Source organism: Ovis canadensis, chromosome 5, assembly GCF_042477335.2.
Source record: "Ovis canadensis isolate MfBH-ARS-UI-01 breed Bighorn chromosome 5, ARS-UI_OviCan_v2, whole genome shotgun sequence".
In the NCBI taxonomy this organism is placed as follows: Eukaryota; Metazoa; Chordata; class Mammalia; order Artiodactyla; family Bovidae; genus Ovis; species Ovis canadensis.
The window spans coordinates 24,233,649-24,515,363 of NC_091249.1; the positions used below are offsets into that span (position 1 = coordinate 24,233,649).

At 49.2% G+C, this 281,715-nt stretch overlaps 10 protein-coding genes, 1 long non-coding RNA gene, 1 other non-coding gene and 1 pseudogene across 41 annotated transcripts; 7 read left to right on the forward strand and 6 right to left on the reverse strand.

The window, feature by feature from the left end:
• The first annotated feature begins 5,227 nt into the window (after positions 1-5,227).
• On the forward strand, positions 5,228-67,729 carry ADGRE3 (adhesion G protein-coupled receptor E3). 4 transcript variants are annotated; one of them, XM_069590771.1, is made up of 17 exons: positions 5,445-5,551; positions 14,318-14,368; positions 16,417-16,539; positions 20,810-20,965; positions 26,804-26,841; positions 36,759-36,936; positions 40,899-41,015; positions 45,896-46,015; positions 53,591-53,775; positions 55,870-56,034; positions 57,489-57,686; positions 57,956-58,191; positions 58,917-58,983; positions 59,405-59,496; positions 62,126-62,294; positions 64,330-64,425; positions 67,528-67,729. In XM_069590771.1, the coding sequence occupies exons 1-17, from the start codon at positions 5,527-5,529 to the stop codon at positions 67,534-67,536; spliced, it is 2,025 nt and encodes a 674-aa protein (XP_069446872.1). In that variant the 5' UTR covers positions 5,445-5,526; the 3' UTR covers positions 67,537-67,729. The 4 variants fall into 4 exon arrangements, with proteins under 4 accessions (XP_069446875.1, XP_069446873.1, XP_069446872.1 ...); XM_069590772.1 differs by lacking the exon at positions 45,896-46,015 and having other exon boundaries at positions 5,233-5,551; XM_069590773.1 differs by lacking the exon at positions 20,810-20,965 and having other exon boundaries at positions 5,462-5,551.
• Positions 67,730-81,744: 14,015 nt separating this feature from the next.
• On the reverse strand, positions 81,745-103,838 carry CLEC17A (C-type lectin domain containing 17A). Of its 4 annotated transcripts, none has more exons than XM_069590783.1 (12): positions 103,706-103,838; positions 103,489-103,566; positions 100,175-100,207; positions 100,063-100,092; positions 99,917-99,958; positions 99,346-99,387; positions 97,971-98,108; positions 97,727-97,789; positions 95,628-95,723; positions 95,253-95,404; positions 89,459-89,568; positions 81,745-84,098 (listed from the first exon to the last, which is right to left on the reverse strand). In XM_069590783.1, the coding sequence occupies exons 1-12, from the start codon at positions 103,746-103,748 to the stop codon at positions 83,963-83,965; spliced, it is 963 nt and encodes a 320-aa protein (XP_069446884.1). In that variant the 5' UTR covers positions 103,749-103,838; the 3' UTR covers positions 81,745-83,962. The 4 variants fall into 4 exon arrangements, 3 of the variants coding, with proteins under 3 accessions (XP_069446884.1, XP_069446882.1, XP_069446883.1); XM_069590781.1 differs by having other exon boundaries at positions 100,042-100,092; XM_069590782.1 differs by having other exon boundaries at positions 100,042-100,092; positions 103,489-103,563; positions 103,706-103,824.
• A 12,777-nt stretch (positions 103,839-116,615) lies between these two features.
• On the forward strand, positions 116,616-121,068 carry NDUFB7 (NADH:ubiquinone oxidoreductase subunit B7). The gene is made up of 3 exons (XM_069590804.1): positions 116,616-116,827; positions 120,368-120,536; positions 120,869-121,068. The coding sequence occupies exons 1-3, from the start codon at positions 116,716-116,718 to the stop codon at positions 120,999-121,001; spliced, it is 414 nt and encodes a 137-aa protein (XP_069446905.1). The 5' UTR covers positions 116,616-116,715; the 3' UTR covers positions 121,002-121,068.
• Positions 121,069-121,130: 62 nt separating this feature from the next.
• TECR (trans-2,3-enoyl-CoA reductase) lies at positions 121,131-149,745 on the reverse strand. The gene is made up of 13 exons (XM_069590803.1): positions 149,370-149,745; positions 124,147-124,197; positions 123,409-123,460; positions 123,061-123,105; positions 122,863-122,966; positions 122,673-122,788; positions 122,486-122,591; positions 122,304-122,376; positions 122,171-122,214; positions 122,029-122,086; positions 121,860-121,948; positions 121,506-121,551; positions 121,131-121,378 (listed from the first exon to the last, which is right to left on the reverse strand). The coding sequence occupies exons 1-13, from the start codon at positions 149,382-149,384 to the stop codon at positions 121,251-121,253; spliced, it is 927 nt and encodes a 308-aa protein (XP_069446904.1). The 5' UTR covers positions 149,385-149,745; the 3' UTR covers positions 121,131-121,250.
• Positions 126,173-162,356, forward strand: DNAJB1 (DnaJ heat shock protein family (Hsp40) member B1). Of its 6 annotated transcripts, none has more exons than XM_069590786.1 (5): positions 126,173-126,590; positions 133,586-133,732; positions 150,665-150,787; positions 160,070-160,650; positions 160,949-162,356. In XM_069590786.1, exons 4-5 carry the CDS (start codon positions 160,159-160,161, stop codon positions 161,177-161,179), a joined length of 723 nt encoding a protein of 240 aa, XP_069446887.1. In that variant the 5' UTR covers positions 126,173-126,590; positions 133,586-133,732; positions 150,665-150,787; positions 160,070-160,158; the 3' UTR covers positions 161,180-162,356. The 6 variants fall into 6 exon arrangements, with proteins under 6 accessions (XP_069446887.1, XP_069446891.1, XP_069446885.1 ...); XM_069590790.1 differs by lacking the exon at positions 126,173-126,590 and adding an exon at positions 127,554-127,699; XM_069590784.1 differs by lacking the exon at positions 126,173-126,590 and adding an exon at positions 127,587-127,703 and having other exon boundaries at positions 149,377-150,787.
• On the reverse strand, positions 148,572-148,643 carry TRNAC-GCA (transfer RNA cysteine (anticodon GCA)). The gene has a single exon. It is a non-coding gene; the product is annotated as a tRNA-Cys (tRNA).
• LOC138440821 (uncharacterized) lies at positions 152,701-159,629 on the reverse strand. Its single transcript, XR_011257141.1, has 3 exons — positions 159,449-159,629; positions 154,933-155,046; positions 152,701-153,479 (listed from the first exon to the last, which is right to left on the reverse strand). It is a non-coding gene; the product is annotated as an uncharacterized lncRNA (long non-coding RNA).
• Positions 156,587-157,079, forward strand: LOC138440579 (small EDRK-rich factor 1 pseudogene; annotated as a pseudogene).
• An 11,265-nt stretch (positions 162,357-173,621) lies between the features above and the next one.
• On the forward strand, positions 173,622-185,952 carry GIPC1 (GIPC PDZ domain containing family member 1). Of its 11 annotated transcripts, none has more exons than XM_069590794.1 (11): positions 173,780-173,864; positions 174,430-174,554; positions 175,305-175,517; positions 176,328-176,382; positions 178,070-178,154; positions 181,991-182,311; positions 183,164-183,349; positions 183,439-183,619; positions 184,416-184,528; positions 184,877-184,958; positions 185,102-185,952. In XM_069590794.1, the coding sequence occupies exons 6-11, from the start codon at positions 182,024-182,026 to the stop codon at positions 185,251-185,253; spliced, it is 1,002 nt and encodes a 333-aa protein (XP_069446895.1). In that variant the 5' UTR covers positions 173,780-173,864; positions 174,430-174,554; positions 175,305-175,517; positions 176,328-176,382; positions 178,070-178,154; positions 181,991-182,023; the 3' UTR covers positions 185,254-185,952. The 11 variants fall into 11 exon arrangements, with proteins under 11 accessions (XP_069446897.1, XP_069446892.1, XP_069446893.1 ...); XM_069590800.1 differs by having other exon boundaries at positions 174,430-174,484; positions 176,292-176,382; XM_069590797.1 differs by having other exon boundaries at positions 174,430-174,484.
• A 2,714-nt stretch (positions 185,953-188,666) lies between these two features.
• On the forward strand, positions 188,667-195,478 carry PTGER1 (prostaglandin E receptor 1). The gene is made up of 3 exons (XM_069590809.1): positions 188,667-188,780; positions 189,766-190,742; positions 191,642-195,478. The coding sequence occupies exons 2-3, from the start codon at positions 189,786-189,788 to the stop codon at positions 191,906-191,908; spliced, it is 1,224 nt and encodes a 407-aa protein (XP_069446910.1). The 5' UTR covers positions 188,667-188,780; positions 189,766-189,785; the 3' UTR covers positions 191,909-195,478.
• PKN1 (protein kinase N1) lies at positions 192,555-221,464 on the reverse strand. Of its 3 annotated transcripts, none has more exons than XM_069590807.1 (22): positions 221,198-221,464; positions 216,352-216,655; positions 213,410-213,561; positions 211,150-211,285; positions 206,882-207,027; positions 206,480-206,693; positions 205,291-205,485; positions 202,880-202,989; positions 202,648-202,791; positions 198,689-198,764; positions 198,458-198,599; positions 198,272-198,365; positions 196,612-196,691; positions 196,461-196,536; positions 196,270-196,361; positions 194,754-194,930; positions 194,550-194,612; positions 194,307-194,383; positions 193,970-194,112; positions 193,375-193,482; positions 193,204-193,284; positions 192,555-192,824 (listed from the first exon to the last, which is right to left on the reverse strand). In XM_069590807.1, exons 1-22 carry the CDS (start codon positions 221,216-221,218, stop codon positions 192,621-192,623), a joined length of 2,835 nt encoding a protein of 944 aa, XP_069446908.1. In that variant the 5' UTR covers positions 221,219-221,464; the 3' UTR covers positions 192,555-192,620. The 3 variants fall into 3 exon arrangements, with proteins under 3 accessions (XP_069446908.1, XP_069446909.1, XP_069446906.1); XM_069590808.1 differs by having other exon boundaries at positions 221,017-221,437; XM_069590805.1 differs by lacking the exon at positions 221,198-221,464 and adding an exon at positions 217,760-217,888.
• An 11,596-nt stretch (positions 221,465-233,060) lies between these two features.
• DDX39A (DExD-box helicase 39A) lies at positions 233,061-241,724 on the forward strand. Of its 2 annotated transcripts, none has more exons than XM_069589211.1 (11): positions 233,061-233,316; positions 237,265-237,473; positions 237,604-237,731; positions 238,891-238,983; positions 239,345-239,528; positions 240,173-240,291; positions 240,621-240,752; positions 240,848-240,957; positions 241,058-241,202; positions 241,313-241,460; positions 241,571-241,724. In XM_069589211.1, the coding sequence occupies exons 2-11, from the start codon at positions 237,266-237,268 to the stop codon at positions 241,585-241,587; spliced, it is 1,284 nt and encodes a 427-aa protein (XP_069445312.1). In that variant the 5' UTR covers positions 233,061-233,316; position 237,265; the 3' UTR covers positions 241,588-241,724. The 2 variants fall into 2 exon arrangements, with proteins under 2 accessions (XP_069445312.1, XP_069445311.1); XM_069589210.1 differs by having other exon boundaries at positions 233,065-233,316; positions 237,262-237,473.
• Positions 238,142-260,141, reverse strand: ADGRE5 (adhesion G protein-coupled receptor E5). 6 transcript variants are annotated; one of them, XR_011256946.1, is made up of 21 exons: positions 259,560-260,118; positions 255,125-255,175; positions 254,786-254,905; positions 254,084-254,239; positions 250,701-250,832; positions 250,014-250,160; positions 249,026-249,172; positions 248,892-248,938; positions 248,683-248,760; positions 246,479-246,656; positions 246,286-246,393; positions 245,671-245,885; positions 244,970-245,152; positions 243,795-243,986; positions 243,354-243,580; positions 243,185-243,251; positions 242,957-243,048; positions 242,702-242,870; positions 242,511-242,615; positions 242,033-242,421; positions 238,142-238,664 (listed from the first exon to the last, which is right to left on the reverse strand). XR_011256946.1 is itself a non-coding variant. In XM_069589207.1 (20 exons), the coding sequence occupies exons 1-20, from the start codon at positions 259,597-259,599 to the stop codon at positions 242,392-242,394; spliced, it is 2,484 nt and encodes an 827-aa protein (XP_069445308.1). In that variant the 5' UTR covers positions 259,600-260,141; the 3' UTR covers positions 241,695-242,391. The 6 variants fall into 6 exon arrangements, 3 of the variants coding, with proteins under 3 accessions (XP_069445308.1, XP_069445309.1, XP_069445310.1); XR_011256948.1 differs by lacking the exon at positions 250,701-250,832; XM_069589207.1 differs by lacking the exon at positions 238,142-238,664 and having other exon boundaries at positions 241,695-242,421; positions 259,560-260,141.
• Between the last annotated feature and the right edge of the window lie 21,574 nt (positions 260,142-281,715).

Below are 281,715 nucleotides of genomic sequence, written 5' to 3' on the forward strand. Positions count from 1 at the left end.
CCAAAGGAGTCACTGACGTGCATTCAAATTCAAAGCAGTGAGAGCAGAACCTCAACTTAAAACACCCTTAAGTTTCACAGATCTTGAATGATCTTTGACAAGAATTCCAGATGCATTTATACCTAAACATTTAAGGTATTAGGTATTCTGTAGATGCAGTGGTTGTCCCAGCCTAGCTTTGTTATCAACCTTCTGGGGTGTCTTTACATAGTTCAGTCAGAGAATCAGGGGTGAAAGACAGGTGATGTAGCACTTCTGTCTTTAATAATTACAGCTTCAACTATCCAGTAACTTTTAGTCCTGAAAAGGGACACCAGGACGCTGCCCAGGATTACTGAAAAGTCTTTCCATCTGGTAATTTCCTAGTTTTGTATAGTCTGGTAATTTCCTAGTTTTGTATCTTCAGTTCAGTAGAAACATTTCAAAGTGGCATGTGACCACTTAATGCAGAGTCTGGGTTTCTCTATAATAGAAACCCTTTGCTAAATGTAGGAGTTGCCAACTGGCTACTGGCAACATGAAGCAGATGGGTGAGTAAAACTATCCTGATGTGGGAGTATCTCCCTCTAGGAGTTGAGTCTTGATAAAAGTGTCAATGCACGAATCCTACTCCTGGGAGGCTTATGGAATTACCTGATGGGACCTGCAAACTCTATCTGAGCAACAATGTTGGAGTTATTTGAGGTGATGGGCAGATGTCTACGTTCTGATGTGCTTGGGCAAGTAGAGCGTGTCAAGCCAAGGAGAAGTCGGATTATTGAGAAACAGAGGATTCTTGGTTAATCTAAAGACTTCATGTGGGAACCAGAAATCTTTTAACATATAATCTCTTGGACCTTGAGCCACATATTTCTCCTGAAAAGTGCATTTTTTTGACAGCAAAATTGTATCAGGGATTATTTCATTTAGGAACTGAGATGAATATGTTATTTAATGGCATAAAAATCTGAAGACCTGCAGGAGACTTAAAAATTCCAACCCTTGTTATAACTTTTTTAAAGACTGTAGAATTATCAAAATGCATAAGAATCAAGTTTCAAGGTGCTGTATGATGGGTGGATGAGGCTGTTCATTGTACTATTTCTTTGAATTCTTAGGCATGGTTTGGCAGTGCAAATACTCTCTGTCATTAACAAATTCAATAAAAAGTAAATATATGGAAAAATCTGCAAACAATAAGTGCTGGAGAGGATGTAGAAAAAAAGAAAACCCTCTTGCACCATTGGTGGGATTGCATATTGATACAGCCACTATCAAGAACATGGTGATGTTCTTGGAGATTCCTTAAAAATCTAGGAATAAGGCAAGGTGAAAAGACAGCCTTCTGAATGGGAGAAAATAATAGCAAATAAAGCAACTGACAAACAACTAATCTCAAAAATATACAAGCAACACCTGCAGCTCAATTCCAGAAAAATAAAGGACCCAATCAAAAAATGGGCCAAAGAACTAAATAGACATTTCTCCAAAGAAGACATACGGATGGCTAACAAACACATGAAAAGATGCTCAACATCACTCATTATTAGAGAAATGCAAATCAAAACCACAATGAGGTACCACTTCACACCAGTCAGAATGTCTGAGATCCAAAAGTCTGCAAGCAATAAATGCTGGAGAGGGTGTGGAGAAAAGGGAACCCTCCTACACTGTTGGTAGGAATGCAAACTAGTACAGCACTATGGAGAACAGTGTGGAGATTCCTTAAAAAACTGGAAATAGAACTGCCTTATGACCTAGCAATCCCACTTCTGGGCATACACACCGAGGAAACCAGAATTGAAAGAGACACATGTACCCCAATGTTCATTGCAGCACTGTTTATAATAGCCAGGACATGGAAACAACCTAGATGTCCATCAGCAGATGAATGGGTAAGAAAGCTGTGGTACATATACACAATGGAGTATTACTCAGCCATTAAAAAGAATACATTTGAATCAGTTCTAATGAGACGGATGAAACTGGAACCGACTATACAGAGTGAAATAAGCCAGAAAGAAAAACACCAATACAGTATACTAACACATATATATGGAATTTAGAAAGATAGCATTGATGACCCTGTATGCAAGACAGCAAAAGAGACACAGATGTGTAGAGCAGACTCTTGGCCTCAGAGGGAGAGGGAGAGGGTGGGATGATTTGGGAGAATGGCATTGAAACATGTATACTACCATCTAAGAAACGAATCTCCAGTCTATGTCCGATGCAGGATACAGCATGCTTGGGCCTGGTGCACGGGGATGACCCAGAGAGATGTTATGGGGAGGGAGGTGGGAGGGGGGGTTCATGATTGGGAATACATGTACACCTGTGGTGGATTCATGTCAATGTATGGCAAAATCAATACAGTATTGTAAAGTAAAATAAAGTAAAAATTAAAATTTTTTTTAAAAAATCTAGGAATAAAAATACCATATGACCCAGCAATCCCGCTATTGGGAATATACCCTGAGTTAACCATAATTCAAAAAGACACGTCTACCTCAATGTTCATCGCAGCACTACTTACAATAGCAACCTAGTTGTCCATCAACAGATGAATAGACAAAGAATTTGTGATACATATATACAATGAAATATTACTCGACCATAAAAGGAACAAATCTGAGTCAGTTGAACTGAAGTAGATGAACCTAGAGCCTATTATACAGAATGAAGTAAGTCCGAAATAGAACAACAAATATGGTATATTGATGCATATACATATATATATATATGAAATATATATATGAAATCCATATATATATATATGAAATCCAGAAAAACTGATGAACCTATTTGCAGGGCAGGAATAAAGATACAGAGAGAGAACAGAGTTGTGGACACAACGGGGGAAGAAGAGGGTGGGACAAACTGAGAGAGTAGCATGCAAACATACATACTACCATATGTAAAATAGATGGCCAGTGGGAAGTTACTATATAACACAGGGAGCTCAACCTGCTGCTTTGTGATGACCTAGACGTGTGGGATCACTCCAGTACTCTTGCCTGGAAAATCCCATGGACGGAGGAGCCTGGTAGACTGCAGTCCATGGGGTCACTTGTTGGGAGCCAGCGTGAGGAACTCCGCCCATGGCAAAGGTCATGAGGAAGGAAGCTTGGCATACGCAAAGGCGTGATCAAGCCTCAGGAAACCCCCTGTTCCTGAGCATCTACCCCCAAAACCAGAGTACTTTATGGGGGTCTCTCCCCCTTAACCATTTCTCTCAGAGAAGGAGTTAACTTGCAGCTCCAAGTTAATAAAAATTCCTGGGTGTGACAGGAGTGTTTCAACTTACAAACTCTGAAGGTTCTCTGGCCTGCCGGATCAGGCTCGTCCAGCCGCATGTGATTGTTTACAGCCTCCCAACTGTGAGAGGCACGGGATGTTTTAAAACTTTCTAAATACAGACTCTTTTGAGAAGTTAGAAGATCATTAGTATAGTATTAGTGGGTTGATTATGAATTATATTGGTGAAGGGTTTTTTCTTCATTTGTCGTGCCAATAATTACTGCTAATTCCCTGCGCTGGGTGCGACAAGGATGTCTCAGGTCAAACCTCTCTGCTGACAGACTAGCTTGTGTGACAAACTCTCAACCATAAACAGCACAGAGAGTCTGGAGTATTAGCATAGGGCTTTTTTCATTGACGAGTCAATGATTGCCATCAGGCCTCCATATTCTTAGGCACCTGGGAATATATTAATCAATGTATTTGGAATATAGAAAAGGAAATATAGTAGTTTTTTGATGTTAGCAATACTAGACTTTTTGAGTTAATGAATTTTCTCTTTTGTTATAGACCACTGAACTTTGTTATAAATCACTGTGTCCTTGCTATGCAAAAATGTAACTTTATCACTATCTTAAGACTAAATAGTTAATAAAGGGAACATTGGTGAAGGGTTTACATTTGTTAAGCCAATATTTGCTGCTAAACCTCCATATTCCTGCCCTTATAATGAATATAACTAGCATATAAAAGAAATAAGTATTAACCTTTAAGATTAATCATGTTAAACCTTAGGTTAAGTAAATTCCTTTCTTGATTGTAACTCACTACACCCTCACCCTATAGGAATGCAACTTTATTTGGAGGGTGGCGCCTGATTTAAGAAAAAATCACCCCTGGAAAAATAAGTTTTCTGGTTAACTGACCGGTATCAGAAAGGACCATAAAATGTCAGCAGACCTCATGGCCAGAAAATGATGAAACTCATAAGACCTTTGTATAATTTTATATGAAGCACCCGATTGTGACAAGGGTCAGGTCTGCTGACCCCTGTGTGACTCTGTATTCATCCCTGTGTATAACAAAAAGGTATATAAACAAACCTGAAAAATAAATAAATCAGATCCGTTTCTGGAAAGACTGATTCCCCCATGTTGTTTCTTTCTTGCTCCCCATTTTCCTGGCTGAATTCCCATCTGGTACGAGGGTACGCACCAAGCCTACCGACTTTGCCGGGGCTTCTAAGATCAGACTGGGGAGGCCTCAGTGCCTCCTCTCCCTCAGGAGAATGGAAAGATGCCTGTGGCCTAAGTAGGTGGTGATTAGTATTCCACGTAAACCAGTTATTCAGCCTCTTTTCTCCATTAATTCTCCTACTACGCTATCTGTTTCTAATCTCCCTCTATATCTGTAATTAAATAAGTTTTTTCCAGGATGCCGATTCCATCCCCACCTTCGAATTACCCTGGATCCACCGGGGCTGGACCCCGGCAGTCACTAAGAGTCGTACACGACTGAGCAGCTTCACTTTCACTTTTCACTTTCATGTATTGGAGAAGGAAATGGCAACACTCCAGTGTTCTTGCCTGGAGAATCCCAGGGACGGGGGAGCCTGGTGGCCTGCTGTCTATGGGGTCACACAGAGTAGGACATGACTGAAGCGACTTAGCAGCAGCAGCAGCAGCAGCAGAAGGGTGGGATCAGGGCATGGGAGGGAATTTCAACAGATATATGTACACTTATGGCTAATTTCACATTGTTATACAGCAGAAACCAAGACAACATTGTAAAGCAATTATCCTCCAACTTAAAATTAATAAATAAAAAGAAATACACTTTAGCTGCATTAAGCTAGGAAAAATGACTCTTTCAGAAACTTCAGGTAACAATAGAGACACTAAATTCTGGTTTATCCAGCTCAAAACCACAGGGTTAAAGTTTATTTTGACACCAAAGTCACTTCCTTCTCCTCAGATGATGCTCTGTAACTAAAGGGCATTCCTTTCCTAGGATCAGTTGATTCTGTAATCCCAAAGATGATTAACAATATCTAGGAGAGTCTACTACACAGAGAGCATATGAAAATGTATATAAAGGTGAAGAAAAGGTATATAAAATAAACAGATGAAAAGCAGAACCATAAGTCTGATGGTGAAAGACAGAAGTTCACTTTTCTGATAGTGGTTTCCTAAGTCAGCTGACGTAAGATATGTGTCAAGACTCATGAAATTTCCTTGAAATAGGAAAAGTGTCGAGAGCCCAATAGGGAGCTTCGAGAGCCGTGGTGAGCGTTACCTGCACACAGGAATGCGAGGGTCATCACTTCTTCCAGGTAAGTGTAACCTTGACAATGACCGTACCTTAACCTGCCCCATATCAGGGGCTACTTAGTTGAATAATTAGCTGTCTTTCCTTCTCCTTTATTTTCTGTTCTCTTTGAACACTCTTCTTTCCCCCCTTAGATTATGGTTTTCTTCTTCACCACCCTATTCAAACTGTACTCTCAAATATCCCTAAAATTTTCCTTATGGTCCAGTCCAATGAATTGCTCATCTTCCTCTTCACGGGTCTTATTTTCTAACTGATATCCTCTCCTCCTTGATAAGTTAAATAAACAGGGTGACAATATACAGCCTTGACATACTGCTTTCCTAATTTGGAACCAGTCCCTTGTTCCATGTCCAGTTCTAACTGTTGTTTCTTGACCTGCATAGAGGTTTCTCAGGAGGCAGGTAAGATGGTCTGGTATTCCCATCTCTAAGAATTTTCCACAGTTTGTTGTGATCCATACAGTCAAAGGCTTTAGTATAGTCAATGAAGCAGAAGTAGATGCTTTTCTGGAATTCTCTTGCTTTCTCTATGATCCAGTAAATGTTTGCAATTTGATCCTTGGTTCCGCTGCTTTTTCTAAATTCAGCTTGTACATCTGGAAGTCCTCTGTTCTTATACTATTGAAATCTAGTTTGAAGGATTTTTAGCATGACCTTACTAGCATGTGAAATGAGTGCAATTGTGCGGTAGTTTGAACATTCTTTGGCATTGCCTTTCTTTGGAATTGAAAGAAAACTGACCTTTTCCAGTCCTGTGGCCATTGCTGAGTTTTCCAAATTTGCTGGCATGTTGAGTGCAGCACTTTAACAGCATCATCTTTTAGGATTTGAAATAGCTCAACTGGAATTCCATCACCTCCACTAGCTTTGTTCATAGTGATGCATTCTAAGGTCCACTTGACTTCACACTCTAGGATGTCTGGCTCTAGGTGAGTGATCACACCATTGCGGTTATCCTGGTCATTTGGAATCTTTTTTTGTATAGTTCTTTTGTGTATTCTTGCCACCTCTTCTTAATATCTTCTGCTTCTGTTAGGTCCAGACCATTTCTGTCCTTTATTGTGCCCATCTTTGCATGAAATGTTCCATTGGTATCTCTAATTTTCTTGAAGAGATCTCTAGTCTTCCCCATTCTATTGTTTTCCTCTATTTCTTTGCACTGGCCACTGAGGAAGTCTTTCTTATCTCTCCCTGCTATTCTTTGGAACTCTGCATTCAAATGGGTGTATCTTTCCTTTCCTCCTTTGCCTTTTGCTTCTCTTCTTTTCTCAGCTATTTGTAATGCCTTCCCAGACAGCCATTTTGCCTTTTTGCATCTTTTTCTTGGGGATGGTTTTGATCACCACCCCCTATACAATGTCACGAACCTCCATCCATAGTTCTTCAGGCACTCTATCAGATCTAATACTATGAATCTATTTGTCGCTTGCACAGTATAATTGTAAGGGATTTGATTCAGGTCATATCTGAAAGGCCTAGTAGTTTTCCTTACTTTCTTTAATTTGAGTCTGAATGGCAACAAAAAGGTCATGATCTGAGCCACAGTCAGCTCCTGGTCTTGTTTTTGCTGACTGTATAGAGCTTCTCCACCTTCGGCTGCAAAGAATATAATCAGTCTGATTTCGGTATTGACCATCTGGTGATGTTTCATGTGTAGAGTTATCTCTTGTGTTGCTGGAAAACGGTGTTTCCTATGACCTGTGTGTTCGCTTGGCAAAACTCTATTAGCCTTTGCCCTGCTTCATTTTGTACTCCAAGATCAAACTTGTCTGTTACTCCAGGTATCTCTTGACTTCCTACTTTTGGAGAACTCTGGAAGATGATGAAGGACAAGGAAGCCTGGCATGCTGCAGTCCATGGGGTCACAAAGAGCTGGACACAACTGAGCAACTGAACAATAGCCTCCTTGATAGGGCATTCCAGGTGGTTCATTGGAAAGAATCCTCCTGCCAATGCAGGAGACCCAAGTTCAATCCCTGGGTCGGGAAGATTCCCCTGGAGCAGGAAATGACAACCCACTCCAGTATTCTTGTCAGGGAAATCCCATGGACAGAGGAGCCAGGCAGGCTATAGTCCATGGGGTTGCAAAAGAGTTGGATATGACTTAGCAACTAAACAACAACAACCACCACCACCTCCGTGATAATTTCTGTGACCCAGCACTGCCCTGACTTTTCCTCTGCCTCTCCTGGTATAATTTTTCCCTCCTCCTTTTCCCTTTTCCTGAATATTAACAATAATAACCAACATATTCAAGTACTCACTATGCACCTTGTATGTTAACCCATTCACCCCCCTAATGGGCTCATTAGGTGAATACTAATATTATTTCCATCTAGTGGATAAGAAAACTGGAGCAGAGAGGTTATTGTAATTGTCCAAGGTTACACAGCTTGTAAATGGCAGAACTAGGATTTGAACCCAAGCCACCTCACTCCAGATTTTTGTTAACATGCCTTTGGTTGTTTCTCTCTCTCTCTCTCTCTCTCTCTCTCTCTCTCTCTCTTTCTACTCTTTCTCTCTAGAAGTATCTCAAGACTCCTTGACTTCACCTCTTCAGACGGTTCTCCAACTTCAAATAACAATAGCAATAGCTTCAATGTCGCCCAAACTAACATATATTTTAGCACCTACTTTAGGCTGGTATCAGGCTAAGTTGTTCTATATACATTATCACATAGTACCTCCATATTATAGATACAAAATGGCACCACAGGGAGGTTGCTCAAAATCTCACAGTTATTTAGTTGCAGAGGCAGGTAACAGACCATAAAGTCTATCAAAATAGTATAATATTAATATAAGCTACTTGAAGGAAAATGCCAGGTCCCCTTACCCTGGCAGCCCCTTCTGCACCATCTTCAATGTAAGAGGTATCTGGTATATATCTGTGGAGTCAAATTTAAGTGAAAGAGTGTGCAGCTTTTTAGATATCAATTATGCCTGCATGCATGCTTCCTAAGTTGTTTCAGTCACGTCTGACTCTTGCCGGCCCCATGGACTGTAGCCCGCGAGTCTCCTCTGTTGGTGGCCTTCTCCAGACAAGAATACTAGAGTGGGTTGCCACTTCCTCCTCCAGGGGCTCTTCCCAATCCACATATCAAACTCGAGTCTCCTAAGGCTCTTGTATTTCAGAAGGATCCTTTACCACTAGCACCACCTGGGAAGCCCATCAATTATGCCTAGAAAAGTTTAAAAGTTATTTTTATGAGAGAAATTCGAACAAGGTGTTTCCTGCTTTGCAGCAACTGCAGGCAGAGTTCTGGAAACTCCTGAGATGGATCATTTGTGAATGTTAATTATCCATGAACAGTCTGCCCTCATCCCTAGATGAAACAGGCAGGATAATAGAATGAGCAGCAAGTGAAGAATTAAAATAGAATTCTACACTTACAGTTACCAGGGGGAAGGATGGGGGGAACTGGGTAGTTAGGGAGTTTGGAATGGACATGTACACACTGTTATATTTAAAATAGACAACCAACAGGGTCCTACTGTATAGCTCAGGGAACTTTGCTCAGTGTTATGTGGCAGCCTGGATGGGAGCAGAGTTTGGGGGAGAATGGATACATGTATATGTTTGGCTGAGTCCCTTTGCTGTCCACCTGAAGCTGTCACAATGTTGTTAATCAACTCTGCTCCTATATAAAATTAAAAGTTAAGAAATAGAAATCTATTACAAATAAAATGGTAAAAGAGGCAGCTAGCCTTTATGGAGTGATTTCAGCCAAACATTGTGCTTTACTCATTTATGTCATCACCCCAAACCCAGGAGACAGGCAACACTGTCACCCTGTCCCATATATGGAATCTTAGAGAAGTTAAACAACTTGCTCAAATTTGCACAACTGGTGTCAGAAGTACTTGACCCCTAGGCGACCTGTTTCTTCATGAACAGAAAGAGTCAGCTGAAGATTTCTGAAGTCTCCTAGAATTCTGGTATTCTGACATGCTAATGACTCTTTGAGAACTCTTTTTTTTAAATATAAATTCATTTAATTTTAATTGGAGGCTAATTACAATTCTGTAGTGAAGTCTCATGTGCATATTATTGAGCACAGGATTGCGAGCTGGGCTGAAAGGAGACCCTTGAAGACTAGCCTAGAGGAAACTCAATGGTGCCCAGACTGCCTGCATTTTAGGAACCAGGAAATACTGTCCAGCCATGTGTTTGACTAGCTGCCTCTGCAAGTTATGGTCGCCACTGGGGCAGATGTGACATTAGTGTTGTTGTTGTTGTTGTTGTTGTTGTTGCTGCTGTAGCTGTGAATGGGAGCTGCTCTCTAGTTACAGCGCACAGGCTTCTCACTGCGGGGGCTTCTCTTGTGGCAGAGCACAGGCTCTAGGTGCACGGGCTTCAGAAGCTGCGGCTCACAGGCTCCAGAGCATGAGTTCCTAGTTGTGGTGCACGGGCTCCATTGCTCTGCGGCATGTGGGATCTTCCCAGACCAGGGATCGAACCTGTGCCCCCAGCATTGGCAGGCGGATTCTTAACCACTGAACCACCAGGGAAGTCCTAAAACGTTCATTATGTTCTTTGGTGGAAATGTTTTTCTTTTCTTCTTTCTTTTTTTTAAGAATGATTAACATGAGATCTATCTTTTTAGCATATTTTAAATATGTTATTCTGTGTACAACACCGAATTTTAAAGTCTACAAAACTGGGAATGTTATATTTTACAACATATCTCTAGAACGTATTTATCTTGTATAGCAAAAGCAGTATACCTATAGAAAAACAATTCCCTGAAAACCACCTTTATATTCTCTGCTTCTGTGAGTTTGACTACTTCAGATACTTCATATACGTGAAATCACACAGTGTGCATTAGGCTTAATTTCACTTAGCATGATATCCTCTAAGTTCATCTATGTTGCTGCAAATGACAGGATCACATTATTTTTAAGGTTGAATAACATTCCTGTGTGTGCATATCATGTATATGTGTGTGTGTGTGTCTCTGTCTGTGTGTGTGTGTGTGTATACACACACACAGACACATATCTTTTATCCATTAATCTGCAGGACCCACTTTCTCAGGGGATAACCAAAGTTGCCAATAAAGTTACTAGTTACTGGACCAGAATTTTTAAATTATTATTATTTAAATTTTAAGTGAACCATTTTTAAAGTCTTTATTGAATTTGTTACAATATTGCTGCTGCTTTATTTTTTTGTTTTCTTGGTCACAAGGTGTATGGGATCTTAGTTCCATGACCAGGGACCAAACCTACACCTCCTACATCAGAAGGTGAAGTCTGAACTATTTAGACCACCAGGGAAGTTCTGAGACTTGAATTTCAACAAGTGCACACTAGAAGAGCCACACTGGTTGTTCATATTGAAATGTCTCCACATCATTTATAAATAATCGTGTCCCCAGACTAATTCCCAGGACACTCTTATCAGTCCAAAACATGCCCTGGGAACCCATCAAATGCCTCATAGTTCAGCAGCTGAAAGACTGACACCTGCTGTCTCAGAGAGGGTCTCCAATGTCCATTCTGCTTGGTTGGTTTCTGAACCATTGTTTTTGTTTAGTCGCTAAGTCTTTGTGACCCCATGGACTGCAGCACATCAGGCTTCCCTGTCCATCACTATCTCCCAGAGTTTGCTCAAACTCATGTCTATTGTGTCAGTAATACCACCCAGCCATCTCATCCTCTGTTGTCCCCTTCTCCTCCCTCCCTCAATCTTTCTCAACATGAGGGTCTTTTCCAGTGAATCACTTCTTCCCATCAGGTAGCCAAGCTACATGGGAGCTTCAGCTTCAGCATCGGTCCTTCCAATTCAGGGTTGATTTCTTTTAGGATTGACTGGTTTGATCTTGCATTTCAAGGGACTCTCAAGAGTCTTCTCCAACACCACACTTCAAAAGCATCAATTCTTCGGTGCTCAGCCTTCTTTATGATCCAATTCTCACATCCATACATGACTATGGGGAAAATCATTGCTTTGATTATACGTATCTGCTTTTTAATATGCTGTCTAGGTTTGCCACAGCTTTTCTTCCAAGGAGCAAACATTTTTTAATTTCAGGGCTGCAGTCACCGTCCACAGTGATTTTGGAGACTAAGAAAATAAAATCTGTCACTGTTTCCACTTTTCCCCCTTCTATTTGCCACTAAGTGACGGGACTGGATGCCATGATCTTAGTTTTTTGAATGTTGAGTTTTAAGCCAGTTTTTTTCACTCTCCTCTTTTACCTTTATCAAAAGGGTTTTTAGTTCTTTAATTTCTGCCATAAGAGTGGTATCATCTGCAGATCTGAGGTTGTTGATATTTCTCCTGGAAATCTTGATTCCAACCTGTGATTCATCCAGCCTGGCATTTTGCATGATGTACTCTGCATATAAGTTAAATAAGCAGTGACAATATAAAACCTTGATGTATTCCCTTCCTAGTTTTGAACCAGTAAGTTTTCTTTTTCCATGTCCATTTCTAAATGCTGCTTCTTGACCTGCACACAGGTTTCTCAGGAGACAGGTAAGGTGGTCTGGTATTCCTATCTCTTTAAGAATTTTTCACAGTTCTTTGTATTCCACACAGTCCAGGGTTTTTGCATAGTCAATGAAGCAGTAGATGCTTTTCAGGAATTCCTTTGCTTTTTCTATGATCTAACAAATGTTGACAATTTGATCTCTGGTACCTCTACCTTTTCTATATCCAGCTTGTACATCTGGAAGCTCTTGGTTCACATACTGCTGAAGCCTAGCTTGAAGGATTTTGAGTATTGCTTTGTTAGCATATGAAATGAGGGCAACTGAATGGTAATTTGAACATTCTTTGGCATTGCCTTTGTTTGCTATTGGAATGAAAACTTACCTTTTCCAGTCATATCAGTTGTTAAATATATTGTACTTGCAAATGGAAAATTATTCTAGACATTAGTATATGATAAGAGAATGAAAAGAAGGTAAGGGGAGAACTAATGACAAGAATGGTGTAAGATTTATTAAGAAAGGAAGAAAAAACCCACCTAGCCATCCAGTATCTTCAGGTCTTTGCAGAAGCAGGAACATGGCTGATGATACCACCAGATGTTGGGAAGGTTTGGGGAAGAAAAACAGCACCTTAGCAGCCACAGCAGAAGCAGACTTCACATAGAGGCAGCCTTTATTTTCCAAACAGGCAGAAACAACACTTCCCTTCCAAGATACATTTCTGGAATCTTGCCAATCCTCCATCAAGAGAAAGACTCTGGTCCTGGTCCACAGGAATCTGGGTGGGCATATGACTTGCTTGTAACCAAGAGAATATGGTGGAATGGAGCTGCATGACTTTCTGGACTAGATCTTGAGAGGATATATAGCCTGGTTGGCCTGAAAACTCATGCGTAGAGCACTGAGGCACCATGGGAGCTACCCAACCAATGCTGCCATGCTGGGAGGAAGCCCAACTATCCCAGGCCCTGAAGTTACATGAAGGGACAGCAATGCTCTGTCAGTTCCCAGCTGCTTCCACCCATTCACAGCATAGCAGCAACTGCCTAGAAAACCTCAAGCCACAAACGCTCAGCTGAGTCTTTCCCAGATTCCCAAATCACAGAAATCATGAGAGATAATAGAATAAATGTTGCTTTTATATACATTCTTTGCTTAATATTCTTTGCCATTATGGTTTATCATAGGATTTTTTTTTAAATTGGAGAACAGCTGCTTTACAGTTTTGTGTTAGTTTCTGCCATACAATAATGTGACTCAACTATGCAAGCATGCTAAGTTGCTTCAGTCATGTCCGACTCTTTGCAACCCTTGGGACTATAGCCCACCAGGTTCCTATGTCCATGAGATTCTCCAGGCAAGAATACTGGAGGAGGTTGCAATGCCCTCAGGGGATCTTCCTGAGCCAGAGATGGAACTCATGGCTCCTGCACTGCGGGCAGATTCTTTACCACTAAGCCATTGGGAAAGTCCTGGATCAGCTATATGTATACATATATCCCTTCCCTCTTGAGTCTCCCTCTCACTCCTTTCATTTGACCCCTCTAGGTCATCACAGAGCACCAGCTGAGCTCTCTGTGCTACACAGCATCTGCCCACAAGCTATCTATTTTACACAAGGCAGTGTATATATATCAATGCTACTTTCTCAGTTTATCCCCCCTTCTCTTTCCCCTGCTGTGTCCACAAGTCCATTCTGCATGTCAGCGCCTCTATTCCTGTCTTGCAGATAGGTTCATCAGTACCATTTTTTAAGATTCCATATATATGTGTTAATATACAATATTTTTCTCTTTTTGTCTTACTTCACTCCATATGAAAGACTCTAGGTTCATCCACATCACTACAAAAGACCCAATTTCATTCCTTTTTATGGATGAGTAATATTCCATTGTATATATGTACCACAACTTCTTTATCCATTCATTTGTTGATGGACATCTAGGTTACTTCCATGCCCTGGCTTTTGTAAACACTGCTGCAATGGACATTGATGTGCATGTGACTTTTTGAATTATGTTTCTTCTCAGGGTGAGATTTCTGGGTCATACAGTAGATTTATTCCTAGTTTTTTAAGGAATCTCCCTACTGTTCTCCATACTGACTATACCCATTTACATTCCCACCAGCAGTGCAAAAGTGTTCCCTTTCTTCACATCCTCTCCATCATTTAATGTTCGTAGTTTTTTGATGATGGGATGTTGTTTTTTAAAGCGATAATTATCATTATTCAACAATCGATAACTGATACCCAGCCCTTGGGGAATATCCTGGAATCTTTCCTCAACCATTTCACGTGTCTCCCTTATGTTTTGCTGTTCCAGGACTCTGCTTTCTGCTGAGCCTTTCAGGAGTCGTGGCTCAGGAAACCAAAGGTGAGTGCTCAAAGCCTTACTTTTCCATAGCCAGAGACCAGTGAATGTGTAGACCAACAATGCACCTGAGGCCACTCACATCTTTCATCAGGACAGAGAAAGGAGGCTGCTTCTGGGAACAAAACTGGGAGCCTCACTCCTGTAACTCTTTTTAATTCAACATTTCATCAAATTTAGGTATCTTTTTGGCTGCACTGCGTCTTCATTGCTGCTCGAGAACTTTCTAAAGTTGTGGTGAGCAGGAGCTCCTCTCTAATTGTGATGCGTGGGCTTCTCATTGTAGTGGCTTCTCTTGTTGCAGAGCATGAGCTTCAGCAGATGTGTTCCCTGGGCTCTAGAGCACAGGCTCAGTAGTTGTAGTGTGTGGACTTAGTTGCTCTGTAGCATGTGGAATCTTCCCAGACCAGGGATCAAACCCGTGTCCCCTGTGTTGACAAGTGGATTCTTAACCACTAAACCACCAGGGAAGTCCTCAGTTATGTTTTTTATTTTACTACTATGTGCCCAAGGTAGAAGTAGAACAGTGAATCACACAAGTCTCATGAAATGAACATTCTGGTGGGGAGAGACAGAGCATGATAATAATCATTTCATCCCATTCATAAGCAAGTCAACAAAAAATGAGCAAGGTCATTTCGGGTTAACTTTAATCCCTAGGGCAACTCACTAGATTCTGAGTCACCAAGTCTAGGGTGGGGCCTGAGATTCTGCATTTCTAGCCAAAAGCCAGAAGGTGCATTCTGAGTAAAGGCTCTGCACGTTGTCCTCCGTCATTTCCCAGCCTCCATTCCCCATGAACCCTGGCGAGCTCCCAGATTTCTCCATTAGACTAAAGCTTGAGATACTTCCTCAGCTCCAGTATTCCCATTCATTTCCTAAGATCTCTTTATTTTTAAAGAATAATTATTGTATTCATTTTTGGCTGTGCTGGGTCTTTGTTGCTGCACACACTTTTCTCTAGTTACGGCCAGTGGGGACTACTGTCTAGTTGTAGGTACGCGGGCTTCTCGTTGCAGTGGCTTCTCTTGTTGCAGAGCATGGGCTCTAAGTCCTTCAGTAGTTGTGGCTCACAGGCTCTAGGGCCCAGCCTCAGTAGTTGTGTCACAGGGCTTAGTTGCTCCTCAGCATATGGGATCTTCCCAGACCAGGGATTGAACCCATATCTCCTGCATTGACAGGTGGATTCTTTACCACTGAGCCACTAGGAAAGCCCCCTCCACTCATTTTCAATGGGCCACAAATAAGATCCTTAGCAATCTCCATCTAAATGAAGTTATACATAGGGTTACAAATATAACATGCACACTTATCAGAATATACCTTCTGTGGTTCCCTACAAATTCAAATTTTTGTAATCATAGCTGACATTGGTCATGTGCCAGGCACTGCCCAAAATATTTTGTATGGATTAATCCATTTATTCCTCACAATAACCCATTTTACAGATGAAATTGAGGCACAGAGAGGTTAGGACACTTGTGCAAAGACACACAGGTAGGAAGAGGTGGAGCCAGAATCAAATCCATTGTCCAAGCTCTTAACCAGCTCATCCCCCTTTTCTATATTCTGCAATGATCTTGAGAATAGCATAGTTATATTGCACTGAAACGTTTGTGTCAAAAATTAACTGGTTTAATGCCAACCCCAGTCCTTTACCATGCACAAGAATCACATGTGCATAGCTTGGGTTTGATGTCTTTCATTCTTTAATGTACTAGCATTTCACAAAAGGAAAAGGGTGCAGCTTCCTCACCCTTGAGAGGCCCTGGCTCAAAGACAAACCCAAATAATAACAGGAGAGTTTTTGACTCAAATGTAGTTCAGTTGCTCAGTCGTGTCTAACTCTTTTGCAACCCCATGGACTGTAGCACTCCAGGCCTTCCTGTCCATCACCAACTTCCAGAGCTTGCTCAAACTCATGTCTATCAAGTTGGTGATGCCATCCAACCATCTCATCCTCTGTTTTCTCCTCCTCCTCCTGCCTTCAATCTTTCCCAGCATCAGATTTGACTCAAATGGTATCTGACCTAACTCTCTTCTCCTTGCAGGGACCTGTACCCGTTGCCCCCAAAATGCTTTCTGTGTCAATGCTACTCACTGTACCTGCAACCATGGATACAATTCTGAATCCAGGGAGAAATACTTCACCTACCGCTTCGAGACATGTGAAGGTAAAGGGGTAATTTTCTTTTCTTTGCCTTTTTTTTTTTTTTTTTTTGGCTGTGCTGGGCCTTACTTGCAACAGGCAGAACTTTTTAGTTGCAGAATGTAAACTCTTAGTTCCCTGACCAGGGGTCAAACCCAGGCCTCCTGCATTGGGAGCTCAGAGTCTTAGTCACTGGACTACCAGGGAATCCCAGGGGTAATTTTCAAATCACCCACAGGTGGATGTGGAAGGAAGGCAGCATAAAGGCTGTGAGGAAGTAACCATAATATGCAATGCTGAAAACTCTGCCAACTCAACCTTCACCAACAAAAATGCTTTCATGGTGTCAGAAAAGTGGGCTTTTCCAGAACTTGCATGTGTCCAACTCTTTGTGACCCCAAGGACTATAGCCTGCCAGGCTCCTCTGTCCATGGGATTTTCCAGCAAGAATACTGGAGTGAGTTGCCATTTCTTCCTCCAGGGAACATTCTTAACCCAGGGATCAAACCTGAATCTCCTGTAGCTCCTGCATTGCAGGCGGATTCTTTACCGCTGAGCCACGAGAGAAGCCCCCTTCCACAATTTAACTAGGTCTCACTTTTTCCCTCCATATTGTGGGGATAATAATGCTGACCTCATGAGGGTGGAAGGGGAATTGAACAAGGTACTAAATGTGACCATACTTCATGAATTACAGAGCACAGTGCAATTTTTTGTGCAATTTTTAAAACATTTTCTTGGCTGCACAGCACAGCATGTGGGATATTAGTTTCCCAACCAGAGATCAAACCTGCACCCAGCTTTTTTACCACTGAGCCATCAGGAAAGCCCTTGTTTTCTATTTTATTGATTTCAGCTCTAATATCTCCCTGATTTCTTTTTTCCAAGTTCTTTAAATAAATACCTAGGTGCTTTATTTTTTCATCTTTCTTCAAAATAAAGATATTTAAGGCCATAACTTTTCCTGTGGTACAGGTTCAGATATATTCTACAGGAAAAAATATTATTTTTATTAACCTGTGAATGGTTTGTAATTTCCTTTTGATGTTTTGTCGCTCCAAGAATTATATGGGAGGTGCTTTCTAATTTCTAAACAGTTAAGACTTTTTGTACATGTTTTAATTATATATTCTTAATTTTAAAATTTTTATTTTTATTGACTTACAATGTTGTGTCACAAAAAGATACAATGTTGTGTTACTTTCTGTTGTACAGCAAAGTGAATCAGTCTCGCATATACATATAGCCTCTCTTTCTAGATTCTTTTCCCATATAGGTCATTACAGAGTACTGAGTAGAGGTCCCTGTGCTACACAGCAGGTTTTTATTAGTTATCTACTTTATATCTAGTAATGCCTGGAGAATCCCAGGGACGGGGTAGCCTCATGGGCTGCCGTCTATGGGGTCGCACAGAGTCGGACACGACTGAAGCGACTTAGCAACAGCAGCAGCAGCAGCAATGCGTACATATCAATCCCAGTCTCCCAATTTACCCCTCCCCTCCCTTCCTCTGGTAACCATAAGCTTGTTTTCTACGTTCATGACTCTACTTCTGTTTTGTAGATAAGAATACATTTTTTTTTGATTTTAAATACCATTTTTTAGATACCACATATAAGCAATATCATATGGTACTTGTCTTCCTGTGTCTGATTTACTTCAACTCAGTGTGACAATCTCTAGGTCCATCCATGTTTCTGCAAGTGGCATTATTTTGTTCTTTTTTATGACTAATATTCCATGGTATGTATGTACCACATTTTTTTATCCCTTCCTCTGTGTTTCCATGTCCTCCCAAGAGGCCCCATGTCCAAATACAGCCACAACTGGAGTTAGGGCTTCAACATATGAGCTGGCCAGGGCAGCTTGGTGGGTGGTGCAAACACAGTCAGTATCCCATTTAATGTCCTTGGCATTTTCCATTCCTTTGTACACGAAGTCTGAAGCTTTCTCTGGCTCCTGGAGACCACTCAGTCCACACTCAGGACACAAAGAAGTAATGGGGAGTTTATACCACCTGTGAACATTCCTCTACCAATAAGTGATAAGATTTAGTGGATAAATACCCCTGTTCCCTCACCTCTCCGTGTCACTTGAAGTGCCTGCTCTACACTGCCTCCCAGAGGTTCCCAGAGGAATTGAGCCTCAGTTGTCCACAGTAGAAATTTGCTAGATAATCAGTTCAGTTCAGTCACTCAGTCATGTCCAACTCTTTGTGACCCCATGAATCGCAGCATGCCAGGCCTCCCTGTCCATCACCAACTCCTGGAGTTCACTCAGACTCACATCCATCGAGTCAGTGATGCCATCCAGCCATCTCATCCTCTGTCATCCCCGTCTCCTCTTGCCCCCAGTCCCTCCCAGCATCAAAGTCTTTTCCAATGAGTCAACTCTTCACATGAGGTGGCCAAAGTACTGGAGTTTCAGCTTCAGCATCATTCCTTCCAAAGAAATCCCAGGGCTGATCTCCTTCAGAATGGACTGGTTGGATCTCCTTGCAGTCCAAGGGACTCTCAAGAGTCTTCTCCAACACTACAGTTCAAAAGCATCAATTCTTCGGTGCTCAGCTTTCTTCACAGTCTAACTCTCACATCCATACATGACCACAGGAAAAACCATAGCCTTGACTGGATGGACTTTTGTTGGTAAAGTAATGTCTCTGCTTTTGAATATGCTATCTAGATTGGTCATAACTTTTCCTCTAAGAAGTAAGCATCTTTTAGTTTCATGGCTGCAGTCAGCATCTGCAGTGATTTTGGAGCCCAGAAAAATAAAGTCAGCCACTGTTTCCACTGTTCCCCATCTATTTCCCATGAAGTGATGGGACTAGATGCCATGATCTTCATTTTCTGAATGTTGAGCTTTAGGCCAACTTTTTCACTCTCCTCTTTCACTTTCATCAAGAGGCTTTTTAGTTCCTCTTCACTTTCTGCCATAAAGGTCGTGTCATCTGCACATCTGAGGTTATTGATATTTCTCCTGGCAATCTTGATTCCAGCTTGTGCTTCTTCCAGCCCAGCGTTTCTCATGATGTACTCTGCATAGAAGTTAAGTAAGCAGGGTGACAATACTTGACGTACTCCTTTTCCTATTTGGAACCAGTCTGTTGTTCCATGTCCAGTTCTAACTGTTGCTTCCTGACCTGCATACAGGTTTTTCAAGAGGCAGGTCAGGTGGTCTGGTATCCCATCTCTTTCAGAATTTTCCACAGTTCATTGTGATCCACACAGTCAAAGGCTTTGGCATAGTCAATAAAGCAGAAATAGATGTTTTTCTGGAACTCTCTTGCTTTTTCCATGATCCAGCAGATGTTGGCAATTTGATCTCTGGTTCCTCTGCCTTTTCTAAAACCAGCTTGAACATCAGGAAGTTCACAGTTCACGTATTGCTGAAGCCTGGCTTGGAGAATTTTGAGCATTACTTTACTAGCTTGTGAGATGAATGCAATTGTGCGGTAGTTTGAGCATTCTTTTGCATTGCCTTTCTTTGGGTTTGGAATGAAAACTGACCTTTTCCAGTCCTGTGGCCACTGCTGAGTTTTCCAAACTTGCTAGCATATTGAGTGCAGCACTTTCACAGCGTCATCTTTCAGGATTTGAAATAGCTCCACTGGAATTCCATCACCTCCACTAGCTTTGTTCCTAGTGATGCTTTCTAAGGCCCACTTGAGTTCACATTCCAGGATGTCTGGCTCTAGGTGAGTGATCACACCATCGTGATTATCTGGGTTGTGAAGATCTTTTTTGTATAGTTCCTCTGTGTATTCTTGCCACCTCTTCTTAATATCTTCTGCTTCTGTTAGGTCCATACCATTTCTGTCCTTTATTGAGCCCATCTTTGCATGAAATGTTCCTTTGGTGTCTCTAATTTTCTTGAAGAGATCTCTAGTCTTTCCCATTGTGTTGTTTTCCTCTATTTCTTTGCATTGATCATCGAGGAAGGCTTTCTTATCTCTTCTTGCTATCCTTTGGAACTCTGCATTCAGATACTAGATAATACCCCGTTTATTTTCTGCCTTCCCCTCTCTGTTTCATTTCACCATTTCCCTTCCAGTGATTTCTAGGATTATTTCCTAAATAAAACACTTGCACTAGAATCCTTGTCTCAAAGTCCACTTCTTGGAGAACCCAACTAAAGTGAGCAAAGAAAGGAAAGAACAAAGACAACCATTACCTTAACCAAGTTGCTTTGAAAAGCCAGGATAGACTGATGGAAAGGATACAGTTTCTGACACATATTAGTTGCTCAATAAATCTTTGTCAAACAAATGACCACTTTTCTCCTATGTGTTCCAGATATTGATGAATGTAAACCACCCACTAGCATACATTGTGGAGTGAATGCTGAGTGTCAGAACACCATTGGAAGTTTCCACTGTCACTGTGTTGCTGGATATAAACTCCTCTCTGGGAAAGCACAATTCAGCAATTCCAATGAGAACACTTGTCAAAGTAAGAAAATTTCTTGTTTTCTTATCTCCCCTCCTAATTTTTAAATGAGTCTAACACCAGCATGTGTGTGCTCAGTCATTTCCAATATTTTGTGACCCCCATGGATTATAGCCCACCAGGCTCCTCTGTTCATGGAACTTTCCAGGCAAGAATACTAGAGTGAGTTGCCATTTCCTCCTCCAGAAGATCTTCCCAACCAAAAGATCGAACCTGGGTCTTTTGCAGCCGGAATTTTTTTTAACCACTGTAACCTCTGGGAAGTCAGAAAATTTATATTTGTGGTGGGGCCAGTGAATATATATTCTCTGGAAGGAAATGGATGATGTAAAGAGGAGGTGAAAAGAAAAGAAGGAAATTTAGATAAATGATCGGGTTAAGAATGCAAGTGAACTTTGGAGGTGATATCACAGGTCACAGGATGATGGTTGAGACAGGATTCTTTGAATTGCAAAGTAGAGAAACCCACTCAGGTTAACTTAAGGGAAAATATGAGTTTATGGTAAGATTCAGGGGCTTTCCTGGTAGCTCAGTGGTAAAGAATCCATCTGCCAATGCAAGAGACATGGGTTCAATCCTTGGGTTGGGAAGATCATCTGGAGGAGGAAATGGCAACTCATTCCAGTATTCTTGCCTGGAGAATTCCGTGGACAGAGGAGCATGGCAGACTACAGTCCATGGGAGTCACAAAAAGTTGGACGTGACAGACCACTGAGCACACACACACGCATGTGATGAGATGCATGGATGTGTCTTGGGTAAGAATACAGCTAGGTACTGGAATGAACTGAAGTTGGGGACCCAACACTATCACGGCACCCCAGTCTCTCATACTCTGAATCCGCTTCTTCTCTTCCCCTTGCAAACTGGTTTCTCTGCTTCCTAGGCCACAGGATAGGAAATATGGCCACCAATAGCTCCAAACCTTACCATTGCTACTGATCCCACCACCAAAAGAATGGTAACTGATTCTCTCTCTTGAATATAATTACATATTCTTTGGATATGTAAAAATATGCCCAGTTTGAATCATATGCCCACCCTTGGATCTGTGATCTTGGATAAGCATGGTAACTGTGATAGAAATCATATAGATAGAGAAAGTCTAAACATAAGAAATACAGAACCAAAAAAAAGAAAGAAAGAAAGACAGGACTTGGCAGAAAGAAAGACAGGACTTGGCAGACTATCCATGAGGTTCAGTTCCGTTCAGTCACTTAGTCGTGTCCGACTCTTTGCGACCCCATGAATCGCAGCATGCCAGGCTTCCCTGTCCATCACCGACTCCCAGAATTCACCCAAACTCACATCCATCGAGTCAGTGATGCCATCCAGCCATCTCATCCTCTGTCATCCCCTTCTCCTGCCCCCAATCCTTCCCAGGATCAGAGTCTTTTCCAATGAGTCAACTCTTCGCATGAGGTGGCCAAAGTGCTGGAGTTTCAGCTTTAGCATCATTCCTTCCAAAGAAATCCCAGGGTTGAATTTCAGAATGGATTGGTTGAATCTCATTGCAGTACAAGGGACTCTCAAGAGTCTTCTCCAACACTACAGTTCAAAAGCATCAATTCTTTGGCGCTCAGCCTTCTTCACAGTCCAACTCTCACATCCATACATGACCACTGGAAAAACCATAGCCTTGACTAGATGGATCTTAGTCGGCAAAGTAATGTCTCTGCTTTTGAATATACTATCTAGGTTGGTCATAACTTTTCTTCTAAGAAGTAAGTGTCTTTTAATTTCATGGCTGCAATCACCATCTGCAGTGATTTTGGAGCCCAAAAATATAAAGTCAGCCACTGTTCCCCATCTATTTCCCATGAAGTGATGGGACCAGATGCCATGATCTTCGTTTTCTGAATATTCAGCTTTAGGCCAACTTTTTCACTCTCCACTTTCACTTTCATCAAGAGGCTTTTTAGTTCCTCTTCACTCTCTGCCATAAGGGTAGTGTCATCTGCATATCTGAGGTTATTGATATTTCTCCCAGCAATCTTGATTCCAGCTTGTGTTTCTTCCAGTCCAGCGTTTTTCATGATGTACTCTGCATAGAAGTTAAATAAGCAGGGTGACAATATACAGCCTTGACATACTCCTTTTCCTATTTGGAACCAATCTGTTGTTCCATGTCCAGTTCTAACTGTTGCTTCCTGGCCTGCATACAGATTTCTCAAGAGGCAGTTCAGGTGGTCTGGTATTCCCATCTCTTTCAGAATTTTCCACAGTTCATTGTGATCCACACAGTCAAAGGCTTTGGCATAGTCAATAAAGCAGAAATAGATGTTTTTCTGGAACTCTCTTGCTTTTTTGATAATCCAGCAGATGTTGGCAATTTGATCTCTGGTTCCTCTGACTTTTCTAAAACCAGCTTGAACATCAGGAAATTCATGGTTCACATATTGCTGAAGCCTGGCTTGGAGAATTTTGAGCATTACTTTACTAGCATGTGAGATGAGTGCAATTGTGCGGTAGTTTGAGCATTCTTTTGCATTGCCTTTCTTTGGGATTGAAATGAAAACTGACCTTTTCCAGTCCTGTGGCCACTGCTGAGTTTTCCCAATTTGCTGGCATATTGAGTGCAGCACTTTCACAGAATTATCTTTCAGGATTTGAAATTACTCAACTGGAATTCCATCACCTCCACTAGCTTTGTTCGTAGCGATGCTTTCCAAGGCCCACTTGACTGGCTACAACTGAAGTCATAATAGAGTCTCTAAATCTGAATGCTAGGAAACTGATTCATGGAGAAACAGTAATGCTGATTGACATGTATATACATACATATACATACACACAGACACACACACACACACACATACACACACACACACTCATACCTGAGTGCTCAGGCGTGTCTGACTCTTTGCAACCCCATAGACTGTAACCCACCATGCTCCTCTGTACATGGAATTTTCTAGCCAATAATACTGGAGTGGCTTGCCATTTCCTACTCCAGGGGATCTTTCTGACCCAAGGATCGAACCCACCTCTCTTGTGCTTCCTGCATTGCAGGCAGATTCTTTACCACTGAGCCACCAAGCAATAATATTGATAGACAATATTTATTTCAATTGTACAATGTGCCAGAACAGAAGAACCTGACGGGCTACAGTCCATGGGGTCACAAAGGGTCAGACACAACTGAGCACAAACACACACATACCAGGTACTGCACTAAGTACTTTACATTCTTTGTTCCATTTATAATAATTGCATGAGGTAAGCACTGTTATTACAGATAAAGAAACCGAAGCACCCAAGATTTAAGTAACTTGTGCTCCTGCCCATCCAGCATTAAAGCCATGAAGTTGGCGACTCCACAGTAGAAAGAGCTTAGAGGAAGACTAGCAAGGGTCATTGTATCCCACTCACCCCGCCAAGATCCCCTAAGGGGCTTGGGGTCATGAGCAGCATAAGCTTCAGCTTTGATATCAGGAAATCTCATATCAGAATTATCAGGCCATCTTTATAGCAATAGGATTCATACCAGCTCAGTTCTGAGAATCCTTCCACTGGGAGGGTCCAGGACCCCACAATCCTTCCACAAAACTGAGTCTCAGAACAAAGAGCAACAATTATATCAAAGGGAAGAGAGCCACAACTACTGAAGCCCACCCACCCTAGAGCCTGTGCTCCGCAGCAGGAGAAGCACCACGACAAGCCTGTGCACTGCTGTAACTAGAGAAAGCCCGCGAGCAACAATAAAGACCCAGCGCAGACAAACACTAATACATAAATAATTTTTTTAAAAGGGAAGCAGGACTATTCAGGGACCTAAGACCCAAACTCCCTTTAAAAAGATTAAAACAGGATTCCAAGATCAAACTGGAAAAGAACAGTGGTACAAAGGCCCCCACAGGTACAGAGATGCCTTTTCCAGAGACCCGCATTGAATTGCAGAGGCTTGGCTATTTCACATCGGGGTTCTTAGGTAGCGAAGGGGCCACAGGCAGTCTTCATCAAGGGTGCCTGTGAATGACTGAGCTTGCTTACACCTCCTTCTGATTCTTGTGTGTGCAGGCTCTGCACATGTGAAGCGGTACGAGATTTGCTTCCCCCGTGCCTCAGCAGTAAAACTCCACCTGCAATGAAAGAAACGCAAATTTGATCCCTGGGTCGGGAAGATCCCCTGGAGAAGGAAAAGGCAATGCACTCCGTATTCTTGCCTGGAGAATTCCATGGACAGAGGAACCTGGCAGACTATAGTCCATGGGGCCACAAATAGTCAGACACAACTTAGCAACTAAAAAACAACCACCACAATGAGCTTTGCACTTAGACAAGTATGAATTTAAATCTGGGCTCTACTGCTTACCCTCGCATGACTACAGACAATTCCTTAACAACCTGTGCTTATTTCCTCATCTGCTTAAATAGCAGAACCTGACTCATGAAATTATTTCAAGGATTAAATGAAATGATGCATGTGAGGAGGCATTCAGCAAGTGGTAGCTGTGATTTTTGTGCATGGTGCCTTTTTCTGCCAGATGCAGCCACATCTTCAAGAGACAATAGAGCAGAATGGTTAAGAATACTTTCCAGGTGGACTTCCATGGTATTCCAGTGGTTAAGAACCTTCCTGCCAATGAAGGGGACATGGGTTCAATCCCGGGTTGGGGAACTAAGATCCCACATGCAACAACCACAGGTTCTCATGCTGCAACTAAAAAGATCCCACATGCTGCAAGGAATTTTGAAGATCTTGCATGCCGCAACTAAGACCTCAGTTCAGTTCAGTTCAGTTCAGTCACTCAGTCATGTCCGACTCTTTGCAACCCCATTAACTGCAGCATGCCAGGCCTCCCCGTCCATCACCAATTCCCGGCGTTCACTCAAATTCACAACCATCGAGTCAGTGATGCCATCCAGCCATCTCATCCTCTGTCATCCCCTTCTCCTCTTGCCCCTAATCCCTCCCAGGATCAGAGTCTTTTCCAATGAGTCAACTCTTCGCATGAGGTGGCCAAAGTACTGGAGTTTCAGCTTTAGCATCATTCCTTCCAAAGAAATCCCAGGGCTGATCTCCTTTAGAATGGACTGGTTGGATCTCCTTGCAGTCCAAGGGACTCTCAAGAGTCTTCTCCAACACCACAGTTCAAAAGCATCAATTCTTCAGCGCTCAGCCTTCTTCACAGTCCAACTCTCACATCCATACATGACCACAGGAAAAACCATAGCCTTGACTAGGTGGACCTTTGTTGGCAAAGTAATGTCTCTGCTTTTCAATATGCTATCTAGGTTAGTGCAGCCAAATAAATAAATAAATACTTATTTTAAAAAACAGCTGATGGTTATAAACTGACATTCCTGTCTCAGTTATAATTCCCAAGCAGACTGAATTTTAAAACGTAAAGCATCTAGTCTTCTGTTTGCTCAGCCATTTCAGTTACAATGGTCAGCCAGAGCCAGATCTGAATGAAAGAGCTTGGGGCTTACAATTTTCTTCTTCCTCTATGCCATGGTATCTATATCACAGCAATGTTGACACTTGGGGTCCCCAAGTTATTTGTGGTCAGAAGCTGTCCTCTGCGTTAAAAGGTATTGAGCAGCATCCACCCACTAGATGCCAGTAACATCCCCACTCAGGGTCATGAGTGACCTCCAAAAATGTCCCTAGCCAATGTGACCAGGAGGCAAAATCACCCTAAGTTGATAAACACTGCTGTCCATGACAACAAGGAATTTGGACTCTGATCCCCCTAAAGAGCAAATAAACTCATCAGAGAACATGAAGTGTATGATTTCAGACCTCCTAGATGCAAAGTTACCCACCTTACCTGCCGACTTCTCTACGCTTTGACTCTTGGTTCCAACAGTAACTTCTCTTGATGTCTTTTTCAGAAATCACTCCCTCAAAGACAACCAACAGCACAAAAGAGGTGAGTGGAAGCTGACTCCTGGAACCTGTGTAACAAATATTTACAAATCTCAAAGTTAGCAAATAGAGGTGAATACTATGTATGTGATATATGTCATATATCATATGCATGATAATATAAAATACATGATATAATTATAACAAATATTGTAATATGTGCTAATTATAATATGTTTATTAAAATATTATATTTTGATATAATATGTATTGTATAACTGTGATATATATATCATTATCTTTATCACTATTATATCTCACTATAGAGATAGATGATAGATCAATACAGTGTATTGTATATATATGTGTATATATATGTATGTATATATGTGTGTGTGTGTGTGTGAGTGTGGGTGTACTACCCCCTGAAGAGAGGGTCTATCCCAGATTAAGAAAGAGACTAAGTAAGACTGTATTAAGATTCTCTGAGCTGTTGCAACAAAGAGACCCAAATATCCAATGGCTTTAAAAACATGGATCTTTATTACTTTCTGAGTTATTAGTCCAGAGGTGAACAGTCCAGGCTGGTGAAGGAATTCTGCTCCATGAGGTCATTCAGGTACCCACATTCTTTCCATACTGCTGCTCCACCATCCCCTGGCATCTTGTCCTCAACTGCATAGTCAAAGCTGGGTTGCTGCAATTCTGCATTCATACTGGTGGGTGGAAGGGAGGGGAAATCCAAGGCAAGCTGTCTGTTGTACAAGATGAAGGAGGAGAGTGAAGAGAGGGCCTCTCTCCTCATCTACTCACTAAAGTGCTAATAAGGTCAGGAGAACTTCTTTGGAGACATGTCTTAAGGTGACAATCCAGAAGTTGCATATATCACAGTGAAACCTAGCTGCAAAGGAAGCTGGGACAATACTATCTATGACTGGGTGGCACAGCCCAGATAAAATTTGAGAAATTTATTCTATTATTAAAAATAGGAGGATAGAACTTCCCTGGTAGTCCAGTGGTTAAGAGTCCACCTGCCAATGTAGGAAACATGGGTTCTATCCCTGGTCTGGGAAGATTCCACATGCTGTGGGACAACTAAGCTTGCACGCCTTAGAGCCCATTCTCTGCAGCAAGAGGAGTGACCCCAATGAGAAGCCCACACACCGAAACTAGAGTGTAGCCCCCCACTTGCTACAACTAGAGAAAGCCCAGGTCAGCAATGAAGACCTAGTACAGCAGAAAAAAAAAAAAAAACCACACACACACACACAGGAAGGGGAAATGGATACTGTAGGATAATTAAGAGAGACCAAGAAAATGATTATAGGTAGTAATCATTAGTGTCTGTAAATTGACTCTGAACTTTAGCAAAGAGAATGATCCATGTCTCTGAGCATCTATTGTCTAACAGAATGAGCTCATTCCTCCCTCTCGCCACTCCCCAACTTTACCCTTCTCTACTCCCAAGGAACTCTTCATGCCTTGCCCTCCCAAGCTCCAGGTCTCAGATACACACCATTCTCTCTACCTAAAACTCCTTTTTCCAGTTCCTCACCTGGCTGCTTGCTTCCACTCTTCTTTACTCAAGACCCAATTCACGTGTCACCTCCTTCTGGATGGCCTCCATCACTCCCTCCATCTGAGTTAATATCCCCCCAGTATGTTCTTATTTATTTATTTATTTATTTGGCTGCACTGGCAGGAAATGGCAACCCACTCCAGTATTCTTGCCTGGAAAATTCCATGGACAGAGGAGGCTAATGGGCCACAGTTCATGGGGTCACAAAGAGTCAGACACAACTGAGCAGCTGAGCACACACACACTGGGTCTTAGTTGTGGCCACTGGGATCTTTAGTGGTGGTGTGTGAAGTCTTAGTTGAGAGAACTCTTGGTTGCAGCATGTGCGATCTAGTTCCCTAACCAAGGATCAAACCCAGGCCCCCTGCACTGGGTGAGCAGTCTTAGCCACTAAACCACCAGGGAAGTCCCCACCAGACTATGCTCTTACGGTAGGGATTGCAAATCCTAATAGTGACTTGGGCAAGATGATGACCTCACAGCATTAGGGTTCTCCAGAGAAACAGAACCAATAGGAGATAAGCTATAAAGAGAGCTATTATAAGGAATTGGCTGACAGGTCCCAAAATCTGCAGTCAACAAGCTAGAGACCCAGAAGAATTGATGATGTAGTTCCAGTTTGAATCCAGAGATCTGAGACCAACTCAGGAAGAGCTGATGTTTCAGTGTGAGTTTGAAGGAAAACAACAATGTCCCAAAATTGAGTCGTTTGTAGAGATGTGCATGGGCTTAAAGAGTCTGTCACACAGAGTGAAGTAAGTCAGAAAGACCTAAACAAATATTCATGTATTATATGTGGAATCTTAAAAAAAAAAAATGGTACTGATGAATCTATTTGCAGGGCAGGAACAGAGACACAAATGTAGAGAACCAGCATTCGGACATAGTGGAGTAAGGGGTGGGTGGGATGAATTGGGAGATTAGGTTTGGCATAAATACACTGCTGTGTGTTAAATAGAGAGCTAGTGGGAAGTCGCTATAAAGCGCAGGGAGCTCAGCTTGGTGCTCTGAGATAACCTACAGGGGGTTGGGTGGGTGGAGGGAGGTTCAAGAGGAAAAGGATGGAGGATGTATGTTAGAAATAGCTGATTCACTTCATTGTACAGCAGCAACTAACAACATTGTAAAGCAATCACACACCAATAAAGTTTAAAAACAGTGTCCAATTAAAATAAGTAAATAATTTTTTAAAAAAATAAAGCTAAAAAGCAATGTCCCAGCTCAAGGCTGGCACAGGCAGTCAGACAGGAGGAAATGCCCTTTTACTCAGACTTCTTGTTCTAATCAGACCCCCAAACTGACTGGATGAGCCCCAACCACATCAGGAAGGGCAATCAGCTTTACTTCCTCCATCCATGCAGATGTTAATTTCATGTCAGACCCAGAATGATGCTTGGCCAGACATCGAGGTAACCCATGAGTCAGTCTAGCTGACACATAAAATTAACCATCACACTTTTTGAGAAGAATTTACTCATCTTTAAGATGAGGGTGGTGATGGCGCCCTTGGATAATGATGAGCAGGTTAAATGAGATAATACATGTATAGTATTCAGCACAGTGCCGGGTCCAGAGTACACATTCCATCCATGTTATCTATTGTTATCTCCTCCAGACTGATGACACTTAAGTGGTGTGCTGTCACTCACTCACTAGACAGTGAGCTCCTTGAGGAGGGGAATCAGACCAAGCCAGCCTTGGGAGTTCAACATCTGTTCACTGCAGTAATGAACAAATAATCGTGTTATCAAATGGGAACATTTCATTATAAAAGTCACTGTCAGGTTGCTCAAAAAATCAAACATAAAATTATCAGGTGACTCTACAATTATCTGAGCTTCCCTGGTGGCTCAGATGGTAAAGCGTCTGTCTGCAATGCAGGAGACCCAGGTTCGATCCCTGGGTCGGGAAGATCCTCTGGAGAAGGAAATGGCAGCCCACTCCAGTAGTCTTGCCTGGAAAATCCCACGGACGAAGGACCCTGGTGGGCTACAGTCCATGGGGTCGCATAGAGTAGGACACAACTGAGCGACTTCACTTTCTTTCACTTTCTACAATTCTACTTCTAAGAATATACCCAAGAGAATTGAAAGCTGGGACCCAAACATATACCTGGACAAAAGTAGAATTCAAAAAGATACATGCATCCCCATATTCACGGCAGAACTGTTCACAATAGCCAAGACATGGTAACAACCTAAATGTCCATCGACAGATGAATAGATAAAGCAGATGTGGTACATGCATATGATGGAGTATTACTAAGTCACTTTAGTCGTGTCCGACTCCGTGTGACTCAGTGGACTGTAGCCCGCCAGGCTCCTCTGTGCATAGGATTCTCCAGGCAAGAATACTGGAGTGGGTTGCCATGCCCTTCCTCCAGGGGATCTTCACAACCCAGGGACTGAACCCACATCTTTTATGTCTCCTGCATTAGTAAGCAGGTTCTTTACCACTAGCACCACCTGGGAAGCCCAGTGGGATATTATTCAGGCATAAAAAAGGTTGAAATAATGTCATCTGCAGCAACATGGATGAACCTCGAGATTATCATACTAAGTGAAGCAAGTCAGAAAGAGAAAGACAAATACCACATGATGTTGTGTATGTGAAATCTAAAGTGTGACACAAACGACCTTAGTTACAAAAGAGAAACAGGCTCACAGACACAGAGAACAGACTTGCACTGCCAAGGAGGGAGGGGGTCAGAGAGGATTGGATCGGGAGTTTGGGGTTAGCAGATGTGAACTATTATATATAGAACAGATAAACAAGGTCCTACTTATAGCTCAGGGAGTGACATTCAATGTCTTGTGGTAAACCATGATGAAAAAAATATGAAAACGTGTATATAAAACTGAAGCACTTTGCTGTACAGCAGAAACTAATACAACACTGTAAATCAACTCTACTTCAATAAAATAATTTTTTAAAAAAAGAGGGAGAGCAGGGACCCAAATATATACTTGCACAACTATGCTCTTGGCAGTCCTATTCACAATAGCCAAAAGACAGAAACAGCCCAAATGTCCACGAATTGATGACAAGATGAGTAAAATGCGGTATACTTATACAGTGGAATATTATTCAGCTGTAAAAAATGAAGTTCTGATTCCCAGTACAATATGGATGAACCTCAAAAACATTATGCTCCATGAAAGAAGTCAGACACAAAAGATTACACAGTATATGATTCCACTTACATAAAATGTGCAGAATAGGCGAATCCAGGGAAACAGGAAGCAGATTTGTACTTTCCAGAGGCTGGGGGAGGGGAGAATGGGAAGCAATTGTTTAATGGGTTTCATTTGGAAATGATGGAAATGTTTTAGAACTACATAGAGGTGATGGTTATACAACATCATGGACATTCTAAATTATTACTGACTTGTTATTGCCAAATTCAGACTTAAATAGAAGACAGTAGGGAAAACCACTAGACCATTCAGGTATGACCTAAATCAAATTCCTTATGATTATACAGTGGAAGTGAGAAATAGATTTAAGGGACTAGATCTGATAGATAGAGTGCCTGATGAACTATGGACAGAGGTTTGTGACATTGTACAGGAGACAGGGATCAAGAACATCCCCATGGAAAAGAAATGCAAAAAAGCAAAATGGCTGTCTGGGGAGGCCTTACAAATAGCTGTGAAAAGAAAAGAACTGAAAAGCCAAGGAGAAAAGGAAAGATATAAGCATCTGAATGCAGAGTTCCAAAAACTAGCAAGGAGAGATAAGAAAGCCTTCCTCAGCAATCAATGCAAAGAAAGAGAGGAAAACAATAGAATGGGAAAGATTAGAAATCTCTTCAAGAAAATTAGAGATACCAAGGGAACATTTCATGCAAAGTTGGGCACAATAAAGGACAGAAGTGGTAGGGACCTAACAGAAGCAGAAGATATTAAGAAGAGGTGGCAAGAATACACAGAGGAACTATACAAAAAAGATCTTCACAACCCAGATAATCACGATGGTGTGATCACTCACCTAGAGCCAGACATCCTGGAATGTGAACTCAAGTGGGCCTTAGAAAGCATCACTATGAACAAAGCTAGTGGAGGTGATGGAATTCAAGTGGAGCTATTTCAAATTCTGAAAGATGATGCTGTGAAAGTGCTGCACTCAATATGCTAGCAAGTTTGGAAAACTTAGCAGTGGAAAAGGTCAGTTTTCATTCCAATCCCAAAGAAAGACAATGCAAAAGAATGCTCAAACTACCACACAATTGCACTCATCTCACATGCTAGTAAAGTAATGCTCAAAATTCTCCAAGCCAGGCTTCAGCAATATATGAACCATGAACTCCCTGATGTTCAAGCTGGTTTTAGAAAAGGCAGAGGAACCAGAGATCAAATTGCCAACATCTGCTGGATCATGGAAAAAGCAAGAGTGTTCCAGAAAAACATCTATTTCTGCTTTATTGACTATACCAAAACCTTTGACTGTGTGGATCACAATAAACTGTGGAAAATTCTGAAAGAGATGGGAATACCAGACCACCTGACCTGCCTCTTGAGAAATCTGTATGCAGGTCAGAAAGCAGCAGTTAGAACTGGACATGGAACAACAGCCTGGTTCCAAATAGGAAAAGGAGTATGTCAAGGCTGTACATTGTCACCCTGCTTATTTAACTTCTATGCAGAGTGCATCATGAGAAATGCTGGGCTGGAAGAAGCACAAGCTGGAATCAAGATTGCCAGGAGAAATATCAATAACCTCAGATATGCAGATGACACCAGCTTTATGGCAGAAAGTGAAGAGGAACTAAAAAGCCTCTTGATGAAAGTGAAAGAGGAGAACAAAAAAGTTGGCTTAAAGCTCAACATTCAGAAAACAAAGATCATGGCATCTGGTCCCATCACTTCATGGCAAATAGATGGGGAAATAGTGGAAACAGTGTCAGATTTTATTTTTTTGGACTCCAAAATCACTGCAGATGGTGATTGCAGCCATGAAATTAAAAGATGCTTGCTTCTTGGAAGAAAAGTTATGACCAACCTACATAGCATATTGAAAAGCAGACATTACTTTGCCAACAAAGGTCCATCTAGTCAAGGCTATGGTTTTTCCAGTAGTCATGTACAGATGTGAGAGTTGGACTGTGAAGAAGGCTGAGGGCCGAAGAATTGATGCTTTTGAACTGTAGTGTTGGAGAAGACTCTTGAGAGTCCCTTGGACTGCAAGGAGATCCAACCAGTCCATTCTAAAGGAGATCAGTCCTTGGTGTTCTTTGGAAGGACTGATGCTGAAGCTGAAACTCCAGTACTTTGGCCACCTCATGTGAAGAGTTGACTCTTTGGAAAAGACTCTGATGCTGGGGGGGATTGAGGGCAGGAGAAGGGGACGACAGAGGATGAGATGGCTGGATGGCATCACCGACCTGATGGACATGAGTTTGGGTGAACTCTGGGAGTTGGTGATGGACAGGGAGGCCTGATGTGCTGCAGTTAATGGGGTCACAAAGAGTCGGACACGACTGAGCAACTGAACTGAACTAATACTTTAAAAGGGTGAGGAACTTCCCTGGTGGTCCAGTGGTTAGGACTCCATGCTTCCAACTGCAGGGGATGTGGCTTTGATGCCTGGCTGGAGAACTAAGATTCCACATGTTATGCGGCAAGAAAAAAAAAAAAAGAACCTACTTTTAAAAGGATGTATTTTATGTTACGTGAATTTCACTTCGAAAAAACAAAATGCTTTGCCAAAAAAAGACAGGTACAAAGTCATCATGTTAGATCAGACACTAAAACAGCAATTCTGATGACCCAATACTTTGGCACCTACTCTCTACCAATGAGTTTAAACCAAGAAGAATTCTGCTGCCATGTAGAAGAGAGAGAGGCATTTTACATCAGGTGTGGCTGAGGAGGGGGGCTGCCCTTTCACTAGAAAACTCAGCTCAGAATTTCCACCAACACTGGTTAGACTGAAAGAGTAGACCATAAAAAAGGCTTATTTGAACCTGATTCTGAAAGTCCCTGCAACCCTTACATATTACTCTGCTTATAACTCTTTGGCATGATAGTTTCCTATTAAAAATACCCATTTAACCCATGAACACTTACTGAGCCCCTGCTATTCACCAAAGGGGCTTCCCAGGTGGCACAGTGGTAAAGAATCTGCCTGCAATGCAGGAGAGACAGGAGATGCTGGTTCAATCCCTGGGTCAGGAAAATCCCCTGGAGGAGGACATGGCAACCCACTGTAATAGTCTTGCCTGGAGAATCCCACGGACAGAGGAGCCTGGTGGGCTATAGTCCATAGGGTCGCAAAGAGTCAGAAACGACTGAAGCCACATAGCGCTATTCATCAAGGACTGCCCCAATGGGACTTACCGTCTAGTACTTTGTGTGCTGCGCTCAGTCATTCAGTCGTATCTGACTCTTTGCAACCCCATGGACTGTAGCCTGCCAGGCTCCTCAGTCCATGGGGATTCTCCAGGCAAGAACACTGGAGTGGGTTGCCATTCCCTCCTCCAGGGCATCTTCCCAACCCAGGGATCGAACCCAGGTCTCCCACATTACAGGCAGATTGTTTACCGGCTGAACCACTAGGGAAGCCTATGAATACAGGAGAGGGTAGTCAATCTTCTCAAGGGGCTCTTCCCCACCCAGGAATCAAACTGGCGTCTCCCGCATTGCAGGCAGATTCTTTGCCACCTGAGCTACCAGGAAAGCCCCCTACTACCTTAACATACCACAAATCCTTTAGAAGCTTGTTACAGTACGGGTTTGGGTTCAGAATATGTGGACTGGGATCTAAGAGTCTGAGTTCCTAATAAGCTCCCATCTGATGCCGATACTGCTTGTCTGAGGACAATACTTTGAGTAAAAGCATGTAGAGATCAACATAAAAATAACTTTTTCAAATCACGTATGCTACAATTTCTATTGAAGCACAGTTTTTTTTAATTGGAGTGTAATTGCTTTACAATGTTGTGTTAGTTTCTGCTGTCCAACAGCGTGAATCAGCTATGAGTATACGTATACCTCCTCCCTCTTGAGCTTGCCTCATTCCGCCCCCATCCAACCCCTCTAGGTCATCAGAGGGCACCAAGCTGAGCTCCCTGTGCTACACAGCAGCTTCCCAGTAGCCATCTATTTCACACAGGGTGGTGTGCATATGTCAGTGATACTCTCTCAACCTGACGTACTGTTGTTTTACTGTTTCAGGCGTACAGCAAAGTGATTCAGTTACGCATAATCTTTTTCAGATTTTTTTCCATTATAAATTATTACAAGATATGGGAATAGGCATTCCTGTGCTATACCATAGGTCTCTGTTGTTTATCTCTTTTATATATAGTAATGTGTATCTGTTAATCCCAAATTCCTAATTAATCCCTCCCTGCCCTTTCTTTCTATGGTAACCATGAATTTGTTTTCTATAACAACAGTTTTAAAATTTCACCTTGACCCTTCGCTCTTCTTCAGCCACTGGCCCTTCATCTTTTTTGCTATTCTTCATAGAACCACTATATTGTATGGCTGAAACTAATATAATATTGTAAATCAACTATATTTCAGTAAATCAGTAAGATAAATAGATCGATTAAATGAGTTTAATATAGCTTTTAAAAAACAATACATTTCTAGATACAAAAAGGCCAGTTAGAGTTTCTTCTGAGCTATGATACTACTCAATGACTTCTCAACTCTGGCCCTATTGACATTTGAGACTGGGTCGTTCTTTGCTGTGGGGCTGTCGCATCCATTATAGGATGCTGAGTAACATCTCTGGCCTAATTATCAGTAGAAATAGCACTCCGCAGTGGGGACAATCCAAACGTCTTCCCATCTGGCGAATGAAAATTGCCCCCAGTTGAGAACCACTGGTCTATTTCTAAAAATTTTATCACTTCCCTGTTGGTAAAAGATGCTCTTAATAACTAACACTTATATGATGTTTGAGCTTCCCTGGTGGCTCAGTTGTAAAGAATCTGCCTGCAATGCAAGAGACCCAGGTCCAATCCCTGGGGTCAGGAAGATCCCCTGGAGAGGAAATGGCAACCCACTCCAGTATTCTTGCTTGGAGAATCCCATGGACAGAGGATCCTTATGCGCTACAGTTCATGGGTCACAAAGAGTCAGACACAAATGAGCGACTAACACTTCTACGGTGTTTACCAGGCTAACACTGTTCTAAAAATAAAGTCTCTTCATTAATTTAATCTTCCCCCAAACTTTATGGGGTCTTAGTACCATCCTCATCCTAAATGGAGAACCTGAAGCACGGAGTGACTGAGTGACTTTCCCAAGGTTGCACAGCCAGTGAGAGGTGGAGTCAGTATGTGAACCGGTCGTCTGACCCCACCGCCTTCTTTCTTGGGTTTTCTTCTGACCCTTGGGATGTGGGACCTATCGTTTGGATTGTTTTTTTAATTCTTTCTCTCTTCAAAGATGCAACGGATTATTGAGACTATCGAGTCTCTTCTCACCAATAAGACGGTATTGGAAGAGAAGAGAAACATCACATCCACGGTCACAGACATTCTCCAGACAGTGGAATCAGATGTTCTAAACACTGCCTTGAAAGCACCAGACCAGGAAATCCAGAAAGTCCAAAAGAGCACTGTGGGTAAGAAGACAGTAAGACCTGAGACACACAGGGGGGTGGTTACTAACTGGGGTCCACATCAAGCAATGAGAGAAGTAAACGAGGACTGTGTTTGTCCATTTATACAGCTTCCCAGGTGGCGCTAGTGGTAACGAACCCGCCTGCCAACGCAGGAGACATAGAGACATGGGTTCAATCCCTGAGTCGAGAAGATCCCCTGGAGGGGCGTATGGCAACCCACTCCAATATTCTTGCCTGGAGAATCCCCATGGATAGAGGAGCCTGGGGGGCTACAGTCCTTAGGGTCACCAAGAGTCGGACATAACCGAAATGACTGAACACACACGAACACATCCATTTATATAAAATTCTAGAAAATGCAAACTAATCTCCAGTGACACAGAGGGTAGAGCCAGTGAAGGGATGGAAAAGGGATGTGAGAAAATCTGGATAAGTTGTTGGTGGTGACAGAAATGTTGTCTACCTTGACTGTGATGGTGGTTTGACAGAGGTACACACTCGATGAAACCCATCCAATTGTACACGTTAATATGTGAGATTTGCTGTACATCAGTTACCCCTGCATAGAGCTGTTTTTAAAAATTGCCGATGGGGGAATTCCCTGACAGTCCAGTGGTTAGGATTTGGCACTTTCACTGCTGAGGTCTGAGCAGGTCCAGGAACTAATATTCCACAGGCCTCCTGGTGTGACCAAAAAAAATTTTTTAATAAAAATGATGTTTTGTTGTTGTTCAGTCACTCAGTCATGTCCCACTCTTTGCAACCCCATGGACACCAGCATGTCAGGCTTCCCTGTCCTTCACCGTCTCCCAGAGCTTGCTCAAACTCACGTCCATTGAGTCGGTAATGAAATCCGTTGAATCATCTCATCCTCTGTCGACCCCTTCTCCTGCCTTCAAATCTTTCCCAGCCTCTGGGTCTTTTCTTATGAGTCAGCTCTTTGAATCAGGTGACCAAAATATTTGAGCTTCAGCTTTAGCATCAGTCCTTCCAATGAATATTCAGGATTGATTTCCTTTAGGACTGACTGGTTTGATCTCCTTGCAGTCTAAGGGACTCTTGAGAGTCTTCTCCAACACCACAGTCCAAAAGCATCAATTCTTTGGCAATCAACTTTCTTTAAGGTCCACGCTCACATCTATACATGGCTACTACAAAAGCCGCAGCTTTGACTAGGTGTACCTTTGTTGGTAAAATAATGTCTCTGCTTTTTAATATGCTGTCTAGATTTGTCATAGCTTTTTTTCCAAGGAGCAAGCGTCTTCTAATTTCATGGCTGCAGTCACCATCTGCAGTGATTTTGGAGCCCAAGAAAATAAAGTCTGTCACTGTTTCTATTATTTCCCCATCTATTTGCCATGAAGGGATGGAACTGGCATGCTGCAATCCATGGGGTCGCAAAGAGTCAGACACAATGGAGCAACTGAACTGAACTGAACTGAACTGATGGGACTGGATGCCATGACCTTCGTTTTTTGAATGCTGCGTTTTAAGGCAGTGTTTTCACTCTCCTCTTTCACTTTCATCAAGAGGCTTTTTAGTTCCTCTTCACTTTCTGCCATAGGGTAGTATCATCTGCATATCTGAAGTTATTGATATTTCTCCCAGCAATCATGATTCCAGTTTGTGCTTCTTCCAGCCCAGCATTTCTCATGAGGTACTCTGCATATAAGTTAAATAAGCAGGGTGACAATATACAGCCTTGACGTACTCCTTTCCCGATTTGGAACCAGTCAGTTTTTCCATGTCCAGTTCTAACCGTTGCTTCTTGACCTGCATACAGGTTTCTCAGGGGACAGGTCAGGTGGTCTGGTATTCCCATACCTGTCTTACATATTCATTATATATCCATGTGCTGCAGATATGTCAGTTAGCTTGACTGCAGTAATCATTTAACTATATATGTGTGTGTGTGTGTGTGTGTGTCAGACACAACTGAGCGACTGAGCACACACACACATGCACACATGTGTCAAGTCTTCATATTGTACACCTTAAATATATTTAACTTTTGTTTTTGAAAATAAAAAATAAAATACCGTAGCAAAGCCAAGTATTAAATTTTTAATTAGGAAAAAACACATACACAAAACTAAACTGAGACCAGCCAAATCTGCCCACAATTCAGTGCTCCAATCCAATACCCATGCAGGTACATGTCTGATGAAGAGACACATATTTGTTATGTATGTTAAACTTACATTGCTTGCCAAACTTGCTTTCTCACTCATTACGTGACTAACATCTTTCCATGTACGTCATATATACCATTAGCTCTGTTATTGTCTTCAATGGTTTATATAGTTGCATTGTACATATAATTTATTTACATAATAATTTATTTCCCTATTCTGAGAAATGTGGGTAGTTACAAAACAACCCTGTGACAAAGACCATTAAAGGTTCATCTGTATCTATTCATTAAATGTTTTCTTAGGATAAATTCATAGAAGAGGAATTGTTAGATCAAAAGGAAGAAAGCATTCTATGAACTTTTGATACATATCACTATATTGGCCTCCAGAAATGCTGTTTACTGTGCATTTTATTAATATTCAGCTCAGAGCTGCTAATGTGTTTGTGTATGCCTAACTAATCATTTTATTTTACCAACTTTCATGATAAAATACTTCATAAAATAATCAATTTTTATAAGATAAATCCAGTGCCTAAACTTCTCAGGAAACTGGAATCTGGACACTTTTATTTAAAATTAAACCACATTCCAAGCAATTCTTATATTCTCTGATTTGGCCAATTCCTAATTGATTTTTTGGTTTGGTTTTGTTTTTGGCCAAGCCAGGAGTCATGTGGGATGTTAGCTCCCTGACCAGGGGTCAAACCTGCAGCCCCTGCATTGGAAGGGCACTGGACTGGACTACCACTAACCACTGGACTACCGGGGAAGTCCCCTTCATTGTTTAATCAATGATATAAAGTACCCTTTCCTCAGCGAGCTTTCATCACCTCACCTATAAAACGAGACAGTAATGCTGCACTCAATGCACTTAGAACCAAGGCTGGTAATTGCCATAACTTCCCGCTCTCTATAATTGCTTTCTTTAACTTTTTTAACACACTCAAAAGGAGACATAATAAGACCACTGCACACCTCATCTACCTTCAATAATTTCCAACTCATGACCAGTCTCATATCTTCTGATTTTTAAGATAAATATTTTCATGAACTTATTGTTTCTTATTCTGTGACTTCATTTTTATTGGAAGCATGGTTCCCCATTATAAAGAGAAACCATAAGTTATTCAACCAATTTCTTCTGAAACTTTAGGTCATTTCTCATTTTCACCTTTATCATCTTTACTGCCATGGACTTTCTCGTAGCTAATTCTGCCCTCTTAGTCATTATTGTTTTTCACGAACAAATTCCTAGAAACAGAATCGTTGCTTCCAAGACAATGTGCTAAAGAATGTTAGTTAAGAATATGGTTTCAGGGGACATTCTTGATAGTCCAGTGGTTAAGACTTCACCTTCCAATGCAGGGGGTGTGGGTTCAATCCCTGGTCAGGAGATTAATATACCACGTGCCTCTCAGCCAAAAAACAAAAACATAAAAAACAGAATCAATATTGTAATAAATTCAATAAAGAATTTTAAAATGGTCCACAGTAAAAAAGAAGTCTTTAAAAAAAGAACACAGGACTCAGTCAGTTCCTACTCTTTGCCACCCCCATGGAGCCTGCCAGGCTCCTCTGTCATGAGATATTTTCTTAGCAAGTATACAGGAGTTAGAGTCCTACTTAAATTCTGAATTTCAGTTTGCTCTTCTGAAAGGTCCTTCATTGTGTTACATGAGGCTGCTATAAGATGGCAATGTATCAATGTAAGGCTCTTAGCCCAGTGCCTGGCACATTCTAGACACTCAGTAAAGTTAAGCTATTCATGTAACTATGCATTAAAACTTATAATAATGGTAAGTTTGCCCTTTGTTTTTCTTACCAGCTGTTGAAACTCGAGTTGTTACAGACAACTGCTCCAAGGAAGTCACCTTCAGCTTGAATGCCCAAGTGAACTCCATGGAAATCCATTGCAAAGATGTCATCCAGGGAAACATACAAGGTACGTGGCGTGGCTGCTTTCAGAATCCCTAAGACATACAGAGCAGCATCACTGTGTAAGTAGTGAGGAAAATGTCCCCAGTAGGCTCCTCTCTAATGGGTCTGTTACCCTGATATTACTGAACCCAAGTCCGGCTACTCTCTGCTCAAAAGTCATTAAAGAGGCTAGGTTAGTGGAAAGGGAAGTTTGCTTTATTTTGGATGCTAGTAACCAGGGAGGAGGGTCACTAGCATCCAAACCTGTCCAAAGGCCAACAGCCCTCACCCCAACAACCAGGGGGCTAGAGCTTTTATAGACGGAGAGAGGGGGCTACGTGCAGAAACAGCAGAGTAGCTCAGACAGTCATCTCAAAATTGGTTGCTGGTGGTCAGTTCTAAGCACAGCTAGTCTTGGTTCCAGGGTTGGTTTGTCCCCATTTCCTGGAGGCCAGTTCTTGGAAATGCGACAGTTTATGTCGTGGCTACAGTCTGGTAATCATGTAGTTAATTTCTCCACATGGTGGAGGTCTCTACCTATAAGACAGCTCAAAGGATATGGCTCAGAATATTACCTATAGCCCTTGAGCAGGAACTAAGAGTCCTTGACTTTGCTTACTGACTAAACTATTATCATTTGATCTCCTGTAACTATTTTCTTTTGTTTCTTTATGTTCTCACTTCTCTGATTAAACTAACTTTTGGCTAAAGTTTACCCACAGACAAAAGGTAGGCTGAGGACTTGGAGAACAAGGACTATAGGATAGGGTTCTGCTGCGTTTCACTAAGACTGTGCCATTTGAGTCTTTCCTTAAAAAAAAATTTTTTTTAATTACAAAAAAGACATCTTCCTACCTAAAATGGAGGTTTTGTGTTCTTCATCATGAAAGAGAGACTTCTTTGTAATTTAGGGGCTTTTCTATTTGGTTCTCAGTTTGGGTTCCTTAGAAGCAGTGCATGGATAAGTGTAAGGGGAACAAGTGTGATGGTTTTATATGGGAGATGATCTCAGAAAGAATCAGTAAGTGTATCAATCAGGATTCTCCAGAGAAACAGAACCAATAGGCTGTGTATATGTAGAGAAAGAGAAACAGAGATAGAGAGACATGGGCAAGGACAGAGAGAGATTTAAGAATTTAACTCACGCGATTGTGGAGGGCAGCAAATCTAAAATCTAGCCAGCAGGCTGAAAGACCCAGGAAAAAGCTGTTGCTGCCTGAGTCCAGAGGCAGTCTCTTCCTAGGGGGAGGTCAGTCTTTTTCTTAACACCTTCCACTGATTAGATGAGGCCCACCAACATTAGGAACTGCAATCTGCTTTATTCAAAATCTACTGATTGAAGTGTTAATCTCATCTAAAAATACCCTCACAGCAATATCCAGACTGGTCTTTGACCAAATATCTGGGTCCTAAGGCCTATCCAAGTTGACACACAAAATTAATCATCCCAACAGGGAAAACAGGAAGTGAGACAAGGAAGAGAGGGCAGCCCATACAGGGATTATTATGTTAGCGAGCAGGTTACTGCTGGTGGTGACTGGGGTTCAATCCCACTGAGTTACCCCATTCAAAGAGAGGTAGCTAGAGGACTTCCCTGGCGGTCCAGTGGTTAAGATTCTGTGCTTCCAGGGCAGGGGGCAGGGGTTCAGTCCCTAGTCAGGGAACTAAGATCCCACATGCCACTTGACATGATAAAAAAAAAAATTTTTTAATAATAAAGGGGACTTCCCTTGTGGCCCAGTGGCGAAGGCTCTGCACTCCTAAGCAGGGGACCTGGGTTCGATACCTAGTCAGGGAGCTAGATCTCACATGCTGCAATGAAAATCCCGAATTCCAAAACTAAAATAATAATAACAGTTAGGGAGTGGGAGCTGAGCTGAGCTCTTTATCCACCTGCTCTGATCCATCACTGGTTAAGAGCCCTCCTGGAGGTTGCAGGCACAAGTGAACTTCAAGGCTCTTCCAGCCTGCCCTGTGTACAGATCAAACATGTTCACTCCAGGGAAAGCTCCCAGACAGAGTCGCAGCTGCTTGCAGTAGAATCCATCAGCATGTTAAAAAAAAAAAAAAACAGAAGTTCCAAAGGAATAAAGCTAGGGTGCCTACAGCATCCGCTACAGCCTGTGTAGAGAGAGAAATTGTTACTATTAACTGTCCCAGCATTGCCAGACTGTCTGATTTTTCAAGAGAAACCAAAATTTGGGTTGTCTGCATGAACACCTCCAATATTTTTTTTCATTTGGCAGGAAGACTTCTGTTATAACTGCCATATGTTACAATTACTGTAGCACAATAAATGAGGGTCTTAAAATCCAATTACATGAATGTGGGGTCTGTACAGACAGCTGGTCTGTGCTATCGCCCAAAGTTCCAAAGAAAAGATGATAAAACGCAGACAACTAAGCACATGCTGAACTGAGAAAGTCTCATGTGGCAATTAGTTTCTCACTTCCTCTCCTCCCCCAAGATGAGAACTTGAATCTGCCTTCACTGGAGGATGGGCCAGGAGGAGGATGGAAGCCAAATTCCAACCATGTGATTTCATGGTTGCATGCTCACCAGGTTCCCCCATTACAGTGCGGTGAGGGAGCCTGAAAACTTCCAAACATATCTGCAATCCAGTTTGTTCCTTGGTCACATTGTGGGGTACTAGGAATTAGGAAGTCAACAATATTTTTTTATTTTTTATCAGGATATAATTGCTTTACAATATTGGGTTAATCTCTGCTGTCCAACATCATGAACCAGCTGTATACACACACCCCCTCCCTCTGGAGCCTCCCTCCTGCCACCCCGCATCCCAGCCCTCTCGGGCATCACAGAGCATTGAGCTGAGCTCCCTGAACTGTACAGCAGCTTCCCACTAGTTATACATATGGTGATGTATATGCTTCGATGCTATTCTCTCAATTTGTCCCATCCTCTCCTTCACTCTGTGTCCACACGTCTATTCTCTATGTCTGTGCCTCTATTCCTGTCCTGCAAAAGGGTTCATCTGCACCATTTTTCTAGACTTCATATATATGCTTTAATATGCAATATTTCTTTTTCTCTTTCTGACTTACCTCACTCTGTATGGCAGGCTCTAGTTTCATCTACAAAGAGGTACGACCTCACACGGGTCAGAATGGCCATAATCAAAAAATCTACAAACAACAGATACTGGAGAGGGTGTGGAGAAAAGGGAGCTCTCTTACACTGCTGGTGGGAATGTAAATTGGTACAGACGCTCTGGAGAACAGTACGGAGGTGCCTTAAAAAAACTAAGCATAGAACTGCCATATGACCCAGCAATTCCATGACTGGACATACACACTGAGAAAACCATAACTGAATATATGAATCTGAGGAGAACAGAGCTCAGTCCATAACAACTGTCTAGGCTGAACTGTTTACATGAACTGCAGACCTCATAATGTGAAGGCACGTGCCTCGGGGAGCACTTGCATAGACATGCCCGTGCATTTGTGCATGCTCAGTGATGCCTGACTCTGTGACCCTATAGACTGTAGCCCACAAGTCTCCTCTGTCCATGGAAATTCCTAGGCAAGAATACTGGAGTGGGTTGCCATTTCCTCCTCCAGGGGATCTTCCCGGCCCAGGGTTAAAATCTGCGTCTCCTGCATTGGCAGGCAGATTATTTACCATTGAGCCACCAGGGAAGCACCATTTACATGCACAGTAGCAGACTATTTATTTTTCCCTAATGACCCTTGCAGTCTCATCTTGAAGCATTGCCCTGGCTGTCCCTCTACCAGTAATGTTAACCAACACTCCACAGGGTGGACTTTTATTCTTTCAACCCAGCTCAACTTTTTCCTCCTCCGTGAAGCCTCCCGGGCCTTCTTCCATCACAGCACTAGAGTCAGGCTTTCCCTCGCCTGTGCTCCGCCAGCACTTTGAACCTACCTTATCCCGGCATCTAATGTGTTAACATCTGTTCATCGACATGTCCCCTCCCCCACCTCGCCCCTCCCCTCCACCACCACCATAGCTTCAGGATGAAAACCGTGAATTCTTTCTCTGTGCAGTCCTTTACCAGCAGAGAATCTGAGAACAGAAATGGTCATCGAATTAAATCCACGTCTAGGTTGAGGACTGAACATTCCTAAAGAGAGAAAAGAACACATTGATGGGTTCATGACGAACTCATAAAGGGACATTTTTCTGTCCCTCAGGTTCTGTCTTGGACTGGATCATTCTTCATTGTAGGGAGTCGTCCTGTGCCCTGCAGGATGTTGAACACCATCCCTGGCCTTAGACTAGACGTCTATAGCAGTTCCCCAGTTGTGACAACCAAAAATTCCTCGAGACACCACCCAGTGTCAGCTGAGGTGAGAGGGCAGGATAGACTGCAGTTGAGAACCTCCGTTCTAAAGCAACCTTGTAATTTATCTCCAAAAGGTGGATAATTTTAATACCAGAAGTGATCCTATTAAGTTACACCGTGACACCAAGTATGAACTGGGACTGTCACAGGTAACCCAGGACATAGAATCACATGATTCCTCTCCCTATAAACTATCTCAGAGAGCAAACCCTGGCAACAGAGGTCAACCTTGGAAACCTCATTAGCCATTCTTTTCTTTTCTACATGTGATTTGCTCTTACACCAGAATATTTCAGCTCAAAAACAAGCAATTTCCGAGCATCAGATCAGGTAGACTGATCACCTGCTGATGCCTTCCAACCACCCACAGCTGTTTCTTTCTGATGAACAGAACCTGCCATCAACTCAGAGAAGCAGAAGTGAATCTCCTACTTCTCATCCCTCGAGAGAAGCCAGAAAAATCTGGTTAGAGACACCTGCTAGGGGATTTATCCCAGTAGGATGAACCACACAGCTTGTTTCTTATTGTTGTTCAGTCGCTAAATTGTGCTCTTTGTGACTCCCATGGACTGTAGCCCGCCAGGCTCCTCTGTCCATGGGATTTCCCAGGCACGTATACTGGAGTGGGTTGTCATCTCCTCCTCCAGAAGATCTTCCTGGACCAGGGATCGAACCCGCGTCTCCCGCATTGGCAGGTGAATTCTCTGAGCCACCTGGGAACCACACAGCTAGTATGTGGCAAAGATGGAGTTTGAATCCAGAAACATGGTTCTTATCTCTAGGTCCTTAACCACTCATTGGATATGACCTCTTTGTCATGTGGACTTCTCAGCAGCTACAATAGTGAATTCTTATTGACGTGGGAATACTGACATCTTGTTAACATCTTATCACATATGTGCATATACATATACATATAATTGATATATAGTATATGTGTGTATAGTATATATAGTATATATGTGTATATATACATTATATATCTTATGTATGTATGTACATATGCTGTGCTGTGTGCTTAGTTGCTCAGTCATGTCTGACTCTGCGACCCCATGGGCTGTAGCCCTCCAGACTCTTCTGTCCATGGGGATTCTCCAGGCAAGAATACTGGAGTGGGTTGCCATGCCCTCCTCCAGGGAATCTTCCCAACCCAGGGATCAAACCCAGGTCTCCTGCATTGCAGGGGGATTCTTTACCAGCTAAGCTACCAGAGAAGCCCATGTTATATGCTAGGCTGTCATAAAATACCAGACTGGTGGCTTAAACAACAGAATTTTATTTTCCCTCAGTTGTAGAGGCTAGGGATAAAAGATGAAGATGTTGGCAAGGTTGGTCTCTCCAGAGGCCTCTCTCCTTGGCCATCTTCACACGATGTCCTCATATGGCCTTTCCTCTAGGGGCATGTGTCCCTAGTCTCTTCATGTGTCCAAATTTCCTTTTATACGGACACCAGGCAGACTGGATAAGGCCCACCCTAACAGTCGCATTTTAATTTCATCACCTCTTTGAAAGCCTTATCTTCGAATACAGTCACATTAGGAAGTACCATTAAGACTTCAACACATGAATTTTGGGGAGGAACACAACTTGGCCCATAACACTATTGATATACAAAATGTCCACTACATGTAAGTCTTCAAGGTGGGAACCTGCATCCCATCAACATCAGGCCTGAGTGCAACTGCAGCTTGCCCTCAACTCCTATTGCTGAAGATCCTTCAGCTCCATCATCTCACTTCCTCTCCCTCCTCCAGTTAGTAACTCGTCTTGCCTGTTCACTAGATGCCAGCCCCTGCATGTCAGCTATTGTACTGTTCTACTCTACTTTTCAAGGTACTGTACTGTAAGATTTCAAATGTTTCTTTTATTTTCTCTGTTTGTTTTTTATGTATTGTTCATGTGAAAAGTATTAGAAACTTATTACGGTATGATGCAGCCGATCATGTTAGTTGGGTATCTTGGCTAATCTTGTTGGACTTAGGAACAAATTGGACTTGCAAACATGCTCTCCAAACAGAACTCGTTTATATGTAGGGGACTTACTGTAAGTTATGTATATGCCTTAATATGTAATAAAATTATAAATGTATAATATAAACATATCATCTGCATATATATTTTTAGCCTATCAAACTGTGTTAAATTATGCCATTCCCTTGCTTAAAATCCTCCAGTAGTTTTCCCACTGGCTTAAAATAAAAGCAAAATTCTCCCCAAGGCCCTACAAGCTCAACCCCCACCATGCCCTCACTTCCTCCCACTGTCCGCCTCACTCTTTCGCAGCCATACTGGCCTCCTTGCTGATTCCTGAGCAGGTGGGCACAGTCGTGTCTCTGGGGGGGTTTCCTCTGCTGTTTTCTCCTCCTAGAGCACTCTCCTCTCAGATATCCTCTTTCCTTCCACCCTGCTGTCTGAAAACTGTCTAAAACAGCATCCTCCACCTCTTGCTGTCCCCTGGCATAAGTGCTAAGTTGCTTCAATCGTGTCTGACTCTTTGCAACCCCATAGACTGTAGCCCACCAGGCTCCTCTGTCCATGGGATTTTCCAGGCAAGAATAATGCAGTGGATTGCCATGTCCTCCTCCAGGGGATCTTCCTGACCCAGGGATCAAACCCACATCTCCTGCACTGGCAGGAATCTTCTTTACCACTAGGGCCACCTGAGAAGCTCCACTGTCCCCTACTTCACTTAATTTTCTCCATAGAATTGAGCACTAATCCTATATCAGAGGAAGGTGTCTTTGATATATACTTTTGTTGAGTGGGCTCCCAACACTTGGAAATGAGTTGTCCAAGGAGACCTGTGCCTGGACAGCAAGAGACTCTATTGGAAAGTGGTCCCCAGGCAGAAAGCAGCAGGAAAACTGCTTTGCCACATGGCTCATAGTCTCAAGGTTTATGGTAATGCGATTAGTTTCTAGGTTGTCTCCGGTCAGTCATCATCCTTGGCCCATAGTCTGAGTCAGGGTCCTTCCTGGTGGCCCGAGCATCTCAGCCAAGATGGATTCCAGTGCAAAGGATTCTGGGAAGATGGTTGTCTCCTCCCTCTTTTGGCCCCTCCCAAATTCTCCCAGTTAGTTTTTGGGTGGCAGTACCAAGTTCCTCATTGGGACCTCCTGTTGTGAGACAACTCACCCAAGTGGTTATCATCGCGCATGGCCAAGGTGGGCGGCTTTAGGCAATGATTATCTAACACCTTTATTTGTTTGTTTATGTTTGTTTCCTGTACCAGAAAGTAAGATCAATAGGAAGAGAAATTCAGGCTATTTTGTCCCCCACTGTATCCCCAGAATAATGTCTGGACACAGTAGGCACTAAAAAAAAAAAAAAAGTGGATAAATAGATAGATAGAGGGCTTCCCTGATGGCTCAGCAGGTAAAGAATCTGCCTGCAATGCAGGGGACACAGGTTCAATCCCAGGGTGGGGAAGAGCCCCTGGAGGAGGAAATGGCAACCCACTCCAATATTCTTGCCTGGGAAATCCCACGGACAGAGCAGCCTAGCAGGTTACAGTCCATAGTGTTGCAAAGAGTTGGATACAACAGAGCAAGTAAGCACATAGGTAATGATTTCTGTATGTTATCTATATCTGGTTTACACTATATAATATGTACCAGTTCAGTTCAGTCGCTCAGTCATATCCAACTCTTTGAAACCCCATAGACTGCACAGCACACCAGGCTTCCCCGTCCATCACTAACTCCCAGAGCTTGCTCAAATTCATGTTCATTGAGTCAGTGATGCCATCCAACCATCTCATTCTCTGTCGTCCCCTTCTCCTCCTATAACTTTATTATATATATATATAATATATATGGAAAAGAAATAATTAGATTTCTATCTAAAGAGATAGAAATACTTGTACCAACTACAAATGGATTTCCTTGGGTCCAGCCTCAACATTTTGTTTCATACAAAAGAAACACAAAACCAGTTCTAAAGGTCTTGCAAAACAAGTTAGTCATTACTGAAGTCTTCAAGAGACAACAGGGGAAGTGGAATGATATCACACAAGTCTTACCCAATTTCCTTTTATAGCTGTCCTTTAGTCTCCAAGAGGGATTGGTTCCTGGACCCTTCAGACATGAAAATCCACGAATGCTCATGTCCCTATATAAAATGATTTATCAATAGTATTTGATATAGATGTGCGTATAACCTTATGCACGTGCTCCCTTATATTTTAAATCATCTCTAGATTATTTATAATACCTAATACAATGCAAAAGCTAAGAAAACAGCTGCAAATGCAAAGCAAATTCAAGTGTTGCCTTCTGAGATTTCTCGATTTTTTTAATGTTTATTTATTTATTTGGCTGCACCAGATCTTAGTCACAGCATGTGGGATCTAGTTCCCTGACCAGGGATTGAACCTGGGCCCCCTGTCTTGGGAGTGCAGAGTCTTAGCACCTGAACCACCAAGGAAGTCCCTGGGATTTTTAAAAATATTTTCAATCCAAGGTTCATAGAATCTGTGGATACAGAACCTGCAGATATAGAGGGTTAATTTTACTTTCCTTTTCCTCTTTATGACTGACCCAGTCTCTTTCCTCTCTTCCTCCTGCAAAATTCCACCTGCCTCTTCTCTACCCCTCCCTCCCAATTTTTATACTGTTCATGGAGTTCTCTGGGCAAGAATACTGGAGCGGATTGCCATTTCCTCCTCCATATAATGGAGATAGTGGAGGACAGAGGAGCCTGGCATGCTGCAGTCCATAGGGTCACAAAGAGTCAGGCAGCACTTAGCCACTGAAAAACAACAATAACACAACTTTTTTTTAATTGAAATAAAATTGCTTTACAGTATTGCATTGGTTTCTACCAAATAGCAACAGGAATCAGCCATCAGTTCAGTTCAGTCTCTCAGTCATGTCCGACTCTTTGCGACCCCATTAACTGCAGCGTGCCAGGCCTCCCTGTCCATCACCAACTCCTGGAGTTCACTCAGATTCACGTCCATCAAGTCAGTGATGCCATCCAGCCATCTCATCCTCTGTCGTCCCCTTCTCCTCCTGACCCCAATCCCTCTCAGCATCAGAGTCTTTTCCAATGAGTCAACTCTTCACATGAGGGGGCCAGAGTACTGGAGTTTCAGCTTTAGCATCATTCCTTCCAAAGAAATCCCAGGGCTGATCTCCTTTAGAATGGACTGGTTGGATCTCCTTGCAGTCCAAGGGACTCTCAAGAGCCTTCTCCAACACCACAGTTCAAAAGCATCAATTCTTTGGTGATCAGCTTTCTTCACAGTCCAACTCTCACATCCATACATGACCACAGGAAAAACCATAGCCTTGACTAGATGGACCTTAGTCGGCAAAGTAATGTCTCTGCTTTTCAATATGCTATCTAGATTGGTCATAACTTTTCTTCCAAGGAGTAAGCGTCTTTTAATTTCATGGCTGCAGTCACCATCTGCAGTGATTTTGGAGCCCGAAAAAAATAAAGTCTGATACTGTTTCCACTGTTTCCCCATCTATTTCCCATGAAGTGATGGGACCAGATGCCATGATCTTCGTTTTCTGAATGTTGAACTTTAAGCCAACTTTTTCACTCTCCACTTACACTTTTCCTCAAGAGGCTTTTTAGTTCCTCTTCACTTTCTGCCATAAGGGTGGTGTCATTTGCATATCTGTGGTTATTGATATTTCTCCTGGCAATCTTGGACAGCCCAGCTTTTATGTCCTTTTCTCCTAAGGGTAGATTCATGTCCTCTCTCATGTAAATCAGCTTAGCCTCTCTTAGTTTTTCTAGTTTCTCTTGTCCCTCCAGTCTTACCCTATTCAATACAACAAAGGATTCAGGTCCAGAAATACTTTGTATGCCTCAGAATATGAGAAGAGACACTGAAAATCTTTTATTTTGACCCTCATATGTGTGAGTAAGTGTGCCTATGTGCGTGTATATAAGTTTGTGTTTTTGTGTGCGTATGTGTATACATCTATATACCATTTTCAAAGAGATAAATAATGAAAAGGTAAATACCATTTTCAAATATAAACAAAGGTACATCAAAGATCATATGAACTCATGGGAAGTCCATGGTGGTCCAGTGGTTAAGACTTTGCCTTCCAATGCAGGGGGTGCAGATTCCATACCTGGTCTGTGACCTGAGATCCCACGTGCCTTGGGATGGCCAAAAGACCAAAACATAAAATACAGAAGCTATATTGTAACAAATTCAATAAAGGCTTTTTCAAAATCATGAAAAAGATTACATCAGCTCATTAATTGATGAGGGAATCTATGAAATGTTAAGACATGCTCAGAGGCAATTCAAAGAGCAGATACATATGTACACAAACATATTTCTATATAAATCAGTCACAAATTCTGAAATGATAAGCTAAGTGATGCAAAAGCTGGTTAGTACTCTATAGGGCGATACTATAATGCAATGTTCAGAATTATATTCTCTATAACAGAAAACTACACATCTACCAGACAAAATGCATCTTTGTCTAGGGAAAGAACCATTTCCACTACTGTCAAGCTTCTACATGTTATCTTCTATGGCTACAGAGTTGTGAAATTGCTTGGCAATAGAAAGTCCATAAAAGGTGAATCGCAACGCCCCATAGAATCAGATAATCCTTGATACTCAGTTCTCCATAGAAGGAAACTCGGTCACATTGTTACTGAATCCAGGCTCGCTCTGCTTACCACACAACCAGCCAATAAATTTGAGAGACGAGGTGTTGAGGCAAGGAAAATGACTTTATTTGAAAGCTGGTTTATTGAGAAAATGGCACACTAATGTCTCAAAATAACTATCAGGGTCTAGATTCCAGGTTCTTTTATAGAATAGAGATGTGGGGTGGGGGGTAAGGAAGCAAAGTAGAAAGCCCATTGCGTGTGTGTGTGTGTGCGTGTGTGTGTGTGCACGCGCTCAATGCAGGCTCCTCTCTCCATGGGATTTCCCAGGCAAGCACACCAGAGTGGGTTGCCATTTCCTCCTTCAGGGAATCTTCGCAACCCAAAGTAACATCTCCAGCATTGCAGGCAGAGTCTTTTACCACTGAGCCATCAGGGAAGCCCTAAAAAGTCCCTTAATCTTGCAAATATCTCCTGGAGGAGGATGTGTTAATTTCTTCCTTCCTGTAGCTATCCACAGGTGGACAGGGTCTTGAACAAAGACACTTTAATATTCAGGCAGTAGGGCAGGGTTCCCTGAGGCAGACCATTATGCACAAGCAGTGAACAGAAGCAACAGGAAGCAAAGGTTAAAGTAACAGATCCAACCTGGAGTCAGAATTGGCTCTTCTTTGCAACATTATCTTTTGTCCATTAACAAATCTTGGACATGAGGTGTATTTGGATGCAGATATTTATACCTAGAAAAAAACATCCAGAACTTAAACAGCAGTTATCTCTAGGTGTGTATTTTTATAAAAATTTCACTTTCTTTTTTGTCCTTTTCTCATCAAAATTGCATCATTTACGTGTACAAGAAATAAATTGTGGCATTGTTGCAGAAACCAGTACTCGAAAAACCAAGCACCACACTCAGAGAGTTGGAAAGCTAAGGTTTATTAGGCTGGCGGGCCCAGAGGAGTTAACACTCCAAGCTCTGAGCCCCAAACAAAGGGATTACAAAGTGTTTATAGACAGACTATAGTGGGCAACACTAGCTGTTAATAGGCTGGTTTAAACCAAGGGGTTTCGTGCGCTCAGAACAGTGGTCACGATGGGGAGGGGGATGCCTGACCTGGACAGGCATGATTAAGCAGGTTTTCAGGGGCTGGGTGACTGCAAAGAGCAGGTCAAGGGTGAGTGAGATAAACTCCAGTTCCTAGTATTGCCTGTCCCCACTTTCTGAGACTATGTGACCTATGTGACCTATGTGACCTACGTGCCCTAGACTTTGCAAGAGGCAAGCTGAGTTACAGAGGCAGAAGGAGCAGGAGGTTATGTAAAAATTTAACTATTCCTCTTCAGCATAACATATAATGTGATGCTCAACATCACATTAATTGACTTCAACAAACTAAATATGTATGTATTAATATGACTAAGAGCTTTCCTGGTGGCTCAGTGGTAAAGAACCCACCTATAATACACGAGACACAGGTTCAATCCCTGGGTCAGGAAGATCCCCTGGAGAAGGAAATGGCAACCCACTGCAGTATTCTTGCCTGGGAAATCCCATGGACAGAGGAGCCTGGTGGGCTACAGTCCATGGGGTCACAAAAAGTCAGACACAAATGAGCAACTGAGCCTGTACCACGAGTGTATATCTGTCGATTCCAATCTCCATGATTCTGTCTCCTCAGGTGCTAGTGCAGTTGCCTTTATTTCATACTCTTCTCTTGGAAACATCATAAATGCAACTTTTTTTGAAGAGATGAATGAGAAAGATCAAGTTTACCTGAACTCACAGGTAGTGAGTGCTGCTATTGGACCCAAAAATAACACACCTCTCTCCCAGCCTGTGATTCTAAATTTTCAGCACATGAAGGTGGGTCAAAGCTGCAATTTATACTTGCTTGGGTTTCATGGATGTTAGAGCAAACAATTTGCATATACTCCCTGTCAGTGGTTCTGGACCTGCATTGTCCAGTATCATAACGAGGAGCCAACTAGTTATTGAGCATTTGAAGTATGTGAGTCTGAATTGAGATTTTTGAAGGGTTAGCATTTCCAGATTTAGAATTGGTATTTCCAGACTGGTAGGAAAAACAATGTGTTAAGCATCTCAATAATTTTATAGTGATTACATATATTGATTTATATTGACACATTAAATGACATCATTTTGAATATGCATGCATGCATGCATGCTAAGTCACTTCAGTCATGTCTCACTGTTTGTGACACTATGGACTATAGCCTTCCAAGCTCCTCTGTCGATGGGACTCTCCAGACAAGAATACTGGAGCGGGTTGCCATGCCCTCCAGGGGATCTTTCCGACCCAGGCATCGAATCTGCTTCTCGTTTGTCTCCTGCATTGGCAGGCAGGTTCTTTATCACTGGTGACACCTGGGAAGCCCTATTTTGAATATAGAGAGCTAAATAAAATAGGTTCCTAAAATTGATCTGATCTGTTTCTTTTCCTTTTTTAATGTGGTAGAAAATTTCAAATTGTTAATACATAAGTGATTTACATGATATTTCTCTTCGGCAGCATCATTTTAGTACATGGAATTATTTTAGTTGTAGGTACCTCCTACATCTGTGAAATCTGAATTGAGACATAGTATTTATTCTTGCATAGACATGTGGAATTAATTACTAAAACTGCATAATTCAATTAGAAGGAAAATTTTTATATAATCCATTGCCTTCTCGCATTCTCTGCCCAAACTCTTAAAGGCAGGAGGTTTCCAGCTCCGTTTAGAAAGTAAGAGTTGAAAGAAATGCTGCCATTGTTTCACAACATAGATGAACCTTGAGGGCATTATGGCTAAGTGGAGTAAGTCAGACAGAGAAAGACAAATACCAAATGATCTCATCTATAAGTGAAATCTGAGAAAACCAAGCTCACAGAAACAAAGGACAGATTGGTGGTTGCCAGGGATGGCAGGTGGGGAAAACAAGTAACCATGATCAAAGGTTACAAGCTTCCAGTTTTGGATGAAATGAGTTCTGGGGATGTGATGGAGAGAATGATGACTCCAGTTTAACAATACTGTATTGTATATTTGAAAGTTGCTGAGAGAGTAGCTTTTAAAAGTTCTCACCACAAAATGCAAATTGTAATTATGTGAAGTGATGGACATTAACTACCTTATTGCAATAACCATTTTGCAATAGATATATATATATATCAATCATTACATTGTATACCTTTAACTTACACAATGCTATATACCAAATCTCAATAAAACTAGAAAAATTAATATTTTTTACATTTTAAGAAAACAAGAATGAAGTGAGGGAAGATGAAGAAACAGATTTTCTCCATCTGATGCATGAAATCTAGGCATGAAATTTTTGATGTAGGGCATGGGACAGCAGGAATGGAGTGAGATATCTAGGGATGGTCCAGTGGATTATCAAAGGAGATATAGCCCCCAAATAGGAGAGCAGCCAACTCATCTCCTTGGCCCAATCAAATGATGCTCTCGACATCCTTGAGACCAAAAAAAAAAAAAAGAGGGAGAGAGAAACTGAAGGCTGACTCTCTTCTCTCTCCTGGTGATGTCTCTTCCCTATGCTAGCCCTGTCATCGCAAGAGCAATTATTGCGCTGTAAGAGGTCAAGGGAGAATTGATGTAGAAATCAGGGAAATTTCACTTAGAGAGTACTTGGAAGAAAACTTTAGGTGGGTCTTATACTCTTTTTCTATCTGACTCCCATGGTGGAGGACAAAGTCCTGAAACCAGTAACATCTTGTAAAGTTCTGACTCCCAGAGAGAGAGATAAGCTTGTTTTCTGTTATGTGGAATCCCAGTAGAACTGGAACTCTGGGGGCAGGTATACTGGTGGTCACCCTCTTCACTTAAAATAGAAATCACCTGATCCTTCTTTACCCATGGTGTCACCAGCCAAGGCTGACACTCAGAGTTGTCCCTCCCAAGGAATGACATGATGAGCCTGTTCTATTTTCAGGTGAAGTCCGGGGTCGAGATCTTCTGCGTCTACTGGAAAGGCACAAAGGAGGGCGGCCGCTGGTCCAAGGATGGCTGTGCTCTGAAACAAGTGAACGAGACTCACACGATATGCAGCTCCACTCACCTGTCCAGTTTCGCTGTTCTCATGGCCTTGCATGGCCAGGTAGGATGTAACTATTGAATTCCTCCAGCTAACCCCTTTTGAGGCCCTGCTAGGTGGCCCTAGTGGTAAAGAACCTGCCTGCCAGTGCAGAAGATGTAACAGACGTGGGTTCGATCCCTGGGTTGGGAAGATCCCCTAGAGGAGGAAATGGCAACCCACTCCAATCCTTCCCTGGAAAATCCTATGGACAGAGGAGCCTGGCAGGCTACAGTCCACAGGATTGCAAAGAGTCAGACACAACTGAGCGACTCACACTATTATACTACTGGGTGGCCATAACTGCTATAAAGAAAAGTTTAACAGACTAAGTCTGGAGTGATAGGAAAAGCGTACTGCTTTGGATAGAGTGATCGGAGAAGAATGAGCTATTCAAGCTGAAATCTGAATATTAAGTCAGCAGTGTTACAATGTGGATGAATCTCAAAAATATCACGCTGAGTGAAAGACGTTAGACACAAAGGACCATATACTGTAGGATTCCACTTACATGAAATGTCTAGGATAGGCAAATCTGGCCTTCCCTGGTGGTCAGTGGTTAAGGATCTGCCTTATACAAGGGACACCCTTGGGCATAAGACACTCTTATACAGGGTTTGATCCCTGGTCTGGGAGGATCCCACATGCTGAGGAGCAACTGAGCTTGTGCACCACAACAAATGAGCCTGTGCTCTGGAGCCTAAGTGCTGCAACTACTGAGCCCACGTGCCACAAGTACTAAAGCCGACTCGCCCTAGAGCCCGTGCTCTGCAACAAGGGAAGCCACCACAGTATGAAGCCCTCACCCAGCAACAAGAGAGTCGCCCCCACCCGCCACAGCTAGAGAAAGCCCACAAGCAGCAGTGAAAACCCAGCACAGCCAAATATAAGCTTTAAAAATAAATATTTGGAATAGGCAAATCCATGAGACAGAGCACACAAACCCAGGGGGTTCTAGAAAGAATAGAATGAATGAGAGGAAAGTGGGAAAAGTCAGGTTTGGAGAGAAGGAAGCAGAAGAAAAGTGTCAGACCACAAATGCCAGTCAGGAGTTTAGATTTCATTCAAATTGCAATGGAAACAATCAAAAAAAAAAAATTGCAATGGAGAGACAATAGAGGATGTGCATCAGGGATGCTACAGATTTATGTTATTAGAAAGTATCTCTGGTCCCTGAATCAAGAATGGTCAGTGGTGCAGCAGAAGTAGCCCAGCAGAGAGATGATGGTGGTCAGGATTTGGATGGCAGCTGCAGATTTGGTGGGAAAAGCTCAGATTGACACATATCCTAAAGGTGGATTCACAGGACTTATTGATGACATAGGCTGGCTGACAGCACACAGGAAGTCTGCACCCCTCCCCTCATTGCAGAAATACAGGTGGTCTGCCTATGTGGGGATGCCACATTCCAAGGGGTGGGAGAATAAAATCCCAGGGCAGGAAAGCGTGACTGTGGTCTCCTCTCTGCTGGGTCCCAGGAGGAGGATCCCACACTGACTGTGATCACCTACGTGGGGCTGAGCCTCTCTCTGCTGTGCCTCCTCCTGGCGGCCCTCACCTTCCTGCTGTGCAAAGCCATCCAGAACACCAGCACCTCGCTCCACCTGCAGCTCTCGCTCTGCCTCTTCCTGGCCCACCTGCTCTTCCTCACAGCCATCGACAGAACTGAGAACAAGGTACTTATACTGTCCCAGAATGTGCCTGCCTCAGGGTGTGCTGAATTCATGGGGCCATGCTGCCTCGGTCCCCTCAATAAAATAGCCTAGGGTCCTAGATCGAGGATGCATGGTGAGGTGAGCAGTGCTGGCATTATCAACCACATTTACTTTCAACGACCATGATCTAATAGCAGTGCTTCTGAGCTCAATGCCAGTATAAAGGAGAGGTCCCAGGGCTGTGCTCCACCCTGACAGTCCCTCCTGGTGACACCTTCCTCCTCCCGCAGGTGCTGTGTGCCGTCATCGCAGGTGCCTTACACTATCTCTACCTGGCCTCCTTCACCTGGATGCTGCTGGAGGGTCTGCACCTCTTCCTCACTGCACGCAACCTGGCAGTGGTCAACTACTCCAGTGTCAACAGGCTCATGAAGTGGCTTATGTTCCCAGTAGGCTATGGAGTCCCGGCTGTGATCGTGGCCATTTCTGCAGCCTCCAGGCCTCATCTTTATGGAACACCTGATCGGTAAGATTGACTCTCACCCTGTGCCACGGACAGATTTGAGGGCAGTGTTATTGGCAATGGTTCGGATAAACACAACAAATGCACTCTACTTTCCCTTTGAGTGTAAGGACTCTAACTTCTTTCCCGGTGAGGCAGGGAAAGATGATGTGGAAAGTTCTGGAAGGAGGAAATCTTGCAGTTAGGTCCCAGCTTTATCCTTCCCATACTTTGTGACCTCAAGTCCTCAAGTCTCATGCTCAGTTGCTAAGTTATGTCCAACTTTGTGATCCCCTGAACTGTAGCCTGCCAGGCTCCTCTGTCCATGGGATTTCCCAAGCAACAATGCTGGAGTGGGTTGGCATTTCCTCCTTCAGGGGATCTTCCCAACCCAGGGATCAAACCCATGGCTCCTGCCACGTATCCTGCATTGCAGGCAGATTCTTTACCACTGGGCCACCTGGAACGCCCCCTAAGTCTCAGTGCCCTTGTTAGTGAAATGGGGATAATAGTCATCTCCATGGTTCCCACCCTCAAAATACTGGTATGAAAATTCAACAGGTCTGTGCTTGTAAACTGTTTCATGTAGCAGTAAAACATGGAAGCAAACAATCAAAGCCTGCATTGTCATCAGCTTACATTTTCAAGAAACATTGGAAAAGTTCTCTGTTAGAAAAAGATGTCATTTCATGTCCATTTCATGTGCTTTCTTTGATCTCCCTTCATGTCCCTTTTCCCATTGTTCCCAGATGCTGGCTTCACCTGGACCAGAAATTCATCTGGGCTTTCCTTGGACCTGTCTGTGCCATTATCTGTGTGAGTGAATACGTGGCTCCAGTGTTCCTGACCTAAGCAGAAGCACCAGACATGCTGGGTGCAGGATAGAACAAGGGACACACAGTTTCTCAATTATGTAGTTTGATTTTTCCACCTCCTACCAATTCAAACCCATGTGCAGGGCGGTAGGGGTTGTGTGCAATTTACAGCAGACATGGTACATTTTGTTTAATGGCTTTTCCTTTTTTTTTTTTTTTTGCAGTATAGTTGCTTTACAATGTTTTGTTAACTTCTACTGCACTGCAAAATGAATCAGCCATACATATATAATATGTCCCTTCCATTTTGGGTTTCCCTCCCATTTAGAAAACCACATTGTGCTCTACAGTATGTTACCATAAACTGAATAGACACAGTACATTTTAACTTGTATTCTCCATGGTCTGTGTCACTCTTGCAGGTGAATTTTGTATTTTTTCTCATGGTTTTTTGGATTTTGAAAAGAAAACTTTCCTCTCTCAACAGTGAAGTGTCTACCATCAGGAACATAAAGTAAGTTATGGTATTTTCTAAATAAAATGGTACTTTCTAACCCCTTTTTCTTCTACTCACTTCTTCCTGGTCCCTCCTACATATCCACAGAGACATATATGCACAGTCAGCCTCTAGGAACTAGCAAGGTCACTGCCGCCTTCCACTGCCACAATGAGAAGCTGTATTCAATTGCTGGGACTCTAAAAAAGAAAGTGAGATAGAAGTTTATTTCATTCTCATACCACAGAACAGAGCTTCACAGAGTGATCCAGGACTCAAGCTCTTTCTATTTTGTTGCCCCACCAGCCCATAGGATGTTGTATCCCATCCATGGGAAGGAAGTAACACGGAATTTGCAAGTTCCATATTTACTCATATCCCATTGGTTAGACTTTGCTCATGTGATGACACCTAGCTGCAAAGGAGGCTGGGAAGTGTAGTTTCTAACTGAGTAGGCATGTGTCCTTGATGAATCTCAGTAAGGAAAGAGATCTAACTCTAAAAAGAAGAGGAGGAACTTCCCTGCTGCAAAACACAAGAGGCAATAGTACAGGAAGGATTTAGGTTAAAATATATTTTATATAATACTGTTTTAAAAAACTGGGATCAAACCCAGGTCTCCCGCATTGTAGATAGACGCTTTACCATCTGAGCCACCAGGGAAGTCCTAAAAAAACTGGGACTATGAGTATTTTTTTTATTTTGTAGCATCCATCTTTTTTTAAATTCATTTTTAAGTGGAGACAGTTGCACTACAGTGTTGTGTTGCTTTCTTCCATACAACAATATGAATCAGCCATGAGTATACATATATCCCCTCCCTCTTGAACTTCCCTCAATCCCCCCCATCCCACCGCTCTAGGTCATCACATTGAGCTGAGCTCCCTGCGCTATACAACAGCTTCCCGTTAATGCATGTGTAATATGTTACACACGGTAATATGTATGTTTCAATGCTACTCTCTCATTTGTCCCACCTTCTCCTTCCCCCGCTGTGTCCACAAATCTGTTCTCTATGTCTCTGTCTCTATTCCTGCCCAGCAAATAGGTTCATCAGCACCATTTTTCTAGAGTCTATATGTATGCGTTAATATACAATATTTGTTTTTCCCTTTCGGACTCACTTCACTCTGTATAACAGGCTCTAGGTTCATCCACTTCAGTTCAGCTGACTCTCATTTGTTCCTTTTTCTTGCTGAGTAATATTTCATTGTACTTTTGTTATGTATGTACCACAAATTCTTTATCTATTCATCCGTCAACAGGTTGCTTCCATGAGCTGGCTATTGTAAATAGTGGGCACCATCCATCTTAATTTGAACTTGTAGTTTGCTGAGGTTTTCATTGTAATCACAAAAATAGCACGTTGGTTACTTTTTTATTATTTGTCAAAAGTTTTCAAAATATATAAGGTTAAAAATGACAGCCGCTTGCTCCCAATTTTCCTACTACTTTACCAACCAGGAAATCCAGAGATACGAAACTGTATGATATGATGTGTCTGATATTTTCCCAGGCCTTTTTCTGTGCATTTTCTATAGGACAGACAGGCATACATACAATAGCAATCACACTACACAAATTTTTCCTCAACTAGCTTTTCTCAGTTACATATTATATTTTAAAATTAGAGATATATAGATATACAAATAAGGTGACCTTACAGTTTTCCTGGAATGGTCCCAGTTTATGTTTGCTGATGCCTTATGTTTATTAATAACATCCCTTTTTTACTGAAGCATAGTTAATTTAAAATGTTCTGTTAGTTTCATGTGTACCACAAAGTGATTTGGTTACACACACATATATATATATTCTTTTTCAGATTATTTTCTATTCTAGATTATTACAAGATAATGAATATAGTTCCCCTGAATTGCACCCCTTTTGATCTCAAAAGCCTTCCTGTTTGAATAACAAATTACAAGACCTCCCCTATCTGTAAGTGATATAGACAGAATGAGACAAAGAACTTTATAGTTTTAGAATGTTCTGCATGTGTATGGTACTACTTTGGGGCTTCTCAGGTGGCACTAGTGGTAAAGAACCCACCTGCCAATGCAGGAGACACAGGTGATGCGAATTCGATCCCTGTGTCAGGAAGATCCCCTGGAATAGGAAATGGTAGCCCACTCCAATATTCTTGCCTAGAGAATCCCATGGACAGAGGAGCCTGATGGGCTGCAGTCCATGGGGTTACAAACAGTCGGACACGACTGAAGCAACTTTGCATGCACAGTTTTGTTCTACGTACTGTCCTAAATATTTCCCATATGTTAAGTCTCAATATTTGCAGCAACCCTATGAAATAGGACTATTACAAATATTAGGGAACTGAGTTACAGGAAAGTAGGAAAATTCCCTGGCAGTGCAGGGGTTAGGACTCATCGCTTTCACTGCTATGGCCCAGCTTTGACCCTTGGTCAGGGAACTAAGATCTCCCAAGCTGCATGATATGGCCAATAAAAAGGTGAGAGGGGTAGAAAGAAAGCCAGAAAGTAACTTGCCCAAGGTCACAAAGTTAGTGCTGGCTTGGATTTAAAACACAGGTATTCTAGCTCCAGAGTGCTCACCATTAACAACTATGCTGTAGGAATGGTCACGATCATTATCAGGTTTTCTTACATTATCGATTATCCCTACCCAGGATGCTGACATTTAAAGCCACAGCTCAGCTCTTCATCTTGGGATGCACGTGGTTTCTGGGACTCCTGCAGGTGGGACCGGCTGCCCGCGTCATGGCCTACCTCTTCACCATCATCAACAGCCTGCAGGGCGTCTTCATCTTCCTGGTTTACTGCCTCCTCAGCCAGCAGGTAAACAGTGGCCTCTTTCTTTATGTATATATGAATTAGTTCTGTCTATTCATTTTTTTAAGTCTATTTATTTTTGGCTGCATTGGGTCTTCACCACTTTGTGTGTGTGTGTGCACGTGTGTGCGTGTGTGTGCTTGTGTGCAGGCTTTCTCTAGTTGCAGAGAGCTGGGCCTACTCTACACTGAAGGAGCTCCTCATAGCGGTGGCGTCTCTCATTGTGGAGCACAGGCTCTAGGGTGCTCAGGCTTCAGTAGTTGCAGCACGTGGGCTCAGTCGCTCCATGGCATGTGGGATCTTCCCAGACCAGGAACTGAACTGATGTCCCCTGTGTGGGCAGGTGGATTCCCATCCACTGTACCACCAGGGAAGTCCAGCAGATGCTGCTGATGGCCCTCTCAGAGCCCTTTGGCACTCTACTCTACATGCCCACAGTTGTTTATTATAAACACCTGTGACTTTGTGCCAGTGGGCTTCTTACTGCCCACAAGACATGCCTGGTTCATGCGCAGGGCAAGCTGGTATTTTCAGAGAACAGTGACCCTTGAAAGCAGCCTCAACCAATGACTGATGGGTGCTAGTAGATGGATGCCCCAGCTCCCTTGTCTCCGAGGTGAATAACCCTGAAATAGGTTCTATGCTCTCTCCAGAACCCCCCAGTGACACTGAACCCCAGCTGTCCACAGTGGAAACACAGAATGAAGGATTATACATCTTTTATTAGCTGTCTTTCTTTTTCTGTCTCACTTTTGCAAGGATCTACTGGTGTTTCTTGGGTGTACCTGTATGCTCAGTTATTCAGTTGTGTCTGACTCTTTGCAACCCCATGGACAGTAGCCCACCAAGTTCCTCTGTCTGTGGGATTATCCCACCAAGAATACTGGAGTGGGTTGCTATTTACTCCTCCAGCAGATCTCCCAACCCAGGTATCAAACCTGCATTGACAAGTGGATTCTTTACCACTTAGCCACCTGGGAAGCTCCTCTGGGTGTTTGTGTTCGTGTCCATGTTCAGTTGTTCAGTTCTGTCTGACTCTTTGGGACGCTATGGACAATAGCCTACCAGGCTCTTCTGTCCATAGGATTTTCCAGGCAAGAATCCTAGAGCAGGTTGCCATTTCCTACTCCAGGGGATCGTCCCAATCCAGGAATCAAACCCCTGACTCTAGTGTCTCCTGCATCGGCAGGTAGATTCTTTACCACTAACGCCATCTGGGAAGCCCTCAGAGCTAGACTGAGGAATTTTCTTCCTCAGTTTTCTTCTATCTTATTCCTTTGGATATGCACGTTTTGTTAATTTTCTGTGACAAATGTGTATCCTGTAATGTGAAAAAAATTATTGTGGTAAATTATACATAACAAAATTTGTCATTTTAACCTTGTTAATTGTACAGATCAGTAGCATTAGGTTCTTTGACATTGTCATGCAACAATCACCACCATCCATTCTAGAACTTTTTGATCATCCCAAACTGAAACCCTGTGTCCCTTAAACAATAATGCTGTATTCTCCCCTGCCAAGCTCCTGGTAACCACTACTCTACTTTCTGTCCCAGTTAATTTGTGGAATCATACAGTAGTTGTTCTTTGGTGTCTGGCTTATATATTTCCTGATGGTTCAAATGTTAAGGAATCTGCCTTCAGTGCAGAAGACCCGGGTTCAACCTGTGAGTTGGGAAGATCCCCTGGAGAAGAAAATGGCTACCTACTCCAGTATTCTTGCCTGGAAAATCCCGTGGACAGAGGAGCCTGGCGAGCTACAGTCCACGCGGTCTCAAAGAGTCAGACACAACTGAGTGACTAACAGTTTTTTTAACACGTATATTTCACTCAGTGTAATGTCTCCAAGGTTTATCCATGTTGTAGCCTGTTTCAGAATTTTATTCCTTTTTAAGGCTAAATTACATTCCATTGTATGCATATACCACATTTTGTAGGAGAAGGTTTTTCATAATGTTCCCATCCTCTTCCTAACTCACTGACTTTTCTCTTCTCCAACATTAACAAAAATAATCCTGGTATTTTCTTCGATGTTCCAGGTCCAAAAGTGGTTTGGCGAGATCATCAAATCTAAATCTGAGTCGGAGGCTTACACACTTTCCAGCAGGTTTGGTCCTGACTCAAAACCCAGTGAGGTAAGACTTGCGATTTATTCTAACGTGCCACGCCTTGACACGCCAATCTTCCCTTCCCTTGTCTTAGGACAAGCTCCCTTTCACGCCGAGTGTGGGGAGGAGTCCTTTTCCTGATGACTTGGTTTGCATTCCTCATTCCCATCATATTGTTTCTCACTGTTTCTTTCTTGCTCACTAATAGTGCCTAACCTGCCTGTTGTATTAATATATATTCTCATCATTCCAAGTATGGGATAGTTAGGGAATTTGAGACTGACATGTACACACTGCTATATTTAAAACGGATAACTAATAAGGATCTACTTATTATACCACAGGGAACTCTGATCAATGTTATATAATAACCTAAGTGGGAAAATGATTTGAGAAAGAATAGATACATTCATATATATAACTGAATCACTTTGCTGTACACCCAAATCTAACACAACATTGCCAGTCAACTATGGTAGTGGTGGTGGTTTAGGGGCTAAGTCATGTCCAGCTCTTTGTGACCCCTTGAACTCTAGACTGCCAGGCTCCCCTGTCCATGGGATTTCCCAAGCAAGAATACTGGAGTGGGTTGCCCTTTCCTTCTCCAGTTGATCTTCCCAACCTAAGGATTGAACCTGCGTCTCCTGCTTGGCGAGTGACTTCTTCACCACTGAGCTACCTGGGAAGCCCCAATATAAAATTAAAAGCTTTTTTAAAAGTAAATAAAATAGATGACTAATAAGAACCTGCTGTATAGCACAAGGAACTCTACTCAATACTCTGTAATGATTTATGGGAATAGAATCTAAAACAGTGGATACAGGGACTTCCCTGGTGGTCCAGTGGGTAAGACTCCATGTTTCCAATGCAGGGGCCACAGATTCAATCCCTGGTCAGAGAGCTAAGATCCTGCATGCTGTGTGGTGTGGCCAAATTTTTTTTTTAAGTGGATATATGTATAACTGATGCATTTTGCTGGACAGGAGAAATAAACACAACATTGTAAACGAACTATAGTCCAATAGAAATTAATTTTTTTTTTAAAGTATGGGTAAAACATATCACCAGCACCACTACCATCTAAAATAGACTCCTTTAGGGGGAGACTTACAATCACAGACATAGCAGAGTGGTCATCGTCCCCCGAAATATGGCTGTTTCAAAGAGAGGTGGGCTTGAGCCCCATGGAGGTAGTGGATACTACAGAAAGGGATCCAGAAGAGGAAGCCCACCCCAAATGTTCTACATAATTATAGAGGAGGAGTGCATCTAATAATGGGACCTTCCTGGGAGAGGAAATGGTCCTGTTAGAAAGAGAACCTCTCTAGGTTGGTTTTGTTTGTTCTTCCATTGAGCTAACTCAGGATCGATGGCATCAAGGAATGCACTCCAAGTACTACCTGAGACTTCTCTCCACAGTTGTCCCCTAACTGATCTCTTATAGAAATGAGAAGACATACTTGTAAGAAGGTATGTCACTAGACAGGCTCCAAAGATTCTAATCCATAAAAATTCTCCCAATCTCATTTGGCTTTATGTCTTCCATGTACATGCCTACCACATCTGCTAACCAAAAAGCCTTAGAATGTGTTACTTTTAAGCTAACCAAAATTGAGAAATTTCTGAAACACTGTTTCTATATTTCTTGAGAAAATATGGAATTTTCTTCAGCAGTGGAAATATCGAGGTCACTGAAGAAACAGTGAACTCCAAATTCCTTCTTGGAGGAAGGGAAGGGGAATTCATTCTAAATCTTTCCAAAAGGACCAAGAAGAAACTGGAACCAGGAAAAAGTGTTAGGGCAGGCATGTCAAATGATCAGAAAATTTCCTTTTGGAAAAAATTTTTTATAAATATTAAGCTGACAGAGAATAGAGCCAATCAAGTCATAAGAAAAAATATTAAGCTTAATATTCTCAGTAAGAGTAAAATTGTTATAGGTGCTAACCACTGGCTGTGACCTTTGAAATGTTTCCCAGATAACCCAAAAGAATTCCCAAAGCTGCCAGCACTCCAACTACTAGTTTCCCACAGTGAATAAGGAAACGTTGTTATTATTATTATTATTGCTTAACACTGTGGAAATTGAATTAGTGTATCTTTAAAAAGGAAAGAATACATGATATATTTATATATTCTATATTTATGATATATTTAAGGAATACAATTGCTTTAATTAGAAGAATTTCTGAAGTTTTTCCTTTTTTATGCACAGAGTATGAATAAAAAGCTAACAAAACCTTTGTCCTTTATGGACAAATTTGATCTTGGGTTAACTTTCTAGCTCTGCTCCCCACAAACTTGATAACATTGGAAGGTCGGTTGTATAACCAGGGAATACTGCTTATGGGAAAAGCCATGCTCGAGGACAAGAAATTCTGCAAATGAACAATAAATACCAGGAGGGAAGGCATAGCTTTGGACTTCCTGTAATAACTGAGTCAGGAACTCCTATCTTCGTGGGCAGCTGTAGGGAGATGTTTGTTCCTCTGTGGAGCCTGAAACTTCTAAACCAAGCTACAACTTGTAGGGGACAAAGAGAATATTTATTGAGTTCTGTAATATGTCCAACAGCGTGGTAAGCAGGGAACATACAAAATGCAAGAATACTAACACAGTAGCTGCCTTCAAGGCAAAGTCTAGCCTTTCTTTATGGACAAAAAAAACCAACATCCCAGGGGCTGAAATTCTAGAGTGGGATACTATATCCACACTTTTTTCCAAAGAAAAAATTCTTCATCCTGTGAGGAGAATTTGGGGGAGAATGGATACATGTATGTGTGTGGCTGAGTCTCTTCACTGTTCTCTGGAAACTATCACAATAGTTTAATAGGCTATACCTCAATACAAAATGAAAAGTTAAAATTTAAAAAAAAAAAAAGTATGTGAATCTGGGTAAAAGATTTTAAAAAAGAATTCTTCACCCTGGGTTTTTGAGAAGTCCTCCGATTATAATCTAAAAAAGCACAAAATGCTAGGATTTCAAGCCATCCTTGCCTGCTGAATGGAGCTTTCTGGCTCTAACCCACTCCAACTGATCCTGTCTGTTTTGTTGTTCATTTCTTTGTTTTTTATCCTGACTTTTTTCTAGCTTTAATCTAAACATCTTTGTGGTGGGATGTTTTCTAGGTTAAGTGAAAAGAAAATACTAAAACTAGAACATTCAGCTCTACGTGTCATGTATGTGGATCTGGTTGGCATCATGAAGAATGAAGGTGCAAACAAGGAGAATCATTATACATGTCATTCCCGGAGAGGAAAAGTTTAACCTTTACTTCCTGAAGTGTTTGTTCTGCATAATGGGATCTCAATAAATGTGCATTCAATTGGATTTCTCTTCACTATTGTGTTTTCAATCAATGCTTATTTCTGGATACCCAAATCATGACCATTGCAAATACTCCAAGGACTTTTTGAGAATGAGGGAGCCATTGTCAAGGCCTTTTTCTCAAGTTCTTTCTCTCATCCTAAACTTGCTTTTTAAACTCAAGCTATCAGCTTCTTCTGAACCATCACCTTCACCTCCTTTCTTATCCAGGCTAAATCTCATGATCAAGTCGAATGATTCTCCCCCATACTTTCAACACCTTTGCTGCCTCATTCTGATTCCATACTTAAGTTTTGCTGTTCAATCCCCAAGTGGTGTCTGACTCTTTGCAACCCCATGGACTGTAGCACTCCAGGTTCCTCTGTCCTCCACTGTCTCCTGGAGTTTGCTCAAAGTCATGTCCATTGAGTTGGTGATGCTATTGAACCATCTCATTCTGTCACCCACTTCGCCATTTGTCTTCAATCTTTCCCAGCACCAGGGTCTTTTCCAATGAGTCAGCTCTTCACATCAAGCGGCCAAAGTATTTGAGCTTCATCATCAGTCCTTACAATGAATATCCAGGGTTGATTTCTTTTAGGATTGACCGGTTTGATCTCCATGTAGTCGAAGAGACTCCCATGAGTCTTCTCTAGCACCATAGTTCGAAAGCATCAATTTTTCAGTGCTCAGCTTTCTTTATGGTCCAACTCTCATATCCATACATGACTACTGGAAAAACCATAGCTTTGACTATATGTACCTTTGTCGGTAAAGTGAAGTCTCTGATTTTTAACACACTGTCTAAAGAATGTTCAAACTACCAGACAATTGCACTCACTTCCCATGATAGTAAAGTTATGGTCAGAATCCTTCAAGCTGGGTCTCAGCAGTAGATGAACCAAGAACTTTCAGATATACAAGCTGGGTTTAGAAAAGGCAGAGTAACCAAATTACCAACATTCACTGGATCATAGAGAAAGCAAGGGAATTCCAGAAAAACATCTACCTCTGTGTCATTGACTACACAAAATCCTTTGACTGTGTGGATCATAACAAACTGTGGAAAACTGTCAAAGAGGTGGGAATACCAGACCATCTTACCTGTCTCCTGAGAAACCTGTATGCTGGTCAAGAAGCAACAGTTAGAATCTTATATGGGACAACTGACTGGTTCAAAATTGAGAAAGGAGTATGACAAGGCTGTACACTGTCATCTTGTTTATTTAAACTTATACAAGGAACACATCATGCAAAATGCTAGGCTGGTTGAGCTACGAGCTGGAATCAAGATTGTCAGGAGAAATAGCAACAACCTTAGATATGCAGATGATACCATACTTACGGCAGAAAGCAAAGAGGAAGTAAAGAGCCTCTTGATGAGGATGAAAAAGGAGAGTGAGAAAGCAGACTTAAAACTCAATATTAAAAACTTAGATCAGGGCATCCTGTCCTATCACTTCATGGCAAATAGAAGGGGGAAATGTGGAAGCAGTGACAGATTTCCTCTTTTGGAGGCTCCAAAATCACTGCAGATAGTGACTGCAGCCTTGAAATTATAAAGCTATGACAAACCTAGACTGTGCTAAAAAGCAAAGACTTCACTTTACCGACAAAGGTCCACATAGTCAAGGCTATGGTCTTTCCAGTAGTCATGTACAGACGTGAGAGTTGGACCATAAAGAAGGCAGAGTACTAAATAATTGATGTTTTCAAACTGTGGTGCTGGAGAAAACTATTGAGAGCTCCTTGGACAGCAAGATCAAACCTGTCGATCTAAAAGGAAATCAACCCTGAATACTTGTTGGAAGGACTGTTGCTGAAGCTGAAACTCTAATACTTTGGCCACCTGATGCCAACAGTCAACTCATTGTAAAAGACCCTGATGCTGGGAAAGATTGAAGGCAGAAGGAGAAGAGAGCAACAAAGGATGAGATGGCTGGATGGTATCACCGATTCAGTGGACATGAACTTGGACAAACTCTGGGAGATAGTGAGGGACAGGGAGGCCTGGTGTGCTGCAGTCCATGGGGTCACAAAGAGTTGGATACGACTTGGCAACTAAACAACAACTAGTTTTGTCATAGCTTTCCTTCCAAGGAGCAAACATCTTTTAATTTCATGGGTGCAGTCACCATCTGCAGTGATTTTGGAGTCCAAGAAAACAAAATCTGTCACTTCTGCCACTTTTTCCCCTTCTATTTGCCATGAAGTAATGGGACCAGATGCTATGATCTTAGTTTTTTCAATGTTGAGTTTCAAGTCAGCTTTTTCACTCTCCTCTTTCACCCTCATCAAGAGACTATTTTCTCTTCACTTTCTGCCATAAGGATGGTGTCATCTGCATCCAGGACTGATCCAATCATAGGAAGCACTGTGGATTATCTACTCAGCAGTCATTGCCACCATTACATGTTCCTTTTTAACAGAACCTTGATTATTTTAATATTTAGGGCAGCAACATACCTGGTCCCAAGGGTCAGTACAGATTGATCTCAGCCCAGTGATTCTCAACTGGAGATGATTTATCCCCACCATTAGCGACATATGGGAATGTCTGGAGACATTTTTGATTGCAGTAACTTGGGCAAGGAGGGATGCTACTGGCATCTAAGCAATAGATGTCAGGGATGCTGCTAAACAGCTGCTAGACAGCACTCACATACACAGCAGAGTCGTCCATCCCTAAATATTAGTAGTGATGAGGTTGAGAAACCCTGGTATAAGCTAGCCATAGTGATCTCCTTCCCGTTTGCGAGAAATTGGTTTAGGACAGATATTTGGACGAGTTCTAGCCACTGAAATGTAACAGACACCTACTGGAACATACTTTTTCTCCTTGATAAAAAAACAAAGACAAATTCAAGGAGAGCTTGCCAATTACTCCCTAGTTTTAGCTGCTATCATATAATAATATGATGCTTACAAAGGAGATAGCATGGAAATACTAAGGATGAAAGAGTGAAAAGTGAGAATTAAGCTGGGCTTTATGATGCTGCTAGGTTATGACTGTAACCAACCCTTGAACTTTTCCATATGTAAGACAAATGAACTCCTTTTGTTAAGCCACTTTGGGTCAGGCAATCTGTTACTTGTAGCCTAAAGCATTTTTCCTTATGAACCAACCATGTTTCTTCTCCACTCTCCGTCAAAGCAGTGAGATCCCAGAATCATTCATCTAGGAGCCATTACAAATGTGTGCTTTCTGATCTAAACAAGACCTCCCAGGCCACCTGGAACTCACTCTTCCTATCCCTAGCCAACTTCCCCATGTGGGGAGTTCCAGTTTCTCAGTTCTTTCTTCAATCTGCATCCCCTTTCTCTATATATGGTAGAAGACCTCATTTCCTACTTCTCAGAGAAAATAAACACCAGCTGATGAAAACACCCTCAGCCTTCTGACATCTCTTACAGACATACCTACATCCATACTCATCTTGATTCCTTCCCTCATTGATGCTCATCGTCTCCTCTCTTCTTCCACAATGGCAGAGGGGTCCCTCCTCTTGTTTAAAACTAACCTCCCCCTCTGTGCTTTGGACCTTGTCCCCCTCATGCCTCTTTGGGAACCTTTCTCCACCAATTGTCTCCCCTCTCTCCTGAGTCTTTCACCTTTCTCACATCCTCACCTTCCTCGGGTGAGGAAAGATGCTCTTTGCTCATGCTAAAGATAGATGCGCAAACTTTTTCTAGATTTTTCAGGCTAGATCCAGTGACAGATAGATGATAGAATTGTGCTTGTGCTAAGTCACTTCAGTCGTGTCTGACTCTTTGCAACCCTATGGACTGTAGCCCGCCAGGCTCCTCTGTCTATGGGATTTTCTAGACAAGAATACCAGAGTGGGTTGCCATGCCCACTTCCAGGGGATCTTCTCAACCCAGGGAAGAGAGCCGTGTCTCTTACATCTCCTGCATTGCAGGTGGGTTCTTTACCACTGAGCCACTGGGGGAGCCCAGATGATAGCATAGACAGATGTGGATCCATTTGTGCAATGTACGTATAAAGGGTTATATGTGTACCTCTCTTTAGAAATGCAAAGACTTTCTCTAGCTCACCGGCCATATAAAAACAGGTTGTGGGAAGGATTTGACAGCCCCATCCCAAGCTATGGGCTTCCCTAGTGGCTCAGACGGTAAAGAATCAGCCTGAAATGCAGGAGACCTGGGTTCAATCCCTGAGTCGGAAAGATCCCTGGAGAAGGGCTGCTGCAACTAAGTCGTTTTAGTCATGCCCAACTCTTAGTGACCCCATGGACTGCAGCCTACCAGGCTCCTCCATCCGTGGGATTTTCCAGGCAAGAGTACTGGAGTGGAGTGCCATTGCCTTCTCCAATGCATGAAAGTAAAAAGTGAAAGTGAAGTCACTCAGTCATGCCCAACTCTTAGTGACCCGATGGACTGCAGCCTACCAGGCTCCTCAGTCCATGGCATTCTCCAGGCATGAGTACTGAAATTGGTTGCCATTCCCTTCTCCAGTGGAGAAGGCAATGCCACCCCACTCCAGTACTCTTGCCTGGAAAATCCCATGGACAGAGGCTACAGTCCATGAGGTCACAAAGAATCAGACATGACTGAGTGATTAATGTTTTCCCTTTCACATTTTCCCAGGCAGAGCTTACTGGACCCCATGATAAAGAGAGAAAGACGGCAGATTGTAGGGAAATGGCCACCTGCACTTGTCTCAGTTCCCCTTCATGCTCTACCTTAATCTATCTGCCTCTTTGAACCCAAAATCTGCTGGGACCCATAGCAGATGGGTGGGCATGAGAGAGATATCTCGGGGGGAAGCCCCAAAGGGAAATCTGGGTTTGAAATGTCTCCCCCCATGCACCAGGTGGAAAGTTTCAAGATAAACTGAAGAGAACTCTAGGTGGAAATTAGACATAGTTCATCCTATGAAGAGTTTGACTCTCAGGTACCATGAACCTCCTGGATAAGGTCAGCATCATTCATGTGTGTGTGTGTGTGTGTGTGTCTGATCATTCCATGTGTGTGTATCTCTGATCCATCTGGATCCCAAGAACTTCAAGAGGAGCTCTGCTCCTGAATCTAGAAGAAAGCAAGGAGACTGGGGAGCATGGAGGCACCTCTGCACACCTGCCTAGTACACACAGGGACCCCCTTGGGTGAAGAATCCATCTTCTTTCATCACTTGGGAAACTGTCACCACTCAGAGTTCTCAATTCCCAAATCTGAGTCCCTAAGAAAAATGACAGCCCTTGAAAAGACTCAACAGGTGGAAAGAGTATGGTCAACATAATAGTCACCCAGCAAAATTGAGCTGCTGGAGTAGACAGACAACAACATTAAAAAATAATAATAGGGCTTCCCTAGTAGTTCAGTGGTAAAGAATCCACCTGCTAATTAGGAAGACACAGGTTTGATCCCTGACCCAGGAGGCCCACGTGCCACAGAGCAACTAAGCCCAAGCACCACAACTCCGGAGCCTGTGCCCTAGAGCCTAGGCCCACACTCCACAGCAGGAGAAGCCTCTGCAATGGAAGCCCAAGCACCACAACTAGAGAAAAGTCTGAGCAGCACCAAAGACCCAGCAGAGGCAAAAAATAAAATATGTAACTGAATCAAATTATTTTTTAAAAGAAGAATGATAAAAAAGAAGAATGCAAAGAGATTCAAGTTCAGCACCAAATGTTCTATGGAAATAAATAGAATTTTAAAAAAGAGTAATTTTACTGGATGAATCAAAGAAGATGATCATTGTTAAGAGACAAATTAATGAGTTAAAAGACCATGTGGAAGAAGCATCTCAAAAAAAAAAAAAAAGCAGAACAAAATGCAAAAGATGAAAACCATGAAGGGAAAAAATCAGCCTTGAAGACCCAGGAGATCTGCTATGGGAATAATTGGGAGAAGGAGTTGGAAGAGTATGGGGCACCCATGTTCAGGTCTCTTCTACCGCAGAAGTTCTCCCTGCTACAATAACATTCTAGTTCTCTTGGTAGCCAAAATTCTAGAAAACCTGTTTACACACTCCTGTCCCCACTTCCTCCTACCCCCTCACAGCTCAGCCCACTGTAGTCAGATTTCTGTTTCCAACACATCCAAGAATGGCTCAGTGTCCCAAATGCTCCCTCAGTACCAAGTCCACTGACTGCTTCTCAACTTTTCTAATTTGACCTTTGGGTCACATTTCACTCTGTTCACCCTCATTTCTACTTTTTTTTTTTTGACAATCAAAATTTTTAGGGGTTTTTTCCAGCTTTATTGAGATTTAATCAACAAATAAAATTTGTCTATATTTAAGATGTACAATATGATGATTTATCTATATATGCCTTATCCCCTTCCCTTCTTTTTTTTGTTTTTGCTTTTGCTTGTGGCTGTGCCGGATCGTTGTTGCTGCCCACAGGCTTTCTCTAGTTGTGATGAGTATGGGCTACTCTCTAGTTTTGGTGCATGGGCTTCTCATTTCAGTGGCTTCTCTTGGTGCAGAGCACAGGCTCTAGGAGCACGGGCTTCAGTAATTAGTTGTGCCTCTTGGGCTCTGTGAGTATGGTTTCAGTGTGTCTGCCCTCTGATGCCCTCTTGCAACACCTACCATCTTACTTGGGTTTCTCTTACCTTGGGCGTGGGGTATCTCTTCACGGCTGCTCCAGCAAAGCACAGCCGCTGCTCCTTACCTTGGATGAGGGGTATCTCCTCCCGCCACCCTTCCTGACCTTCAACATGGGATGGCTCCTCTAGGCCCTCCTGCACCCGCACAGCCACCACTCCTTGGGCGTGGGGTTGCTCCTCCCGGCCACCGCTCTGGCCTTGGACATGGGGTAGCTCTCAGCCACGCTTAGTGCGCCAGCCCACCTGTGCTTAGTGCACCGGCCCGCCGCTGTGGGGTAACCCAAGACGGGCGGGTCATAGTGGAGAGGTTTGACAGAATGTGGTCCACTGGAGAAGGGAATGGCAAACCGCTTCAGTATTCTTGCCTTGAGAACACCATGAACAGTATGAAAAGGCAAAATGGTAGGATACTGAAAGAGGTACTCCCCAGGTCAGTAGGTGCCCAATATGCTACTGGAGATCAATGGAGAAATAACTCCAGAAAGAATGAAGGGATGGAGCCAAAGCTAAAACAATACCCAGCTGTGGATGTGACTGGTGATAGAAGCAAGGTCTGATGCTGTAAAGAGCAATATTGCATAAGAACCTGGAATGTCAGGTCCATGAATCAAGGCAAATTGGAAGTGGTCAAACAGGAGATGGCAAGAGTGAATGTCAACATTCTAGGAATCAGCGAACTAAAATGGACTAGAATGGGTGAATTTAACTCAGATGACCATTATATCTACTACTGTGGTCAGGAATCCCTTAGAAGAAATGGAGTAGCCATCATGGTCAACAAAAGGGTCCGAAATGCAGTACTTGGATGCAATCTCAGAAATGACAGAATGATCTCTGTTCATTTCCAAGGCAAACCATTCAATACCATGGTAATCCAAGTCTATGCCCCAACCAGTAATGCTGAAGAAGCTGAAGTTGAATGGTTCTATAAAGATCTACAAGACCTTTTAGAACTAACACCCAAAAAACACATCCTTTTCATTATAGGGGACTGGAATGCAAAGGAAAGAAGTCAAGAAACACCTGGAGTAACAGACAAATTTGGCCTTGGAATGCGGCATGAAGCAGGGCAAAGACTAATAGAGTTTTGCCAAGAAAATGCACTGGTCATAGCAAACACCCTCTTACAACAACACAAGAGAAGACTCTACACGTGGACATCACCAGATGGTCAACACCGAAATCAGATTGATTATATTCTCTGCAGCAAAAGATGGAGAAGCTCTATACAGTCAGCAAAAACAAGACCGGGAGCTGACTGCGGCTCAAATCATGAACTCCTTATTACCAAATTCAGACTAAAATTGAAGAAAGCAGGGAAAACTACTAGACCATTCAGGTATGACCTAAATCAAATCTCTTATGAGTATAGAGTGGAAGTGAGAAATAGATTTAAGGGCCTAGATCTGATAGATAGAGTGCCTGATGAACTATGGACAGAAGTTCGTGACATTGTACAGGAGACAGGGATCAAGAACATCCCCATGGAAAAGAAATGCAAAAAAGCAAAATGGCTGTCTGGGGAGGCCTTACAAATAGCTGTGAAAAGAAAAGAACTGAAAAGCCAAGGAGAAAAGGAAAGATATAAGCATCTGAATGCAGAGTTCCAGAGAATAGCAAGAAGAGATAAGAAAGCCTTCTTCAGCGATCAATGCAAAGAAATAGAGGAAAACAACAGAATGGGAAAGACTAGAGATCTCTTCAAGAAAATTAGAAATACCAAGGGAACATTTCATGCAAAGATGGGCTCAATAAAGGACAGAAATGGTCTGGACCTAACAGAAGCAGAAGATATTAAGAAGAGATAGCAAGAATACACAGAAGAAATGTACAAAAAAGATCTTCATGACCTGGATAATCACGATGTTGTGTTCACTCATCTAGAGCCAGACATCCTGGAATGTGAAGTCAAGTGGGCCTTAGAAAGCATCACTACGAACAAAGCTAGTGGAAGTGATGAAATTCCAGTAGAGCTATTTCAAATCCTGAAAGATGATGCTGTGAAAGTGCTGCACTCAATATGCCAGCAAAGTTGGAAAACTCAGCAGTGGCCACAGGCCTGGAAAAGGTCAGTTTTCATTCCAATCCCAAAGAAAGGCAATGCCAAAGAATGCTCAAACTACTGCACAATTACACGCATCTCACAAGCTAGTAAAGTAATGCTCAAAATTCTCCAAGCCAGGCTTCAGCAATACATGAACCGTGAACTTCCTGATGTTCAAGCTCGTTTTAGAAAAGGCAGACGAACCAGAGATCAAATTGCCAACATCTGCTGGATTATCAAAAAAGCAAGAGAGTTCCAGAAAAACATCTCTTTCTGCTTTATTGACTATGCCAAAGCCTTTGACTGTGTGGATCACAATAAACTGTGGAAAATTCTGAAAGAGATGGGAATACCAGACCACCTGACCTGCCTCTTGAGAAACCTGTATGCAGGTCAGGAAGCAACAGTTAGAACTGGACATGGAACAACAGACTGGTTCCAAATAGGAAAAGGAGTACGTCAAAGCTGTATATTGTCACCCTGCTTATTTAACTTCTATGCAGAGTACATCATGAGAAACGCTGGACTGGAAGAAACACAAGCTAGAATCAAGATTGCCGGGAGAAATATCAATAACCTCAGATATGCAGATGACACCACCCTTATGGCAGAGAGTGAAGAGGAACTAAAAAGCCTCTTGATGAAAGTGAAAGAGGAGAGTGAAAAAGTTGGCTTAAAGCTCAACATTCAGAAAACGAAGATCATGGCATCTGCTCCCATCCCTTCATGGCAAATAGATGGGGAAACAGTGGAAACAGCATCAGACTTTATTTTGGGGACTCCAAAATGACTGCAGATGGTGACTGCAGCCATGAAATTAAAAGACGCTTACTCCTTGGAAGAAAAGTTATGACCAACCTAGATAGTATATTGAGAAGCAGAGACATTACTTTGCCGACTAAGGTCCGTCTAGTCAAGGCTATGGTTTTTCCTGTGGTCATGTATAGATGTGAGAGTTGGACTGTGAAGAAAGCTGAGCGCCGAAGAATTGATGCTTTTGAACTGTGGTGTTGGAGAAGACTCTTGAGAGTCCCTTGGACTGCAAGGAGATCCAACCAGTCCATTCTGAAGGAGATCAACCGTGGCATTTCTTTGGAAGGAATGATGCTAAAGCTGAAACTCCAGTACTTTGGCCACCTCATGTGAAGAGTTGACTCATTGGAAAAGACTTTGATGCTGGGAGGGATTGGGGGCAGGAGAAGAAGGGGACGACAGAGGATGAGATGGCTGGATAGCATCACTGACTCGATGGACACGAGTCTGAGTGAACTCCGGGAGTTGGTGATGGACAGGGAGGTCTGGCGTGCTCGATTCATGGGGTCACAAAGAGTCAGACACAACTGAGCGACTGAACTGAACTGAACTGAACTTGGGCTCTAGAGCTTGGGCTCAGTAGTTGTGACTCACCGATTTAGTTGCCCCTCAGCTTGTGGGATCCTAGTTCCCAGACCAGGGATCAAACCCATGTCCCCTGCATTGGCAGGCAGATTCCCGACCACTGGACCACCAGGAAAGTCCCCCTTTTCCTTCTGGAAGCACTCTCTTCTCTTGGCTTCCCGAACACGACACTATCTTCCTATAACAGTGGTCAACCTATCCCAGCTTGCCCAAGACTTTGCCACCTCTGGCACAGAAAATTCTGTATCCCACGAAGCACTCAGTTCCAGGAAAACCAGAATCATGTTGCAAACTCATCTTTCTCCTTTTCCATGGTGTCTTAGTTTGGGCTCCCCCAAGAGAAAACTCTGAGACAAGGATTTGAGTGCCAATAGTTTATTTTGGAAAATGCCAGCAGGGGTGCAAAGAAGTGGATCAGGGAAAAAATAGACAGCAGGTACAAGGTGGGAGCTTAATCCCAGCAGGGACCGCTGGGCAATAACTGGGACAAGCATCTCAGAGTCATCTCACCTGAGAGGTGAGGGAGCTGGGACATGTGTACACCAAGTTCAAGGTTTTGGTTGAGGGTTGTTCCAGGAAGCATTTTCCCCCTGACACTTCTCACCTGCCATCTGCCAAATAAGAAGGACTGCAGTGGCAGCTGCTGGCCATCGGAAGTCACTGAAAATGTGAGGACGAAGGATATAAGCTGGGCGTGACCACATCTGCTACACACAGGATTCTATCCTTGGGGTTTCCCTGGTGGCTCAGTGGTAGAGAATCCCCCAGTGATGCAGGAGATGCAGACTCCATCCCTGGTCCTCGAAGATCCCACAGGCCCTGGAGCAGCTAAGCCTGTGCTCTAGATCCAGGGAGCTGAAACTACTGCGCCCATGTGCCACAACTACTGAAGCCTGAGCCCCCTAAAATCCAGGCTCCACCACAAGAAAAGCACACGACAGTTAGAGAGTGACCCCCGCTCTCTGCAACTAGAGAAGAGCCCTCACAGCAACAAAGATCCAGCACAGCCAAATAAATAAATATCTAAATAAAAAAAATTTTAAGATTCTACCCTTGACCCAAGAGAAGTTTTTAGAATCTGGCAGGAGTTCATGAACCACCTAAATGTAAATGTGTTGCTTGCATGAGCATTTTTTCTTTCCCATCTCTAGTAACAATAACTACTTCTTTTCCATGATTTGAGTGGAAATCCTTGAGTCATTCTTCAGCCTGCTCTTTCTCTCACACCGAGCATATAGTTCATCAGCCAATCCCACTAGCTGTATCTTCAGATGTAGAATTCTTCCTGCCTTTGCCATTAGCTCCCGGGTCCCCATCACCCCTCACCCGCATTATTGTAACAGCCCCAGGAGAGCCACAGAGGACCATCAGCAGAGCCAGAGCCCAGTTCCTTTTCTCCTACCCCAAAAATGCAGGATTTCTGTTCTACCACATCACATTGTTCCTTTCTGAGAACTGCAGTCTGACGCAAGAGCTATAAGGTTAGAGTTTTCAGGGATAATTCAGGTTTGTAGATAGCCCTTGAAAGGCAGCAGGTGCTATAGAAAAAAAATCAACCATGCAAGGCACTTCGCTTTGCCAACAAAGGTCTGTTTAGTCAAAGCTATGGTTTTTCCAGTGGTCATGTATGGATGTGAGAGTTGGACCATAAAGAAAGCTGAGCACTGAAAAATTGATGCTTTTGAACTATGGTGCTGGAGAAGACTCTTGAGAGTCTCTTCGACTACATGGAGATCAAATCAGTCAATCCTAAAAGAAATCAACCCTGGATATTCATTGGAAGGACTGACGCTGAAGCTGATGCTCCAATACTTTGGCCACCTGATTTGAAGATTGGCTCATTGGAAAAGACCCTGATGCTGGCAAAGATTGAAGGCAGGAGGAGAAGGGGACACAGAGGATGAGATTGTTAGATGACATCACAGACTCAATGAACATGAATTTGATCAAACTCTGGGAGATAGTTGAAGGACAGAAAGCCTGGCATGCTGCAGTATACGGGGTTGTAAAGAGTCGGACATGACTGAGTAACTGAACAATGACAAGAACCACAGAGCCCTCTGCCCCTTATCCACTAAATGGCGAGTGACAAGCCATGAGCCCCCTCTGAGCCTCAGTTTTCCCAGCTATAAAATAGGGTTGGTGATTATTCCAAACTCAAAGAACCATCATGAAGATTAAATGAAAGCTACTCCATCTATCTAGTGCACAAAATATGCTTGATAAATCATGGCTTTTTTATGGCTGGTTTGCATTTTTGTGTGGCAGAAACCAACACAATACTATGAAGCAATTTGTCTCCAGTTAAAACCTATGGCTTATTCATGTTGATGTTTGACATAAAACAACGAAATTCTGTAAAGCAATTATCCTTCCATTTTAAAATAAACAATTTTTTTTAATTGTGGCTTTTTCTTTAACCACCAAGAATGCCCAACCTTTGGTCCCCTGGACCCAAAGTGTTAAAGAAGACCTCCTTCATGTTTTCCGCACTACCTGAAATTGGACAATGGTGGGAGATGCAGAAGGGAGACAGTTCCACTGTGGACCATTCCCCCATAGTGTGACTCAGAAAAGTGACCACAGCCCCCTTGCTTCCCCATTTCTCAACACACGTACTGGAAGAAACTGGAGCTTCCTCTTCTGAGATGGGCGAACTTCCCCTGACCCCAGGTAAACAGTTGCTTGGGCCAATGGTCCCCTGGGTGGAGAGCTCAGAACAGGATGCCCACCCACTCTGAAGTCTATGGGCTGTTGTTGTTGTTCAGTTGCTAAGGTGTGTCTGACTCTTTACAACCCCATGGACTGCAGCACGCCAGGCTTCCCTGTCCTCCACTGTCTCCTGGAGTTCAAGTTCACGTCCACTGAGTTGGTGATGCTATCTAACCATCTCATCCTCTGCCGCCCTCTTCTCCTTCTGTCTTCAGTCTTTCCGCACATTGGAGTTTTTTCCAATGAGTCACTTTTCATATCAGATGGCCAAAGTATTGGAGCTTCAGCTTCAGCAACAGTCCTTCCAATGAATATTCAGGGTTGATTTCCTTTAGGATTGACTGGTTGGATCTCCTTGCAGTCCAAGACTCTCAAGAGTCTTCTCCAGCACTGCAGTTCAAAAGTATCAATTCTTTGGCGCTCAGCCTTTTTAATGGTCCAACTCTAAGGGCTGCATAGAGAGTTAATTTCGATACTGATGAGCTAGGGGCAGGTGTGGAAATGGGAGAAGACAAGTTCAGAGGGAACAGGAAGTAAAGCGAATGCCAATCCCCTACCCACCACTTCCCCTGCTCAGAATCTGCTTGCCTTAATCACTTGCTCTGAGTCAGAACAGGAACGATTGTGCTAATAACTCAGGGCACTTGTTCATCAATACATTGATTGGTTTAATCCCACCCTGATTCAGGGACTATCTGAAGAGATTGATGTATTGAGCTGTGCTCAGCTGCAGGAGAGGGACTGATTGCCACAGTGACTAGGAGGGGCACCTCTGGAATTTAATGGGTGTTACAGACTGAAATCGGTCACCCCAAATTCACTTGTTAAAGTCCCAACCCCCCGACATCTCAGAATGTTAAGACATTGGAGATAATGTTCAAAGAGATAATAAAATTAAAAGAAGTCATCAGGGTGTGTTCTAACTGGGGTCCTTCAAGGAAGAAAAGATTATGACACAGAATTTATAAAGGGAAGACCTCCTGAAGACAGAGAAGACAGCCACAGACCAGCCATGGAGAGGGGGCTCACCAGAAACCAACCATGCCAACACCTTGATCTCAGACTTCCAGCCTCCACAACTGTGGAACTTCCCTAGTGGCCCAGTGGTTAAGAATCCACCTTCCAATGCAGGAGACTCGGGTTCAATCCCTGGTCAGGGAACTAAGATCCCACATGCCTCTGGGCTACTAAGTCTGACAGCAGCTACTGAGCCTGCACACTCTAGAGCTGGTACATTGCAACAAGAGAGATGCCCACGTTCAGCAACGAAGACCCAGTGCAGCCAAAGATTTTTAAAAATAAAAATACATTTCTGTTGTTTAAGTCAGTTTATGACACTTTATTATGACAGTCCCAGCAAACTGACACAGTAGGCAAGGACCACACAATGAATTGATATTTTTAAAAGATCTAACACTGCAAGAGAGCTTCCCTGGTGATTCAGTGGGGAAGAATCCACCTGCCAATGCAGAAGATTCGGGTTCAATCCCTGGATTGGGAAGATCCCCTGAAGAAGGAAACGGCAACCCACTCCAGTATTCTTGCCTGGGAAATCCCATGGACAGAGGAGCCTGGAGGGCTACAGTCCATAGGATCACAGAGAGTCAGAGATGACTTAGCAACTAAACAACAACATTGTAAGAGTTAATGGAGACAGTAGCATGGAAACATATATATTACCATATGTAAAATATGCCAGTGGGAATTTGCTGTATGATGCAGGAAACTCAAACCTGGTGCTCTGTGACAACAGAGGGGTGGGATGAGGTAGGAGGTGGGAGGGAGGGCCACAAGGAAGGGGACATATATATGCCTATGGCTGATTCATGTTGATATATGGCAGAAACCAATATAATATTGTAAAGCAATTATCCTTCAATTAAAAATAAATAATTTTTTTTTAAAAAGAGACAGTAGTCCAAGAAGATCCATCCATAGTAAAATTAATTACTTCATCAAAGAGCTTCACAAACCACCTAAAGGCACAAGCGGGTAGGAAGATGTCTCCATTATTGTCCTGAGGATCTCACCAAGTCATGGCCTGGCCTGGGTGAGGAATTTTGACTTTCAGCTGGTCTGTCTTTCTAGAAGTTCCACAGTTCAAGTCTTGCCAGAGGTCTGATTCCACCAACTAGGTTGGGCAAATCTCACCCAGGACAAGGAAACAGCTGTATGTCAAGAATTATTGCCCCACCTGCTTCCCAGAGGGAAATGGTAAACAAGTCCAGTACTCTTGCCTGGAGAATCCCATGGATAGGGGATTCTGGTGGGCTGCAGTCCATGGGGTTGCAGAGTGAGACACGACTGAGCATTGAGCATGGCATGGCTTCCCAGAAGTTGGTTCACATCAGGTAGGCAGCAAAGGGTCTGAGTCCCATCACATTATGATCATGGTCCAAAGGAGCCATAGTGCTTTCAGTCCCAGCTCAAATAATGTCAGACCTGGAGCTCCTAAAGTCCATATGGTTTCCTAAGAGCCATGATTGGGGACCTGGTGAGTTCCCTCCAGACCCCAGAACTGGGAGACCATTACTAAGACCTGGTGTCCCTCCTGCTCATCTACTCTGGACTGAGTTGTGTCCCACCAACCCCGCCCCCTGCAAAAAAACTTCCATGTTAAATCCCAAACCCCAGTGTGATGCTATTAGGAGGTAGGGCCTTAGGAGTGATTAGGTCTTGGGGTGGAGCCTTCATGAAAGGGATTAGTGTCTTTATAAAAGGGACCTCAATATGACATGACAGCCCTTGTATGCGGAATCTAAGAAGAAATGATGCAAATGAACTTACAGAACAGGAAGAGACCCACAGACTTAGAGAGTGAACTTAAGGCGGCCTCGGGGAAGGACGCAGGGGAGGGATAGTCAGGGAGTTTGGGATGGACAGGTACACTCTGCTCTATTTTAAATGGATAACCAACAAGGACCTACTGTAGAGCACAGGGGACTCTGCTCAATGTTATGTGGCAGCCTGGAGGGGAGGGGAGTTTGGGGGAGAAAGGATACAAGTATATGTATGGCTGAGTCCCTTCGCTGTTCACCTGAAACTATCACGTTGTTAATCGGCTATACCCCAATACAAAATTAAAAGTCTTTAAAAAATAAAAATGGACCCCAGAGAGTTCTCACCCCTCCCAGCATGTGAGGACACAGTGAGATGACATCCATGAACCAGGAAGCAGGTCATCACTAAACACTATATCTCCCTGAGCCTTGATCCTGGGCTTGTCAGCCTCCAAAACTTTGAGAGAAAAAAAATGTGTCATGTAAAAGCCATCCAATGTACAGTATTCTGTAACAGCAGCTTGAACAGACTAACACAGTGCAACAGAACAAGCCCCCAAGTCCTCACCCCAGAAATGATCTGACTCGCACCCCAGAGAACTTGCTACGTCCGGGCTGCTGGTTCCCCCTTGGGTGCTGGCAGGTCCCACTGTTCATGTCAGATCCAGAAGGGCGGGAGGTTCTCACCTCCAAGAGCCGAGGGGCATGGAGTACGGATGGGCCTCCACCCAGCCTCAACTGTGGGGTTCAACAGGAACATTTCCGCTCACAAATCCAGTACGTAGTTTTGTCGCAGGAGAGGTCATTCCAGGTGCCACCTTTGTTCATGCTGGCACAGTTCTCATTATTATAGAGGTTGTTGGGTTCCTGTGGGTCCCAAAAGCTGGATAAAGGAGAAAGTGGGTGTAGGGTGAGGTGACTAAATAGAGCACAGCGGGTTTTTCAAGGCAGTGAAACTGCAATTCTATACAATACCGTGATGGGAGATACATGACATCATGAGTTTGTCAAAACCCATAGACTTTGGGGAAGATCCAAAGGCTCAGCAGGTAAAGAGCCCACCTGCAGTGCAGGAGCTGCAGGAGACATGGGTTCAATCCCTGGGTCAGGAAAATCCCTTGGAGGAGGTATGGGCAACCCACTCCAGTATTCTTGCCTGAAAAATGCCATGGGCAGAGGAGACTGGTGGGCTAGAGTCCAAAGGGTTCCAAAGAGTCGGACGCTACTAAGCAAGCATAGAATTTCACAGCACTAAGAGTGACCCTTAATCTGACCTATGGACTTAGTTCATAATAATGTGTCTATAAGGGCTCATCAGTTGTAACAAATGCATTAGGCTAATGCAAGATGTTAATGATGGGGGAAAATGTGTGCAGGACAAAAGGGATGCGGGGAACAGCGCTCTGCACCTTCTGCTCAATTTTCCTAAAAAATAACACACTACTCAACCATACAAAGAATGAAATTTTTCCATTTGCAACCACACGGGGAGACTTGGAGGATATTATGCTAAGTGAAGTAAGTCAGAGAAAGACAAATACTATACGATATCACTTACATGTGGAATCTGAAAAATACAACAAACTAGTGGCTACAGCAGCAAAGAAGAAGACTCACAGATGTAGAGAACAAACTAGCTGTTACCAGTGGGGAGAGGAAAGGAGAGAGGGGCGATACAGGATTAGGGGAGAAAGTGGTGCAAAGCATTAGGTATAAAATAAGGTACAAGGTCCTTGTTGGTAGCACAGGGACTCTCCTCCGTACCCTGCAATAATCTAAATGAGAAAAGAATTTTTAAAAGAATAGGTATACGTATATGTATAACTGAACCACTTTGTGATACACCTGGGAAGCAAATGTAAAGCAACTATACTCCAATATAAAATAAAAGTTATTGGGCTCTTCCCTGGCAGTCCAGTGGTTAAGACGTCACCTTCCAATCCAATTCAGAGACTGTGGGTTCGATCCCTGTTCAGGAAGCTAAGATGCCACATGCCTCAGTGGCCAAAACACAAACCAGAAGTTCAATAAAGACTTTAAAAATGATCCACACCAAAAGAATTTTAAAATTAAATAAAAATTACTTTTTAAAAAAGTAAACAATTTTAAAATAATAAAATTTAAAAATAAGCTATAAGGATATACTGTACAACATAGGGAATATATCCAATATTTTATAACTTTAAATGGAGTATAACTTTAATAATTGCAAATCACTATGTTATACACCTGTGACATATAATACTGTTTATCAACTATACTTCAACTTAAAAATAATGATAAAAGGAAAAATAAAGTCTATTAATTTTAAAAAAAAAAAAGAAAAGAATACCAGAAAAAAAGAACAAGAAAAGCCTTCATGGCTCAGGGCTCTTTCTTCCACCAGAATCATTCCTTCAGCCTTTCAGAATTACATGAAAATGTTGTGTCGTCCCCGTCACCCCAGCAGCTTGTCTGTGCTAACTCAGCCCCATCTCCCTGTTCACCAGGAATTCTCCAGGTTCCTGAGTCAGTTTCCTGCATCTGGTCAGTTTCTGTTCTCTTCCAAAGAACATTTTTGTTAAACCACATCCCTCTCAACCTTCCAAGTAATGTAGTGTTTTAGGTCATGTTCCTTTTTTTTTTTTTAATTGGAGTATAACTGCTTACAGTGTTGTGTTGTTTCTGCTGTGCAGTGAAGTCAATCAATCATGTGTATACACTTATCCCCTCCCTCCTGGACCTTCCTCCCACCCTGTCCCCCATCCCACTCGTTCAGGTCATCATGAGCGCACAGCAGAGCTTCCTGCGCTTCATAGCAGGGTCCCACCAGCTATGTGTTTTACACGTGGTAGTGTATACGTGTCATTTGTTTGGTTTAATTTTTTTGTTCTCCTTTTATCTCATAATTTGTTCCACCCTCCCCTTCCCCTCAACCACCCACCACTGTGTCCACAGAGCCAAATTTGGCAATTCAGGTGCATGGGATTTATTAAAGGGTGTTCTCAGGAGAGGGGGATTGAGAGAAGAAGGATGAGGCAGGGGACAGAAGTCAGCAAGGATATGGGTTTAGCCTGGTCTAGACTCAGCCTGAACCCACAGGGAGCTCTGGAATTTGAATAGCACAACAGAGTTTTTCCAACTTGAGACAAGGGGTTCAGGCAGCTCTTAGCCTGTCATTGTCTGTGCCATGACTTCAGTGGAAGTGGAGCAACCTCCTAGCTGAACAGGCTTCCATTCAGCTGAGGTCACCTCTCGGGAGAAAGCATAACTGTGAGCCTTTAGCAGCCAATGCCCCCTGCTGGGGGGTGTCTGCACCAGCCCGCAAAAGGGATCTGAGCTGAGGACCTGCAGTGACACACCATCCCATGCCATCTCTATTTACAGAATTCTACCTCCCTCCAGGAATCTTTAATAAAAAAATAAAATCCCCAGACAAAACACTAATATCTCTAATATATAAAGAGTTCCTAGAAATTAATAAGAAAAAGACCAAAACTCCAATATAAAAAACACACAAAAATCTTTCCATGTGCTGCAAGGAAAGATCCCATGTGCCACAACTGAGACTCAACACAGACCAATAAATAAGTATTTCTTTAAAATACACAAAAGATATGAATAGATAATTCACAGAAAAGTTAATACATATGGCTATCAAACATATGCAAAGACACTCAACCTCAAGCATAACAGACATGCAACCAACCCAGGGATCGAACCCAGGTCTCCTGGCACTGCAGGCAAATTCTTTGCCGACTGAGCTACAAGGGAAGCCCAAATTAAGTAATAACTTGCATTAATTTGCCAATGTAGTATACATCGGCCTCTCAGTACCCTGTAATGATCAATACGGGAGAAGAATCTTAAAAAGAGTGAATATATGTAAATGTATAACTGATTCACTTTGCTGTACAGCAGAAACTAACACAATACTATAAATCAACTATACTCCAATAAAAATTAATTTTAAAAAATACTACGTTAGTATTCCATTTTTCACCTACAATTAAAACAATAAAATTCCAAAAGTTTGATGAGCGTGTGGGCAAAAAAAAAAAAAAAAAAAGTAAGTCAAGCTGGTGAGAGAATAAATTGGTATAATCATATGGGGGACAATTTGTTAATATTTACTTAAAATACAAATACAGACATGGCTGTATTTATATTTTAAATAAATACAAGTTTAATACATACAGTATAAATAACTACACATTTCCCCTGGTGGCTCAGTGGTAAAGAATCTGCTTGCCAGTGAAGGAGACATGGGTTCGGTTCCTGGTCTGGAAGATCCCACGTGCTGGGGAGCAGCTAAGCTCGTGCACCGCGCCTGCTCAGCCTATGTTCTAGAGCCCAGGAGCCGCAGCTACTGAAGCCCTCACCCCCAGAGCCTGTGCTCCGAAACCAAAGAAGCCAGCACAATAAGAGCCGGCGGACTGCAACTAGGGAATAGCCCCCGCTTGCCACAACTCGAGAAACCCCGCAGGCAGCAACAAAGACCCAGCACAGCCAAAATAAATTTAATTGATTAAATTATTTTAATAAATAAAATTAAGTACAAATACATATTCTCCTTAAGAAGATAAAGCATGATGGCTAACAGCATGGACTTTGAAGCCCGGAGGTGTGGCACTACCACCTGCCGGGTGTCTGACCTGGGGACGATCGCGTAACCTGTCTGTGCCTGTTTCCACATCTTTCCATGGAGAGGATAACAGTACTTCCCTTACAGAATTACTAAGAAAATTAAATAAATGAGTTGATATAAAGAATGCCTCCCCAAATGAGATCATGCTCACTCTTTCGGCAAATCAAAAATCTTCCTCTTGGGACTTCTCCAGTGGTCAAGACTCAGAGCTTCCGTGCAGGCAGCACCAGTTTGGTCCCTGGCCAGGGAACTAAGACTCCAAATGCCATGTGGCACAGCCAAAAATAAATAAATAAAAGGTCTTCAAAATAAAATTAAAAAGCATGCATCTTTAAAAAAAAAAATCTTCCTCTTCCTCTTGCCCTATAGCCATGGCATCTTTTCTCTCTTTTTTTCCCCTCAACCATTGGTGTGAGGACTTGATATGTTTGAGCAGTTGTGCTAAAAGGCTGAGATGTTGTAAGGAGGAAAAAAAAAGTGCAAGCACCAGAAACCCTATCAGAAAAAAAGCACCCTTGTGCTCCCCTTGTCCAGCTCTGCCTGGGATTTGTGTGTGTGTGTGCGTGTGTATGTGTGATTTGTTGATACGCTTTTGTTTATTGTTTTAATTTTTAAATTTATTTTTAATTGGAGGATAATTGCTTTACAATATTGTGTTGGTCTCGGCCATACATCAGCATGAATAAGCCACAGGCATACATATGTCCCCTCCCTCCCGCCACATCCCACTCCCCTAGGTTGTCACAGGGCACCAGGTCTGAGTTCCCTGCGTCACACAGCAAATTCCCACTGGCTAGCTATCTTACATACAGTAATGTATATGTTTCCATGCTGCTCTCTCAACTCATCCCCCTCTCTCCATCCCCCACTGCGTTCTCAAGTTTGTTCCCTGTGTCTGCATCTCCATTGCTGCCCTGCAAATAGGTTCATCAGTTCCATCTCTCTAGATTCCATATATATGCATTGATACATGAAATTTGGTTTTCTCTTTCTGACTTACTTCACTCGGTATAACAGACTCTAGGTTTGTCCACCTCATTAGGACTGACTCAGATGTGTTCTTTTTTATGGCTGAGTAATATTCCACTGTGTATATGTACCACAGTTTTTATTGAGTGTAGTTGCTCTATAATGTTGCGTTAGTTTCCGCAGTACAGCAAAGTGAATCAGCTATACTTATACATATATTTCCCTCTTTGGATTTCTTTCCCACTGAGGTCACCACAGAGCTCTGGGTTCCCTGTACTAGGCAGTATTCTCATTAGTTATCGATGTTACACATAATATCAATCCCAGTCTCCCAGTTCATCCCACGACCCCTTTCCCCTTGGTATCCGTACATTCGTTCTCTACATTTGTGTCTCTATTTCTGCTCTGTAAATAAGATCGTCTATATCAATTTTTTTTAGATTCCACATAAATGCGTTAACATATGAATTTGTTTTTCTCTTTCTGACTTCCTTCACTCTGTATGACAGTCTCTAGGTCCATCCACATCTCTATAAATGACCCAGTTTCATTCCTTTTTGTTCAACCTGGGACTCTAAAGAATCTGCTGCTTTGGACTTCACAAAGACCTACAAGGAGGAGAGACCCAATAAGCCCTGGATACTTGCCTCAAAGTGACGGGGGACCCATCCAGCCACCTCCAGTCCCCTTCGACATCTCTGTCATTCAGCCCCAGCCAGTACACCCGTGGAGAACCATGGGCCTTGGCCACAAAGTCCTGCAAGTACAAACTCCATTCAGCCATCAGTTCTTCTACACACACCCTGCCTGTCTCACATATATTCAGGGCTTGTGAATGCCACCCCAGTACCCACCCCAAATCCCCATGGCATGCAGAACAAGCTCAAAACCTTCCTCCCACTTGAGCACCTGCAGTGGGAACAGTCATGCTGCTTTCTCCAAAAACCTATGAGCCGCTCTGTGCCTCAGTTTCCACCTCCGTAAAATGGGATAATAGTAGCTACCTCCTCATAGAGTTATTGAGAGGATTGAATGGATTAATATGCATAAGGAATTCAAACAGTGTCAGACATGCTGCAAGTACTGGGACATCTTATTTTATGGGAGTATAGTAGATTTTCAATGTCGTGTTAGTTTCTCCTGTACAACAAAGTGAATCAACTATGTGTATACATATATCCCCTCCCTCTTGAGCCTCCCTCCCACCCTTCGCAGAGCCATGAGCTGAGCTCCCTGGGCTCCCTGCACAGCAGCTTCCCACTAGCTATCTATTTTACACACGAGGGTGCATATGTGTCAATGCTATGTTCTCAGTTCATTGCACCCTCTCCTCCCCACTCCTGACCACACGTCCACTCTCTATGTCTGCATCTCTAGTCTTGCCCTGCAAATAGGTTTGTCACTACTATTTTTCTGTATTCCATGTAGTACTGCAACATCTTAACCTTTAACGTATAATTTAAGGAACAATTCTAATAATAATAACTGATATCTTGGATTTCCTGATACTCTCACCCTCCCAGCCCCTGCAGTCCTAAGCGACATCCAGGCAGAAAAGGAATTCATTGCTTCAGAAAAAGAACGTGCGGGGGAGGGGAGAAATAGGAGCTTCCCAGCTTTTGTATTTCCAAAGCCCAGGCCTTTGGGAGGAAAGAAAGGACTTGGATCAAAGATGAGAAGAAAATATCATGATTTAAAGCAACTCCTGGAGTTCCCTGATGGTACAGTGGATAAGAACACGCCAGCCAACATAAGGGACACAGTTCGATCCCTGGTCCAGGAAGACCCCACCTGCCGCAGAGCAGCTAAAGCGCATGTGCCACAACTACTGAGCCTGCATGCTGCAACTACAGACACCCACGCACCCAGAACCCGTGCTCCACAACAAGAGAAGCTACCGCAATGAGAAGCCCGAACGTCACAACCAAGGGTGGCCCCTGCTCGCTGAAACTGGAGAAACGCCACATGCTGCCACTTGCAGCAGCACAGATGGACCTGGAGAGTGTCACACCGAGGGAAGTCAGACAGAGGAGGAGAAAGAGCGTATGACATCGCTTAATCGTGGAATCCGGAAAGAAATGATACAAACGAACTTACAAAACAAGAGACTCGCAGACTTAGAAAAGGAACTTAGGGTTGCCAAAGCGAAGTGACAGTGCAGGAGTTTGAGAAGGTGATGTACACCCTGCTGTATTTAAAATGGATAATCAACAAGGACCTACTGTAGAGCACAGGGGCCTGGATGGAAGAGGGGTTTGGGGGAGAATGGACACATGTATATGCATGGCTGAGTCCTTTCACTGTTCCTTGCACCTGAAACTACCATGCCGTTGCTAATCGGTTATACCCCAATACAAAATAAAAAATTCAAAGTTTGAAATAAATCAATAAATTTTTTGAAGAGAACCAACATAGCCAAAAATAAATAAATAAAAATTGAAAAACAAAGCAACTCCTCTCCAGGCAAACTGATCTATGGTAAGGAAACCAGATGTGTAGTCTCCCGGGGTGGGCAGGGGTGACTGGAAGATGGCATGAGAGAACTCCCTGGGCTGTGGAAGCATTCTAAATCTTGACTGGGTTGACAGTTACACAGATGCCTACATATGCTAAAACTCAGTGGATGTGCACTTAAGATCTGTGCATTTTACTCTACGCAAATCATATCTCACTCACTCAATCTTATTCAAGGCCAAGATTTCCTGAAAGGTAAAGACAAAAGATGGCAATGGGAAAGAAGCTATGGAGATATAGACGGGGTGGGTGCCGGGAAGAGGGCTCTGCATTTCATTCTCTGGTGGGGCCCGAGGTGATGGCCAAACCCCAGAGGGATATGAAAACTCTAAAAAGTAGAGGGATTCTGGACCTTGTTTCTTGGGTAAAACCCCAGAGAAGTGTCAGGAAATCAGAAAGAGCAAAGTGCTGCTCAGCCCATCAAATCATCATAGTGCCCTGAAGCTGAAACTCCAATACTTTGGCCACCTGATGTGAAGAGCCAGCTCGTTGAAAAAGACTCTGATGCTGGGAAGGATTGAGGGCAGGGGGAGAAGGGGGCAGCAGAGGACGATGTGGTTCGATGGCATCACTGACTCAACGGACATGAGTTTGAGTAAACTCCGGGAGGTAGTGGAGGACAGAGGAGCCTGGCGTGCTGCAGTCCATGAGGTCACAGAGTCGGACATGACTTAGTGACAAGATAACAACAACAACTAGCACGTAGGAGGTGTTCAAGAAATGTTGATTGAAATTACAAGTTAATAAGTGAGCTACACAGGCTTCCCAGGTGGTTCAGCAGTGAAGAATCCACCTGCAAATGCAGGAAACACAGATTCAATCCCTAAGTCAAGAAGATCCCCTGGAAAAGGAAATGGCAACTCTCTCCAGTATTCTTGCCTGGAAAATCCCATAGACAAAAGAACCTGGTGGGCTACAATCCATGGAGTCACAAAAGAGCTGGACATGACTTAATGACTAAAAAAGTGAGCTACACACTTTGCACAGGTTATCTCATTTGATCTTCATGGTAACCCACTGAAGCAAGGATTGTTAACTCCATTTTACAGATGGGAAAATTGAGGCACAGAGCAGTTAAGTAATTTGTCCAGGATCATTCACCCAGTGGATGTCCCAGTGGATACCAGCTTGGAACAAAGATATTGAGGACCAGATATGCACTTCCCTCCACCTTGACCCCAGATAAGCCATCCCTACTCAGAAGAAAAACAGATAATCCCAACTGATTGAGATGAAATCTCCACCACCTTGGTATAATAAGAGCTTAAAGAGAATGGAAATGAGTTATTTAAAGCAAAGTTATATTTCTTAACTACCTGAGTTTAGTTGTTGTTTAGCTGGAATATGATTTACCACCTGCCCCATTCACATCATCTAATCTAATCTCCAAAAAAAAAAAACCCTGTATTAACTACTCAATACAAATGCTGCGATGAAACAGAAGGATTTTTTTAAAACAGAGAAGACACAGAGGGAAAAAATAAGATGGTAGCCTAAATCCAACCAAATCAATAATTACATTAAATGTAAATGATCTTTTGCTGGGGCATGTGGCAGTTTTCCCTTTTTCTCTCTTTTTTTAATATTTACTATTTCTATTTATTTCTTTGGCTGTGCCGGATCGCAGCTGTGGCATGTGGGAATCTCCAGTTGCAGCATGCGGGATTCAGTTCCCGGACCAGGGCTTGAATCCAGACCCGCTGCATTGATAGCATGGAGGCTTAGCCACTGTACCACCAGGAAAGTGGAAGTCGCTCAGTCAAGTCTGACTCTTTGCGACCCCATGGACTGTACAGTCCGTGGAATTCTCCAGGCCAGAATACTGGAGCGGGTAGCCTTTCCCTTCTCCAGGGGATCTTCCCAACCCAGGGATCAAACCCAGGTCTCCCTCATTGCAGTCAGATTCTTTACCAGCTGAGCCACCCGGGAAGCCCAAGAATAGTTCCCATATGGTAGTTTTATTCCTAGTTTTTTAAGGAATTGCCACGTGTATGAATGCTTAGGCGTGTCCAACTCTTTGCAATCCCATGGACTGTAGCCTGGAAGGCTCCTCTGTCAATGAGATTTCCCAGGCAAGAATATTGGAGCAGGTTGCAATCTCCTACTCCAGGGGATCTTCCCGACCAAGGGATCAAACCCTCGTCTCCTATGCCTCCTGCATTGGCAGGTGGATTTTTTTTTTTTAACCACTGAGCCACCTGGGAATTGCCATACTATTCTCCATAGTGATTGTATCAGTTTACACTCACATCAACATTGTAGATAAATGGATAAAGACAATGAGGTGCATATGTACAATGGAATATTACTCAGCCATAAAAAGAATGAATTTGAGTCAGTAGCAGTGAAGTGGATGAACAAAGAGTGAAGTAAGTCAGAAAGAGAAAAACAAATATCGTATATTAATGCATATATATGGACTCTAGAAAAATGGTACTGATGAACCTATTCGCAAGGAAGGAATGGAGACATAAATGTAGAGAATGGACTGTGGACACAGTTGGGGAAGCAGAGGGTCGGACAAACGGAGAAGGTAGCACTCACATATATACACTATCGCATGTAAGACAGCTAGTGAGAAGTTGCTGTATAAAACAGGGAGCCCAACCTAGAGCTCTGTGACAACCAAGAGGGGTAGGTTGGGCAGGGGGAGCGATGCCCAAGAGGGAGGGATATATTCGTACAGTTATGACTGATTTTGGCTGCCCTGAGAGCTCAGTTGGTAAAGAATATGCCTGCAATGCGGGAGACCTGGGTTCGTTCCCTACAGAACCAACACAACATTGTAAAGCAATTATCTTCTAATTAACAAAATTTGTAAAACTGTAAATGATCTTATAATACCAAATAAAAGCCAGAGATTCAACGATGGAAAAAAAAAAGACCCCATTATATGCTGTCAACAAGAAATCTTAAAATAATGACATAGGTTAAAATTAAAAGGATGGGAAAAAATAAACCCGGCAAACACTAATAGTCAAATAGTGCTGTGAGTTTTACGGTCAAGAACAAAACTAGCTTCTCGGGCTCCAACGCCAGCTCTGACATTTACTAGTTGAAACAAGCAAGCTGCTTGAGTGAAATAAGCCTCAGCTTTGTCCTCTGTGAAGTGTTGATAAGTAATGACACGCACTTTGTGCAAATGGTCTTACCACCTAGCTTTGGTAGTATTAAGTCGTTAAAGTTATCTACACTTATTTCAGTTCTCCTCGTACATACACACAGATGAAACTGTCCCTTTCTATCGCCTTAAAACATGAGAGTGCCCATGTGACTTTCTTTGTGAGTGCATGTAGGTAGAAATTTTCCCTCATACACTTCCACCATTGAGCTATAGGGACCGGCTGTCGTTTTAGCATAACATAACCTCTCCTGACCCTCACCTAATTTATAGGTGTGTTGTTAGAATTATGTTAATGCATGTAAAATATCTGGAATACAGCCTAGAGAATAGAAAGCGCTACCAAAGAGATAGCCATTATTATACCTCCATGTTAGAGAGGAAACTGAGGCTCCGATTGGATAAGTCAGCACGACCGGGATTTGAACTCAAGCAGTAACCTGAATATTGGCCACCTCATGTGAAGAGTTGACTCATTGGAAAAGACCCTGATGCTGGGAGGGATTGGAGGCAGGAGGAGAAGGAGACGACAGAGGATGAGATGGCTGGATCGCATCACTGACTCGATGGATGTGAGTCTGAGTGAACTCCGGGAGTTGGTGATGGACAGGGAGGCCTGGCGTGCTGTGATTCATGGGGTCGCAAAGAGTCGGACACGACTGAGCGAGTAACTGAACTGAACTGAACTGAGTGACTCAAAAGCAATTCCAGTTTCTTTACATTCAGGCCAGGGAAGGATGTGTAAATCCTAGGAGAGAGGCAGGCTGGCCCTGCTGGTTCTCAAGGGTGTGGAAGGGACAGCTCACCTGTTCATCAGAGTTACTGATGATGACCAAGTGAGAGTAATTCTCCTGGCAGAACTTCCGGGCTTCATCCCATGACTTGGTGCTTGGAGAGAAGTAGTAACACTTACCCTGAAAAGGGAGCCAGCCTTCAGGGCAGGTGACCCTGGTACAGTCTGGGGACAGGATAGGATTCTGTCAGAGTAGCCCCAGAACCAGAGTAATGTACATGGTATGCCATGTACAGGTGTTCAGGCTGGGCACTGCTCAACTCTAGCGGGGGCTGGGAGGGAACCATTCACATAGATTGCACTGAGGATCACTCCCAAGGATTTGTGCTCTGTACCGGCTCCACCATGCGCCCCCCCAACTCAGGGAAGTTCCCCAAGTCCCACTTACCTAACAAGCCCCGAAGTTCCAGCAGGGACTGGTTGGTGTCAGCTCTTATGCGCTCAATGTCCTTCTTCAGGCCAGCTAACCCCATCATGCCAGTCACTGTTAGCAGGAACGGGCTGAACAGTTAGAGACCCAAACGCCCATCTACCCACCTACCAATCACTGACTGCAGACACAGCACAGACAGAGGCAAGAGTTGTGCTCCCCACCATACCCATGTTCCAGTGGGTGATACTGAAACTCAAAAACATGGTCAGTGCCCAGGAGGAGTCCTAGAGTTACTCAGAGGAGAGATTAATCCTTGAGACTTGAGGGAGAGTAGAGATGGTGGACTTCCTGGAGCAGGTGGGTTTTAAAGGGAAATGGTGGTTCTGTATTAGTGAGGAGGCTCAATAGTCAGGGGTCACCTTGCCACCTTGGAAGCAAAGATCCAGAGGCAAGCATGTTGGGAAAGGCTCGCGCAGTAAAAGTCAAGGAGAATCTCACAGGAGCTTGAGCTCCAAGTGGGATGAGGTCTGGCATCTGGGTCCTTGAATGCCAAGCCAAAAGTTTTGCATTGGACTCTGGGCGGTGAGAAGCTGATGGTTTTTGAGTGTAAGAGTGGCTTGGTCTGAAGTGTGGGGTGAGGGTGTGTAGAATGGAGCAATTCTCAGATATCACCAATCATAGTGAAGGCTTCTTCTGCAACTAATGTGTTCCCGCTACTCTCACACACATTGGCCCTCCGCCAATACTCCCCAGGGTCATCAACAGAAGACACTTCAGTTAGACAAAATAGAAATATTAGAAAGAAAACTCAATAGATAGGTAGGTAGGTAGATGATATATAGATGATTGATAAATAGGTAATAGATAAATGATTGATGAAGAAATAGATAATTGAAGATAGAAAACTAGATAGGAAGATGACAGACGATTGATAAATAGATAATAGATAGATGATTGACAGATAGATAACGGTAGACAGACAGACAGACAGATAACATATATGTTATCCCTGACACTCTTTCCTCTCACCCACCACCATTCCCACTAACCCATCCCCAGGGTCAGTCAATTTTACCTCCTAAACCTTTCTACTCTGCCTACTTCTCTTCAACCCCACAGCCACAACCCTCAGCTAAGCAACCATTCTCTCTCAACTACCCATCTTCCTTCCTTGTACTTAAATGTTGCCTCCTACCACAGGGCCTCTGCACATGCCTGAGATTCTCAACTCCTTACCTAGTTAATTCCACGTTTCCTGAGTCTAACAGATTCACTGCATTCCCTGCCCTCATTGGCCATAAGGTTCCTGATGAAGCAGACAGTTCATCGCATAACTAACTTATGATAAACGTCATGAAACAGAAATTCAAGAGGCAAGGAGAGACCATAACAGGGTCTGAGCCTCAACTGGAGGCGTGGAAAGGCTGCCCTCGCTATGGTAAGTTAAAGAGGGCTGCAAATTCTTTGCCCTTCCCCCAGGGAGTAGCAGGATTACCCACCCTCCTTCTGAATCTAGGCTGGTCCAGCGACTAGTTCTGACCGTCAGAGTGCAGTACACCTGTGGCTGTGTAATTTCTGAAGCTGAGCCCTAACACCACCATGCTATGAGGAAGCTCAAGTTACACATGTGGATAGAGGCACACCCAGGCACCAGCCATGTGAGTGAAGCTTCTGGGACCTTCCAGCCCAGCCCAACTACCCAATGACCCCAGCTCACCCCACAAAGAGTGGATGTGCCATGCTGAGCTGTTCTGAATTCCTTCCTTGTAGATTTGCTGGGACAATAAGTGACAACGCTGGGAGGAAATAAAATCCATGTTTCTTTGCAACCACCCCCTAGAAAAATGACCACATTTCCAGCGCTCGACAACCACAGTGACTCTTGGCCACCATATTGGAAAACAGTGGAGGTCTAGATACACGCATGTACCCACACACACACACACTCCACAGGGACAGGGACTCGGTTGTGTTCACTCTCCTAACCACTCATCCCCCACCCCGGGACCTAGCACAGCGCCTGGCAAACACAGGGTTGCGGTTGGTGATGAAGCTGGATTTGACAATCATGTTGGTGCTCACCATGGCTTGAAGGGATGATTGACACCACTCACCATTCGCTCGCCATGCCATCTGCTGAAAGGTCAACATCCTCAGTTCTTCCACCACCTCCTGGTCTATGAGAAGGAGTCCAACTTGAGCCCAGGTTGGACTATATATCCTCCCATTTGTTGCTGTTGTTCTTGTTTAGTCACTAAGTCGTCTCCGATTCTTTTGTGACCCCATGGGCTGTGGCCCCCAAGTCCTCCCATACCCCTTTCCCAGTTTCTCTGCAAGCCCCTTTCTTGCCTTACTCACACTTGATCAGGGTCACAACCAGACCAGTGCAGCCCATGAGCAGTGACACCACCACCAGCAGGAGTAGGCACACCATCAGTCTCTCCTGGTCACGCCTAAGGCCTCCGAACTTCTGACTGATCCAGGGCACTGGAGTTGCTGGGGGTGGAGACAGGGACAGAGACACTGACGCTGGTGCTTCAGACAGTGAGGCAAGGACCCTTGAGCTTTTCTCCAAGAGTGGGGATGGGGTGGAGCAGGGCAAAGGATTAAGGTCGTGACTATATCATCCGGTGGGGTCAGCAAGAGAATGTCAAACAGAGCAAACCCTGAAGAAGCCTGGAACATTTGTGGAATACATCCTATGTGCCCAGCATTGTGTCTCACCCTTATTATTTTCTTGAATCCTCATCCTTATGACATAGGTTTAACTGTTCCCATTTTGCAAATAAGTAAACTGAAGGCTTAGAGAGGTTGTGCATAACCTGGACCCAGTTCTTTTCTTTTTTATCCTTTTTTTTTAATTGAGGTATAACTGCTTTACAGTGTTGTGTTAGTTTCTGCTGTACAGTGAAGTGAATCAGCTATACACGTGTATCAGTATATGTATAGTATATACATCTCCGCTCTCTTGAGCCTCCCCCCACCCCCATTCCCACCCCTCTAGGTCATCACCGAGCACCAGGCCGAGCTCCCTGTGCTACTCAGCAGCTTCCCACTAGCTATCTATTTTACACAGGGTAGCGTATACACGGCAACGCTACTCTCTCTATTCGTCCCACCCTCTCCCTCCTCCACTGTGCCCGCGTGTCCATTTTCTCCACCTGCGTCTTTATTCCTGCCCTGCATATATCTGTACCATTTTTCTAGATTCCATGTATATGTGCTAATATGCAATATTTGTTCTTCTCTTTCTGACTTACTTCACTCTGTATGACAGACCCTAGCTCCATCCACATCACTGCAGATGACCCAGTTTCATTCCTTTTTATGGCTGAGTAATATTCCAGGATATATATGTACCACACCTGCATTATCCATTCATCGGTTGATGGATATTTAAGTTGCTCCCATGTCCTGGCTACTGTAAATAGTACCCACCTCTTCTCTTTAACATTTAGGATGTCTCGTCTTTTATGCTCCAGCAGCCCCCCTCCCACCCAAGTTGCTCCCCAGAGGCCCAAACTATGGACACCTGCATCCCCTAACTTACATGCAAACAGGGGGTAGGGCTTGAGGAGTAACTGGTAGCCATCCTGGGTCCCTAGGGGTCTGGTCTAGACTCAAAAAGGCGGAGCTTCAGAGAGGAAATGTTTCTCTCCCAGGGTCTAACTCCACAGCTCACACACGCTAGCCACCGTGGGAGGGGAGACAAAGGCACACCCAAAGGACTTACTGGCTTCAGGAGGCTGGGATGCAGGGTGTGTCAGATCAGTGCCTGGGAGAAAGGCCAGAGACGTTTAGTCAGAAGTCACTGGAAGACTTTGTCTCCCAAGATCAACAACCTCCCCCAAGCCCTCTGATTTGCTCTCTGGTTAGAACTGGGGAATGGAGGGGACTTCCCTGGGGGGACAGTGGTAGGGAATCCAGCTGCCAATGCAGGGGACGTGGGTTCTATCCCTGGTCTGGGAAGATCCCACATGACTCGGAGCAACTAAGCCCATGCACTGCAACTACTGAGCCCGTGCTCTACAGCCCAGGAGCCACAACTATTGAGTCCCATGCACCCTGGAGCCCACGCTCCGCAACAAGTGAAGCCCACCCATCTCAATTAGAGAGCAGCGCCCGCTCGCCGCAACTAGAGAAAAGCCTGGCAGCAAAGAAGACCCAGCTGAAAGACTCTGTCTTCCAAGATCAACAGCCTCCCCCTAAGCCCTCTGATCTGTTCTCTGGTCAGAATTGGGGGCTGGAGTAAGGACTTCCAAGTGCCCCTCTAGGACGTCGTAATGGGTATTCCTACGGCTCACCCAGCTGAGGAGTCAAGCTGGTGACAGGGGTGACGTTCAGGCCTGGAAGAGATCAGAAAGACAGCAGTCAGGCATAGCAGGACCTCAGCCAAGGGAACAGGATGCTCCCGGCCCGGGATCCTCACCCGTGTTCTTCAGGAGCTTACAGGGAAGTGGGGGTCTCTCCGTTTTCTTTCCTGAGGAGGGAGGAACGGTTGTTCAGGCTCAGAGCAGGACCAAGCCAGCACTGGGTCTCTGATACCCCCAGCCCCAGCTCACCTGCCCTTGGAGGTCTTGGTGGAGCCATCCAACCTGGAGAAGAGAAGCTCAGAGTCAGGGCTGGTCCAAGGATGGGAATGGGGTGGAAGCCAGTGATGCAAACAGGAGTGAGATTGCAGTGGAGGGTTAGGGATGGGGTTGTGCATGAGAATGGAACTGGACTTAGCAATGGGGACAGAGTTAAGATGCAGTAACCAGGGACTTCCCTGCTGGTCCTCCCAATGCAGGGGGCCCAGGTTCGATTCCTGGTCAGGGAACTAGATCCCATAAAAGAAAGAAAAAGGTGAAAATATTAGTCGATCAGTTGTGTCCAACTCTGAGACCCCATAGACTGTAGCCCGCCAGGCTCCTCTGTCCATGGAATTCTCCAGGCAAGAATACTGGAGTAGGTAGCCATCCCCTTCTCAAGGGGATCTTCCTGACCAAGGGATTGAACTCAAGTCTCCTACAATTGAAGGCGAATTCTTTACTGTCTGAGGCACCAGGGGAACCCACAAAGACTCGGCTTGCTGAAACTAAAGAAAGATCCCCTGTGCCACAATTAAGACCTGGTGGAGCCAAAAAAAGAGAAAAAGATACAATGACCAGCCATCTTGAATTACTAGGACATTCCTAATTTTAGAGCTGGAAGTCCCAGATTCCAGGAAATGTTTCATCCCTGGATAAACTGGGACAGTTGATTACTCTAAGTTAAAGATACGAGTGAGGTTGAATATGGGAATAGAGTAAGGTTAAGGTTGGGGGTCTTCTTTGGTGGTCCAACAGCTAAGACTCCATGCTCCCAGTACAGGGGGCCGAGGTTCAATCCCTGATCTGGGAACTAGATCCTGCATGCCACAGCTAAATGTTCACACGCCGGAACTAAAGATCCCGTGTGCTGCAACTAAGACCTGCTGCAGCCAAATAGATAATTTTTTTTTTAAGGTTAGGGGACTTCCCTGGAGGTCCAGTGGTTTCGAATCCACCTCCCAATGCAGGGGATACAGGTTAGATCCCTGGTCAGGGAACTGAGATCCCACGTGGAGCAGCTAAGCCCACAAACTCTAGAGCCTGAGCACCACAAGGAAGAGACCCGCATGCCTCAACTAAGACCCAACTTGGCCAAATAAATTAATTTTAAAAAAAAGAGTTAGGATTGAGATGAGGGTTTGGATTGAAATGAGGATGGGGCTGAAAGAAGGCTCATGGGTGTAGGGTGATGATTCAGGATGTGGTTGGGGGGAAGAATGCGGTTGTAGCTGCATTTGGGGGTGGGGGAGAAGCTGAGGCTGGTTTGTAGTTGTGTGGGGCTTGGTGACAGCTCTGGATCTGGACATAGAGATGGGACGGAGCCAGGCCTGAATTTGGAGATGGTGGGGTCTAAATCTGGGGAAGAGGTGACCTTGAAGACAAGGATGGGGTACTTCCCTGGCAGTCCATTGACTGAGATTCTGCACTTCCACTGCAGTGGGTGAGGGTTCAATCCCTGGTCAGGGAACTAAGACCCTCCAAAACAAATAAATGCATTTTTTAATTTAAAAAAAGACAGGTATGGGGTGGGGGCATGGATTTGGGCTTGGGGATCATCTTGGGACCAGGTTGGAGTTGAAGACAGACAGTAAAGAGCCAAGCCCAAGGCACCTCCCAACTCCTACTGAGCCCATGGTGCTCTGGGACCTCCTGGGCTGACTCCCCTCTGGACTCACAAGTGGGGGACGTGGATCCACCTGGAATGCAGCTCCCCCCCCAACCCCATCCAAGGATGTTTAGGTGCCCTGGTGGGAGTTGGTTCAGGGAAACCTCAAAGCCTCCACTTCTTTTTTTTTTTTTTTGGCTGAACCACGTACCCTTCAGGGTTTCCCTGGTGGCTCACTGGTAAAGAGTTCATCTGCCAATGCAGGAGATGCAGGTTCAGTCCCTGAGTTGGACCTTAGAGAAGGAAACGGCAACCCTCCTCAGCAGTCTTGCCTGGGAAAATACATGGACAGAGGAGCCTGGCAGGCTACAGCCTGTGGGGCTGCACAGAGTCAGGCACGACTGAGCACACGTATGCATAGCTTTTAGGAACTTAGTTCCCCAACCAGGAATTGAACCCAGGCCAAAGCACCCAGTCCTAACCACCAGACCGCCAGGGAACTCCTAAAGCCTCCACTTATGTATGGATGTGAGAGTTGGACTGTGAAGAAAGCTGAGCACTGAAGAATTGATGCTTTTGAACTGTGGTGTTGGAGAAGACTCTTGAGAGTCCCTTGGACTGCAAGGAGATCCAAAACTCCATTCTGAAGATCAGCCCTGGGATTTCTTTGGAAGGAATGATGCTAAAGCTGAAACTCCGATACTTTGGCCACCTCATGCGAAAAGTTGACTCATTGGAAAAGACTTTGATGCTGGGAGGGATTGGAGGCAGGAGAAGAAGGGGACGACAGAGGATGAGATGGCTGGATAGCTCACTGACTCAATGGATGTGAATCTGAGTGAACTCCAGGAGTTGGTGATGGACAGGGAGGCCTGGTGTGCTGCGATTCATGGGGTCGCAAAGAGTCGGACACGACTGAGCGACTGAACTGAACTGAACTGAACTGATCAGACTCTTGTTGAATCCCCAGCCGGGTGTGGGGACCCCAAGTCTAATTTGGGTCCTGGGTGCGAATGCAAAGAGATTGGAGAAACACTGGTCCCTGCCCAGCTTCTAAAACCCTGGCACGCATGTCTCAGGGCTTTGCATCCACCAGTTCATTTGGGAGCTTCTTTCCTTAACAAACTCCTATTCACTCCTCAAGTCTCACTCCAATGACCCTCGTCTGACCCCCAATCCTCCCACTAATGCAGGCAGAGCCCTCAGTTACCCTCAGGATTTCCTCAATTTCCTACTCCCTCCCCTCTCTGACTTGCTCACCCAAGACTGTACACAGAACTGAGTGTGTGTGGGTTAGTTGCTCAGTCGTGTCTGACTCTCAGCGACCCCGTGGACTGTAGCCCACCAGCCTCCTCTGTCCATGGAATTCTCCAGGCAAGAATACCGGAGTGGGTTGCCATTCCCTTCTTCAGGGGATCTTCCTCACCCAGGAATAGAACCCAGGTCTCCCGCATTGCAGGCAGATTCTTTACCATCTGAGCCACCAGGGAGGCCCCTGTGCACAGAACTGCTTCCCCCGTCAGACTGAGAGACCCTCAAGATGGAGGCATGGATGCTCCCACCATTACAGTGCCCAGCGTGAGCAGGCCGACCGTGTGTGTCTACTATGCCCAGCTAATTCCTCCTGGGGAGTCTGCTCCCCACCCTTCACCCCTCAGGCTGCACATCTCTTCACCCAGCCTCAGAGAGGTCCTCTTACCTGGCTTGGGAGGAAGGTCCTTGTAGGGTGGCGTCATGTTCTCGTAGTCGTCATCATCATCCTCTTCCCTGGACCCTTCTACAGGAAAGGCAAGTGAGAGCCCAGCCCACCCTCTCTTCTGTCCCTCACACCCTGGTCTCCAGCCCCAAGGTGGGGACACTGCAACCTGGGTCCTGCCCACCCCCGGCCCCCACTCCACGCCTGGCCAGGGCCCTACCCGGCAGGTCCCGGTACCCGGCGTTAGTATACAGGGCGCACATGGCTGCAGCTGGCGCCAGGAGCCTAGACGGAGCAGGCAGAGCCTGACAGCTTCTGCTCCTTGCGTCCCCAGCTCAGGTGTCTGGGGCTTTTCTCAGTTCCTTTTTTCTTTTTCTTTAATAGTCAAGAACATGCAAATCCATCTGGAGGGAAACACCCCAGACCACACACACAGACACACACACAGACACACACACACACACACACACTTGTATTTCCCCCCAGTTTGAATTCATGCATAGAAGTGACAATGACAACAGCTCTTGCATTTGAGTTCCCACAGAGCATCAAGCCCCGGGTGAAAAAGATGGAGAAGCTCCTTTCTTCACGGAGCCATCAGTTGAGACAGGAAAGACGATACACCTGTAAAGAAATACAGAAATAAGCAATACAGTCTGTTTTTTTCATTTTATTTCCAGTAGTAACAAAGTATTATTTTAAAATAAGATAAAACAGGGTAAAGGGATGGGATGGGGGCTAATGTAGAGAAGTGATCAGGGAAGGCCTCCTGGAAGCAGTGACATTTGCAACAAGATGTTGAAGTGATCAGTGCTAAGTACTCCCACATTCCACAGTGAAGTTCTAGGCTCCCTATCACTACATAAGACATAACCCCCTAAACTTCATGACAGGGCTTCCCTGGCGACTCAGTGGAATCCACCTGCCAATGCAGGAGACACAGGTTCAATCCTTGGTCCGAGAAGATCCTATGTGATGTGGAGCAACTAAGCCTGTGTACCACACCTACTGAGCCTGCATGCCCTAGAGCCCAAGCTCCACAACAAGAGAAACCCTTGAACAGCAACTAGGATACCCCCCATTTGCCACAACTAGAGAAAGCCCAGCACAGCAATGAAGACCCAACACAGCCTAAAATAAATAATTTTTTTAAAGCAAAAAAAAAAAAAAGAAAAAGATGTCCCCACTGAAGCCTCAGACAGACAGTGGTCCTGCTGACCCCTTGGTCTCAACCACGTGAAACAATTTTGAACTTCTGACCTCCAGAACTATAAAAGAATTCATTTTCATTGTTTTAAACCACCACATTTGTGATGATTTGTTTCAGTAGGCATAGCATATTGCATACCCCAGAGGGCAAGACCCCAATTCCTCTTTTGAGGGGCTTTCCATTAAAAGCTAAAGGAAATGCAACTCAGATTGGCTTAAACAATAAGGAAACCCCATCGGTCACATCCTTGTACATGTTAGAATATTGGGCTGGGTGGTCGTAACAGAGATTCAGAACAAGAGTGACTTAAATGAGGTGGAATTTCTTCTCACCTCACAATCTCAGAAAAAGCAATTCATAGTCTCCGCCAGCGGAAACTCTTCACCAGCACACGCACGGGGGGATGGCCCCAGCCCTACTTGAGGTGGGAGGGCGGCAGCCGACCAGCTCCCGTCTCCAGATAAAGCTCACCCCAGGGACTGGACTTTCCCCTGTTGCCATGATGTCACACACAGAACCTCTCCCATCTACCAGAGGTAAAGGTGGGCTGTTCCCATTCTACAGATGGGGAAATAGAGGTCCACCTGAGAAGGAAGACCCTGTCTGCCCAGCAAATACCCACTGAGCAATGAGAATCAGATTCCAGATGGATATGGGGGGTCAGGGTGGAGGGATAAGGAAGGGATGGGCTGGAGGCACCAGCCAAGAGGACGGAGAGAATCTCTGGCCATCAAGAGCATCCGTTAAGGTGTGTGAGCCTGGGGAAGGTAAATAAGGTGAAGGCCAGATGGTCTCACTAGGCAAGGGTGATGTCCACACAGCCAAGGTCCTGCCTTGAGACTTGACACACAGCAGGTATGCAGGAACTGGTAGTGAAATCCAGTCCCATCAACTGGGTATAATGTAAAGCCATGGGCTCAGGCTGACCCAGCTCTGTCCCTCTTGCTGTGTGGCTTCAGGGGAGTAGAACAACATTTCTGAGTAAAGGTCTCCTGATATGTCCAATGGAAACTGGGAACATTTATCCATTCAACAGATGTGTATTGACCACCTACTACATATTAGACTCTTCTAGGAACTAGGGAGACACTGGTGAACAACAATAACAACAAAAATCCCTACCCTTGGGAGTTGTTCAGTCGCTAAGTTGTGTCTGACTCTTTGCGACCTCATGGACTGTAGGACGCCAGGCTTCCCTGTCCTTCTCTATCTCCCAGAGTTTGCTCAAGCTCATGTCCATTGAGTTGGTAAATGTAGGGTAGGGGAGTTAGAGAAGGCGAGGTTCAGAAAAAGAATGAGATTGGCACTTTATGGGAATAGATCACCTTTAATGAGGTGAGAAGGGGCAGCAGTCCGATCAGTGAGCTGCTGCACTAACCCAAGAAAAGAGTAAGTATATATAGGCATATGTGCGAAAGCTACTGTCTTAAGGGAGCCTGTTCTTCTCCAAGGTTGTTCAGAGTAGTTATCTTTAAAAGAGCTGGGGCAAGGAATTCTGGACATCGGCCAGAGGCTGGACTGGCTGGGAGCTGGGCGTAGTCAACCTTTATGTCCTTTTTTTTTTTTTTTTCCTTCAGGTGAGAGAGTTCTTTGTTTTGCTTAGAATGGTGGGGAGGACCTGGAGGGAAGTTTCAGCTCCAGGCTATTTCAAGCCACGTAACTTTCCTTCAGTGATGCCACCCAACCGTCTCATCCTCTGCCGCCCCCTTCTCTTCCTGCCTTCGACCTTTCCCAGCATGTCAGTGAGTCAGCTCGCTGACTTATGCTGGGAGTCATAAATTAATGAGTCAGCCCTTCAAATCACGTGGCCAAAGTATTGGAGTTTCAGCTTCAGCACCAGTCCTTCCAATGAATATTCAGGGTTGATTTCTTTGGGGACTGATTGGTTTGATCTCCTTGCAGTCCAAGGGAAAGAGTCTTGGGAGTAGAGATAATGAATAAAATAAATTAATAAGATATCTTGTATCGAGAACAAACTAATGGTCACCAGCAGGGAGAGGGAAGAGAAGAAGGTCAAGACAGGGGCAGGCGATTAAGAGATATAAACTACTATGAATAAAATAAATAAGCAACAAGTATATATTGTACAGCATCAGAAAATACAGCCAATATTTTGTAATTTTTTTTTTTTTTTGGCTGCACTGAATCTTTGTTGCTTGAACTCTTCTCTAATGACAGCGAGCAGGGGCTACTCTTCCTTGTGGTTCCCAGGCTTCTCATTGCGGTGACTTCTCTTGTGACGCATAGGTTGTAGGCGCATGGACTTCAGTAGTTGCAGCGCCTGGGCTCAGGAGCGGCAGCTCAAGGGCTCTAGAGCTCAGGCTCAGTAGTTGTGGCACACAGGCTTAGTGGCCCCGAGGCATGTGGGATCTTACCAGACCAGGGATCGAACCTATGTCCCCGGCATTGGTAGGCGAATTCTTAGCCACTGGACCACCAGGGAAGTTCTGTTATAACTTTAAATGGAGTATAATCTATAAAAACGTTGAGTCACTATGTTGTACACATGAAACTAGTATAATACTGGGAACCAACTATACTTCAGTAAGAATTGTATCTTAGAAATGTTGTTAGATAGACGTAAGCAGAAAAAAGAAGGAAAATAAAGCAGGCCAGAGGAATCGAGTGTGCATAGCGGTGGGGCGCATGGCAATAGTAAAGAAGATCACAGAATACAGATCACACAAAACATGGTCTTGGACCAGAACCAAACTATACTAGAAATCACAGAACAAGAACTGGAAAATCCACAAGTAGCTGGAAATTCAATCTCACCCACAGAGTCAAAGAGAAAGTCAAAACTTGGAAATATCTTTAATTAAATAAAAGTGAAAACATACCATACCAAAGTATGTGGGGTGTAACTAAAGCAGTGCTAAGGGAGAGGCAGGGAATTAAACACATGTTTAAGAAGGTGTTCCTCCTTAATCCGGGGCGTTCCCTGGCAGTCCAGTGGCTGGTAGGACTCCAGCTGCTGTGGCCGAAGTTCAATCCCTAGTCAGGGAATAAAGATCCCGCAAGGTGCATGGCGTAGAAAGAAGGAGAAGAGTAAAGAAGTAGAAGGTGGTGATTGGGTATATCTGAAAGTTGGTAAGAGAGCAGATGTTTTTTCTTTTCTTTTTTTCCTCAAGTAACACTCATAGGAGCATCTTTTTTCACCTGCGTTTCTAGACATTTCTCTACATGCATTACAGATATATCGACATGTCCATTCACTAAAGTAAAACTGTTCACAACTGGATGAGCAAGGAACACTCAAAAAAAGTGGTTTTGGTTTTTGTTTTTTTGTTTTTTGGCTATATGAAACTTTTAGTATTTTACTCATTTTCATAGTTTTACAGTATTAGTAAAAAAAAATGGCCATTATAAATAAGTATAAAATGGAAATTGATGAAAAAATAACCCCAAGTCTTCCTTGACTCCCACCCTCCCACCAACAAACTAGCTAGTATATGGCAAATATCCTTTTCACACATTATCTTTAGGCATATATTCACTTTGTAGTGGTGGATGGTTTAGTTGCTAAGTTGTGTCTGACTCTTGTGACCCCACGGACTATAGCCTGCCAGGCTCCTCTGTACATGGTGTTTTCCAGGCAAGATTACTGGAGTGGGTTGCCATTTCCTTCTCCAAAAAAGTGGTTTTTGATTCTTTGTTTTCAGACACACCGTGTGGCATGCGGGATCTTAGTTCCCCTATCAGGGATCGAACTTGTGCCTCCTGCACTGGAAGTTTGCAGTCTTAACCACTGGTCCACCAGGAAAGTCCCCCCAAATACATTTTTATACATGAGTTTTTAAATATACTTCTACAAGCAATGGGCTTTCCTGGTGGCTCAGAAGATAAAGAATCCATCTGCAATGCAGGAGACCTGGGTTTGATCCCTGTGACAGGAAGATCCACTGGAGAAGGGAATGGCTACCCACTCCAGTATTCTTGCCTAGAAAATTCCATGGACAGAGGAGCCCGGTGGGGTCTCAAAGAGTCAGGCATGACGAGTGACTAACATTTTCTTTGACTTTCTTTCTCCATGCATTAAAAAATAGTCAGCACATCATTTACTGATGTAACACCCTTCTAATCTTGCTGAACAATTAGCACTCTTAGAACCACATTTTTTATGTGTCTATAAACACCTCCGTGTATTACATTATAGCACATCCATGCTTTGAAATAATATCACTTTCATTGAGTAAGCAGTTCTTAAAATTCTCATTACAAGAAAATAAGAAGTGTAGCTATGTGCTGTTATGGATGGATGTTAATTAGACTTTATGCAGTGACCATTTCACAGTATACACAAATATCACATCATTATGTTTATACAAAAAACTAATATACTATCATATGTCAATTACATGTGTATGCTCAATCCCTCAGTCTTGTTGGACTCTTTAAGACCCCACAGACTATAGCCCACCAGGCTCCTCTGTCCATGGGATTATCCTAGGCAAGAATACTGGAGGGGGTTGCCATTTCCTTCTCTAGGTGAACTTCCCAAGTGAGGGATCGAATCCCTGTCTCCTGTGTCTCCAGCAATGGCAGGCAGATTCTTCACCACTTCACCACCTGGGAAGCCCATGTCAATTATATCTCAATTTATAAAGAAGAACGGGGAGGAGAAAGAGGAGGAGGAAGTGGTGAGGAGGAGGGGAAGAGCAGGTGATCAGGAAACACCTGACAATTGAAATCCACAGAAGGAGGTGGGCGGAAGGCCCTGTAAATATTTGGAGAAAAAGCATTCTAATCCATGCAAAGGCCCTAAGGACAGCAAGCTTCTGGTGTCTTGCAGAAACTGGAGAGCCAATGTCTCCTTCTCAGTGAGACTTTATAAAACTCAAGTTCCAAGACTGCCCTTTTCCATACACTCCATTCATTGTTTTTCCTCAACAGTTATCACCATCTTGTCACACATTAGGTGTCCAATAAGATGACTGTTGAATGCATGAGTGACCGTGCAGCCTACCAAGCCCTGACTAAAGTCAGGCCCCTCCAGGCTCACTGACTCCTCCACTACCAGCCAGCCTCCTTTCACATAGGCAACAGAATCCCAAGGCAGCTCATGCTACAGCTGTTGTCGATGTTCAGTCCCTAAGTCGTGTCTGACTCTTTGCAACCCCATGGACTGTAGCACGCCAGGCTCCTCTGTCCTCCACTGTCTCCTGGAGTTTGCTCAAACCCATGCTCATTGAGTCAGTGATGTCATCCTACCACCTCATCCTCATTCGCCCTCTTCTTCTCCTTCCCTCAATCTTCCCCAGCATCAGGGTCTTTTCCACTGAGTTGGCTCTTCAAATCAGGTGGCCAAAGTACTGCAGTTTCAGCTTCAGCATCAGTCCTTCCAACGAATATTCAGGGTTGATTTCCTTTAGGACTGACTGGTTTGGTTTCCTTGCTGTCCAAGGCACCCTCAAGAGTCTTCTCCAGCACCACAGTTCGAAAGCATCAATTTTTCAGCGTTCAGCCTTCTTTATTGTCCAATTCTCACATCCATACATGACTACTGGAAAAACAATAGCTTTGACTACATGGATTGTTGTCAACAAAGTGATGTCTCTGCATTAAATACGCTGTCTAGGTTTGTCATAGCTTTTCTTCCAAGGAGCAAGTGTCTTTTAATTCTGTGGTTGCAGTCACCACCCACAGTGGTTTTGGGGCCCAAGATTTACTTGGAGCCCAAGTAAAATCTGTCACTATTTCCACTTTTTCGCCATCTATTTGCCATGAAGTAATGGGGAGCGATGGGACCGGATGCTCTGCCCTTATTTGGCTACAATTACAGGCGCTCATCTGGTCGGTCTTGGGCGTGTCCTCGGTGCCGGGCAGGAAGCGCTCTTCACGCACCCAGCAAACTGAGGCGAGGTCTTCCCCAGGGACTGTCTAGGACACGCTCACTTATTTCGCCTCCTCCTCCGGAACTGAATTACCCAGAGCTTCCGATCTCCCATCCAGCGGACCGAGGCGAGGCTGAGCCTCCACCCGGGATTTTCTCCCCGTGTTTGGCCCCACTTGGGGCCTCTGAGGCCGACCTGCCCACAATTCTAATACAGCCCTGCCTGGGGCCGAGTGGGCAGGGCGGCCGGCGCAGCCGGGGAAGGAGGCAGGAGGGGCGGGGAAGCTGTGCGCCGTGATGCAGGGAACGCGGGCGAGGGGCACCGGAACTCTCCTCGTCAGATGGCTGGTAGAGAAAAAATAACAGGAAAGCTGGGGCACGGGTGACTGAGGCCCGGCCCCTTCCTCACCCCTTAATACCAAAGTCACTGTAATATGAGCCCCCCCCCCCCCCCCCCAGGTCTCCAACTCTGCGTCTAGACAGACCAGCCTGAAACATTTGAGTCCTGGGACTGCAGGGCAGAATCGTCCAGTCACCGCCCCTCCCACCTTTCCCACCGCCTCACTTGGACCTCTTCATTCTCTAGTGAGACGACCGATCGTGGGAGCCCCCTCTGGAGGGCCTTTTACTTAGAGAGTGAGCGCCAAATTAAAATAATAAGAGTGATGGAACTGCCCTGGAGGTCCAGTGGTTAAGACTCCGCACTTCCAACGCGGGGAGGGAGAGAGTGCGCTTAGACCAAAAAAAAAAAAAAAATGTTTTAAATAGAAACAGTTAATAAACACTTTGATAGATAATAGTAATTAGCTGAAACTCCAGTAACTCATCCTAGGTGCCTGACAGGAGACTTTTCACACAGCCATCAAACTGACTCCTCCATACAACCCTGCTCCTTTATTCCTGTGTTGGTTTTGACAACTACTTACTAAGCACCTACTGTGTGTCAGTTCCATTCCTGTATTCCAGGAATATAGCAGTGAACAAATCAGATAAAATTCCCTGCTCCTCAGAGCCGATATTCAAGAGAAGAAACCAACAGGAAACAAGATAAATAAGTGAAATGGATCTCAGGTTCAGTTCAGTTCAGTTGCTCAGTCGTGTCCCACTCTTTGCCACCCCATGAATCGCAGCACGCCAGGCCTCCCTGTCCATCACCAACTCCCAGAGTTCACTCAGACTCACATCCATCGAGTCAGTGATGCCATCCAGCCATCTCATCCTCTGTCGTCCCCTTCTCCTCCTGACCCCAATCCCTCCCAGCATCAGAGTCTTTTCCAATGAGTCAGCTCTTCGCATGAGGTGGCCAAAGTACTGGAGTTTCAGCTTCAGCATCATTCCTTCCAAAGAAATCCCAGGGCTGATCTCCTTCAGAATGGACTGGATGGATCTCCTTGCAGTCCAAGGGACTCTCAAGAGTCTTCTCCAACACCACAGTTCAAACGCATCAATTCTTCAGTGCTCAGCTTTCTTCACAGTCCAACTCTCACTTCCCTACATGACCACTGGAAAAACCATAGCCTTGACTAGATGGACCTTTGTTGGCAAAGTAATGTCTCTGCTTTTCAATATGCTAACTAGGTTGGTCATAACTTTTCTTCCAAGGAGTACGCGTCTTTTAATTTCATGGCTTCAGTCACCATCTGCAGTGATTTTGGAGCCCAAAAAAAATAAAGTCTGACAGTGTTTCCACTGTTTCCTCATCTATTTCCCATGAAGTGATGGGACCGGATGCCATGATCTTCGTTTTCCGAATGTTGAGCTTTAAGCCAACTTTTTCACTCTCCTCTTTCACTTTCATCAAGGGGCTTTTTAGTTCCTCTTCACTTTCTGCCATAAGGGTCGTGTCATCTGCATATCTGAGGTTATTGATATTTCTTTCCACAATCTTGATTCCAGCTTGTGTCTCTTCCAGCCCAGCGTTTCTCATGATGTACTGTGCATAGAAGTTAAATAAGCAGGGTGACAATATACAGCCTTGACGTACTCCCTTTCCTATTTGGAACCAGTCTGTTGTTCCATGTCCAGTTCTAACTGTTGCTTCCTGACCTGCATATAGGTTTCTCAAGAGGCAGGTCAGGTGGTCTGGTATTCCCATCTCTTTCAGAATTTTCCACAGTTTATTGTGATCCACACAGTCAAAGGCTTTGGCATAGTCAATAAAGCAGAAATGGATCTCAGGGTAGAGGGTGTTAAGTGCTCACAAGGAAAATAATCATGAAGTGGGGAGGAGCTGTTTAGTAGGGATCCATTTTTCAGGTGAGTAAACTGCATCTTTGAAAGGGAAATCACTTCCCAAGGTCACACAGGGAGAGTGAGCTGGGCACGTGATTTGCCTGTCTGGGTCTCCTTCCTGCTCTGGCCTCTGAATGAGCAGCTGATACACAGAGAAAAGGAGTCAGAGGAGACACACAGAACAGGACGGCCTGGTCTAGCTGTGGAGGCTGCGCACTGCACAACTCCAGGAGTGCCATTCACAAAGACCAGAGTGTGAAGGCTGCCCCCTGGAGTCAGGAAGTGCACAGAATCACAAATCTGTGCCATGTTCTGGAGACAGGTCACAGGTAGCCCTGGAAAGGAAGCCTCAGTCACCCACTGGACTGTCCTCTCTAGCTTGTGTTATTGTACTAGGTTTGTTTGCCTGACACACAGCAAGCCAAGCCTGAAACACCAAGATTTATAGCAGAGAAAGGGTTTACTCACAAGGCAGCCAAGCAAGAAGAAGGGGGAGCAAATCTCAAACCCACCTCCCTGAAGGTGAGGGGTTCAGAATATTTATAAGAAACAGCTGAGGCTTGGGGAGCAAGGGAAAAGTGATCTGAGATTTTTTTCATATTTATTTATTTATCTGGTTGTACTTGGTCTTAGTTGAGGCCATATGAACCCTCATTTGTGGCATGCGGGATCTAGTTGCTTGACCAGAGATGGAACCCAGGCCCCCTGCATTGGGAGCACAGACTCTTAGCCACTGGACCACCAGGGAAGTCCCTGGAGCCAAAGAATTAAATTAAATTAATCCAAGACAATCTCATCTCAAGACACTTAATTACATTTGCAAAAGAATGTTTTCCAAATAAGATCACATTCACAGGTTTCCAAGATTATGGTATGGACATACCTTTGGAGGGACCATGATTCAATCTGCTGAAGGTCATATTTAAAGCCCCACATGGGACTGAGTGTGCATGGAGACAGACGCCATCCAGCCCCACTCTGATCTTCTTGTTCACCTCTGTGTCCTCAAGGTCTGATGCAGCTGTTCATAAAAGAAAGATGTAGTTGTAATAAGTAACACTTACCTAATGCTTGGCCAAGAACTGGGCTTCCCTCGCAGCTCAACGGTAAAGAATCTGCCTGCCAAAGCAGGAGACGCAGGTTTGATCCCTGGGAGGGGAAGATCCCCTGGAGAAGGAAAGGCAACCCACTCCAGTATTCTTGCCTGGGAAATCCCATGGACAGAGGAGCCTGGCAGGCTACAGTCCACGGGATTGCAAAAGAGTCGGACACAACTGAGCAACTAAAGGACATGCCAAGAACTGCTGTAAGTACTTCACATAATTAAGGCATTTAATGTTGCAACATAAAAATTGATACTTCATCTTACAAAAAGGCTAAATAAACTCACCCAGGCCACACAACTAGCATTCCAATCCAGGACACCTGTTCTCTCAAATAGAGGAAACCCCCTTGGCCCAAGTGGAGGGATCTGGCTTGCATTAGAGAATCACACATGTTACAAACACAAAGTAAATTTACTGAAGGATGCATGATGCCACTGTCACCTGAGACCTTGCAAAGGAACCTGCATAGAACAACCGAAACTCTAAACATGACATCTATGGGAATCCCCTGATGGTCCAGTAGTTAAGACTCTGTGCTTCCACTGCATGGGACACAGGTTCGATCCCTGGTCAAGGAACTAAGACCCTGCATGCCTCGGTGTGGCCACCAAACAAAACAAACAAACAAAAAGCACATGACGTGTCTTGGTATCAGTGTCACTCAGGCCCCAGGAGGGCCCTCTTGGGTGTGAGTGTGGGTGTACATCTGCCAACGCTGGAAACAGGCTGCTTAGGAATGTGAGGCGGATTTAGGCATTAGACAAGTTTAGGTGTTAAGTTTCCCTGATGGCTCAGTTGGTAGAGAATCTGCCTGCAATGCAAGAGCAGTGGGTTTGATCCCGGGTCAGGAAGATGCCCTGGTAAAGGAAGATGCAACCCACTCTAGTATTCTTGCCTGGAGAATCCCAGGACCAGAGGCACCTGGTGGGCTACAGTCCATGGGGTTGCAAGAGTCAGACATGACTTAGCAACTAAACCAACGAATCAAGTTTAGGTAAGAGAAAAGACAAATGACTGTGTGTCTCCATGTCCTAAGGCTGCCATAACAAGGTACCACAAAGCAGGTGACTTAAAACAAGAAAAAAGTATAGTCGCACAGTTCTGGAGGCTGAAAGTCCAAAACAAGGTGTGAGCAGGGCCGTGCTCACTCCCAAGGCCCTGGGGGACAAGCCTTCGCAGCGTGGGATGCTTGGTGTCCCAGCCTCTGCCTCCAGCATCACATGATGTCCCGGGTGTGTGTCTGCTCCCACATTTCACTCTTAGGGCTTCCCTGGTGGCTCAGTAGGAAAGAATCCCCCTGTCAAACAGGAGACGTGGGTTCGATCCCTGGTCCAGGAAGATCCCACATGCTGAGGAACAACGAAGCCCACATGCCACAACTACTGAACCTGTGCTCCAGAGGCTTAGAGCTGCAACTACTGAAGCCCGTGCCCCCTACAGCCTGTGCTCTGAAACGAGAGAAGCCACTGCAGTGAGAAGTCGGTGCGCCACAACTGCTGCAACTAGAGAAAAGGCCCGCAGCAAGGAAGACCCTGCACAGCCAGAAATAAATACATAAACTTGCAGTTTAAAACATTTCCCTTTCATAAGAAGGGCATCAGTCATTAGATTAGGACCCACCCGAGTCTGTCATGACCACATCTTAACTTGATTACATCTGCAAAACTCTGTTTTCAAGTAAGATCGCATCCACAGCTTTCCCCATGGTTAAGACTTCAACATATATTTTGGTGGGAGGTGGGGGATCAGAGGGTGGAAGATAGTTCAACCCACAGCACCTTGTCAAATGAAATGTAATCTTGCACGGCCAAGTATCATTTCCCAACACTGACAAGCATCCAGTGAAAATTTTTCTTTTGTGTTCCAATCCTGCACTGAGAGTCCAGAGATAGTAACAAATTAACACATCATTTGCATTTGTTACAGCTGCACATGGAGGCAGTATTTGGCCAAGATGTATTAAGCAATATGTATATGTGTGTGTGTATATATATATTATATATATACAAAAAATATATGTGTGTATATTTAAAATACTTTTAAATATACACACATATAGAAGCACTAACCTAACAGATGTGAAATGTAATACCAATTCTTTACAGTGGCAAGTAGAGGAATACTAGAATCACAACTTGCTTCATTTTTACAAAGTATTTAGTAGGATTTATTTAAAAGCTCAGTTTAATAGGAACTTCCCTGATGGTCCAGTGGCTAAGATTCTGTGTTCCCAATGCAGGGGCCCTGGGTTTGTTCCATGGTCAGGGAACTAGATCCCACATGCTGCAACTAGGACCTGGCACAGCCAAATAAATAAAAGTATTTTTTAAAAAAACTCAGTTTATAGTGTATTGATAAATAACTTTTATTTGCTTATTTAAATTAAAATATTTAAGTAATTTTATTTAAACCTTTTATATTCACTAATTATATCATCAGCAACTGTGCAAGCGCTTATGAAAACTTTGAATGTTTTAGAATAAAACTTTTTAAAATTATGATATAAAATATATTTTTCCTTTGTACTCTAGCTGCAGTAGACCAGTGGAGCCCAGGGAGGGTGAGAGGAGACCCCAGGCTCCTGTCGTCCACCCTCCCCCAGCCCAGATATATTTTCCGAGGCAGGGAGGCTCCCTCTGGCGGTAGCCAGAGTAGGGGGTGAGCGCCTTGCTGTCCCCTCCCGGCCGCTAGGAGGCCCCAGAGTTACCTGAACTCCTTTGGAGTCATTCATCTCTACGATCCCTGCGGCGGTACAAGCAACCCGGAAGCCATAGCTGGCCTAGGGGGAATGCTTCCGGGTAGGAATTAGGTGACCCCGGCTACCGCTGGAACCTGCGGTGACAGCAGCCATGGGGGCTCACCTGGCCCGGAGATACCTGGGCGATGCCTCGGTGGAGCCCGATCCCCTGCGGATGCCCACTTTCCCGCCCGACTACGGCTTCCCCGAGCGCAAGGAACGCGGTGAGGCCCAGTGCGCAGGAGCGGCCGGCGGGAGTGGGGCACGGGTGCGGGAACCCCTGAACCTCGGAGTTTCCACTGCTGGGCTCGAGCATCGTGCGCTGTGTCTGGGTTCAGCCCTGACCTCGGCCCGGAGGAATTCAGAGGACGTTCGTGACCTTGCCGGAGTGTGGAGGCATTGCAGGCAGAGGGTCTTTTTGTTTGAACAAAAAGCGTAGGGGGCAAGAGAGCAGTGATGCGGAGCTAATGAGGCGATGGAACCTGGGCTTAGTCCTGGATTGAGTGGGGAGCTATGGCAGAGTTTATCACGGAAGAGATGTGCTCACTGTACCTCTGGGTAGATGCCACTGATCTTGTTAGGTACGCCCGGGAAAACACAAGCGGGGGGCGGGGGGGACTCACGCCGCACAAGCTCTCCTGCACTTTGCCTGTTTTAACGAGTTAATATCACAGACATACTGAGCGCCAATCCTGGACCGAGCCAGTTTGGGCACCGAGGATACAGCAGGCACTGACTAAAGAGAACTCACTGTCGTGTAGGGGAGACCGTGGAACCTGGCGGGGCTTCATGATGTTGCCTGGGAGTATCAAGGCGGGCTTCCAGGGGGTTATAACTGGAAGCGAGACGTGAGGGGGTTGCAGAAGAGCTGACCACACCCAGACTAAGGAGAAGGGGCTCTCCCCTTAGTGCTTCTAAGTTGAGGAGCCACGCGACCAGATTTGCTTTGTCAAAAGGTCACGTTGTTAGCTGCCGGGTGGGCGATGACTTGGGAGACAGAGAGACCCCTAAGGGAACGGGGGTGGTGCAGAGAGGTTTGGATTTAGGGCAACGTTGAAGGGTACACTCCTCTAGTGTCTCGATTCCTGGTAGTCCCTTCAGGCCCACCGGAACCTGCAGTCCATCAGTACGCCCACCTCCATGTCAGTCTTTCCCACTGCTCCATACACCCTTCTTTTCCCTTAGTGTTTTGCAGACACCCAGAGCCACCCCCACCCTGCCCCCTCTCTCTGGCTTAACAAGAGCCCTGGATAAGGCCAGCTCTCCTTGGCTCCTGTCCCTGTGCAGCTGAACATCATGGGAGAAAAACACTCATTCTCCCTGACTGGTCTCATGATTGCTCCGCGACTCGTCCCCTCATACTACTGGTTTTCTTGTCACATTCCCTGGCCTTTGCTCTCTCTTGCTCCTCCCTAGACCACAGTGTCAGGCCATCTCTTTCAGACTCCAGCATCTCCTTTCAGCTTGTCACTTGACATCTTCTTGAGAAAACAGATGCAGGGACTTCTCTGACATGCCAACAGTTAAGACTCTGCACTTCTAATGCAGGGAACAAAGGTTCAGTCCCTGGTTGGGGAACTAAGATCCCACATGCCACAAGGCATAGCCAAAAAATTTTAAGAAAACAGATGCAGCCAAAACTCTCGGGCTCCCTTCATCCCTGCTTCCTGCTGGACTCCACCTTCTCTCCCGTTACTCAACCTGCCCTTGCTTCAGCTAAACCTCTGCTCCAGTTGAACTCTCTGATGCCCTTCATCCCATCCTCTCACCCACCCAAGCACTGTCCCAACCAGTCTCTCCTCATTGGACATTGGTTTTCCCATCAGCATGCAAATACACTGTTATTTCTGCTGTTTTTAAAATATTCTCCTGCTCCGCCTCCCCATCCAGCTGTCTCCCCCCACTTCACTGACAGGGCTCTGGTCAGGCTTCCTCCCCACCTCCACTCTGCTGTGTTGCAAAACCCCATTGTCAGATTCTTAGTTTTAACTCCATTACAGCTGCAGCAGACACAGCCCTTCCTGGGGGCTCCTCTTCCCATGGTTCCAAGATCCAACAACTCCCTCCCAACTCCCTGCCTTGTAAATGCCCAGTGTTAATCCACACTGCCTTCTGTCTCCACTCTCTCTCACCCCACCTTGGGGGTCTTTGTTCATCCCCTGGTTTCAAAGGGCTTTTGTGAGCCAGGGCTGGAGGTTTTGCTTTGTTTTTAAGTGGAGGATAATTGCTTTACAGTGTTGGTTTCTGTGTACAACGTGAATCAGCCATAAGCGTACCTATGTCCAGGCAACCCAGATGGCACTGGTGGTAAAGAACCTGCCTGCCAACGCAGGAGACATGAGAGAAATGGGTTACTACCAATCCCTGGGAAGATCCCCTGGAAGAGGGCATGGCAGCCGACTCCCGTATTCTTGCATGGAGAATCCCATGGACAGAGGAGTCCTTGGGGTCACAACCAGACACACCTGGGCACGCCGGCACACGTGCAATACTGAGCACTGCCGAGCATCTTACAACATTTCGCTCTACCTGTTTGTTCAGTGTGTCCCTCCCAGAGCAGGGACCCATTCTTGCATAGCATGTTCCCTTGTGGGTCCCCAGCACCTAGCACCCAGTGGGTGCTCCAGAAATTCTGGCTGCTGGCCGATTATGCCGAAGCATCTGGTATGAGCGGCAGCACACTGACATGGAAACCGTCCAGGGCTGCAGATGGACACGAGGCCTGGGGCTCAGACGAGTTGAGGGTGGAGGGCCCAAGATGGGGTCTAGGTTACAGATTGGAGACCAAAGCCACAAATTAGAATGAGCAGAGAGCTCTTAGCAGGAACCACCAGAAGCCATCGCTTCAGGTTTGGGCAGAAAATGTATGGACAGCCATAGAGATGGGAGGAAACCTGGGGAGAGTATGGTGGAGATGAGGGCCATAGGAAAAGAATGTTCGAGAAAGAAGCAAGAGGCTGAGGAAGCACGGTGCCCTGGGTCCTGAGTGGCTCTGGAAAGAGCCAGCATGTGGGCATTGCTGGGGTGGGGTGTGGACAGTGGTGAGTTGCAGACCCTGGGCCAGAGTGAGACAGAAACTCAGCTGGGAAGCAGAGAGGAGAGGAGCCAGTGGAAGTGGATTGCAGGTAAGCAGTGAAGAAGGCGATGGCACCCCACTCCAGTGCTCTTGCCTGGAAAATCCCAGGGACGGAGGAGCCTGGTAGGCTGCAGTCCATGGGGTCGCAAAGAGTCGGACACGACTGAGTGACTTCACTTTCACTTTTATGCACTGGAGAAGGAAATGGCAACCCACTCCAGTGTTCTTGCCTGGAAATCCCAGGGACAGGGCAGCCTGGTGGGCTGCCGTCTTTGGGGTTGCACAGAGTCAGACACAACTGAAGCGACTTAGCAGCAGCAGCAGCAATAAACACTTTGTGATGCTACTTGTGAGGACCTTCTGGGACAAGAACGATGCTGGTGTAAGCTGGGAGAGTGGTTCCCTTGATGCAGGAAGGCTGGTCCTGAGCGCCCCCTGCCAGAGGGCGCAGAGCTCACAATCACCAGCACACCGGGCACAGGCTGGGGCCCGTTTCTTAGGCCCCAAACCAGCCCCAGCTCCTGCTCTGCTGGTAGGACTGTCTGCAGAGTGACCCTGGGGGTGGAGCGGCAGGAATCTCGCGTGGGTGCTGACGGCAGGAGAGGGACTCGGCCCTTGTTGCTTTTGTACAAATCAGAAGGATCCTCCCACCCTGGCTGAGCCTCCCCGGTTCCCCCTCCACCCGCAGAGATGGTGGCCACTCAGCAGGAGATGAACGACGCCCAGCTGGTGCTCCAGCAACGGGACTACTGCGCCCACTACCTCATCCGGTTTCTCAAGTGCAAGCGCGACAGCTTCCCCAACTTCCTGGCCTGCAAGCACGAGCAGCACGACTGGGACTACTGCGAGCACCTCGAGTGAGCCCCAGCCCGCCCCACATCGCCCCCGCGGGGCCCTGGGCCCACCGCTCCGAGCTCACACCGAGATTCTAGCCAGGCCCCCCTTAGTAGATAGAGGCGGCCGAGGGGCTGTTGGGTGGGCGGGCCTGGAGGAGTGGCCCAGCCCGGTTCCAGGTGGGAGCCCAGTCCTTGCTCTTGGCTCAGTGGTGTCAAGGTAGCGGGCAGACCCCAGACCTAAACCACAGGCACACGGGTCTTCCCTACTTGGGGAGACTACCTCCCCAGGCCCATCAGCTCCCGGGCCACAGGACAGTTGTGTCCTGACACCCCTCCTTGTGCTCTGCCTGCAGCTATGTGAAGCGCATGAAGGAGTTTGAGCGGGAGCGGCGGCTGCTCCAGCGGAAGAAGAGAAGGGAGCAGAGGGAAGCGGACATGGCCAAAGGCCTGGGGCCCGGCGAGGTGGCCCCTGAGGTGGCCCTGTAGCGAACCTGCCCACCATTCTGTGGACCAGTCAAGAAATAAAAGCCTCTAGGCCCCTCGGCCCAAGTTCCGCCTGCCTGTGGTGTGCTGGTCCCTGAACAAACCCCCCAAAGAAACACGGCCGAGTCTGAGTCCAGCCAGGCAGGCAGGTTTTATTCCAGACCCTGGAGAGCAGTGGTCCCCACTCTTCCTCCAGGAGTGGGGGGTGGGACGGGAGCCAGACCTGGCTGAGCCCAGGTGTGGGGAGCCTGTTCAGAGCAGGAAGGGGATAATGGGCATGCGCAGGGGCGGGTAGTCCCGGAACTCCTTCAGGTAGCTGCGGTGCTTGCCTTTAGCCCAGATGGTCATCTGGGTGAAGCCCACCAGGGAGAAGAGCGCCACTGTGGGGCGGAGCCGGGGAGTCAGGAAGAGCGGCTGCAAGCGGCAGGGACCAGCGGGCCCCCCGCCCACCGCCCCGCCCCGCCCCGCCCCGCCCCGCCCCAGGGAAGGAAGAGGCCACAGGCTCACCTGGGAGACACTGGGTCATGATGGCAAAGCCGATCCAGGACCCCACCTGTGGGCAGAACAGCCAGGTGAGGGCGGGCAGGGGCGTTCTGTTGAGGCCTCGCCCACCCTCAGGGCCACTTGCTAGGAAGGGGATGGCAACCGACCTCCAGTGCTGGAGCAGCCAGGAGTGAAGTGGGGGCTGCACGGTGAAGCTGCTCAGCCTGACAACCACCCACCCTAGGCCCCCAAAAGGCCAGAATCTCCCTCACCAAACGTTAAAGTTCAAACTGCAAAAGCAGCTACAGAGCCAGGCACCATGCCCCCCACCAAAGCTAGCCCTCCCCAGGGGACCCCAAGCCCAGCACAGACCCTCACCTCATAGGTATAGTTGGGGCAGGACACCAGCAGGAAGAGCCAGGTGAAGGGGTTCTTGGTGGGGTACGGGATCTTCCTGGTCTTAGAGCCTGAGAGGATGAGGCAGGAGCAGTGAGCACCCCGGGCCAGCCTGCTCCAGCAGCCACCCCTGCCTGCACGGGCCACTCACCAGCCGGCCGCAGGTCCCGCAGAGCCATGTGGATGGAGAAGTTGCCGAGCTGGCAGATCTGAGAGAGAGGTCGGGTCAGCTCGGAGCCCACCCCCGTCCCCCCGGACTCCCCCATCCCCGCTCTCCATCCTGGTCTGCTTACCACAAAGATGGCGAGCGCCAGTTTAACTTGCTGAGCTCCGTAGGCTGAAAAGGAAGCCGAGAGGAGAGGCCCGTGAGGGGAGAGCCTGGGTTGGGGGGTGTTCACAGGGGGAGCAGGGTCCCTGGCCACTTACTGGGGGGTGTGTAGAGAGGGTGGTTGATGTAATAGGCCATCCACGCAGCGAAGCCCCAGTAGTAGGTGCAGTTCTGAAAGAGTGGGGTGGGATGGAGGCCCCGTGGAGGGCAGGACCCAGGTGAGGGGCACCAGGGAGGGCGGGGCAGAAGGGCCTGGGCCGATGGGCAGCTGGGGGCCTACCTTGAAGATGTTTCGCAAGGGCATGGTGCCGTGGGAGAAGCGGTGCACGAACAGCGTCTCCAGCAGCCGCTTGATGTAGTGGAATGAGTGGCAGATGCAGGCGAGGCTGGGGGCGGGGAGCCAGCTCAGCGGGGGCGGGTCCGGCGGGCCCCCCACCCCACTCCTCCTCCCAGCCGGCCCCACTCACTGCACCACCGTGTGCCGACTGGACGTGAAGTCGTATTTGTGGCCGTAGATGAAGGGCACCCGGAAGTAGAAGAGCAGGTAGATGAACAGGGGCCCGGCGTACTCTGTCAGGAAGACCTGGGGAGGGGATGGCGAGTCACCCCGGGGGCACGAGGAGGCGAGACTGCAGGGGAGAAGGGCTCGGCACTCACCGTCACCCAGCTGATCTGGGCCCCCAGGTCCCGGAAGTAGAGTGTGGCCGTGGTGCCCACGGGCAGCTTCTGCAGGACATCCTCATCCTTCAGGGACTTGCCCTCTGAGGAGAGTTGGGCCAGGGCTCAGGGGCTGCTGGGCCTAAGCCCACGGCCACCCTGGAGCCCGGGGGCAGCCCAGCAGACGGCTGTACTCACTGGGGTCCAGGCGGAGGGACTGGCGGGCGGGGTACCACTGTGGGTCTGTAGGGAGAGTAGGGTGTCATGGCACACGGCCAAGTGGGCTCCTATGGGCCCCGGTGTGGCTCCCAGACACGCAACGGAAACGCAGCAAGAGGGGGATGTTGTCCTTCCGGAAGCCCTGCAAGGGCGTTCCTGTGGGTGGCCACACGGGGGCGGCGGCCCCAGGCCAGCCCCGAGAGGCTTGGGCCACACCAGGGGCATCTCTGCAGGCCCTGGAGGGAGAGGCAGGCAGGATGGGGTCCCACCTAGAGGCCCCTGCCCAGAGGGGTCACAGGGAGCCGTGTGTCTGGGCCCTGGACTTACGAGTCTTGGTGAAAAGGTTCTTGATCTCAGCAATGGTGGCTTGGGGCTCCACCTGGGGGAAGCACAGGCCGGAGACAAGTCAGTTGTGGCAGAGAGTTTGGAGGGCCAGGGGCCCAGGGTCTCTCCTGGGGAGGTGGGATGGACTGGGGTCCTAGACAACTGCTATGAGAGGGGGAGGGTTGGAGACCAGGCCCCCCAACTCATCCAGCCGACACCACAACCATGGGCCAGAAGGCCATTTTAACCAGGCAGCCAGGACGCCTCTGGACCAGCTGAGGGATGGTGTGAGCATGAAAGCCAAGCCTGCTTTGCCCCTCCTCTCCACCCCACCCACAGCTCCTCCCCGAGTGAAGGCCCTCAGTCTTTTCCAGACCTCCCTGGGATGGGACCACCCCACTCCCCTGGACTGGCCTCAGAAGGGGGCAGGTCTCAGGACCCCACCTCTCTCCCAGGCACCAGAGCCCTGCAGGGTCCACTGAAGCTGCACGGCCTGCTCATACACCATGAGGCCAGCTCCAGACCACACCCAGGGAACAGGACGCTCTGCCCCAAGGGGCCGAGTGGCAGGGGCAGGCGCAGGGACACACCCGTCCTGCACACCCTGAAGGGCAGGGGGTGGCTGTCAGGACACAGCTGGAGGGGCATATCCATCTCCCCAGGGGCCAAGACCCCAGAAAAGGAGGAGTCCCAGGCCCAGCACCCTCGGGCCCACAAAGCTGGCGCCACGGCCGGTCCTACCTTGTCCAGGAAGCACAGCTTCTCCCGGGTCTTGGCGTCCAGAATCTCCACCTCGAAGAAGAGAACGGCTTTTTTAGGTTTCTTGGTCGCTTTGGGGGGCGCAGGCCGGGGGAGGCCATTGAGGCCAAAGCCAGGGCCGAGCCCCTGGCTGCTGTCCCGGGCCGCCAGGCTCACGCTCAGGTCCATGCCTCCCCGCTCTGCCCGCAGCGGCCAGAGTCCCCAGCTGCCGGCCGTCAGCCCCCACCACAGACCTCCCCACGCGAGGCGCTCTGGGTCGGGCCGGCGCGATCAAATTCTGCCGCGGTGCTGGAAGGAAGCCCGTGCCTGCCCTGGCACTGCCAGCTTCTGTGCAGATGTAACCTGAGTGGCCCAGCAGCCACGACCCAGCTAAATATAAAACTGCCCCACCGGAGTCCCCCAGGAGCCACACCACAGACCTCCCGGGGTGGGGGGCACCTGGGAGCAGCACCCCCAGGCCTGGGGGGTTCCGACTGTAAGGCTTTCCAGTGGACGTGGACCCCCAACAGCACGGCAGGGAGATGCCCAGGATGGGCACGGAGGCGGGTCCCAGCCCAGTGCAGAGCAAGGGCTAGTCCACCAGGAGGAGGGGGAGAGGTCAGCAGGCAGCCCAGGGCCCAGCGCAGCCCTCAGAGCTCCCTGGGCTTGGAGAAATCCCAGCTATTCTGAGAATCCGTGAGATAGATCATTCATTTCCCCTTCTGAGCTGCAAGGGACACTCTGGATTAGTTTCCTCGTGCGTTCGTGTTCCCAGGGAAGGTGACAGATTCCGGGGTTCCCAGCGCGGAGAGCCTCGTTCTAAGCGTGGAAAGGGTCTGGAAATGGAGAAGCTTCCACCAAGCACCCTCAACCAATCCTGAGACCTTGGCCCCCACCTCCATGGCCCCCTCTCCGCCTGCTTCTCATCAGGCCCACCCAGGCCTTGTTCAAGGCCACCACCAGGGCAGTCCTTCCACCACACCAGCCCAGCACAACATCTTTGTCCAGGCTCTGAGCCCCCAGAGCCCAGAGCAGACATCCCAGGCACCCCCTAGTCTCTGAGCCCCAGTCAGGGGAGCACGGGGGCAATGCTGGGAGGGGCAGGGCTCCGAGGGGGGTCTGACCCACCCACCCTAAGCAGGCAGACAGAAGGCATGCCAGCCAGCAGTGAAAGGTGCTAACTTGGGGGAGCTGGAGTGAGGCCTAGCAGCCCCAGCCTGTCATGAAAGGTCTGAGGCCCCTGGGGCAGGGCTTGATTCGGATCTTATCAGACACCCAGGCAGGGCTGGGTCTGACCCCAAGTAGGCCCTTCCCACCTGGCAGGCCCTCATCGGAGGCAGCATGGAGAAAAGGAGAACGTGGAACCCAGGGCAGGGCCCTGAACAAGGCTCTCTGAGGGCACACCCACCCAGCCAGGGACGCCCCCCCCCGCCCCCGCCCCAGGGAAAGGGTTCCTCTCTGACACCCCCTACTGCCAGCAGGAGAGGCAGGGGCTCAGCAGGCGGCACACAGGACTGATCCCAGGCTTCTCTCTCAGTCCCACCCTGGGGGCAGGTAGGAAGGTGTGTACCGTGAGGGGCTGGCACGGTGCCTAACAAACCAGACGTACCCCAAAACGTCAGGATGTGAGGAGACCCCGAGGGCCTGCAAAGAGGGAGAGGGGATGGGCCTGGGTTCAGATCCTGGCTCCCCACGCCAGCCAGGGGTGGCTGTAGGCCTGTGTGTCCATCCATGCTCCACCTGTCCCTCATCACGGACCGAGGGCAGGAGAGTCCAGAGCCCAAGAACTGCTGGCCAGCGTTCCTGTTACCATGCTAGAGCAGGAGCCTGCCATCACCCGGGGCAGGTTACTGAACGCCTCGGAGTCACACAGATGACACAGTCAGAAGGGCCAGGAGGAGGGGGCTGGTTGTGCCCCCCAAGCAACTAGCCCCACCCAGGGGACTCCCGGGAGAGGGGAGGGGCACAGGCGGAATGTGCCGGAAAGGGCAATGACAGCAGGTCCCTGAGCGGGCGGAGGGCCTGCGGCCCCGTGGCTGCAGGCATATTAATAGTTGCTGGGTCCCCGGCGGCAACACCCACATGTCTTCGGGACCCGTGTGGTCTGCAGGAGGGCTGCACCGCGTCTACTGGGAGAGGAGGCCTCCGAGTTCCTGCTGAACCACTCAACAGCTTAAAATACAACCAGCCCCTCTCCCGGCCGGCCAGCTGCTGGGGGAGGGCTGAAATCCTACCCTCTCCCCCAAGCCGGGCACCAGACCAGGACCGGGGAGGAGACAGTGGGCCCTAGGAGCCCCGACTGGCTGCTGGGAAAGGAAGCGGGGCGGCAGGAGGGGGCGGCGGGGACAGAGGCCACCCCTCCCAGCGGCCGCCGCTGCAGCTGCCGCCACCACTGCCACTGCCGCGGCCGCACCCAGGCTGCAAGGAGCAGCGGCGCCCTCGCGGAGGTAAGCCCGCCCGGGGCGGGGCCGGGGAGGGGGGGTGCAGCATGCAAGGCCCCTGGCCTGCTGGGGAGGGGGCGGCCCCAGCTCAGGGCCACTGTGGCTGGTTGCGTCCTCCTTTCTCATGTCCTGTCCCCAAACCTCCACCCCAGAGAGGTCTGCAAGGCTCTGGGAGGGCGGGCAGGGGCGGGGGGGTGGGGGGGGGCGGGTGGGGGGGGACCTATTTTGCAACTGTCTGTGCCTCTGCAATTACTTCAAGAAAGGTGAATTGTTAAAGTTTAAAAGCCAGGTAGGAGAACACACACACACACACACACACGGAGAACACACACACACGGAGAACACACACACGGAGCACACACACACGGAGAACACACACACGGAGAACACACACACGGAGCACACACACATACATGGAGCACGCACACACACAGAGCACACACACGCACACACACACGCACACACACACATGCGCGCGCGCCAGGTGAGAAAAGCCAGACACAAAGGGGTCGCCTGTTCCTGTGAAATGTCCAGAACAGGTAAACGGAAGCAGACACACAACAGCATGGTGGGAGGGGAGGGGAATGTCAGCTAACGGGGACCTGTCTCCTTCTGGGGTGACAAGAAAGCTGTGGAGCGAGACAGAGGCTGCCCAACGCTGTGAATGCACTGAATGCTGCCGAATCACTTATTTTTTAATGGTTAACTGCATGTTATGCGAAATTCACCTCAATAAAGTAGGATTTTTTGGGGGGTGGGCGTATAAACCAGTTTTAATTACCCGGAAAAAGAAAAGGTAAGAGGCAAGGAGCAGCAAAGTCTCCCCACGACCCCACCCCACCCAGATTGAGGGCCTAAATGCGGGGAACCCCACCATGCACTCCCAATCTTCAGCTCCTGAGTTACCCCCCGCTGCACCCCTCCCCACCCTCTGCTCTGTGCCAAGCACGCGCTCACCCCCATGCCTGTCACATACACACCCCTGTGCCCGGGCCTGAAGCCAGCCTGGGTGGGGGCCCAGGACTGGGGTGAGGTGGCCCAGGCGGCTGCTGAGCAGAGATCCTGAGCACAGAAGAGAAGGCAGCCGGCTCAGGACGCCCTCGCCAAGGGAGAAGGCAGGTGAGGGGCAGGGAGGCGTGGGTGGCGGAAGTTCCTGAAAGGGGGGCATCTCCTCCTGTCCCCATGGAGGGAAGGGGCCGTGGGGACATGGAGCAGGGTGAGAGCTTGAAGGATGAATGAAACAAAGCCCATCAGGCTGACCTGAAGTCTGGGCACTGGTGAGGCAGGGGGTGTGGTCCCAAAGCCTCCGGCACTATGGCCAGGCAGAGGACAAGGGCACAGCAGGAGTCTGGCCTGGGGCACAGGGGACAAGCTCAGCGATGGCGTCACCCAGCCTGGGAGGAATTCTCACTCAGAGGCCCCAGGCTCTGGGTTCCAGCCAACAGCAACTAGTGGGAGCACAAGGTCAGGGCTGGTGAGAGGGGACTGTCGCACAAGAGGCAGGGTGCTGCCCACCCTGTAGGAGGGGTGGGGGCGGGGGGGAGGCTGCAGACTTGCCCTACCCCAGGGGAGTACCCAGAGACACTGCCAGGCAGTGGGGCCCGCCATTTTCCCCGCCTTCGTGGAAATGGGCAGATGCCGCTGATCAAGGCTGCCATTGTAGAAAGAGGGGCACCCACTCCCTGAACACCTGTTTCAAGCTAGCTCGAGGGCAAGGCTCCCGGGGTGACCCCACGTGGCAGATGAGGAAACCGGGCTTGAGAGCAGGACAGGCTCGGGACCTTTGCACATGCAGCTCTCAGTACCAGCGCAGCTCTCCCCCAGACCCCATGGGGCTCTCCCTCGCAACCTCAGCAAGGTCCCTCCTGACCATCAACTTAAAATAGCAACACAGACATTTACCATCTGCCTCCTACTGGATGGTCAGCTCCAGGGGGCGGGGACTGTCCTGTCCTCAGCCCTTCCCGGGCACCTAGAACACAGCCTGGGAAGAGCTGTGCTCTGGAAACACCTGTGGGAGGCCCCCTGCCCAAGGCCACGGAGCTGGGGCTTAAAGCACCTTCCCCACCAGCCCCTGAGCCAAGGCCTTTCCCTCACCCCTCCATCACCACACTTGGGAGAAGGGGGGCCTGCCCACCACACCAGACCCCAGAGCAGGAGCTGCTGCAGGGAGCTTTCCCCAGCCTCATTCCAAGGAAGCCTCTGTGAGGCCTGCAGGACACCACCCAGCTCCTGCGGGGCCTAGCATTCTGGCGGCCAGACCCTCCTCCCAGGCTCTGGGGCACCACTGACTGAAGGAAAGGGTCAGCAATGAGCCTGCTCTGGCTCCAAGGGAACCCTCTATTTTCCTTCACCAGCACCCCCAACACAGGAGCTCCCCGCTGATAGGTTCCACACACCCTGCCTGCAGGCAGCACCACAGGCCCAGCAGCCCCTCACAAGGAGGCGCTGAGGTCAAAAAGACTCACCTATTTTCGGGCTGTGTGGCGCTGGGAAAGTTACCCAACCTCTCTGAGCCTCCATCTTCTCAGCTACCAAGTGGGCGCCCTCACCTGCTATCTCACAGGGTTACTCTAAGGCTTACAGGTAATCACCACCACGATTCTAGTCTGTATGTGCTTGGGGGGGCGGGGGGCGGGCAGGAACAGAGAACAGTGGTGAACTCTATACCGAGAGATGAGGGGAAACCAGAGAACGGGGGATCAGGAGTGGGGAGGACAGCCATTTTAGACAGAGTGGGCAGGGAAGGCCTCCCTGAGAAAGCACATAAACATGTCCAGTCTAGAATAACTCTCACAGAAAAGTAAATGTTATCAGGCCGATACTACCAAAATACAAGCAGCAGATACAAGGGGTGCCAGGCCTCTTTCCTCCAAAACCTGACGATGACCCTGAAGGGGCCCGACCACACCAAGGTCAGAGGGGTGGTGCGAGGAGCTGGTGACATTGAGCCCGAACCCTAACAATAGCAAGACACGTGCGGATGGCGGAGGCGGGGCGGCCGCAAGCGCGGCTGCTCTAGCTCAGCACCAGCGCTCCAGAGTCAGCAGCTGCGGACGCCGCCGCGCTCCCCACTGCCCCCTTGCGGCCGCGGCCCGAAGGGCGCGCACAGCAGCCGGCACTCCAGGTGAATGACCCGGGGACCTCCGTCCCCGGCAGGATGAGATCAGAATGTGCACTAACTGTTCTCCCACTCACCAGCCAGGCGGCCTCGGGGAGCCACTACCTCACGCTCATTCCTTCGTTCGCGTACCCTTTCCTGCCTCCCCACTTCCCACGGGCAGTGCCGTGACCAAAACCGAGTCCCTGCCTTCACAGGAGCTGCATGCGTTCTGGCGAGGGCAGGGGACAGGGAGAGATGATCAATAGTGCCATGTTTTAAACCAAGAGTTGTGGAGAAAAACAGAGAACGGGGGTGGCGTGGGGGAGTCAGGAGCGGGGAGAATGGCCACTTCAGAGTTGTCAGGAGGCCAGCCAGTGGAAGTGGGAACACACATGGCCACATAGTCAAGCGTTCCAGGCAGAGGGAACAGCAAGTGCAAAGGCCCTGAGACTGCACCCGCATGTCTAACTCATTGCTGACCGAGGGGTTTTTGCAGAAACTAACGCCTGTGGCTGGTGACCAGTTATGTAAGTGATACTCATCTGTCTCTGATCAATAACCGGCAACAAAAGCCGTATTAATAGGTCCCTGACCAGTCTAATGCAAGCAGCAGAGCCGGTGTGGCAGAAGCAGAGTGGGGAGGGGAGAGCAGGAAGGCACGAATGGGGAGTGAGGGGCCTGATCACAGCAGGGGGAGCGAAGGCACGGGCACTGCGGGCCACAGGAGGGACTCTGACTATTAGCAACGCAGGTGGGAGCCACGGAGAGGTCTTGAGCAGGGGAGGGGTGTGACCTGATTCACTTGTTCAGAGGCACCCCCTGCAAAGTGAGAGACCAGGGCAGAGGCACCGATGGGGGCAGGAGCAGGGAGGTGACATGGAGGGAGTAAGTGGTGGACAAGCCACAAAGACGGAGTGACCACATGTGCTGAGGGTCTGGATGTGGGGGTGAGAAGGGAGGGACTCTGAGGTTCTAACCTGGGCCTCAGAAGGGAGAAGCACCAAGCAGGAGGGTGGCAGGAAGGGGAGGCACCACCTAAGCCCAGGCTGGACGAAGTCTGCAACTGCTGCTTTACCCCGTGGGAGCTGCCACCCAGGGCAGGGCACACAGCCCAGGCGCCAGTGCGCAGGAGGGCTCTCAAGCCAGAAGCCGGGCCCCACTCTAGCTTCTGTTTCCCCATTTTCATTAACACAGCTGGGCCCAGTGTCCCTCTGGCCCCTCCCGGATGTAAACAAGACCCGGGGACCCCAAGGCAGTCTACACCCAGGCCCAGGCCTGAGAGTCAGCATGGACTCCAGGTCACCCTCATCACCTCCCGGTTCCCGTGTGTCCCACAAGGGAACGCTCCCGACAGGAGTAAGAACTGAGCTGCTATCCAGACACCTCTCCTCACCCGCCTTTATAGTCCCCAGGGCGGCCGAGGGAGCAGGCACCATTAACTCCATCTCACAGATGGGGAAGCCGAGTTCCAAGGGGTGCTCCCAGCTCATGCAGCAGTAAACTGACCCCAGACTGCCCACCACACAGACTTCTGGAGCTGTGCCCCCAGCAGGCACATGCCCTGGGGAGACCCCCAGGCAGCAATGGCACAGGCCCCTTGTCTAGAGCAGGCTCTCGGGGACCCCACAGGGGCTGCCTGCTGGAGAAGGGCCCTTCGACCAGGCCGCCTTGTACTGGGCAGCCTGGCACATCCCAGCCGGTGCCAGTGCTGCAGGCAGGACTGTCGGGGGGGTGGGGGGAGGCTCCTGAGGCTGGGGCACAAGAGGCCTGCGGTGGGAGCAAGCCCTGCTCAGTGCAGCCTCGACTCCAGGTAAACGGGCAGAGGGCTCTGTGGGCAGAGCCACTAACCTGGGCTCTCCCAGCTCCACAGGCCCCACACAGGGCACAAGGGCGAGACCACACTCAAAGGATGGATGGAGGCCTGGCCCTGAGCAGCGTGAGCCAGACCAGCTTATCCCATTCACTAATGCAGAGTCTTGAACACGTTCACCTAGACTCGGCGGCTCAGCACTTTCGGCTCCCTCTCCCTTCCACTTTCCAGAAATATCGAAGTCACACTACTCCTGCCAGGGCAGCTGAGAAGACCTTGGGCTCAGCTGCCAATGCACCTGCTGGGCCAGAAATACCTCCTTCCCCAGTGGCTTCGGCTCCTGACCCCATTTCTCTGAGGTGCCTGGGGGCACTGCACAGCCTCCCTGAAGTGCTGCAGTGGGTAGGTGGGGAATGTCACCCAGGGTAGGAAGGGCAGAGAGACTGACCCCCACTCCCAGGGCCTCAAGCGGCCAGCTCCTGCCTCCCGCCCCTGCTGGCCAGACGATAAACGGCAGGGTCTGAATGCCAATGTCCCTGGGCTCTGGGATCCAAGGCCAGAAGCTGGCGGAGGCCCCCATAGCCCAGTAGTAGCCAGCCTTGCAGGGCATCCTCCGGGCGCCCAGGTGCCCTGGCTGGTTGCTATGACCACAGAAGGCCCAAGATGAAGGAGCTGGAGCAACACAGTGAGACTCGGTCTGGGGCCCGAGAGGGCCACCACACTCTTTGACCAGCAGCCCACTGGTGCCCACAGCTCAGACCCCTTCCGGGGGCAGTTACAGGCCTCCGGGGCCTCCAGAGGGCGCTGTCCTGGACAGAGCTGCACTGTGAGGGCCCATTTCATTGGCAGTGCCGCCTCTGGTATGGTCTATCAGATGTTTGCTTACCTTGTGCTGAGATCTTTACCTGCACAATCACCTGGGCCTGTACACTAAAGACTGTAACCCCAGCGAAGCAGCCCAGAAAACCAGGGCTGGGAAAAGGGGGTGCTCTTGCCTGAGGCACAGAACTAGGTCAGAGCCAGCCAACTTGGGCCCAAAGAATCCCACTGCCCACCCTCACACACACAAAAGAAACCACTTGCATTCTGGGGAACAGGACTAAATGCTAAAGAAAGAAAGGGAGAGCAAAGCCTAGACCTGATTATCTGGAAAGCACCTTGCTCCTTGCTGACATTAAGTTCCAGAGGTCTGGATTCTGCAGAACAAGTCACCTCCCCAGGAAGTGTCCTTGGGAGGCCGATCTGTTCGACTCCGGGCCCCTGCTTAGCCAGGCGATGCCAAGGGCAAAGGGCCTGTCACCCCAACACCACCCAGAGGGGCACAGGCAGGGTCAGCAGCTGTTTTGCAGTTTTCTGCCACAGGCTAAAGCCACCAATGAGCTTGGAAAACCAGTGCCGTGGGGGTGGGGAAGCTGCAGAGACCACAGGCAGACCAGCCTCCGTTCCTGCCTGCGCCCTGACACGGGAATGCTCGCAAGAGGGCCTGACAGAGCGCATCCCCGTGGCAGGTGTGGCAAAGGGCCCCGCTCAGTGACCCTGAATCCTGCCCACCTACGAAGCCCACCTCAAGAGCCCTGACCTGAACAATGCAGATGAGAAAATAGGGACCACTGATGGAGAGTCAGGCATCCACAGCTTCCAAAGTTCCCAGCGACAGATGGAGGTGGCCAACTTACCCTGGGCTGCCTCAAACAGGCTCTTGCCCTTTGGACGATGCCCCAAACCCTTATCACAACAGACAGACGGCCTGACTGACTGACATGCCCTCGAAACTCTCAGCCAACCCCTCCAGTCGCTTCCTACCCAGTCCCTGCCCCCTCCCTCAGCCATCAAGCAGGGTGCCAGCACCCAGCCTCCACCAGCTCGAGCTGGCCTTGTCACCCCACTTTACAGACAGGGCAGCAGAGGCTCAGGAGTCACAGGCTCCAGGGGCAGGGCCCCACATGTTTTTGCTCCTTAGAACTGAATGCTCATCCTCCAGAATTGTCCCTGGCCCCAAACCCTGAGAGGACGGCCCAGATCTGCAACCCTGCACACCCTGGCCATGTCGAGGTTGGTGACCACATCTGGTCTCTGCATCTCTGGCAGGAAGGCGCGGTCGGGCCGGGGAGCTGGAAGAGGAGACGCTGGAGCCCTGCGGACGCAGGCTAACAACACGCTGACCAGCAGGGGGCGCTCGTCCAGGCTGACTCCCGACCTGCACCCAACACGCCCAGCCCCAGGTGCAGCAGGCAGGTCAGTTTTGCGCGACAGCCCAGTCTGAGACCCACGTGGCCGGCCTTAATGCCCACAGCAGCAGCAACAGCTAACACCTCCTATATACTCACAACGTGCAGGCGGGGAGGCAGGTCCTGACACAAATTATCTCCTTTACTATGACTCCCCTCTTCCAGGTGAGGACACTGAGACTCACTCACTGTAAAAGCAGTGGCTGAATAGTGACTAAATACCTACTATATGCCAGGCACTGTCAGGGGCTCTGGGGCTTCAGCCCTGGAAGGAGAGCCAGGAATCCCTGCCCATGTGGAACTGACATTTTAGCAGGGAACACAGACCATAAAATAGTTAAAGGGACTTCCTTGGCCTCCAGAGGTTTAGACTCCATGCATACACTGTAGGAGACATGGGTTTGATCCCTGGTAAGGGAACTAGGATCCTACATGCTACATAGCACGTCAATAAATAAATACAACGGGACAGGGAGCGGCAGGTGAAGGGAGCCAGCAGTTTCACATAAAGTGGTCATGAAAGATCTCCCCGAAAAGATGTTGAGCCAAGCCCTGAAGGTGGTAAAGGAAAGGGCAGTTTAGAGATCGGAGGAGAGCCTCCATGCAGAGGAATGCCCTGTGCAAAGGTCCTGAGGTGCCGCCTGCTCAGTGTGCTTACGCAACAGAGCCAACGCTCCTGTGGTTGGGGATCGGGGTAGTGGGGGGAGGAGAGGAAGTGAGGACAGGGAGCTGATGGCTCATGCAGGGTCTCCCAGGCCCAGTGAGGATTGTGGCTTCTACTCTGACTGAAGTGGAAGCCATGGGGGTTCTGGGCAGTGGAGGGATGTGACCTGATGAGTTCTTAAAGGACCCCTCTGGACTATATATGCGGGAATAAGGATGGAACCCGGAAGACCAATAAGAAAGAAGTTACCAAGATAAAGGATGGCTTAAACCAAGGGGCCAGCAAACTATGGCCCACAGATTAATTCTGGCCCACCACCTGTTTTTGTACAAGCTAAGATGATTTCTACACTTTTAAGTGGTTAAGAAAAAACTCAGAAGCCTATTTCATGGCACATGGGAATTATATGAAATTCAAATTTCAGTATCCACAAAGTTCACTGGAACGCAGCCATGCTCGCTGGTTGACGGATCATCCAGGGCTGCTTCTGTGACAGCCGCAGGGTTGAGAAGCCGTCAAGAGGCGGTATGGCTGGAAAAGCCTAGGGCATTTACCATCTGGCCCTTCCCAGGTAGAGTCTGCCAATCCCTGGCCTGGGCCTCATGATGGCAGCAGAGCTGATGAGAAGCAGTTATATTCCACAGGTATTCCCAAGGCAGAGAGACATGATTTGCCGACTCCTGGACATGAGGCATGAGGGAAAGAGCTGAGTCAAACAGCCTGGGGCCTGATGATGAGAAGCCTGGAACTGCCATTAACTGGCAGGGGTGGGTGTGGGGAAGTGGGAGGCACGCAGAATATGCAGGCTGAGGTTGGGCTGAGGGGTGGGGAGAATCCAGGCTCAGTTTTGGACATGTTAAGTCTGAAATGCTGACTGAACACCCCAAAGAGATCCGGCTCACTGAGAAACCCCACTCCTCCTTCCTGTAATCACATGGAAGCATCTGTGAGCAAACTGGGCGCTCTATGAACTCTTTGGTCATGTATGGGGCTTCCCAGGTGGCTCAGCAGTAAAGAACCCGCCTGCCAATGCAGGAGTCCCAGAAGACGTGGGTTCAACCGCTGGGTTGGGAAGATCCCCTGGAAGAGGAAATGGCAACCCATTCCAGTATTCTTGCCTGGGAAAATTCCATGGACAGAGGAGCCTGGCAGGCTACAGTTCATGGGGTCGAAAAAGAGTCAGACTATGACTGAGTACATGAGCACGCACACATATCCCTAATTTTGCTAACTGAATGCATCCCCCAACACATTTTTAAGTTGACAATACTTTTTCACCTGAGCTTGAACAGCTGCAAAAGATGTCATTTCCAGCCTACTGCAGATATTGCATATTCTATATGAAATTTATGGGGCTCTGTTAAATCTCACCAGGGTCTAAATACCTAAGTAACTTCCTACCTACCATCATTCCACTTTAAAAAAAAAAAAGGCTATAAACAAGCTCCTTAATATTTGCTCCTTTTTTGCCTTGAAGTTGAATTCTATTCGCTACCCTCCTGCACTGAATTTTATTCAAATACAGGATCACGATTGCAGGTTTGTGGGGTGTTTTCTTCTTGGCTATGCTGGGTCTTCGTTGTGACTCACCAGTTATCTCCAGTTGCAGAGCACAGCGGCTGTGCTTTGTGGTGGTGCTCAGGCTTCTCATTGCAGCGGCTCCTCGTGTTGCGGAGCACGGGCTCTAGAGCGCGTGGGCTTCAGTAGCTGCGGCACATGCGCGTCCTTGCCCCCAAGGCATGTGGGATATTCCCGGACCAGCGATCGAATCTGGCAGGCTGATTCTTAACCACTGGATCACCAGGGAAGTCCCCGATTGAAGGTTATTACTGAACATCATATCTACTGCTCAAATCAAAATTAAATTTCTTAAAAACATTTTTATGACCTAAGGCTAGACGGTAAATTGTCTGTCTACAATGCGAGAGACCTGGGTTCGAACCCTGGGTTGGGAAGATTCCCTGGAGAAGGAAATGGCAACCCACTCCAGTACTCTAGCTTTGAAAATCCCAAGGATGGAGGAGCTTGGTGCAGGCTACTGTCCATGGGGTAGCCAAGAGTCGGGCACGACTGAGCGACTTCACTTTCTTTCACTTTCACTTTAAGGCTCTAAGTGTAAAGAGAAAATCCTTCAGGATGAGTTATCATTACATTATCAGCTAAACATAAACTATGAACCATCAACAACCATCATTAAACATTAACCATAAACAGTAGGTTATCAGCACTGTGTCTCTAAATGGCATGGATATACCACTTTCCCAATCAGTTCATATAGCCAAGGTGACTATTTCTTATTGCTAGAATGAGACAGAGCTTTTATTCTGACAACTCTTTATTCAAGTAAACACTAAGAAGCCATATTCACATAAATAAGCAGATGAGTAAAGGCAGGGTCTTGTTAAAGCAAAAAGTCCCCAATTCTGTGAACTCCTTCTGAGTTACTGGCCCAAAGTCTCATGGGGACCTAGTCTCAGAAATATCTGTAAGGTCTTCCAGCTACCGTTAGGCACCATTCCACTGTTTTTCTGAAAGCAGTGACTCGTGACCTGGCCCCAGGGCCTGGCATTGCTCACTTTCTCAGCCCTGCACAGGTCCCCAAGAACGCGCAGTACAGCAGACACTGCCCAGTCAGGGTGTGAGAGAAAGTCTGTATCCCAGTCCAGTCTCAGCGCCAGGGGCTGCCAGGCTCCCAGGCAATACGTGGCCCAGAGGAGCTCCGAGCAAGCCCATCAAACCTTCCAGTACATAAGCCAGAGGGCTCTGCCCCACAGCGATCCCGCTCCCTGTGCTCCTTGCAGACGCCTGGCCCGCACCAGGGAGCCCACAGAGCCCTGGGCGCTATGTCCAGTGCCCAAGCAGAGCCAGGAAGGGGTTCCTACACAGAGACCTGCGAAGGGCTCAGCCACACATGGAGGGCATCTCAAACCCCCAAGAACCCCTTCTGCTGGCTGAGAAGTTCCCGTTCTTCATCTGCTCAGGCAACACTGACTGAGCCCCTCGCTGTGCCAGGCCTGTGCAGGGTGCTGAGCTCGATGATGAACAGAAAGACCTGTGTGCAGCATGCCGGCCACTGGCCCAGATGCTGGGATACCATGACCAACTGACCACCCACCCCCGCCCCAGCCCACTGGGTCTGCTCAGGCTCAAGGGGAACACGGGCAAAGAATCTATTACGTAACACGAGGTCAGGATGAACCAGCTGTTGGGAAGAGAAGAGCTGGGCAGGGAGCCCAGAGGACTACAGGAGGCGGTCAGGAAAGGCTTCTCTAAGGATATGCGACTTAAGCCAAAGTGATGGCCAGCATGAGGCTCCCGGAAGAAACTGCAAAGGCGCCAGGGCAGCACACAGGTTGGCAGGGCTCAGGAACACCCGAAGACTGGCCGCAGCACCATGTGCTCAAAGGCGCGCAGCTGTGGAGCAGGCTCGGAACGGAGGCCGAGACGAGCCCCAGGTGTGAGCCCAGGGATGGGCGGCTGCAGAGCGCCGCAACCCGGTCTGGTCTGAGAAGGAGCCCTCTCGCTGCTCGGGACAAGCGTGGAAGCAGTGTCAGTCTTGCAGACAACCCAGGCCAGAGACCCTGGGGCTTTGATGAGAGCACGAAGGCGGCACGCGCTGAGAAAGACCCACTAATTCCTGGATCCTGAAGGGTCACTGACGCAAAACAAGCTGCCAAGTCTTTTTTTTTTTTGAGGGGGGACACATATGCCAACATTAGATAAATGGGTGGACAGATACCAATTGTGAGATGCATCCCAACTTCAGGAACATGAAAATGCTGAGGGGGAGAGATGTACAGCGTGGGACAAAGAGAGGAGAGTAATTAACAAGTGAAAGACGACTCTGATGGAGGAGGGCAGGGTTTCTGGAATACTGAACAGGCTTAGCCATGTCCACAAAGGGGAAGGTAGTTTAAGAGAAAATGCTCAGCTACAGCTATTGCAGGAGGGGCGCTGGGAGCTGCCTTTGGCTGCCTGCCCCCTATCCAGTGCCACCTGTGAGCAGCTTCACAGGTCAAGACCCTCAGAGCCTCCCCCAACCTCACAGGGCTCAGACAGCTTGGCTCCAGCAGAGAGAGTGAAATGAAGCAAGAGGAAATGAGCCCTGGAGTCTTCACACAGACACCCCTCCCCACGCTTTCTCCCGGGATGGTGCAGGTTCCCAGGCCCAGCTGGAGACAGGAAATGCTGCCATCCACCGAGGCCCCAGGGAGCCAGGATGCGGTGCTCAGAATGCATCCAGTCGCGGGGCCCACTTCTCAGATGGCGCCTGGAGCCTGGCAGGAAACATTACTGGGGCCTTCCCGCCAAGGTCAGTGCTTCCTGTAGAATTTCCATGTCATCCTTACATGAACACTCAGGGTTCAAGCAACTTGGAGTCAAAAACAGGGGGGCGGAAATGGCCAAGCTCCAAAGTACCAAAAGGTAAGCAGGCGCCCATGCTAACGCACCGGAGCTACAAGTGCTCTCAGTTAAATCCACCAGTTCCAGGGAACCGCCAGGCACCCCGCAAGCTGGAGGGTCCTCCTGATCGCTGGGTGTGGGACAGTTTGGGGGGAGACATGGACGATGCAGCTAACTGCCTGAGCCCGCCCAGCCTGTTCTCGTGGGTCTCCAACAGGCAGGGACACAATCACTTGATCCACAGCGGGGGTGACAGAGGACAGCCTCACAGTAACAGCTCTCTGAAGGTGCTAAGTGCCACTCGGAGAACCAAAACAGGAGCACTGAGAAGGTGACAAGTGTGGCCTGGGTGGCCCAGAGGGAGCCTTTCGGAGGAAGTGACATTCAAGCTGAGACCTGAATGGCTGGATCTGAGGATGGCGCGAGCAGAGCTGCCTCTCCGGAATCTGGCCAGCACTGGGATTTCCCGGCTCAACCCCAGCCTGTCCCTCTCTGGATACCACCTCCAGCCAGGAGACTGCAGGAGATCTGATCCTCCGGAGTGGACTCAACAACACACTGTTTCAGGCTATACGTATATTCCCAAGAATTCTGCCGTTACCCTCACACCACCCCACCGGACAGGCTCTGCAAACCGCAGGGATATTACTGGGGCCTGCCCGTCAAATTTAGTGCTTTCTGTAGAATTTCCATGTCATCCTTACATGAACACTAAGGGTTCAAGCAACTTGTAGTTGAAAAGCATCAATTCGGCAACTCCTCCAACCCACCCCTCTTCTTCTAGATTAGCTGCTTGAGGTGTCCTGGGAGACCGCTTCTCCTAACAAGACCAGAAGCTACAGCTCTTGGACCCCCTCAAGTTCAACCTGCTTCCGGTTGCTCTATGAGGCCCCAGATGCTAGGCTTAAACTGTGTGTGTGTCCTCAGTCTAACTCTTTTCAACCCCATGGACTGCAGCCCACCAGGTTCCTCAGTCCATGAGATTCTCCAGGCAAGAACACCAGAGGGGCTTGCCATTTCCTCCTCCAGATCTTCCCAATCCAGTGATCGAATCTACGTCTCCCGTGTGATTGGCGAGCAGACTGTTTACCACTGCTCTCCCCACCAGCTTGAAAGACCCACTCCCACCCGAAGGACAGGCACCGTTCCCTCAGGCCCCTCACACAATGGGCATGATCCCCAGCCATTGCTCCCTGGTCCTTTTAAAGAGCAAAACGAGAATTCAGAAGGCCCCGAGACTGCAAGAACTCTGCAGTCTCCCGGGCTACCTGAATGGCCCATGAGCTCTGCTTACATAAGAGACTGGTTCAAGCAGGGACAGGGGCAGAGCTGTGCCGGCCTGCCAGTCACCGCAAGCTACTGTGAGGCCCTTTGTCCCCCAGAGATCTGAGAGGCTCGTGGCCCATCTCTAACCACTGGACTGGGGGCGGGCGCGGGGAGTGCCGAATACCACCCACAACACGGTTGTCAGTACTAAGGAGCAACCACTCTCACACGTTTGTCACACACGCCACAGTGCGAGCACTCGCCAAGGACTCAATAAACTGCTCTCTCAAAGTTGAGCTTCTGGGCAACATCCACAGGAAGAAGGACCTCCATCGCCAGTGAGTCCACACACGTCGCTGCAAAGCCGGGCCTGATCAGCCCCGTCACTCATCACACAACCACTCAGCCTGGCCTCCAGACCTCTGCCCAAGCTGAGCTCCTCCCTTCCCCGAAGACTTCGTTCAGGCTTCCGCTCAGACGAAGAGACCCTGAAGGTAGAGGCTGAAGGTTCTTTCAGTCCACTTTCCTGGCATACAATAGATACCGAGATGAAGAAAAAAAGAAGTCAGAAGGAATGAACTAGTAAATGGACAATGGAGGACTTCTCTGCTGGTCCACTGGTTAAGTATCCACTTTCCAATGCCGGGGACCCGGGTTCAGAAAGTAAGATCCCACATGGCTCGGAGCAACCAAGCCCACTCACTGCATCTAGACAGCCCAGGTGCCACAACAAAGACCCAGGACAGCCAAGGGGACAAAAAATGGGAGATGGGCTGGAGAACAGGTAACTGGAGCCTGCCACGGAAAAGTGTCCAGACCAGCAGGAGCTGCTAGCAACCTGCCAAGACGAGGAGCAGGCCCACAGGTGGGCTTGACGGCTCCTGGGCTCATCGTGCCCAGGTTCCAGGAGGAGGGGGACAACAGGGAATGGTGGCCAGGGTGGACCCAGGGCTTAAAACCACCTGTAAAGCGGACTTCCCTAGGTCAGGACCATTAAGGATGGGTCACATGGGGCCACCTCAGCCCAACACATGCAACACTGGACTCATCCAGTGCAGCAAGACCCCGCTCACCCTTCTACACCCGGGGGGCCTGACCCCAGGCAGAAGGTCACCGCAGCAGGACGGCACTCCCCCTTCTACATCCCGTAGGCCTGACCCCAGGCAGAAGATACATTCACCCACCCATTCACAAACCTCCCTCAACCGTCCAGGTGCCAGGGAAGCTGCAGAAACAAGACACCAAGAGCCCCTCCCCTCACGGAGCTCACTCTGTCCAGGCAGGAAGACCATCAGGTTCCCAAAGGAAAACACAGCCACAGCCCAGGGAGGGCCAGAGGAGAGGAACAGGCTGCAGCGGTCCCTTCCCAGCAGGACAGTCAAGGAAGGCCTCTAAGATGAAATGAAGCTAAGCTCTCAATGAGAAGCAAGCAGGCACAGGAACAATAGAGGGAAGAGCATTTCTGGCTGGGGGAAAGGCTTATGTGCAAGGCAGGAATGTGGCGGTGGATGTTCGAGATGAAACCAGCCCAGCAATGAGTGAGGTCAGCAGGGGGCAGAGGGGGACAAGAAGCTCTGAGGGGGGTGTTCTGAGGTGCGGAGTGCTACGATCCTCCCTCCCCAGAGACCTTCTGGCTGCAGCTGGGTGAGGGCCAAGAACAGACACAGTGGTGCGCCTGTAAGGAAGGAGGTGACAGGCATCAGAGGACCAGGCCCACTCTGGGCACCTGTTTCCAGGAATGGTTCTTTCTCACGATGTTAGAAAGTGGGTTCTGACTGCGCTGTGACTTCGCTGACAGTCCCACAGGGAAGGATAGAACAGATCATTCCAAAATGTGGCTTCAGGGTGTGTGACATCAGAACCATCATGGGCTTCTGGGCTTCTTCCTCCATCTCTGGGCATACTGTTTGGCACAACTCCATCTCCAGGAGCCCGCCGGGTCTTGTTCATTAACACATCTGGAGATGTTCTAGAGAGAACACATGCAGAAAGTATTCCAGGTGGCCTCACTGATACAGCTCTGTCCTTGACCACCTAATGATCTGGACCTTGACCCCGGACCAAACAGTGTGCTGGCACTTCAGATGGCCCAGGGGCTCCATGAGACAGGTGTCTTTTTAGGGAAAAAAAAATTTATTTATTTATTTAGCCATTCTGGGTCTTAGTTGCAGTACACAGGATTGATGATCTTTGTTGCGGCACGCGCGGGATCTTTGGTTACAGCAGGTAGGATCTAGTTCCGGACCAGGGATGGAACCCGGGCCCCCTGCATTGGAAGCATGGAGTCTTACCCACTGGACCACCAGGGAAGTCCCAAGACAGATGTCTTTATCCTGGCTTCACGGATGAGACAACTGAAATGTCCCAAGACAGTCAAGTAACTGTCCTGAGGGTAGAGCTGGTGGCCTGCCTTTAAGGGACACGGCCACTGAGCCACACTTCAGTCCTTCCGCAGCACGTGGTCACTTGGGCCCACCCACAGCAAAGCCCACTTTGGGTCTAGTAGAATCCAGGCCCTGCCATTCACCAGCTGTGAATTCACGCTGCTTCCCTACTCTGGGTCCCAGTTTCCCCATCTCTCAAGTAAGGATAAGAGTACCAGCTTCACAGGTTCATTCTGAGGAGTTGGTAGATAAAAAGCACTTAGAGTGAGCACTGTATCAGTAGTGACTCTCGTCACAATGCTCTGGCTGTGGCCAGGTATTAAAACACTCTCAGCTGCCACTGCCAATATCAGCAGGAGGGTGTTAAGACCTAGCTCGAACTTGACCAACCAGCCCAAGGTCCCCGGGCCTTTCTCATCCAGCCAAGCCTGTCAGTGAAAGTACAGGGTTTCCCAACCAAACTCAATTGCGTTAACAACATTACCACACTCAGCGCTGTCAACTCTCCACCTTTCTCATGGCTCAGGAACCAGTTACTCAAGAGGCTCTGCCAGGCTCAGGGTTCCCCACCCCCACTCGAGCCCCTCACCAGTCTCTCCAACAGCTGTCCCACCCTGCGCCCAGCCGCCCACCCACCACCACCCGTACTGCCAACCTTACCACTTTGGTTCTTCCCACCCACCTCCTCACCTCAGCCCCGCCTCCTCCACCCAGGCCCCGCCTCCACTCCCTCTCTCAGGCCTCAGGATCACCGTGTAGTTCAGCTGCTGCTGCTGCTGCTGCTAAGTTGCTTCAGTCGTGTCCAACTCTGTGCAACCCCATGGATGGCAGCCCACTAGGCTCCCCCGTCCCTGGGATTCTCCAGGCAAGAACACTGGAGCGGGTTGCCATTTCCTTTTCCAATGCATGAAAGTGAAAAGTGAAAGTGAAGTCGCTCAGTCGTGTCCGACTCTTAGCGACCCCATGGACTGCACCCTACCAGGCTCCTCCATCCATGGGATTTTCCAGGCAAGAGTACTGGAGTGGGATGCCATTGCCTTCTCCGGTGTAGTTCAGCAGAACTAGTCAAATGTTAGCTGCTGTGCTGCACCCATCTAATGCTTACCAGAGCAGTAATTCCTTGAGGGGATAACCTGTGAGGTAGGGCCCACTGTTCCCGGCGGTGTGCACGTCATGAGTAACTTGGGATTGGGGAAGAGGGAGGGCCTGCCTGAAGCATCTGCCTCAGTTCATGGTGTAAATACAACCCCTGCCCACGCCCTCTGCTGATTTCAGGCTTATCAACCTGATGTCCCTGAAGGCAAGGTTGGGAAGACGAGCCAAAGTCAGCCACTGAGGGCACACCCCCACCAGGATCCCCACTTTATAGATGAGAAAATTGGCTCGAAAGGTTACAGAACCTATGGGCTCCATACTTTGTGCTGGGCAGTTATGGATCTGAACCTAGCTCTGACCCAAAGCTTGGTAAGCTTTTCTGTCTTCCAGGGAGGATACCACCCCACCCAAAGGGGCCCTGACTGTGTGGCTCTGGGGAAGCACCTCTTATCTGACAGTTCTAGAACTCACTGAGGCCTGGGGGCAATGAGATTCCAAGAAGCAAGGGGGTGACTGGCTGAAGTGTAGAGCTGCAATTCTAAGGGTCAGAGAAAGGGGCTCGCCAGGAGAATCGCCAATGTGAGCCGCCACCTGCTCAGAGCCTGCAGGGCACAGAAAAGCCTAAAATCCACCCCAACCCCACAGGCTCCTGGTCTGACACACGCCAACACAAGAAAGGTCCCGAAAGCGCACCACGCTTTGAGGCTGCTGCATCCCAATCTAGTTCACCTCCGGAACCCCAAGGGGCAGCCCATCCCACGTGAGGGCAGAGGGGCTCGGTCTGTCGGAGGCCACACAGGCCCACAGGGCCCCTCCCATCCTCCCTCCAGGGATGCTGGGTGCTCAGAGCAGCGCAGCACAGCCACCAACCCAACTAGCGTCAGCAGGGAGTCGTTACAGGGACAGAAACTGGAGTCAGGCCAACGAGAGACCAAGGCCCAGCACCACTGCTTGCTGGTTCCGTGACCCTGAGCAACTTAACTGACTTCTCTGGGCCTCAGGTTCCTTCCCTGTTAAGTAGAAGTAACCCTGATGCCCACCTGATCAGGTGCTCACAGGCCTCAGTAACCACCGGTGGCTGTTACTACCAGCACTGCCAGCATCCCCAACATTACCGTGGCTCTGGCTCTTCTACAGACAGGCCTAGGTCTGGATCCTGTCTCCACCACGATGTGACCTTGGACAAGCTCCTTCACCTTTCCGAGCCTCAGGTTCTTTATCCACAAAACGGAGGAAGGAGGAATATCCAACTCTCAGCGTTTTTGCAAGGACACAAGAAATGTGACCTGCCCCTGGTATCCAGCAACAAAAAGCCCAGGGGTTTCCCTGGTGGCTCCGTGGTAAAGAATCCACCTGCCAACACAGGGGACACAAGTTTGATCCCTGGTCTGGGAGGATTTCACATGCACTGGAACACCTGTTGCGCCTGTATGCTGCAACTACTGAAGCCAGGCAGAGCCTCTGGTCTGCCACAAGAGAAGCCACTGCAATGAGAAGCCTGTGGGCCGCAACTAGAGAAAGTCTGTGAGCAGCAATGAAGACCCAGCACAGCCAAATAAAAAGGAAAAAAAAAGTGACCCAGAAGGAGGGGGATCATAACCAGGCTCGCACCCTGTCTGTAAATAAACAATCAATCCCAAAAGCGTTTTCAGAAGGCCTGCTGGATGCAGCACACAGCAGGGTGTGAGTGAAGAGATCAAGCAGGCCCCGTCTCAGAACACAACGCTGCTGCTGCTGCTGCTGCTGCTGCTAAGTCGCTTCAGTCACGTCCCATAGACGGCAGCCCACCAGGCTCCTCTGTCCTTGGGATTCTCCAGGCAAGAGTACTGGAGTGGGTTGCCATTGCCTTCTCCGTCAAAACACAATACCTTCCCGCAAACAGGAACCAAATTTAATGTGCAGAAGTCAGAAACCCGCATGTTAACACAGTGCTTGATGGCTACAAAAACCCAAATTATCCCTCACCTTCTACTTCAAAGGGACCCAAGGATTCAGAAGGAAAAAAGTACATGAGACAGCAGACACTTAAGATCCCACCTCCCAGGTTAAACAGATTTATATTTTACTCTATTTATTACAACAGATTCCTTAAAAAAAAAAAAAAAAGACATAGCTAAAGCCCTCACTAGGCCTTTTCCTCCCGTTCCATCCCTCCCCAAGCAATGGTTCCTCTTACTGTGTAATTCCCATACATTTCTAACCTCATATTACAATTTATCCTTTAATTAGGTGTCTAGCCACAAAAAAACACATATAAATCTCATTTGGTATTTTGTTTTAATTTAAAAAACCTTTTGCTATTTGCTTTTTTCTACTCAACATGATGTCTGGAGATTTATTAAAGGACCAAGTAAATCAAACTAAACTGCTTTTCATATGAAGAAATCACGCACAACAGTTAAAATAAACGAACCAGTGCTGCGTGCAGCACCTCCTCTTTCATAAATACCCCTTATGATGTAGTTCCAGCAATTTCATAATGTTATTACTGGCCTTTGCTGTCACAATTATTTTGCTCCAAGGAGCTCAGAGAGATTAAGTAATCTGCCCCAGGCTAGTTATTCAGTAAGTGGCAGAGCCAGGCCCATGTAAGGCCCAAGCACCTCTGACACCATTAGACACGGGCCCACATTCTCCTCTACTTCCCCCTTCCTACCCAGTTCTCTGGCTCAAACAACTGCCTCTTGAGCAGAACTCTACTTCCGGAACTTTCACACACTTACTCCTGTGGAGGAAGCTGAAGCAAGAATTATATTAACAAGATGAGCACCAACAAAGCTACCCTTTTGAGGGGAGGCGTGGAAGAGCAGAAGATTCTAAATGGGGACCTAAATGGGACCCTAAATGGAAGATCCTATTGCAGACCCCAGGAGGAAGAGGCTGCCTTGCCTCTGGGGCTCCAGCTATGGGAAATGGGCAGTGACTCAGGCTCAAGGAAGCTGAGATGGACTCATCTTCCCAGGAATCAGCAGATTCCTCTACAAGATAAGAGCTGAGCTGCTACTGGGATCATTACCTGGACCTCTCATCTGCAATGGCAAAACAAAATTTAAAAAAAAAAAAGAAAAAATTTCATATAGCTTTGGATAAGCAGTTCTCTTGATGACCTTGCTCTGACCCCAAGACAATCCCAAGGCCTGCTCTGCCTTCCGAAGACCTCCTTGGGAGAAGGCCCAAGAGTAACCTGTTCTACCTGCCTCATCTCAGTGAGCCCGCTGAAGAGTCACATTTTCCTCTGAGACCACAGAACGGAGAATGGCAGTGTCAGCAAACTGTTACCAAAACAGCAGCAAAAATCGCCCCTCCAGCCAGAATCCTACCTGCCTCAAATATCAGATATCAACCCTCATTCACTTCACTGAGTCACTGAGCGAGCCCCACACCTTTCTGAGCATCATCTCTCTCTCGTAAACTACACTCCATAATCTCCAAGGTCTCTCTCCCAGTTAAGAAGGTCTTTCTGGGGGGTGTTAATCACCCAGTGGTTTAGGGGTTGCTTTGGGGGCAGGGGAGGGCAGGTGGAGGGATGTGGAAGAACAGACTTAGTCCCAAATAGAAATACAGTCTTTCTCAAGGTGTTAAGTGTGAAGGAAAGAATCTCTGCTATTTTTACTGATCTGCAACAAACACCTGTAATAGAGTTGATCAGCCTGCTGTGCAAACTGGGCTGAGAGATATTTTACTCCTGTACAGAAAGCCTGGAGCTACCACCTCAGTGCTTATGTGGCAAATGTCAGCAGAGAATGATAACACAGAACATGGAAATATAACAACTTTATTTTTTTCCTCCAAGGTCACTTTGAACAGTGGGTTTGAAGCTTCTACTTCCAGGAGGGACAGGGTTTGAGTGTCCTCTCGATCAAGCCATTACCCTAAGGCTGTGACAAGCTTGCAGAACAAAAGTGTCCACCCCAAGGATCCTCAGGGGCCTACCTTATCTGCCTGCCAACTACCAAAACTCACTCCGTTTTGTCAAAGGCCACATGTATCTCCCATCCTCCATCTTTCATACTGAATGTGGTTTTTTTCTCTAGGGTTACAGAGAGGCTTCGAAAGGTAAAACTGTATTAGAAGAACTGTATTAGAAGAAATTCACTCTACAGTCATAAAGTTGAAAGAGGCATAAGAGATTACTAAATTCTACCTCCTCATTTTTGTGCCACGTCAAAAATCATTAACGACTTCTAGGTTAAAGGTTTCAAAAGATTCTGGGTAGATTACCACAGAAAGTAATAATAGTAATAGCAGCAGCAGTGAAGGGACTGGGCAGAAGCACTGGTATTTCACTAGCAAACAAAAATCAGACTGTCTCCTTACACTTATATGAACCACCTAACATGATCAAATTCAAAGAGACAGAAAGTAGAATGACAGTTGCCAGGGGCTGGGCAAAGGAGAGAAGGGGGTTAGTGTTTAATGGGTGCAGCGTTTCTGTTAAAAAGAACAGAGCTCTGGAGGTGGATGTGGATGGTGGTCATGGTGGCACAACAGTGTGAATGCACTTAATGCCACGGAACTGCACCCTTAAAAATGATTAAGACGGTAAATTTTATCCGTATTTTAACACACTTTTTTAAACCCGGGAAGGGGAAAAAAAAGTCTCTCAACTGGCTAATTTTCGTTTGGGTACCAGTATGGCAAAGTGGTTAGCAACTGACACTCTGGAGTCCTGAGTTTCTCTCTGTCCTGAATTTACTAACTAGCTGGGGACCTTTGGGCAAGTCATTTGACATCTCTGAGACTGTTTCTTCATATACAGAAACAACAATAATAGTCTCCTATCTCACAAGGCTGTGAGGCTAAGAAAACAAGGTAACAGACTCTCACTGGCAGAAACGTAACACTCTCTAAATTATTATTATGCACTTTAATAATAAATTAATCATTTAATGCTACTTATAGTGAAGTTAAGTAGCTCAGTCGTGTCCGACTCTTTGCGACCCCGTGGACTGTAGCCCACCAGGCTCCTCCCTCCATGGGATTCTCCTGGCAAGAATACTGGAGTGGGTTGCCATTTCCTTCTCCAGGGGATCTTCCCAAGCCAGGGATCGAACCCGGGTCTCCTGCATTGCAGGCAGATGCTTTAACCTCTGAGCCACCAGGGAAGCCCAATGCTACTTATAAGCCAGCAATAATTAAGTTATTAATATTATATTATCAGCTAGGTTGATAAGTTCATCAGAACACTTCGTTTTAAGTGTAAAAGAGGCCCCAGTTAGGAGTCAGAAGCCCTGAACTTCTAAAGTGACTGTGGGTGTGAGATTTCTCCTCGGTGACACGCAGGGCTTGACGGAGATGATCTCTTAGATTAACAGAAAGCAAAGATCGGCTTTGCTGTTCAGCAGAAGCCAGCACAGCAGCTACACCTTCTTCACCGCCTAAGCCGCTCAGGGAGCCGTCCAGGGCTAGGGAAGGGGTCCAAAGGTCATGCCAGAGAGGGCTGACTGCAAACCCCTTTCTAAGCCCGAGGCGGAGGCCTGGTGCAAGGTTTGTGCAAGATACCCTCAAGAGTGAGAACAAGGGTTCCACACCCTCGTTCCTCCCCTACCGAAATCTACAATTCATCCCGCAGGGGGAGCGGCGAGGAACCTGCAAGCTTCCCAGGTCCTGCAGAGACCCCAAGAAAAGGCACCCCAAAAACAGCCAGGGTTGCAGAATTATAAATACCTCCCCCGCACATGCGCACTGAGATTTACGAGTGGACCTGGGCACAACGCGCGCCTACTGCGCCTGCGCCGTCCGGCTCTCTTTTCTGGGCACAGGACGTAAAAGGGGGACCGACTGTCTCACGAAAAAGAAAGCCGCTCAATCCCCGTTTTCTCGTTTCTTACCTCATAGTGCTTCATGGCTCCCCCGCACGGCGGCTGCTACTCCTGCTACCTGCGCGCGATACACCACAGAGTATATCACGCGGTGACCACCGCCGCGCGAGACTAACCACGGACCCACATCTCCCCCGCCGCTCGCGCCCCTCCAGCCAATCAGTGCGCAAGGCGCCCACCTTCTTCCCCGCCCCGCGGAGCCGGTCTGCGCAGGAACTAGCCGCTCTCGCCACGGAGCTAGCCAATCAGATTCCGGGACCCATCGTGGGGGGCGGCGCACGGGCAAGAGGGAGGAGGATGGAGGAAAAAGAAGGGTCTCGGCTATCCACCAATCAAAGAGGGCCTCCGGTCGCGCGAGCCCGTTGCCGCGCCCCTTGGTGGCGTCTCTGTGGAAACCAAGAGAAGCGACGGTTATTGCAAGGCGGGGGGAGGGAGCTAGCAGTTGAGTGACAGGGAAGGCAACATCCACATGGCCGGCAGCTCGACTGGGTGAATTCGGAGATGGGCGGCCCCCGGGGAGTACCGAGGAGCGACGGAAGAGGGCAAGGGGTTGGGGGCATGGGCTGGGGCACCTGGATGGAGAGGCTGCTCCGGCGAGGGAACCCCTCTCAACGAATGGGAGGAAAGTAAAGGGGAAAGAGGTGGGGAAAAGCTCTCAGGCACACACCCCGCAACTTGTAACCTGAGCTCTCTCACTATTCTGGGGGTGTCTTCACTGCCCTTTGTAATGCACGTCCCCGCCCACTTTTGTCTCTACCTGTACTGCCCGGTATGGTCACCGCTGGCCACATGTGGCTACTTAGTCCTTGAAACGTGGCTGATCAAAATTGAGATGTGCAGTAAAAGTGAAACACACGGGGATTTCAGAGACTTAGTATGAAAAGGAAGATGTAAAAAAAAACACACCTCATTAATCAACTTGTATGTTGATTAGTGCTATTATTATTGATGATATTGTCAACAATAATATTATTAGTTATGTAATTAATGATACGCTGAAATATTATTTGGGATATATTGGGTACAAATATATTATTAAAATTAAATTCCTGTTTTTTTTTACTTCTTCGATATGCCTATTGGAACATTTAAAATCAGACACAGCTTGGATGTGGCTGGCCTGGCAGTTGTGTGTCTCACACTGGACAGTGCTGGTTTGGGGTCATGTCATGCTTTTGTTCCATTGATTGTTATGAGCAGGCTGGGGAGGTTGGTTGCCACTACACACACATACAGACTCAAGCAGACAGTTAAAACAGGACTTGGCACCCGCCCTTACCTTATCTCCTTTCTCCTGGTTCCAGACCCCACCCCTGAGCCTTCTTCAACTGTTGAGCACTCCAGAACTCAGAGGCCTGGCATCAGAGACGTGGTGAGAAGTCCTCAAGACAGATTGTTGGTTCACAGGAGAGCAGGGCGGGGGGAAGGTGAGTCAGTGCTCAGCACTTATTCATCCAGGTTAGGCTCTAGAAATTTCTGAAGCTACAACTTTTGGGGACCCCTGTCTCAGAATAAAGGAAGCTAAGTCATTACCTTTTTCAGGACCTCCCTGGTGGTCCAGTGGTTAAGATACTCTGCTTCCACTGCAGGGGGCCCAGGGTTCAATCCCTGGTTACTGAAATAAGACCCCAAAGAAATTAATTACCTTTTTCCTCAGGCCTATCTGGGCAAAACAGAGGATTTTTTTTGTCTTGGCTGCGTGGGTCTCCGTTGCTTTGTGCGGGCTCTCTCTAGTTGCCGTGAGTCGGGGCTGCTCTTTGTTGTGGTGCTCAGGCTTCTCACTGTGACAGCTTCTCTTGTTGTGGGGCATGGGCTCCAGGTGCATGGGCTTCAGTAGCTGTGGCACACAGGCTCTGTAGTTGTGGTGCTCAGACTTAGAGCCCTGAAGCATGTGGGATCTTCTCTGACCAGGGATCAAACCCCTGTCCCCTGCATTGGCTGGGGGATTCTTATCCACTGCGCAAAGTCCCATGAAGTGTTTTATACTTGTACTTTCCAAAGCACAGATCTTTTCCTGTTGGCAGTTGTGGAGCTCATAGTGCCTGTTGTGTACCTGAGAGCCTTTGTGTACCAACAGGGCTTGTTTCCTGGCTTCATGGAGAAGGGTAGGAGATTACTCACTCAGAAGCCACAAGTTTAGCGACTTCCCTGGTGGTCCAGTGGCTAAGACTCCATGCTTCCAATGCAGGGGACCTGGGTTCCATTCCAATCCCTGGTCAGGGAACTAGATCTTATATACTGCAACTAAGGCCCAGTGCAACCAAATAAATAAATATTTTTTAAAAAGGAACAAGCCACAAGTTAAAATCCTACCAGGTTGAGTTACCTGAAGCATCTACTTCTGAGATGCTAAGGGGGTAGGGTTGAACCTCTAAAATCTAGCCACGTTTTGCTAGCAATTTCCAGGTTCTCCAGTGTGGTCTAAGTAGGTGTGTCTTCCCTACTGCTGGGTTCCAGCTAGGTAAGGCATATGGTGTCCAAAGGGATGTCATTTTTGGAGATCCCACACACATTCCTACAGGCTTGGGACATTCTGGAATTTCCCTTTGGAGGCTGCTTTCGTGAGCTCTGAACTCACTCAACAGGCACCAAGTAATTTTGTGAACGTAATATGCTGTGTGCCAGCTGGGGCATACAAATAACTTCCACCCACCTCCTCACCTACAAGAAACTGATAGAAAGGCATGATCCAGCCTGCAGAGGGGAAGTCCTCTTTGGTTTTGATGGGTATTACAGGTGGAGAGGTGGATTTCCCAGGTGGGTCAGTGGTAAAGAATCTGCCTGTCAGTGCAGGAGACATAGGAGACTCAGGTTCAATCCTTGGGTCGGGAAGATCCCCAGAGGAGGAAACAGCAACCCCGTTTTCTTAGCTGGGAAATCCCATGGACAGAGGAGCCTGGTGGGCTACAGTCCATGGCCTCATAAAGAGTCAGACACGACTGAGTTACTGAACACAAGTGTGAGGACCCCTTGTTGGCCTCATCTGGTTTGCAGTAATCAGGCTGCCAGCACAAACAGAATTCATCCTCAGAACAAAGGCTGGCCACTTAGTTCAAGCCACCAGGACACTATACCATGACTCTGTCTGTACCTGTTGATAGGGACACCTAGTTTCCCCAGGACATTGGCTGATTCCTAATGGTGACAAGTAAATACGTTTGGTATTTGCTGAGCCAAATGTAACCAGCCCCTTAAAGCAGTTTCCAAAGGGGGAATTCCAGAAAGGTCTTACGCTGTGGCACTGTTGAAGGGTGAGCAGGGCCTCCTTGGGTCTCAGATTCAGGCGAACCTGTGATCATTTGGACCTGGAAGATCTGGTGTGTTTGGTTGTATCAGTCTCACAAGTTTTCTTTTTTTTAATTCCAGAGTAATTGCTTTACAGTGCTGTGCTGGTTTCTGCTGTACAACAATGTGAATCAGCTAAAAGTATACATATATCTCCTCCATCTTGAGCCTCCCCCTGCAATCCCCATCCCAGCCCTCTAGGCCATCACAGAGCACCGAGACAAGCTCTTTTTCTATTTCCCAGGTGTAAGTAAGATAGGATCTTAATTCTTAACCTGGCTTGGCTTGTTTCGGGGTGTGTGATCAAACTGCTTCAGAGCTGTGTGAGGGAACGTAGAGCCTACAGCAGACAAGCCAGGGCTGATTTGCAACTTTCCACTGTGTCAGGAACACCGGAGAGAAGTTTCCCAACCTTTCTGCCTTTTGAATTTTTAAATTCGTGGGATGTATTTTCTTTTTATTGAGATATAGTTTACATTCAGTAAAAATCACCTTTTCTGCTGTATAGTTCTGAATAAATAGTCATGCAACCACCATCGCAGTCAAGATATGGAACATTTCCATCATCTCCCCAAATTCCCGTCTCCCTTTGTCAAAGATCCCAGCCCCTGGCAACCACTGATCCAGTTTCTGCATCAATACTTTTACCTTTCCCAGAAGCTCCTTAAAATGGAGTCACACAGTGCACAGACGATTGAAACTGGCTTCTTAACATAATGCATTTGAGGTTCCTCTGCGTTGCTTCCTGTGTCAATAGCTCAATCCTTTTTTATGACTGAATAGTATTCAGTTTGTTTACATTTCACCCACGGAAAGACATTCAGGTTTAAATGGCTGTTGGTAATGACAAATAAAGCCTTGGTAAGTATTTGCTCACTGGTTTTTATGTGAACATAGGTTTTTATTTCACATGGGCATTCCACCAGGGCAGATTGTTAGCTTATATGACTGTAATGCTTTTGAAGTTCTTTTTGATGAAGAAGAGTTGAAAAGAGTGGTGATGCTTTTTTTTTAAAAAAAAAAAGTAAGGCTTTATCATCATCTGAATCACATCTTATACAAGCTGAGTGCTTACCATAAACACTCAATATGCTAAACAGTTTACACCTCAGCATTTTATTCACTAGGTGACCTCAGGCAAGTCACGTAACCTCTCAGAGCCTTGGCTTCCCTACCTGTAAAACAGAGGTAATGAGGTAATCCAACCTCATAGGATTATCTTTTTTAATGAAGTTCTTTTTGGCGGTGCTGGGTCTTCATTGCTCCACTCGGGCTGTCTCTAGTTGCAGAGCTTTGGCTTCGCATTGTGGTGGCTTCTCTTGTTGCAGAGCATGGGCTTTAGGCACAAGGCTTCAGTAGTTACGGCTCTCGGGCTTAGTTGCCCCACGGCACGTGAGATCTTCCCGGACCAGGGATGGAACCCATATTCCCTGCACTGGCAAGCAGATTCTTAACCACTGGACTACCAGGGAAGCCCTTCACAGGATTATTATCAGGATGAAATGAGTTCATACACATTGAGTGTTTGGAACCGATTTGACACAGAGTAGGACCTTGTCAGTGTTAGCTATTATTATAAGGTTTATTGCCTGGCCCTCTCAAATTCACATAGCAACCCTGGGAGGTAAGATCTACTCTTATCCCAGTTTTATGGAGGACATACTTAGCAATTACAGAGAATAAGTTGGGCAAGATCACATGGGCAGTAAATAAGCAAACAGCAGGTCCAGGTTCTCAACTAAGGCTGACTGACTCCAGACTGACCTACTTAGTTCTTATATTCTTAGTTCTTAGTTCTACTAATGAAACGGAAGCAATAGGATATATGTGTTTGTGAGTGTGTCTGTGTATTAAGAGACTTGTTTCAGGCATTGGCTCTCACAATTGTGAGGGCTGGCAAGGCAAGTGTGAAATCTGTAGGGCAGACCAGCAGGTCTTGGCCAGGAACTAATGCTTCATTCTCAGGCAAACCTCCATATTTGCTTTTAAGGTCTTTCAGTGTTTGCTTTTAAAGCCTTTCAAGTGACTGAATGAGGTCTACCCACAAAATCAACGGTCATCTCCTGTACTTAAAGCCAACTGATTATAGATGTTAACCTAACCACATCTGCAAAACCCCTTCACGGCAGCACTTAGATTAGTGTTTAGTTGAATAACTGGGTACTACTGCCTAGCCAAGTCTATGCATATAACTACCCATCACATTGTCTCCTGTTCTCTGAGTTGATAGCTCAAACCTCTGCTAAGTTTCTGTGAAAATCACTCTTCTAGTAACATTCCAACGTACCTGGTGAGGGAATTCCCTAGAAGTCCAGTGGCGAGGACTCTGCACTTTCATTGCCCAGGGTGCAGGCTCAATCCCTGGTTGGGGAACTAAGATTCCACAAGCCACTCAGCCTAGCTGGGAAACAAAAAAAAAAACAGTGCCCTGTGAGTATGTGTCCAGGTCAAAGAACATAATAAGAGCAGTTGAGTTACGGCTCTTCTTTTTTTGGGGGGTGGCGGGGGCGGAGCTTAAACAGTTAAAACCTCCTGAATATGACCCAGGCTTACTCAAGGAAGGGAGATTTCCCAGCCCTAAGGTTGCCCCAAACACAAGGACACCCCTTGCATGATGTTGCTGGTCTACCAGAGCTATGTGAAGACCTTTAGAGGCCTCCACATCTGTTAACATTTTTTTTAGGGTGGGTTTATAAGTGGCATGTGGGATCTTAGTTCCCCGACTAGGGATCAAACCCACACCCCCTGCAGTGGAAGCAGGGAGCCTTAACCACTGGACCGCCAGAAAAGTCCCCACATCTGTAACTCCCTTGTTTTTTTTTTAATTTTCGGCCACACAGCATGTGGGATCTTAGTTCGCTGACCAAGTACTGAACCCATTCCCCCTGCATTAGAAGCAGAATCCTAACCACTGGACTGCCAAGGAAGTCCCCACATCTGTAACCCTTAAATTTATATGTGTGAAGAAATCCAGAAGCTCTGGGTTTTTCCCCCCATGATGACTCTCCCACTATCTCTTTATGTAACTTTATAAAAAAAAATCAAACTCCCTCTCCTCCATGATTGGTTCAGGACCCCTACAGTGCTGTGCCCTTGGGTATCCAGCCTAGACTCATCCTCCCATGTTGGCTGGTGTGTGTGGCTTAGTCCAGAGTCCTTTGATGGTGATGGTTTAATCGCTAAGTTCTGTCTGACTGTTTTCGACCCCATGGACTGTAGCCCACCAGGATCCTCTGTCCATAGGATTTTCCAAGCAAGAGTACTGGAGTGGGTTGCCATTCCCTTCTCCAGGAGATCTTCCTGACCCAGGGATCGAACCCAGTTCTCCTGCACTGCAGGCAGATTCTTTACCAACTGAGCTACCAGGGAATCCCTTACTGACAGAGTTACACTGGGGTCAGGGAGTGGCCAGGGATGGCCGTAAGGCCATGGCGTCTTTCTCAAGAGTTCCAGCTTGCACAAGGGCAGTGGTTACCAGAAATGTTTTGCTGTGGTCCTGCCAGGAAGGGGGATCCTCAGCAGCCCACCATTCAACCAGTTAGTCACCCCTTTTACAGAACTTCCTCTAAGCTAGGTCTGTCCCAGGCACTTGACAAATGTTGACTCAATGTCAACTTCAAAGCCCTATAAGGCTGGTACAACTACTACCCTCATTGTACAGATGAGGAAGCTAAAGGCCCTGGAAGGCTCAGTAACCAGCCCAAGATCACACAGCCAGAAAGTGCTGGAACCAAGAATGAAACGTGACTATCTGGCTCCAGCACCAGTGTCACACCACCCAGACTTCCCAAGCAGTTCTTCCAAGAACCTTTCCCCTCTATAGGCCACCTCCACCTACTCCCCTCTTCCCTTTTCAGGTGGTGCCTCTTTCTGAGCCTCCTTTCCGCGTCAGCCCTGTCCTTGACCACAGACACCCCAGACTGTAGGAGCCAAAAGGGATGATGTTGCCCAGAGATGAAGATATTGAGGCCCTGAGAGGTGTATTGCATGCCCATGTCTCCCCCACATCATGAAGGTAGTGGGGCGGGGGTAAAGAACCAGATGCATTAAAAACTGCCAGGACTTTTTAGTCCGCAGAGGGAGAGGGGCAATTGAGTCTGGCCCCGCCTGAAAGGTCGGGCAGGTGGAAATCAATGAGAACTTCCTTGCCAGAAAAACATGAAGAAATCCCAGGAAACTAGTAAAGGAAAAAGAAAAGAAGATAGCCTGACTACCTATCGGAGGAAGCAGCGGGACTCTGAGATCATGCAACAAAAGCAGAAGGCAGCCAATGATAAGAAGTCTATGCAAACAAGAGAGAAATAATGACTATCTGGAAAACCAGGGTGCTACTGCAAACTAGGTGTATCATAAGCTCTATGATCAAGATTCTGTACAGTGAACAGTCAGTACATGTTATATCCATACAAAACTATTTTAAACTTTTCCTTTCAACCTGACTTAGCATGATGTTTCAGAACCATTCTTCAAAGAATAAAACACTAACCATGCATATGAAAATAAATAAATAAAAATAAAAACAGCCAGGAATATTTACGAAGCTTTGGTTCCAGACACTTCCTGGCACTGGAGACTCAGCACTGACAGGACCCAGTCCCTGACTTTACGGTGATTCCAGGCTAGGAGCGGGGGAGACATTTAACATGAAAACCAAGGAACAATTTCAGATTTCAGTGGCGGGTGTCCTTGAGAAAACGGTAAAATGAGAGGCTTGAAGGGCTGGACTGAGAAGACCTCTGCAGGGAGGTGAACTTTGGCTCCCGGTGCTCACCTCACTTTGCAGGGTCCTTTATGATTGAGGACGCAGATAGTACTGGAGCTCCCACCTGCATTCTGTTCGCAAAGAGTTGGATATGACTGAGCATGCACACACAGCTTGTAGAACAGGGCGGGTGACTATTTTTATTTCCAGAAGGAAGCGGGTGTCTGGGGCTGGGGAAAATTAGGCAACTCACACCGCCCAGAGACACCTGGCAGGAACTCATTCCTGGCCCTGTGAGATAGGGGCGGGCATATGTGCATCTGCTAGTGAAGGGGCTAATAGATGGGGAAACAATGGAAACAGTGAGAGACTTTATTTTCTTGGTCTTTAAAAATCACTACAAATGGTGACGGCAGCCATGAAATTAAAAGACGCTTGCTCCTTGGAAAAAAAGCTATGACCAACCTAGACAGCACATTAAAAAGCAGGCACATTACTTTGCCAACAAAGGTCCATCTATTCAAAACTATGGTTTTTCCAATAGTCATGTATGGATGTGAGTGTTGGACCATAAAGTTGAGCACGGAAGAACTGATGCTTTTGAACTGTGGTGTTGGAGAAAACTCGAGACTCCCTTGGACTGCAAGATCAAACCAGTCAATCCTAAAAAAAATCAGTCCTGAATATTCACCGGAAGGACTGATACTGAAGCTCAAGCTCCAATACTTTGGCCACCTGATGCGAAGAACTGACCACTGGAAAAGACCCTGATGCTGGGAAAGATTGAAGGCAGGAGGAGATGGGGACAACGGAGAATGAGATGGTTGGATGGCATCAACCACTCGTTGGGACGTGAGTTAGAGCAAGCTTTGGGAGTTGGTGATGGACAGGGAAAGCTGGCGTGCTGCAGTGAGGTCACACAGAGTGGGACACGAATGAGAGGCTGAACTGAACTGTGAAGGGGAGGTGTCTTCCCCAGATCCGCCCCTTCCTAGAGTAGCGCGTCGTAACCTATTGACCCAGACAGGAGGCGGGCCGCAAAGCCTGCCTGGCTGCAGGAAGCAATAAAACCTGGGTCGCTATTGGTTCCCGCGGAGGGTGGGCGGGGCCTCCGCCGCCCGGGGCGCGCGCCGCTGAGAATCGTTGCCCAGGATGGGGCGGGGCCGCGCGCAGGAGGCCGTTGGCGGCGCGGCCCCGCCCCGGATGTCGCGCGTCGCAGCCTGGACGACGGGGATTGGCCAAAGCCGCGTGAGGGGCGGGGCGGAAGGTTCTGGAGGGGGCTGGCGGGCTCTGGAAGCTTCCGCCGGACGGGTATATAGAGTCCGGGACGGGGCGGTGGCGGAGCCGGGGGACGGCGACAGCTGGGTGGCGGGCCGCAGGCGGGGGCAATGGGAAAGGACTATTACCAGACGCTGGGCCTGGCCCGCGGTGCGTCGGACGAGGAGATCAAGAGGGCCTACCGCCGTCAGGCGCTGCGTTACCACCCGGACAAGAACAAGGAGCCCGGCGCTGAGGAGAAGTTCAAGGAGATCGCCGAGGCCTACGACGTGCTCAGCGACCCGCGCAAGCGCGAGATCTTCGACCGCTACGGGGAGGAAGGTGCGTGCGCGCGCGCAGCCGGGGGCGCGCTCTCGCCGTTTGACAGGCGGAGAAACCGAGGCAGGGTGGCCTCGCTGCAGCATCTCCGGGGGGGTGCTCCGGCCGCAGGGGTTGAAGCAGCCCCGGCCCTCTGGCCACAAGGGCCTCCGCCCTCGGATTGGCGGCCGCCCGATGGGAGGAGGGGCCCTGGCCGCGCTGCTTGTTCAGAAGCTTCTAGTATGTCTGGGGCTGCCCCTCCCTGGGCTCTCGCCTCCACCCACGTCCGGGGGTGCGGGTGCAGAAAGAGAGGGTTCGGAGACCTAGCTTGGCTGCCGGCGCTGCGGGCCTGGGCTCACCTGTGCGAGGTGGGAGGCTCTGCCACCCCGGGGTTCAGGACAGGACCTCTGGCTGAGCTCTGGGCACAGGCTGCGAGTAGTGAGCCTGCAAATGAGGTGCCAATTGGCGCCGAGCGACCTCCCGCGCCTCCGAGGGTGGAGTGAGGTAATCCTTGTAAAGTGCTTACCTAGTCGGCCGTCAAGGTGCAGGGAACAGTGGGGCCAGCCCTCTTCAGGGAAAAAGAAAGCTTTCTTGTCCCGTCTCCCATTGATGACTCAGGCAGGTTGCTGGGCTTGGTCCTCAGGAAGAAGTGGCTAATTACATGAGAATGGGGGCAGTTAGTGCCAGGGTGTGAGAATCTGAAAGTCTGCATTTGCAGTTTCACGTTCCTTTTACTACTCTCCACACGTCTCTAGCTGTAGGGAATTTAAGAGTAAGCATTTAGTGAAAACTGATCCGGGGTAAGCATTTTTCATTGGATCTCTTAGTTTTCCGTACTCATTGTAACAGTGCAAGGGAAATGAGTTACTCAGATGTGAGGACCTGGGTGGCCCCAAGAGATGCCCATCTGAAACCTTGAACGCTTCACCATTGTCTTGCCACAGTGGACTAACTGCCATAAGTGGGTGGGGGTTCTGTTTTGCTGCTGCAAGTGGGAGGTAAAAGCTTGGAGTTCTTCCTTGTTCTTCCCTGACAGGCTAAAAAAATTCCTCCCCCAATGGCTCCTAAGCTTTTTTCCTTGAAGGAAAGTTCCTGGAGAGTTAAGTTCCTAGCTCGCCATCTGATTTCTTCTGCTTTGGCGTTTCAGGCCTGAAGGGCAGTGGTCCCAGCGGCGGGAGCAGCGGTGGTACTAACGGTACCTCCTTCAGTTACACATTCCATGGAGACCCTCATGCCATGTTTGCTGAGTTCTTCGGTGGCCGAAATCCCTTTGACAACTTTTTTGGGCAGCGCAACGGGGAGGAAGGCATGGACATCGATGACCCGTTCTCTGGCTTCCCCATGGGCATGGGTGGCTTCACCAACATGAACTTTGGCCGCTCCCGCCCTGCCCAAGAGCCCACCCGAAAGAAACAAGATCCCCCCGTCACCCATGACCTTAGGGTCTCACTTGAAGAGATCTACAGCGGCTGTACCAAGAAAATGAAAATCTCTCATAAGCGGCTGAACCCCGACGGAAAGAGCATTCGCAATGAAGACAAAATCTTGACCATCGAAGTGAAGCGGGGGTGGAAAGAAGGGACCAAAATCACCTTCCCCAAGGAAGGAGACCAGACTTCAAACAACATTCCAGCCGATATTGTCTTTGTTTTAAAGGACAAGCCACACAATATCTTTAAGAGAGATGGCTCTGATGTCATTTATCCAGCCAGGATCAGCCTTCGGGAGGTAAGGCACTAGGCAGGGCAGCATCTGGGGAGAGAGAAGCTGCTTTGTGATGCTGTTCAGTGTTTGCTTGACAGATGTTTCTGGGCACTTGGTGCGGCCAGGCTTGGACAGTGCAATGGTGACAAGACTGTCCAGGGCTCTGTTTTTCCAGAGCTTCTGTGCTGGTGACGTGGGTAGATCTTAAGGCAGGGTCTTAGCTGCAGAGGTCTGATGGTGCTTACCCTCCAGTCAGCAGCCTCTGGGCAAGATGTGAGCTCCTTAAGCTACTCTTTCTAATGCTGTCCCTTTGCTTTCCAAGGCTCTGTGTGGCTGTACAGTGAATGTCCCCACTCTGGACGGCAGGACCATACCCGTTGTGTTCAAAGATGTCATCAGGCCTGGCATGCGGCGAAAAGTTCCCGGAGAAGGCCTCCCTCTCCCGAAAACGCCCGAGAAACGCGGGGACCTCATTATTGAGTTTGAAGTGATCTTCCCTGAAAGGATTCCCCAGACGTCAAGAACCGTTCTTGAGCAGGTTCTTCCAATATAGTCAATCCGTGTTCCCCAAGGACTGACCAGGGACCTTTCCAGAGCTCAAGGATTTCCTGACCGTTCCACCAGCTGTGGACCCGCGAGAGGGCGGGAGGGCCCAGGGAGGGCTTTCATACTGCTGAATGTTTTCCAGAGAATATATTACAATCTTTCAAAGTCGTGCACTAGACTAAAGTTGTTTTTCGAGCGGTAGGGCGGCAGGTGGTGGGGACAGCAGGCAAAGGCAGTGCAGTCTGCCCCACTGGGTCCTTGCAGCCCTCCTGGGTGGGCAGCACCCCCCTCCTCCCTCTCCAGGCCCTGCCCAGGGGGAGAGGCAGACCGCGGACCCACAGCTGGACTTGATCCCCCTATTGTAGTCCCTCCGCTTGCAGACATCCTGGGGTGTGCACCTGCCTTTATGGGTACCAGACCCTGTACACTCCTGAGTTTCTATTGTGTGATCAGTTCGTGTTTTATTCTGTATTTGTCTCCCCCATCTTGCCCTTCCCCTAAGAAACCCCGTCTTCTCTTTTGCCATCTCAAATTGAGAATCTCAACTGTGGTTGTTGAACTGCCTGGCCAGCTCCCACAAGCAATACCTCCCTTGTTCCAGCAGGACCAAGGGAGCCGGCCTTCACTGAGTGAGTAACTTGTGCAGCTGCCTCTCCCTCAAGGGTGGGGGACCTTGGCTGGAGTCTTGACCCCGGGCTCCCAGACAGAGATCTTCACCTTCCTTTGCTGTGAGGCAATCTATTGGCACACCTGGGATTTCCCCGTGACCCAGGTTATTTTTTTTGTTCAATGGACTCTGGACTCTCTCAAAAGGATCTGATCCTTTTGAATTTTGCACAGCCCTAGCTATAATCCCTTTTGATAAAAGGGTCTTTGCTTCTGATTACAGGAGCACTGTGGAACGCCTGTAAATATGTTTTTATAATTCTGTAAAGTTGGTGTGCAGTCAGACGAAACCGGTCCACAGCAGCTGCTGCTCTCTGTAAAGGGCCATGATGGAACTGAGAAAGAACCTGGTGGGGGTGGGGGGCGGGGGGGTGTTGGAACAAGTGTTTGTTCCTTGCAGGTCAGTCTGGTGCTCAGACTTTTAGACTCATTGTAAGTTGCCACTGCCAACACAAGACCAAAGCGTGTGACTTGTCAATGTGCAGCGTGACAGCATTAAAGACTGATGCTAAACCTCAGGGGAGCGGTCCTGCGACTCTGTTTAAGGGTTCTGCTGATGGGATGGGGTGGGGTCGGGGCAGCCCTCCAGAGGCAGCCAGGGTGGGTGGGAGGGAGGGGCAGGCAGGAGGTAGGAGTCCTCTGCAAGGGAGAGAAGTTGCCCTCCTGAGCTAAATATGGGGTGAACAAGAGAAACCCGCCGGACTGGATCTGGGCATCAGAAGATCCCAGTGGATTCAGAGCTTGTTTTTTGGTGAAGGTTGGGGCCAAAGTTAAACAGATCCTTTCCCAGTCTTGCAAGATCTGGTTGCTGGGGCCAAGAAGTGTGTGCCCTACTCTCTTAATCTCCACCCGCCCCCCCCCCCCCCCACCGGCCCCACCCCTGCTTTCTTGCTAGAACAAGCTGGTGTCAGGCAGGCCCTGGCCAAACCAGATTAGGATTCCAACCCAGGGCCACCCCACCCTGGTTAGGACCTATTTCCTGCCCTCCCTCTATTTGCAGGCCACTGAAACTGCTTTTACTTTGTAACTTTTTTTAAGGAACTAGTTTTATTATAAGGTAAGTAATTACACAGGCCAAAAACTGCATTGCTATTTTGCTACAAGATATCTGGTGTAGAAACTTAAATAACCATATTTAACATAACCTTAGAGGGCTTTCCCTTCCCACTGAAACAGTTTAACCACTGGAAGCAATCTAAGGGCAGTGCTGTCCCAGAGAACCTTCTTCAGCGATGGAAATGTTCTTTTTAAAACAAATTCTTTAAGATTCAACAGAACAAAGTTGCTTGGTAGCTACAGGTACATTTCAAGTGCTCAGCACCCGCCCCTGGTGGCTAGCAGTGATTATTGGACAGCACAGATCTTAGAGGGCTTTCCACCCAAACCTAAGCCATGGGTCTCTTAGAGGAGTAGCTGCTTCGAGCCCAGAGAGGCCATCCTCATTCGGAGGTGACCCCTGGAGTATTAGAGCCAAGAGGGACCCTATCACCACTTCCAGGATGAGGACCCCCTTGAGCTGCCATCCACCTGCCCCAGCCTTCCTCATTAACATAGCTGGTCTGTATAGGGTTCTTATCCAAGGGCTGTGGGCACAGATGTGCACAAAGCTTCACTGTGCCACACGCAATCCTGGTAACTTGGAGAAATAACCTTCCTGTGGTAGTGGATGGGACAGTGCCAGTCTTCAGGAAAAGGACAAGGACCCTAGTAAACAGGCCTGTCCCTCGGATGCACAGCCTTGGCCCACACTGGACCTGGCTGCACGTGTGTGTCAGGTGTTCGGTTTGTCTGCAAGCTGGCTTCTCCCCTCGCTCCCTTAGCTTCCCTGTAAAGAATTTATTCTCCCACGATGTCTATCCTGGCCACATTTTGGAGTTTGCTCCTTCCACAACAGTGTGAGGGGAGCTGCCTCTGTTTTGCACCCACCTCGTGGGGTCGCAAAGAGCTGGACACGACTGAGTGACTAAGCACAGTATCTTTATCCATCACACCAGGAGTACTGCATTTTTCCCTGATTGAAACAGTAGAAAACAAAAATTCACATTCGGCCTGTGGTGAGTAGTCAAGTTCCCTCCTTCCTCAGGACCACTGTAGACAAGCCATGGCATTAGAAATTTTAATTTTGTGCAGCCTCCTAAAGTCAATCTGCTTATATAAGCATAAACATAATTTGTAAATTTTCAGTTTTGATTTTTGGCTATGTAATCACAGTACTGAATTTGTAAGGGCATATAGAGTTAAAAATTCTTCCCATGCTGCTTTTGGGTCCACTGCCAGAGGAATTTTCCCAGTTTTCTCCTGTGCCTTTCCTTCTGTAATGTTGCATGAAGACATTGTTCTTTTTTTACACAAATGGTACATACTGTACGCTCTGTGCCCCCCGCCTTTTTTTCCCTCTCACATATGGAAATAGTTTGTCTTCTGTTTTTCCATATGTTGATTCTACCAGACACGTGCAGGTGGGTGTGAAGATCTAGTTTCACGTTTGGAGGCTCCTATCTCTCCTCTATCATTGCTGCTGCTTCCAGGTTTGAATCGCAACTCAACCACTTTGTAGCTGTGGGACCTTGAGCAAGTGACACGACTTCTCTGTGCCTCAGTTTTTTCAACTGTAGAAGAAGCACAAAAATCATACTTCTACGGTTGTGAGGATTTTCAGGTATAGATACATAGAAGCACACAACAGAGCCTGACACAGAACAAGTGCTGTGTGTCAGTTACTGTACCCTAATGGGAAAATGTTCCTCAGCCCACTCCAAAGAAACCTCTGAGGTGTGTCGTGTCCACGGTCTTTTGGGTCTGTACTCTTGGCTAAGCTCCAGGAACCAAATCCCCAGGCAAGCCCCTGAGACCCACAACTCCACCCTGGCCTTCATCTCACTTGAGAAGGCTCACTCCAGGAATTCTCTGCTGGCCCAGTGGTTTGGGCTCTGTGCTCGCACTGCCAAGGACCTGGGTTCAATACCTGTTCAGAACTAAAATGCCACAAGCCATGCAATGCAGCCAAAAAGAAAAAGCAGGCTCACTCCCATGCTGTTTGGTCACAACCTGCTCACTTGACACCAGCAGTGGAACATCAGGCCCTAGGACTGAGCAGAGTGGGTTTGAGTCCCAGCTCTGTCAGTCAGCTGCTGTGTGTGTTCTTGGGCAAGTGACTTCGCTTCTCTGAGTCTCAGTGGTCACCTTTGAAAACGGCTACTGAAGTTACAGACTTCATAGAGGTATTGTGAAAACTGGGCAAGGTAGGGCACTGGGGAGGCAAAAGAACATGGCCTTAAGAACTTGGTTTCTTGGGACATCCTGGTAGTCTAGTGGCTAAGACTGAACTCCCAATTGAGGGGGCCTGGGTTCCATCCCTGGTCAGGGAACTAGATCCCACATGTAACAAGACCAGGTGCAGACAAATAAATATTTAAAACAAAGAACTTGGCTTCTGAACGGTGACCATGCTGAGTTCAAGTTCTGCTCACTGCATTCCCCTGGACAAATGAGAAACCTCTCAGCCACTGTTTCCTCTTATGTGAGACAAGACTAAGCATAGCCACTCCCACCTTCTCACAACCCTAGGGCCGCAACTTAGACAGCTAACCCCTGAGAATTTGACACAGGCCCAGCACAGGACAATTGTGAATTAACAGGAGGAAATACTAAGGAACTTTGGGAAAAATTTGCTCCAGGTCTCCTTAAATATTGGTTATTCTCATTAGCTGTTAATTATTAAAAAACACAGTATAATGCCTGATACATAATAAGCATTGTCCATTCAATAAACATTTATTGAATGCCTCCAGTGTGTCCAGTCCTGTTCTTTTTTTATTATTTTTTTATTTTTGGCCACACCCTGAGGCATGTGGGACCTTATTACCCCAACTGGGGATTGAACCTGCACCGCCTGCAGTGGGAGGTGGATTCCCAACCACTGGACCACTAGCAAAGTCCCTGTCCAGTCCTGCTCCTGATGCTGAGGAGACAGTATTAGACAAAACTGGCAAAAACTACTGCCTTTGCAGAGCTGACAGTCATGTGGGATGACAAAGAATAAAACCAAAAATAAATGGTGGTGCTAGTGGTAAAGAGGGCTTCCCTGGTGGCTCAGACAGTAAAGAATCTGCCTGCAGTGTGGGAGACCGGGGTTCGATCACTGGGTCAGGAAGATCCCCTCTAGGAGGAAATAGCAGCATACTCCAGTATTCTTGCCTGGGTAATCCCATGGATGGAGGAGCCTACTGGGCCATCCATGGGGTCGCGAAGAGTTGGACACGACTGAGCAGCAGCAGGGAGTGCTGGAGAAACATGGAACAAGCAGGTAGAGAGTGCTGTGCTGTGTGCTTAGTTGCTCAGTTGTGTCTGACTCTTTGTGACCCCATGGACTGCAGCCCACTAGGCTCCTCTGTCCATGGGTGCTGGGTGCAGTTTAAGTGACACGGTCAGTGAATGCCTCACCCTGAAGGCAACATTTGAACAAAGAGTTGAAGGAAATAAGAGGAAAGCCACGTGAGTACTGAGGGAAGGACTTTCCAGGCAGAGGAGACAGCCTGTGCAAAGGCGCTGAAGCAGGAGCCTGAGTTTAAGGAACAGCCAGGGGACTCCCAATGCAGGGGGTCTGGGTTCCATCCCTGGTGAGGGAATTAGATCCCACATACCACGACAACAATAACAACAAAAGATCCCACATGCTGCGACTAAGATCCTGCACTGCCAAATAATTTTTATTTTTTCTAAAGGAACAGCCAGAAGTCCAATGAGGCTGGACCAGAGTAAATGAGGGGTGAGTGGGAGGCAAAGGCAGACAGTACAGGGCCCGTGGGCCACTGGAGACTTCCGACCTTTCCTAAGGGAGGCAGGAGCTTGCAAAGATTTGGGGTTTTGTTCTGTCTTAATATTCTTTCCGGAGGTGGGGGTGGGAAGGGGAGAGAGTCATTTGATTATATAACAACTAAAAGTACCTGAGCTATATATATGATCAGTCTCTTGAAATTTCCACGCATCAACCTATTTCCAACTAGCATAGCACAAGCAATAAGCATCTATTTTCTATTAAAATCTACTCCTTAAAGTACATGTTCCCCCCACACAAACCTGAGAATTCTTTCACAGTCTGCTGATTCCATGCTTGGTGGTGGAGAGGAGCATGGTGGTGTCTGATTTCTTCTGAGTTCTGAAACTCTCTTGATGACTCAGATGATTTCCGTCTTTGTCATGAAGAGAGGAGAGAGCCTCAGGAACACTTCAGAAGATTCTCCTCCTGAGCAACCCCGGTTTCCTTGAGGTCATTGTGTCTGACTCTTTGTGACCCCAAAGAAGTCACTCTTTGTGACCGCCAGGCTCCTCTGGGGTTTTTCCAGGAAAGGATACTGGAGTGGGTTGCCATTTCCTTCTCCAGAACATCATCCCTACCCAGGGATCAAACCCATGTCTCCTGCATTTACAGGTGGAATTCTTTACCACTGAGATACCTGGAAAGTCCAAGGTCACCTACTATGCCCTAATAATTGTCATATCACTGATATCCAGGGTAGCACTTGACCCAGAGCTGCCCCTCTGAATGTTTGTTGAAAGAGTAATTGAGTGACAAAGTGATTCAGACAAGAGGACCTGCAACATTTGCCCTGTCACCGCTCATGTCAGGGAGTGTGTCAAGGAAGAACCCAGCCCTGAGGTCTGCTGGTTGTTCCTCCAAGAAAGGGATCCCCCACACCCCACTGCCTCCAACTCCTACCTGGAAGAAATGGATATTCTGTCTGGCTCCAGGAAAACCCCTCTTTCCTAGGATCCTATTCCTACAACACGATTCATGCATTAGTCATTGGGCACAGTTCCTAAGGGCCAGCTCACTAGCCCCGGGGAATCCAGCAAGAGGCAAACAAAGCAGTTGGTGGGGAACTCGTGGAGCTCATAGTCTTCCAGGAAACAGAGACTTCTGTTTTAGTTTCCTGTGGCTGCTGTGACAAAGTACAACAAACTGGGAGGCCTAAAACAACAGGATTTATTCTCTTGCAGTTCAGGCAACCACAGAGCCAAAACTAAGGTCCCAGTAGGGTTGGCTCCTGCTTTAGGCTCTGAAGGAGCCTAAAGTGAGTTCCACGCACCTCTCCCAGTTTCTGGGGGCTGCCAACAATCCTTGGCCTTACTTAGCTTATGGCTACATCACTCCAATCTCTGCCTCTATCTTCACAAGAAGCCATCTCCCCTTCCTGTATCTGTGTTTTCTTTTTTTTAAATTTTATTTATTTGTGGCTGCTCTGAGTCTTCACTGCTGCTCATGGGCTTTCTCTAGTTGCAGCAAGCATGGGCTTTCCATTGCAGTGACTTCTCTTGTGGAGCTCAAACTTTGGGACATGCAGGCTTAGTTGCTCCTCGGCATGTGGAATCTTCCCAAACCAGGAATTGAACCCGTGTCCCCTGCATTGGCAGGCAGACTCCTAACCACTGGACCACCAGGAAAGTCCTCTGTATCTTCTTTTCTGTCTCTTTAAAAGAACACATTGGATTCAGGGCCCATTTAAATCCAGGATGATCTCATCTTGAAATCCTCAATTTTTTAAATTACTTCTGCAAGACCCTGATGCCAAATAAGGTTATAGTCACAGATTCAGGCACACGGGCATGTCTTTCAAGGGTCCACTATGTAACCAGCTGTTGTGGGGAAAGTATTGTACTTCCCATCACCAGAGAGCTTGGAGAGAGGACTCATGTGTGGCAGGTCCTGGGCACACCATCCAAGGTACAGGAACTTGTCAGGGCTCAGAGATAGGCCATTGGAGCAGCAGCCCCATGGATAAAGCTCCAAGGAAGACCAGGGGCATGCATAAAGCAGGTCTGAACTGAAGAACATGAGGCCCTGGAGGCCTGGTGTGGGCGGAGCAGAGACAGCAGGAGAGAGTAATGTGGGGTGTGCCCAGGAATGAGACAGGCCGAGTCAGGGCCCTGCTGAGACAGGCCCACATGCCTGAGGCAGAGGAGAAGCCAGTTGAGAGAGTTTAAGTCAGGAGGGACATGGCATGATCTGCTTTTACCCAGAAATTGGAGTTGAGGTCTGGGTGGTTTGTCTCAATGAGGGGCCAACTTTCCTTGGGAAAATAATGCTGGACATCAGTGTGGCTAGGCCAGACTCCAGATGAAATATTTCACTGAAGTGTTTCAAGGGCAAATGGCCTCTTGGTGTGGGGGGTCATCAGCAGCAAAAGAATGCGCTCAGACTTGGGTGCTCACAGGTGCCCCCTGGCTGCCATAGGGGAAATAGATGGGGGGGCGGTGATCCAGGGTGAAGCTGGGAGATCAGGGAGAACTTGGTTGGGGCTGGACCAGGTTGGGGCCAAGGAAGTGGTGGGTAGTGCCTGAAGATGTATTTTGAAAGGAGACCTGCCCATTGTCCCTCCAGAAAGTAGCCCTACTATTTTAGGAGTTGTCGTTTATTTCTAAGATATTTATTTATAAACCCATCGGAAGTTTGCCTTTGGGGATGGGAGGGGAGTAGGAGTATTCGTTTCAGGTATTTATTTTTAAAATTTCAAAGCTAGGGCTTCCCAGTGGTCTAGTGGTTAAGAATCTGCCTTGCAATGCAAGGGATGACAGTTTGATCCCCAATCCAGGAAGATCCCAAATGCTGACGGGCAGCTAAGTTCGTGGACCACAGCGACTTAGCCTGCACTCTAGAGCCCTCGAGCCACAACTACTGAAGCCCACAAGAGAGGCCACTGCAATGAGAAGCCTGTGCCGTGCTTATTCGCTCGGTCGTGTCTGACTCTTTGCAACCCCATGGACTGAAGCCTGAATATCACAAATAGAGTAGCCCCCACTTGCCACAACTAGAGAAAGCCCGTGCACAGCAACAAGACCCAGTGCAGCCAAAAATAAATATATATATATATATATATTTTTTTTTTTAAATTTCAAAGCTTAGAAAACTTACAGGAATAGTAAAGTGATACCCATATTCCACTCTCCTGGATTCAGCAGCAATTGTTACTATTTTGTTACATTTGTTTTCTCTATCTCCCTATATGTTCATAGGGATGTTTTATACCTGTATAATTTTTTCTGAACCATGTGACAGTTGCAGGCGTCATGAATTTAACACTTAGTAATTCAGCGTTTGGACTTCCCAGGTGGTGCTAGCTACAGAATCTGCCTGCCGATGAAGGACATGTAAGAGACCCAGTTTCAATCCCTGGTCAGGAAGATCTCCTGGAGGAGGGTATGGAAATTCACTCTACTGTTCTTGCCTGGAGAATCCCATGGACAGAGCAGCCTAGCGGGCCACAGTTCATGGGGTTGCAAGAGTTGGACACGACTGAAGCAATTTAGCACACAAGCAAATCAGTGTGTATGTCCTAAGAATAAGAATATTCTCTTGTGTAACCACAACACAACACTCACACTTAGGAAATTTAACGTGGATATGGCATTACTATCTAATATTTAGGCAACATTCAAATATCCTAGATTATCCCAAGAATATCCATCATAACTCTTTTACTATTCTTTGAAATTTTTATCAAGGATCCAAGCAAGAATCAAAGACTGATTTTTGTTGTCTTCTATCTTTTGTCTCCTTTAATCTAGAGCCATTTACCACTCATTTATTCATTTAATTAATGGATTGATTTTGCCTTTCATGACATGGATCTGTGTGAAGAGTCCAGACCATTTTGGTTTTGTTTTTTAAAGAATGAGGCCTCCTCAGTAATCTTGGGCTTTTCTCTCATTTTTTCCCCTTGGACAACTAGACCAAAATGATTCAGGTATTTCTCTGATTTATTATTATCCCTTCCATGCCTTCCATTCCTTCCCTTCATCAGGTTGTGTCTGTTGTTGTTTTTTTTCCTAGTAATTAATTTGAGCAAACTCCGGGAGAAGGTGAAGGACAGGGAAGCCTGGCGTGCTGCAGTCCAGGGAGTTGCAAAGAGTCGGACACAACCGAGCGACTGAACAACAACAATCAGATTCAGGTTAAACACTTTGGGCAGGACCAAGTTCTTCAAAGGTGATGTGTCTTTCTGAGCAATACCTCACAGCAGTAATAGTGAGGACAGCCTATTCCATCAGTAGTCATATCTCTTTATCACTTGGTTAAGGTGGTGACTGCCAGCTTTCTCCACTGCACCTTTTCCAAGGTAACTTTTTCTCCACTGAAATTAACAAGTGATATGTGGGCTGGTTCTTTGACAGTGAATATCTACTGCCCCATTTAACAAAGAACTGTCTGAATCAATCATTCCTCTGGTGGATGAAAAATGGTGCTTTTCTAACCTGATCTTTCCTTCTGCATCTATTAGCTGGCATTCCAGAACTCCTCCACCCCCAACTCCCCACACACAAGGGTAGAGGTAGCATTCAAATCTGAGCTCCTGACAGGGGCATGGGGGACGAATTGAGAGAGAAACACGGACACATATACACTATCATGTGTAAAACAGACAGCCAGTGGGAAGCAGCTGTATAGCACAGGGAACTCAGCTCAGGGCTCTGTGATGACCTCGATGGGTGGGATGGGGGTGAGGGTGGGAGGGAGGCTCAGAGGGAGAGGATATATGTATACTTACGGCTGATTGTTGGACAGCAGAAACCAACACAACATTGTAAAGCAATTATCCTCCAATTTAAAATAAATATTTTTAAAAAAATCTGAGCTCCTCATCAGTTAGGCCTCCCAACCTCTTGAGCTACAAAATCAAGACGGAAGGGGATACCCAGTGTTGCGCTGTGCCCTTGGGCCACCTGCTCACCCCTCCCCGGGCACTTCCTCATCAGTCAACAGGTGGCTTCAGGTGGATTCTGTTCAGGACACTGTTGTCCCCATGTCTCACATACCGTCTCTCCAGGTGTGTAGAAGGAAGCAGCTCAGATGTCAGGCACAAGCAGCACAGTGGAGACAGTCCCACAGAGGGCACTGGCTTAGCCAGAGGCAATCGATAGCTCAGTGGGGGTGGCAGAGGTCAGCAGAACAGGAAGAGAAGGACAATCGCTGTGCCCGCTGCCACAGCAGTTTCAGTATTTGCCAGCTGGGTGGGGCTGGCCGGGCAGCCCTCAGCAACAGCCCAGGGCCCACTCTCCCCTTCACTTTACTGCTCTGCAGGCCCTAGCCCAGCTGGAATATGCAGCAGCTCAACCAGGGAATTGCAAAGACTCATTTCATGAGGCTTGAACAGCTGAAGCCCCAGCTGTCTGAGTGGCTGGGTTGTTCCTAGAACAAGGAACTCTCATCTGTCCTGAGAATTGACTCTCCTGGCCTGTTGTTCAGTCACTAAATAGTAGCTGACTCCTTGCAACCCCATGAACTGCAGCATGCCAGGCTTCCCCGTCCTTCACTCTCTCCCAATAGTGAGATAATCAAAATCATGTCCACTGAGTTGGTGATGCCATCTAACCATCTCACGTTCTGTCGCTCCCTTCTCCTCCTGCCCTCAGTCTTCCCCAGCATCAGGGTTTTTTCCAGTGAATCGGCTGTTCGCATCAGGTGGCCAAAGCTGGGGCTTCAGTATCAGTCCTTGCAATGAGTATCCAGGGTTGATTTCCTTTAGAATTGACTGGTTCGATCTCCTTGCTGTTCAATGGACTCTCAAGAGTCTTCTCCAGCACCACAGTTTGAAAACATCACTTATTCGGTGCTCAGCCTTCTTTATGGCCCAACTTTGACATCTCTACATGACAACTGGAAAAACCACAGCTTTGACTATACAGACTTCTGTTGGCAAAGTGATGTCTTCACTTTTTTAAAATATGCTGTCTAGGTTTGTCCTGGCCTGGGAAGGGTGCATTTGTGTCTTTGTTTCTTGTACCTGCTTCTGCCTAAGAAATCTCAGTTACAAGCCAGACCTGGAGATGGTGAGATTACCTAGTTCTTTCATCCACATATGTATACTGAAACCCTGCTCTGTGCCATTCTCAGGACTGGAGGGTGGGGGACAGAGAGGGAACAGAGATGGAGACAGACTCGTGAATGTCAGCTCCCTCAGGGCTGAGACTTGGGTTGGCTGGGTATCCTTTGTAATCTAGCACATAATATGTGCTCAATAAATATCCACTGGTCAACCAGCAAGCGAACAGACCGTTTTGCCCTTGTCTTTCGTACCACTGCAACCTAAAGATGCTTTGCTAGCTGCTTTGCAAACTCCTTCGCTATTGCACTCTCCTAAAGTGTGCTGTATCTCTCTGTCCGCCCTCCAAGCCTTTGCATGCCCCGTTCCCTTTACCAAGAGCATATTCATTCAGCTTACTCGTAGACGTATCTGTTGAGATAGGACAGAGCCTGGCACGGAGCAGGAGCGCCTTAAATATTTGATGAGTAAATGAATGAATGAATGCCCTTGTCCATTGTCCATCCAGGACGCTGGACACGCGGGACCCTCCCTATTCATCTCAGTCCCCCGCCCTCCCGCCCAGAATAAATACATCTTTTTATCCGCTCTGAGGGTGGCCGAGCTGAGACATGGGCAGGCCAAGTGGAGGACTGGATTAGGGACCGCCCTTGGCCCCCTCCGGGTATCCTAAAGGGTTCCCTTTTCTGGACTTTGGAAGTTTGTATCCTTTCCCCCTCCCCACCCCCAAACTCAGTATCGGTCACCTGACTTCCACGACTAGTCCCCCGCCTCTTAGCACCCACAGCACCCCACACGGACACTTAGCCAAGAACACGTGGTCCGGGGGCCCCAGCTTCCCATTGGCCGCTGGCCTCCTTCCTCCCAGAGATTGGCTCGGGCTCGGCCTCGGCTCCCCCTTCCGCCGCCTCGCGGTGGTACAGCCCGCCGCGGCTTAGGAGGGGTGGGAAGATCCAACGCTCCGCGGCGGGGGAGGTGTCGTGAAGAATCGCGTGCAGCGCAGGGATCCCTCTGGAATGTTTCCTTCGGGTTCCACCCGCAGGGGGGCGGCGTGGAGTGGATTGGCCGCGAGCGCCGGGCGGCCGTTTCTGATTGGCCAGATGCGGGCGCCAGCCCCGCCCCCTGGCGGTGGCTGCGGGAGAGGCCCGGGCCAGGGTTTGCGGAGGGCCGAGCTGGGCGAGCTGGGCGGCGGCTAAGGAGGCTCAGGTGAGTATACCCGGCAAGGCAGGGGCGAGGGGGTGGTCCATCGCGGCCGCTCGAGGGGACCCCGGAGAAGACCCGCGAGATCGCGAACCCGCGGAGATTCGGCCTATCCTGCGGGGTGGGGCCGGCCCCATGGACGCGGCTGGAGGTCTAGGCTGAGTGGGGTGGAGGGGCGGGACGGGGTGGGGGGAAACGTCCGAGTCCCCTTCCCGGAGTACTGCCTGCCTTCCCTCTAAGGTCAGGGGTGAACGCCTCCCGGCGCCGGGATGTCGTCTCCAGCCGCACCCCAGCCCCCTGCACCTCTGGAGAGTTCCCCTCCCGGTGGGGACAGGCGCAGAGTCGGTATTTCTGACAAGTCCCCGAAGCTGGCCTTGTCCCAGAAGCTGGCCTTGTCCCACTCGTCCAGGGCCTGGCGAGGGGGTGGGGTGCGCCTTGGGAGGATCGAGGTCCCGATTGTAATAATGAAAAAAATCACCCGGGCTAGCATTCATTGAACACTTCCGTGTCAGGTATTTACCATGCGGATCATTGAATCACCCCTCATGGAAGTTGCTGTTACTTCTTTCAGAGGTGAAGCAGCAGACCCAGAGAGGTGGAGTGTCTTGCCTAAGGTCACACAGCGAGTAAGTGGCAGATCTGGGACTCAAACCCATGCTTCAGAGTCCAGAACTGGAATCTCCGCCACTAGACTAGGTATCCAGTGGCTTCAGGGCTCAGGTGTTTCTGACCAGCTCCTCCCACTCCATTCCCTCCAACCAGGCAGCCATCTGGGGCACACCTGCTGGTCTTCGTTTTCACCAGCTGCTCAGACAGGAAGCTGCCCCCATGTCCCTTTTCCCCAAAGCTGGAAAAGCAAGGCCAGACTACTGGGTCCTAAGAAGAGAGAGACATCTGTGGGAGAGATGGGTGGGTGATGGGGACCATTGGGGTCCTGTGGCTGCTGGGCCCCTAGGGAGGCCTGGGCCCCGGACAGTAGGCATTCTCCCTGGAAACACCCATGAGCCGGTTTTTCAAGACTGATTCAGAGGCCTCCTGCCCTCCTCTTCCAAGCAATGCACTGCCAAAAAGGGGAGCATGGGCGTGGTGTCCCCTTCCCAGCTTGTGTGAGCTCTCAGGAACCCCCTTCCCATTTCCTGCTCCTCCCATGCAACGCTGTGTGGCTGTAGGCTTGTTAAGTTCCGGGCCCTCCCAGTGAAGAGAGGGTAGGGATGCGGGATTCCAGCCAACCTGCTCAGTGCCACTAGCTGAATTGAAGCTCATTTTCTCCATACCTGTGTTCAAGTTTAAGAGGAGACTGGGAATGTGGTGGGGAGGTGGCAGTTTGAAACGGTACAGTAGGCATGTTCTGAGGCTAGAGGGGCTCAGAGAGTAGTCAGAATGAGGGCATAAGACACATTATTCATTCGTCCTGTACATATTAATTAAGTACCTACTATGTGCCAGGTGGGCTTCCCTGGTGGCTCAGTGGTAAAGAATCCTCCCACCAGTGCAGGAGACACAGGTTTGATCCCTGGGTCGAGAAGATCCCCTGGAGGAGGAAATGGCAACCCACTCCAGTATTCTTGCCTGGAAATCCCATGGACAGAGGAGCCTGGTGGCCATCGCAAGAGTTGGACACAACTTAGCAACTAAACCACCACCACCACCACAGGCCAGGTACTGTTCCTGGCATAGAGGATACAGTAGTGACCACAACAGAAATCCCTGCTCTTGGGCAGCTACCATTCTAATGGGGGGGGGGAGGGGAAACAGGCAACAAACAAGTTGTTAATAACAAGTAAATAAAGAAAACACTTGCAAGAGGTTGATAAATGCTATGAATAAAATATGAGGGAGTGGCATGGTAGAATCTGTAAGAAAGGGGGATCTCGGAGGAGGTAACTTTGGAGCCAAGATCTGAATGACAAAAAGAAGCCAGCTTTGTAAGGATCAGGTAGGGGGCACAGCCAAGGCAAAGGCTCTGAGGCTGGGCCAAGCTTGGCATGGTATGGCTGGGGCAGGAGAGAACCCACAGTGTGATTCTGTGGGGATCTGTGGGTCACATTAAGGAGTTTAGAGCTTTTCTTCTATCACGTGGGAAACTGATGTAAGATTTGAGGCTGGGGAGCAACACGATCTGGTTTATGTTTTAAAATAGAGACATGAAGTGAAATAACAGCCTAAGACTGGAAGACAAGGGTTCTGCCAGAACAGCATGTAATTAAGTCCGTGGGCCTGAGTTGTCTAGACCACAGGGGTGGTTGTAACAGGCAGGGACAAGCCGAGGAGGCTGCTTGGAGGAGGTGGCCAGGAGTAGGCCTTGACAGGCAGAGGGGACTCCCTGGGCAGGGCAAGGGAAGAGGCAGTAATAACAGTGAGAGTAATAATTTTCTTAAATGTCAGGCAAAGTGCTAATTGAGTTACTTGCATAAACTCTTTGGATTCCCATAGGCACTCTGAGAGACAGTAATTCTGCCCATTTTTCAGATGAGGAAACTGAAGCGCCATCAAGTGAAGTGACTTGCCCACAGCCACTCAGCTGGTAAGTGACAGGGGTGGGATTTGAACCCAGGCCACTGTGCCTCTTCTGGCCTGGAAAACAAATTCATAAACCACCCACTTTCCTTACCACCATTATTTCCCTGTCCTGGGTAAGACATGCAGCCAGCCTGAACCAGGGCATCAAGTGTAGGCAGACTAAGGAAGTTGGGAGTTGGTGAGCAGGATGTAGGGGCCCTAGAAAAAGGAGGGAGTGTGAATCTTGGCAGCTGACTAAAGATGATACAGATAGAAATATTAGTAATTGTCACCAGCATTTGTGGAACTCTTACTGGAGAAGGAAATGGCAACCCACTCCAGTACTCATGCCTGGAGAATCCCATGGACAGAGGAGCCTGGCGGGCTGCAGTCCACGGGGTCACAAAGAGTCGGACACAACTGAGTGACTTCACTTTCACTTTACTGGGTGCCAGGAACTGTTCCAAACACATGTATGATTTCTTTGGAACTCAGAAAGGTTAAGACATTTGCCCAAGGTTGCACAACTAATAAGTGGCAAATCCAGGTTTAATATTTATGTTCTTTGCATTCTGCTAAGATGTATGGGGAGTGGCAGGAGGGAAGCCAGGGGAGGTGGTGATGTGGGGTTTTTTGTTGTTTTTGGAAGCGTCATTAAGGGAGTATAGTGAAATAACTTGACAGAGCAGTACCAGTTTATTCATTCAGAATGTATTTTATTTCTAGTATTTAGAATATGTAAAGAGTTCCCACAAATCAATAAGAAAAAAAGACTAGACATTGCAGTTAAAAACAAACCATGCAGTTTTAGAGAATTCGCTGGTGGTTCAGTGATTAGGACTCTGCTCATTCGCTGTTAAGGGCCAGAATTCAATCTCCGGTCAGGGAACTAAGATCCCATGAGCCACATGGCACGGCAAGAAAAAAAGAATGTGGTTTTTAAAAATGGGCAAAGACTTAAGTAGACAGTTTACAAAAGGGCAAATTCAAATGGTTTCAAATGTTTTAAAGGTTGTTTAGTATCACTGATTAGAAGGGGAGTGAAAAACAAAATCTTAGTGTCTTCATGGTTAGATGAAGCACCTACTTTGTGTCCAGAATTATTCTGGGAAGCAAGGAATAAGGGACCCCAGAGGTAGGACTTATACTGTTGCTGGGGAGACAGGATCCTACTGAGGGCAGATGCTATGGCCCGTGCTTCTTTGTCTCCCCAGAACTGGGCACAGAGGCCAGTGGGCTGGTGACTATTAGTTTCATTAATTCATCCATTCATTAATTCCACAAGTATTTAGTAAGCAGCTGCCCTGTGCCAGGCCTTGTGTTGTCTGAGCTAATAGAGGAGTGAGTAAGACAGGCCAAGTTCCCTGCCCTTTTTGGAAAACAGACAATGAACAAGCTAAATGAATGAAGTATGGCTTCCACCTGAAAGAGGTTAAGAGACTGAGTTGTGTGGCTACCAGAGGGCACAGCCAGTGCAAGGGCCCTGAGGTTGAACTTCATCCACTGTGTTGAAAGAACACAGGGAGGAGGCCCTTGTGTCTGCAGGGAATGAGCAAGGGGGACAGAGGCAGGGGGTGAGGGCATATGGGTGATATGGGCTGGTCATTTGGAGCCCATGGGCCAAGGGGAGGACATTGACTTTTACTCCAAGTGAGGTAGGAGCCCTGGGAGGGGTTGGAGCGAGGACATATGTGGCCTGACATGTTTTACAGGATCACTCTGGCTGCTGTGTTGAGAGACCATTAGGGGCAAGGGCAGAAGCTGGGAGACTCAGAGAAGGCAGCTGCAGTCGTCTAGGTAAGTTGTTTTTGTCTTTAAGATTGATTCGTTTATGGTCGCTGTGGGTCTCCTTGCTGCACTGGGGCCTTCTCTAGTTGTGGTGTACAGGCTTCTCGTTGCAGTGTTTTCTGTTGTTGTGGACCGTGGGCTCTAGGACACGTGGGCTGCAGCAGTTGCAGCATATGGGCTCAGTAGTTGGGACACATGGGCTGAGGTGCTCCGTGGCATGTGGGATCTTCTGAGCCCAGGGATCAAACCCACGTATCCTGCATTGGCAGGGAACTTCTTTACCGCTGAGCCACCTGAGAAGCTCTAGGTGAGTGTTGATGGGACTGGACCAGGTGATGTTCGAGGAGGTGTTGGAGAACAGATGGATGAATGAAAACGGGTACAGCTCAGGGGCTCTACTGAAGCCAGAAAAGCCCTGGGGAACAGGTGATCTGAAAGGAGGGAGCAAGAAGTCCCCCTTACATAGTAAAATGTAATTTTTTGTAATCTGATCCTTCCCACAACCTGGCCAGGTGGATGGAAGGTCCCCATTTACAGGTCAGACATCTGAGGCCCAGGGAGACTGAATCACAGTGATGAACTTGGGCTTGGGAGTCAGACCTGGGGGTTGGGGCCAGTTTCTGTGACTTCGGACATGTGACTTAAACATGAACTCTTTCCTAGTCTATGAAGGCCTATACAGTTGACCTCTATCACTTTTTTTTTTTCTTTTTTAATATTTATTCGTTTGGCTGTATCAGGTCTTAGTTGCAGCACTCAGGATCTCTAGTTTTAGCATGCAAACTCTTAGTTGCAGCCTGTGGGATCTATTTGCCTGACTGGGGATCGAACCTGGGCCCCTTGCATTGGGAGCATGAAGTCTTAGCCACTGGACCACCAGGGAAGTCCCCCTTCATCACCTCTTTTACATGCCCTCTTTGTATTCGTCCATTGCTCACTCCGCTCTAGCCGCACTGGTCGCTAGCTTAATTGTGAATCTGCTCAGAATCTCCCATGACTGCCATTTCACTCAGATCAAAAGCCCAAGTTCGGCCTCTGGCCCACAGGGCCCTGCACAATCTGCCTGTTACCTCTCTCAGTTCAGTTCAGTTCAGTCGCTCAGTTGTCTCCGACTCTTTGCAACCCCATGGACTGCAGCATGCCAGGCTTCCCTGTCCATCACCAGCTCCCAGAGCTTATTGAAGCTCATGTCCATCGAGTTGGTGATGCCATCTAACCATCTCATCCTCTGTCGTCCCTTCTCCCCCTGCCTTCAGTGTTTCCCAGCATCAGGGTCTTTTCCAGTGAGTCAGTTCTTTGCATCAGGTGGCCAAAGTATTGGAGTTTCAGCTTCAGCATCAGTCCTTCCAGTGAATATTCAGGACTGATTCCCTTTAGGGTTGACTGGTCTGATCTCCTTGCAGTCCAACGGACTCTCAAGAGTCTTCTCCAACACCACAGTTCAAAAGCATCAATTCTTCGGCACTCAGCTTTCTTTATAGTCCAACTCTCACATCCATACATGACTACTGGAAAAACCATAGCCTTGACGAGACGGACCTTTGTTGGCAAAGTAATGTCTCTGCTTTTTACGTCTCTGCCCTCACCTTTTCCCACTGTCCCTCTTACTTGGGGATCCAACCACACAGGCCTCCTTGCTAATCCTCAGACATGTCAAGTAAACCCCACTTCAGGGCCTTTGCACTAGCTGTTCTCCGCCTAAATGTTCTTGCCTCATATCCTCCTATGGATATTTGCTTCTGTCTTTCAAGCCTCAGCTTCGCCTCCTCAGAGAGGCAGGTCCTCTGTGAACTTGTCTATAAAACTTGTCTTATTGTCTTTATAGCAGTCTTAGAAATTATATTGAATATTTACACATTTGCTTGCTCACTGTACATCTTCTCTGAACCGTACGCTTCTGGACAGCATGGACAGAGCCCCAGCTAGCTAACCTCTGCAGCAACTAGGAGTGAATTCGAAAAATGCAACCCTGGGTCTGGTGCTTTTGCACAGTGAACAAGCTGTGTAACTGCTCATGATGGCCCTACTCAGGGACCTTACTGCTTGTTTGTTTTTTTTTGATAATTGAAGTTATTTTAATATTTGCAGCATACATTTTGCTCAGTGGTTCAGTAATGTGCTTGAGTTATTCACAGAGATTTTCTCTTACCTTCACAGGTACACTGTTTAGCAATTTTATGAAATTATTAATTACAGCTTTGAATTATTAAATAAAGCTTTTCTTTTTTTAACTGCACCACATGCTTGTGGGATCTTAGTTACCCAACCAGGGGTTGAACCCATGCTGGGTCTTAACCACTGGACCGCCAGGGAATTCCCTAATTAAAGCTTTTATTTTTTTTAATTAATTAATTTTTTATTATTATTATTTTTAATTTTTATTTTTACTTTATTTTACTTTACAATACTGTATTGGTTTTGCCATACATTGACTTGAATCCACCACGGGTGTACATGCATTCCCAAACATGAACCCCCCTCCCACCTCCCTCCCCATAACATCTCTCTGGGTCATCACCGTGCACCAGCCCCAAGCATGCTGTGTCCTGCGTTGGACATAGACTGGCGTAATTAAAGCTTTTAAAAACACGCATGCATGTATCCACTTAAACACATACACCCATGGTGTATGTGTGTGTGTATATATATCCACACACGCACACACACATACATATGTATGTGTATTTGTAAACTCTTAGAATTTATCCATATAAGATTGTTTTCTTCATCCATTAACCCTTCATCACATGCTCCTTATTTACTCTGGGTAAGGAAATGTGGGACCTTGCTTATCTTATTGAAGGCAATATCTACAATGGTGCATGGAATATAGTTAGTACCCAAAACATATTTGTTTGAAGGGAGGGAGGGAGGGAGTTAGGAAGAGAGGTAGAAAAATAGAGTGGAAGGAGAGGATAGAAAAAAACTGTATCAGTCAGGATAGGTTTTGCTGCAGTAACAAACATCCCCCAGAATCTTAGCAGTTATACTCTACAGTGGTTTATTTTTTGTTCCTGCTACACGTCCATTGCAGCTTAGCGGGGGGGTTTCATTCATTGTAGTCACTCAGAGCCTGGCCTGATGGGGCTGCCACCACATCAAATGTGGCTGGTGACCCTACCGGGAAAATTAGATCTGTCGAGGTTCTTGCTCCAGTAATTAAATGCTTCAGCCCAGAAATGTTACGTGTCACTTCCTCTCACAACTCATTGTCCAGAACTGGTCATATGCTTACCCAGTCATAAAGAGGCCAGGAATGCCATCTGCTTACATACTTTGAAAGGGAAGAGTCAGAAATTTTTTGTGCATAGCACTAATGATTGCAACCAATAGAAAAATAGAGAAACGTAGGCCATGAGCCTCCATTTTCTCATCTATTAAACGGGCATAATCACATATTATGGTACATCATGTAGTCACATCGGGACAATAATATGGTCCCCATGATATGATGTGAGGATAAAGTAAGATCACAGAGCAGTTAGCAGTTATGGTAAATATTGACTGATATTATTATATCCGTACAGGTGTGTAAGTGCTAGGACCAGGTTGTTTTTTTTTTTTTTTAAGTGAAACAGTGTTTATTAGGAGGAAAAAGAGTGTGAATAGAGACACATGAGGGACTTAGAGAGAGTGTCATGCCCTCGTGGTAGTTTGAATCACTTATATGAGGCGTTTTTCCCAGGTTCCCTTTGGCCAGTCATCTGGCGGAGTGATTGCCTGGCTCTGAGCTGGGACCCGATTTTGAACTGAGGCCTGTTCTCTGAATAATTTCATTGGGCCTGTAGGGGCAAGGCGGCCTGAGGCTACAACGCAGACCCTGAGTGCCTTTTCCTGTCCTGCAGATTTCCTGGGCGAGCCCCCTCTTCTCACTGCTCATGCCACTAGGACTGGGGCGGCGGAAAAAGGCGCCACCTCTGGTGGAAAATGAGGAGGCTGAGCCAGGCCGTGGTGGGCTGGGCGTGGGGGAGCCGGGGCCCCTGGGCGGAGGTGGGGCGGGGGGCCCCCAAATGGGCTTGCCCCCCCCTCCCCCCGCCCTGCGGCCCCGCCTCGTGTTCCACACCCAGCTGGCCCATGGCAGTCCCACTGGCCGCATCGAGGGATTCACCAACGTCAAGGAGCTGTATGGCAAGATTGCCGAGGCTTTCCGACTGCCAGCTGCCGAGGTACCCACTGGGGAGCCAGGCACCGGGGTTCCCTAATGGTGAGCTAGAGAGAGGCTGGAGCGTGCATCCTGTTTGTGAGCTATGACTCAGGTGCTGAAGCTGCAAATACTGAGGCTTTACCCCAGTGAATTATGGGGAACTGGAGGCAGGGCTGAATGCTGAGTTTCATCAGGCACTGGGAGGCCTGTGCCACAGTGGATTATGGGGGCTGGTGGCCACAGCTGGATACTGAGTTCCAGTCAGGCATGCATTAGGAGACCTGCAGCCCAGTGTATTGTGGGTAACTGGAGACCAGGACTGGGTGCTGAGTTCCCGTCAGCACTGGGAGAGGCCTCAGCCCCAGTGGATTGTGGGAATGGACAGCCAGGGCTGGATGCTATATTCCCATCTTACATTGAGGGGTTTGTAGCCCAGGGGATTGTGGGAGCTGGAGGTCAGATGCAAGATTCACCCCACTGTGATTCATTGGGAGGTCCAACCCTAAGGATTTCAGGGGCCAAAGGAATGGAGGAAGCAAGGAGGGTGACAGTGGGATCTTGCAGGAAATAGATGCAGGGGTCTCAGTAGGCAGGATGGGTATCTGTGCCCCTTCATTCATTCCAAAAGCATTTTCTGATCACCACTGCATGCCAGGCTCTATGCCCTGGAACCAGTAGGGAGTTTTTTCCTAGGACAGAAACCCAGCCCTAGCAGAGCTGACACCCTAGTGGGGGCCTTGACCGAGCTCTAGGCTGGTCAAGCACTGGGGGCATACCTCCAGGCCCTTCCCAGTGTTCCTTCCTTCCCGCTCAGGTAGCAGTTGGCAAAGGGCATGGGAGAGAGGTGAGGGTTGAATGTCTCCCACTCCTGCAGGTGATGTTCTGCACCCTCAACACCCACAAAGTGGACATGGACAAGCTCCTGGGGGGGCAGATCGGACTGGAGGACTTCATCTTTGCCCACGTCAAGGGGCAGCGCAAGGAAGTGGAGGTGTTCAAGTCGGAGGAGGCGTTGGGGCTTACCATCACAGACAATGGGGCTGGCTATGCCTTCATCAAGGTACCTGGGGGTGGGGCACCCAGAGTCTGAAGGGTAAGGCCTAGCCTATGATGGTAGAACCCAAGGGTGGACAGCTCCTTTCCCCACAGCGCATTAAGGAGGGCAGTGTGATTGACCACATCCAGCTCATCAGTGTGGGTGACATGATCGAGGCCATCAACGGACAGAGCCTGCTGGGATGCCGGCACTACGAGGTGGCCCGGCTGCTCAAGGAGCTACCCCGAGGCCGCACCTTCACACTGAAGCTCACAGAGCCTCGAAAAGCCTTTGGTGAGGGGCTGCCGCCTATCCCCGCCCCATGCCAGCAGCCACGACCCTCCCAGCCCCCAGCTCCCGCCTGCAGTACCAAAGGCCACCAGCAGGTGGTGCCCAAGCCCAGCTGGTGGTAACGGGTGGGAAAGGGGGTGGGGCAGCCCCACCCTTATGCTGGGAGAGGGTGTTGGCTCTCTGCCCAGCTCAGGTGGAGGATGGAGGCAAGGAGGAAGTTGCCCCCACACCCAGCTTCCAGGAGCCATTAGCCTAACCAAGCGCCCCCAACCTGGCCAACCCCCTAGCCACAAGAAGCCAGGCTTGGCTGCCCTGTGCCAGGCCCCCTACTTTTTTGTCCAGCTTCATTAACTCTCCGGAATGGGCTCAAGGTCCCTGGCGTGGGGGAGGGGGACTCTAAAACACTTCCCCAGGCAGATAGGGTTGGTCTAAAACACTTCCCCAGGCAGATAGGGTTGGTCTGCTGCCCAGCAGCTAAACCCCCTTGGCCTTGGGGAAAGTAGATAGAGACCCAGGACCCATCCCCTTCCTGTCCCTCCGGCCCTGGGGACAGGAGTGGTCCCCTCCAGCCTCCCAACCCTTTTCCAATCCTAGCCCCTGGCTGTGCCTCCTACACCCCGCCAAGCCAGAGTCAGGAGACCTGCCCTCCTGGGGTCACCTCCACCCCCAGTGCCCCCAAAGCCTACAGAAGCTTGGAGAAGGTGGAGGGTGGTCTGAGGCCGGGATGTCTGGGTTTCTGCCCAGAACATGCTGGAACTGGGCTTCTCCAGTCCTCACCCCATCCCCCTATCTCCCACAGACATGATCAGCGTGCGTTCAGGGGGTGGCCGCCCTGGCTCCGGTCCCCAGCTGGGTACCGGCCGAGGGACCCTCCGGCTCCGATCCCGGGGTCCAGCCACAGTAGAGGATCTGGTGAGTGTACCAGCCGAGCCTAAGTCCCTCCCCGCTCCACCCCCCACCACCACTTTCCTGTGAAATTCATAGGTGGCAGCATCACTCTTAGCTGAGGGCCTCTGGGCACTGGATGTCCATCCACCTCTGCCACCTCCCAGCTCTGGGACCTTCCTTAGGCAAGTGGACCTCAGTTTCCTAATCTGTGAAATGGGGCTAATAATACTGCCACTTTGGGGGTTGTCATGAGGAAGAACCGTGGGTTTCTATACCAAAAGTGGTGTAAAAAAAAATTTGCACTCAGCGTTCAGTATAATTACAGGTATATTCACATTATTATAATGTCGTCTTCCCTCTTCCCGCCCCCAGCCTTCAGCCTTTGAGGAGAAGGCCATTGAGAAGGTGGATGACCTGTTGGAGAGTTACATGGGCATCAGGGACACAGAGTTGGGTAAGTGAGGAGGGGGTCATCAGGGTCTGGGGATGGGTGGGAATGTGGGAGAAAGGGGCTTGCAGGTGCTGGGGGGCCAAGTCTACCCTGAGCCCCTCTGTCATCTGTGCCTCCATTCTGCTCCCCTGTCCTTCCCCCTCCAGCGGCCACCATGGTGGAGCTCGGAAAGGACAAAAGGAACCCGGATGAGCTGGCTGAGGCCCTGGATGAACGGCTGGGTGACTTCGCCTTCCCGGATGAGTTTGTCTTTGACGTCTGGGGGGCCATCGGGGATGCCAAGGTTGGCCGCTACTAGGCCTTCCGCTGGACCTCGAGATGACTTGGGCCAGGCCCGGTGGGAGCCTCTGGGGCGGAGACACCGTAGCCTGGACCCCAGTGTCTGGCTCTGGCCCAGCTCAGTAGCCTGGAGATGATGCGGAGCGGAGGTGGGGCTGGGCCTCTGCCCCTCCTCCAATCGGTACCACCCCCTCGCCAGTTCCCAGCCTGGCTGGGGCGCCCAGCCCCCCACCCCCGCCCTCCTCCCCACCTACCTCAGCCAGGGTCAGGCACAGCGGTGGAGAGGGACCAGCCAGATTGGGTGGCCACCCCCACCTCCCTGCCCCCAATACTTTCCGCCTCAGCTGCCAAACTGGTCCCTCCTATCTCCCTGGGGCCTCGGGTTCTGTTTGGGGGTCGTGACCTCCCTAGTTTCCTGATGCAGGGAATGCAGGAGGGGGGTGTGTCCCCCCCCCCTCAGCAAATGCAATAATGCCCTCCTCTTCCACCACCACCCCCCCATCTCCCCAGAGGAGCCCCCTCACTGTGGAGTCTGTTACCTCCGCATTTGAAACACTAGTCTGCTGTGAAACCCCCCCAAACTCCCTCCCTCCCCAGCCCCGCTCGTGTCTCCCTCAGCTCAGCCCCAGACTGAAGGGGCAGGAGGGAGGGATGATGGTGGTGGGCTTTTGTACCTGAATTTGCTGTCTGGAACATAAAGAATCTATCTGCTGTTGGATCTGTGTGTTGGCTTCGGGGTGGGAGAGGAGGGTGGGTCAGGGCTGGGAAAGAATGTAGCAGCTGAAATCCATCCTCTTCGGGCTCCAAATTGAATTAAGAGCTGGCCCCAGCCACCCGCCCCCTCCCACCCGTTCCGCCTGATGAGGCTCTTGGCTGCAAGCCACCAGGCTTCCAGGCAAGGCCGGAGCTTCTTCGTCTACTCAGGGTGCAAATCTTGCTCCCTTTCGAACAAAGCTTCCCGCCACCCTCTGGCCTGATGTGAACAGTGGGCAAGAGGCAGTGGGCCCTTGTCTGTTCTGACCCAGTGGCCCGGAGAGCCCCCAGGCCAGAAAGTGAAAGCGTTACTCGCTCAGTCCTGTCTGACTCGTTGCGACCCCGTGGACTGTATAGCCTGCCAGGCTCTTCTGCCCATGGAATTCCCCAGGCAGGGATACTGGAGTGGATTGCCGACCCAGGGATCGAACCCCAGTCTTCTGCATTGTAGGCAGATTCTTTGCTGTCTGGGCCAGAAGGCATGGAGAAAGAAAGATGGGGTGGGCTTCAGATGGGGTCTCAGCCTGCCCCAGTCAGTGCTGATAGGGAGGAACCCACCCCAAGGCTCGGCGTTTTTGGGGGAGCAGTCACGATGCACCCTCACCCACCCATGCCCCCTGCTCCGCCCAGGCTGACTCTGGATGTGTGGGGTCTGCCAGCGTCCAGGGCACACCATACTTCTGTGCTGGATGTAATAAACCTGGAGTGCTTGTTTTGACAACCCACTTCATCCTTGAGGATTGAGGGGGAACGAGGGCAGGAGTGGGTGGGACCCTCGCCAGACCTGGAGGGAAGAGCAAGGATTGAAGCAAGGGGAACCCAGCCAGAGGTCCCCACAGGAATGTCTGGGGGCAAGCTGAGAGGCAAGGTGTGAGCCTGCCTGCTCCCCATTTCCAACATGCAGGTAGTGGGTCCTGGGAGAGGGGCGCAGGGACGGGTTACTCCAGGATTCCCTGGGCACCTGTGCGCACTTTGTGTGTCTGTGTTAATTGCTCAGGTTGTGAAGGGGTGAGGCCATGAGTCTGGGTGTTGAGAGGGGTAGGACTGTCTCTCTCGGTGGTAGTTTGTGACTGTGTTGAGGGAATAAGGTGTGGCAGCTGTCTGCATTCCAGGGTGCTTGTAACTGGCGGGGCTCTGTGTGGAGGGTGGCTGTGTGATTGCATCTTGGGGTGTCCAGTGCCGTGAGCAGGTTTCTCTGGGTGTTGCTGTTACTAGGGGTGTGACTGGCTAGATCTTGGAGTATCTAGGGGGTTACCACTCCTTATGTCTCAGGCATATGCAGTGTGTACCTGTGGGGCCTGTCTTGGACTGTTAGGGGGCATCTCTGGGTGATTTTGGGTGTGGCTGGGGGGCTCTGTCAGTGTTAGCGGTTGTGTTCACTGCTCAAGGTGCTGGGTCAGACTATTTGATGGCTCTAAAGAGTGATGGACTTCCCAGGTGGCTCAGTAAAGAATCCACCTCCAGTATAGGAGAGGGGGGTTCGATCCCTGAGTCCAGAAGATGCCATGGAGAAAGAAATGGCAACCCACTCCAGTATTCTTGCCTGGGAAATCCCATGGACAGAGGAGCCCAGCGGGCTACAGTCCATGGGGTTGCAAAAGAGTCAGACACAACTTAGTGACTCAGGAACAAGGGGTGTGATGGTCCCTTTCTCAGGGGCCTGTATTTCAGGATGTTGGAGTCTGTAACTATGGGTGTGTCTGGTGTTGGGGGTGACACTCTCGGGTGACAGTGGCTGACGCCAAGGGTCTGAGGAATGTGGCTGCTGCTGGGCTGGAAACAGGCCATGATGGTGGCGGGGTCTTGGAATGTTAAGGGATACAACTGTGTATGTTTGGGTGTGAGACCGTGTGTGTGTGTGCGTGTGTCTGCGTGCGCGTGCACGCACACATGCGCCCCTGAGGGATGTGATTCTACTTCTTGGGGCAGGAAGTGAGGATGCAGCTGTGTGCCCACAGGTGTGGCTGTGTGTGACTTGGGACCATGTCCTAAAGCAGGATCTAGGAGACGGCCTACCGGTCACCACACCTCCTGGTCCCTCTGCCCCCGCTTCAGCCTCCTCCTCCCTCTCCCTTCCTGGGGGATGACTGGCTGCACGCCTGGGCTTTAAGCCCCTGTGTAAATAATGGGCGGATCTCCTAGGCTGGCTGGACCTGATCCAAGCTGGTCCACCCAAGGCTCTGCCCACCACCACCCACCTAGCATCCAGGAAGGCTCTGGCAGGGCAAGGGGCTGCTGCTGGCCCCACTCAGGGCTTGCTTTCCCACCTCGCAGCCCTGCTGGGGGTAGCGGCAGCCCCCCTAAGCCGCCCCCGCCTGCCCTGGGCGACACTCACATTTTCCAGTGTTTAGATTTTATCCGCTTTATTAATGAGGCAGGCAAGAGGCCCACGCCTGGGGGGCGGGGAAGGGGGCTGCTCCCGTCCCACCAGGGGAAGAGGGTCACGGGGCAGGGAGGACAGGCCAACTTCCTGGAGGCCCCCGCTTCCTCAGGAGGGGAGCTAAGGTCTGGGAGTGGTCCCTAACCATTGCCAGGAGTGTGGGGGGGGTGGTGGTCCCTGCCAACCCAGGTCCCCCGAAGGCATACACCGAGTGGAACGGCCCCTGGAGGCTGGAGTGGCAGCGGGAGGAGGCAGGGAGCGGAGGAGCCGCCCCGGGAGGGAGGGAGGGGGGAGGGAGCGGCCTGCCGGAGAGCTCGGGCGCAGCAGGCTGGGGTGCAGCTGGGCAGCGGAGCAGCGGGGCAGCAGGGGCCAAACGGCAGGCAATGGGGACCCTGCATCCGAGGCAGCACCGGGTAAGAAGGCTTGGGCCCAAAGACCGTCAGTGGGGGAGGCAGGCATGGAAGGATGTGGCTCCCCAAGCCTGTGCTTCCTGTGTTGACTCTCAGCCTGTCTGTCTGTCCCAGTTGATCTTATCCTCTGTCCAGCCTCTCCAGAAGACCTAGCAGTTCTGCCCTCTCAGCCCTCACCAGCGGGTATCAAGGAATGGATGGTGATGGGTCAGCCTTGAGGCCTCTGGGGCAGGGGGCAGGGAGCCAGCAAGAGGAAGCTGGGCATCCAGGGGGTGGCAGCAGTGGTCAGAGGTAGGGCCTGGGCGGGAGACAGCAGGGGAGCTGGGAGATGGGAGTGTGGGGCGCAGGGCTGGGGCTCTGAGGACAGGCGAGAGGTGCCGAAGGGGCAGGTCTGTGGGCACAGAGATGGGGCCTTGAGGACAGAAATGGAGAGATGGGGACAAAGATGGGGGCTGAGGGGACAGGGATATGGCCCGGGGAAAGTGTGGGGGGAAGCGATGTGCCCATGGTGGGAGAGGTGGGCTGTGAGCATGTGGGGTGGGGCCAGAGTAAAGGGTGATGGTTAGAGATGGGGCAATGAGGTCAGGTGGGCCCCTGGGATCAGAAATGGGTTAATGGTTATCAGAGAGGGCTGGGGGCCCAGGAATTTGTGGTGGTGTCAAAACGGAGGGTGGGTGTCAGGTGGGTGGGGAAGGCTCAGAAGTGGGGTTGAAGACAGGTGAATTGAAGCCAGGTGACCCCTGATGATCAGAGAAGGGGTGCAGTGTGGGCCGACTGGGGCCGGGAGTGAGAGATCGGCCGACTGGGGGCAGCGGAGGAGAACTGAATCAGGCTGGGGCAGCCAGAGTCATTTAGAGTTGCCATGGGTACAGGGTCCCTAAGAGAACTCTTAGGAAGCCAAATGGGTCGGGATGATCTGGGAGGGGAAAACCAGCTGGTCCAGGCCAACCCGGCGGGACTTCACCTTCCCCTCCTCTCCTCTTCTCAGCCCCACCCCCAGCACCTGACATGAGCCCCTGCGGGCCCCTCAACCTGAGCCTGGCGGGCGAGGCGACCACGTGCACGGCACCCGGGGCCCCCAACACGTCCGCCGGACCACCGGTGGGCCTGGCGGGCGCATCGCCCGCGCTGCCCATCTTCTCCATGACGCTGGGCGCTGTGTCCAACGTGCTGGCACTGGGGCTTCTGGCGCAGGCCGCGGGCCGCCTGCGGCGCCGTCGCTCAGCAGCCACTTTCCTGCTGTTCGTCGCCAGCCTGCTGGCCACTGACCTGGCGGGCCACGTGATCCCCGGGGCGCTGGTGCTGCGCCTGTACGCGGCGGGGCGCGCGCCTGCCGGCGGCGCCTGCCACTTCCTGGGCGGCTGCATGGTCTTCTTCGGCCTGTGCCCGCTGCTGCTGGGCTGCGGCATGGCCGTGGAGCGCTGGGTGGGCGTCACGCGGCCGCTGTTGCACGCAGCCCGCGTCTCGGTGGCCCGTGCGCGGCTGGCTCTGGCAGCGCTGGCCGCCGTGGCCTTGGCCGTGGCTCTGCTGCCGCTGGCGCGCGTAGGCCGCTATGAGCTGCAGTACCCCGGCACGTGGTGCTTCATCGGGCTGGGCCCGGCGGGAGGCTGGCGCCAGGCGCTGCTCGCCGGCCTCTTCGCGGGCCTTGGCTTGGCTTCGTTGCTCGCCGCGCTCCTGTGCAACACGCTCAGCGGCCTGGCCCTGCTGCGCGCCCGTTGGCGGCGCCGCCGCTCTCGACGGCAGTTCCCAGCCGGAGGAGGCCCCGACAGCCGCCGTCACTGGGGAGGGCGCGGACCCCGCTCGGCCTCCGCTTCGTCCGCCTCGTCCGTTGCTTCGGCCTCCGCCGCCCCGGGCGGCTCTCCGGGCCGTGGCTCCTCGCGCAGAGCCCGCGCACACGACGTGGAGATGGTGGGCCAGCTCGTAGGCATCATGGTGGTGTCGTGTATCTGCTGGAGTCCTTTGCTGGTGAGAGGCGCACAGGTCCACTCCAACCCTGCTCCTTCCCACGCCCTCCATGACGCCTCCCACCATTTTCCATCCCAAGTCCTTTCTCCCTGACCCAACTAGGACTCTGCCCTCTTGCCCCCACCTGCCAGAGTCCACCCTTTGCTCTCTCCCTCTGACATCCCCCTCTTTCCGGGCCCCTTGTCTTACTCCTTCCTGGGCTCTGTATAGGTCACCGGATCCAGGCAAGCCTCCCCTTCCAAGCCTACCCTCCTAAGTGCCTTCACTCCCTAGCTCCCTTCTAGCATCACCACCTCTTTCCTTTGTTTCCCTATAATTTTATTTTTGGCCGTGCTGGGTGTTAGTTGCTTCTCGTGCTTTTCCTCTTGTCCTGGTGCGCAGGCTTCTCTTTTGCCCAGTATCTTTTTGTCCAGTGAGGGCTCTAGGATGCATAGTCTTCAGTAGTAGAGGCATGTGGGCTCAACAGTTGCAGCTTCCAGGCTCCAGAGCACAGGCTCAGCAGCTGTGGTGCTCTGGCTCAGCCTCCCAGCTGGCATGTGGGAAATCTTTCCAGACCAGGGATCAAACCTGTGTTTCCTGCACTGGCAAGCAGATTCTTTACCACTGAGGCACCAGGGAAGCCTTTTCTTCCATCCTCTGTCCTTTGGGATACCTGGGGCTTCTTTCTCGCCTGAGCGCACACCCAATGAATGCCTTTGCTTCTGCCATCCTCTGTAAGGTCCCGCTTCCCGCCCCACCTCCACAGCTCCTTCCCAATTAAGACTCGCACTTACTTTTACATTGCGTCCCTCCTCACAGCCCCCTTACTTCCCAGGCACGCTCCCACCCATCCCAACCCTACCCTTCCCTAGACCCCTTTTCTTACACCGCCCCACCGCTCACACCACCTTTTCCTGCAGGTGGTGGTGGTGCTGGCTGTCGCAGGCTGGGGTTCCAGCTCCCTGCAGCGGCCGCTGTTTTTGGCCGTGCGCCTCGCCTCGTGGAACCAGATTCTGGACCCCTGGGTGTACATCTTGCTGCGCCAGGCAGTGCTTCGCCAACTGCTTCGCCTGCTGCCTTCAAGGGCAGGCGCCAAGGGCAGCCATGGAGGGCTGGGCCTAACCAGGAGCACTTGGGAGGCCAGCTCGCTGCGCAGTTCTCGGCACAGTGGCCTCAGTTCCTTTTAGGCACATCCGGCGTCTAAGCCAGACCACCCGGGACCGGCCTCAGGTCCGCAGCGCAGAGACTTCGGGGAATGAAATCTTTTTGCGGACAAGCCCAGGGCGGTGGGTCCTGTCCGGGCTGCAGCACCCTGGTAGCCTCGCGGAGGCGGCAGAGGCGCTGTGTATGCCTCCGGGGTGTGCAGTTCTTGAACTTGCCACGCGGGGGCATAGAGACGCAGAGCGGGAGTCGCGGGAGCATGCGCAAAACGCCATGGTCGCAGTCCTGGGGAGCTCCGCTGGGAGCAGAGCAAGAGGGTCTGGGGACGCTAGTCGCCCCTGCCGCCATCAGGAGTGACTCGCACAACCATTCGCTCATCGTGGCCCTGAGCTCCCCCAACACAACCCCAAGTCCCTACCCACAAGCCCCATCACGGGCCTCTACACAACTCTGAACCCTCTCCCATTGCAGCCCACCTAGGCTCTCCACCAGTCACAGGCCTGAGTCTCCACCATCCCTTGGCCCCTCTTCATATGACCCCCGACCAGGGCATCTCCCCATCACTCCTACACCCCAGTCACCCACTGCTTCCCTTCCCAACTCTTCCCACCTCCAAGCACTCCTCCCCGCCCCCATCATCACTGTGCGCAAAAAGAAAACAGGATGCATGGATGGGGCAAACCCCAAAGGCCTTTTTAAAAACTAACAGCTCGGTGAGGGCAGGGGCAGGGGAGGGGGCTAGCAGCTCCCGGCCACAAAGTCGAAGTCCCGGAAGGCCGCCTGTTCCGTGGCCGTGAGGGGCCGTGCGTCACGGGGTGGGCTCAGCGTGGGGGCCTCCCCTGTGAATTCCTCGTCGAAGTTGCTGACATCAGTGCGGCCGGCCAGCGTGGGTACGAAAGGCGGCGGCAGGCGCCGGGCCAGCAGGGCATCCCAGCCCAGGGTCTGCAGGGCGAGGAGAGGGAGAGGTCACCAGGGGAGGCACTGGGCAGACCACAGGAGGGTCTGCTCCTTGAGACCTGAGTCTGGTTTTTTGAGAATCAACATAGAGTCACACGACAGAGGTAGGGGTGGGGGGCATCCTGGGGGCTCAGGAAGGGTTACAGTATGAGTGTATGGGGAGGGGGGGCGGCTGGGCTCATACACAGAGCAGCGCTCCCCAACAGGCCAGCCTGCAGTTAACTTGGGTGGGTGTAGGAAGGTCAGTGGGGGTAAATGTGAGGAAGCAAAGGCAGGTCGGTGTTGAGGGGAGGTAACAACGTTGGAAGTGAAGCCACTAGGTCTTGGGCATGGGGGAATGGGTCCTGGGGGTGGGAGACTTCACCCTGAAGAAAGGCTGTTTTTTCACATCCTCAGCGTCCCTCTCGCTGGATCCCAACCTGCGCTCTGGATTCCTCCGCAGCAGCTGGGTGGAGGGAGTTCCGTGTCAGTGTTCCCCTTCCCAGCCCCAGAGTCACTTCCCTTGGCTCACCCCGAGTTGGGCAGGGGTCCTTACCCTGCGCATGATGCCAATGGCTTCAGCTGACAGGAAGCGGGGGTAGCGAACCTCATCGTTGACGATGCTGTCAAATACCTCCTCCTCGTCGTCCCCTGGGAATGGGGACTGGGACAAGGAGAGCTTGGATGAATTAGGCTCCTCTGACCATACCGCACCTGGTTCCATGCACCCAGGGCTCCAGCTGTACTTTGACACGGCTCACTTGGGAGGGGAAGGACCCCAATTTACAGATGCAGAAACTGAGGCCAAGGAGGCAGAGCTACCTGTCCTCAATCAGACAGCCCACAGTGGAGGGTGAATCTGACAACCTCCCCCTACTGGCTCCCCTACTGGATCAGCGGCAAAGAACCCGCCTGCCAACACAGGAGACGCGGGTTTGATCTCTGGGTCAGAAGATTCCCTGGAGAAGGAAATGGCAACCCACTCCTGTGTCCTTGCCTGGAAAATCCCATGGGCAGAGGAACTTGGCAGGCTACAGTCCACAGTGTCACAAAGAGTTGGGCATGACTTAGTGAATAAACAACCCTCCCACCTCACCAGCACATACGCAAATTACCAGGGACAGGCAGGGAGGAGCCGCCTGGGATCTCACCTCACCAACCAGCATCTCATAGAGCAACACGCCCAGTCCCCACCAGTCCACAGCCCGAGTGTATGACGTGTCTGTCAGCACCTCAGGCGCCAGGAACTCTGGGGTCCCGCAGAAAGTGCTGGTCCGGTCCCCATAGCCCATCCCTGGGGGATCAGCAAGGCCACGTAAGGTTATGGGGGAAGTCACAGCTCTAGCCCAGCCCAGCATGGGGTGGTCTAGACAGCCAGCCCTAAGAACCCAGCAGGGGTAAGCCAGGTGGGGCTGGGGAGGCTCCATTACCTCCCCTCTCTGTCTGAACCCCAGAAGTCAGCCCCGCAGATCCGAACCGCCCCCTCACCCTCCTTGCAGAGACCAAAGTCTGCAATCTTGACATAGCCCTCGGTGTCCAGAAGCAAATTGTCCAACTTCAGGTCCCTGTGAGAGGGGGTGGGAGAATGTAAGGAGGGAAGAGTGGGATGTGGGTTCTGCCTGAAGCCTGAGGGCCCCCCAGTGGGCAGAGCGGGTATGTGCATGTATGCACGAGCCCACAGGTGTGAACGCGCACGTGCACACACACACACACACACACATGCACACACACCTGTAGACAATCTTGTGTTCATGGAGAAACTGCAGCCCCAGCACCACACAGGCCGAGTAAAAGCTGCAGAGAGAGGCTGGTATGAGGGAGCCGGGTCTCCAGGCAAGGTAGGAGGGTCACAGAAGACTCCCACATCATCAACCCCCCCCCCCCGCAGTCCCCCGCAACTCCAGGAGGTGCGGGGAGGCAGGGTGCCAGGCTCACACAGCACGGGGCTCCGAGAACACATCACTGTGGATGTGCAGCATCAGGTCCCCGCCAGCCGAGTACTCCATCACGAAGCATACATGCTCCGGGGTCTGGAAACAGCCAAACAGGTTCACCAGAAAGGGGTGTCCCGCGCTGGTCACAGCTGCCAAGATCCGCTTCTCACACATCAGGCTGGGCGGGGCGGGGCGGGGGGGGCGTGGTCAGAGAACGCAGCGGCTCACTACCCCTGACTCCCGTCACTCCCTAGTCTTCAATCATCAGATGTTTGCTCAAGGGCCTTGAATGGCTGTGCACACTTGGGCAAGTTGCTTAATGCGTCTGAACCTGCTCAAGAGGCACCCAGAATCCATGCATTGTCCTAGTAACAGTCCCTGACTTCCTTTTGGGAAACCACCAAGGGAACTGTTACTTCCCTTCAGAGAACCCCATCTCCCAGGCCAGGAATTGGTTCATGAATGGGCAAGCCAAGCCAATGGATTCAAACTCAAGATTTCTGCTGGATAAATAAGGGAGAAGGGCCAAAGCTGGCAGATGAGCCTTAAAGTGCTCAAGTAGGAGATATCTCTGACCCTATGAGAGGAGTACAAGCCAAGACCACACAGATAAAAGCAGAAGGGAGAGACGTCAACTCAGCACCTGGATACAGCCATGCCTGAAGGTAGTCCACCCCTGGACTTTTCTGATCCAGAGCAATAAATTCTTCTATTTGCTTAAGCCTATTTAAGTCGGATTCCTGGTTAATAACAGGATGTCAAGAGGACTAGGACTATCTCAGTGCCTCTACTAGGCTCTGCAGAATGATTTAGAGGCATCCTCCCATTCAATCCACCCAGCAACCCTGCAAGGAAGGCTTACTCCCCTTTTATAGATGGGGAGGCTGAGGTTCAGAGGGCAAAGTGAACACTCTAAGATTTCTATGCACATCTGTAGCAGAGGCAGGACTTAAACTCAGGGTCCTGACCCCAAATGGTACATGGCACCATTAACAGCACAGGCTTCAGAACCCAAGGCCGTAAGTTCAAATCCCAGACCTGCTGCTTACTGGCTATGTGACCTTGGGCAATTTGCCCAATTTCTCTGTGCCATCAGAACTGGGACCATAACAGTGTTGACTTCTTAGAGGAATGTAAAGGAGATGATGGGTGCTTGCTAATAGTCACGAAATACTGATGGCTCAGTCGGTAAAAGAATATGCCTGAATGCAAGAGACTACCTGCGATGCAGGAGACCCGGGTTCGATCCCTGGGTCGGGAAGATCCCCTGGAAAAGGAAGTGGCAACCCACTCCAGTATCCTTGCCTGGGAAATCCCATAGACAGAGGAGCCTGGTGGGCTACACGGGGTCGCAAAAGAGTCAGACACGTCTTAGCAACTCAGCGACAACTAGCTTAATAAGCAGGAATGATCGTTATGAATCATTCTCACAGCAGCTCCCAGGAAGGGAGTGCTTGGTCTCCCACTTCCCGGAAGAGAAGACTGATGTTCTCAGAGGGCATGAGCAGGCTCCCCACCTCTCCACCTCGTCTCGGGCCACAATGTCCCCTTTCTTCAAAGCCTTGATGGCGAACAGCTCCCCACTGGGCCGGAATTCAGAGAGCAGCACCTGAAACCACAGTCATCACAGGGGTGCCCTTAGTGGCCAGTCTAAGGACCTGGGGGTGTGGACCTCCAGCCCCCTAACTCCTTAGCCCCCATACCTCACCTTCCCAAAGTGACCTCGGCCCAGCACTGCCAGGAACTTGAAATCCTCAAGGGTCAGGGGTGACTTCCTCAGAGGGCTGCAGAAAGACGGGACTGGTGGGGAAGGGACAGTGGGCAGGGGTGGTGGGTGGTGGCCAGGGGAGGGGTGTCACCTGCACAGCGTGGGGCCTGGCGTCTCCTGGGTCTCCGAAGGCAGCTTGGGAGTGGTAGTAGTTGCCTGGATCGGAGAACTCTGTGACAGAGACAGGAGGTCAGAGTACAATAACCCATAACCACAGTGGATATGACCCATCTCCAATCTGACCTCTCGTGTCTGTATAGTCAAAACTATGGGTTTTCCAAGAGCCATGTACAGATGTGAGACCTGGACCATAAGGAAGGCTGAGGGCTGAATAACCGATGCCTTTGAATTGTGCTAGAAAAGACTCTTGAGAGTCCCCTGGACAGCAAGGAGATCAAACCAGTCAATCCTAAAGGAAATCAACCCTGAACAGTCATTGGGAGGACTGTTGCTGAAGCTCCAATACGTCTAACTTATTGCCTTTATTGGTAACAGCCTTATGGAACCACCTAATTCTTTACATCATATGAATATATAATGAAGCATCAAAATTAAAAGTTTAAGTTGGAGAAAATTTACCTACTGGTCCATCATTCCCCATTATATAGTTTTAAAAGTTCAACCAGTGCAAACAGGTATACAGTAGGAAATGCAGTTTTTCCTGCCCCAGCTGCTCTCCCCAGAGCCAGCTGCTGTTAATGATGTCATGGGTACCTTTCTAGATGTATTTCATACTCATTCAAGCATTTTTTGTGTGCATGTATGTGAATGGCCATCACAGATGTCCAGGAGTGGAACACCTAGGTCAAGATAACACCCATTTTTAACTCAACCAGCTTGCCCTCCCAAGAAGATGTAGTGATTCACATGCCTCCCACTGACTGCCTGCCTGTTCTCCCGCATCCTCCCCAGCATTCAGTGTTATTCAACTTTTGGATTTTTTTTTTTTTGCCAAATTCATCTATTTAATGATCTCACTTAATGCCATGAAGCATATGTTGTTATTGCTGCCATTTTTTAGAAAATGAGGTATAAAATGCATTCAGTGGGGTGGGTAATGGGACCAGCTCTTACACATGTGTCTAACCAGATGCCTGTGAGCTAGACCAGGGGTTGGTAAACTCCGTGTTTTGTACAGTCTGTAAGCTAAGAATCATTTTTATGTTTTTAAAGGGTTGAGAAAAATCAAAAGAAGAAAAATAGCTCATGATTCCTGAAAGGGATATGACACAAGGCTTTCCCAGTGCACAGTCACACCCCTTCATGTCTGTATCACATGTTGCTGCTTTCTATGAGAGCAGTATTGACGAGTCATCACTGTGACCCATCTGACCCACAAAGCTGAAGATACTGACGATATGGTCCTTTCCAGAAAAAGCGTACTTGCCCTCTGACCTAGATCAAGCTTCAGAACATTTTCATCATGCTGGCAGGCTCTCCTGAGTCCGTTCTCCTGTCAACAAACTGCCCGGAGGAAACCACTAACCTGACTCCTGTCATCGACATGAGTTTTAAACTTGATCGTTTTACACAGTGGTGCGCTAAGCGTGAAGAGGTTAAGTGGCTTGGCATGGGTCACACAGACAGGAGGCAACAGAGAAGGAGTGGGGCCCAGGGGGCCTGGCTCCCAAGCTCATGTGTTTGTCTGGGATAGAAAATGAGACCCTAGCTCTGGCAGAGATAAGCTGTGTGACCAAGGAAGTTCCTGGCGAGAGCTTGGAACTCGAGCTGGGCCAAGGTGGGGTGCTCACCAGACTGGATGGGCTGGAAGGAGGACCCAGAGGGCTCTTCTGGGGTGAGCTGTCTGTCTCAACCCCGAGGTTCAGCTTCTCCACAGATACGTCACTGCGGCACAAGGAAGGAGGGCGCATCTAAGACCTGGCACCCGGGAAAGCAGCCGGGGCAGCGGGCCTCCCAGGGCCCCACCCCCCGCTTACCCTGTGGACCGAGCCTCAGGTCCTGGTGAAGCCCCCGGGCTGAAGGTACCAGTGGCCGTGGCGTTGGGGATGAGCCTGCGGAGCAGCCGTACCCAGGTGGCAACGTCGATGTTCATCTGCCTAGCACGCTGAAATGCCTTCCCTGGGGAAGGGCAGCATGGGGGTGGACGTTAGCCTCCATGACACGGATGGCAACCCTGGTCTCTGCCCTGCCCCGGTTCATCCCCTCACCTTGCTGCTTGGAGAAGATCTTCTTCTGTCGTCGGAGCCGGGGGATCCTCTCAATGACAGGGTTGCGGAAGGTGACCTGAGGGGAGGGGCTGGCGTGAGGACCCTGGCCCTCCTCTAGCATCTCGCTGGGGGAGCCTCAGGGTCATAGGCGTGCACACCCGTACGTTTCCAGGGTTCCAGTCACTGTGGCATCGCATCCAACCACAGAGTACCATGCAGCGTATTAAGGGGTCACAAAGCCAATCCATCCTTTGACAGGACCACCTCTTGAAAGCCACCCTGGAAAAGCAAGAAGCAGGCAGGCAAGCAGGCCCTCTTCTAGGGGTGGGGAGCAGCTCTGATCCAACAAGACCTACGGACGACTCCGGCAAATGGGAACTACCCTTCCTTCAGTGTCCCGCCTCCCCACCTGTGCTCACAAACCAGCATCACCAGCATCCCTGGGAACCTGCTAGAAAGGGAGATTCTCAGCACCTCCACCCACCCTGGACCCACTGAATCAGAAACCCTGGGGGTGGAGCCCAGCAGTGTGTGTTCTAGCAAGCCTTCCAGGTGATGATGCTGGTGTCCACTCATGTGGGGAAACCACTGGTCTCATGGAATTCTCCCAACTGCATCACATCTTCTGGAAGGTGTTGAAGTCATAGAACCATGTGACTTTATGGGTGTCCCCGATCTGGTCACCTCTAGCCACATGTGGCTACTGAAATGAAGTAAAATGTAAGCTGACTGAAAGTGTCAGTCCCCTGTCACACTAGCCAGACTTCAAGAGGCTAGCGGCTACTATACAGGAGGACACAGACACGGAACAATACCATCTACGACAGAACTCAACTATTGTAGGCTCAGAGGCGACAGAACTGCAGAAGGTTCTACAGGATGGTGCTTTGGGGAGAACAAAAGAGAATGTTCTCAGTAAACCTTGGGGGCTTCTCCCGTGGTAAAGAATCCGCCTGCCAATGCAGGAGACATTCAATTGCTGATCCAGGCAGATCCCACTTGCCGCCGAGCAGCTAAGCCCGTGAGCCACAACTACTGAGCCGGTGCTCCAGAGCCCGTGCTCGGTCACTAGTGAAGCCACGGCGATGAGAAGCCCGCCCGCCACAACTAGAGAAGAGCCCGAGCAGCAACAAAGACTCAGCCAAGCCAAAAATGAAAATAAGTAACATTTTTTTAAAAAGAAACAACAATCTTTCTTAAAAAAAAAAATAGTAAGTAAATCTTGAAGACAAGCAGGACTGCCTCAGAACTCTTACCCCTGGCCACCCACCACTATTATCCACTTGGGTTTTGGACAGTCTTCCTAACAGAAGAATAATTTCATGGCCCTGCCGTGTGAAGTCAGCTCTTCTCTGCGCCTTTCCTTCTGTGGTCCTGGATTACGAGATTATGTAAGAATTTTCACCCAGATAGTAAAATAGCCCTTGACTATTTCAAGAATTTTTCTAGATATTTTTAGGAATTAGTGAATTAGTTAGAAATTACTGAAAAGTGACTGTTTTAAAATTTTGAAAGCATTTTCTAGTGAAAACTTAGAGCAATGTAGACTTTTGGTATCTAGAGGCTTCCCTGGTAGCTCAGCTGGTAAAAAATTCACCTGCAATGCAGGAGACCTTGGTTCGACTCCTGGGTCGGGAAGATTCACTGGAGAAGGGATAGGCTACCCACTCCAGTATTCTGGCCTGGAGAATTCCATGGACTATATAGTCCATGGGGTCGCAGAAAGTCAGACACAAGTGAACGACTTTCACAGCCAAGGAAAAGCTTCTTTCAGGTTAATCTTTAAACTCACTTGAACCCAATGACTCTCTTGATATTTATCCCATTCCTGAAAACAGAGTTAATAATACAGCCGTTTTTTGTTTAAAATACTGTGCACTGGGAATTTTTTATACTAGGGTTTCCCAGGTTGAGCTAATGGTAAAGAACCCGTCTGCCAATGACAGAGACATAAGAGCTGCAGGTTTGATCCCCGGGTCAGAAAGATTCTCTGGAGGAGGGCATGGCAACACACTCCAGTATTCTCGGCCGGAGAATCCCATGGACAGAGGAGCCTGGTGGGCTTGAGTCCATAGCATCGCAAAGAGTAGGATACGACTGAAGCGACTTAGCATGCATACACTGGGAATTCTGTTTCTTTTTCACATGGTCTGATCTTTTTGCAAAGAAAACTGGTATTTAAAAAACTAAGCAAGTAGTGGGGACTTTCCTGGTGGTCCAATGGATAAGACTCCACACTCTCAATGCAGGGGGCCCAGGTTCGATCCCTGGTCAGGAAACAAAGATCCCACAGATGGCAATCAAGTCTACAAGTTACAACGACTGAACCCAAGCACTCTAGAGCCCAGGCACCACAACTAGAGAAGCCTGAAAGCTGCAATGAAGACCCAGCAAAGCCAAAATAAATAATAAACTTAAAAAAAATCTAAGCAAGCAGCAAAATGAAAGAAAAAAAAAAAGACTTTTCCTCTAAGGTTAAGGACATGGGGAGGTATGTCTAAACATAAATACATACATATATGTATACACACACACATGTGAAATCAAAGTGTTAGTCACTCAGTTGTGTCTGACTCTTTGTGACCCCATGGACTGTAACCCACAAGGCTCCTTTGCCCATAGAACTCTCCAGGCTAGAGTACTGGAATGGGTTGCCATTTTTTTCTCCAGGGGATCTTTCCAACCCAGGGATTGAACCCAGGTCTCCTGCATTACAGGCAGATTCTTTATCATCAGAGCTTCCAGGGAAGCAATTTGTATACGTGCGTGTGTGTGTGTCTGTGTGTGTGTGTGTGTGTGTGTTGGGTTGGCCAAAAAGTTTTTTCGAGTTTCTATAAGATCTTATGAGAAAACCCAAACGAACTTCTTGTTCAGCCCAATACATAAAACAGGGTACATTAGTATTTTAAGGGCAAATTTAAAGAATTTCTAGAATAATTCTGGTTAAATGAAGGGTCCAGTGAGTTTCTTTCTGTGTCTCAGTTTCCTCCTCTGTCAAACGTAACTAGTAATGGTCCCTCCTGCACGGGTTCTTGGTGAGGATTTATAAGTCAGTGCCAGCAGAGCACTTAGGAAAGGGCTTGGCCATGAGACAAGGGGTCTGCTAGGAATGTCATTTAGACTATGGGCTCTCAATGAGGGGCCGCTGGCCATGTCTGGAGGCATTTTTAGTTGTCACAACTTGTGCGGGGTTGCTACTGGCATCCCGTGGGTGGGGACCAGGGATGTGACTCAGCACTCAGCACCCTACAGTACATAGAGCAGTCCTGCAACCAAGACTATCCAGCCCAAATGTCCATAGTGCCAAGGGGCGGGGGCGGGCTCCCCTGATGAGGACCCTAACCCAACAGCACTGGGGAAGCAATCTCTCTGCTCAACTGTGGCTCTCATAGCAACCCCCATCTTACGTTGCTTGGTTTTGCTTTTCTTTTCTGGCTTGACAACATTTTGCTATTCTTTTTTTAATTTCTTGTTTCAGAATGAAACCAATCCCAACTTTAGTCATGCATCATGGGACTAATTAAATGTACTTTCCTATCAAGGTTCAGAGACTAAGGGGAAAACACATCTTCCCCTTCTAGAAAGAGAAGAGGAGAAAGAGACACAAACAGCATTTTTCTGGGCTTTCCTGATGGCTTGGCGGTGAAGAATCCGCCTGCCAAGGCAGGAGACACGTGTTCGATCCCTGGTCCGGGAAGATCCCACATGCCGCAGAGCAACTAGGCCCGTGTACCACTGCTAAGCCTGCGCTCTGGGGCCTAGGAGTAGTAACTATTGAGCCCGTATCCTGCAATTACTGAAGGCCATGCACCCTAGAACCCATGTTCCACAAGAAAAGCCAATGCATTTAGAAACCCACCTGCGCTGCAACTCAAGACTAGCCTGAGCAGCAACAAAGACCCAGCACAGCCGGAAAAAAAAAAAAAAAGCATTTTCTCAGGGTGGGAGTCAGGCTGTACCTCAGCCAGCAGGCAGCCCTGAGGTTCCATGTCCAGCTGCACCTCATGCCTCTCGTTGTCCAGGAAATCCTCCAACTTCAGGAATTTGAGGGCACACAGGCCCCGCTGGTCCCGCCAGAACACAGCCAACTCCAATTCCCGTGCCTCAGGGAAGAAGAGGGCTGTCACTTGCGGTGCCTGAGGCCCCAGGTCCCTCCTCCTCCCAGCCCTCTCACTCGCCCACCTAACTCACCCTCTCCAGTTCCAGGGTAAAGCTCTGGTCCCAGGCGTTGGGGCCACATGGCTTCCAGGATGTCTGTCCCACCACTGTGTTATCCAGCTTGAGCACAGTGCTCACCTCATCTGGAACAGGGGTGGGGGGAGGGTGTCAAGAGATTCTGGGGAGGAGGGTAATCTCTTATATCTTATTAATAAAGAAATCCTCTCTTCCCCTATAATATTCTGCTATGCTATCTGACCAAGCTCTACAGTCCTGCCTTTCACATTAAGCCCTTCAATCCATCTCCAGTTGATTTTGGTGTGTGGTGTGAGGCAGGGATCCAAATTCACTTTTATTCTATATATAAATTCCAGCAATATATTCCTAAGTATTCAATCTAAAAAAATGCCAGCAAGTATACACTGGGAAATGCACAGATATAATGCTTACGTAACAGCTCTAAACTAGAACATCTGCCTATGAATTAAACATATACATGGTAATATAGGGTTATTAACTAAACCATGAAATCTCTTATATTCAACTATTTTTTACCAAAAAAAAAAAAAAAAGACAGCAATCTGATATGGCTCAGTCTAACACAATTAAACCGGGCTAAAAATGAATGAAGTATAATTTCATGCAACGGTATGAATAAATCTCCCACACAATGTTGAATAAAAGAAGCTGTTTCCATGGAATACATTCTGCATGATTCCACATATGTGCAGTTTAAACACAGGCAAATTAAACTGCATTGCTTTGAGATGGTACATGGGCACTTAAACTACAAAGAAAAGCGAGGCAATGACAGCGGTAAGAGTGAAGAGAGTAGCTACCTCTAGGACAGAGGAAGGGGCTGGAATTGAGGAGGGGGCATGAGAGGGCTTCCAGAGAATTCTATCTCTCGACCTGGGTGGTGGTAACACAGGCGGTTACTCTACTGTCATTCTTCTTTTATTCATACTTTTACACGTGTGCATTCGTTTCTTTTCACATTGTGGTAAAACTCACATGAAATTTACCATCATTATCAAGCATACAGCTCAGTGGTACCAAGTACGTTTATACTGTTGTGTAATCATCACCACCGTCATCTCCAGAACTCTTCGTCTTTCCCATGAAACTCTGTCCCCGGTAAACAATAACTCTCCATTTCGCCTCCCCCTCAACCACTGGCAACCACTATTCTTTCCATCCCTATGAATGTAACCAACGTAGATACCTCATGTAAGTAGAATCCTACACTACTTGTCGGCTTCCCAGGTGGCTCAGTGGTGAAGAATCTGCCTGCCAATGCAGAAGGCGCAGGCACATGGGTTGAACACAGGGATTCACTCCCTGGGTTGGGAAGATCCCTCGGAGAAGGAAATGGCAACTTGCTCCAGCTTTCTTGCCTGGGAAATCCCACGGACAGAGGAGTCTGGCAGGTTACAGTTCATGGGGTTGCAAAAGAGTCGGACACAACTTAGGGACTAAACAACAACAAAAAGACAAGAAGTATCCCTCATGCTCAGCTGCTAAGTCATATCCGACTCTTTTGTGACCCCATGGACTGTAGCCCACCAGGCTTCTCTGTCCATGGGATTTCCCAGGCAAGGATACCGGAGTGGGTTGTCATTTTCTTCTCGGGGGAATCTCCCCAACTCCGGGATCAAACTCGGGTCTCCTGCACTGGCAGGCGGATTCTTTACCACTGAGCCACCGGGGAAGCCCACTTGTCATTTTACAGCTGGTTTATTTCACTGATGTACTCAAGTTCATCCATGTTGTGGCATGTTTCAGAATGTCCTTTTTTAAGGCTGAAAAATCCAGAGAATTCTATTTCTTGACCTGAGTAGTGGTAACATAGGCAGTTACTTTAGTGTTAGTCTTCTTTTACTCATACTTTTGAACGTGTGTATTCACTTCTTTTCACATTGTGGTAAAACTCGTAACATAAAATTTACCATCGTTATAGATATATTTGTCTAGAATAGAATCCATTTCTACAGAATAGACTTCTCTGGAATCCACTGTGTGGATGGACCACAATTTGTTTATCCATTCATCCATCAACAGACACTGGGTTGCTTCTGCCTTTTGACCACTGTGAATAATGCTGCTATGAACATGGGTGTATATCAAAATCTCTTTGCGATCCGGCTTCCAACTCTTTTGAGTAGGAATATTAGATCTATGGTAGTTCTATGTTTCATTATGTGAGGACCTGCCATGCTGCTTTCCACGGTGGCCACACAATTTTACATTCCCACCAACAGTGTAGAAGCCTTCCAGCTTCTCCACATCCTCCCTAACACCTGTTACTTTATCTTGTTCTATTTTACAGTATCCATCCTAATGAGTGTGATGAACGACTTTTTCAGAATGTTACCGATGTGGGAAATCAGGAACCACCCCCAGCCTACCCCACCTCATCCCTCCCGGACATCAGTGCCACTCACTGGTGTTCTCGGCTTCAGCTTTGAGGCTGCTCCTGCCACTGAGACTTCCGGTTCGGCTGTAAAGACCTCGGGCTGGGCGGCTCAGGAAGGGGGTGCGGCTGTCAGGGGTCCCAGGCCCCCCCACCGAAGGTGAAGGGTTCCAAGGGATGGTCTCTGGAAGGTCTCTGCAGCCCACCACACGCACCTCCAGGGTCCCTGAGAGAGGGGCAGGCTCATGGGGTGGGTTACATCTGGGGCAGGACAAAGGTTGCAGGTGCAGTGGGCATGTGCAGAAGTGGCCAGCGTGCAAGGGGGAGTTGGTGAGGGACAATCGGGGTGAGGCAGGGGGTCTGCTGCAGAGATGGCTGTGTCCAGAAGAGAGAAACAGGGGACAAGGGGGAGGGGTGGGGCAGTCTGGGGAAGGGCTCTAGATGCTGAGGTTTAGTGACAGAAGAGCAGTTCAGAGTGCAGGCCGGAAGTCCAGGCGGTGGTGAGCCAGGTAGGACTGGGGGGGTCCAGGGTAGGATTCGGTAGGCTAGTCTGAGATCTGACACTGGGGCTGGGGTCTATGATAGGACTGGTCTGGGGAGGTAGTGGCTGAGGGATCTAAGAAGGGAGGGGCTGGCTAGTCTGGGGGTGGGGGGGTCAGAGGTTCAGGACTGAGGATTCTGAGAGTGAGGGACTATGAGACTGAAATCGAGGACTCTGGCTGGAGAGAGCAGAAAGCCACCCCTTCACGGTGGGATGGGGAAAGTGAGGATGGGACTATTCTTGCTGTTGTTGTTTAGTCACTCAGCTGTGTCTGACTCTTTTGCGACCTCATGGACTACAGACTACCAGGCTCCTCTGTCCATGGAATTTCCCAGGCAAGAATACTAGAGTGGGTTGCCATTTCCATCTCCAGGGAATCTTCCCACCCAAGGATCAAGGATGAGGAGACAAGGGCAAGAGTCTCTGGGAGGGCAAGGTGGGGTGGGAAGTCTAGGGTCCATGGGTCTGTCTGGCGTGGGGAATGGGGCCCAGGGCTACAGGGTTGGGGTGAATGGAGAAGGGAGGGGACAGCGGGATGGGAGTCCAGGACTGGGGAGAATGAAGATCCCAGTTGCAGGTTTGGGGCTGGGGGCTCAGAGGGGCAGGAGTCTAGAGCTAGAGGGGTGGGGTCCTGATTTGGGTGGAAGCGGGCGAGGACGCGGGAGGTGTAGGGACCCACCTGTGAGTGGCGCAGGCTTGCTCAGGGTGCTGTAGTGCGTGGCGGGGAACGGCCCGGCCAGGCGGGCGCTAAAGGCTGCGGAGGAAGCCGCGGCGAGCTCCTCGCGCAGCAGCCGCCCCTTCGGGTGGTCAGCGGGTAGCTCCCCAAGCCGCCGCTCCAGCGCCTCCCGAAGCAGCCCCAGCTTCTGGTTGGACTCGGTCAGCTTCTCCTGGGCCTGAGGTGGGAGAAGCCTGGCCGGGCTGGGGACTGGATCCGGCGCGCCCCTCCCCCAGGCCCGCGAAGTCCCACCTGGAGCTCCTCCCCGGAAGCCCCAGCCCTCAAATCATCTGGGTCCGACTTGAAACAGGAGTCCCCATCCCTCGCTGAAGCCCCACCTCTCCGGGTCGACGCCCCGCCCCTCACCTCGCTGACGGCTTTGCGGTCCGGAGTCTTGGCGGCGCTGAGCAGGCGCAGCACGTTCTTGGCGCCCTCGGCCACCGCGTGCTCCACTCGGAAGTGGTGACGCAGCTCCTCGATGCGCAGCTCCACTGCCCCCAGGTCCGGACTCCCTGTGGGCGTGAGACACGAGGCAGTGAGGCCAGCCTGAGCCCCGGGCTGTCTCCAACCATCCTGGTTCTAGAGACATGCAGCCATCTGTAGTAAGGGCACTGGCCAGGGACAGATAGCCGTCAACAAGCATCACTCCCTCCCAAGATAGGGGGTCATGGGGACAGTCACACTGTCACCCATGGGTAGACAGCCACACATGCACCCGGATGCTGTCACTCTTTTATCCAGACACCATCCCCCACAGAGCCAGTCCCAGGGATGTAGTTAAGCTGCCACCCAGGGGCAGTCTTATATACAGACACACAACACATATTTAGGGAACTTCCCTGGTGGTCCAGCAGTTAAGAATCTGCCTTCCACTGCAGTGGATGAAGGTTTGATCCCTGGTGAGGGGACTAAGATCCCACATGCTCCGGAGCAACTAAGCCCACGTCCCTACAGCTACTGAGCCTGCACACCACAACTGGAGAGTCTGTGCACCGCAAGGAAACACCCCACATGAAGCAATGAAGATGCTGTGTGCCCCAACTAAGACTCAATGCAGCCAAATAAATAAACAAAAATAAAACACACATTTAAGAACAGATACGCTGCTGATGGGAATACAAGTTGCTTTCCAACCAATGGAGGCAGTTTGGTGATTTGTCAGAATTATAAATGTATCTACCTTTTGATTTAGCAATCTCAGTTCAGGTACTTTATCCCATAGAAACAGCTTTGCACTTGATACATGTTGTTGTTGTTTTTGTTTGGCCATACCATGCAGCATATGGGATCTTAGTTCCCTGACTAGGAACTGAATTGCGCCCCCACCTCCCCTGCAGTGGAAGTGCAGAGTCCTAATCGCTAGACTGCCAGGAAATTTCCCTTGATATATGTATTATACGTGGTTATTCATAGCCTTTTTTTTTTTAAGAGCAAAACATTGGAAGATACCTCACTTCCTCTAGTAGGGGTCTGAGTGAATGAACGGTGACCACCCACACCACGAAATACAACGTAGTTGGAGGAACAGGAATGGTGTCAGATAGATGTCATCAGACTGTCACTTAGAGGGTGACAATGGCATTGTCACTTTGTCACTAGTGTAGGCCTTAGAACACACATATCCACACACTCTTACAGAGATGCCATCACACTGCCACACACGGGTAAGACTGATATTATAGACACCGATATATACCTTGTCTGTGCTGCGCTATGTGCTATCGTTTCAGTCGTGTCCGACTCTGTGCAACCCCATGGACTGTAGCCCACAAGGTTCCTCTGTCCATGGGATTCTCCAGGCAAGAATACCAGAGTAGGGTGCCATTCCCTTCTCCAGGGGATCTTCCCAACCCAGGAATCGAACCTGCAGTTCTTACGTCTTCCGCATTGGCAGGTGGGTTCTTTACCACTAGCGCCACCTGGGAAGCCCTATGCAGCTGCTGCTGCTGCTGCTGCTAAGTCGCTTCAGTCATGTCCGACTCTGTGCGACCCCCGAGACAGCAGCCAGGCTCCCTCATCCCTGGGATTCTCCAGGCAAGAACACTGGAGTGGGTTGCCATTTCCTTCTCCAGTGCATGAAAGTGAAAAGTGAAAGTGAAGTCACTCAGTCATGTCCGACTCTTAGCAACCCCATGGACTGCAGCCCCCCAGGCTCCTCCATCCATGGGATTTTCCAGCCAAGAGTACTGGAATGGGGTGCCATTGCCTTCTCCAGGAAGCTCTATACACCTTGTCAACTCCCAGCAAAAGGACAGTGTCACAGGGACAGAGGGAAAGTCACAAAACATAAACACCCTAATGGGACAGAGTCAGTCAGTTCAGTAGCTCAGTCGTGTCCGACTCTTTGCGATCTCATGAACCACAGCATGCCAGGCCTCCCTGTCCATCACCAACTCCTGGAGTTCACCCAAACTCACATCCATTGAGTCAGGACAGAGTCACACAATGGCAAAACTCCCAGGGCTCCAATTCCAGCCCAGGGAGGATCACGGCAACACAGGCACACTGCCACACAGATAAGGCACAGGGACAGGCAAAGAAATGCCAGCACGGGGCCTCCCTGGTGGTCCAGTGGTTAGGACTTCGCCTTCCAGGGCAGGGGGTACAGATTTGCTCCCTGGTTGGGGGGTGAGGGTCCCACGTGCCTCACAGCCAGGGAGTCAAGGCATGGAATGGAGGCAGTGTTGTGGCAAATTCAGTGAGGCCTTGTGGACACAGTGGGGGAAGGAGAGTGGGACGGATAGAGAGAGGAGCACTGCCATATATACGCCAGCACGTGGGGCACAGCCAGCCAGGGGGGATTTGCCGTATGGCGCAGGCAGCTCAAACCAGTGCTCTGTGACAGCCTAGAGGGGTGGGATGGGGTGGGAGGGAAGGTTCAAGAGGGAGAAGACATATGCATATGCTTATGGCTGATTCACGCTGATGTATGGCAGAAACCAGTACAATATTGTAAAGCAATTATCCTCCAATTAAAAATAAAAGTTTTTTTTGAAAAACAAACAAAAAAAAATGGTCCAAAATGAAAGAAAATCTTTAAAAGAAATGCTGTCACCATGTCATACAATCAGGGGAGCGTGAGCAATAATCATAGACACAGAGACCCAATGTCACAGGGAAACAGGCTGGCTTCACGCTCAGAGTGCAGTCCCAGGGATGTAGCCACAGCCCAACAGAGGACACAGCCACAGTCACCCAATGGAACAGGGAGCAGGCACAAGGACACACTGGCACCTAGGCGCAGGAGACCTGTCACCCAAAGACACAAGGTCACAGTCATGCTTATCCACGGCTGTAGATTTCAAGGACAGTCTTGCAGTCTCAAGCATTCCTACAGTCACACTCGCCCACAGCTGTGCGGCACCCACCAAGACGTTTGTCCTATGTGCCCAGATGGTCGTCAAGACTTTTACACTTATAGGGACAAGATTAGGCTGTCACCAAAAGTTACAATGCGAGGGCACAGTAAGGAGGCAGCCATCTATGAATCTGGAAGAGGGCTCTCACCAGACGCCGTATCTGCCAGCGCCTTGATCTTGGACTTTCAGCCCACAGCACAGTGGGAGATAAATGTCTGCTGTTTACATGCCCCCTCATCCCCAGTCTGTGGTGTTGTGGTGGAGCAGCCCAAACACACTAACACCCACCCACAGCTGACATACTCTCATGGCGACACAGGAACTCTCAGAGTCATGGGGCATGTGTACAGACTCTGGTCCCCACAGCTAATACCACACTGACGCTGACAAATGTCGCTAGTACAGTCACCCCTTGTACGTGATACCTGGAGAACTGACGCATACAACACAGCCTGTCTCAAGTTCAGGATGACAGTTGGGTTGAGACGCCCTCAGGCATTCAGACACTGAGATACACAGGAAACGCACATATGCTGTGGACACCCAGTTTCGTATTACTGGGGCCAACACGGCAAGGCAACCGCCTAGCCCAGGGGTCCACACATTTTTTCCATCAAGAGCCAAAGGGTAGGACCTCCCTGGTGGTCTAGTGGTTAAGAGGCTGCCTGCCAACACAGGGGACGTGGATTCAACCCCTGGTCCAGGGAGATTCCATATGCTGCAGGGCAACTAAACGCCTGCCGCACAACTACTGAGCCTGCGATCCAGAGCCCGTGAGCTGCAGCTACCGAAGCCCAAGAGCCCATGCTCGACACAAGAAGCCACTGCAGTGAGAAGCCTTCACACAACGAAGACCCAGCGTAGCCCAAACTGAATTATTCTTTTAAAAAGAGCCAAAGGGTAAATATTTTGCCTTTGTGGACCACAAGCTCTGTTGCCACTTCCTGGCTCCACTGTCACGATGCACAAGCAGTCGTAGGTGACAGTAAATGAACAGGCCTGGCTGGGCTGTCAGTATTTCCAAAACAAGCAAACAAACAAAAGAAGGCAGCAGCAGATTTGGTCCAAGAGCTGTAGTTTGCCAATAACTGATCACGTGCAAATCTTGAGTGGGACCGAATGGGAGACCGGGGCCCAGAGAGGGTCAGGAAGGCCTTCTAGCATGGTGAGTCGCAGCACCCACCTCCCTGCCTTAGGAAGGGACCCCTTGTGGGGCTGGGAGCTGAACTCTGCAAGGTGGAACGCAGGGGAGGCGGTCTCGGGGGAGGGACTCACCTTGAGCCTCGTCTGGGGCCGCCTGGCTCTCCAGCTGGCAGGCCTGCAGTGCCCGGCGCAGCTGCATGCGGATGATATCTATCTTGGTCTTACTGTCTTGCAGCATCTGCTGCGCCGTCAGCAGCAGCTTCCGGTCCTGATGGCAGAGACAGGCCGTGAGGGGAAGGCTGGGCAGGTGGGAGTCTGACCACCCGTCCTGGTGCCCACCCCAGGCAGGCTCTGGGGGACCGAGCATTCATGTGTGGGTATGACAGAATGTGTTCCTGGGCGTTGAAGGGAGATGGAGCCTGTGGCATGTGAATCCTGACAGCTGCCACCTAACAGCTGTGTGACTCTGGACAAGCTGCTCAACCACTCTGGGTCCATCTGCTCATCTGCGGGAAGCGGAGTGTTCTAACAGCACCAACCACCACTGGGCTGAGGATTAAAGGAGGTAATCTGTGTGTAGGGCTCAGAACTGTGCCTGGCACCAGCAGGCATTGTATTCATGTCAGCTGTTAGAATGGTGTATGTGTGTGAGTGTTCCCCATGGTGGGTGTAGCCTTGCCTGTAGCCACATGGGTGAGTCCAGGGGTGACTAGGTGTCAGACAGTTGTAGGCAGTTGTAGGAAGCAGGGTCCTGCTCTTGGTGTATGCAGTTCAAGCTACAGGGTTAACTGGGCATAGCCAAGGACGGTATGTGTGTATAAGTGCCAGGAACTGGTGGTGGATTTTTCCATTGACTTGGTGCTCTGTTCAAAACCAGGCACTGACAGACTTCCCTGGTGACCCAGTGGTTAAGAATCCACCTGCCAATGCAAGGGACACAGGTTCGATCCCTGGTCCGGGACGATTCCACATGCAGCAGGGCAACTAAGCCCATGTGCCACAACTACTGAGCCTGCACACCCTAGAGGCTGTGCTCCATGACAAGAGAAGCCACTGCAATGGGAAGCCCATGCCCTGCAGCTAGAGAGTGGCCCCTACGCTCCACAGCTACAGAGAGCCTGAGCACAGCAATGAAGTCCCAGAGCAGCCAAAAATAAAAACAGGTAAAATACATTCTAAGAAAGCCAGGCACAGCCAATCTGTGACGAAAGAAGACTGGGTACTGACTGAAGGGGGCAGGAGGGCACTTCTGGGTGACAGGAAAGGTTCGGTAAGGGCGGTGGGTAGCTAGACAGAAATTCACTGGCTGTACACTTAGGTTTCTGCGCTTGACGTCCATCTGTTACACCTCAATAAAAGGTTAAGACAAGTTCTTCATGGTCTGTGTGCTGTGCAATATTCACGTTTGTGTGTGCACTCACAGGCGGGGACGCTCTCTGGGTCTCTAGCTGTAGGTCGAACTCTGCCCGTGGGTGTCAGTGTCTCTGGGTGTCGCTGCCAACCTGTGACTGTGTACTTGGTGTTGGTACAACTGGGGGTACGTCTGCGTGACAAATCCGATCTCTGGGTGTGCGAAACTGAAGATGTGTGTGTCTGTGCGTCTAGGTGTCCTGTTGGCCTGTGCTGTGTGTCCTGGGTGTTCTATGATGGTGAGCATCTCTCCATGTCTAGAGGTGACTGTGGTGGTTTTCCTCCACGTGTTACTGCTGTGAATCTAGGTGTTACGACGGTGTGTGTGTGTGTCTCAGTGGTGATATGCCACTGTGTATCTCTAGAAGCTGTTATGACCATGGGTGTGTCTCTAGATATCATGATGATAGTATACACATCTGGGCTTCTCTGGTGGCTCAGTGGTAAAGAACCCGCCCATCAACGCAGGAGACATGAGTTCAATTCCTGGGTTGGGAAGATCCCCTGGAGGAGGAAATGACAACCCACTCCAGTATTCTTGCCTAAAAAATCCTATGGACAGAGGAGCCTGGTGGGCTACAGTCCATACAGTTGCAAAGAGTCAGACACGACTGAGCCGCTAAATGGTAACATGTGTGCATCTGGGCGTTGATCTGTGTGTACGTCAGAGACGCCACCAGCAGTGAGAGGCTGCATGTTGCCCGGTCTCCGGGGGTTACTGAGTATGGTGAGGGAGTCTCTGCCACGTGTTGATCTGACATCACCCACAGTCATCCAGTTTCCTCTCTGCCCCCACCCAAGCTGCCCACACTCCAATCCTGCTGCAGAGTCACTCCACAGCCCTCTGTCCCCAACCCAGAGTGCCCCAGCCTCCTGGGGGGCAGATGGAGGCACCACCCCGCCCCCCACCACAGGCTCCAGCCTGGGATGCGCCCACAGGTATACATGCACATGGAGGGGTGTGCACGCACGCTGCTCCCACCTTGGTGCTGCCGTTGCTATACGTCTGGATCATGTTCTCTGCCCCCTGCTTCACCTTCAGCTCGATGGCCAGCTGCTTCTCCAGACCGGCTACGCGGCTCAAGTTGGTGGCTGAGCAGGCAGAGTCACCTGTGCCAGGGGACTGGGGGGCATCTGGAGGGGTGGATGGGGCAAAGTCACCACAGCCCTCCTCTCCAACTGCCCAGGTGCTTTTGTGCCAGCTGAGAGGATCCACCCCGGGCCTGTGAGGAGGAAGAGCTGGGGGCCAGGGTCCACTCCCCACCAGCCCTCATAGGGAAACCCTTTCAGGGCTGGGGCAGGACCAGTGTGAATGAACACAGGTGTGTGTTAGTCGTTGGTGTGATCGTGTATACCTTCGTAGAGAAGGTATATACACCCCAAAGATGTGCAAGGCTGTGTAGGCGTCAGCGGGTGTGGCTGTGGTTAAGTCTGTGACCTTCAGGGTGCTGGCATAACTGAGTGTGTCTCCCCAGGTGCCAGTGTAACTGTGAGATGTGAGGTGTTAGAATGCCTCTGTGAGATTCTGGGTGGTGGGGATGACTCTGTGCACGTCTGCAACTGTCAGCAGAACTGAGCATTCAGATCTCCTGGCGCCGGTGTGACAGCACCCGAGTGCCGGAACAGCTGGACATGTATGTCTCTGGACAGCTCTGTGTCAATCTCCAGAGAGTGGTATGACCATCAGAGGCACTCTGGGTACAGCTGTGACAGGATGAGGTTTTGAGCGTTGGCTGAACTCTTTCATTATCTTCAAGTGTTGATCCAATAGTGTTGCTGCTGCTGCTAAGTTGCTTCAGTCGTGTCCAACTCTGTGCGACCCCACAGACGGCAGCCCACCAGGCTCCCCCGTCCCTGGGATTCTCCAGGCAAGAACACTGGAGTGGGTTGCCATTGCCTTCTCCAAGGCATGAAAGTGAAAAGTGAAAGTGAAGTCGCTCAGTCGTGTCCGACTCTTAGCGCCCTCATGGACTGCAGCCTACCAGGCTCCTCCATCCATAGGATTTTCCAGGCAAGAGTACTGGAGTGGGGTGCCATTGCCTTCTCCATCTGATAGTGTTAGCCTCCAGCTATTGACACACCAAAGAGGTGTGTGGGTGTTGGGCTAAGTGATGCTGAGTCTCAGGTCTTGTCCAGTTGACTGTGTTAAGTATCAGGCTGTTTATGGGTTGGTAAACTCCTGTGGCAGCGGCTCTGTGTGTCTGAATCTCTGGGTGTTGCTGTGAGCGTGTGTGAGTCCTCAGGTTTTGTGTGTGTGTTGGTGTGATTGCGTATGCATTTATCTGGGCACTGGCTGGCAGTATGGACGTCTCTGGGTATTCACAGAATAATGCTGCTACTGTTTAGTCACTCAGTCACGTCCGACTGTTTAGCAACCCATGGAGCGTAGACGGCCAGGCTCCTCTGTCCATGAGATTTCCCAGGCCAAGAATACTGGAGCGGGTTGCCATTCCCTTCTCCGGGGGATCTTCTCGACCCAGGGATCGAACCCACATCTCCTGCACTGCAGGCGGATTCTGTACCGCTGAGCCACAGGGTGGGCCCTCAGAGTAGTCTGGGTGCTGGCGTGACTGTGTGTGAGGGTCTCTGGCTACTGATGTGATGTGTGTTACATCTTTTAGTTGTAAGACGAAAAAGTTCTGCAGATTCCTTGCACAAAAATGTGAAAATACTCAACACCACTGAGCTGTATGCTTAAAAATGATACATTTTCTGTAATGTGTTTTTTTCCAAAACGTTTTATTTTATATTGCAATATAGGTGATTAAGGGACTTCCCTGGTGGCTCAGTGGTAAAGAATCTGCCTGTTAAGCAGGAGATGCAGGTTCAATCCCTGGGTTGGGAAGATACCCTGGAGAAAGAAATGGCAACCTACTCCAGTCTTCTTGCTGAAAAATCCCATGGACAGAGGGGCCTAGCAGGCTGCAGTCCATGGGGTCACAAACATGGGGTCTAAACGGAAGCAGTAACAATAGCCAACTAACAATGCTGTTATACTCTCAGGTGTTGTGTTTTTTTAATCACAATTAAAAAATTTTTTAATCAGTTGGAGCCTATAGGTGTTGTCTAGGTGTGGGTGTGGGTGTGACTGTGACTCTGGATATTGGTGTGATACCGTGTAAGCCCTTTGGTGTTGTCCGGGTGTGGGTGTGACTGTGACTCTGGATATTGGTGTGATACCGTGTAAGCCCTTTGGTGTTGTCCAGATGTGGGTGTGACTGTGACTCTGGATATTGGTGTGATACCGTGTAAGCCCTTTGGTGTTGTCCAGATGTGGGTGTGACTGTGACTCTGGATATTGGTGTGATACCATGTAAGCCCTTTGGTGTTATCCAGATGTGGGTGTGACTGTGACTCTGGATATTGGTGTGATACCATGTAAGCCCTTTGGTGTTGTCCGGGTGTGGGTGTGACTGTGAGTCTGGATATTGGTGTGATACCGTGTAAGCCTTTGGTGTTGCCTAGCTGTGGGTGTGACTGTGTGTACCTTTCCCTGGGTGTTGGTTTGGGCCTTTTGTCTGCCTGTATTTGGGCCTCCCAGGTGGCACTACTGGTAAAGAATCCGCCTGCCAATGCAGCAGACGCAAGAGATGCAGGTTCAGTCCTGGGTCGTGAAGATGCCCTGGCGAAGGAAATGGCAATCCACTCCAGTATTCTTGCCTGGGGAATTCCACTGGACAGAGGAGCCTGGCGGGCCACAGTCCGCAGGGTCACACAGAGTTGGACACGACTGAGCACTTGTCAGCAGTGATAGCAGCCACCTGCATTTTCAGGTTGGAAGCTGCCATGACCGAGTGTGTCTCCCTGGGAGGCGGTGGCAATGGGCTGGCCGGCCGCACCCTGGGACACAGTGGGTGAGCCCTGGGCAGTGGAGGCCCCCAGTCCCGCATCCCCCACCCCCCAGCCCAGGGAAGCCTGGCTTACCGTGCACGCCCACCGCGGGGTCGGGCAGCACCACGTGGGCATGCAGCTCCTGCAGCTGCTGGTGCAGCAGGTCAAGCCTGCGTGAGGAGCCGCGCAGCACCAGCTCCACGGGACCGAGGTTACGGCCCAGGTCAGTGGTGGCTCGCCGCAGGTTCTCTGCACCCTCCTTCAGCTTCAGCTCCTTACGGATCTCCCTCCGCAGACGCTCCCGCTCCAGCTCCAGCTGCTGCTGTACCCCAGGGGCTGCCAGGTCGGCACCTGCCAGGCCCAGCTGCTCCAGCAGGGACCAGCTGCGTGGCTCACTCTGCAGGGGACAGAGCAGGGTCAGTGGGGCCAGAGCGGCTCTGGCGGTGCAGACCACATTCAGCTGACCTGGCCCGGCCTCCTCCTGGGGGGGGACTCCTGACACAGGCCCTGCTCCATGTCCTCCGACAGTCCCCCAAAACTGGGAGGTGAGACAAGGCCCTGTGCCTGCTTCCTGACACCTCCAAACTGTGAGGTCCCAAGGGCAGGGCCTTCTCCTTGCCTGTCACCTCAGACAAGAGGACCACAGGTACACTTCAGTCTCCCCTCACTGTCCTCATGCAGTGGGATCCTGCAGGGCAGATTCCATTGCCCCATCACTGGGTCCCCACAGCTCGGGGTCCCCAAGGTCAGGCCCTAGCTCTCCTTCCACTGTCCTCCCAAATTAGGGGGGCCCAAGAACAGGCTTTGTCTCCCTCTGTTGCCCCCAAATGACCAGGTCCTGAGGGGAGACACCCTCTCCCCTCTGCTGCCCCCCTAAACTAGGAGGTCCCAAAGGCAGGCCCCATCTCTGCTCCCTTATGCCCCACATTAGGAGGGCCTGAGGGCAGCTTTCATCTTCCTTCTGCTGCTCCCCAAATGAGGAAGTATCAAGGGCAGGCCTGTGATGCCCCCCAGACCACAAGGTTGGGGTTCCAATAGCAAGTTCCTTCTCCTCTTGGCTGTACCCTTGAACTAGGAGGACCTAGGGACAGGCCTCATCTATTCCCTGCTGTAACCCCAAACTAGGAGGACCCAGGGCCAGGCCTTGTCTATTCCCTGCGGTAACCCCAAACCAGGAGGGCCTGGAGACAGGTTTTGTCTGTTCCCTGCTGTACCCCCTAACTTGGAGATCCGGGGGCCAAGCGCCATCTCCCCTCCTTTTGTCATCTACAACTGGGACCCCAAAGAAAAGAGCACTGTTCCCTTCCTCCTCTATCCCCCCAACCTGGAAGCTCAAAGGGCCCCAAACAGTTTCATCTTTCAAACAGAAAACTCCAAAGCCAGCATCCCACCTCCTCTCCTCAGTCCAAAACCAAGCGGTACCGAGGGCAGGGCCCCTCCGGCCTGTGCCACTTGGGGTCCTCTTCTGCTGCCCCTCCCCCACAAGGACCCCAGACCCCACCTCCAGCTCCGGGTCCAAAGGGGGATCAGCCTCCGCCATCCTGGGCCCCGGCTGAGGGCCCCGCCCTCTTCCTGAACCTCAGCCCTGCCAGGGCCTCTCGCCTGCTACTTCCTCTTTCCTGCTGGCTCCCAGCAACCCCTGCGAAGGCCAGCTCTGGGGCTCTGGGGCATCAAGAGCACCTTCCTCTCAGCCCCCACTCGAGGGCTGAGCCTGCTTCTCTGGGGTCATCCCAGGGGTGGCCCCTCTGCTCCCTGTCCTGAGGATGCCCAAGGTGTACACAGCAGGCACACACACACGGGCCCGCTAGTGTGGACATGAAGAACAGCCTTCCCCACATATAGCTTCCCTACAACACACTTATACACCTACAGGCATCACAGGCCAGTGTGTGCCTACCCCCCACCCCCTGTATATACTTATATACACCAACACCCACAAGTGCTTACATGGGCGGGCCAGCCCCTTTCCTGTCCCAACTTCCGGCTTCTTCTCAGCTCGGTTGCCTGCTGCTGCTGACCACAGCTTGGAGGCCTGGGGGCCCGGCCAGCCCTGCGGTACCTCCCTGAGGCCCACATCATGAGGAGACAGCTCTGCAGGGCTGGAGTACCAGTGTCTCCACTTAAGCTCAAGTATGATTAAGAACCATGGAGGTTACTACAAGCTGCACACCAGGTCAACTAACGCCATTCCAGGAGGTGCTACTATCACTCCGTTTTCCAGATGAGGAAACCGAGGCCTGGGGCGGTGACCTAACTTGCCCAAAGCCTCATAGCCAGCAGGAGACAGAACTAAGATTTCCAACAAGAGTGCCCAGAATCAGAGCTAGTTGTCAGCCAGGCAGGAAGAGCCCCACATATATTATCTGCCGCCACGGTGAGACCCCATTTCAGAGATGAGGAAAGTCAGGGTTCACTCTCGATCAACTTCAAGGGCAGCTGCCCCCAGAGAAGATTTACTTCAGGCCTAAAGTGTCACTCCCATGATCCTACTGACCCCTCAATTTTATCCTGAGCAGCTGCCATATTTCCCCTCCTACTTTACAGGTGAGGAGACTGAGCCTCAGAGGGATGGCAGCAGCAGTTCTCAATGGCGGAGGGGATTGCCAACACTCCCACCTCACTTCTGGGGGCAGCTGGCAATATCCAGAGCCATTCTGGGTTGGTTGTCATAACTGGGGCTGCTACTAGGCTCTATGGGGTTGAGTTCATGGAAACTGCTTGACATTCCACTGTAAACACGAGAGCCTCCACCTCCAAGAATGATTCAGCCCCAAATGTCAATAGTGCTGAGCTTTTAGAAACCCTGGATTAAAGGACACAGACTCACACCCTGAGCTGCTGGCCATGACCACTGGTAAGGATTTCACAGCAGCCCTACCTGCAAGGGGCTGACCTGGTCTACGTCCTTCCTCACCGTGAAAACTCTCTTGGCTACATTTTTTTTTTTTTTTTCAATTTTGACGGCAGAAACCAAGGCTCAAAGAGGGAATGGCGCGGGGCCTAGGACACACTGTGACGAAGTGGCAGCTCTGGAATTTACACCCAGGGTCACCTCCTACCACCTGCTATCAACCAGGTCCCACCGGCCACCCAGCCCCACCCTGTCCCCAGCAGGCAGAGCAGCGGTGCAGCCAGGAGCGGGGCCAGCTTGAATGAGGGGAGTCCGGGTTGGGGGGGAGGAGCAGAATCCCTCAGCCCCACCTCCTCCAGCAGCTGAGGGATGAGAATATGCAAAGGAGGGAGAGAGGGAGGCTGGGCCTCCCGGGTTCTCCTTCCTTGGATGACTCACTCCTATCCAGGGCAGGGGTCACCTGAGGGCCAACGAGATGAACCCATGAATCAGGAGCCTGGCCTGGCCTTGGGGAATCCCCAACACCCTCCAAGAAGCAGAAAACACCTCCCCTGCCCCAGGTCCAGAGGGTCCACTTCTCAGAAATTCCCTCTTCCTAGAGTGACCAGGGATCTAGACCCCATGTCCGGAGATTTCAATGCATTGGGCGTTTCTGGAATCCGGACAGGACATCCGTTTGCCGGACACAGAACAGACAGGCACACACACTGGGACAGACAGAGGGACAGGGGTAGCAGACCAAGCAGCCACGAGAAAGAGAGGAATGACCAGGACGGGTGAGGGTGGGGGTGGGGTGGGGTAGGGGGAAGAGAGCAGGCAGGAGATGGGAAAGGGGACCAGGGCGCAGGTCCAGCCTCGGTCCAGGAATCACAGTCTCCGTCCGGGCCATGTCTGCTACATGCCAAACGCATGCATGTGCCAGCGGAGTCCTACACTGTCCTCCCAGGGCTGATGGGGTAGAGGCAGGGACCCAGGCCCTCCCCAGCCCCCAAGGTCTGACCTTGTGTGATCGGCAACACCAGATACGCCCAGCTCCTCGGCAAGGCTGGCAGGCCATCAGCAGGACTGGGGCGGGGGACAGGGGGTCACGGGGGAGACACAAAGGGGATGTGGGGGCAGGTGCAGAAGGAGATGAGAACCCAGTTACACAGCAACCACAGGACGATGGAGAGCTGATGAGGCACTGTGGGGTAACCGGAGGTACAGGACATGTCTCAGATTTGGGTCACTGACCCAGAGAGGTTTCAGCAGTCATTCTGGCCCTGCTTACCACAGGCAGGGCAGGTGAGTCCCAGGCTGCGATGTCCACAAGGTGGCACAGGGAGAACCTGGGTGGGTGGCACTTCGGTGTCAGTCACCTGTGCCTCTGTGTGTGTTGATGTGTGGGTTGTGGGGTGACCCAGTCCAGGCAGGATTCCAGGTAAGAGAATCCCCAGTTCATTGACATGGACACTCCCCACCCGGAATCCTGGGATAAGGTTCCACCTGGCAGCCGAGTGGCTGGCTGTGTGGGTCCCTGGTCCCCAGACCTAAAGAGGTGACTCTGGCACTTCCGCCAACAGGTGCCAATCTGCAGCGTCGCGACCATCGTAAAGCTCAGTCCGGAGGTGGGGGTGCCGCCGCCGGAGCTTTGTTGTGCGTGGGGGAGAGTGGGGGAAACGGGGCGAATGGCCTGCGCCCTTCCCGGGGCATCGCGCCAGGCACCTGCTCAGGTGGAGCGGCACCTGCCGGGGAACCGAACGCTGAGGAGAGGGAGCGAGCGGCAGGGTCGACTGGCACCGGGATGCCCAGCTAGCCACAGACACCCGAAGTCGAGCCTCCGCTGCGCCCCCTCTAATTCTCAGAGAAGGGCGGAGCTGGGGATGTTGTAGGACTCCCCTCGCTCCCCCACCCTCCCCCGTGCGTACCTCCACCTGCCGAGGAGACTGCGCTGGCTCCACGGTGCTGGCCCTGGGAGGGGGCGCCTAGCGCTCGGGGGAGGTGGGGACCCGCCCTGGCCGCCCCGATCCCGGGAGCGCCGGCGGTGCGCGGGCGGGGGTCCCCAGCGCCGGCTGGCCGCTGGGCGGCTGCGAACGCAGGTGCGCCTACCTGCACAGCGTCGCTGGCCATGTCCACACGCAGCCCGCCAGGGGTCCCCGCGCGGAGGGAGGGGCGCTGAGAGGAGCGCGCGTGCGCCCCGCGCGGGGCGGGGCGGGGGGCGGGCGCGGCGCGACGCCCCCCGCAAGGCGCAGGGCCGGCTCCGGCCTGCTCGGCTCGGGCAGCGCCTGGCCTGGCCGCCGAGTCCGCGCGCCGCGCCCTCCGGCCCCAGCGGCCGCCGGGCCCGGTCACGTGACCACCGAGGTCGGCGCCTGGGGAGGGGGCGGGGCCTAGGGGGCGGGGCTCCCGGCGGCCCCCGGGGCTACGGGGTCCCGGCCGCTCGTGCGCCCCCCTCCGGAGCGGAAGCTGCCGGGTCGGTTTCGCTCGTCTTTCCTTCTTTCGGATTTCTCCCTTTTCCCACGGGTCACCCGATTGAGCGCACGGGAACCCAGAGAAAAAGAGGGAGCCACGTTAAAGCAGGGAGCGGTGGAGGCCTTTGGACCTCCCTGGACCTCCTCTCAAAAAAACAAAAACAACTCATTTTCTCCCTGTGTTTGCAAGTTGAGGTTTTCTTAGAACGAACTGTCATTCAAGGGCACCGGAGCTTCCCCCACAGGCTGGAGACAAGCTCTGAGCAGACTTGTGTTCAAATTCCAGCACCTTATGCCTTGGGGGAGTCCCCCAAACCTAAGAGCCCCTTATCTGTAAAAAAAAAAAAAAGAGAGAGAGAGAGACAGAGAGAAAGAGAAGGATTGACCTACCCACCCTTGGAGGTGTTGACAAAGTGAAATGAGACAATGCATTCCAAGTGCTGTGAACGCAGTAAGCGCTGGACAAAGGTTAGCTGCTGTGATTTTAGTGTTTTCGCCGTTGTTATGTAAAGAGATTTGACCCCTAAATCCGTCACGGACTCGCTGTGGGCCCTGTAGCGTCTGATCCTCAGTTTTCGCCTCTGTAAGATGGGGACACGCCTCTTCGGGGCTGCTGCATGCAGGTGGCGCTCCACCGTGCAGACTCGTGCCCGGTCGGAGGCGGAAGGTGAAGAACTCTAAGGAGCTTCTCCAGGCTCTCCGGAGTCCCTGGAGCATGCAGCCTGGCTCGTGGCAGACCGGGCACTCCCTTTCAAACTCGGTGACTGAACCAAGCTGCGGTCCCTTGGGCTCGGGGCAGAGAGTGCTCCTCCGCCTTGGCGCCCTCCTGGGACCCTCCAGAGCGCGGGAGGCTACCTTGGTTACCCGCAGCTTTGCATGGTATACGCGGTCCCAGAGATCGGGGCGGGGTGTTTTCTCTCTCCCTTTGGGCGACTCTTTGGGGCTGGGTAGTGGTGGTGGTCAGGAAGCAAAAGTTAGAACTGGACATGGAACAACAGACTGGTTCCAAATAGGAAAAGGAGCACGTCAAGGCTGTATATTGTCACCCTGCTTATTTAACTTATATGCAGAGTACATCATGAGAAACGCTGGACTGGAAGAAACACAAGCTGGAATCAAGATTGCCGGGAGAAATATCAATAACCTCAGATATGCAGATGACACCACCCTTATGGCAGAAAGTGAAGAGGAACTAAAAAGCCTTTTGATGAAAGTGAAAGAGGAGAGTGAAAAAGTTGGCTTAAAGCTCAACATTCATAAAACAAAGATCATGGCATCTGGTCCCATCACTTCATGGCAAATAGATGGGGAAACAGTGGAAACAGTGTCAGACTTTATTTTGGGGGGCTCCAAAATCACTGCAGATGGTGATTGCAGCCATGAAATTAAAAGACGCTTACTCCTTGGAAGAAAAGTTATGATCAACCTAGTTAGCATATTCAAAAGCAGAGACATTACTTTGCCAACTAAGGTTCGTCTAGTCAAGGCTATGATTTTTCCAGTGGTCATGTATGGATATGAGAGTTGGACTGTGAAGAAAGCTGAGTGCCGAAGAATTGATGCTTTTGAACTGTGGTGTTGGAGAAGACTCTTGAGAGTCCCTTGGACTGCAAGGAGATCCAACCAGTCCATTCTGAAGGAGATCAGCCCTGGGATTTCTTTGGAAGGAATGATGCTAAGGCTGAAGCTCCAGTACTTTGGCCACCTCATGCGAAGAGTTGACTCATTGGAAAAGACTTTGATGCTGGGAGGGACTGGGGGCAGGAGGAGAAGGGGACGACAGAGGATGAGATGGCTGGATGGCATCACTGACTTGATGGACGTGAATCTGAGTGAACTCCAGGAGTTGGTGATGGACAGGAAGGCCTGGTGTGCTGCGATTCATGGGGTCGCAAAGAGTCGGACAGTGAGTGACTGAACTGAACTGAACTGAGTGGTGGTGGTGATGGTTAACAGAGAAAGAGGAAGAGGAGGAAGAGAAATTATACCAGTGTACAATCCGCCCACTTCCCCCCTCCATGGTCTCCACCAAGTCCATCTTCATCATCGTTCACCTGGACCAGTGCAGTCGCCTCCTGTCAGGTCCCTGGGTTCCTTCCTTGACCTCATAGTCTCTTTTCCCCACAACAACCCAGGGATGCCTAGGAATGTCTCAGTCAGGTAATGTCCCACCTCTGCCTAGATCCCTCTTTGACTCCCAGCTTCCCCAGAGGAAAAGCCAAAGTCCTATCAGCAACCCACAAGGCCCTTCACCTTCCTTCTCTCCTCTTCTCCCACCTCTTCCCCTTGCTCACTCTGCAGCCACACCTGTTTCCTGGCAGTGCCTCAAATATTTATCCATTGAATTAAAGAAACCTTTGAGCCAGCTCTTTTGCTTTTGATTTAAATGTGAGGAAACTCAGGCCCCTCACCCTCAATGAGCTTCCCAGGTGGTGCTAGTGGGAAAGAACCCCCAACTGTCAATGCAGTAGACACAAGAGATGCAGGTTCCATGCCTGGGTCAGAAAGATCCCCTGGAGGAGGGCATGGCCACCCACTCCAGTATCCTTGCCTGGAGAATCCCAGGGACAGAGGAGTGGGGAGAGGAGCCTACAGTCTACAAGGTCATGAAGAATCAGACATGACTGAAGCGACTTAGCACCAATTATAAAATCAAGATGTTTATGGTCCTTGCTGCGTCTTCCTCTAATTCTCCAGCCCACCCATTTTACAGATGGGGATGATGGGGCCAAGCAAGGCTGAGAGCCAGTCCACCACCTTATCCAGGGAAGGGCCCTCTGCTGCCTGACAGGTTTCCAGGCTGCTTCCCTGGATAGAGCTGGGGAACCCTGCCAAAGTCTCACTCCAACCTTCTGGCATTCATTTACTCAGTGAATATTTATCGGCAACCACTGGGGACTTCGGCAGCACTGGAAACAAAATTTCAGTCTGGGCTTGAAATAGGGACACCAAGGACTTATTGTATAAACTCAGCCAAATATGATAACTGCACCAGCACCTCCCTGTGCCTCCTCTGGCCTCTTTCCAGTCCTCTCCAGGGCTTTAGAAGCCCTAAATCACCCCCACCATAACCCACCTCTGCCTGCTGGAAAACCTGTTTCTGGCACTCTGGAGCTCTTAGGAAAAACACCACTCCTCATCTGGCCTACAAGGTAGTCCAGTCCAGCCTCTGCCCACCCATCCAGCCACATCCCCCTCCACTTCCCTCACCCCCACTTAACAAAACTGGCCTTTTTTTACGTTCCTCAAATATTCTCACCTTACTTCCAACCACAGGGCCTTTGCACTGGCTGTTCCCCAGTCTGTAATGCCCTTCCCTCACATCTCCCCAAGGCTGGCCTCTTCTGACCATTTAGGTCTCTGTTTGTATGTCATCTCCTCTGAGAAATCTTCCCAGAGCACCTCCATAGCCTGTCATCTCTGGCCCATGGCTCTGCTTTTTTTTTAAGATTTTTTTTTTTTTAATGTGGACCATTTTAAAGTCTTTGTTGAATTTGTTACAGTACTGCTTCTGTTTGATGTTTTGTTTTTTTGGCCACCAGGCATGTGGGATGTTAACTGCCTGATCATACCCACAACCCCCTGTGTTGGAAGGTGAAGTCTTAACTGCTGAACCGCCAGGGAAGCCCGTTTTCTTTCTTTTAAATATCACTTGTCCCTGAAATTTCCCAGTAACTGGCCTAAGCTCACTCAGTCTTTGTGGAAGGAGTAAATGCACTGAGTGTGAGCTGTCAGGAGAAAGGTAACCCAGCCAGTGAATGCCTTGGGAGGACAGCTGCCCCATTGTAGAGGAGGCAGAAGGGCTGGCACTAAGGGACAAATTAGGAAATTGCCAAATAGATAGAGAAGAAAAGGGTGTGTGGTGGAAGGAACAGCGGAAGCAAAGGGGCCCAGAGATGGGTGAGGTAGAACCTGGTGTATCCTTCTTCCTCTGCCCTCGTCTCCCACCCACATCCCCTCACTGATTCCACTCTGGCTGCAGAGCCTCCTCACCCGTGCTGATTCTTACCTCAGGGCCTTTGCACTGGCTGTTCTCACGGCCTGTAATGCTTTTCCTTCTCATCTTGGCATTCTCTCTTTCTCACTTCATCTTCATCTTTGTCTAAATGTCACCTTCTTAAGAAAGTCTTCCCTGACTGCATCTCCACCCAGAACAAGGCCCACCCCATCTCTACCAAACTCCACCCCTCACATACTTTTTTCATCCTTGCAAATGTTAATAAATTTGACGACTATATTCTTTCTTGTCAGACTTTACCAGGAAGATGTCAGTTCCCAGAGGGCAGGAGGGGCTTCCCTAGTGGCTCAGTGATAAAGAACCCACGTGCCCAGCAGGAGACATGGGTTTGATCCCTGGGTCGGGAAGGTCCCCTGGAAGAGGAAATGGCAACCCACTTCAGTATTCTTGACTGGAGAATCCCATGAATAGGGGAGCCTGGCAGCTACAGTCCACGGAGTTGCAAAGAGTCGGACACAACCTAGAGACTAAACAACAACAAAATGGGATAGGGATTTTTGTCTTGTTCACTGCTGGGTCTCTGGCTCCTTGTTGTTTCTCAGTCCCTAAGTGGTAACTGACTCTTTGTGAACCCATGGACTGCAGCACCCCAGTCTTCCCTGTCCTTCCTCATCTCCTGGAGTTTGTTCAAACTCATGTCCATTGAGTTAGTGATGCCATCCAGTCATTTCATTCTCTGTTGTCCCCTTCTCCTCCTGCCTTCAATCTTTCCCAGCATCAGGGTCTTTTCCAGTGAGACAGCTCTTCCCATCAGGTGGCCAAAGTATTGGAGCTTCAGCTTCAGCATCAGTCCTTCCAATGAATATCAGGGTTGATTTCCTTTAGGATTGACTGGTTTGATCTCCTTGCTGTCCAAAGGACTCTCAAGAGTCTTCCCCAGCACCACAGTTCGAAAGCATCAATTCTTTGGTGCTCAGCCTTCTTTATGGTCCAACTATCACATCTGTACATGACTACTCTTGCTTCTAGAACAGGGATTAGCACACAGAAGTTACTCAAAAAACAGCTGTTGGATGAAAAGATGAACAAACCAGGTATCATGAAAGCATGGCTGGAGTTGGGTGTTTGTTTGTTTTTTTGCTGATGGACTTGGAGTAAAGAAAACACTCCAGATGTTGCCCATAGTGGGAGTGGAATTCAGACCTGACCCTGAGGACTGTGGGAACTACTGGTAGATTCTTAGCAGGGGAGGAACTTAATAAGGATTTTTTCCCAAAAGATAAGGCTCTTTGCAAAGCAAGTCTTCACCAGCGGTGGGGAGAGGGGGTGCCTGAGAAAAGAAATAGGAGTAGATTCATTTGCCACCAGAAGAACTACATGTATCAACAAGGCTAAACTCAAAAACATCATGTGGAGCGAGGGGATAAAGAAGCAAGTTTGAAAAATGATAGTTTGCTATTATTTATATAAATTACAAAAAAATCCAGAAAGGGATATTATGTATCAAGTTTGTGGAGCAGTTCAGAGTAGTGGGCAATATGCCTGGCATCCTGGCTGAGGTTTCCCAGGCTGCATGAGTGCTAAATTGCTTCAGTTGCATCCGAGTTTTTGTGACCCTGCGGACTGTAGCCAGCCAGGCTTCTCTTTCCATGGGATTCTCCAGGCCAGAATACTGGAGTGGGTTGCTATTCACTTCTTCAGGGGAGCTTCCCTACCCAGGGATCGAACTCACATCTGTCATGTCTCCTGCGCTGGCAGGCGTATTCTTTACCACTGGCGCCACCTGGGAAGCCATCTGGGTCCAAATTCTGGCACCACTGCACAGGGATGGTGAGACCCTGGGCAAGTTTCTTTTTTTTTTTTTTTTTTTAATTATTTTTATTTATTGAATGAATTTATTTGGCTGTACCAGGTCTTAGTTGTGGCATATGGAACCTTAGTTCCCTGACCAGATCGAGCCCAAAAACTCTGCATTGGGAGCATGGAGTCCTAGCCACTCAGACACCAGGGAAGTCCGTGGGAAAGTTTCTTCACTGCTCTGAGCCTCAGTGTCTTCATCTGCAAAAAGGGATGACCATAGTGCCATCTCCTTCATAGGGTTGCTGGGAAGCTTAAATGAATTAATTCTCATAAAGCTTAGAATGCGTGAGCATGCTCAGCTGCTCAGTCGTGTCCAACTCTTGGCATCTTCCTGGGCTGTAGTCCACCAGGCTTCTCTGTTCATGCGGTTTTTCAGGCAAGAATACTGGAGTGGGTTGCCATTTCCAACTCCAAAAGCACGGAATAGGGCTGCAGTGATTGTTCAGTTATTTTTACTGAGGCTATTTCTGTAGTGGGGGAGGGGAATGGAGTCGGGGATGTGAATAGAAGTGACTTCCACTTTAACAATAATGTTATGTTGTGTTTTTTACTTTAAATTATTGATTATTTTGATTGAGGTGCAACTTACATATGGTAAAGTACACAGATCTTTTGGCATGCAGCAACATGAATTTGTATATACGCACCTACCCCTGTGGCCTCCACTCCCCTGTTGCATAAATTTTACCTGTGCCCTTTCCCTGGCAAGCTCCTTGTGTAGATTGTATGTAAATTAACTTTACATAGAAGCTCTTGAGCTTCATACTTCATGGAATCATTTTATGATTTTTAAAAATGGCTGGACTCCTTTTCTCTCTCTCTTTTTTAATATGGACTAAAGTCTTTATTGAATTTGTTACAATATTATTTCTGTTTTATGTTTTGGCTTTTTGGCCATAGCATGTGGGATCTTAGCTCCCAAAGCAGAGATTGAACCCACACTCCCTTCATTGGGAGGTGAAGTCTTAACCATTGGACCACCAGGGAAGTCCCCAAATGTCTGGATTCTTTCCCTTAATATTGATTTTGTTTTCTGTTAATGTAAAATTCACCCTTTTAAAGTGTACAATCCAACATACACTGGATTATACAGTGTACAGTGTGTTTGTAAAGAACGTGATGTTTTTAATATTTATCCATCGTGTTGTGGATATCAATCATTCATTCCTTTTGATTTCTAGTGGTATTCCACGGTGTGAATGGACCACAGTTTCTTTCTTCATTCATTTGTTGATGGACATTTGGGTTGTTTCCAGTCTGGATCTGTTATGTATAAAGATAACTTTTTGACCACACCGTGCAGCGTGTGAGAACTTAGTTCCTGGACCAGGGATCAAGCCCACAACCCCTGCCTTGGAATCATGGAGTCTTACCCACTGAACCACTAGGGAAAGTGAAAAAGTAAAAGTGAAGTCGCTCAGTCATGTCCGACTCTTTGCAACCCCATGGACTGTAGCCTACCAGGCTCCTCAGTCCATGGGATTTTCCAGGCCAGAATATTGGAGTGGGTTGCCATTTCCTTCTCCAGGGGATCTTCCTGACTCAGGGATCAAACCCGGGTCTCTGGCATTGTAGGCAGACGCTTTACCATCTGAGCTACCAGGGATTGCGCTGAACCACCAGGGAAGTCCCGTTCATATCTTTTTTGTGGACAAAAAAAAAAAAATGTTTCCCTGGATTTCTCTGGTGGTGCAATGGATAAGAATTCACTTGCCAATGCAGGGGACACGGGTTCAACCTCTGGTCTGGGAAGATTCCACATGCCAAGCAGCAACTGCGCCTGTGCACCTTAACTACTGAGCCCACGCTCTAGAGCCTGTGAGCCACAGTTACCGAAACCTGCACGCTCTGAGACCCGCAAGACACAACTAATGATCTACTCATCAGTAGCTCCTGTCCTGCAGCTCCTGAAGCCTGAACACCTAGAGCCTGTGCTCAGAAGCAAGAGAAACCATCGCAACGAGAAGCCTGCACACAGCAACTAGAGAGTAGACCCCACTTTGCGCAACTAGAGAAAGTCTGCGTGCAGCAGTGAAGATCCAGTGCAGCCAAAAATTGAAAAAAATAATAACAGTGTGTATATGTCACAAAAAAATTTTTTTTAATGTTTCATTGTTATGAGGACTGCTTAGTCATGACATAGGTGCCTGTTCAACGCAATGGGTCTGATTGGAGATGATTTTTTCTGTCTTCGGAGGGGTAGGGGTGGACATTAGCAATGTCTGGAGGCATTTTTGGTTTGGAGACATTGAGGCACGGGTGTTACTGGCATCGAGAGGCCAAGAATGCTCCTGAACATCCTACAAGGCATGGATGGCTCCCACTGCAAAGAAGGATCCGGCTCAGATGTCAAGAGTGTTGGGCTCGAGGTTCCCTAGATAACCTTATTACAAACTGCCAAATCATTTTCTGAAGTCGTCCTCTCATTTCTGGTTCCTCCACAGTCTCTCCTCCAACCTCGGCACTCTAAGTCTTTTCCTTTCCTGAGTCTTTCCTTAGCCATATGGGTGGGTGTTTAAAAATCTTTCCTATCTTAAAATAATTCTGAAATGAATCAGGCCAATATGACAAACGTGAACATTTTTTCATCTTGGGTGGTGGATATACTTTAGCTGCCTCTAATCTTTTCTGGATTTAAAGTTTGTAGGATTTTTGTTTGTTTCTTGCGGCTTTCTTGTTGCTTGTTTTGAATAGTAGAAGCTCCCCCTGGCTGCATAGATGGTGAATGCCCTGTTTTTTCTTTTTTTCCCCCTTGTTTTCCAAGACTTCTTTACTGGACTCAACTGGCTCCAGTCTCCTCCTTCTCCGGCATCATCTCAGATAATCTAATTCCTCCAAGGTCACCTTTCACCTGCTTTCCTGGAGCTCCTCTTCTTTCCCCAGGAACTGGTTTTCTCCAGGTTTCCAACTTACCTGGCTTTGGCCTCTATCTCCACCTATAGGCATTCTGTTGTTCCATCGCTAAGTTGTGCCCAACTCTTTGTGAGATAGAGGTTTTGGCTAAGTCTAATAAAGAGAGCTGGCTTTGGCTTGAATTCCTGCCAGCAGTGTGACTTTGGGACCGAGACTAACTCTCTCTGGAGCTCAAGTCAACCACCTGACAATAGATACGAACAATGGATGTGCTAATACGCACAGCTCATCTGTTCCAGGTGAGGGTTAATCTGTTGATATATTTAGATTTCTCAGAACAAGGCTGAGCACCAGGACAGACACTGGGCTGAAAAGTAGGGGAGTCACTTGCCTCCAACACAGCATTTAAGGGGGTGCCCCCAATTAAATATAATATGTGTTTTTTTAATGTGCAATTTTAAAAAAATCAAAAGTAATGGGGAAAAAATCCAAATAAAGACAGGATCAGGGCTTCCCTGCTGGCTCAGTGGTAAAGTATCCACCTTTCATTGCAGGAGACACAGGTTCAATCCCTAATCTGCGAAGATCCCACATACCTCAGAGCAACTAAGCCTGAGTGCCGTGACTACTGAGCCTGTGCTCTGGAGCCCCAGAGCCACAACTACTGAGCCCACATGCTGCAACTACTGAAGCCCGCAAGCCCTAGAGACTGTGCTCCGCAGCAAGAGGAGCCAATGAAACGAGAAGCCCTCTCATCACTACCAGAGAGCAGTCCCTGCTTGCCACAACTACGTTGCCCAGACAGCAACGTAGACCCTGCACAGTCAATAATAAATAAATCAATAAAATTGTAATTATTATTATTTTTTAAAGACAGGATCAGTAGTTCTGAACTTTTCCTTTTGCCTCAGGTGCCAATATGGCTTGACGTAGCACTGTTACTGGCCCTGTCTTTACTTAAAATTTTGATATTTTGCTCATCAGATATTTTAGAGAGATTTTAAGCATTAATTTCAATTTTAAAATACTGCATTCAAATATTATTTATCTTGATGACTCAGTTTTTTAAGATTAAAAAAATTATTTTTTTATTTTTGGCTCTGCTGGGTCTTTGTTGCTATGAGTGGGCTCTCTCTAGTTGCGGAGAGCAGGGGCTACTCTCCGCTGTGCGTGTTTCTCGTTGCAGTGGCTTCTCTTGTTGTGGAGCACGGGCTCCAGGTGCACGGGGTTCAGTAGTTGCAGCACTCAGCCTCAGTAGTTGTGGCTCTCAGGCTTAGTTGCTGCACTGCATGTGGGATCTTCTCGGACCAGGGATGGAACCCACGTCCCCTACATTGCAAGGCAGATTCTTAACTACTGAACTACCAGAGAAGTCTCATGAGTTTTTTGCTTTGGTGTTTGGTACCCCCCTTTAAGTTTGCATGCCTCACCCTCATTCTGGCCCCGCTTCCCCACTTCCGGATATAGAGGAAGTGCTCTATAAGTGTTCTGATGTAATTATTACATACAATATCTACCTTATGTCATGTAAAGCCTCCCTCTGGATTGACTGGTTTCTCTTCATTGGGCTTTTTGACTGAAGTTATACCTGTGATGACTTTAGCTCTGAATTTGTCTAAGACATGGACCCTGCGATAGCTTTATACTAAATGAAAACAGAAATGCCTGAACCTCTTTGGAAAACTGTGGACAAAGATTTAATTGTGTCAAGGGCTTAGGGAGACTGGAAAGCTGGAGCAGGCTTATGGAGTTTGCCCTACTTACTTTCCTTCCTCCTTCCCACCCCCCAAATCTCCTATAGCTGAGAAAAGACTGACACTACCAGGTATGGCAAGAATTAAGAATCACTGGAACTTTCACAGGGTGCTAGTGAGAATGTAAAGTGGAAAAACCACTTAGAAAACAGTCAGGATCTACTAAAGCTAAACACTCACATGACCTTCCACTCACCATTTCACTCCCAGCTATTTGCCCTAGAGAGGTAAATTCGTTTTCACAAAAATGTTTGTATATGATTTATTAGTAACGGCCAAACACTGGAGGAAAAATGTCTATCTATAAGTGAATGGAGAAACTACATTGGCTATATTGTGGAATAGCCACACAGTGGAATACCGCTGGTGCTGCTAAGTCGCTTCAGTCCTGTCCTACTCTGTGCGACCCCATAGACGGCAGCCTACCAGGCTCCTCCGTCCATGGGATTTTCCAGGCAACAGTACTGGAGTGGGGTGGCATCGCCTTCTCCGAGTGGAATACTACTCAGGAGTAAAAAAGAAGGAATATTGCTATGTACAGCAATGTGGAAAATCTCCAAACATTTTGTTGAGCAGAAGCCAGACACAAAAGACAATCTTCTGCATGATTCTGTTTGTATGAAATTCAAGAACAGACAAGATTATAGTGATAGAAATAAACATAGTGGTTGCCTGGTTGGGGCGGGAGGGAGGAAAGGGGTGTGGCTGACTTGAGAGGAACACAACAGAACTTTCTGTGGTGACGGAAATGTTCTATAACTGCACTGGGCAATTGTCACTCGGGTATCAATCATCAGAACTCATGGGAACGCTCAACTCAGGGCAGGATAAAAAGGCTGGTATCATTCCAAGCTCCCTAGCCTTCTCAGAACCCTTTCAGAACCTCTACACTGCAGGACCACTTCAAAAATTTCTTCCCTCAGCGTAGAGACCATATTTCCTAAAGGCGAGACACTCACCCTGGGCTCACATCACGGCTTCGGTTGCCCGTACTAAATATGGTGGCACACGAGCCGGTTACAACCTCGACCACGTGACGGTACGCTCGCAGACGCCCGCTTCGGTCAGCCCACTCCGGCGCCTACTTTTTGATTGACCAATGAATCGGAGGTATGAGGCACGCCCTTTTCCCCCCTCGACCAATAGCCTCCAGACGCCTTCCGCAGAATCCAATCATCGCTTCCGCCTCTCTTGAATGAAAAGCGAGCGGTCCAGTGAGCTGAGCCGCAGTCGGACCCAGGAGGCAGGAAGCGCAACAGCGCGTGTCGGGGCGCGAGAACGGTAACCGGAGCCGGGTGCTCTCTTCGCAGCACGGGGAAGCGAACGAGGAATCAGGTGAGCGGCTGGCCCAGGCGCGGGGCCGCGGTGCGGAGACGTCGGATCGGCGGGCGAGCGGGAGATAGGAGACGCCAGGAGTTGAGGGAAGGAGACCGGGCGCGAGACAAGGGGAGGCGGGGCGGTTGGGGTGGCCGGAGCGCGCGTTGGCGGCCGTTGGGCGTTAGGGCGCATGCGCGAGGGGCAGACCGGCCGTTGGCGCGCGGGTACGGGTCCGCTTCCGGGAGGGGCTGTCATGGCCGCCTGCAGGCTAAACCCCACCTTGGGGCAGAGTCTGCCTGTTCTTGGAAGCCCGAGACGATTTGGGGAGGGGTCAGGAGGCGACGCGGGGGTCTGGGGCCGCGGAGCGCGAAGCCGGAGCTGGTAGACGTGGCGATCTTCAAGATCGAAAGACTCTTCCTCCGTTCTTGCTTTGCGTTTCGGGGGAGTGGATTCGTGGTTCCAGAGATGTAGGGCAAAAAGTGATGTTCCAGTAAGGAACAAAGTCTTAAATGAAAATTCTCTTGGGGGGCACTTCAGGGTGACAAGGGTACGCGAAAGGCTCTGAGTTGTTACTTAGTCGTCTGTCAGCTTTCAAGTTGATCAGCTCTTGGGGCCTCTGCCACCTTTTCTGGGTGGAGCAAACAGCGCCAAATCCTGTCCTGATCTAATTTGTTTTGATTTTTAGGTTCTGTCTAGCCAGTCCCTAGAAATTTTTGTGTGTCAAGCTTAGTCTGTCATTAAATTTGTCTCCCCATTAAAACAAAAAGAGTTTCTTCGAACTCTTCTCTTATTTTTTGGAATGCTCATCTCTTTCCGGATTTTAAGCCCAGAGTAGACGACGCTGCGTCTTTAATGTCGAAGGCTCCCCCAGGGGTTGGTCTTTCCCTGTAGGGTGATCCAACCTCTTTTCCCTCTCTAACAATGCTCCCACCGTGGTTAACCCTCTTTGATTTGGTGTCTGGTTTTCCCTGCTGCTGGTCCCTTAACTTACTCCATCTTCTCTGGAGTAACTTGGTCTTGAGCAAATCCTGATTGAGTCACAACTGAAAACCTAATCAGCGATTTCTTATTGTTCAGCGAATTAAGTATGAATGCTCTGGGCCTAACCAGCTTGGTTTTCTGCCTCTTGCTTCAAGCAGCCAGTTCTTTCCAACCCCTGAAAGGGTTTAGACTAGTGGTTTCTGGACCGCCGTTTGCTGGTGCCTTTTCTTCTCTTTGATGCTTGAAGTGAGCGTTCCTGTTTTCACCAGTAGGAATCCTCAGTACTTGTATCGGATTGCCTCTTTCAAGAATCCCATAAGGATACTTGCTTAGCCCCTAAACTCTGCCTTGAGGCCCCGATTCTGATTCCATTCATTCAGCCATTTGCTCTTGAGTGCTTACTTGTTATGTACTAGGTGCTGTTCTGGGTGCTGGGCTGGCGTGACTGGAGGGGGTGTTTTTTAAGTTGGACCCAACTTTGGAATATGCCATTTTGGAACAACAGAACAACTTCCCTGATGTTCAGTGGGTAAAGAATCTGCCTGCATTGCAGGAGACATAGAGATGGGGGCTTGATCCATGGGTCAGGAACATCCCCTGGAGGAGAAAATGGCAACCCACTCCAGTATTTTTGCCTGAAAAATCCTAAGAACAGAGGAGCCTGGTGGGCCACAGTCCATGGTGTCAATAAGAGTTGGAGACGACAGAGTGACTAAACACAATGGAAAACGCCTTTTTGAAACAACAGAGGTCTGAAAAAAGTGGGAAAAGCAAGTTGAAAGGTGCTGAGGCATGTTTGAGGCTCAGCAGCAAGGCCTGTGTGTAAGGGTGACGGGGGCGACAAACTGAGTATAGAGGGGGTCAGGTTGTGGGCTTGATAGGCTGTGGTGAAGACTCTGTTGTACTCTGAACACAGTGGGATCCTGTGGAGGGCGTTGAGCAGAGGAGCGGCTTTCTCTGACTTAGCTTTTTTAGGCTCCCTCCAGCAGCTGAGGGGCATTGAGGGGGGAGTGGGAGATGGAAAGCAAGGAGCCCAACAAGGTGGCTTTTGGCATAATCCAGGCAAGAGGTGACAGTGCCTAAGTGGCTATCAGCTGACAATGGCTAAAACGAACTGAAGTATTCCAGTAAAAAGGAATATTCATCAGGCACAAAAAGGAATGGTGTACTGATACATGGCCACACTGTAGAGGAACCTTGAAAAATTATGTGAGTAACAGAAGTCAGACTGTCACATGTTGTATAATTCCATTATATGAAATGTTCCAGGTAGGCAGATTCACAAAAAAGATTAGTGGTTGCCAAAGTAAGTTGGGGGGGCACAGGATGGTAGCCTAAGGATTCAGTCTTACTGACATGAGGAAATGTATGCTAAAGATGATTGTGCAGCAGTTGAAAGTATTTACGACTGCACAAGAAACCAATAAAATGTGCCTTTTCAACAGTGCCTTGTATGGCATGTGAATGTCTCCATAAAGCTGCTCTATAAAAAGAAAGGTGATGGTGGCCTGAGAGCCAGTGACGTAGCAGGGGTGAGAAGTGGCCTGATTGACCTGCTTGGCTTTATTGGCTGTGGGACAGGAAAAGAGAAAAGAGAACAGTTCAGAGAACGGAGTTGCCTTTTCTCAGATGCGGGTTGAGGGGAGAGGTTGTCCATAGAAAGGCCGCAAGGAGGTAGTTAAGGCCCTGGGGCTGCATACTCACAGAGGATGAGTGGCAAAAGGGCCACAAATTGGGCCTGGGACCATCAAGATCCATCTTAGGAAGAGGGACTCTTTTTAGCACTTCCACCCCTTCACTGGGCTTCCCTGAGGGCTGAATGGTAAAGAACCCACCTCCCAATGCGGGAGATGTGGGTTCAGTCCCCGGGTCGGGAAGATCCCCTGGAGGAGGGCATGGCAACCCACTCTAGTATTCTTGCCTGGAAAATCCCATGGACAGAGAAACCTGGCCAGCTAGAGTTCATGTGGTTACAAAGAGAAACGACTTAGCAACTAAATGACAGCAACAACCACCCCCTTGACTGGAGGCTGGGGTGCAACAGGGAGGACAAAAGTATCCTCATGTTTGGGACCCTTGTAGCCTGCACCCACTAGGTGCTCTGTGTGTCTGAATTAAATGAAGCCAGGAAGTGATCGCACTTTGTATTAATTCTTTTTACCATCTTGGCTGTATTCTTACTGGCTCCAGGCCCAATGGGAGGTCTTTTCATGAGAGCACTTAATTATTCCCTTGTGCAAACCACAAATAGCAGGAGCAGCTGGGGCTGGGTAGACACTGGCGAGCTCACAAGCTCCCATCTCTCCAGCATCCTGGCAGTTGCATCTCCAGGCTCAGGGTGGGGTCCTTGGGGAGTGAAGGGGGAGGGGAGTCCTTGAGACTAGGTGGTCTGAGGCTATTCAGTAGAGCTGAGACCTTGAAGCTGAGAAGGAGGCATTTATTTGTTCAGAGACCAGAAGTAATGCAGCAGAGTCATGCCTGTGGGGCTGGGTGACCTGAGTGGGGGTTAGGGGCTCAGTGAGTATCAGCAGCCAAATGAGGCTGGGGTGGCATGGAATGGGGTGGGCAGGGGCCAGTGAGGGAGGTTGCAAGTGGAAAGGAATTGGGGTTTCACTTGATACACCTGTGGTTGTGTCCTGAAGGGTCCCAGGGAGAGGTGAGGCAGCTCAGTGGAGGGTGGTGGAGAGGTGGGCACAACAGTTGGAAGCTGGGAAGTGCCACATAGCTGGAGTAGTGGGACCTGCTGTTGGAGTCAGTGGCGGAGGTGAGTTAGAGAGAGATGGGAGAATGAGGTCCGGTCTTGGCTTCAGTGGCCAGGCGGCCAGACCTGACCCCAGGACCTCACCCGCCTCAGACTTGTGTCAGCAGCTCGCAGCTTCTGTGCAGCCGGCTCCCTCTTCCCCCTCACTCTGGGAATTTTCCTGCCTGCGTCAGTCACCGTTGTTGCTTCTCTGAGCCCTGTTCCCCCTCTTCTGTTCTCAGTAGCATGGCGGAACAGGATGTGGAAAACGAGCTTCTGGATTATGAGGAAGATGAAGAGCCCCAGGCACCTCCAGAGAGCGCTCCACCTCCCCCCAAGAAAGACGTTAAGGGTTCCTATGTTTCCATCCACAGCTCTGGCTTCCGGGACTTTCTGTTGAAGCCAGAGCTCCTGAGGGCCATAGTGGACTGTGGCTTTGAGCATCCATCAGAGGGTACGCATCCCTGGGTCCTCCCTTCCTCGGCTCTCCTCTCACTACTTCGGCGTGGTCCCCTCAGGTGAGGGGCCTGCACGGAGAGAGTGTCCGTCTGGTTTCTGATAGCTCATGTGCTCTCTTCCCTCAGTCCAGCACGAGTGTATTCCGCAAGCCATCCTGGGCATGGACATCTTGTGCCAGGCCAAATCAGGGATGGGCAAGACAGCGGTTTTTGTGTTGGCCACTCTGCAGCAGATTGAGCCCGTCAACGGACAGGTGGGTGGACACCCTCCCTGCTAGGCCCCAGCTTCCTGATGCAGCAGGAATCATGGGTTCTCTTGTTAAAAATCCTTGTTCCTACCTCCTCTTTGTGGACTTTTAAAATTAAGTACGGTACTTAGTTCTACTGGAATAGGAGATGGCAACCCACTCTAGTATTCTTGCTTGGAAAATCTCATGAACAGAGGAACCTCATAGGCTATAGCCCATGGCGTCGCAAAGAGTCAGATGCAAGTGAGCAACTTAGCACACACACACTTAGTTGTTAACCAGTATCACCCCAAAAATGACAAGCCAAGAGGAAAAACTGAGACATGCCTGGTCTGACCACCCGGCAAGATGGCTGTTGCTTCCACATGCGCTTTTCTGGATCGTGCACATACAGGAAGGTGTTCTTACACTGAACACGGTTTTGTTACTGCTTTTATTGCCGACAGGACACAGTTGTCTTCTCATGCTTGAATGTTGTAGTTCACTATTTTGAGGGGGTAATTGAGGTGCGTGCAGGTGTTCTGTTCCTGACATGCTGGGGCACACCTCCCTGGGTGGTATGGGTGCCTGCACCCTTGTTACTGACCTTAGGGTGGGTGGTCTCGGAGGGCAGGGTTTCATGGGACGCTGTGGTGTGGTCTCAGTCCTTGGCAGTGTGGGCCAGGAAGGTGTGGTAGCCTCCCCCTGGTGGCCATAGGCCAGCCACGGGGCAGGCTCGGGAAGCTGTTAGCATGAGCTGTTAGCTAGGTGTCTCCCTGGCCTAGGGGGACACATCTGAGTAGCTATAAGGAGATGTAGGGAGGGCTTTCCTGGTGGCTCCAGTGCAGGAGATGCAGGTTCAGTCCCTGGGTTAGGAAGATCCCTTAGAGGAGGAAATGGCAACCATGGACAGAGGAGCCTGATGGGCTACAGTCCATTGGGTCGAAGAGTCAGATGTGACTGAGGGAGTAAACAAAAACAACAAACAGTAAGTCTTATCACCTGCTAGGGAAAAAAATATGATACAGGGAGTGAGCAGCAGCTGATAGACTGGGAGAAGATGGGGCCATGTGGACTGGACCTTCCAGTGGCCCAAAGGGGTGGGGGCTGCCAGGGGACCAGCACCAGGGTGGGCTCTGGCCAGGGGAGGACTTCGGACATTGCCTTGAGGGTCTCTGCCCCACAGGTGACGGTCCTGGTGATGTGCCACACTCGAGAGCTGGCCTTCCAGATCAGCAAGGAGTATGAGCGCTTCTCCAAATACATGCCCAGCGTCAAGGTGAGTCCCCAGGCCGAGTGAGGCGTCACGTGGCCCTCTGTAGCCTTGCTGGCCACGGTGCTGGCCCAGCCGGCATTAACCAGGCTTGGCTGCAGCGGCTGCCTTTGAGGTCTGTGGTGGTTTACGCTCCTTAAAAGCCTGATGAATTATGAATGGCCCCCAGAGGCCTGTGCCAGTCTCAGTCCTGGGGCTGCTTTTCAGTGGAGCTGGGGCCAGGCTCAGGCCTCTCCTGTACCCAGGCACCAGGTCTGGGGTGTCGGTGGGGGCTTCTCAGGGTTGTGAACTGAGTGGCCGCAGTCACAAGAGTTGGGTGTGAGCTTTCGGCCACTAGATGGTTGACAGCAGCTTTCCGCCCGCATAGGTGTCTGTGTTCTTTGGGGGCCTGTCCATCAAGAAGGATGAGGAGGTGTTGAAGAGGAACTGTCCCCACGTGGTGGTGGGGACGCCGGGCCGGATCCTGGCACTTGTGCGCAATAGGAGCCTCAACCTGAAGAATGTGAAGCACTTCGTGTTGGATGAGTGCGACAAGATGCTGGAGCAGCTGGGTGAGTGTCTGCGCTGGGGCTGCGGGCTGTGGAGGCCCCTTGCAGCATCCCCCAGACTTCAGAGCCAGGCCCTGAGAGGGCAGGCCAGAGGTTTCCCCAGAGTGGGGTCGTGTGGGTGGCCGGCAGTCAGGTCTCCTGGAAACAGATTTGCGGGCAAATCCTGGCATTTGGCAGAGTGAACTGCGGCTTCTGAGCTAGATCTTGGAGTGGGACCACATGGCTCAAGATAAGCCGTGTCTGGGCACATATCCATGTTAGCCAAGGACCGTGGCCTTGCCGCCTGCACTCAGGGAGCCCTGACAGGGCTGGTGGGAACTGGGGCTTGTGCCTGGGAGGCGGCTGCAGCTCTCACTCCAGCGGCTGTCTCTGCCTCAGGCTCCCCACCCTGAAGCGTGGCTGGAGGCGCGCTGGCACGGCTGCTCCGCTCTGGCAGCGTGTAAGTGGATTGCCGCTCCTCCCGCGCCTGTGCTTATTACCCTAAGTCCAGACCCTCAGGCACCTGGGGTTCCCTCCTCCGGCCAGTCTGCGCTCACACCACCCTTGTCATGGGGCCAGCGGCTCCCTGGCACAGGTTGGGAGGGACTGGATCCGGTCTTGGGTGGGGGTCATGGTCTGGCAGGCGCTTACGCCCCATTTCTTGCCAGATATGCGGCGGGACGTGCAGGAAATCTTCCGCCTGACCCCCCACGAGAAGCAGTGCATGATGTTCAGCGCCACCTTGAGCAAGGAGATCCGACCTGTGTGCAGGAAGTTCATGCAAGATGTGAGTAATGGCGGAGAGCTCAGTGCGGTAGCTTCGGCCTCCGAGGGTGCAGGCTCTCGCCGCTCCCCAACATCCACGCTGCCCTCATGGCACAAGCATGCTGGAAGGCCGGCGGAGCCTCTTCCTCTCTTGTCAAACTGGGAGCTGAGAGCTTGGTCTACACCTGAACCAGGCCGAACCTTAGATCCAGCTATTGGGAGACAAGTATTGGGGGTACAGAGGCCTCTTGGAAGTATTGCAGCCACGGAGTCGCTTTTGGAAGGTTCTGGGCAGGCAGAAGGCCCAGAAGTAAGCCCCGCCTGGCTCTTCCTGCTCTCCTCCCTGCACAGCCCATGGAGGTGTTTGTGGACGACGAGACCAAGCTCACGCTGCACGGGCTACAGCAGTACTACGTGAAACTCAAGGACAGTGAGAAGAACCGCAAGCTCTTCGACCTCCTGGATGTGTTGGAGTTTAACCAGGTGATGCTTCTGCACGCCCGTGGCCTGTGCTGGGGTTCTCGGCCTGGGGGAGGGATTCTGGCCCTGACCCAGGTCTGCCCCTCCCTCCCTCGCAGGTTGTGATCTTTGTGAAGTCAGTGCAGCGCTGCATGGCCTTGGCCCAGCTCCTGGTGGAACAGAACTTCCCAGCTATTGCCATCCACAGGGGCATGGCTCAGGAGGAGCGGTGAGTGCGGGCCGCGCTCAGCCCCTGGCAGGCCCCGTGGAGGGGATGCTGCCCAGGGTCCCCGTATCTGATGGCCACCCCTTGTTCCTCTCGCACCTAGCCTGTCGCGCTATCAGCAGTTCAAGGACTTCCAGCGGCGGATCCTGGTGGCCACCAATCTGTTCGGCCGAGGGATGGACATTGAGCGCGTCAACATCGTCTTCAATTATGACATGCCTGAGGACTCGGACACCTACCTCCACCGTGTGAGTGGCCCCCGGGGTTGTCCCTTCCCTCCTGCCCCTTTCTCAGGGTTGGTGTTGGATGGGGACCTCTGTCTATTCTCAGCCTGACCCTTGCTCCTGTCTCCCTGCAGGTGGCCCGTGCGGGTCGCTTCGGTACCAAAGGCCTGGCCGTTACTTTCGTGTCTGACGAAAACGATGCCAAAATCCTCAATGATGTCCAGGACCGGTTTGAAGTGAACGTGGCAGAGCTTCCAGAAGAAATTGACATCTCCACATACAGTGAGTGGCTCAGACAGGGCTGGGGTGCCGGGGTGGGGGGACAGTGGTGGGGCCTGTCCTCACCGCCCCCTCCTCACGGGCTTCCCCCGCCCCCCGTGTGTGTCTCACAGTTGAGCAGAGCCGGTAGCCACATGCCCTGACGACCAGAGCCACTCAACTTCCCACGTGCTGCTGCTTCAAGTGCTCTTTCTAGGCAACACTGGGCCTTTCATTTTACTGTTTAAAAGCTGTAGATTTGTGCAAAAATACATTTTTATTATGGAAGTCTGGCTCCCACAGTGTGTGTTTTTGTCAGCTCACTGCATTTCATGGACACCAGGGGCCCATGGCCTGGTCAGTGAGCCTCTGGCCAGCAAGACATGCCCCCTTCTGTGTCAACATGAGATTTAATTCTTGAAGTGTCAACACTGAACGGTTTATACAGATTAAAAAAAAAAAACAATGTCCACAGCCTTCACATCAGTTTGAACCCTCTGCCCTGGGGCAGATGGGCCTTAGTACCATGAGCCTTGTTCGGCAAGGGGCTGAGAAGGGCTCTGCCCCTCTCCCACCCAGCCTCAGTCTTAGCTTACCCTAGAAGCAAAGTCCCAGCACCTTGGCCTCTTCTTCTGTAGCAAAGACAGATGACAGGAAAGGGCCGGGCTGGGCACGAGTCCTCATTCTTTCCGGGCCTGGTGTACTTGAGGGGGCTGCCCCTACCCTGGGTGCTGACCGGGGCGGAGCTGAGAGGCAGCAGAAGTAGGTCCGACCCGCCACCCTTGCTGGGTGTTCAGGGGTTCGGTACCAGACGGTGGCTGTCACCCTCCTCTCCGTGGTGCGTGCGGGGCCCGAGGCAGGAGGGAGCAGAGCAGAGAGGGAGGAGAGGAGGTCATCTGTGTGTGCAAAAGCTGCTGAGGCCACAGGAGCTGCTGGTTTGGCCAGAACTGCGTCTTCACATGCCAGACTCTGAGGGCCTGAGGGCCTGGAGAGAAAGGAGCGCCCTGTCAGAACGGAGCCCAGAGACCCGGGGGCCTTCTGTCCTGCACCCCCTACCCCAGGCTCAGCCCTTACCTGAGTCTGATTGTGGCTAGAGCCAGACGCAGAGGTGGTTGTGGCGAACTCGGAGTACCTGTTCCCAGCAACCATGCAGGCCCACTTGCGGTACTCCTCTCTCACCTGTGGGGCACAGGGGCCAGGTCAGGGGGGATGGGCCCCAGGACAGGAGGAGGGGCCCGGCCCCGCCCTCAGCCTGGCCTGCCCACCTTTTTGTTGAGGAGGCAGTACAGCACGAAGAGGAAGAAGCCCTGCAGGCAGTTGAGGATGCTGAAGATGTAGGACAGCACCCAGCTCTCTGGGTCGAAGAGGAGCAGGCCGAAGACCCAGGTGCAGCCCAACACGAAGAGCTGGGCGATGGCCGTGATGGTCAGCACCCTGCGGGGAGGCGGCCGGTTGCAGCTGGGGCCCCTCCTCACACACCCACCTCTTCTGTCGGCCCCCCTCCCTGCCTGTCTTCTCACCTGACTTTCTTTAATTTCTTTATGTCAGGGTTGATTTCAGAAAACTTCTGAGTGAGTTTCCAGACAGTAATCACAAAGATGATAGCATTGCCCTGGGCAGGAAGCAAAGAATTCAGATTAGGGGGTATCTTTGGAACTCGCAGGGAGAAAGCTGGTACAGGGGCTCAGTGTGGAGCTGAGTGCTTCAGATTTTCAGGGGTGTGGGGTGGGGCGAGGTGAGACAGTTACCAAAACGATGAAAGTCACAGGTCCCACAAAGCTCCAGAGGAAGCCACCCTCGAAATTCAACCAGCAGCTGGGCAAGAAGGGAGGGTCTGGTCAGCACCCAGTAAGTCCAGAGGGGAGCAACGGCTCCGTGCAACCCCCAAGCCCTGGCCTTCCCACCACCTCCGCTCACAATTTCTCGCGGCCATAGCCCTTGCTGTAGGCGCCTGCCGAGATGCCCACGATGATCAAGGGCACGCCGTAACCGATCAGGCAGAGCCAGAGCTTTCTCAGGCCTTGGCCCTGGAACACGCGCACCACGAGGAAGTAGAGCTCCACGCCCTCGAGGCTCATCCAGCAGAAGGCGGCCAGGAAGCAGTAGTGCAGCAGCACGGCCACCAGGCGGCAGCGCGTCCCCACCTGCGGGGCGAGGGCGGAGGGGCGGGGCGGTGACGTCAGTGGTGGGCGGGTCCGGGACTGGACGCAGAAGCAGGGAATGGGCAGGACCACATGCTTCCGCTGAGGGGAGGCCGACCGCCCCACCCAGCTGGAGTAGGCGGAGCTATCCCACTCCCGGCCCTCGCAGGTCTAGCGCCCAGGTGCGAGTGGGGCGCTCCACGGGGCGGGGCCTCACCTCACCGCCTTCGTTCTCGATGCCCGCCAGGAAGATGGCGGAGCCCACGAAGAGGCAGATGCAGAGGTGCAGGTGCACCGTGGTGCGCGAGCCCTGGATGGGCCGCACCAGCAGGAAGGTGAGGATGCACAGCAGCAGGCAGGCCAGCGACAGCGCCAGTCCCACCTTGGTGATCAAGGCCAGCTTCGGGTCCTAGATGCAGGACGGGCGGGCGGGACTCCATCAGCACCCTGAGGCCTTCCTGCCCTCCTTGTGGACCTCACCACCCACCCACACCCACCTGGGACCTGGCCTGCAGGACTCTGATCAGGTGGCTCATCTCCCTCCACCTCCACTACCATCAACATCTGAATAAACCTACCATATCTCTCACCCTATATACCACCAGCCCCGCACCCATGTGTGCAGCAGGCATCCCCAGTTCCTCTGGATGAGTGCCCCACTACACACCCAGACCTTAGACGATCCCCCGTGTATCCTCAATGGCTGCAACCTTCTTTCTCTACACTGATGAGCCCACCTCTCTGACCCTCATCTCCATCTCATCTCTTGCCCCTCCAACACCTCGCTGCAACTATGAGCTCATCAAAACCCACATTTGTGTCCTTCCTGGGCCTTGGGCCTGGACCACCAGCCTCCCCTACTCTGCCTGACCCATTCCAGGTATTCACATGGCCCAGTGTATCTATGGATCCCTCAGGAGCTTTTAGCAATATTTAACAACTTGATGGAGGTTCCCCAGTGGCTCAGTGGTAAAGAATCCACCTGCCAATCCACTAGGAGATGCTGATTTGATCTCTGGGTCAGGAACATCCCCCGGAAGAGGAAAAGGCAACCCACTCTAGTATTCTTGCCAGGAGAATCTCATGGAGAGAGGAGCCTGGCGGTCTACAGTCTGTGGGGTCATGAAAGAATTGGACACGACTTAATGACTAAACAACAACTTGCTGGGGGTGGGCCATCAGAGGGGCACTGGCTGAAGTAAGGCCCGTGGTGCCAGGCCACTCTCTCTAGTTGCTGAGTCATGTGGAGGTCTAGGGGTCCCAAGCAAGGGGCTGCATCTGGTCTGTGCAACCACGCGGAACCTTTTGGACCATTCCACTGAAACCAGCTGCCTGTCCCGCCTGAGCCAGCCGTGCCACAGTGGGTTTCTGAGGATGGCCCCGTCTGCTCACCTCCACGTCATAGTGGGCCATGAGGATGGCAAAGCTGCTTAGGTGGCTGCACTGGCAGGTGATGCTTCCGTTGCCGCTGCCCATCCTCCAGCAGCCCGAGGTGGCCCAGGACCCGTTCCCGTTGCCGTCATTCTTCCAGAAGGCACAGATCAGCTCCTGCCGTGGCTTGAGCTCAGGCTGTTCCTAGGGAGAGGTGGTCATAGAAGTTAGCCTGGAACCCTCTCGTGGGTACTGGGCTTGGGTGGACCCCAAAGAGGACTGTGTGTGCCAGGCCAGGGGACCTGGGAGTGAACTGGGGAGACAGAAATCCCTGTCCTTCTGGGCTGACATTCTAGTGGGGGAGACAGACAGAAAATAATACACCTAATAAATAAGTAAACTAGATAGTGTGTTAGCAGGTGCTGAATGCGAAAGAAAAGAGCAAAGGGGAAAGGTGGGGTGTGATTACAGATTGTAATTTAAACAAGCAGGTCCAGGAAGGCCTAGAAGAGTAGGGGACATGTGAACGAGTTGACAGGTTAAGGACTGAATCGTGGCGGAAAGGTGTCCCAGGCAGAGGGCACGTGTCAAGGCCCTGAGGCACGTGTAAGGAAGCAGCACAGTGCATGGGGGTGGGGGAACGGAAGCTGCTGAGAGACCACAGGGACCTTGGCTATGGGGTGAGCAGTGTGGCTGATTGCCCTCCCCACCCCAAGACTCACATGGAGGGTGAAGGCAAAGGAGACATTGGAGTCGAGTTTCTCAGTGTTGGGGTTGCTCAGAAAGACAGAGCTGACCGCTGAGAGAAGCGTGACCTTGGCACCTCGGACAGGACTCTCGTAGGTCTCTTTCAGCTTCTCCAAGTCCAGTTTCAAAGAGGCATTGGCCAGCAATTTTTTCATGTTCAGACTGGAGAGGATGCCCACCACGGAGGGGCCTAGGGGACAGACATGCTGGCTCCCTTCTGCTCTGCTTGCTTCTGTGCCCCATCCTTCCTCTGAAGATGTCTAATTCAAGCTTGCCCATCTGCCATGATGCCCAGAGTCCCGCCCCAAGGCTCGGCTTCCTGTGGCTGCATATTCTGAAGCTGTGTTGTTCAGTCCCTCAGGCATGTCCGACTCTGCGACCCCATGGACTGCAGCACGCCAGGCTTCCCCGTCCTTCACCATCTTCTGGAGCTTGCTCAAACTCACACCCATTGAGTCAGTGATGCCATCCAACCATCTCATCCTCTGTCGCCCCCTTTCCTCTTTCCCTCAATCTTTCCTGTATCCTAGCCATATCCTAGCTTCTCCCTCCCTTTCCCTGGAGTGCCCGCTCTGGGTGCCTGCCATTACCTGACTCCCCGGCTGCAGCTGCCACAGCCCAGTCCAGCAGTATCCGTGCATGGCTCTGGCCCACGGTGACGTTTCCTTTCCCCTGCTCCTGGACCACCAGGGACAGCTCTGAGAAGAGAGGGTACAGTGATCGGGGGCTCTGGGTGTGGGAGGGGGTCCTGGGGGGCTGGGGTGGAGCAGGACGTGGTCTCACCTGTGTCATCATCCGAACGGTAGGTGAAGGAGCCTTTAGGTATGGCTCTGGCCAGGGTCCTCAGGGTCTCTTCGAGGCCTGAGAGCAGGTGAGTGGCTGTGATGTGCCTGGAAGACTGACCCAGTGACTCCAGGTCTCCTGAGTTTTTCAACAGGTCATCCACTGACCCGACGAGGTCCTGAGGGTGACGAGTGACAGTTCCTGGGTTACTGCACCACAAGGGCTGCCTGACGGACCCTGGTTTCTCGCCTCCCCTCACTCCACCCCCACAACTGGAGAGCCCCCTGGGTGGCTTGGGGGACAGAACCAGGGGAATCATCAAGACACAGCAGTGGCCAGAAGATGAGTAAGGGGACTGAGCATGTGCCTGTGTGCACGTATTACAACAGCAACTGCGCTTAACAGTTATCACGCACTGGCTTTACGTCAGGCCCTGTTCTAAAGTCTGCGGCTTTTCTGGTGGCTCAGTGGTAAAGAACCCACGTGCCAATGCAGGAGACGCGGATTCAGTCCCTGGGTCAGGAAGATTCCCCCGAGAAGGCAATGGCTACCCGCTTCAGTATTCTTGCCTGGAGAATCCCACAGACAGAGGAGCCTGGCAGGCTACAGTCCATGGGGTCGCAAAGAGCTGGATATGACTGAGCATGCACGCAGGCACTTTCTAAGTCTGCAATGCCCGAAACAGTTGCCCTGAGCCCCAGATGTCACTTGAAATATGGCTCCACGTTGAAATGATAATAGTTTTAATCTATGGGGTTAAATGCAATTTTCACATTAATTTCACTTGTTTACTTCTTTTTTAAACAATGTTTTTTAATTGAAGGATAATTACTTTATAGAATTTTGTTGCTTTCTAGCAAACCTCAACATGAATCAGCCATAGGTATACATATATCCCCTCGCTTTTGAACCTCCCTATCTCCCTACACATCCCACCCCTCTAGGTTGATACAGAGCCCGTTTGAGTTTCTCTATGTCTGCTTCTCCATGGCTGCCCTACCGTTTTTCTAGATTCTGTATATGTTAATATACAATATGTATCTTTCTCTTTCTGACTTACTTTATTCTGTATAATAGGCTCTAGTTTCATCCACCTCATTAGAACTGACTCAAATGCGCTCCTTTTTATGGCTGAGTAATATTCCATTGTGCATATGTACCACAGCTTATCCATTCATCTGTCAATGGACGTCTAGGTTGCTTCCGTGTTCTAGCTATTGTAAACAGTGCTGCAGTGAGCAATGGGATACATGTGCCTTTTTCAGTTTTGGTTTCCTCAGGGTATACGCCTAGGGGTGGAATTGCTAGGTCATATGGTGGTTTTATTCCTAGTTTTTTAAGGAATCTCCATACCATCTTCCATAGTGGCTGTATCAATTTACATTCCCACCAAAAGTTGAAGAGGGTTCCCTTTTCTCCACACTCTCTCCAGCATTTATACTTCTACTCTTTAAATTTATTCTTTACCTTTATATTTTAAAAATGCAGCTACTGGAAAAATTCAAATGACATAAAGGGCTCACATATTTCTCTTTTAAAAAATTTATTATTATCATCTTTTTAGAGGCTCAATATTTCTACCAGGCCAAGCACATATGACATATAGTATTTATATTGTAAGCCAGGCACTTTTCTTTGAGACTCACTCCTATTAGTTCATTTAAACCTTTTCCCCAACTGGATGAAGCAGGTACAATTTATGAAGTGAGGCAACTGAGGCTCAGAGAGGGGGAGTCACTTGCCTGAGGTCACAAAGCAAGAACTGGCAGTGGGTGGGATGAGGGGTATTTGAACTCTGTGGCCTTGCTCCAAAGGTGAATTCTCAACTGCTGCATTCCACTGACATTATATTCCTCTCAAACGTGTGTGTGTGTGTGTCTCTGTGTGTGTGTGTGTGTGTGTGTGTGTGTATCGGTGTGTGTGTTTGGGCTTCCCTGGTGGATCAGTGGTAAAGAATCCACCTGCTAATGCAGAAGACACGGCTTGGGTCAGGAAGATCCCCTGGAGAAGGAAATGGCAACCCGTTCCAGTCTTCTTGCCTGGAGAATTCCACGGACAGAGGAGCCTAGAGGGACTGAGCAACTAAATAACAGCAATCTGTGACTTTTGTATACAGATGTATCCGTTTGACCAGAGGCCTCTGCTTGGGCATCTGCACTCACACTGAAACATCCTCCAGCCACCCCCCACTGTCCTGCCCTTACCTGCATGGATTTCTTGGCCGTGGCTGGTTTGAAGTCTCTGCTCATTTTCTGGACTCTTTCAAAGAAGGCAGAGAGTCTCTGGAGAGAGGGGAAAGGTGGGGAAGTCAGAGAGTTTCATCCTGGGTGGGGGAGCTTCGGGGAAAATGAGTGATCAGGGTGAGCTGGTTGGAGGGATTTTTTTGCTGCTGGTCCCCACTGGGTCCACTCACCTGGCTCTTGATTCCAGGGGGAGCCATCCAGGCAGGGAAGGAGATCTCTGCAGGGGACAGGACAGCAGTTCATTAGCTGTGGCAGTGTCTGTGTTTGCTGTGGGCGGGGCCTGGGGTCAGGGCAGGACAGGTACCTTCGCAGATGGTGATCATTTGCTTATCCTGGAATCCAGGTTTAGGCACCCAGCCTTGGTGGCAGTGGCACGTGTATGAACCCACAGTGTTAACACAGATGGTGGAGTTGTGACACCGATGCTCCCCGGAGCTGCACTCGTCCTTATCTGGGGACAAGAAGGAGGAGCTCAGGCTCTGCCCCAGCCTTGTGAGGCCCCTGTCTTCCTTGTGCCCCTCTTTTTCCCATATTAGTCCCCCAGGAGGTGACACCACCCGGTGTCCACACATCCTCGAGTGGCGAACACTAAGCTTATTTATGGGAAGTGTGCAGAGTTCTGACACACAGCAGATGAGCCCCGCACAGATAGGCAAGCTGTGAAAATACTGAAGTATCTTTTCTAGCGATTAGAAAAGACCCTGATGCAGCAAGAGGAGAAGGGGACGACAGAGGATGACATCACCTACTCAATGGACATGAGTTTGAGCAAACTCTGGGTGACAGTGAAGGACAGCCTGGGGTGCTGCAGTCCATGGGTTGGCAAAGAGTCCGACAGGACTTAGCAGCTGAACAACAGTTAGCTGCTGCCTAGAGTCCCTGGGAGCTTCCCCCTTCGTACCCCAGCTCCTTCTCCAGGACCCCCCAGATCTTACATTTAATTAACACATTAATCACATTTAATTAACAAGAATAAAAGCCTCGCATAGCAGGACACCTCCAGCATCCATTCTGTTTGGTTTGTGTGGGTGCCACTGAATATGTGATCAGATGTTTTGAGTGTAGGCTCCCAGGTAGCTCAGTGGTAAAGGCGCTGTCTGCCAGTGCAGGAGCCCCAGGAGATGTGGTTTAATCCCTGGGTCGGGAAGATCCCCTGGAAGAGCAAATGGTCGCTCACTACAGTATTCTTGCTGGGACAATACCATGGACTATAGTCCATGGGGTCACAGAGTCGGACAAGACGACTTGAGCATGCACGCACACTCCAAGAGTGTAGCATCTGAGCTCCGAACCTTCACAGACAGTGTTGTTTGGGCCGTTGGGGGATCCAGCAATAGGCTTCCAGCCGGGGCGGCAGCGGCACTCATAGCTGCCCACGGAGTTGAGGCAGTGGGTGGAGTTGTGGCATGGCTTTTTCCCCGAGGTGCATTCATTCACATCTGAGGACAAAGCCAGAGGGTCAGTGTCACCGCCACTTCCGCTTCTCACTGCCCAGTACCAAGGACCCCACTGTGACTGCACGTGCCAGCACCTGGTGACCTTCAACAGGACTCTTAAAACACCTGTAAGATGGGCATGGTAGGGGCCATGGTCCTCAGTTTATAGGCAGAAAAACTAGGAGTGAAACTGAGCCACAGGGGCTGGACTTCCAGACCAAGGGTTCTTGCCTCCGGGGCCCTGGACCAAGGTTCCCCTTCTAGGAACCGGAAGTGAGAGCTTCCTCTGCTCGAATGTGACAGATGCGGAAGGGGTGAGGTCTGGGAGATGTTCACAGAGCCAAGTTTGAGGCCCGAAGTCTCTGCTGTCTCCCTGGTCCGTGGTGGGACCATTCGGGGAGGCGATCCTCAGGCAGGGCCCTGGCAGACCCCTGTCATCACAGGAACCTGAGTCTCTTCTCTCTGCTGCTCGGGCTCCGGGAACTGCCTCGGCTCCTTCCCTCGCTCCAGGCCTGCCTCACCCTTTCTTGCCGAGGTCTCTACCTGTGCAATGTCTCGGGTCCTCTGGGTTGAACTCCAAGCCGGGTGGGCACTGGCAGGTGTAGTTGCCCTGGGTGTTGATGCAGATGCTGCGGCCTTTACAGACTCGGGGTCTGTGCTGACATTCGTCCACGTCTGCAAGGGGAAGAGAGCGTGATGGATACCTGCTGCTGTGGACAGCCTTCAGGCCTGGAGTTTGGCCACGTTTTCTGTTATGGAAGGATCCAGAAGGGCCCACTCTCTCTTCCCTGGTGAGTGGGGGCCTTTCCTCATTCACATGGAGGCATCCTATGGTGAGCATGGTGGCCCAGACGTTCTGTTGTCCAGATGTGGCCAGAAGTGGCCCAGTCCTCCCCGTCTGCCAGCTCTGGCTCCCTCAGCCTCCCTGGGAAGCTCCCAGCTTGGATAGGAACATAACAGCTGCCTGTGTCCCAGTCTGAGGATTTGGACGAAGGACTGGGTGGGCCTTCCTGGGAGCTGAGCGCAGCTACGTTCCCTCAGCAGGGCCCATCTTGGCTCCTAGTGATGGACTTTGTCCTGACTCCCCCAGGGCAAGTGCTGCCATCTGAGTTCTCCTTGGATCCTGCGGACTCCAGCAAGACAGCACTCTCCTGTCCTTGCTAACTCTGAGGCTCCAGCTCCATGAAGATGGACCAAGATCCACCCCTGAGTCAGGCAGCTCAAGGACAATGATTTGGGGCAGTGGCATGGAAAATGAGAATAACAGAAAAAGGTCAGGGACACCCAGGCAGTGGGCACCAGGCTGTGCTCAACAGTGGGGCTGATGTCTGGCCAGGCAGCTTTGGGGCTATGAAGGTACCTTTTACTGATTCCCATGAAGGCTTCCCACAGACTGACAGGAAGTGGTAAGAATCCATATCTGAGCGAAGTTCACAATGAGCAAAGGTTGGGTGGCTGAAGCAGGGAGCAGGTGCCCTTGGGTGAAGGGTGGCAGGTGTTTCTGCCCTCTTGGCACTTGGCCTCCCACTAGAGATGCAGGCCTGTGCATCCTGCTGGGTGGGGCTCAGCCTCCACTTCTGTCCCCACGTGGTCTGGGTCACTGTGGGGCCCGGACTGGTCTCCTCAGTAAAGGGTCAGGCCAGGGGCAGTGGTCTTCGACGACGTCTCATCATCTGGTCCAGATGGAAGCCTCTTTGTTCAACTGGCTCTTGCAGCAGGTTGGGGGTTGATGTCACCCTGGGACACCCCTGACACAACATCCTCCCAGGCCTTGGTCATCAGAACTGCCTCAGGTCTGTGAACTGGAATTACTGGGGAGGGTCAGGGTGGAGCCTTGGCTGGGGTGGGGAAATAGATGGAGGCTGAGAAGCTGAGATGTGGGGTCAGGGTGACAGAAGGCGTCTTCTCCAGGCAGGTTGCTGGGCCAGGGGCATGGCCAGCCAGGGACAATGGACTGCTCCTTGAATATCCTCCTTCAGTATTTCTAGACAGGTCCCTAGAGTCCACCACGACAGGTCTCTAGAGGCCCCAGTGGGGGTAGATCTCCTCCCAGCAGTCATTAACAATGGCAAGAGGACAGATATTGCTCTGGGACACGCGGTGCTGTGACCACAATGAGTACCTTGAATGTCACCCCTCCTTTGTTTTATGCAAATAAGATGCCACATGACAGTGGGGTGGATGTTCTGAACATTCAGAAGAGCCCCTCTGCAGAGGTTCTGAGCCTTCGGGTTCAGAGAGGGCTGGGAGACCAGGTAGATGCGCAGGACAGCCCTCTGATGCTGGAGAAACTGGGATGAAGAAGCCAGGGAGCAGCCCAGGTCTTCTGCCCATAGCAGACCCCATGGCCTGGACACGGATGGACACATGCTCAGGTGCAGCAAAGGCTGCAATGCTGAAACAGGGGTGCACAGACAGTCCAGCTGAGCCCGCCAGAGAGCTAGGTCTTCAGGCGGCAGGCCTTAGTCCCAGTCAGTAGGCTGCTCTCCGCCTGGCACCCTCCTTGAGCCCCTTGGAAGTCCCTCTCCCAACTCACTCTTGTTCATACATGTCTCTAGAGGAACTCGCAACAGTGGGTGGGCGGCACACCAGTCCAGGCATACTGAGCGGGATCCATGACCACCATGTATTGTTGTGCAGGCTGATCACTGCACAAGGGTATCCAGCCAAGGAGGCAGGTGAAAACCAGCTCACACTCCATTCCCCAAACACACGGTTCAGTGAGACGACAGGGAACTTTTCCCTATTCACGTGAAGGCTCTGGCCAGGCCACATGTTTCAAGCACAACATCCACCCACAGAGGACCCTGTGAACCAGCAGAGACCCCACAGATGCAGGACCCCTCTTTCCTCCCACCAGGGAAGCTCTGCTGCCCTCTATCTGCAGGGCAGGAGGGAAGGGGCTGGGACCAAGGTTGCAGGCTCTTTTCTGGGCAGCAGAGGGGGTCAAAGGACCCTCCTCAGAGTCCTCTGGATCCTGGGCTCAGCCCCCTTCTCACCTCCCACCTTCCCTCTCCTCCCCTCCCCATCCTCTGTATTCAGGTCTAACCATCTCCATGGAGCCCTCTCTGGAGTTCTGTCTGCCCACTGCTGGTCTCCTCTGCCCCTTCCCCTGCCTATCTTCTCCCACTGGAAAGGGGGCAAAGCCTAGTAATGTGTGGAGGCCAGGCTCATCCTGGGTCCCTGGTGAGGGAGTGGACAGGACAGCTGCTCCTGAGCACCCACCCTGGGGCACAGCCCCCAGGGATGCCCATCCTGGAGAGGGTGAGTTAGATCATGATGACCATAATTTAAAATGCCAACGGCCCTCACTGTTTTGTGCTTTGTTATTCTTATTATTATTATTTATACGCCAACAACTCTATGAGGTAAGCACCATTGTCACCCCCTTTTTACAGATGGGTAAACTGAGGGACAGAGCACTGAAATAACTTGTCCAAGATCACACAGTTAGTAGTAAAAGGCAAAGCTACTTTTGTTGTTATCTGAAAAAGACACTCTTTTTGTTTGTTTGTTTAAAGCATAAACTCACAATTATATTTCTCACATGTTAATGACTTTTTGTTTTTGGCTGAGCTGTGCAGCATGTGGGATCTTAGTTCCCTGGCCAAGGATTGAACCCATGTCCCGTGTATTGCAAGGTGGATTCTTAACCACTGGACCACCAGGGAGGTCCCAAACAGTGATTTCTGAATCAGTATCCTGGTTAGTGTCACACACAGAGAGATCAGGGGGCGAAGCCAGGACCTGGGTCCCTGCTTCATCATGCCACCCTGCCTCTCTGTGCAAGCGTCACAGGTATAGGTACACCTGTCCCAATGCAGACCTGGGTGCCACCCCTGAAACCAGGATGCTGCAGGAAGGGCTCAGCGTCTGAGGCCCCAGACCTCAAGGACGAGAGGCGGGAAACGCAGCCTCATTCTTACCTCGACATGTGTTCTCACTCTCATTCTGGAAGACCGCTGGCCCAGAAACAGGCTCATAGCCTGGGCTGCACATGCAGTAGTAGCCCCCTTCCGTGTTCTGGCAGTCTGCTGAGCTTCCGCAGTCCACCGGCGAGGGCGGGCCACACTCGTTGATGTCTGGAGCACAACAGGGCAAAGGGTCACCGCCCAGAGGCACGAGTTTGGTCAGTGCAGAGATCCCCAACCCCTACCTGACTCCCCAGCTTTGGGCCTGAAGTTTAATCACTATCTTTTTAGAAAGAATTAGACTCTCAGGCCATACTGCTGAGACTGGGCTGTGGCTGGAGCAAGCCATTCCTGAAGCTTGTGCAGTCAGCTCTGTTCTTCCTGGCCCTCTGGCTGTCATCCCGGATTTAGACACAGTGGCAAGTGCTGAACTGGGCTGTGGGTAGAAGCCCTGTGTCCCCCTCCTCAGTCCTGAAAGGACAAACTGAGGCACAGACTCCAGACTCCTGGAGACCCAGCTGCCCTCTCTCCAGGAAGCCATGCGTATTCACGTCTCATCTCTCCATCTTCATCTTTTCCTTTCTCTTTTTTTCTGTCCTTGATGTTGGACCTGAGGACAAAGGCTGAGGCCCCCAACCAACACCCATGTCCCCCAGAAACACTGGACTGTACCCCACAATCTCTGCATGTCACGCCATCACCCCCAAGCCGCTGTACCGTCACAACTCTCCAAGGGGTTGGTGAAGATCTCCCCAGAAAAAGAAATGAATCCTGGAGCGCAGCGGCAGGCAGTGCCATTGACACATGAGGAGTTCGGAGGGCACCACAGAGCACAGGCTGTGGGGATGGAGACCTTGGTCAGAAGGTGAGGGCTGAGCCAGGGGCTGGGGACAGGGACAGGATCAACTCCAGGAGACAGGGTGCTGGGGAGGCGTGACCCTGGCCTTCCCCCCTGTAACCGGTTTGTCTCCTGCTTGGGCTGAGGGGTGCGGGCGGAAGTCTAGGGCCTCTTCCCCAGGCTCCAGCTGTGGACCAAGTTGCTCCCAGCAGACTCACCCTTGCTGTTCTGGGATCCAACTTCCGACAGAGTCAGCAAGAAGCACAACACTGGAACAGAGAGGGCGGGGCGTCAGAGGGGCCACGGAGCAGGGAAGGGCAGATGCAGTCCCCAGAGTAATGCAAACGAGGAAGAGGGGGCTCTCAGCCCCTCCCAGGCTTGGGCTCTATCTCTGTCCGTTGCTCAAGGAGAAAGTGGGTACGTGGCATCTGCCTGTGAATGAACACCCACGGCCAGGGGATCTGCCACCTGTCACCTGGAGGTGGGTTTCAGAAACTGAGGGATGGCAAGCTTCCCTGGTGGCTCATGATAAAGAATCCACCTGCCAGTGCTGGAGACATGGGTTCAATCCCTGGTCTGGGAAGAGCCCACGTGCCACCACTACGGAAGGCCGAGGACCCTCGAGCCGGTGCTCCACAGCAAGAGAAGCCGCCACAGTGAGAAGCCCAGAAACCACAGCCAGAGAGCAGTTCCCATGAGCCATCACTAGGGAAAGCCTGTACCCAGCAACAGGCTAAGCACAGCCAGAGAGAAAGAAAGAAACTGAGGGATGAGGAAGAGTCCCAGGCACGAGGGGTCCCAGCTCCCGGGGACCTGTGTGGGCAGCAGCTCAGTAATCAGACTGGAGCCAGGCGGCCCCAGGTCTCATCCTGGACTGCGGTCAGGCAACCTCATCTCTCAGAGTCTCAGCTTCCCCTTCTGCGGAGTGGGGACGATGACAGGACCCATTTGCTAGAGTACTGTGAGAATTAAGCCTGCAAATATCGCCCGGTGCATCAGAGTGTACCATCATCAACGTTTCTTTTCTTTAAGCTATATTGGAGTATAGTTGATTTATAGCATTGGGTTAATTTCAGGTGAACAGCAAAGTGATTCGGTTATACGTGTACATATATTCATTCTTTTTTCAGATTCTTTTCCCATAGAGGTTATCACAGAATGTTGAGTAGAGTTCCCTGGGTAATGTTTCTTTATATAAGGAGGGGGCTGGATCAGGCAGTTTTCTCAGATTCCACCCCCAACCCTGAATTAAGATCCTCCAGCTCCCATACCCTTCCTCAGGGACACAGGTCCACCCACCCCACACCCGTGTCGGTCAGTCCTGACGGCTGTCTTGGGACCCAGTGGCGATATTTCACCTTGGGCTCCCCCTGCCCCGACCCCAGTGCACAGGAAGATGCTGTGGGTTCACACTGGGGATGTTGCTGGAAGGGGGTCCTCTCTGGCTGTGCTTACCACCCAGGGGCACCCCACTCTCAGGGCCTCTTCAAGTCATCAGGGCCTTCAGAGATGGGGATCTCCTTACAATTCCCCCAAAGAGAGAGAGACAAGAAGACATGGGGAGAAAATAGAGATGAGAGAGAGGGAGGAAGAGAGAGATGGAGACAGATGAGGAGAGACAGATGGAGAGAAAGACAAAGGCAGAAGTTCAGGCAGTGAGAGAGAGAGACGGCCAGTCCTAAAGGAAGTCAACCTTGCATACTCGTTGGAAGGACTGAAGCTGAAGCTCCAGTAACTTTGGCCACTTGAGGGGAAGAGCCGACTCATCGGAAAAGACCCTGATGCTGGGAAAGACTGAGTGCAGGAGAAGGGGGTGACGGAGGATGAGATGGTTAGATAGCATCACCAACTCAATGAATATGGATTTGAGCAAACTCCGGGAGACTGTGGAGGACAGAGGAGCCTGGCATGCTACAGTCCATGGGGTCGCAAAGCGTGGGACACGACTTAGTGGCTGTGCCACGAGAGAGAGACAGGCAGAGAAATAGGGAACTCAGCAAGAGAGAAACAGATTGGACAAAGAAACACAGAGATGTGGAGATTGAGAGCGAGACAGGCAAACAATTAGGAGGCGGGGAATGGAAACAAAGGGGGAGGGAGGAGGAGGACAGTGCAGCCGCAGGGGCAACCACGGAGGGCCTGGGGGAGGCACCCAGTCCCTGCCCACCTGGGAATGCTGTAGGAGGCAGCACAGACCCCAGCAATCCAGGGAGACCCAGAAGGGGGCAGTGGGCGGACAGATGGGGGCAGGAGGAAGGGCAGGAGTGAGTCACTTCCTGGGCCAAGGGAAAGCATGACTCACAGCTTGTCGCCCCTGGAGGGAGCTTCCAGGGGAATTCTGGGGTCTGTCATTGTGAGCACCGCTTGAAGGGCTGTGAGGGGTCAGCAGACCGGAGGGTCCCCTGGCCACTCAGTCCCTAAATCCAAACTTGATACCCTCAGGTTGGCGGTGGGCATAGAGTCCCTCCCAGAAGCCCTCTCAGCAAGGGTAAACCGAGGTTGGAATGCCCTTCCCCTTCCTCGTTTGAGGATTTCTCTCGTCCTCCTCTCTGGTCACAGGGCTTGGCTAGCTCCCCCCCTCAGCTGGGACTCAGTTCCTCTTTGCAGGACAGCCCCAAAATTACTGCCGCCCCCCCCACCCCACCCCACCACCGCAGCGAGATGCAGCCTGGGCTGATTCGTCCCCATTTCCCAACTTCCTGCTCACAACTGCCTTGTTTGTGTCCATTCTGCAGATGGAATTGAGGCCTGGAGCCCAGAAAAGGCTCAGGAAGAATCTGGTGAACAGAGGAGCTTGGGAAAGTTGGAACTGGGGCTTCCCTGGTGGTTCAGTGATAAAGAAGACACCCGCCAGCGCAGGAGACATGGTTTTGATCCCCGAACTGGGAAGATCCCACACGACGAGGAGCAACTAAGTGCACCACAATGACTGAGCTTGTGCCCTAGAGCCCGGGAGGCACCATTACTGAGCCCGCGTGCCTCTAAGAGCGGCCACTGCAACGAGAAGCCCGTGCACCGCGAAGAGACAGTAGCCTCGCTGACAGCGACTAGAGAAAAGTCCTCGCGGCAATGAGGACCCAGCAGAGCCAAAAACAAATAAAAAACAAACAGTGACAACACTGAAAAAGGTGGAATGGGGTCGGGCTTCCCAGACCCCATTTCCCAGCGTGGCTGTGGGACAGCTCTTCTGAGCCCCGTGCCCTCCGCCAGGGCGGGGTTGGGCTCTGCTCCCCCACCACAGAGGCTCCCAGGCCATGATTTCTCCATCTGGGTCCTTGGAAGTCACCCAAACAGGAGCTGGGAGAGGAGCTGCTGGTCATCTGCGCCCAGTCCCATCTGGTTCGCATTCCCTCTGGCGAGCCCTGAGGGGTTAGATTCCTGGGGTGGGGGCAAGGCGGGCATCCTCTTTTTCTCCTCCTCCTCAGACCCTCCAGTCTCCCCCAAGACCCGCCAGTGAAATAATAGCGTGCGTATGCTCAGTTGCTTCAGCTGTGTCTGACTCTTTTCAACCCTTATGGACTGTAGCCCACCGGGCTCCTCTGTCCATGGGATTCTCCAGGCAAGAGTACTGGAGTAGGTTGCCATGCCCTCCTGCAGGGAATCTTCCTGACCCAGGGATCCAACCCATGTCTCCTGCATCGCAGGTGGATTCTTTACCGCTGAGCCAATAAAAATATTGTTTACTTAATTCTTCCTGTGAACCAGGAATAGTTTGCTTTGGAACTCACTTAACACAGCCCAATAAGGTGAAGATCGGTCTTACTCCATTTTACAGATGTGCAAAGTGAGGCTCAGAGGCAGTGAGATTCAGCTCCAGTGACACACCGCTCCCCCCCTCCATCAGGTGTGACCCACACAGACTCCTCTTTCTAGCTTCCCTGCCTGGGAGCCACTGAGCTTATGCCTGCCAACCTGGGCCAGCACGGGGAATTCCGTCCCAGGGCGACCTGGGAAGCCCTGGTTGGTACCCCAAGCGCCATTTCTTCATTCTCTTTGTTGTTTGGTTGCTTAGGCAACCAGCTGCCCAGATAACCGTTAGAGCCACCCTGGGTGGGGCGGGAAGGGAGGCCCTGGGGAAGTCACAGCAAAAGTTCAAACCTGCCACCAGCGCCGGTAAAATCTTTTCCACCCACCTGCAGCTGAATCCCAGCTGGATCCGGGGGAGCAAGAATGAGGGTCTCTGGGGCTGATTTTGCCACTGAGACAGTGTGGGACATGTTGGGGGTACCCTCACCTGGCACTGAAGAGGTCCCGCCCCCCAGTCCTCTAGCCCCCCAGCATCTCCCTACAACCCGTGTTAAGAGCTGCCACCTGTGTGTGTGTGAGAGAGAGAGAGAGAGAGACAGAGAGGGTCTCAGCACTCCCTTTTTGCCCCTCCTCCTTTCCCAAACCTGTCTCCCACTTTGGGAGCAGTTCAGAGGGCTCAGGGATTTCTCTGGGAGACAGGGACAGGCTCTAGAAAATGCCGGAGGATCCTGCCACGGTGTGGGGGTGCCTGGCCCCTGGCCCCAGGCCCCCTCAGCACCCGCCCCCACGCCCCCTTCCAGGCTGGCCCCAGAACTGCCAGCTGCACCTCGCATTTCTCCAGGGAAAAGAGGGTGCGGGGGCTCCCTGGCCGCTTGCCCTCACCCCTCAGGGCCCCAGAGCGCTCACCGTGAAAGAGAAGAAAGAGGCCACCGTGGGGGCCTCCCATGGTCCGAGCTGCCGCAGGGGAAGCAGAAGATGGGGCAGGGCTGTTTCTGTCGCCGAGCTGGGCAGCTGTGCAAGCTTTCCCAAGGCCCGCCTGGCCTTTATAAAGGGGGGGCGGGGGAGCAGCCGCGAGCCCAGGGCCCTCCCCGGAACTGGCGGGGCAGCTGGAAGCCAACAGGAAAGTGGAGCGAAAACACAGACCCAGGGGCGCCGCACGCGCGCGCGCGCGCACACACACACATTAAGGTACAACCTGCCCTTTGGGTGTCTGCACTTTCTGGCCCCTGTGTAAAACGGCTGGCGGATCCCAGGGGCTAGAGGACGGGGAGGAGTCTTGCCAGGACCTGCTTGCCCTGTCTGGCCGCAGGCGTGTAGGCTGGGGAGGGGCCGCGCTCAGAAATGACTCGGGGCTCCCACGTAGCGGGGACCACCCTGTATTGGCTGCCTTGTCTTGCTGAATCTCCAGCGCCAGTTTCTGCGCTAACAGGAACTTCCTCCTTTGTTTTCCAGATGAGGAAACTGAGGCCCAGAGAGGCCAGAGTCCGCAAGAGAGCTGTGCGGGGGGTGGGGCATTTTAAAGGGGCCCTTCGTGGAAGCCAGGCTGGCTGGCGCCAAGAAAGCGGAACTGCGGGGCCCCAGGGCCTTGGAGGTCCGAGGTTCAGGAGCTGGCCTTTTCTGGGCCAGCGTTTCACCTGGTGGGAAACATATTTCAGGGATTCATGGACACTGCGTTAATCAACAGAGAAATCACATCATAGGAGAGTTGTTTCCTTTTCTAATTAGTCATGTGACTGACTTGTCTCTGAAACAATCTCATCATTTAAAAGAAACAAAAAACCACACTATTATTTGTAAAGCACTTAATCTGAGCAAGGCCAGATTCACCTAGAGAAAGTGAAAGTGTAGTCGCTCAGTTGTGTAGCTACAGCCCGCCAGGCTCCTCTGTCCCTGGAATTCTCCAGGCAAGAATACTGGAGTGCCCATTCCCTTCTCCAGGGGATCTTCCTGACCCAGGGATTGAACCCAGGTCTCCTGCATTGCAGGAAGGTTCGTTACTATCTGAGACATCATGGAAGCCCTTTAGTAGATTCAACTAGAGTTATCTATCTATTTTAATTCACTGACTCCTCAAAATACCTTTGAGGCAGATGTTGCTATGATTCCCATTTTGCAGAAGGGGAAAGTTGAGGCACAGTTCACAAGTAGCTAAAGGGAGATCCACAGGCAGGCAGCAGGGTCCCCAAGTGTCTGCAAGGAGCCCAAGCTCCAGCAGCAAGTCTCAGTTGGGTGCTAATGTGTCTTTAACACCCTGGTAGCCCTGAAGTTTTTCCAGCTAGAATCCATAGCTTTATGTTCCTTGTGTTATTATGTATTTGTTAAGCTTACAGACTATCTGAGGCAATGAGAAGGGTTTTTTAATTAGGACATCAAAATAAAGATTCTTTTAAAGGAATGGATTCAAGAATGTAATAGCATAGACAATTAAATAAAACATTAAGGACATAATAGTCTAAAAAAGGGGAGGATTGTGGTCATGGAAAAAAAAGGTCACCCTCGGCCAAAGACAGACGCACATTATCCCAGGGGTGGTGGAGCACCCCCAGTTGTAAAATTAACCCATTCCTGCCCTTGCTTCCTTTTGATCTGTACAGGGCATGGGAAGGGGGCCCCATCAGGGAAACTGGGGCCTCTCTGGGCCTCAGTTTCCTCAGGGGGAGGGGAGTGGATATGGGAGGAGACTGGGAAGGGAGGGAGCCAGACCAGGCCCAAAGTGGATTTTTGGCTTTTTTCCCTTAAAACTGGAAACGCCAGGGCTGGACATCCTCCCCTCCCCCACAGGTCTGACAGCTGGTGCTTACAAAAGCTGGGGGTGGGTGGGGGTGAGGTTTCCAGCCTAGGGAGCCACTGCCCCCCGCCCCCACCCAGGGATGTGTCTTGGGCCCTTGGAGCAGATGTAACCAGCTTGGGACTTAATTTTCCTTTCTGGAGAATGGGACTATAATGCCTGTCTACTGGCTTCACAGAGCAGGCTGAGGAAGGAACCAGTGATATGAGAGAAAAGGCTTGGGGAAGGCACGAAGGGGGACATTACACTCCCCCACCCCCACCCTGGCTCCTCCCCCTCCACCCCCTCCATAATCTGGCATAATCAGCAAGTCCTACAGCTCTGCCTTGAGATGGACCCAGAATCTCTCTACTTCTCCTTCTTATTGGACCCCACCCTGGCCCAGCCATGTTATCTCCTGGGTCTACATTCCAGCTTCTGCAATGCCCCCCACCCCCGCCAACCCACACTCCTTTCCCCTCCAAGAGGCCCAAGGGTGCCTGAGTCAGGTCTCATCTCTCCTCTGCTCAAGAGCACTCCATGGCTCCCTCTTCCCTCGGAGTAAAACCACGTGTCCTCTTCCAGCCCATAGGATCCTGCCTGCTCTGCTGGGCCACCTCCCTACGCTCACCTCCTCCCACTTTCCCACTCTCACTTGGCTACAGTTTTCTTTTGGAAAACACTGGGTGTGGTGTGACCGCAGGGCCTTTACACAGGCAGTTGTCTCTGCCTGGAGCACTCTTACCCAGAGAACCAGATAACCTCTGTCTCCTCCTCTCCTTGCCCAAACATTCCCTGACCTAACCTCCACCCAGGCCTTCATGTCATAAATCTAATTCTCTGGATACTCCCTGCTTTCTGAGTCTGTCACTGTTCACCATCCCCCCATCATGAAATCTACCTACTTAATTTGTCTACTGTCAGACCCCCACCCCCACCCCCCACTAGACTGTCTGCCTGGAGGGCAGAGCTTTGGTTCATTTGCCTTTCTGCAGAAGCAGAGCTTCCCTAGTGGCTCAGGGGTAAAGAATCCACCTGCCGATGCAGGTTTGATCCCTGGGTGGGGAAGATCCCCTCGAGAAAGAAATGGCAGCCCACTCCAATATTCTTGCCTGGGAAATCCTATGGATAGAGAAGCCTGGTGGGTTACAGTCCATGGGGTCGACTTAGCAACTAAACAAGATATAGAGCAGAGCCTGCACCCAGTAGGGCCCCACTGAAGGAAGTCCCCTGCAGTCTTCCTGATCTGGCCCCTGTTGAGGCATCACGGTGTTTGTTCCCCACCCTCTGCCCTGAAGTCCCAGCCCCAGTGCCCCTGGACAATCTCATGACCTCTGGTCCACAACTGTGTGGGGCAAGGAGGGAACATGGGTCCCTATTGATCAGCTGGAAAACCAGCATGTGGGTGAGGTGGAGTGGGGTGTGATCGGGCCGCTGGCCTGAGATTCCTCAGCTCGGAAGTAACTGATCCAGGACTAGTCAACCAATCAGAATGATAGCTGTATATATTATATTTTTAGTATTGTAGCTGCCATGTAACATGTCACTGGGCTTTCCAGGTGGGGCTCAGTGGTAAAGAACCTGCCTGCCTAGGCAGGAGATGCTGGTTCTATCCCTGGGTCAGGAAGATCCCCTGGAGTTGGAAATGATAACCTACTCTAGTGTTCTTGCCTGGGAAATCCCACAGACAGAGGAGGAAAATGATGGGCATGGCCACAGGGCACCCCAATCTTCTATCGGAGGTCCGGGGCAAACCCAGTCTCTTCTGCTTTTTGACTGTGTGGTCTCGGGTGGGTGAAGTGGTCATTCTGGGCCTCAGTTTCCCCATCCATGAAATGGTCGGAATCTCGCAGCAAGGATGATGGGAATCATAACAGAGTGCGTGAATTGTAGGGATGTAGCTGACAGTAGGGGCTTCCCAGGTGGCTCAGTGGTAAAGAACCTGTCTATCAATGCAGGAGATGAGGGTTCCATTCCTGGGTTGGGAAAAATCCCCTGGGGGAGGGTATGGAAACCCACTCCAGTATTCTTGCCCTGAGAATCACATGGACAAAGGAGCCTGGTCAGCTACAGTCCATGGGGTTGCAAAGAGTCAGACACGACTTAGTGGCTAAACAGTGGCAGCAGCGGCAGCAGCAGCAGCCGAGGTTATACAGTTAGTGAGTACATCAGGATCTGTTAGGATGAGTCCCTTCTCTTTGGTACTGTCTGGGGTGGGGAGGGAGGGGGGACCCCAATATCCTGCCCCCTGGCTTCTGGCGTCACCAGCACATGCCCAGCCACACTTGCAAGCCTGGGCTGAGGCAGGGGGTCAGATGGGGTCTTTGGGCGGAGAGGGGCATAACAGGAAGCCCCCTGTTAGGGAGACAATGGCAGAGGAAGGGGCGGGCCAGCCCCCACACAGATGAGCCCTGCTGCTGGCTCCAGGAGGGCGGCACAGCTATTGTGAGGCTAGACAGCTGTCCCTGAGCCAGGAAACCCCAGGGAGCAAGGGAAGGGGGTGGGAGGCCAAGGCTGAGGGCCAGCCCTGACCCTCAACCCGAGGGGAAAGAAAAGCCCAACGATGGGTCCATTGTCTCCTCCTGCAGGCTGGACACCTGGGTTCCCTTGAGGCCAGCCCTCTAGAATCCACCTGGCCAGGGAGTCCTGGCACAGACCCTAGCCAGCCCCAGCTGGCATCCTCCTAACCCCTGTCCCCCACCCGGCCTAGCCCGTGGTGTTGGGAGCTAGCAGCTGAGCTGGGCTGTGTTTATAGTTCCCTGGGACTGCTGAGCAAACCCCTAAATATAGAAGCTGAGCTATTTGGGGCCACGGCCCTGGGGCAGAGTTGGGCGGGGGGGGCCACGGCACGTGTGCCTTTTTAGCCTGGAGCCCCAGGACTGCCCAGGCCTCTCAGTCTCCTGGGACTGGGGTATGGGGGAGGGGTCTCAGGGGCACTCTGTTGTATCCCATTTGAGTGGGGGACAGATGTGGTGGAGGAGCTCCAAGCCAAAGAGGGGTGAAGCGAGAGGCTGTGACGCCTCAGAGAGGCGCGTCAGGGGCTCAGGAGCGGGCATGGGGTTCCCAGCGCCCTGTTCCACCTCCTCTCTCACCCCAACCAAAAAGTGGTTGAGCTGTTGCTTCAGTGTTCTCAGCTTCTAGGAAATGAAGGCCTACAGGAAACTGCAGGGGCACATTCAAACCCCAGACAAACCCCAGAGCTTAGCAACCTCTTCCCCTTCCCCATCAGCCCTGAGCTCACTGGTGGCCCCAGCAAGGCAGGGGCTGGTGACGTGGGCTGGGGGAGGTGGGGCTATAAATAGCTGATTTATAAGCAGCTGCAGGCACAACAGGGCAGGGGTTGGCCATGGATCCAGGAGCGCTCTTCAGGGCAGCTAGACCCCAAAGTGTCTCCAATGTCACCCCCTACCCCCAGCAGCCAGCAACCCCTAAGATTTGGGGAAGAAGGGGGAACAGAGGGGTGAGTTGCTTAAAAGGAACAACACCAGTGGTTCATTAAAGGCAGCCCATTATCACAATGGCTTTTAAGAGATTCCACAGCAGGAGGCACCGTTTCGATCCCCAATCAGGGAACTAAAATCCCATATGCCTCGTGGAGTGACCAAAAATAAATAAAAGAAAGAAAAGACTGTAATGGAACATTAATGCTTACTCAGCAGGAACCAGAGAAACAGTGGAATATTAGACAGCTGTGACAAAGAACCCCAGAGGGTTTGCTGCCAGGTGGCTGGGCCCTGGCAACACATTCTTTCCTCTTTAAAAATTGAGTGCAGTGTGCCATGCTGTGTGTGCTGTGCTTAGTTGCTCAGTCGTGTCTGAGTCTTTGCTATCCCATGGACTGTAGCCCGCCACACTCCTCTGTCCATGGGGATTCTCCAAGCAAGAATACTGGAGTGGGTTGCCATGCCCTCCTCCAGGGCTCTGAGTGCAATGTAGATCTTAACTTGCAGCTGGACAGATTTCATAGTAGAATCTTTAAGCCCTGCCCGCCCCGCCCCCCCAGCTTTATTGAGGTATGACTGACAAAACTGTAATATATTTAAAGCCTATGACTGGATGATTTGATCCTAGTCGGATCTTCAGCTTGGAAGAAAAGCTGTCACCAATGTAGAAAAAATATTAAAAAGCAGAGACATTGCTTTGCCAACAAAGGTTCATCTAGTTAGGGCTATGGTTTTTCCAGTGGTCATGTATGGATGTGAGAGTTGGACTATAAAGAAAGCTGAGCGCCAAAGAATTGATGCTTTTGAACTGTGGTGTTGGAGAAGACTCTTGAGAGTCCCTTGGACTGAAAGGAGATCTAACCAGTCAATCCTAAAGGGAACCAGTCCTGAATATTTATTGGAAGAACTGATGTTGAAGCTGAAACTCCAATACTTTGGCCATCTGATGTGAAGAGCTGACTCATTTGAAAAGACCCTGATGCTGGGAAAGATTGAGGGCAGGAGGAGAAGGGGATGACAGAGGATGAGATGGTTGGATGGCATCACAGACTCGATGGACATGGGTTTGGGTGAAGTCCGGGAGTCGGTGATGGACAGGGAGGCCTGGTGTGCTGCAGTCCATGGGGTCGCAAAGAGTTGGACACGACTGAGCAACTGAACTGAGGTGAACTGAATCTTGAGCAAAATAGAAGTCCCCAAAGCCTATACAGAAACCACTCGCGTCATAAAGCTCAGACAGAAAATGAAACAAGTTTTCAGAAACAAGTTTTCAGAAACTTGTGTTTTGTGTAAGAACTTTCTTTTGTGTAAGAAAACAAAAATAATAAAGGAGGAGTGAGAGAATAAGAAACAGAATTCAGAATGGGGGAGCAGGGCCATCTCCTACTTCTTTTGGGGGGTTTGTGGGTATACCTTGCAAAAAAATTTTTTTTAATTAATGAATAAAGTAAAGCCGGTCACGGATAGACCTGTGATCACGAGAATGACATTTCATCACTTCTGTGAACTAGGCCCCATCAACAGTTTTATGAAATTGAAAAATATTTAAAGGATTTCACGAGAAGCAGTTAGAGGAAGCAAAGAAAAGAGAGACGGCCAGAGGTGGCCAGAGGTGGCCAGAGGTGGGGAGACCCAACTGGGAAAGGGGCGCAGCTGGTGGGGGGGGCAGTGGTCGGGGAAGGGGAACTGGCAGCTGCCAAGCGGAAGCTCTGCGGTCCAGAGCTGGGAACACCGCTCAGCTCCTGCTGGTGTTTCTGCCTCTTGCTCTCGGCCCTCAGCTTCTTCCCCATTCTGCGAGGACTCTGGGAGCCCCAAGCTGGGGGCTGACAATGCCCAGTGAGGGTGGACACCAGCCTTCCAGAGGCTCTGCAAGGGGGTCCCAGAGTGTGGGGCGGGGGAGGGGAAGGAAAGGGGTTTACGCTGAGGGCCCTCGTCCACCTCTCCCCCAGCCTCAGTTTCCCTATGTGGGCGCCCACATCACAGGTTTCCAGGTCCTGGGTAGTCAGGCCATGGATGCTGCTGATGATCATGACCAATGCTAGAAAAGAAGTGCTGTATTCTGGGCCAGGGGCTTTGGGAGAAACAAACCCATCTCCAGGACTCTATCAGACTGTTGTTTAGCCGCTAAGTCATCACTGACTCTTTGGGACCTCATGGACTGTAGCCCGCCAGGCTCCTCTGTCCATGGGATTTCCCAGGCAAGAGTACTGGAGTGGGTTGCCGTTCCCTTCTCCAGGGGATCTTCCAACCCAGGGGTCGAGCCCACGTTTCCAGGATTGGCAGAGTTCTTTACCACTGAACCACCAGGGAAGCCCACTCTATCAGCCATGGCTCTGCTTTCAACAGCTGTGGAAAATAGTCTGGCAGTTCCTCAAAAAGTTAAATATAGAGTTGTGTTATGAACAAACAATTCTTCATTTAGGTCAATACACAAAAACAATTGAAAGCAGAAACTCCAGCACACACTTGGACACCCACATTCATAACAGTGTGATTAGAAGCTGCCAAGAGGTGGAAACCACCCAAGTGTCCATGGACAGATAAATGGATAAACAAAATGTCCATCAGCGTGCTGGAATATTATTCAGCCATAAAGAAGAATGTATTTCTGAGATGTCGACAGCATGACTGGAGGTGGTGATCGAACAACATTGTTGAATGTACTAAGTGACACTGGGTTATTCATTTGCAAATTGTTGTTGATGTTCAGTCTCTAAGTCATGTCGGACTCTGCGACCCCATGGACTGCAGCACACCAGGCTTCCCTGTCCTTCACTGTCTTCACTGTCTTCACTTGCTCAAACTCATATCCACTGAATCTGTGATGCCATCCAACCATCTCATCCTCTCTTGCCCCCTTCTTCTCCTGTCCTCAATTTTCCCCAGCATCAGGGTCTCTTCCACTGAGCCGGCTCTTCGCATCATGTGGCCAAAGTGTTGGAGCTTCAGCTTCAGCATCATTTGCAAATAATTAACTTTATATCATGTGAATCTCACTCCAATTTTTAAAAATTCTGAGTGGGTCACAGCAGTGTCCCCCAACCCAACTATGGGCATCTCTCCTTTCACTCTCCTTTGGGGCTCATAGGTCTCCCCTCATTTCATCTTTCCACTGCCCTGAGATGAGTTAGGCATTGTTTTCTTCCTTTTATGGATTTGACAGTCATACATTCACTCAACAAACATAGCATGCCAGGAATTCCCCAGCGGTCCAGTGTTAAGACTCCATGCTTTCAGTGCTGAGGGCCTGGGTTCAATCCCTGGTCAGGGAACTAAGATCCCATAAGCCGAGTGGTGGGACATGATTAATTAATTAATTAAAAAGAAAACATAGCATGCCAGTCATTGTTCTAACACTGGGGAGACAGGTGGTGGTGGAGATATGAACAAGCCGGACTGTCTGTCTCATGAGGCTGATATTTCATGGCAGGTGAAGCCTGTGAATATGATAAATAAGAACATTGCAGAGAATGTTAAGAATGGGAATATTAAGCAAGTTAATGAAAGAGGTCCCATCGCTTCATGGCAAATAGATGTGGGCGGGGGGAATGGAAACAGCAACAGATTTTATTTTCTTGAGCTCCAAAATCACTGTGGATAGTGACCGCAGCCATGAAATTAAAAGATGCTTGCTCCTTGGAAGAAAGGCTATGACCAACCTAGACAGCATATTAAAAAGCAGAGACATTACTTTCCTGACAAAGGTCCATATAGTCAAAGCTACAGTTTTTCCAGTAGTCATGTACAGATGTGAGAGTTGGACCATAAAGAAGGCTGAGCACCAAAGAGTTGATGCTTTCGAACTGTGGGTACTGGAGAAGACTCTTAAGAATCCCTTGGACTGCAAGGAGATCAAACCAGTCAATCCTAAAGGAAATCAACCCTGAATACTCATTGGAAGGACTGATGCTGAAGCTGAAACTCCAATTCTTTGGCCAACTGATATGAAGAGCCGACTCTTTGGAAAAGACCCTGATGCTGGGAAAGATTGAAGGCGGGAGGAGAAGAGGGTGACAGAGGATGAGATGGTTGGATGGCATCACTGACTCAGTGAGTATGAGTTTGAGAAACTTGGGGAGATGGTGGACAGGGAAGCCTGGTGTGCTGCAGTCCATGGGGTCACAAAGAGTCTGACACGACTTAGTGAGTGAACAACAACAATGAAAGAGAGGGAGTTGGGTGGTGGGGAGGTTGCTGAACTGAACAGGGCAGTCAGGGAAGGCCCTTCAGAGAAGTTATTTGAGAAAAGACTTGAAGGCGGTGAGGAGGGCGGAACTACGGGGAGATCTAGGGAAGAACCTTTCAGGCAGAGGGAAGAGCCTGTGCAAAGGCCCTGAGGCTGGTGAGGAAGAGCAAGGAGGCCTGTGTGGCTGAAGCCGAGTGAACAGCGGGGAGAGAAGCAGGAGAGAAGGCCAGAGAGAAAGCGTGGGGCGAGATTGTGTGCAGCCGCTAGGAAGTCAGAGGTGACATTTAAAATATGTTTTAACACCTAGCAAGATGTGGAGGAGGCCAGCCAGGGAGAACAGAGTTAGCCCCGTGTGGGTGCTCTCCTGTTTCCTGTGTCTCTGAGGGCCTGGGGGCACCGGGATCCTCCATGGGTTGTATCCGTTACGCACTGTCCGCGCCCCTCCAGCACGCGGTCCCTGTATCTCACGGAGCGCATGCGCCATGGCTGTGCTCAGTAATGGTTGCCAGGACGAAGGTGCATGTCTGAATTGACTGTGGTTGAATCTTGACACTTTTCCCCCTTTCTTTCTTAAAAAATTGAAGCGTGTTTGATTGACAATGTTGTGTTAGTTTCGGGTATACAGCAAAGTGAGTCAGTTATACATACATACTTATGCATGTATTCTTTTTCAGATTTTTTCCCATTGTAGGTTCTTATAAAATGGTGAGTATAGTTCTCTGCGCTATACAGTCGGCGCTTGCTGTTTACCACTTTTAGATACAGTAGTGTGTCTATGTTAATCCCAAACTCCTAACTTATCCCTCTGCCTCCCCCTTGCTCCTCAGGTAACCGTAATTTTGTTTTCCTATGTCTGTGGGTCTGTTTTTTGTTTTGTAAAAAAGCTCATTTGTATACTTTTTTATTAAGGGATATCATGTGATATTTGTTTTCCTCTGTCTGGCTTATTTCTCTTACTGTGATCATCTCTAGGTCCATCCACGTTGCTGCAAATGCCACTCTTTCTTTTTTATGGCCGAGTAACAGTCCACTGTCTATATTTAAACACCACGTCTTCTGTGCTCATTCAGCTGTCAATGGATATTTGAGTTGTTCCCTGTCTTGGCTATTGTAGATAATGCTGCAATAAACGCTGGGGTGCATGTTTCCTTTTGAACTATGGTTTTCTCCAGGTATATGCCCAGGAATGGGATTTGGTAACTCTATTGTTAGCTTTGCGAGGAACCTCCGTTCTATTCTCTATAGTGATTGCACCACTCAACATTCCCACCCACAGTGTAGGAAGGCTCCATGTCCTCCACTCCCTCTCCAGAATTTATTGTTTGTATGCTTTGGATGACGATGACCATTCCGACTGTTATGAGGTGGTACCTCACTGCTATCTTGATTTGCATTTCTCTAATAATTAGTGATGCTGAGCATCTTTTCATGCCTGTGGGCCGTCTGTATGTCTTCTTTGGAGAAATGTCTATTTAGATCTTCTACCCATTTTTTGATTGAATTGTTTGGTTCTTTGATTTTGAGATGCATGAGCTGTTTTTGACATCTTTCAACACTTCAGTAATCTCTTTCCATCTTCCTTTATTGTCTTTTTTTTTTTTAAGAAGGGAAATAGTCTTTGATTCATGGCTGGACTGTAGGATGAGGTCAAGGCTCTCAGGCCCCTGAGAGTGAGGCCGAGCCCTGAGAGCCAGTGACCTTTTAAATTTTGCTCCTGGGTGCCTCACTCTCCTCACCCTATTCCCAGCTCTGAGTCATAAGAAGGCAGTGGCATTAGCTGATTTAATGTGGCCTCTCCAGTGTCCCTGCCATTGTTGTTGTTTTCTCTGCTGTCCTCCACTATGAAAATGGCCTTATTTTCCTCTAGTGGAAGTGGCATAAAGGTTCTTCTTCTTTAAAATTATTTTTTATTGGAGCATAGTTGACTTACAATGTTGTGTTAGTTTCTGCTATACAGCAAAAGTTTCCTTTCAAGATAAATTCATTCAAGAATTTAAAAAAGGTGGTGGTCCAATGGCTAAGACTCTGAGCTCCCAATGCAGGGGGCCTGGGTTCGATCCCTGTTCAGGAAACTAGATCCCACATGCCACAACTAAGACCCAATGCTGCCAAATAAACAAACAAAAAAAAATTAATTTGAAAAATATCTTTTAAAAAGGATTTTAAAAAAGGAAAAGTTGCTTGAAGGAAGAATCTGTGGGCAATGGAGAGAGGAATAAATGGTGTTTGGGAGCTGGCAAACAGACGGGGAAGCAGTGGAAACAGTGTCAGACTTTATTTTTTGGGGGGCTCCAAAATCACTGCAGATGGTGACTGCAGCCATGAAATTAAAAGATGCTTCCTTGGAAGAAAAGTTATGATCAACCTAGATAGCATATTCAAAAGCAGAGACATTACTTTGCCAACTAAGGTCCATCTAGTCAAGGCTATGATTTTTCTAGTGGTCATGTATGGATGTGAGAGTTGGACTGTGAAGAAAGCTGAGCACCGAAGAATTGGTGCTTTTGAACTGTGGTGTTGGAGAAGACTCTTGAGAGTCCCTTGGACTGCAAGGAGATCCAACCAGTCCATTCTGAAGGAGATCAGCCCTGGGATTTTTTTGGAAGGAATGATGCGAAAGCTGAAACTGCGGTACTTTGGCCACCTCATGCAAAGAGTTGACTCATTGGAAAAGACTCTGATGCTGGGAGGGATTGGGGGCAGGAGGAGAGGGGGACGACAGAGGATGAGATGGCTGGATGGCATCACTGACTCGATGGACGTGAGTCTGAGTGACCTCTGGGAGTTGGTGTGCTGCGATTCATGGGGTCGCAAAGAGTCGGACACGACTGAGCGACTGAACTGAACTGAACTAAATCAACTCCATGCTGCAGGAGGCGAGGGTGGGGCAGCAGACCTGGATCCCATGCGCAGGAGTGATGTTGCCTCGGCCAAAAGTGTCTTGTAGGTGATGCTACTCTGAGACAGGGTGAGAGAGGGGCAGAGGGCCCCCTCTAGGCAGACAGAGTACTTTTCTGAGTGGTCGGAGAAATGACTTTTCTGAGATAATTTCCTGTTGGCATCCCCGTGTCTGGGGCCAAGGGTGTCCCTGGGATTTCCAGGGTGTCAAGTGACAAAGTTCAGCGGGACTTGCTTTGTGGATATGCCACTGCAATGTCTGCCTCTTGCCCCTAATTTCTGTCTGGCTCAAGGAGCCAGTCCTGGGCACCCCACAGGCTTGCCTGATGCCCATGAGACCGGGAAGCTCTGGCACTGACAAGGAGACTGGCACCCATGCCCTGAGCTTTCTTTGAAACTGACTCGTTAAAATCCCTGGTGGGAGACTTCTCTGGTGGCACAGTGGATAAGAATCCTCCTGCCAGTGCACACCGGTTCCGTCCCTGGCCCAGGAGGATCACGCCTCAGAGCAATTAAGTCCGTATGCTACGACTACTGAGCCCACGTGCTGCAGCTGCGTAAGCCTCCGCGCCTAGAGCCTGTGCTTCAAAACAAGAGATGCCACCACCATGAGAAACCGGCGCACTGAAGTTAAGAGAGCAGCCTCCGCTCTCCACTAGAGAAAGCCCAAGTGCAGCAATGAAGACCCAGTGCAATCAAAAAAAAAAAAAAAGAAAAGCTCTGGTGGGGTAAATGGCCATTAAAAGATGCTCAGGATCACTAATCATCAAGGAAATGTGAATCAAAACCACAGTGAGATACCACTTCCCACCCATTAGGATGACTACTATCAAAACAGAAAATAACAAGTGTTGGCAAGGATGTGGGGAAATTAGAACCCTCATGTACTATTAGTGGGAACGTAAAATAGCGCAGATGCTGTGGAAAATAGTATGGCAGTTCCTTAAAAAATTAAACAGAATTAGCATACCGCTTCTGGGTGTATAACTTCCCCAAACTGAAAGCAAGGTCTCAAAAAGATAACTGTACATCCATTTTCATAACAGCATTATTCATAATAGTCCCAAAGTGGAAGCAACCCAGTTTCTATAAGTGGACGAATGAAGAAACAAAACATGCTACATCCACGCAATGGAATAATATCCAGCTCTTAAGAGGAAGGAAATTATAGCTCATGGGTGAAGACATAACACTAAGTGAAATAAGCTGGTCACAAAAGGACAAAAATCCCGTGATTCTACTCACATAAAGTGGTCAGATTTGTAGAAGAATGTCACTGCTTGCTAAGGGCTGAGGGGAGGAGGAGGGGAGTTGTTTAGTGGGTACAGAGTGTCACTTTTGCAAGATGTAAAAGTTCTAGTGGCTGTTACTTAACATTCACTGAATGATACTTAACACTGCTGAACTGTACACAAAATGGTTATGATGGTAAATTTTATGTGTTTTTAACACTTAAAAATGTTTTAAAAAGGAAAGATATTTAAACACATAGTACAATTTGGATAAAACTTGAGGACATTATGCTGAGTGAAATAAGCCTAGCACAAAAAGACAAATACTATACGATTCCATGGGTTCGCTCTCTGGTCCGAGAGGATTCCACACTCCCTGAAGCAACTAGAAGCACATAGCAACGTAGAAGAGTCAAAACCTTGCAGAAAGAAAAAAGGTGGATGCCAGGGGCTCCAGGAGTGAAGAATAGGGAGTTATTAATGGGGACCAAATCAGTTTGGGATGATGCAAAGGTTTCTGGAGATGGATAGTGAGGATGGTTGTACAACACTGTGAGTGTACGCAATGCCACTGAACTGGTCACGGAAGATGGTTAAAATGGTAAATATCGTTATGTGTATTTTATCACATTAATTAAAATCTCAGGGTGGGAGGTTAAGATGGGACTGAGGCTGGACCCGCCAGCCCATGAAGCTGTTGGACAGATGATGGACCCCCTATGGAGTCAATACCAATTATATCCTGAAGCCTCATGTGTTTCTGTTCCCATGTGGACCTTCCAACCTAGATTCAAACACCCAGCTCCTCCTCAGTCTCGCCTGGGGGCTGCTGCACTGGGGTCTCTCACTACCATTCCAGCTTCTCTACTTCCAGGCGGAAGGGAAGAAGGAGCAGCCCCGCCCACTTATGTGGCCATATGACTTGCTTTGCCCAATGACAAGTGAGCAGTTATGACACGTGTCATTTCATGGTGGAAGCTTTAAGAGCTGGGGCTGGCCCTGCTGTGTTTCCTTTTCCTTCGGCAACGGGCAGCCTGCAATGTGCCAGATGGTGGCCAAGTGCGAAGTAAGATCTGTGATGTCTTAAATCCCTGAGATGTGAGGCTCACGTGTTACTGCAGCAGAACTGAGGCTGCCCTGACTCTGATACAGCGACTAGCATTTGAGTCATCTCCTCTGTGTGCTGATGGCCTTGGACCATGAACCCCAGGGCTGGCACTAGGGTGAGAAGTGAGGCTTTCACCACAGATAGCAAAATGTAAGGGGATGACAAAGAACTCTATTGTCAAAATGAATATTTTTTATAACTTTATTTTTATTATTATCATTTTTTCTTTTGGCTGCACCATGCAGCATGCATTAACCAGGGATCAAACCCAGGCCCTCTCCATGGAGTCTTAACCACTGGACCACCAGGGAAGTCCCACAGTGAATATTACTTCAATGCAATGTTCTGAATAATTGAAATGAATACAAAACATTTATGATGAATAAAAAGGTAAAATTTTAAATGAAGATGGGATCTGTCCAAGTGATGTGCCGAGACATATTGAAGCTTGTTTTTGGTTAGTTGTTAAGTCATGTCTAAATCTTTTGCAACCCCATGGACTGTAGCGCACCAGGCTCCTCTGTCCGTGGGATTTCCCAGGCAAGAATACTGGAGTGGGTTGCCATTTCCTTCTCCAGGGGATCTTTCCAACCCAAGGATCAAACCAGAGTCCCCTGCATTGGCAGGCGGATTCTTTATCACTGAGCCACCAGGAAGCCACCAGAGGAGAGGAAGAGGGAAAAATCAACCCGTGCACCTCACTCACCTTACTCTAGTCCCAGCCCTGAGAAACACCCAGGATGCTCTGCCTGGGAGCTTTCTCCACGGGTTTCTCTATGGACCACAGGTCTGGACTGATAGGACGTCAATGGGCCTGGGAATAACCCTCCATCACTGTGGGTGGATCGGTGTGCCAGCCCCCTCACCCCTCATTTGGGATAACTAAGGCGTGTGTTCCACATACTCTGTCAGAGGTGCCCCACAGGGACTGAGTCCCAGGTGTTCACAGCAAAAATGTGCTCATTCAGACTTTCAGCATTTCCTGTCCGCCCCTCCCTATCTCACTTCCCTTTTTCTCCACTCATGCTGTCCAGGATCCCCTTCTAATGAAGCACCTGCACTCAAATCCTTTCTCAGGCTCTGCAACTGGGAGAGGCCAGTGATGATTTTTTTCAACATGGCAAGCACTACAATTCCTGGTTCCCCTCCTAACTGCTGGCCAAACCTGCTGCTTGTTTTTCAGTTGCTCAGTTGTGTCCAACTCTTTGCGAACCCATGGACCGCAGCGTGCCAGGCTTCCCTGTTCATCACCAACTCGCAGAGCTTGCTCAAACTCATGTCCATGGAGTCAGTGATGCCATCCAACCATCTCACCCTCTGTCACCCTCTTCTCCTCCTGCCCTCAATCTTTCCCAGCACCAGGGTCTTTTCCAATGAATCGGACACCGAGGCGGGGGTGAGTTTCCCTGGTTGGCAGTAATCCATGCACGTTGTCACACACCCTTACTGGCAGCACTGAGAGCTGTCAGCATGACCCAGAGGGGACAACTGGAAACTTGCATCTAGTCTCTCGAGACGCTGACCCATGCACCGCTGTTTCTTGCTGATGTTAATCTCGATCTTTCTTTTCCTGCGATAAGCTGCAACTGCGAGTGTAACAACTTTTCTGAGCTCTGTGAGTCCTCCTGAATCACTTACTCCAAGAGAGGTCTGTTTTTTGGTTTTGTTTAATATTTATTTATTCATCCGGCTGCATTGGGTTTTCGTTACCACACACAGTATCTGCATTGTCACGTGGGATCTTTTGTTGAAGCGTGTGAATTCTCAAGTCAAGGCCCAGGGGCTTAGTTGCTCCATGACATGTGGGATCTTAGTTCCCTGAGCAGGGATCAAACTCACATCCCAAGCATTGCAAGGCGGGTTCTTTTTGAAAAGAAACTTATTTATTTTTTGGCTGCGCTAGGCCTTCATTGCTGCGCAGGCTTTCTCTAGTTGTGGCAAATCGGGGCCGCTCTCTAGTTCTGCACACAGGCTTCTCACTACAGTGGCTTCTTTCGCTGCGGAACAGGGGCTCTAAGACGCTTGGGCTCAGTAGTTGAGGCTCCTGGGCTCTGGAGCGTTAGCTCCATCGTGGTGGCACATGGGCTTGGTTGTTTAGTAGCATATGAGATCCTCCTAGATCAGGAATCAATTAACAGTGTCTCCTGAACTGGCAGGCAGATTCTTTACCACTGAGCCACCAGGCAAGCCGGAAAGGTGGATTCTTAACCACTTGACCACCAGGGAAGTTCCCCCAAGGGTGGTCTTGGGGGAATCTCCAACCCAAGCTTCCATTCCCCAACCAGCTGTCCTCTCTGAGACCTTCATGACCCTTGTCACTGAAGCATATTCTCGTTCAGTTGCTATTTCTTGTCTCTCTTGCCTGGATTGAGAGCTCCTGGAAGGTCGAGACCTCATCTGTGGTCAAGAGATTGTCCCAGCTCCGCCGCTTTCTGGCACTGTGACCCTGGGCAACCAACATCTCCTCCCTGTGTGTAAACGGGAACAGGAACCCATCTTGCTCTTTCTTAAAGTTGTTTGGGGATGGATGGGCTGATCTGATAATGGCCAGAAAGGCCTCTTTACAAGTATTAGCTTCTAAGCGTCGGCCAGTCTGTCTCCCCCATTATAAGAGCTCAGTTTGGCGGGTTAGTGGTCAGCAAAGGGGCAGTGAATTAAAGCAGCCTCTCCAAAGCCTTGGACACGGAGAGGGAGGAGGGGACCAGAGATCCCCAAGTGGTGGGGAGGAGGAGGGAACACAGAGGTCAGAAGATGGGGGAGGGTGTGACCCCTGCCTTGTGGCTCTGGCCACATAATGGCCCTGCCACAGCTATTTGGGGCTGGCTGGGGAGCCAGGCCCACTGTGGCCACCAGGGAGGTGGCCTAGGGAAGTGGCAGAGCTGCAGAGAGATGGAGAGGTTGGGGGAACCAAATCCCATAGTCATGGCTCTTAGGAGGAAATACGTGGGAGGCCTGGGGGGAAGATCTGAGCAATTGGAGCTGGGGCTGTGGGCCAGTCCCCAAAGAAAGCATGTGCCGGGCGGCAGTCGGTCTGGCCCAGGCTGGGAAGATGCCTCCTTTACTTCTGGACGCCCGGGAGATGCCTCTGGGCCGCTGGACACAGCCCTGACCATCCCCCACTCCCCGGCAGGAATGTGCCCCCTCCCCCGCCACTGCCTCTACACTCTTCCACATAAGGCTTTTGGGGGGCGGCAGGCGGTGGGGGGTGGTGCTCACACCATATGAGTTCAGGACAAAGGAATCAGAAGTACACGGGCTGGATTCCCCAGGGAGGAGAAATTCTGGAAAGAAGACTGAAATGAAGAGAGCAGAGCCCAAAGGGGTGCTAGGATGGGGACAGGAGAGGAAGCAGGGGGCAGGTGCCTGGTTCTGCCGGTGATACTCACACCCCCAGGGCTCTCAAATCAGCCTCACCTGGGGATGAGGTCCTCCCTGGACCCTTGGGCAACCTGCCCCATCCCATACCTCTCTGAGCCTCAGTTATCCTCTTAGTGGCCCAGAGGCTCAGGTCAAAATTTTGGAAGTCATCTATATCTCTCTGGGCTATTTTCATCTTCTTCCTCTTGCTCCACACCCCCCTTCTTCCTCCTTCCCTCATCTCCCCCTTCTCTCTCTCTCTCCTGCATCAGCAAACCCAGTGGTCCAGGGGTTGCTGACCACCAACTCCCAATTATGCATAATTCAACCACCTTTCACCTCCTTCCCAACCTCAGTCATCTCCCACTTGGACCAGTGCAATCACCTCTGCCCAGATCTTCCAACTCAAACTCTCACCTCTCTCTAGGCTGCTCCCCCGACAGTGGCCAGAGGACACCCTCCCCTGCTCAAGAACCCTCCTTGGCTCCCACTTCACTCAGAGCAAAAGCCAAAGTCTTCCCCAGGACCTCCAGTCTCTGCACACTCTGCCCAGTCCCCTCCCTGCCCTCACCTCCTCCACTCTCCCCCTGGTTATTCCTTCTGCCCTTCACTGGTTTCTTCACTGATCCTGGCATGCTCCCACCACAGGGCCTTTGCACCTGCCATTCCCACTGCCTAGTACCTTTCTACCCTAGATTTCTGCATGACTTTCTCTTTACCTCCTTCAGGTCTTGCCTCAAACATCACCTCCTCAGAGAGCCTTCCCTGACCCCCGACTTAAAATTGCATAATTTTTCATAACACATCAGCATCTGACAACTCTGTAGATTTTCGTTTCTGATCTTGCTTCCTGTCTCCTTGTGAGAACATCAGTTTCACACAGGCAGGGTTTTTTTTTTTTTTTTTTTTTCGGTGTGTTTTCTTCCCCACTGTGCTCCCAGTATGAAGAGCAGCTACTTGTTGATCTAACTGACTGAATAATGACAATCCCATCTGAAGATGGTTGGGGCAAGTTTTTTCTAGCTTTCTTGCAGTGTAATGTATGTTTTGTTTAATTCACCTGGTATCTGCAGTCAGGTGATTTTTAGTAAATTCAGGGTGTTATGCAACCACCACCACAATCGGGTGTTTGGGAACACTTTCGACAGCTCAAACATTCTCTCCTTCCCTTTTGGGTTTGTTTTGTTTTCTTAAATTTTATCTATTTGGCCACACACCTGGTCTTAGTTGCAGCACGTGAAATCTTAGTTCCCAGACCAGGGATTGGACCTGGGCCCTGTGCACTGGGAGAGCAAAGTGTTAGCCACTGGACCACCAGGAAAGGCCCCTCTCTCATTCCCCTTCATAGTCTGTCTCCACCACCCCCTGGTTTAGGCAACCACTGGTCTGTGTTCAGTCTTTCTAGCTTTGCCTCTTCCAGAAACTTCTCAAAAATGACATCATACAAAACGTAGTATTTTGTATCTGGCTTCTTTCACTTGGGGTAATATTGTTGGGGATCCATCCATGTTGGTGTGTTTATCAATTCTTTGTTCTTTTTGATCGCTGAGTAGTATTCCACTGTATGGATCGACCACATTCTTTTTATTCATTATCAGACTGTATATCTGATAAAAGTTGTGTATCCAGAATATATAAAAAGCTCTCAAAACTCAGTGATGTCTCAATATCCACCCATATTTAAAACTCTAAGCAAGGTGAAAAATAGACAGAAACTTCTAAACTCGGATATAAGGTGCCTACCAAAGCTCATAGACATTTCAGTCATTGCCACCTTTGGGCTATTACAGATAAGGCTGCTCTGGAGACTCGTATGCAGGTTCTGTGCAGAGTTTGCTTTTCATTTCTGGATCATATGGGACACAAATGTTTAACTTTTTAAGACACTGCCAGATGGTTTTCCAAAGCGCTGGTACTATCTTACTTCAACACCAGAAGCAATTGAGGGTTCCAGTACCTCCATATCCTAATACTAGGCATTATCAGTCTTTTTTATTTTACCTCTTCCAAATGGTGCGTGTGGTGGTATCTCATGGTGGTTTTAACCTGCATTTCTCTAACCACTAATGATCTTGAGTATCTTCTCCTATTTTTATTTGCCATCCAAATATCCTCTTTGCTGAATTATCTGTTTAAAACCGTTGAAAATTGTTTTTAGAAACATTTATTTATTTGGCTGTACTAGGTCTTAGTCGTGGCATGCAGGATCTTCTACCTTTCTTATGGCATGTAACATTTTAGTGGCAGCACTCGAGATCTTTAGCTGTAGCATGTGAACTCTTAGTTGCAGGATGTGGGGTCTAGTTCCTGACCAGGGATCGAACCTGGGCTCTCTGCATTGGGAGCATGGCGTCTTAGCCATTGGACCACCTGTTGTTGTTCAGTTGCCCAGTCGTGTCTGACTCTTTGCAAGCCCATGACTGCAGCGTGCCAGGCTTCCCTGTCCCTCACCATCTCCTGGAGTTTGCCCAAGCTCATGTTCATTGCATCAGTGATGTCACCCAGCCGTCTTATCTGCTGTCGCCCTCTTCTCCTTTTTACTCTTAGTCACTTTATCCAGTAGTTTCCCAGAACTGCAACTTTTTTTTTTTTTTTCTGACTGTGCTGCAGGGCATGTAGGATCCCAGTTCCCTGACCAGGAACTGAACCCACATCTTCTGCATTGGAAGCTTGGAGTCCCAACCACTGAACCACCAGAGAAGTCCCTTAATTGAGTTTTTAATTCTTTTATTGAGCTGTTTTTTTTGTGGAGGGGGCTTTGTTGTGGTATTGGGTTTTGGCCATGCTCCACAGTTTGTGGAATCTTAGTTCCCCAACCAGGGATTGAACCCAAGCTGCAGCTGTGAAAGTGCTGAGTTCTAATCACTGGATCACCAGGAAGTTCCCTGTGTTTGTTTTTTATTGAAGTATAGTTTCTGTACAATATTATTTGTTAGAGGTATACTATGTAGTGATTTATAATTTTAAGGTTATACTACATTTCTAGTTATTATAAAATCTTGTCTCTATTCCCCATGTTGTACAGGATCTTATTATTTAGTTTTTTAAAATGCCACTTTTCAATACCTTGTGGCTGATATATAGAAATAGAATTTAAAGTATTGACCTTCACTCCAATAAAAATTAGTTATTAAAAAAAAATTGACCTTGTATCCAGGGATTTTGTTAAAGTCACTCAGTTCTATTAGTTTAGCAGTAGATTTTTTTTTTTTTAAGCATTTTTATTTTACTTTTTTTGGGCTGTGCTGGGTCTTTGTTGGAGCACGCAGGCTTCTCTAGTCACGGTGCCAGGGTGACATGTGGGATCTAGTTCCCTGACCCGGGAGTGAACCTGGACCCTGCACTGGGCGTGCAGAGTCTTGGCAGCGGGACCACCAGGGAAGCCCCTAGCAGTGTATTTTATTATATATGCAATGTACATAATAGTGTCATTCACTAACAGTGAAGGTTTTAGTTACTGCATTTCAGTCTTAATGGACTTCCTGGTGGCTCAGATGATAAAGAGTCTGCCTGCTAATGCAGGAGACCCAAGTTCGATCCTTGGGTCAAGAAGATCCCCTGGAGAACAGAATGGCTACCCACTCTGGTATTCTTATCTGGAGAATCCCATGGACAGAGGAGCCTGGCAGGCTACAGTCCCTGGGTTTGCAAAGACTCACACACAACTAACACTTTCACTTTTCAACCTTTAAATCTTCTACATTCTCTCTTTATTACCTTGGCTAGGTCCCCTATTGCCATGTTGAAGGCAAGTGGTGATAGTGGCCATTTTTCCTTGTTCTAATCTCAGAAGGAAATCTTTCACTATTTCACAATTAAGTTTGATATTTGCTGTGAGGTTTCGGTAGGTACCTTATATCAAAGTTTAGAAAATCTCGTCTATTTTTACCTTGTTTAGAGTCTTAAACGGGAGTGGCCGTTGAGACTTATTATTGAGTTTTGAGAGCTTTTTACATATTATGGATACAAGTCCTGTATCACATATATGATTTTCACATACTTCCTCCTGGCCTGTGACTTGTCTTTTCATTTTCCAAACATTTCACTTAAATGAAGTCCAAGTTATTCATA

Coding starts and splice junctions, on each gene's coding strand:
- ADGRE5 (XM_069589207.1), bottom strand. CDS start 259,599: ATGGGAGGCCCCCACGGTGGCCTCTTTCTTCTCTTTCACG. Junction 255,176..259,559: donor CCTCTTTCTTCTCTTTCACG/GTGAGCGCTCTG, acceptor TCTCTGTTCCAG/TGTTGTGCTTCTTGCTGACT. Junction 250,161..250,700: donor GGACCCGAGACATTGCACAG/GTAGAGACCTCG, acceptor CTTTGTCCTCAG/ATGTGAATGAATGCACCTCG.
- CLEC17A (XM_069590781.1), bottom strand. CDS start 103,748: ATGTGCGCCCTGTATACTAACGCCGGGTACCGGGACCTGCCGG. Junction 100,208..103,488: donor GGACCTTCCTCCCAAGCCAG/GTAAGAGGACCT, acceptor TCTCTTCTCCAG/GTTGGATGGCTCCACCAAGA. Junction 99,388..99,916: donor CAGCTTGACTCCTCAGCTGG/GTGAGCCGTAGG, acceptor CCTTTCTCCCAG/GCACTGATCTGACACACCCT.
- GIPC1 (XM_069590796.1), top strand. CDS start 182,024: ATGCCACTAGGACTGGGGCGGCGGAAAAAGGCGCCACCTCTGGTGGAA. Junction 182,312..183,163: donor TCCGACTGCCAGCTGCCGAG/GTACCCACTGGG, acceptor CCACTCCTGCAG/GTGATGTTCTGCACCCTCAA. Junction 184,959..185,101: donor CATCAGGGACACAGAGTTGG/GTAAGTGAGGAG, acceptor TTCCCCCTCCAG/CGGCCACCATGGTGGAGCTC.
- DNAJB1 (XM_069590784.1), top strand. CDS start 150,433: ATGCCTATTGGAACATTTAAAATCAGACACAGCTTGGATGTGGCTGGC. Junction 150,788..160,069: donor GAGAGCAGGGCGGGGGGAAG/GTGAGTCAGTGC, acceptor TTGGCGTTTCAG/GCCTGAAGGGCAGTGGTCCC. Junction 160,651..160,948: donor CCAGGATCAGCCTTCGGGAG/GTAAGGCACTAG, acceptor TTGCTTTCCAAG/GCTCTGTGTGGCTGTACAGT.
- DDX39A (XM_069589211.1), top strand. CDS start 237,266: ATGGCGGAACAGGATGTGGAAAACGAGCTTCTGGATTATGAGGAAGAT. Junction 240,292..240,620: donor GCAGGAAGTTCATGCAAGAT/GTGAGTAATGGC, acceptor CTCCCTGCACAG/CCCATGGAGGTGTTTGTGGA. Junction 240,753..240,847: donor ATGTGTTGGAGTTTAACCAG/GTGATGCTTCTG, acceptor CCTCCCTCGCAG/GTTGTGATCTTTGTGAAGTC.
- PTGER1 (XM_069590809.1), top strand. CDS start 189,786: ATGAGCCCCTGCGGGCCCCTCAACCTGAGCCTGGCGGGCGAGGCGACC. Junction 190,743..191,641: donor TCTGCTGGAGTCCTTTGCTG/GTGAGAGGCGCA, acceptor CTTTTCCTGCAG/GTGGTGGTGGTGCTGGCTGT.
- PKN1 (XM_069590805.1), bottom strand. CDS start 217,798: ATGGCGGAGGCTGATCCCCCTTTGGACCCGGAGCTGGAG. Junction 194,384..194,549: donor GAACACAAGATTGTCTACAG/GTGTGTGTGCAT, acceptor CCCCTCTCACAG/GGACCTGAAGTTGGACAATT. Junction 193,483..193,969: donor ATGAGATGCTGGTTGGTGAG/GTGAGATCCCAG, acceptor TCCTTGTCCCAG/TCCCCATTCCCAGGGGACGA.
- ADGRE3 (XM_069590771.1), top strand. CDS start 5,527: ATGCGAGGGTCATCACTTCTTCCAG. Junction 20,966..26,803: donor CAATGAGAACACTTGTCAAA/GTAAGAAAATTT, acceptor TGTCTTTTTCAG/AAATCACTCCCTCAAAGACA. Junction 57,687..57,955: donor TCGACAGAACTGAGAACAAG/GTACTTATACTG, acceptor CTCCTCCCGCAG/GTGCTGTGTGCCGTCATCGC.
- NDUFB7 (XM_069590804.1), top strand. CDS start 116,716: ATGGGGGCTCACCTGGCCCGGAGATACCTGGGCGATGCCTCGGTGGAG. Junction 116,828..120,367: donor CCCCGAGCGCAAGGAACGCG/GTGAGGCCCAGT, acceptor CTCCACCCGCAG/AGATGGTGGCCACTCAGCAG. Junction 120,537..120,868: donor GACTACTGCGAGCACCTCGA/GTGAGCCCCAGC, acceptor CTCTGCCTGCAG/CTATGTGAAGCGCATGAAGG.
- TECR (XM_069590803.1), bottom strand. Junction 123,461..124,146: donor AGCTGTGCTTCCTGGACAAG/GTAGGACCGGCC, acceptor TGCTTCCCCCAG/GTGGAGCCCCAAGCCACCAT. Junction 123,106..123,408: donor GAACCTTTTCACCAAGACTC/GTAAGTCCAGGG, acceptor CTCTCCCTACAG/ACCCACAGTGGTACCCCGCC.